The sequence below is a fragment of the Halichoerus grypus genome, chromosome 6, assembly GCF_964656455.1.
Source record: "Halichoerus grypus chromosome 6, mHalGry1.hap1.1, whole genome shotgun sequence".
NCBI classification, from domain to species: Eukaryota; Metazoa; Chordata; class Mammalia; order Carnivora; family Phocidae; genus Halichoerus; species Halichoerus grypus.
Window position 1 is genome coordinate 172,431,896 of NC_135717.1, and position 263,265 is coordinate 172,695,160.

Below are 263,265 nucleotides of genomic sequence, written 5' to 3' on the forward strand. Positions count from 1 at the left end.
CAAGGGCTCCTCTCTGAGCCTCACTTTCCCAAGCTGTACAATGGGGATAACAACAGCCCCTGTGTGAGGGGTAGTTGTGAGGCTTCAGGGAGTTAACAGGGCTGGGAATTTTCCAGGAGCATCCAGAGTCTCATCCAGAGTCTTCAGAGAAGCTCCAGCCAAGGAAAGAGGCTCAGGGGGCTTTCCAGAGGCCTGACTCACCTTCCCCAAAGGAAGGAGTGACCTTGATCAGGGCAGCCTCATGGTGGGGGGAGGGGGCAGGACTCAAACTTGGGGCCGGTCATGATTGGGGATTTCACCCGTACAATTGTTTTTTTTGTTTGTTTGTTTGTTTTTAAGGAAGCTCTACGCCCAACGTGGGGCTTGAACTCACAATCCCAAGATCAAGAGTTGCATGCTCTACTGAGTCGACCAGGCACCCCTCACCTGTACAATTCTGGCTCCCCCAGACCTGGCACGAGTTCACCTGCCCCACCCAAAGGATGCGGCTCAGTTTTGTTGAAGGACAGCAGAGCTTGGGATCAAGTAGATCTGGGTTCAAGTCCTTCATCTGCCATTTACCAGCTATTTGGTAACATACCTGCCGGTCACCTCTCTGCTCTGAGCCCTGGCTTCTCCAGCTCCAGGAAAGGGCCTGTCTCTCAGGGCTGCGGTGCTCAGCAGGGTGTGAGGTCAGAGCTGGCCATCCCCTTGAGTGCAGAGACAGGTGCACCCCAGGCCCCCACTGGGGACAACAACCAGTCCACTCCCATCATTGTCGTCCCTGCCTCTCTGTTCGCTGAGGGAGGGACTGAAGAAATGCAGCCCGGAGACAGGCCCCATGTCTTTCCACATTCTGTTCCCCCTGCTTGCCATTCTCTTCCAGGCAGACTTCTCTCTACCCTGGGTCCCTCCAGGCTCAATTAAGTCCCTCCCTCTCTGTGAAGTAGGACAGTGCTGCAGGAAAAGCATGTGGTCAGGAGTCTACCGATGGGAAACGGAGCCCAAGAGAGGAGAAGCAATGCGTCCAGGATCACACAGATGCAGAGGGACAGCGGGGATTCCAACACGGGCTCCCCCTAACACGTCTCCAAGCAGCACTTAAGACCTTCCGCAATCTGTCCCCCGCCGGCGAAGCTGTGCACATACATACCCGATACATTCCCACCTTGGGAAACCCCAACTTGGAAAACCCACCAGGTTCTTGTTGACCTCAAAGGCCCCACCTGCTCTCCTGTGCCCTCCCAGCCCTGTCCTCAGCCCCTGGAGTGTACTGCCCACCTGTCCACCCAACCCCCCTTCCTCCAATTCCTCTTCCCCCTCTGGTCACCTCGTGTTATCACCTCCTTCAGGAAGCAACCTCCGACCATGGGACCCATTTCTCCTCTGAGCTCATTCCCCAACACCATCCCACTGCACCCACTTTGTGATTTCTTGCTTGGCGTCCGTCTCTCCAAACGAGGGCTCTGTAGGTGGGTGGGATGGAGTGGGGGGGGGTGGTTCTTGTTCACATGTGTCGTCTCAGCACCCAGCGCAGAACCTGGCATGGACCAGGTGTTCAAGACTTGCTGTTCCTGCATAGCATCCATCCATCTATCTTTTCATTCAGCAGATGCTTATGGAGAAGACAGGCAGAGCCCTGCTCTAGTGCAGTTAGTTTCCACTAATACATGTGTATATTGTAAAGGCAAGTGGGAATAAGCACTCTGAGGAGCAACAGTGCAGGGAAAGGACAATAGAGTAGGAAAGGGATGGGGGAAGGTGGTAAGGGAAAGTCTCTCCGAGCAGGTGACATTTGATCACATCTCTGAAGCAAAGGAGAACGTGATATACACATCAAAGGAAAGAGTATACCAGGGAGAGGGAACAGCAAGTGCAAAGGTCCTGAGGTGGGAATGCACATGGTATGTTGGAGGAAATGCAAGGAGGTCAATGAGTGGGGTAGGGGTGGCAGGAACTGAGGTTAGAGGGGGGTCAAGCAGGGGGACAGAGGCAGGACTCTGCTTTGACACTGACTTAGCCATTGCAGGGTTCTGGGCTGAGGAGTACAGAGTTTGACCCAAGTTCTACCAGGATCACTCTGGCTGCTGCACCGCAAACGGACGCCAGGGCCCAGGGAAAAGAAGGAGATCCACGAGGAGGCCACTACACTCATACAGTGGCAGGGGACATGGTCAAATTGGGGATATATTTTGAAAGCATAGCCAGTGGTATTTGCTGATGGATTGAATGAGGGAGGAGCGGGGGGGCGGAGAGAGAGAGGAGAGAAAGGGAGGGGAGGAGTCAACAATGTTTGCAAGGTTTGGTGCCTGAGCAAGTGCATGGAAAGTGGAGGTGGCGTTACCTGAGATGGGGAAGATGTGATAGTGGGGCAGGTTTCTGGGGGTGACCCCTGAGGGAGAGGGCTCAGCGGCCGTCCACACGGAGATGTGGCAGAGGGCATCAGCTGCATGGGTCTGTAGTTCAGGAGAGAAGTCCAAGCTGGGTGTGGGCACCCGTCATATGAGTCCCCATGTTTTGCACATAGTAGGTCCTTAGTACATGGCTGCTGACCTGGCCTGCAGGGCCTTGTGGGCGACACAAAACTGGCCACAGCCCCACTCCTGGCCTCTAGGGGAGGTAGACAAGGGCCCTGGGACCCAGCACAGAGCCACACCCTGAGAGGGACACATGATGACACGGTGGGAGGGTAATCTAGGAAGGCTTCTTGGATGGGGTAGTGGGAGAGTCTTGGCAGAGATGGGACAGGCATTGGAAGGCAGTGCTCCAGCTTCAGGGGTGAGGTGGGAAACAGGTGGAGGAAGGCTCAACAGAGCCAGGGGGGCTGGGGTAAAGTGGACAGGTGTAGGAGCCCAACCCCTGGCTCCAATTTGGGCTCTGTGACCTTGGACAAAGATCCTTGACATCTTTGTTTTTGTCTCTAAAATAGGAATAATAACCATACCCCCTGCATACATTGGTGTGAAGATCAAATGAGTTAATCCATGGAAAGTGCCCCCAAAGAAAGCAGTGGCAGGTGCTCAAAAAATGTGACCTACCCATTAGTAGCTCGTCCAAAGAAGGCAGTGTCCTCCAGCCTGGCAGGCCCGCTGAACGAGGGCAGAGGACCATGCATGAGGCCCAAGTATGAGGTACCTGGGGCTCAGATGAGGAGGGGAACTTTATTGCCTTCAGGCAATGGGGACCCATGGAAAGTTCTGTGCAGAGGGATGAGGAATGTTCCATTCAGTTCTTGATTATCCCCAACCTGTGCTCAGCTTGACACATCCCCTCCCATCCCAGGCCCAGCAGTCCTACCGGTCAACCTGCCTGCAGGGCTCAGGGGCACATCTCATAAAAACAGCTGAGGCTTGGTGATCGTTTACTATGTCAGTCCTCACAATGGCCCCATGCATGAGGTTGGCCTTATTATCATAACGCAGATAGTAGCTGGCCGAACCAGGATGTAAAGACTAGAATCTACACTGGCTTCCCTTGGCTCCAAGGCTGTCCCCGGAGCCCTACAAAGTGGCCGGGCATCAGGGGAGTGTCCAGCCCTATGGATTCTCCCAGCACATAGGGTGGGGTCCTTGTGCCAGTTCACGGTGGGGCAGAGACTATGAGGTGACGTGACTTGCCCAAGGCCCCACAGCTTGTGGGAGCTGGGACTCCAATCCAGATCTGTGAGACTCCAAATGCCCACACCGGAGGCGTGGCGGGCATCACCTGAGCTTCCTTTAACCTGGGCCTGCAGCAGGGGTGAGCTCCCTCAGTCTGGAGCTATTTCTGAGCTCTGAGGCGTGGCAGGGCAGGGAAGACAGTGGATCCCCTGACTCCCACGCTGCCCCTTAACTGTCTGCTCCCCTCCTGACTTTGTCCTTTCAAAGAGGTTTTTCATCCCCAAAACCGCCCTGGCTCCCTGTTCCTGGCTCTGCCCTGCCGAAGGGACACTGAAAAGCAGGCTTAACTGCATCCTCTTTACAGTTTCCCAGCCAGAAAAACCAGCAGAGGGAAATACAGTGTTTGCAGACCAGGTCAGGTCCAAGGTCACTCCATAAAAATGGATTCCTGGAAAAACATAAACCAGCAATTTACCCCGTGAATTTTATTGGCCTCAAAACCAAAAAAACAAAACAAAACAAAAAAAACACCCAAACAAACAAAAAAACTACCCCATTTGAATAACGAAGGGAGATAAACCATTCCCAGTTCCTCTTTTATTAGTGAATAAGGACACACAAAAACTCAACCGAAAGCGAACATGCAGCATCAGGTCTGATTTATTAGACGCTTTCATTTCACAAAAACCAGCATTTCTATTAAAATAGGATGAAATCCAAAAGATCTGTTTGCTTAAAAAAAAAAAAACAAAAAACTGTCTTTAATACAGGACAAGGCTTAGTTTTATTTTTTGTTTTTTTTTAAACAAAGCTCACATTCTCCTGACTTCACGCCTGTTACTACAGCCAGAGGGAAACTGATTTCAGAATCCATCTGATATGTCGGATTTCTTTGTGGCATCTACTTCATCGCTCAGCAGCCAGCCATGATGTCATAAGCCCATCAGATTTCCGGTAGGGGGGAAACGCTGGGGAATTGGAAAGAATGGATGTTTCTTACCCGTCAGGAAAGGGGGAGGGGGGGAAGGGGCTGGGTGTGTTTGGGAGGTGGGGAGACAGGAGGCAGGCTCAGTGTTTGTGATATTTAATGTCAGGCAGAAACCTGAAAAATCCAGCCACCCAGATGTTTTCTAAATATCCAGATGTCTGGCACTGAGCAGACCACGCTCCCCCCCGCCCACCTCCCATCCCAAGAGGCACCCGACGTTTCAGCTTTGACCTCAGGTTTACAGCGAGGGCATGCTGCCAGGAGCCCTACATCCTCAAGGCTGCCCACCCTCGGGGTTGGGAATTTTTTTCTAAATCTTTACACATGGATGACAGGAGTAACTAGGTCCAGATTTTTAAAAGCTGTTGAAGCAGTGATTTGAAAAGTTCAGTCCCTGGAATTAGCTTCCACAGAATACACTGTATAAGCCAAAAGGGAGGAAAGAGATCCCCTAGCCAACACTCACACAAACATATGTGACTCTTAAGCCATAGGGCTTAAAAACCCAAAACAAAACCAGTGAGTCTGAGAATCGAGGACTCCAGACTGACACCGAGAAGCGATGAGCCCTCCTCCCCCAGGAGCACGCTTCCCCCAAATCAGAAAAACACCAAACAGCTTTGTTCTTCCTGACAAAGCCCCTCGCTTCCAAGGAACAGACAGTACCAACAAAAGCACAGGGTAGAACTAATTTACACTGAGGCTCGGGGCTTCAAGGAGTCATAAAGTACAGAAATGGCTTTGCCGGGGAAGCTGCCTCTCTACAGCTAGCAATGGGGACCCCCTGGCCTGGGGGAGTCCCACAGGCCACAGACAGAGTGGCGTTCAGGCTTCCAGGCACACACGCCCACTGAGGCCACCACCGAGGCCTGTGACATCACGGCTAATTGCTCCTGAAAATGAGCCAAGAACTGCAGGTCCCTGGGGCCCAAACCCTGCGGCTTTGGCTTCGTAGGGAGCCAGGAGGAGAAGCAGCCGGGAGGGGGGCCATCTCCAATTAGAACCGAGCGCTTGGATAATGAAAAAGAGGGTGGCCAAGGGGAGGGTGTCTGGCAGAGGGCTGGAGGAGGTGAGTGGGGGCTCAGGGATGGAGCGGGGGGGGGGGGGGGCTCTGTGGCCTCATCTCCTAGAACAACCTCTATGCTTTTCAGATGGGGAAATTGAGGGCCAGGAGTGGCTGAGTGGCCCGCCCAAGGTCACCAGGCTAATTAGCAGGACAGCCTGTACCAGGGAACAGAAAACACAGGCCTGGCATTGCACAGCTCTTCCCTGAACGTTATCTAATTTAATCCGCACAACACCCTGTGAGGGAAGGATTATCATTAACCTCAGTTACCGGAGGAGCCAATGGAGGCGCAGAGAGGTTAAGTAATTTGCCCAAGGTCACACAGCTTGTCATTAGCAGAACTCGGCCTGAACCTCTGAGTTTCACCAACTCCAAATCCAGTGCTCTTTCTGCTGGGTGGGGGTGGGGGGGGGAGGCGGTTAAGGTTTAACTGGGAGCAGTGAATCTGATTTAAATACATATTTAAAATGCTGGTGATCCCCACAGAACAGAAGGACGTAAATCATTGCAAATTAATTTTTTAAAGCAATTCCAGTCCGGAGGGCTGGCTGGCTGGCTGGGTGGGTGGGGAGGCCGCTTTTATTCGGTCCCTGCCAGAGCCTGAATAAAGCATGCAGACATTCTCTCTAGCCGTGCATGGAGGCAACTCCCTGAAGTGGAGGGGGGGGGGGGCGGCTAAAAGCTTTGTTGGGCATCTGTGAGAGCATAATCTGCCACAGGAAAGGTGCCAGGCACACAGGTCTGACAGAGCCAGGGGAGGGAGAAATTCACTTAGCGTGGAAACTACGAAAAATAAGAAGAGTCGATCCTTCGAAGCCTGAGTCCTACTTTCCAGCCAGGAGTTTCAGTGAACGGTGGGGAACCCGGGCAGCTATCTGTGGCCCAGAGGCCTGACTCTGGGTCAGACAGGTGCCGCCCAGGGTCCTGTCCCCTCCAGATTGGGGGAGGAGCGCGGGAGGCCACGCAGTTACTATGGCCCTGTGCCCTGGCCATCCTGGGGACCCTGCTGGCCACCACCTTCTCCAGAGTAGCATTTGAAGGAAACCAAGCCTCCCAGAGCTGGGACAGAGGTTGGACTGAGGACTAGGTTGGTCTGAGCCCAGAGAACAGGACAGGCACCTGTCCTCAGGCCTCCCCCTCTGCAGGTCCCTTCTCTTCCACTGGAACAGCCTTGGAGCTTCAGTGGGCCATCTGTGCCAGGCCTCTCCTTGCTCTCTTCCTCACTAGGCCTGCTGGTTTCTTTTACTTTATTTCAGTGAACTGCAAATGGGGTGTGGAGCCCAGGACTCAGTCCAGGGAAGGAGAGAGAAAAGTTTCTGCCATCTGAATGCCCGACCTGGCTGAGCAGCTTGTGTTTTTCTGGGGAAATTCTACCCATCCTTTATTCGATTTGTCTACTATCTACCCAAAAGAGATTCGGGTCCTGCCTTCATGACGCATTTGATGGAGGGAAACAAACATTAACCCAATAATGACACAAAAATGTCCATGGAAGGAATGGTCCCCAGACTATGACAGCCTGTCAACAGGGGAAGTGTCAGGTCAGCGAGGTCAGGGAAGGCTTCCTGGAGGAGGTGATTGGGGCCCAAAGGTTAAGGAGCCGTGAATCCCTCTGACTCACTGTCACCTCTCCAGAGAAGCCTTTCCTCACCCAAGCTTGCTTCCCATTCCCATGCCCCATTCCCTTCTGGACTATTATTCATCATCTGTGTCCCTGCACTGGTGTGGAAGTCCCAGACTAGGTCTGCCTTGTTCACCACTGAGTTGCTTGTGCCTGGGATGTTTGATGACTACTTTTTGATCAAAAAAATACACAACATGTGCAAAGGACTTGTGGTGCAGGAATCAGAGAGCCCAGGAGGGTGTAGGAGTAAGAATGGGGGCAAAAGTCACAGCCAGCAGTGATGGGACTGGGCCACTCCAAGAGCCTCCCTGGATGTGCAGCTATCTCTTCCCTCCTCTGGACTCCCTTAAGCCTTCCCCCTGTGGCAGAAACTGGGTTTGGGGGTCTTCCTTCTCCTACAGGAGACTGTCACACAGGTACTCCCTCCCACTTGATCTGCCCCAGGCACGGCACCCCTGGGGATCAGGTAGGCGGGGACTAGCATCACCTGCCCAATAGGCTTCCTCCCCACCACTGCCTTCCCTCCTCCATTCATTCCCTCACCTGGTGCTGAAGGGTCCCCCAAAGCCACAGCGGGCGGCAGATCCAGGAGTCCCAACCCCACCCCCAAGTCCCATCTGCACACACACACCCCCCCCACTACCACGCCTTTCTCCTCACTGAGGCGGAAGTGACAGGAGAGAAGGAGCTCGGCTCCGAGCTCGGACCAGACCGGGTTTGAGTCCCCTCAGCGTGTGTCGTGTCGGTAAGCTGGCCTCTGCCCCTCAGATTCCTCCCAGGTGAACTGGAGAGACCCCGGGCTCCAGCGGGCACAGCGCGGGCGCTTCGGGAACCTGTCTGAAAGGGCGAAGTCAATCTCCTCTCGTTTCCCTCCCGCGCTCGGTTCAGCTACTCCCTCCCCCCCGCCCCCCTTCCCCACCCCGAGGCGGCAGCTGGGGCTGGGGCGCGGGGGTCCCGCACGGCGCCGGCGGGCGGCGAGCTGCGGACACTCTCCGGCCGCGCGCCCCGGGCCCGGCGCCGCGCCTCGCTCTGCGCCCGGCCCCCGGCGCGCCCGCCCCGCGCACTCCGGCAAACTTTCCGCGGCCGCCCCCCGCGCGCGTCTACACCGCCCGGCGGCCCTGCGGCGCTCCCCCCGCCCCACGCGGCGCTGCAGGGTGCCTCGGTCAGAGTCCGCGTCTCCACGGTCTCACTGCCGCGAGTTACGCGGGCTGCCGTGACTACCTCGGGATTTCGCAGGCGCCTCGGCCGGACCGACTGCCCCCGTCTACACCGCCACGGCAGCCCCCGGGTCCCTGAAGACTCCTCGGCTCAGGGGCCGCGCGTCCACGTCGCCTCCGAGATGCCCCAGCTCCCGGACCGCGTCTCCACCGCTCAAGGCTCACGAGGCTCAGAGCGCGACCCAGGACGCAGACCCTGCGACAGCCGCTTAGTGAGCGGGATGGTGCCGCGATTTCCCCCGGTGCCCCCGCGCCCCGCGAAGCCGGCCGGGGGTTGCTTACCTTGCCCGCGCCCTCACGCTCCTGTCCTGGCGGTGCGGTCCCTTTCATACATTTTGCAATATTGTCGACAGCGAAAGAAAATATTATAAATCCTCTCCCGGTCACGTGGCTGTCCCCCAATCTCCCCGCTTTCCTCTCTTTTCGGCCTTTGAGACAATACTCGGCCCCAGCGGCCGGCCGCTGGCCAGGGCGCTCCAGGCAGGCGCTGCTGGCCGCGGCGGGGCGGGGCCTGGGCGGGCGGGGGCGGGGCCGGGGCGGGCCGGGGCGGGCCGGGGCGGGGCGCGCGGGCTCCAGCAGCCCTCCCGCGGGAAGCCGGGGCCCTGCTACAAGCGCTCCTGTACCAGCTCTGATTGGTCGGCCGGCCGGCGACGCTGAGGCCTGATTGGCTGAGATGAAGAAGCGGCTCAGGCAGTGGGGTGGGGGTTGCGGGTTTCATTCTTTGCCTTTTCTTTCCTGGGGCCGCCGCTGCTCTTTTGGGCCCTCCTGAGATCCGCAGCCTTTTCATCGCTGCTTCCGTGCACCCCATCATAACAACCACCCGAGTATAACTGCAATTCTTTGCCCTTGGCGACCAAATAGGTAGCACCCTGAGGTCGGGAAACTGGGTTTGTGATGCTCACCCGTGTATCCCCCAGGGCCTGGAACACAGGATGTGCTCAAAATGTTGTTGATTGAATTAATGGGAAATGCGCATACAGGTTTTTGGAGCTATCTTTAAGGCTGGTAACATCCCTAGAAAATGGTATTATTATTCTGTTTCAAGAATGGGGAGACTGACGTGCAGAGAAATGCTGTCACCTGGGGAGTGATGGCTGAGCTGATACTGGGACATGCTTACATCACTGGACCTCAGATCTCTACACAGCGATGCACTGTGGAGTGTCAGGGCCTCAGTTTCCCATCTGTCAAAAGATTAGATTGATCAGAGGAGAAAGTGGTTTGGAAGGTTATTTCAGTGAATATGCTGTAGGTAGCACTGTGCTTGGCAGTGTGAATGAGACATCTCTAGCCTCCATGTTAAATTCTGGGTCCTCTCCTTTCCTGGCACCCCTTCCCCCACAAATCACAGGGGATGTTAAAAGCACTCTGGTCAAACCATCTTACCCATCTCTGAGGGTTTGGGGGCATGTGGGAGGATTTTTCTGTGGGGAGCCACAGGGAAACTAACTTGAGCAGGCATGCTATTCTGGGGGGAGGGGAGTCCTTGGGAAACCCCACTCCATCCCAAACTGGTCCTTTTTTTTTTTTTTTTTCTTAAAGTAGGCTCCATGCCCAGCATGGAGCCCAACTGTGGGGCTTGAACTCATGACCCTGAGATCAAGACCTGAGCTGAGATCAAGAGTCAGGCATTTAACTGACTGAGCCACCCAGGTGTCCCCCCCCCCCCCAGGCTGGTCCTTTTGATTGAAGGGCAGTCTCTGAGAGGGGATGGAGGAGAAGGTTTCCTCTGATAAAAGAGGGTGTAGGAGCTGTTCGTGGAGTTGGGTGAGAGCATTAATTGACCAGAGAAATGCTACCTAAGATCCTGGATGGCCAGGTTCAGGCATGCAGAGGAGCTGGCTTGGAGGCACAGGGAGTTCTCCCTGTGTCTCTGTCTTCACAGGCCCCCTTATAAGGACACCAGTCATTGGATTAGGGCCCACGCTAGTCCAGTATGACCTCATCTCAACTTCATTACATCCACAAAGGCCCTATTTCCAAATCAGGTTACATTCACAGGTTAGGATTTCAACATCTCGTTTTGGGGGACACAATTCAGCCTGCAACAAGGCTCAATGAAGAAAGAACATTCTGGTCAGAGGGGAACAGCAACAGCAGATTATCCTCCTAGTGCCCACTGCTTTCTGGGGTCTTATCTTCAGCTCCCCTCAGTTCCTGGTACCTGGCAGCTGCTTCTTCTGAGTCAGGAGCGAGCTGATCCTCTGATACGAGGCTTTCTCAAGCCTCTCTTTCCAGCAGAGCCCGGCCTGCCTGTCCCCCCTCTTCCTGCCTGCCTGGTCCCCACCCCCATCCACATCTCACATATGAGATGGACAAGGACAATAAAAGCTGTTTCACAAGCAGGTGGTGATTAATCGCCAAGTTAATTAAAGAGGCAGTAATTACACTCAGATTTCAGAGGAAGGAGTGATGTCTTGGGCAGGGATGGGTGGTCAGCCTCGGTCTCCCTGAAGAGGTGGGGCTGGAAGACAGAAGGGATTTGAAAAGACAGGAAGAAAAAGCAAGTAACATTTTTAACAAGTGGGTACTTCAACCATAGCTGTAATGTTTTATTTGACAGAGTTAGGTGGCGGGCTCAGACGTTAATCTCATCTCTGTACTTTTCTGTGTCTTTGAAATATTTCATTAACAATAACAACAACAAAAAATGGCAGGGGGGGTTAAGTTTGGGATTTACAGACGGCCTCAAATACCACTGTGTCCCACTTTACACAACGGAGAGGGCCTTAAAATTATGTGTAAATCGAATCCCGTTTGCCCACCCAGTACATCTTAACATCAGCAATGCTCGATCTTCATTTCTGATTGATTTTCCCTGGCAGAGGCGCAGAATTCTTTGCTTTAAGTGTTAGGCTCTCTCTGTCAAGTAGTTAATGACCTATAAAGCACTTAAAATGTACTGGAGGAGATGCTATTTGGAGGCACCCCGTGGTGTACCCTCTTCTATTGTCAGTAATCACCCCTCATTTATTTGCTCTTATTGGTTTAGAATTTGCTATCGGGTTTCCCTAAAACGAAGCCCATCAGGAAAGATCCAATTCCATATGGGCCTAGATGGGTGCTGGGGTTGGTACCCTGAGGCAGCAGCAGCAGATGAGGGAAAGGGCCTTTCCCTAAGAGCCCTTGACCATGGGTGCACTGGTCACCTCTTGGCACACCTTCCCTGACTATCTCCGCAGCTATGGCCACCACAGCCTTCCCAGTTTCTGCTCACCATGTGTCTGCTGCCTCAACCTGTCCCCTGAGTCCTGATCCATTCTTTTGGCTGCCTTTAGGACACCTCCTCCTGGTTGCTGCCCGGATTCCTCCCTACATTGGTGCTCCACTCCTGTACTTCTGGAAACTTCAGTTTCCTCCTCTGCCATGCCCCAGAGCCGGTGCCTACTCTTGGGCAACTGGAAGATGACACCAGCCTGGCAATGTCAGTGCTGGGAGTGAGAGAAGAGGTCCAAGGTTGGCGTAAACACAGAGCAGCGACAGAACCTCCAGGGTCGGAGCTGTGAGGAGCAACCACAAGGAGCACAGAGCAGGGAGGAGCCACTGACCAGGGGGCCTGGGAGGCTGAATAGGCCTTTCTTTGTTTCTTTTTTTTTTTTTAAAGATTTTATTTATTTATTTGACAGAGAAAGAGATAGTGAGAGCAGGAACACAAGCAAGGGGAGTGGGAGAGGGAGAAGCAGGCTTCCCGCAGAGCAGGGAGCCCCATGTGGGGCTCGATCCCAAGAACCCGGGATCACGACCCGAGCCGAAGGCAGACGCCCAACGACTGAGCCACCCAGGTGCCCCTGAATAGGCCTTTCTAGAAGGGAAAGCATATTAGTTTTCTACGGCTGCTATAACCAGTTACCACAGACTCAGTGGCTTAAAACAGTGCACATTTATTCTCTAAGAGTTCTGAAAGCCAGAAATTCAAAATCAGTTTCACCAGGCTGAAACTAAGGGGTTGGCAGGGCCACGCTCCTTCCAGATCTTTGAGGATAATCTGCCCATTACCCTTTCCAGCTCTAGAGCTGCATTCCTTGGCTCATGGCCCCTTCCTCCATCCTCCTCCAAAGTTGACAAGGTAGTAACTTTAAATCTCTCTACTTCCATCCTCATATTGCTTTCTGCCCTCCATCTATAATCCCTCTTATAAGAACACTTGCGGATTGTAAAAACCAGGATAATCTCCTCATTTTAAAATCCTTAATCACATCCGCAGAGTCTTTGCCATATAAGATGGCATTTATGGGTTCCAGGAATTAGCATGTGGACATCTCAGGGAGGCCCACTGCTCAGCCTATGGCAGAAGGCAACTGAGCAAAGAGGTTCAGATCACGGGCTCTGAAGTCACTTCTGGGGCCTGAATTCAGCCTTACCACTTGCCCCCTGTGTGGACTTGGGCAAGTTGCTACATCTCTCTGATACTCTGTTTCCTCAGCTATAAAATGGAAACAGTGCCTAGCTCCAGAAGAGAACATAGTAGGCATGTAAGTACACAGTAGGCAGAGAGAACTCCATGAGCCAGAGCCTGGAAGGACCCTTGTGTAAGAGGGAGGGAGGAAGGGCAGGACGGGGGGCAGGGCAGGCCGGGCTGGAGGGCTGGAGGGCGGTGGACTTGGGCACCGCCCCAGGGAAGTGTGTGCATGTGTGTGTGTGTGTGTGTGTGTGTGCGCATGTGTGAGCACAAGCGCATGATGTGTGCTCTGTGCTCTGTCCTGCAGGTCATGAACAGGGGACACAGAAAGTGTTTAAACAGGGCAGTTTTGGGTTTTGTTTTGTCTTATTAAGATATAATTCACATATCATGAAATTCACCATTTTAAAGCGTATACAATTCAGTGGCTTTTAGCATATTCACAAGGTTGTAGAACCATTACCATTATCCCATTCTAGAACATTGTCATCATCCCATAAAGAAACCCCATACCCATTAGCAGCCATTCCCCCTCCTCCAAGGCAGGGCTGGGTTTTTTTGGAGCATCTTAAAGTTCTCGGCAATCTCCCACTCCAGGCTTGAACCCAGGGAGAAGACAGAGGTGCCCTGCAGCACTGAGCTGTGGGGTGGGAGCACCAGCCATGGGACCAGGCCAGCCTGGGATTGTCTCTCTCCTCAGCCTCTCCCAGCTTCCTCACTGTATCCCGGGAGGCAGGGTAACCCAGCACAAGGCTGAGGAGGGCCAAGGTGTAGGAGCTCAGGGCTCACTTTGTATCAGCACAGTTACCATTTTTATTTCTGGACCTGGTCACTCGGTTCCAGAGTCTCCTTCCCTGCCCCCTGGGACTTGCCCCTGGCCAGAATTTTCCTAACAGGTCAAGGGGGCAGCTCTCCTGGCTTCACTCCCAATACACAGCAATTGAGGGCTCCTGCCCACAGGAGGCAGTCGGCCATGAGGCTGATGGAGGCAGGTGGGAGGCATTTGACGCTGAGTCCAGAGAGGTCAGAGAAGAGGGCCTTTTTAAGGCCTGAGCAGCCCTGAGTCTCCCCTACCAATCCAGCCATTGTCTGGATGGTTCTGACCTGGCCAGAAGATAAGAACCCACAAGGGGCTTCTTCAGGGCTCCCACGCTGCACCATGCCATGGGATCAGTGCTGCTGGCTGCTCAGAGGATCCCAGGTCCTGCATGGTCAGGGCTGTCTGGCTTAGCCTAGAGGCAGCTGAGGCAGGAGGAACGGCCATCTGGTGAGGCGAGGGACAGTGGTCAGAACATTGCTGAGCCGGCTAAAGCATCCCCTGGCAGTGACAAGGGCTTCTGGGATCAATTAGCAGAACCACCCTAACAGGGCTCGCAGCCCCTGATGCAAGCTCCACAGGCACGTGTCATCGATCGGAGCCTCTGACAGCTTTGGGAGCCGGGAGGTGAAGCCAGAGGCCGCTGCTCGCTCTCGCTCTCAGCTCTCGCCTTTCTCTTTCTCATGTGCCTGGGCCTCCAACCATTCCACACGGAGCCTGCCCCCTCCCGTCTGCAGCGCCGGTGCCAGACTTCCAGACCCTGCACGTTCATGGCCTCACCTCTCCTGGTACGGATGGAGCACCATATCTGTTTCCATTGTCACCTATATAAAATGGATCACGTGCTAGAGATCACTTTCTGGAAACTGGAAAATAAAATCATTCTTCCTCTTTCAGTAAGAACGGGCACTAAATCGCCAGCAAAGGAAAAAGTTCACTCATTCTTTAAACAAATGGCTCTTGAGCCCCTCATATGAGTCAAGCACAAGGAGAAACACACAGCATCTTCGCCATGCTCAGGAAGTTCGGAGTCTGCTGGGGGAGATGGCTGTGTGTGAACCGATTCAACTCAAGGAGGTCGGAGCAGTGAGAAATGGATGAACTGCTTGGTGGGGGAGGAGGGTTGAAGGAAGGCCTCATAGAGGAAGTGGCATTTGAGCAGGAATTCCTCAGGCAAGGAATGGGGTGAAGGGCCTTGGGACAGAGAAAATGGGAGGAGCACAAGTTCAGAGGTGGTGAGCTTGGCATCTTGGTGAACTGCAGCTGTGGGTGGGAGCATGGATGGGGCTTGGGGTGCCTGGGCCAGTGGGAGCTGGTCAGAAACAAGCCTGATGGACTCCATGAGGACAGAAGCATCTGTCTTTTATCCCAGTCTCAGCACCGGCACTGGCACAAAGTTGGAGCTGGACGAGTGTTAAAAGAATGAAGGGGTTGTAAGACCCCTAAGTACAGGGCTGAGGAGTCAAGGTTCCACCCTGTGGATGGTGGAAGCCACTGTGAGGTTTTGCACAGGGTGTGAGGTAGGGGTCCAGCTTCATCCTTTCGCATGGGAATGTCCATATCTCCCAGCCCTAAAAAGATTGTTTTTGCCCCTATTGCATTATCTTGGCCCCTTTGTTGAAATGAATAAATGTGAAGGACTACAGGGTTTTGAGAGGGGAGAGGCATGGTCAGCTTTGTGCTATTGAAAGATCAGTTTGGTGGCAGAGACTGGGAAGGGACGGAAGGAGAAGGGGTTGAAGGGAGACTAGATGGGTGGGCTGGACCCAGGAAGGAGGGGGAATTGGGGAGAACAGCTGTCCCCTGATCAGCCTGGGGCTCCTGTAGGGAGCTGTGCCCTGAACCGAGGCCACGAGCTCAGCCAGCCTGGGCCACCCAGGCCTGCCTGTGGACTCACCAGGGAATCAGAATGGGGTGGGCGAAGGGGCACAGAGAAAAAACCTGTGCTCCTCAGCCCCTCAAGGTCCACAGAGTGGTAAACTTAAATCCTCTCCAGATACAGCCATTGGAAGGAGGTTTTCAGGTAACGAGAGGGTTGTAAATGCAAAACATTGCCAATTACAGCAGCATTATCCCGGATTAGAAAGCTTCCAAGAGGCGGCTCACACCTCTAGGCATGTTGTGCCCGGAAATTTCCAGGGGAGGCTAGGGATCCAAATGTCTAGGCTGCCTGAAGCCAGGCCCCACAGTGTGTGCTGTCTGCTGGGTGGGCCCAGCTCCACCAACCTCTACAGACCTGCCTTCATTTCCACCCCCAAGATAGACCGACTGTGGGGAAGAAGGACCCCTGCCCCACCCCCCTACAATTCTGAGCAATGTAAGGCTAACAGTGTATCTTTGGCAGAAATTTGTCCCTTCAAGGACTTCCCCAGCCCTGGGGGCACTGAGTCTATCTAAGACACTTTGTGCAAACCCCTCCCCGCTTCATCTGACCCATGGAGTCCGAAAGACCACACACGGTGAAAGCAGCCCAGTGCTGCCCTTTCTGGGCTATATGACCTTCAGCCCCTCTCTCTCAATCATAGTTTCTGCTTTGGTAAGTTGGGGAGACAAGCCCCCCACCAACACTTTGCAGGGTGTTTTCAGGATTAAATGAGAGAGTGCAGATAGAAGCCTTGAAGAACGGAAACAGTACACACTCCATGCGTGACTACTTGGCGGTGTCTGCTAAAATAGTAAATGTCCACACCCTGGGCCCCGGCGAGTCCTTTTCGTCATTTCCCACGGAGAGAGTTCTGCAAATTATGTCCAAGGATATTCCCTACAGCACCTTCTGTGAGGCTGGAAATTGTAAACAACCGAAAAGGCCATTTATAGGGCCCTGGTTAAATTAGGATCCATGGGTACTGTGAAATCCTTTGCTGTAATTAAGGAGTCTGGCAGCTTCTGTGCGCTGTCACCGGCAGATCCCCACCACGTGGGGCTGCATGAACAAAGCAAGCACAAACAACACCTACAGAATGATCCCATTTAAGCTTTCAGAACCCCGCACAAGCACTATAAATTGTCTATGTTCAGATATATGCATATATGTATGTGGATGCAATGAAAACAGCCTGAAAAAAAAAACCACACCCCGATGACCCAGGGGTCGCCCCGGGAGGGGCCTGGGATGGAGGCTGCGACTGGCAGGAGCATCAGAGGGAATTTTACCGTCTGTGTAGCCCGCTTAGATAAACACACACAAAATGCCGAGAGCAGAGAGTAAGGGCCTGACCGGCTGGTGGTCAAGACTCACAGGCCGAAATTAGGACCGCAGGTCAAGGAAGGAGCCTAGTAAGGAAGGGGGCCCAGCGCCTCCTGCTCGTGCCCCCGACTCGTGGAGTCTGAATCTGGGTGTGAGGAAGCCCCTCAGGTGGGTAAGTGATGTCCCCTGGCCTTGTCAGCCTGGCTGGGCTGGGGCCACGGCCCACCTCTCCTGGGTGAGCGGTCTGCCAAGGAAACTATTGAGCTACATAAAAATCCATCCTGGAAATCCCAGAGGCATCCTTAGAATGAGTGCGCCTTTAAATTAGAATGTTAAAAAAAAAAAAAAAAGGCAGATTTGCCCGTAGCTTGATTTCAGGCTACTGAGGGCTGGTGGCCAAAACGCAGTGGCTGTGCTGGGCCGTGGCCCCCAGGCCATGGTCCCGCAGTACTGGCTGTGAGGGGGAACCCCAGCCCCACCGAGGTTCTGTGTGGAACCGCACGTGTTCCCATGGAAACTCTGCTTCGCAGAATCCTCTGGAAATTGTTGCTGAGGAGGGGCCGCCGCTTCCCACACCTATTTTGTGTTCCTGGGTTTGGTTTCCAGGGATGATTTTTCTCAAGCAAGCACCAAGAGGAGCAGGGGCAGAGCGGGGCGGGGCTGGAGGCTGAAGCCAGAGGGAAGGGGCAGCGCGGGCCATTGCTGAGTGGCTGCCCCAGAGAGGCCTTCGGAGGTGGAGAGTGTCAGGAGTAGCTGAACCGTTTCAGACGGCCCGAGGCTCTGCAGGGGGTGACCTGGGAGGGCAGGCAGGCAGGCTCTGCTGAGAGCCAGTAGGAAATCCCTGTCAGAGCCAGGCAGGCCAGATTGAGACCCTGATGGGCCCGACTGCCCTCTGAAGGGGTGCCTTGGGGCAGGGTCTGGGTGGGAAGAAGCGGTGCCCGGGGCCTGGCCCTCAGGGGTGGGGGGGCAAAGGGGGGGGCTTCTGCCCACCCTAGGCCCGGGATCCACCCTCGGGATGCTGCCATCCACCCTTCGGGTCTGAGGCTCCCCTCACCCGGGTCTGACCTGTTCCCCCTCAGATCCCCCTCCCTGTGGGGGTGACAGAGCCTGGGACCCCATCCCCGGAGGGACGCCTGCTCCTTGTTTAGCGGACCCCCCTCCACACTGTTCTGCGATGGCCTGTTTTTCCTGGAGGATGAGTGGAGAGGAAAACGCACACCCTCTGAGCCTCTGTAGGAGCAGAGTTCCCCATCTGTCCTCTCTGAACCACACTGAGTGGTCTTGTCACTGCAGCCGAGGCTCAGGAGGTCATGGCTGCTGGGAGGTGGAGCTGGGGTTCAAGAGAGGCCAGCAGCCACCCAGCCCCAAGGGGCTCCCAAGTACGGTTCTTCCCTCCTCCGCCCGTTCAGAGTCCAGAGTCCACACTAGCCTGCCCTCAAGGAGTTCAATTGGAAGCCCTCTCTGTCCCCTCCTCCTCCCTTACTACCACCCGCACCCCCTGCAGGAATCTGCCACCCCTTGCCCCTGCACCAGCCCATCGGGCTCTCAGTCCTGCAGGTGAAGGGACAGGTGCTGTCTTCCTTGCTCCACACTGGGAGTCCCAGGATATTCTTACCCCACCCTTCCACCTTGACCCTCCTCCTCCTCCCTGCCTCTCTGCCTGCTCCTTGGAGACCTCAGCACCCTCCCAGTCTTGCCCCCAACCAGACTCGGCCACTATGTTGACAATGGCTGTGTGTAGAGAAGGGGGACAGGTTGGTTCTGAAGGGCCTCACAGGCCATGGGGAGGAGCTAGCATTTTGTTCCCAGTGAGGTGGGAACTGTGGAGCACGAGGAGGGATGTGATCCCATGCAGGTTTTTTTTTTTTTTTAAGTTTTTTTTTTTTTTAAGATTTTTATTTATTTCAGAGGGAGAGAGAGAGAGCATGAGCAGGGAGGAGGGGCAGAGGCAGAGGGAGAAGCAGGCTTCCCGCCGAGCAGGGAGACTGACGGGGGGGCGGGCGGAGGGCCTCAATCCCAGGACCCTGGGATCATGACCTGAGCCGAAGGCAGACGCTTAGCTGGCTGAGCTACCCAGGTGCCCGCAGGTTTTTTTTTTTTAAGATTTATTTATTTATTTGAGAGAGAGAGCGAGTGCATGGGAGAAGGGCAGAGGGAGAGGGAGAGAGAAACTTTAGCAGACTCCATGCTGAATGTACAGCCCAATGGGGGGCTTGATCCCACGACCCTGAGATCATGACCTGAGCCGAAACCAAGAGTCAGACGCTTAACCGCTTAACCGACTACGCCACCCAGGCGCCCTGATCCCATAAATGTTTTATCTGGATGCCCACAAACTGGTGGCCTGGTACTGCTCAGGGCCAGAGTCGGGGCCCGTCATTGTCCCTGGACATGTTTTGTGCGCAAGGGCCCCTCAAGGACCTCTGGGGCAGCCTGGGGGTGGGAGGGAGGATTTTACAAATGAGATAGTAGAAAGCAGCAGGGATGGGGGAGAGCAGGGGAGGGAAGGAGCAGAGCCCCACAGCCTGGGTGATTCCCCACCCTCAGCCCGTCTGCCTGTGAAATGGGTTCCAGCAGGGCTGCTGAGAGGGAGAAATGAGCACTTGAAGCCGCAGAAATGGCCCTGTTCAAGCATCGAGGGGCCGCCGTCTGCCTAGGGCCTGAGCTCCAGCAACACCAAGGAGCCTTCCACCGGTTGGAGGCGCCCCAGGCACCGAGCCCTGCAGCTAGATTGTGTGAGGAGGAGGGGTCCTCAAAGCCCTGGGCCAGGCGCACAAGGCCGACCAAGAGAGGAGGGGGCTGGGGTCCAGGTAGGCCAGACTGGGGCTCTGGGGGCCTGGGCCTGGGGGGGGGGAAGGAGGAGCAGCTGAGGCCTGGAGGACGGCGGCAGAGGTCACAAAGCAGTGAGCGCAGATGGCCAGGCTGATGGGAAACAACCTTGGGGTTCTTGTTGGGGGATGGAGAGCTTCAGGAGGTTCAGCCCGTTAGCTCAGCGTCTCCCCATTCCCTGCCCCAAACATGCCAGATCTCCTCCCTTGCCCTCCAGTTTCCAGGCCCCCAGCCTGATGTCCTCCACTCAGCCACCTCCCTGGCCCCTAGCTTCATCCTCGAGCCCAGCCCAGCCTCTGCACAGCTCCCTTCTCGCCCACAACCCCTGCCTGCCCCTCCCAGCCCCCTGCTCCACCTTGCATGGCTGCCTTGTGCCTTCGACCCAGCCGGGCAGGGGCCATTTTTGTAATTGTTCCTTTCTGTGCTCACAGCACTGACAAGGGCCCCTTGCCGGGAACCTCCTGAGGAGCTCGTGGCTGGTCTTACAGTCTGTGGTACAGGCTGGTGCCGAGAGAGCCTGTGGATCTTGAGAGAGTGAGGAGGGCTTGGGGAGGGGTGGTGTCCGAGAGAGCCCATGGAGACTGGAGGATGGGCTGGCAGGCTGAGGGAAGAGCCCGGGCAAAAGCCAGATGCAAGATGCTCAGTGGGTGTGGCTAGGGCACAGAATGGGGGGTAAGGGGCAGACCCAAGGCCGGGAACACCTTGAATGTGGGGGTAAGGTGATGGGGCGCCCCGGGGGCCTCGCTCCTGGTGTGGGGCCAGTCCTGTGGAGGGAGGGGCTGCCGTGGGGCCTTGGATCTATGGGCCAGTGGAGCTCGTTTGTCCTAGAGGTTTTCATAGACCATGTTAAATTCGCTGTCATCTGTAAATCCGTGCAGTTTCTCCTGGGAAAAGAAAGAAAAGAAAGAAGGAACGAAGGAACGAAGGAAGGAAGGAAGAAAGAGAAAAACAATAGGAAGAGAACAAAGTTGCACTAATTTAGTTTTAGTCAGAGGCCAACAGACAGCTCCCTGCACGGCTTTGACAGGGAGGCCTGTCCTTGTCCCCAAGGCCACCCCGCCAACCTCTTCTCCCTCTATTCCACCCACCTTGCTCCCTGCCCTCCAGCCCCTTGGGCCTCCCCACAAGCTCTTCCCTCTGTCTGGGGGGCTCCCCCACCCCCACCTGCTCCCCAACTACCTCCTACTCACCCTGCAGGGTTTGGCTCAGTGTCCCTGGGAGCCCCCTCCCCTAGCCCTAGTCGGGTGCCTCTCCGCAGCACACCCCTCACAGGGGGCTGCAAATGCCTCTGTTTGTTGGGTCAGCGCCTGTTCTTGCAGACCCGAGGCTCCCGGAGGGCAGGGCCACATCCAGCCGTCCTGGCCAGCCCCACAGGACTTGGCACAGGGCGGACACTGCCTAGGACGGCCCAGACATCCTTGGGGGTCTCAGCATGGGGAAGCCCTGTTTCCAGTCAGGGCCAAGTTCAGGCCTGAGTATAGAAAGGGCTTTGAGAAGAGGAGAGTCCACAATGTCATCCTGGGTCCCCTGGGCTGGGGAAGGCCAAGTACCAGCCCCCTCACTTCCTGACACCTCTTCCAAGGTGTCCGTGGACCCACCCACCAGCCGTGGGCTCCTGTGCCAGCTTGCTAACCCCTTGCACTTTATGGTGCCCGAAGCTCTGGTGCAGACATTACTTAAGCCGGAACTCATTTGAATTCAGGGCAGCTGGTTTTGCAGGAAAGTATCACTCATCCCCTTAACAGATGAGCAAACTGAGGTTCAAGAGGGAATCACGATCAGGGGATATGCCTTGGCCCCCATCATGATGAGAACAGAGGCCGGACCGGGCCAGCCCAGACTCTAGCTTCCACCTCTAGCCAGTGTCAGCCTGGGGACAGCTAGAAGCCTCACAACACCCCCTGCCTGGTTGGCCGGTGTAGACACTGCTCACCCTACAGAAGCGCCTACTGGTCCCAGGACATTTAACCTTCCTGGCAAATCTCTGAGCGGAGTGCAGTTACAGAGGGGCCTCAGGCTCGGAGGGGAGCCCCTTGGCTGGGGTTGCACAGCTAGGAAGGGACGGAGCAGGGTTTCAGACTCTCCAGTCCTCCTAACCGCTGGGCTGCCTGTCTAGAGGAGAGGGCTCGGACTCAGCCGCAGATGGCTCACTCCTGTGGTCCTATTTACCCCCATTTTACAGACGAGGAGAAGGGGCGGATGGAGTCAGAGGAGGAGGCAGGCATGCTGCCCGCCCCCCCCCGCCCCCCCGCCCCACATACCTGGGAGAGGAGGCTCTGGGTGGTCGGCAGGCTGCTGGCCTCGTTCTGGATGCAGGAGTAGATTTCAGTGTCTCTGTGCTGTAGGGCCTGTGGGAGAGGGCGAGGGTCAGAGGAAGGTGGACCGAGGGGCAGGGACACGGTCCCAGCAGCCAGGCCTCCCTGTTGATCACCCCTGCTGCGGGAGCCCAGGGAACAGTCGGAGCCCTCTGGGCCGCACGTCGCCCTGCCACGTCACGCAGCACCACACCACACCTTGGCACCTGCCCTCCTCTCTCGCAGAGCCACCTTGCCCTGTCCCTGCTCGTTCAAGGCAACTCCCCTCTGCGCCCCCTGTCGCCTGCCTCATACTGTCTCGAGGCTCTACTAGAGTCCTGTGCTCAGTCTGGGTGGGCCCTCTTCATCCTTCTACCTGGCAGCAAGAGGAAGAGCCCAGGCCCACTCCCACGGTCCCATTGTCCTTAGGCCCTCAGGAACCTGGCTGCCGCGTCCCCAGCCATGACACTGTGACCATGGCTCCAGTAGGACGGCCTCCTGGCATCTGTCCTCACTCCCGGGTCCAAAGCTCCTGCCCCTGTGAGGGTCCTGGCCACCCATCCTCCCCTCTAGGACTCCTTCGACAGCCCCACCTCAGCCTGTGCCCGCAGATGACTTAGGCACCCACTGGGGTCACACACCTCTCCCATCAAGCTGTACCTGGTTTGCCTCTGGGCCACCAAACTGACAGTTTGCTTGGCACATTCGGACAACGACCCCATACAAACTATGAGCTCCTTGCCCACCGGATTGCGTGTCTTGGGGCCACGCTCACTCTTGGCCCAGCTATGAGCAGCCTGATCAGAGGCCTCAGGAGGGTAGAAAGAACCAGGCTTTGAAATCAGACAAGACTAAGCTTAGCTCTCAGCTCTGACACCTGCCAGCCCAGGGCAGCCCCTGAACCTCTCTCCATCTCCCCATCTGTGAGATGGGAATAATCATATTTCTCTTGCAGGTTCGAAGCATGATTAAATGAGATACTGCTTGTGAAGGGCCCAGCTCAGGGCTTGGTAAATAGTAGGCGTTTAATAACTGCTGAATGATCATCAGTTGAATGATCGTCAAGGGGGAGCCTGATGCTTCCCTCCCCTCTCTGCGGTCACAGCCTGGACCCTCCTTCAGACTCTGTCGGGCACCCGGGTCCCGTGCGAGGAGCAAACGCCGTTCTTTGGAGTCGTCAGAGCAGAGCCACCAACAGCCTAAGCAAGAGGCAGGAACCTTCCCTTCCCGCGTGTACTTGTCATATGGATGCCGGCTGGTTGCCAAGGAGGTGGTTTCCCTGGCAACAGGCAAGCAGGGGTTGCCGAAGCAGGCTGGAGAGACAGGTGGTGCTCTGAGGCAAGGGGAGGGGGTGGGGAGGGGAGGAGGGAGGCGCTGAGAGGGAGCGATGCATGAAAACCCGTGTAATAAACCATTGGCGCTTGGGAGACCCTCACTTCAAGGGCATCACACACAGAGACGGCTCGGCAGCCCTGGGGATCAGTTCAAGGGGCCCTGAGTCAGAAAGAGGGTGGGTCTTGGGAGAGGGGCTTCTGACCTCCCTCCGGGTGGGGAAGGGAGCAGGACTGCCCTAAGGAGAAGCCCCATCTTCAGTAGAAGACAACGTCCAGGGCCTGCTCTGGCCTATCGGGTCTTCACGCCTGCCCAGCGTGCCAGCAAGCCGGGCACGCAGAATAGACATCCCGTTGCTCAGCAGCCCTGCGCCCCCACCCCCTGCCCACCTGGACCTGGAGACCTGTACAAGGCAGCCCCTCCAAACTGGACACGTCTGGTCACAGAGTGAAGGGAAGAAAGGGCCTCCTTGCTGACACCTCGGCAGGGAAGCAGATCTGGGGTCCCCCTTCTCCCTTATGTCCGGCTCACATGGGCTGCCTGTCGCACATTAGCCCAGAGAGGCTGGGAGATGTCTCAAGTCACACAGCCTCGCGGTGGTGGAGCCAGGATTGAGACTCGGGCCTCCTGCCCCAGCTCTGCGTGCTCCCACTGGGCTGGGCAGTGGCTAGGGGATCTCTGAGCTAGTGAGGAGCACCGGGCCCTGGGACCCCACGGGCCTCTGACCCACGCTGGCGGCTGGCCATGCCGAGGGCGGGAGCAGCTGTGGGGCTAAGGGCAGGGGAGGCTGCAGAGGCTGCGGCCCATTAGCAGCTGCGGAGTGAAGCCTTTGACAAGGCCTGACCTGCTGGGCTGCATTTGCATTCAGGGGGTGACCCGCATCACTGGGCTGTGACATGCCTGGTGGCCTTGTCAACGGGACACCCTCTGAGGCTCTGCACCGGACCTTCCTGGCCTTCCTTGGTGGTGATGGGAACTGCGTCCCTCAGGGTGTGCTTGTTGGGAGAAGACTGCCCTGGCCTCTGAATGGGCTGGGCTGGGCTGGGCTACTGTCTGGGCTGGGCTACTGTCTGGGCTGGGCTGGGCTGTGCTGGGCTGTGCTGGGCTGTGCTGGGCTGGGCTGTGCTGGGCTGGGCTATGCTCTGGGCTGGGCTGGGCTGTGCTGGGCTGGGCTGGGCTGGGCTACTGTCTGGGGTGGGCTGGGCTGTGCTGGGCTGTGCTGGGCTGTGCTGGGCTGGGCTACTGTCTGGGCTGGGCTGAGCTGGGCTGTGCTGGGCTGTGCTGGGCTGGGCTATGCTCTGGGCTGAGCTATGCTCTGGGCTGGGCTGGGCTGGGCTGAGCTGGGCTGGGCTGGACTGGGCTATGCTCTGGGCTGGGCTGTGCTGGGCTGGGCTGTGCTGGGCTGTGCTGGGCTGGGTTGGGCTGTGCTGGGCTGTGCTGGGCTGTGCTGGGCTGAGCTGGGCTGTGCTGGGCTGTGCTGGACTGGGCTATGCTCTGGGCTGGGCTGTGCTGGGCTGGGCTGGGCTGGGCTGAGCTGGGCTGTGCTGGGCTGGGCTGGGCTGTGCTGGGCTGGGCTGGGCTGGGCTGGGCTGGGTTGGGCTATGCCCCGGGCTGTGCTGGGTTGGGCTATGCTCTGGGCTGGGCTGAGCTGAGCTGGGCTGTGCTGGGCTGTGCTGGGCTGTGCTGGGCTGATCTGGGCTGTGCTGGGCTGTGCTGGGTTGGGCTATGCTCTGGGCTGGGCTGATCTGGGCTGGGCTGTGCTGTGCTGGGTTGGGCTATGCTCTGGGCTGTGCTGGGCTGTGCTGTGCTGGGCTGTGCTGGGTTGGGCTATGCTCTGGGCTGTGCTGGGCTGTGCTGGGCTGTGCTGGGCTGTGCTGGGCTGTGCTGGGTTGGGCTATGCTCTGGGCTGTGCTGGGCTGTGCTGGGCTGTGCTGGGCTGTGCTGGGTTGGGCTATGCTCTGGGCTGTGCTGGGCTGGGCTGTGCTGGGCTGTGCTGGGTTGGGCTATGCTCTGGGCTGTGCTGGGCTGTGCTGGGCTGTGCTGGGTTGGGCTATGCTCTGGGCTGGGCTGTGCTGGGCTGTGCTGGCTGAGCTGGGCTGTGCTGGGCTGGGCTGGGCTGGGCTGAGCTGTGCTGGGCTGTGCTGGGCTGGGCTGGGCTGGGCTGAGCTGTGCTGGGCTGTGCTGGGCTGGGCTGAGCTGTGCTGGGCTGTGCTGGGCTGGGCTGGGCTGGGCTGAGCTGTGCTGGGCTGTGCTGGGCTGGGCTATGCTCTGGGCTGGGCTGGGCTGAGCTAGGGCTGTTTGTCTGGGACCCAGGACCTCCAAGTCCTTTGCCTCCTGCCGCTCCGTGGGGAACAGCACTGACCCAAATGGCTGCCAGCCCTGGCAGAGGCGTGAAGTCAGTGGTGAAGCCTCCGTCTAGCCCAGCTGAAGCCAAAGCTGCAGTCAGCTGCTGGGGGCCAAGACCTAATCTGAGGGCTCTAGACATTGGCGCTCCCCCCCGTGACCAAGGAAACACAAGAGCTCACTCTCGTGGGCACCCACACACAGAGACTTGTACAAGGCACCCCGGGGGCGGAGGGGTGCAATTTGGGGGTGCTGTTCAGAAAGGAGCGGCACTCGGCAGAGAAGAACTAGGGTAGGGTCCTGGCACGTCTGAAGGGAGCCGCCCGTGGTGGGGACCGGAGTCTGGGAGGCAGGGCTGGGGTAGCCGTCCGATGAAGGCTGCTCGTCCCCTGGAGAGCCGGCAGCGGGGAGCCCCTGGAGGCTCCTCAGTGGGAAGCGACTGCCCTGGTGGTGTGTCAGGGAGGACCCCCCGCCGCAGTGAGCAGGAATGAGGGCAGCAGGACAGCCAAGGCTGGAGCAGAGTTGAGGGGAGGCATCCAAGTGCCGCTGAGGGAGAGTGACCCCACAAAGCTGTGCCCCACATGTGCCGTGGGGTGCCCCGGGGTGCCCACCCTGAGCCCAGCACAGAGCCCCACGGAAACCCAGGCATCTGGAAGGTGACAAGGGCCCTCCACATGTCCGTACGGCCCTTGACTGCTGAGCACCTACTGTGTGAGACAAAGCACAATCACGAAAGTAAGAGGTGGCCATAAGGGCCATGGAGGGACACGAGAAGGAAGACTGGGAGGTTGGGGCCATGGAGGGGGTGCGAGGCTTGCAATTTTAGAGGGGAGCTCAGGAAAGACCTCCTTGTGAGGTGCTGTGGGAGCAGAGCATGAGGCAGGAGGGAGCGGCCCGTGGACGGCTGCAAACGGCAGAGGGCGCGGCCAACACCAAGGCCCCACGGTGACAGTGACAGCGACGGCATGCCTGCTGCTTGGGGAACAGCAAGGAAGCCAGCGAATGACAGGGGGAGATGGGGCTGGGGTGTGGGGAGCTCAGGAGGCTCTGTTGGGGCTGTGATGTTGACTCTGAGTGAGGCGGGGACCTTCAGAGGCCCGCAGCAGCTGTGAGAATGTGCCCCACGGAGCTCCAGCTCCAGGGACAAGGACTGACCAGGGGTCCCAGCTGCTGGGCTCTGGAACCCATCATCATGGGTGCATGGAGGCCAGAGGCCCTGTGCACAGCGGGGATGCCAGCACAGCCTCCCACCCTGGGAGACAGAGACTCCTCTGCCGTGGGCACTCCTGGGCCTTGCTGAGCCTTCCCTAGACTGCGTGGCATCGAGGCTTCCTCGCTGCCGTCCTTCCCACTTCCCTCACTCAGGACCAGCTCTGCTTTGGTCTGACGGCTCACCCAGCCTTCCCCATTTTCCCTCCTAAGTGCTTTCCCTAATAAGACAATTTCGGGCTCACCCCAGCTTGGTGGCTGCTTCTCGGAGGACCAGGACTCAGCAAGGGCTCTGAGTGAACGGAATCTGTGCTTGAGCAAAGTCACTCTGGCTGCTGCCCAAGGGCAAGAATAATAATAAGCCGGCTGGGGGACGCCTGGGTGGTTCAGTCGGTTAAGCATCCGGCTCTTGGTTTTGGCTCACAACCCTGATCTCAGGGTTGTGAAACTGAACCCCTCATTGGGCTCCATGTTCAGCACAGAGTCTGTTAAAGTTGCCTCTCTCTCCACCTCTGCCCCTCCCTGCACTCTCTCTCTCTCTCAAATAAATAAAGAAATCTTAAAAAAAAATAGGCCAGCTGATCAGAAACCAGTTATAGGATACCAGGCAGGAAATGGTGGTGGCTCCCACCAGCATTAGCACTGGAGGGGTGTGAAGGGGTGGGGAAGGATATGCTTTGAAACAAGATGTGCTGACAGATAGGGATAAAGGGAAGGAAATGACAACTTCACGTGCTCAGCCTGAGCAACTAGAAGGATGGAGCAGTCAGTCCCTGCAAGGAGGACTATGGGTAGAGGCCCCTGGGTGGGTAAAGAATTGGAGCCTGGTCTGAGAGAGAAGGCAGTGACTCGAATGCAATGACTCTGGTGTTCAGAGGATGTGTCTGGCTAGAGACAAAAATGTGGGAGTTGTCAGAATGTAGATGTTCTCAAGCATTGAGGTAGAATGAGATTCTCCAGGGAGGGAATGAAGATCAAAAAGGAAGGGTCCAAAAAAAAAAAAGGAAGGGTCCCAGGACTGGACTCCGATGTTTAGAGGTCAGGGTTCCACTGGTTCCTAAGGAAGAACCAGTGGAAGGAAGCTAAGGAGGCCTAGTGGTGAATCGGGGGCGGGGGCATCAGGAAGGTGTGGAATGTTCCGGGAGCAAGTAAAGAAAGTGTGTCAAGGAGGAGAGAGAGCTTGATAGTGTCAGATGCTGCTGATTCATCAAAGAAGACGAGGGCCAGGAACTGACCGTTGGATTTAACAATGTGGAGGTCGATGGTGACCTTGAGAAAGAAGATTTTGATGAATACATGGGCAGAAAGCCTGACTGAGTGGGTCAGAAAGGAGAGAGAAATACTGAAGACTGTTGTGACATTTCTGTTATGAGTCGTGGAGAAAGGGCAGGGTCGCCAGAGAGGGATGTGGGCTCAAGAAATACAGGACGGAAGAAATTGTAGCATGTTTGCAAGTTGTAAATGCAATATCCTATTGTTAAGCCCTATTTTACAGATTATGGAACAAAGACTCAGGAAGTTTAAGTAACAGAACCTATGAGCAAAAGAACTAGGCTTTGAACCCCAGCCTGTCTGACCCACTCCAAATCCATGCCCTTTAATAGATCACTTTTAAAAAACAAATTGGATTGGCACAGCTTTTTTTTCATGTCACAATATGTCATGAGCATTTTCCCACATGAATAAAGAGTAAAATTTGATATAATTAAAAGGAGAAATAAACAAATCTACAATCATTCGGACAGATTTAACTTACTTCTCTTAACATCTGATAGACAAAATAATAATAATAATAAGGTAATGAAATATTTTAAACAACATGATGAACAAACTTGACCTAATTGGTGGGTACCTGGGTGGCTCAGCAGGTTAAGTGTCTGCCTTTGGCTCAGGTCATGATCTCAGGGTCCTGGGATCAAGCCCTGCATCAGCTCCCTGCTCAGCATAGTCTGCTTCTCCCTCTCCCTCTGACCTCTCTCCCCTGCTCGTGCTCTCTCTCTCTCAAATAAATAAAGAAAGTCTTAAAGAAAAAAAAAAACTTGACCTAATTGACATACTTAGAACACTTAGTCAGCCATTGTGCATGGATTCTTTGCAAGTGCACACAGAATACAAGCTGAGCCAGAAAGCAAGTTTCAAGACTTCAAAGGATTAAAATCATACTGAAATATTTTCTGATCACAGTGGAATTAGCAAGAAATAAGAAAGAACAACGACTAAAAAGTAATTAAACATTTGAAAATGAAGCAAAATACTTTTAAACAACCTATGGGGCAAGGAGGAATTCTCAACAGAAAGTTTAAACTGAAAGATAGTGAAAAGACGATGTATCAAAACTTGTGAGGGGCGCCTGGGTGGCTCAGTTGGTTAAGCAACTGCCTTCGGCTCAGGTCATGATCCTGGAGTCTCGGGATCGGGTCCCGCATCGGGCTCCCTGCTGAGCAGGGAGTCTGCTTCTCCCTCTGATCCTCCCCCCTCTCATGTTCTCTCTGTCTCATTCTCTCTCTCAAATAAATAAATAAAATCTTAAAAAAAAAAAAAAAAAAACTTGTGGGATGCAGCTAAAGCTGTACTTAAACGGAAGTTCACAGCTTTTAATGCATAGATTCGAAAAAAAGACAGATTGAAAATCAATGATCTAAGTATCCATCCAAAGAAAGTAGAGGAGGAATGTACAAAAATCCTTTTCCGGAGGCTGGGAACAAGACAAGGATGCCCACTGTCTCCCTTCCTACTCACCATCCCACTGGAGGTCTGAGGCAGTGAGAGAAAGGAAGAAAAAAGAAATAAAAGTATGAGGACAGGAAAAGAAGAAATGAGACTTCCATTATTCATGCGTGTGACATGAATAGACTGAATTCATAGAAAATCCAAAGGGATTTGCAGAGACCTATTAGGATTAATGAATGAATTCAACAAAGTCACTGGATATAAAGTCAATATACGAAAACCAATCATATGTCTACATACCAGCAATAGACAATCAGAAAATAAAAGTGAACTGGGGACGTCACCCGTATCCTCAATCCCTAATACGAGGATCAGTGAGATAACAGGTGTAGACTCCTACTGCAGTGCCTACATCGTACGTAGGCACTCGACAAAACTCCTGACGTCATTATCCCTGTCGTTAATGCCATTCTTATCTGCCTCCCTTCACGCCTCTTTTCTGTTCTGAAATCTCTTAAAGCCGCCCTGCAACTGTGCAGGGCAGTTGAGCCTCTTCCCCACCTCCAGAGAAGTCTGCCTGAGCCTCAGAGAAGTCTAAACACAGGCGGGGAAGACGTCCCATGCAGGAAGGAGTGAGTCTCTTCCATTAAAAGTGCTCTCGTAGAAGGATATTTATTCGTGTAGAAAGATGTTCGTGAGATACTGTAACATGAACAAAAATAGCTGTACTACTCCAAAAAAAAAAAAAAAAGTGCGCGTGAGTGCGTGTAGGGGTCTTTTTGTGTGTATTTATAGAAAAAAGACTGGAAGGTATAGAAGTCAATGTTACTAGTATTTATCCTGGAAGATAGGCTTAGGATGATGGTTATTTTCTTTATATATATGCATACATATATGTATATGTGTATATATAGTATATAGATCTATAGATCTATAGATATATCTATCTATATCATATATATTATATATATATGTGTGTGTAGGTATATATATATATAGAGAGAGAGAGAGAGAGAGGGAGAGGGAGAGATCTCACGTGTGTGCATGTGTGTGTGTGTGGAGAGAGAGAACTGTTTTTATTCAACAGCTGACACCAGAATTCCTCACAGGGAAAATACCATGAGTTTCTGGGAGAGAAGAGAGAATATGGGGAAATCTGAGGCCACGTGGGAAGCAGTGACTGGTGGAAATCCCCAGGGCGGAGGGGAAGGCTGTCCGAGGGCTGGCCGGGGTGCGTTCTGTTTGGAGTTGCTCGTGCTGTGGCGACATCCCCTTTGCCTCATCCCCATCGGTCCCTATCCTCAGTAAACAGGGTCATATTCCGAATGCCCTTGGTGTGGACTCGAGTTTCGTGTGTGTCTGGGTGGTGGGGACAGGAACGGTGACAGCACGGACAGGCAGAACCCTTGTGCAGGGGCAGCCCTCGAACGCGCCCCCGGGGGACCCCGCAGGTCCCCGGCAAGGCTTCGCACCTGCCAGGTGTGGAGCCAAGATCCTAACCTGGTGGCTCTAGAGCTCACAGAGTTAAGACCCCAGCTGACACCGGGTGGCATTTGTTCTTCACTTTCTCTACAATGAGCATATGCTCCTTGCGGAACTAAAACACACAGAACTGAAAAAAGAATGTTCATCACCCTCGAAGCCGCTGGGCAGAGGGGCCGCATGCTGGCTGGTGGGTGGGCTCACACCCAGCGCACCAGGCTGAGCCTCCCCCAGGTAAACGCGGAGACAGGTGGGGCGGCAGGAAATGCTTATGACACGACATCCCGGGCCGGGCCATGTCTCTGCTTGAGTTGAAGGATAGAAAACAAGGTCTGCGTGTGGGGGGAGGGGGGTGTGAAGAATTGAGAAGCAGTGAATTCGTTAGGGCTCCTGATGGTGCCTGACCTTTTCCTCTTTCTGTGATCCTTGTTGTTGATTCTTGTTCTGTGATTCTTGTGTAATCAAAACAGGAAGGGGTTGGTGAGCTGGTCAACATCATTCGGTCGGATGAAGGAACTTTCTTCATCCCTCGCTGCCCCTTGTTCCAGAAGTGGAGGCGTGAGCCGGGGACGGGGGGGCCTGGGGGCACCTCACAACTACATGCTGGCCGGGCGCCAGGGGCCACACACATGTTCGTCTTCACAGAAATTCCACCACGTGGAAATTCTTGTCCCCAGTTTACAGACAAGGAACACGGCTGGTACCTGACCCAGCCAGGGAACTGGGCCCTGCGCCAGACCTGAGACAGGCAGAGGGAGCGTAGGCCCCGAGACTCACCATGTAGACGGATTCGTCCGGAGGCTGCTGCTGGCTGGGGGCGCTCAGGTCCGAGCCCTTCTGCGCGGGGTGCTTCTGAGGAGCCTGCATCCTTTTCTGTGAGGAAAGGAGTCTGTCAGGGCCGGGGATGGGCGGCTCCCACCCCACAGACCCCACCAGGGCAGAGAATGGCAGATTGCCAGGAGGCCCCTCAGCACCTCCTCCCCACCCTCCCCAAGGAAACGTGGCAAATGCCTCCGAGACCCACATCACGCCACTCATCTGCCCGCACAGACCGGAAATGGTAGAGACCGCCACGAGGCCTCGCCCACAGACGCAGTGCCTGGCTCAGGGACACAGTGCCAGGTGCCAGGGTGCCAGGGTCCCCGGCTACGGAGCTGACTGCTGGGGGTGGTCCCGAGCAAGTGCCAGCCAGACCAGATGTCTGGTCCCCCTCTGCCCCTGCCCCTCTCTGGGCCTCAATTTCTTCAGCAAGGAACCCTCCTCCACGAGATTGTAGCAAGGATTCAGGGAGGTGACGAGGGGATAAGTGCGTGGCCCTCAGGTGGCACAAGGTGGCCCTTGGCTGACTGACACACCCTTGTCAGCCACCTCTGGTTAGCCGGGTGGTGTGAAGAGGTGGACGCCGGCCCTGCCTTCCTGGGACTGAGGACCTAGTGGGGAGACGGACGGCGAACTTTCAGTTTGACTAAAGCATGGTTCACGCACTGACTGACAGGACAGAGCCCCTGGCACACTCTGGGGGACAAATGCCTCACCTGGCAGAAAGGGGTGTTTATTTTTTCTAAGATTTCATTTATTTATTTGAGAGAGAGAGAGGGAACATGAACAGTGGGGAGAGGGAGGAGAAGACCCCCACTGAGCAGGGAGCCGGATGCGGGACTCGATCCCAGGACCCTGAGATCATGACCTGAGCCGAAGGCAGACACTTAATGACTGAACCACCCAGGTGCCCCAGAAAGGAGTGTTTAAAACCTAAAGGCTGAGGAACACCTTTGGCAAGAGAGGGAGGGGAGGCAGAGGGACCAGAGTGCCAAGACCTAAAGGTCTCGAGGAACTTAAAGACAGTCGGCGTGGCCAGAGAGAGGGGGAAGCTTCCCGGGTCTGGGGCCGAGCTAACAGCGTGGCCGGGGGAAAGCATCTGAGCGGCTGGCGCGGGAGCGGCCAGGAGGGGCCAGCGTCACAAAGCTCCCGCTGGCCGCGCGAGGCTCTGCTGGTGGCCGTGGAGGCGGGGGCGCTGGGCCCGTGGGGAGGCACCGGCTCCGGGAGACGGGCAGCTCCTTCCGAGGCCGAGGGAGGCCTCCCGGTCCCCCCGCCCGCCTCGTGCAGGCACCACACTACCAACCGTGCGGCAACGACAGCCTCGTCTCGGGGCAGGAGCTAATTCAAAATCCTGGCTGCCTGCCCGTCCCCAGCCCGTGTACTCGGGATTAGCTCTCAGGCAGAAGCCAGAACCACCCCAGTCGCAGCCTGATCGGGGCTCGGGAGAGGGGGCCTCCCCGGATGCCAGCCGGGGCTCGCTCTGAACGCACTACCTGCCTATCTCACGTGCTTCTCGACCAGCCTGCGAGGCGAGGCTTCGTGTGGTCTCTGTTCCACACTTGGGGACCAGGAGGCTCAGAAAGCGCAGGAGACTTGCCTGAGGCCACAGAACCAGCCATGGCAGAGGTAGGATTTGAACCCAGGACTGTGTGATTCACCAAGATGCTGACCTGACCGTATCTGGAGTTTTCGCCCCTCTGTTTTGTACGAACGTGTGGGTCTCATGGACAGTTAGATAAGTGCTGGCCTCCGTATGGCACTTCACAGTTTACAAAAGCCCCCTGAGACTCGCTCTTAGTGTCATTTAATTCTCTTTATAGCCTGAGGAAGTAGACTTCGCAGAGGGGTGAACTGAGGCCTGTCCAGCTAGTCGGATGACTGCATTTGGGTGGAACCCAGGTGTCCTGTTCCAAATCTAGTGTCCCTCCCCCTCACCACCTGCTTCCTGAGGCGTCTGTCACAGTCAGAGGCCACGGCTCACCTCAGGACAGCTGGGGGGCTGGTGCCTCTCCCTTTGCTGAGCCTGTCGGCCTGGACACTGTCAGGGCTGGTGGGTGTGAGCTCGTGGGCAGCGGCTCTTCTGGACCCTGTGGTGAGCAAGCCAGGCCCAGCCTCGTGGTGCTTCTTCTGACACTGGGGGGACTGCAGGGAGGTAAGTGCCACTGTGGGGTTGTGGGAAGGAGCCCCACGACTGCCAGGGGGCTGGGGCAGACTTCTGAGGGCCCGCCCTGTCTCCCGAAGATAGGAGAAGAGTCTGAGAAAGTGTCGCAGGCCACGGGGACAAGGCACGGGATCGCGTGGGGGCAGGAATATCACACGTCAGGGACATGCTCAAGGATGGACTGTCAGATAGAAAGAGGCCGATGGGAGTAAAAGGTGAGAGCAGATGAGCCGGGAGGCTGGCGAGGGCGCTGCCACAGAAGGCAGGGAGATGAGGCCTGGGCTGTGGCCCACAGGGGCTGCCCCCCTCGAAAAATCAGACGGGTGCATTTTGTTGCAGGGGTGAGGATGCTCCACCCCTTGGAGCCAGCCTTGCCCTCCCTGGGTGCCTTGTTCCCTGCCATCAACATTTGCCCTTCCAATTGTGATTTTCAAATGAATAAACCAATCAGTGTGGCCACCAGCAGCTCAGGAAAACTGTAGAGCCTCAATTTCCCCCTCTGTACAATGGGACCAATACTATCACCTTGCCCACCTCACAACCTGGCCACCTGGGACTCATCTTCCAAGTCTCAGCGCTCACTTAACTAAGCCGTGCCTCCCACAACCATTTAGCATGCGTCAGGCTCCCCCCGGCAAGGGGGGAGACTAAGCCCCTGCCCTCTGGGGCTTAAGTTATGGTGGGGGAAACAGTGACAAACACATAAGCACAGGTGCGGGGAGCAGGGCTGGAGGGGACACGAGTGGGAGCAGGGAGACCTGTATTTGGGTGAGGAGTGAGGGAAGCCCTGGGCTGGGGGATGAGGCAGGGTAGAAGGGGCTGGATCCTAGACAGCTTGTGTGCAGGGCTTGCTGCGGGGGAAGACGGAGGAGCCAAGCACAGCTCTAAGGCTTTTGGCCTGAGCATCTGGGGACATGGCACCATCTGCCTAGGCAGGGCAGACTTAGATGCTATGGAGTGGTGCCAGGGACAGTGAGTGCCGATGCCCGTGGGCCTCACATGGGGGACGTGGTCTGGGGCTCAGGGAGGGGCCCGGGCAGCGTCAGGGGTGAGGACCATCACCCCAGGAGCAGAGCAATCACCGGGGAGTGTACAGAGTGGGGAGTGCTCTGAGGAAGGGGCCTGAGATGTGCGATGAGCAGAGGCCGCGAAGATGCAGGTGATCAGCACAGGGCTGCCCAGGGGTCCAGGAAACAAGGGAAGAAGTGTGCAGGGGAGGAAGGTGACCTTAGGGGATGAGGATGGATCAGCCATCAAAGTCAGAGGCTGCCTGCTCTGGGAAGCCAACTTTGATCCACCCCCAAGCTGGGGGGGCGGGTGGGGAGCCCTCTGGCCTGCTCTCATGGCAGAAATCGTCTGCCTTTTCTGGGCCAGTAGCTCCCGGCTTCCATTCATTTATCCGCAGCTGCCTGGGCTCCTAAGGTCCTCCATGCCTCCTCCTCCCTGGTCTTCTCGTCTTGGCCCCCATGGCCTGGTCACTGGCTGGGGGCCCCCCTGCGTGCTCTGTTCCTGCACTCGGTTCACACCAAGCTGGCCTGCGAGGGAAGGGCCACAGGGGCCCGCCCAACTCTGGAGCGGCATCCACAGGGTCCGCATCCCAAATTTGGATCCAGTTCCAGGGAGCTCTGGGGACTTCTCTGGCCTCTGGCCTTCTGAGTTCTCTCTCCTTCAAGGCCAGGCTCCTGCCCCAGCCCTCCCTCCTCCACGTGCAGGGAGGGAAGACACGAGGTGTCTATGCACTGCACTCCCGCTGTGGGTCAAGCACCCAGCTGGTGCCTCCCAAATGCTGTCTCTTCCCCCCCCTTTCCAGGTGAGGGGTGAAATCCATCCTTAGCCCCATTTCTGGAGGAGGAGAGCAAGGCTCAGAGAGGGCTGTAGCTTGATGAGAGGGCAGGGGCTGCATCTGTCTTGCTTTCCACTGTGTCTGGAACTTAGCCCGGCGCCTGGCATGCACTAGAGACTCAGGAGCTATTCCTGGAAGGAGAGAGGCTAGGAGCCGTTGAAGCCGTGCAGCAGGGGGAGGGGCTGGGCTCGGAAGACAGGCCGGGCTGAGTGTTATCCCTTCCTCTCCTCCTCCCCAGACTTTACTGAGCACCTACTCTGCGCCGGGTGCCTCCCTGACCTTGCGGGACCCCGAGATCCAGCCATTACAATCCTGTTTTTGCAGAGCAGCTGCTGAAGTGAAGGCTCAGGGTCAAGGTCTTGACCTGACCGGGTTCTGCCCCTCACCTGCCATGCTTCATACCCACGGGAGGCACCTGCGCCTTCACTCGTACAAGCCTGGCGTGGGGGTCCACAGCCCGAGTGTGGGTCCTTCACCACCTCTGCCTGACGCACAGTCTCCGTGTCCACACCCAAGTCCCACTAGATGCTCAGTAGTCGCTGAGTGACAAACAAGTCAAGAGCCGTCCTACCGGGGCACCTGGGTGGCTCAGTTGGTTAGGTGTCTGCCTTTGGCTCGGGTCATGATCTCAGGGTCCCGGGATCGAGCCCCATGTTGGGCTCCCTGCTCAACGGGGAGTCTGTTTCTCCCTCTGTCTCTGCGGCTCCCCCTGCTTGTGCTCTCTCCCTCTCTCTCTCAAATAAATAAATAAATAAAATCTTAAAAAAAAAAAAAAAGAGCCGTCCTACCTGCTACCGTCACGGGAAGAGGTGGGGGAAGAAATATATTGGGGATGAGAGCCAAGCTGGGCCTACAGTGGGTGCTCAGCACATGTTGGGCGATGGAGGGAAAGTGGGCCTACTGGCGGGTGGGTCTCTGTCCTAAACCTGGGATTCACGGGAGGCCCAGTGGAGCGTTTCCCATCATCTTCTGTCTTCACTGCTCAGTCGTCCCCGTGACCAGGCCAGAGGCAGGGGGCCAAGGTCCCCCCGGGACCTCATAGCAGCGCCTGCTCCTTGGGCGGAGCACAGTGGACTCCCTCTGCGGTTTGTCAGCAGAATGAGCCAAATTAGGAACCGGTCACTCCAGGGTCACACCCCACATCTGCGGCGTCCCAAGGCGGATCACAGGACAGGAGAGGAACTAGAGGGGTGGCTGAGGCTGTCACCAGGCTCCGGCTCACAGATGGCAGGAAAGGCAGCCTCCAGAGTTTTATGGCAAATCAAGTGGCCATGTTCACCTTCTTTTATCACCTTGGAGCCTTTTCTGGAAGAGTGATTATGTCTGCAGCCTGAGGCAAGGTGGGAAACTGAGGCCCGGGTCCAAGTCCCAGGCCTGCCGTGTACTGGTCATGTGGCTCAGGCAAGTCCTTCCTCCCGCTGACCTTGGGCTGCCTCTCCCATTCTTCCATCCCACAGGGGGCCTGCCAGACACTCACCTCAGCGGGTCCTGACCTGGAGGCGCCCAGGCTGAGTCGCTCCCTTGTAAGCAGGGGGCTCTAGCAGACTGTGTCACCTCCTCAGCAAATCTCACCAGCTCCACCTTCAGCCTCTAACCTGCCTTGCTCACCACTTCCCCAGAAGTGCTGTGCCTCGGTCACCTCTGCCTGGACTAATGCAGTAGCTCCTCACAGAGTCTCCCCCTGCTTCTCACAGGTGCCGGAGGGTCCATCGGGATCAATCCGATCCTGTCCCATGTCTCCCCACGCCCTGCAGGGCCTCCCGGCTCACTTAGAGTAAATCCAGTCAATGCTCCCTGAGCTCAGGCCGCACCACCCACCTGGGGTCTCCTTGCAGTTCCTGCCTCAGAGCACCCACACCTGCTGTTCCCCTGCTGGACACACCCTTCCTAACGTCTGCCCGTCCCCCTTCCTTCCAGGTGCGGTGTGGGGAGGCCCTCCCTGACTCTATTAAAACCCACAAGCTCCCTCATTCCCACACTCAGTACTCTCTTCGCTTTGCTGTATTTTCCCCCAACACTTATCACATCCGTTATGCTACTACTTATTTATATGTTTGTTTATGGTCTGTCTCCCCTCAGCTGGAATACAAATTTGACGAAAGCAGGGATTTCTTGGGGATCCATTTTAGTCATTGCTATAGCCCTGGGGCCTTAACAGGGCCCGGAATTCAGTAGGTGCTCAATATGGGTTGAATGAGTCAACACATGAAATCCCATCTCAGGGGGCCCTTCCCTGGGAGTGGATAGGGACCGGCCCTTTGGGTGCAGGGGCTGAGCCTCTCTTGACCCAAGGAACCCCCGTGGTGGTGCAGAGCCCTCTTCCCACACTCAGGGCCTTTGCTGACTGAGCTGCTCCCCAGGCTCGGCCCCTATGGCTGCCAAGGAGCAGAGGAACTCTTGGTCCCTAGATGGTGGGGAGCACTGGCCCGGGCTGTTCCGATTGAGGCTTTCAAGGAGCCAGGACAGGGGTCCAAATTGCAGCCTGGGGCCCTGACAGCCATCTTTGCCCCCCCCAAACTGGCAGAACCTGGCACCCACTGGGTAACGCATTCTTCTGCCCAACAAACATCTACTGAGCACCCCCCACGCCTGGGCATGCACAGAGCACGGAAACAAGCTCACCTCGGCCTCTGTCTTCGGGGCACTTACTGCCTGGCGGGGGGTCAGGCATCGAACCACCACCCACAGGGCTGGTGACAACGAGAGTGACAAAAGCCCAGTGGGGAAACAACCCTCCCTGTGTTGGTCCCATTGCAGCCCGAGCAGGAGTTGGCCTGGTGCAGAGCTGGACCAAACTGCCCCATCCACCTGCACTCCAGCCCTGCCTCTGCCGTGTGACCCTGGGCAAGTCACCACCTCTCTGGGCCTCGCTTTCCAGAGTTGTAAAATGGAAAGAAACATCCCTCGCAGAGTTACAGTGGGACACAGAGGAGAGCATGGGGCAGGGTGCCTGGTAGACAGTGGCTCTTAGGAAACACTTCGTCCTCCCATCTGGGGTGCTGGGGATCCAGAAAACCAGGATGGTGCCTCCTAATCCAAAGAGCTAGAGATGGGGCTTGAGCCTTGCACCGAAATCCTCAGGAGGACCTGTGGCCTGGAAAAGGCTGACGGGCCCTGGTTTCGTGCAAGATCCAAAGGACCCGGTGGTGGCAAGCTAGCCGCATAGGGGTGGGTGAGGGAGGGGTCCCGGTGCAGGGAGGCCACGAGGAAGACCCCCTCACCGAGGCCAACTGGGACGCCGTGCAGGGCAGGCAGACGGCCCCTCCATTCCTTGGGAGGCACCCGAAGCCACAGTGAATGGGCTGGAGGGGCAGCGCTGATGGGCGTGCGCATCCCCTACCTTCTTCCAGAGCAGCAGGGCTGTGACCAAGATGCTCAGCACAGTCAGGACGCCAGTGAAGCAAAAGAGCAGGAGCTGCTGGGAGCCCTGCGGGGGCTCTCGGTACCCCGTGTCTAGGAGGAGGGCAGGGAAGCAGAAGGGTTAGTCACCTGATTAAGGCTGGGGCGCACCCCACCCCGCCAACCCCCAGGCCCCCAATCCCTACGTTCTCCTTTACCCAGGACTCCACTTACAACACCCCCCCGAAGGAGTCCCCCAAACCCCCACCCCTGCCAAGGTGCTCATTCCCACACTGGCTTTTGGCTAAGCCCCTTTCTAGGTTGGCGGCCTTGATTCTTGTTAAGGGCAAGGAACACATCTTTTGCTTTTTAAGTGTCCCTGCCTCGGAATGAACTGGCCCCACTCAGAGCTGCCTGTGGGACCCCGGGCGAGTGGCGTCATCTCTCAGGCCTTCTGTTTTCCGTGTGTGGAAAGGTGGTCACGTGGGCAGGTGTGATGCGGGTGGGGGGATGGGTTTGGCCTGGGCCTAGCAGGTGGCTGGCCGGCACCAGGGGAAGGGGAAGGGCCCAGCCCGGCCCCTTCCCTTGAGCCATCCATCCTTTTATCCCTCCCTCCCTCCCTCCTTCCCTCCCTCCCTCCATCCATCTGGCTGGCAAAAAACTGCCAAGTGCCAACCACGTGCCAGGCACATCCGTGTCTGTTATTTATCAAACATTTCCTATTACCAGACACCAGCCCTTGCACGCAGGATCTCATTCATCCCCATAAAAGCCCTTGACGGGCAGGGTATTGCCATGAAGCCCGGGCCCCTAGCCACATCCGGGCCAGCCCAGCTCCACAGCGTCCCCAAATCCCAGCCCCTACTGGTGGGAAACACAGAGGCAGGTCAGAGCCTCATGGCTTTGCCGATGATAACTTTTTACAGTCATCACTCCTTTGGGGATGTGATGAAACTAGGAACCTTTCCCAGAAACACGTACATGAGCCAAGTGCTGCCCTGACCCACATGTGCGTGAGCCCAACTGTGTACGCACCCCCCCAACCCACACGCACACGCACACACACACACAAGGTGCCAGAGACTTCTCTCAGGCACCTGCCAGACGTGGCCAGAAACGTATCTGCATCCCAGGCTTCTGCCCTTCCCAAATCAAGGTAGATGTCAGCGCACCTGCGCAGCCAGGGGCTCCCCGAGGACACTTGTGTTTTGCCAAATCTGATCGATGAGGCAGATATGCCCCGCTTTATTTATTCATTTTTAAAGATTTTATTTATTTATTTGACAGAGAGAGAGAGCGAGAGAGGGAACACAAGCAGGGGGAGCTGGAGAGGGAGAAGCAGGCTTCCCACCGAGCAGGGAGCCCGATGCGGGGCTCGACCCCAGGACCCTGGGATCATGACCTGAGCCGAAGGCAGACACTTAACGACTGAGCCACCCAGGTGCCACCCAGGTGCTCCTATTCCCCTCTTATATCCTGTGCCCCAAATTCTGCTGTGTGAAACCTCTGGGTCCTGCAGGAAGCCTCACCTCTGACCAGGATGAAGACGCCTTTGCTGATTTTCTGGAAGTCCGGCCAGGCCACGGAGCAATAGTAGGTACCAGTGGCCGATGCACTGGGCAGCCTGGGGGTGACCAAGCATCTCAGAGTGTGCGTCTGGTTCTCTTTGCCCGGGTCGGGTGGGCACTTGATCTGCTCACTGGGGCTCCGCTGGTTCTGGAGGTCCATAAAAAAGTACGAGGCTGTGAAGTTCTTGAATCTGGGCCTGTCTGGGTAGGTGATTCTGCAGTCGAAGGAAATGGCCTTGTTGGCCAGAGAGACCAAAATGGGGGCATCAGTGTAGGTCACCTCCTGCCCTCCTGCAGGGGAAGAAAAAGGAAAGAGTGGGAGCTTACCCTCCGGGTCGCTTCCGTCCCTTCTACCTCCTCCCGAGGACCTCGGCTCACACTCACACCTTTCATGCAGTCACTGTGTGCGGGCGTTGTGCCAAGTGCTTTACACAGAGAACTCTCCATCTCCCAACACACCCAAGGCAAAGTGTGTAAGAGCTCCACTTCACAGAGAGAAGAGCCCGAGGGTCGGGCAGGTCAAGCTGCTAGCTTTCACTCTCTCAGCAGGGATGGAGTAGAGCTACAACCCTGCCCAAGGCGGGCAGACTCCAGACCCCACAGTCCTAACCACTCTCCTGCTCAAAGGCCAAGAAGCCACATTGGATAAAAGCCCCAGTTTGGGAAGACCCAAAGCTGCTGAAGGATGAGAAGTAAAGAGGAAGGAGGCAGGAGACAAGATAAAGAAACGCTTCCTGGCAGGAAGAAGAACTTCTCGGCAGTGGACACACAGAGAGGAGCCATGGCTCCCCCCAGCCTGAAGGAGGAGGCGTGCCAGGCATCAGGAGAGACAAGCCTTGCCCTGAATCGGAGCTCGGAGAAGAATTTGTCAAGTTTTTGTAGACTGTAACGAGCAATGCCCCAAGAGCAGCTTTCCAACGGCACACAGGTAGCCGTTGGGGCCACGACCAGGACATCGGATGACCGTTACAAAGGCAGGTACCTGTGGGGGCCTCCTCCCTCCTGGACACGTGTACACCCCCCCTCATCACAGGCTCCTAGGAAAACAGTAGCACCTGCCCGGCTGGGCCTCCCACCCTCCGGCAGACTCCCGGAGGCACACAAGCCCCCTCAGCTTCAGTATGCCTCGTCCCCCAGCACCTTCCTTCTCCAGCAGCCGAACTGTTCTAAATTGAGGTCGGCAGCAAGCAGCCAAGAACATGCCGGCCAGGCTGTTAATCAGGAGAAGATCACGCATTTGAGTTACTCAGAGGGAGCTGCCAGATTTATTTCGTTGGGGAAATAGAGGGCCCCCTGCCCAGGGCCTGGTGTGAAGCCAGGCTGGACTCGTCTCTGGGCTCTTCCGCTGAGCCCTGCACTGGGTCCCCAGGGGAGGCGAGGCCAGGGCCTCTGGAAGACTTGGGGACAGGACAGAGGTGGCCCTCTAAACCAGTCAGTCCCCTGAAGCTCCGGCCGCACTGGTATTTTGAGCTTCCTGTTGAGTAACTAAAGAGATCACCCCTCCTCCAAAGAAGGAAAAGCAGTGACATTTCCAGGGAATGCGCTGGATGTCCCAGCGGGCCGGCTTCGTTGTCCTGCGTGAATATGACGATGCTCACACCTGGAGGAGCCCCTGGGCTGGGACCCAGGGCTCTCCTCCGCTGAGTGGGGCGGGAAGGATTTCACAGGTCCTTGATGTCTCTGGGCACGACTGCAGGGTGGTCGTTGTGGCTTAACTACACTATGTTCATACTGTCCTAAAAACAAGGAGCACTGATTCAGGGCTGAAGCTTGCCTGAGACATGGCGGCCAGGGCAGGGGTGCGGCGGGTGGAGGAAGGTGTCATTGCGTGATCCCAGGTAAGGACAAGGGGCCAAGGGCTGAGATGGACTTGATTTGCCCTCCCCGGCAAGGCCACGCTGCAGTCCTTCCCCCCTCCCAGAGGGCCACTTCCTGTGCGCTGCATCCACCCCTGCAGGCCCCCCTGCCTGGGACTCCCACCTAGTCCTCCAGACTCAGCTCAGGACCCACTCTGACTTCGAGCCACATTCTCCTGTTTGGCACTCCAGGCGGCCAGTGCTCCCTGCTGGGGGTTGGGAGGTGGGAACCTAACCAAAACCACCAGGAAAGTGACCACACCAGGGCTGGCACTGAGGGCTCTCCTCCCCCCGCCCGGGGCCTCCTGCTTCTCTTCTTGGTGTGTCTAAGAGGCCTGGGGAGGCTGGGCACACTGGCCATACTATAAGGCTGTTTGTCCTTCCTGTTTGTCCTGGCAGGAAGCCATCCATCCACTTGTCTCAAAAAATTTTCTGCATTTGAGGTATCCTTCTAGAAAATGATGGAATGTGTTAGTGTGATTAAGCCAATCCTTACAATTTGGGTGAAATCTTTAAAAATAGATGACTGTCATTCCGTATGCTTCCAGGATTCGTTATTTTAAGGTCAGAGGGTTAGGATCATGACCATGCATGGCCCCGGCTTGGGTCTGCCCTAGAGGAGAGCCTCAGACCTCGGGAGAAACCACAGTCTCCATCCGAGTGAGGAGGGAGGCAGTCTCTGTCGATGGGGAAAGGACAGGCAGTCTGGGGACAGCAGATGAAAAGCAAGGAGAAAGAGGCCTGCCATTGCTGAGAAGGAGACTGGTTCTGGCCCGATGGTGCATCCTATGGCCTCCACTGCCCCTTCTTTTTTGGGGGTGTTAGCACCCCAGAGCCTGGACCACCGCAGCCTAGCTCCCACCCCCATCCTGGACTGTCCCTCCAAGACGCCCCCTCTGGGGTGCAGGCTGGTCCAGCTGGCTGCTAAGTACCCCCCCATTAGGGTTCAGTGCTACAGAGAGATTCATAGTAATTCCTGTGTCCACAAATTGCTTGCGGCTACCATTTGTTTACTCCCACGAACATTTAAGGAATACCAGTTAGGTCACAGGTCCCACCCCCGGCCTGGAGGGGCTCCCTGCCTGGCAACAGGGAAGCAGAGGGAGCCAGGGCTGGGAGGGCTGGTGGGAGGGAACCACTAAGCCTGTCTAGGGGTGTGGGGGAGCGACATGCTGGTGACCTGGAGGTCTGGAGGTCATCAGTGAACGGAAAGCAGGAACACACGTGGACAGCAGGTTAGAAATAGCCCAAGGACAGAAGGGCAAGAAAAGATAAAGAAAGCATACTCTGGCTGGGCATGACATAGGCCCATGTCAACTGAACACCACGACAATCCTTTGAGACCACATTTGCAGTCCCACTGTGCAGACAAGACCCGAGGGGGTCTTAGAGGCCCGAAGCCACAGAGCTCCTAAGTGGTGGAGCAGGATTCGAGCCCAGGCTCGTCGGTGCCGTGGAAGTGACACCAGCCCCCCGGGCTGAGCCGCGGGGTCAGGGACACAGTCGAGCGTGGCCTGGCACAGGGCGGGGAGCGTCCACCATGGCACACAGCACAGGAGACATCAGATGCTGAGGACAGGGGTCCATCAGATTCCTGGCACAGGTCACAGCTTATCCCAGTTTTAGGCCAGGTGGCTGCATGACAGAGAGCAGGGGTGCAGAGAGGCTTGGAGAGGGCTGCAGGGGCACCTGGCCTGCCCTTCGGGCACCTGCTTCTCACCCCAGACCCAGAGGGGCTCCAGCGGGACCCTCCCAAAGCTTGTGGCGTGCCCCCTGAGTGCACGGGGATGGCACAGTGGCTGGTGTCCATCTTGCACCTGGTGGTGGCTGTATCACCATTTGTCCCTTGTTCAGGCCAAGGCAGCAGGTCTCCCGTGGAACACGGTGGGCTGGGGCAGAGTGAGCCGGCCGGGGGATCCTCTTAGATTCTGCTCAAGGGCCGCCAAGAGGGGCACACCGCCCAGGGAGGAGGACTGGGGGGGGGGGGGGGGACTCGGATTCCTGGGGCTGAGGAGGGAGGGAGAGACATGGGAGGCCGGTTGGCACAGCCCAGTGACCCACGGAAGTGCCCGAGGGGGTCCACTACAAACCCTGCGAGTGCCCGGGGCACAGGGCCAGCTATCCACAGCCCCTGACCAGCAGGGCTCCTCTGCCCTCTTCCTGCTCTGTCCCTGAACCTCTCCACGCAGCTGACGCATGGGGAAGGACCACCAGGGAGCCTGGGGGGAAGAAGGGAAGAGGGCCCTCACCCTTTATTCTCATACAGGTCCCAGACTCCGCCTCCAGCATGCATCAAGTTCAGCCTTTTGGCTGTCACTCTGGTTGGCGATATGAAGAACCAGGACTTGGTTTTGACTGTGAGTGACCATAAGGCAGAGGGGCTGGAAGAGCTCAGGCTGGCTTGGCTTTCTGTCCAGGTGCCGGGGGACGTGTCCCCGAGACCAAAGGCCTAAAGGGCCTCAGAAGCAACACAAAGTTGCTCTTCGGATAATTCTCCAGGAGGCGGGTGAGTCCTCGGCGCGGCCTAGGGCAGGACGGGCACAGGGCGGAAAGTGTCGCCAGGAGCCTGGTTTGTTTTCTGCAGGGAGATGGATTCATTCAATTTGCAGAGCTCCCTGCCTGAGAGGGAGAAGGGCCTGGAGGCAGCCATGTGCTGTGAGGGCAGAGATGGGGCAGGTCAAGGAGGGGATGAGAGTGAGGACGGCTGGACCTCCCACCTGCCCGAGCACACCACTCTTTCCAGTGCAGGTCGGAGGAGAGAAGAACTGTGAAGGGCAGTTCCAGGGGGAGGATGGGAGAAGTGTGAGCCCGCGCCAATGTGGATGGTGCAGAGCAGAGAAGGGGGCACCCCTGCCTGGAGGGTCAGGTCCGTGGAGGGAGGAGGGCAAGGAGCAGGGCCAGCCCGAGATGGGATTGGGAACAAGTTGTAGCACGGTGCCTGAAAGGACACTGCTCCCCGGGGCCCCCAGCCCAGCCCAGCCCTGCCCCAGAGCTTGGTTACTCATAAGGCATCCTTGAGCCCCCTGCCCCCCCGCCCCCCCGCAAGCACAGAGAGCTCCACTGGACAGCACGGGCGACACCGCTTTGCAGGAGAGAGTGTTCTGAGGGATGGCGTGTCCTCCATCCCTCACTTCTCAGCAGCTCCAAGGACTGCTAAGAAGTCTGGGACCCTGCCAGGAATATGGGGTGTGGGGGGCTGCCTGGGAAAAACCTAGTTTCTTGAGGCATTAGGCCTGGGTTTGGACCCCGGTTCTGCCACCCAAAAGCTGTGCAAACTTGGGCAGGTGGCTTTCTTTCTCTGAAGCTTGGTGTCTCCCCTGAAAAAGAGGAGAGCAACAATGCCAACCTGACAGGGTGGTCATGGGATGAAATGGCGCCGGGAACGTTCTGAGGCAGCCACAGGGCCAGGCTGCCTTTCCCCAGTGACAAGAAAGAGGCAAGGAAGTCCGAGGAGTCCTGAGTCTTCGCTGAGTCTAGAAAGGCAAATGCCAGCCTGAGCCTTCTGCCTAGAAAGTACCAGGCCCACCGGGCAGGGCACACGTGGCATGGGGTGGCCTCCACGTGGACACGACAGCCTTTCTACCGCCTTGGGCCCTGGCCCGGCCACAGGGGAGTGGGTGACCCCTGGGGTGCAGACCCCAGGCCTGGTGCACCAGGCTCCCCTGCCAGGCGTCCAGTGCATGCAAGCATGGAGAACCTGCCCCCCCAGCAGCTGCCTCCTGCCCTCCCCCCTTCCTGCTTATCTGCTGCCCTTGTTGGGAAAGATTTTGTCTACTGCCCACTGGCGCCAGATCCTTCCTTTTCCAGTTCTTCTTTTGAATCTGTGGCCATTTGAACTTCAGTCTTGAGAGCTGGTCGGAGGGGCCCCACTCCCACCCTGGCCCAGGGACCCCATGCCAAGTCCCTGGGGGGAGGGATTCACAATCAAAGAACTTGCCCGGATGTAGGAAGGATGCCCACCCTATCTGCCCCCCCGCACCCCCTACACAAAGCACTCCGCATCCACCTGACAGCTCCAGAATCCGGGCTCCTCTCCCTGCGCCCCCACCCCGCCAGAGAGCTGCCTGGCTCCGCTGCTTCCCAAGGAAACCACAAACCATCTTGCTGACCCTGCTGGGGTGCCCCAGCAGAGGGGACCCAGGAAGGAGGCTGAAATCAATTTACATGGTGAGGACAAGCAGTTTAAAAACATAGAACCATGGAGCATTTTGTGGGTAATAAGGGTGCTGTTTGTGGCCTGGTTTCAGTTATAGTCATACAGCTGGGTTCAGACAGGGTCGTGCTGTAACGCGCATTCCTTAACTTTGGGTCACCTTTAAAAAAAAAATTGCAAGTCCCTGGATTGGAGGATCCAGGCCATGCCTCCGGGCCCCCGCCAGCTCAGCTCAGCAGCCCTCCACTCCCTCCCCCACAGACGCCAGGCCTGCCGGGCCCTCGAGCTTTTGGCCATGCTATTCCCCCTGCTCAGAATGCCCTCCTGTTCCCTTCCTCTCCCAGGACTGGGGGGTCACCCTCTCGGTCTGCAGGACTCCCCCTGCCCTGTGCAGACTCTCAGGCATTGCTGTTAAGCCATGTGATGATAAAACGCTACTGTCCCTGGGGGCACACTCCCCTTTTGCAGAGGAGAAACCCGAGGCTCTGAGAAAGGAAGAGGTTTGCCCAGCAGTACAGCTAGTCAGTGGCAGGGATGGGATTTTAAGCGGGGTCCCTTTGGGTCCTTAACCCCACACTCTTCACCGCTGCCCTATGCCGCGATTTAAAATCGGAGAGCAGGAAAAAGAAAACCTCTCTCAAACAAAAGAGCTGCGCCCCTTTAAAGGGAGCTAAACATTCAGAGGCCATTTCTCTAGATTTGGGTCATCTAATAGGCAGACACATCAGGCAGCCTATGGGATCTGGGGACAAAGGTCCTCACCAGAACTGACCCTGCTGCTTAAGGGGGACAGCCACTGATGTCCAGCTCAAGGAGAGTCTGTGGCTTCCAGAGCAGAAGCGAGTGGTCCCATGAGCCCTGTGCAGACTGGTCCTGCCGCAGCACCAGCCGAGTGCCCAACGGGCCAGCCAGCGCCCCTCCTTCACTGCAGCGATGACATCCCCCGCCCCCAGCATCAGGCACGCCCTCCCTCCCCGCTCTCCCCAGCTGCCCCGGCCTCCTCGCGGCCCCTCTGACCCACCTGGCCCAGGCCTTGGCCCCAGCTCTTCACTCTGCCTGGAACTCAATCCCTTCTGTGGCCCCCAGCATCAGCATCGACAGCCAAGGGTGTGAGTCCAGACGTGCTGATCAAAAGTATCCATCCCCCCTCAGGTCGATTTTAAAGGAAAGCACTTTGATTCTCCAGCTACAGAAGAAAGCAGTTCCCACGGTCCTTATTTTAGGCATGGGGTTTTGCCCTCCAATTTAATTCTGGCATCTCTCAGAGCCATGCCTTTTTTTTTTTTTTTCTTTAAGGCCCATCTGAAGGGCTGCTGGGAAGCCACAGATCTGGGGCTGCTGGCTTTATCACAGGGCTCTGGCCATTTGCCTGAGCATGAATCCCAGGATGCCACCGAAAAACGGGGGAGTCCTTCAGGACCCGCGCATCAAACACAGCGGCGCGTGGCCAAGTGGCTGATTAGGGAAAAGCGTGTAGCAGGCGTTGGAAGGCGACCTTTGAACAGAGAGTGTGTATTATGAAGCTTTTAGTGCTGATGCCCTCGGAACACTGCTATCAGACCGGCTGTCACATCTTTCAACACCTCCGAATTACAAAGATGCCTAGGGATGTGGCTTGCCTTGGGGGCCATTTCCACAGCCTGCCTGCATTCTGTTCTAAAGCCTCCAGACTCTGGACCCTGGGTGCACCGTGGCCACGCGGGGACAGTGCAGAATGTCAAATGTTTGGTCCCAGAAACGTAGACGCTTCGTGGGTATTAACTGGCCTTGGTATAGTCACCTCTCCTTCAGCTGGTTTGAAAAGGCAAGTTTCTCCAACTTTGTAGCTCGTTTGAGGGTGTGGCCTATGACAGCTGGAGACTCAGTTTCTCCCTTTATACCCTCCTCTGCCCTCAAAGAAGGGCATCGGGATGGGGTGGAGATGGCGGTAGGACCAACGAGGGAGAGTGGGGGTTCTGGTCCTTGTCCCTGGATGGGTGTAGGAGAAACGGAGCGAGGGGGTGGACCCCACCAGGGCACTCCCTTGCAGTGGGTGCTCACCCAAAGTCCTGCCAGGGAGGGCCAGGCCCTGCCACTGGGCAGAGCTCACTGATGAAGCTGGAATGTGGGAAGATAAAGGGAAGTCACAGAGCCTGCAGAAACCCAGAGCAGGGGACCCAACCCAGCAGGGAGGGGGGCAGAGGATTCCAGGAGGTGTGACCCTTGGACTGGGTCTTTGTTTTTTTAAATTATAATTCTTCAGCCCCCCCCCCCCGCATTATAAAAGGGAAACATGCTCACTGTAGGAGTTCTAGACACCACAGAGAAGGATCCAGAAGAACATCGAACTTGCCCGCCATTCTGCCATGCTGACATCATGGCTGTGGACATGGTGATGAGTCTCCCACATCACGTTACCCAGCTGGACTTTGACGGAAGAGTAGGAGGCAGCCAGGTGGGGGAGGGGTGCAGAGAGGGGGGTTTAAGCGCAAAAAGCTCTTGGATGAAACTTCTAGAAGTCTTGAAACAAGATACCCGCCATCATTGGTAGTTGGGGGACTCAAAAGGTGCTGTGGAGTTGTAAGGTTTGGGGGGGCTCAGGGAGGTGGAGGGGGCAAATGCTGTCCTAGAAACCCAGGGGGAGCTTCCGTGGGCTTCTGGATCAGGGATTGACAGGATCACATTTTGTGTTAGAAAGATAACAAGAGAGGGGTGCCTGGGTGGCTCAGGCGGTTAAGCGTCCAACTCTTGATTTCGGCTCAGGTCGTGATCTCAGGGTCGTGAGATCCGAACCCCGTGTCAGGCTCCTCTCTGGGCATGGAGCCTGCTTAAGATTCTGTCTCTCTCCCTCTCTCTCTGCCCCTCTCCACCTCGAAAGAAAGAAAGAAAGAAAGAAAGAAAGAAAGAAAGAAAGAAAGAAAGAAAGAAAGAAAGACAAGAGAAATACTGCAGAGTCTCAGTCTTCTTCAGCTGCCTAAAACCCTCGCATTAGTGATTCATTCTGAGGGCTTGGGACCCCAGCCTCCTTTTAAAATATAAATGCTTCTGGCTGTCAACACACTAACCTTTCCTATAGAGGCCTTCGCCAGATCACTTTTATCCTGACTTCTCTTAAATCTCTATCTCCCCAAAGATCCGGCACCCTCCGGGCACAAAATCACTCACTGCCCTCTATCCTCCCCAGCCTCTTCCTCCCCAGCCCAATGGCCAGCCCTGTCCCTGTCCCCGTCCCCTCCCACGGCAAGAGGAGGTCAGCAAACATCTTGGAGGCTAAGCTGTGGCTCCCGCTGCTTCTGGCCTTGACCCTCACCTGCAGGTTCCTCCCTCTTTGACCTTTCCTCCTCCCCCCAGAGCTCCCCAGCCAGCACCTTCTCTCTCTGCCCTTTCTCTGGCTTTTCGCACAGAGCCCACCTCTTGAGGTTGGGTACCTGTTCCCGGTGCTGTCGGCACCCTCAGCTGCCTCTGTCATGCCCTTCGTACCTCTGAGCTCCTGATGCTCAGAACCACAGGGGAACACCCTGGCAGGGCAGGGCTGGCCATTGGGTTTGTCGGGGGCATGGGAGAGTGGGCACCACAGAGAAGGTCGCCGAGTTTGACCTTGACCAACAGGTTGGAGTCACCAGGTGGGCAAGTGAGAGGACCCCTTCCAGGAAGAGGGAGCGATAGGAGCAAAGGCTTAGGGGCAGACAGTCATCCAGCATGGCTGGAAAGTGGGCTGTGGGAGTGGGAGGCAGGAGCCAAGAGGCAAGGGTCGCTCAGGGCCAGGGGGCGGGAGAGGGTCTTATCTAAACCCACTGCAGCAAGGGGCCAGCTGATGGCTGCGAGACAGTCTGCTGCTGTGCTCCATGGGCCCACGAGGGATCACCCTGGTATATAAAGGTTGTCCGGTCCAAAAGAGGGGAGTTAGTGATTCAAAGGGCATGTACCCCGGGGGGCGCTTGGGTGACCCAGTCGGTTAAGCATCCAACTCTTGATTTTGGATCAGGTCATGATGTCAGGGTGGTGAGATCGAGCCCCCGGGTCAGGCTTTTTGCTCAGCGGGGAGTCTGCTTGAGATTCTCTCTCTCCCTCTCTCCCTCTGCCCCTTCCCCTGCTGGAGGGCACACACACTCTGTCTCTCTCAAATAAATACATAAATCTTCAAAGGGCAGGGATCCTTTTAAATTTTTAAATTTTGATCTGAGTTGCCAAGTGGCCTTCAGAAATATGCCGTGGACCCTGTAGCCGGGGCTGTAGGCAATACCCCTGCTGACTGAGAGGAGCTAGCCTGCCTTGCCTGGGGTTATGCTCACGTGGCGCCCCCTTCCCCTAGCCCACCGGCGGCAGGCACAGATCTGGCCCTGAGCCTCAACGGGGCTCTGGCTTCTGATTGCACTTTCTTCCCCCCAGCCCATGCAGTCCTGGGGTGGGGGGAGCAGGTACACCCCAGCTTCACCACACCTCCCCTTGCAGGCACCCCGTCCCCATGGTTGAGGCCCCACGGGCCCTCCCTGAGGGGTCCCAGGTGCCAGGTCCCAGGGCCACTGGTGGCCCTGGATGTGCCTTCCTGCTCCCCCGAGCAAGAGGCCTGCATTGGAGGGTGCCGAGTGCCCCGACAGGGAAGTGGGGGATGAGTGGTCAGGTGACTTGGCCAAGTCTCCCACAGCTCAATCCCAGGCTGCCCAGACTGTCCTCCGCAGGGGGCCAGGAGCTCCCCCTGTCAATTGCACACCCACTCCTTTCCCCTGCCCCTCTCCAGCTTCAGGTCACCCCCCTTCCCTTCCTCGGCTTCCAGCCCCCACCCCAGCACCCGAGGCCTATACTCCCACTGCAGCCTCTAGATCTACAACAAGGGTCAGATCTCAGGTATCGGGGCCCATGTGGACACAGCATTCCTGGATCCACACTCTCATTCCCAAGACATGAGGGTCTCGCTGCTCCACCCGTGCTGAGAGGAGCCCGAGGCCCAGGCCCCCACCATACCAGACGTACCCACCTCGTACCCCTGGACCCACGTGCCTCTCCCGCTGGCGTCACATCTCCACCCCGCCCTCTTGGAACTCCTCCTGGGGTTGTCTGTGACTGAGGAGCTGAATCCACCCCGCTCTCTTTGGTATCGGCTGGGCATCCCCTGGGTGCCAGGCTCCGTGCTAGGAGTCGAGGATTCGAACCAAGAAAGTGCACACGTTTCCCGCCCCCTGAAGCTCACAGTCCGCCCAGGGGGGCAGACAGCTTGGGAAGAAGCAGCCTCCATGGGGACATGCACTCCCAGAGGCACTGAGCAACGTGGGCCTGGGGGCCACCCAGGAGCGCCCACAGCTACAGACGCCGAGCGCCTGAAATGTCGATCACAGCTAAAGAAATTGCAATACATCCCTTCAGTGGGACACTCCACAGCAGGGGCTGACAAACGTGCTCCGTAAAGGGCCAGGTAGTAAATATTTTGCGCTTTGCGGGCCATATGGTCGCCCTCGCAACTGCTCAACTCTGCCGACGGAGGCTGACAGCAGTCCTAGACGGTCTGCGAGTGAATGAGTGTGGCTGTGTTCCAATAAAACTTTATTTATGGACACTGAAATGTGAATATTGTATCATTTTCACGTGTCGTGAAATATTCTCCTCTTGATTTTCTTCCAACCATTAAAAACATAGGGAAAAAAAACCACTCCTATCTCGCAGGCCATACCAAAAGGCAGCGGGGCTGGATTTAGCCCCCCAGGGTCGCTGTTTCTGATCCCAGCTCTTTAGCAACGAAAATACACAAACTACAGCCACGCAGGCAACTGGACAGATCTTGCAAAACGTAACTTGGCGTGAAAGAAGCAGGTCGCGAGAAGAATACACAGCATCACTCTGATTATACAAAGTTCAACGACAGGGAAGATGAATCCATATCGTTCAGGGACACATACTGAGGGATAAAACTATAAAGAAATGGCAGGAAGCAATTGCCCCGAGAGTTGGGATGGGAGAGAGGGGTGTCTAGGTGGCGGCCGGGGGGACCAGGGGCTCTGGAGCCCCGCGGTGTTCTCTGGATGGTGGTCACACAGGACTTTGTTTTATATTTATTGTACTTCTCTGTATAGGTATTATAGCTCACAACTTAAAAAGAGAAAGCAATGATAATAGGGCCAACTGGAAGAGCATCTGAACCCCTACCTGACAGGCATTTATAATCCACCTGGAATAGAGCCCAGTGGGATTCGGATCCCACTGCTCCGCCGAGAGACCCTCCCCTCCAGTCAGACTGAACCTCTCTCCGTCCCCTCCCCCTGGCCCTGCCTTCTGGCCTCCCAGTCTTTATTCCCGCTGTGCTTGCCACCCACCCACCTGCTCTGCCTCCTCCCCCTCTCAGCTCCCTTGCCCCCGCCAACACTCCCCCTGCCCCACCTCCAGCAGAGAGGTGCTTCTCTCCACCTGCCTCGGAAGCTCTTTACTGGGATTAGACAAAGATGAAAAGCAGAGGCCAATCCCGACAGAGGCTCGGAGCTGCAGGAAAGAAGGCAGGAGGCTCCTGAACATCTTTTGGACGACAAAGGGAGCCGTGACACCTGAGTCCAGAGCAAAGGGGGAGGGGAGCAAACGTGCATCGGTAACTCTCTCCTTGGGTCACATGTTCTGTCACGTTCTCTGGGCAAGTCTCAGCGTTTCCACCAGGCTGAGAGTCGGGGTTGTTCACCTCCAGGTCTCCCCCCACCGCAGTGCCCAGAACTGGCCCTCCTCCATGGATATTTGAGAAATAAATAGAGCTCAGAGTTCTGGAAAGGCCAAGAAGAGAAAGGGGACTGACATTTGTTGAGGACACAGAGGCTCAGAAAGGTTAAGTAATTTTTTTTTAAGATTTTATTTATTTATTTATTTATTAGAGAGAGAGAGAGAGAGAGAGAAACAGCATGAGAGGGGATAGGGTCAGAGGGAGAAGCAGGCTCCCCGCTGAGCAGGGAGCCCGATGTGGGACTCGATCCCAGGACTCTGGGATCATGACCTGAGCCGAAGGCAGTCGCTTAACCAACTGAGCCACCCAGGCGCCCAAGGTTAAGTAATTTGTCAAAGGTCACACAGCTGTCAAAGGAAGAAGGTAGAACTTGAACCTGGGGTCTGCCTGGCCCCAAAGCCCTCACAGGTGACTGAAGCCTGGTGGAAGCAAGGCTCGAGCAGATGTACAGCTGCTCCCAGGAAAGCTGAGTCTCAGGTTTGCACGACTCACCTCTGGGGGACAGCAGTTGCCCGCGAGACCACAAGTGGCTCCCAGACCCTTTGAGAAAAGTGGAATTCGCAGAGAGCTCAAAAGACTGGAGGACAGCAGGGCTGAGTCTCGGCTCACGACAGGAGGAGGAGGGCTGGGAGCAAGAGAGGTCCTGAGGCACCATTCCATAACGTGCCAGAGGCCCCTGGCAAGGTCAGAGAGACCCCAAGGAACCTGTGGGCTCGCTAAGATATCCACCTGGCCAACTGAATCTTGAGTTTTGATTGGCTCTGCTAGACCGGCAGGTAGCTGGCGTTCTCTGAGCCCCGACCACGTGCCCCAACCACTCAGGCTCAGGGTGTGACGCCAGGCAGGTACTACTATCGCACCCATTTAACAGATGAAGCAATTGAGGCACAGAGACATTAGGAACCTGCCCAGGGTCCTGGGGTGAATCGCAGAGCTCAGATAGAAAGTCAGGCTGAACGCCCTGGTGTATGGACTCAACCCTGCATCACACCGAGGCTCAGGGAAGTGGTGCGCTGTCCCTGGGCTGGACTTTGGCGACAGACAGAGAGAGCCAGGCACCCGCAGGGCAGGACCAGGAGTGACTGTGTTGTCTGCTGCTCCGGAATGTTCTCGGGGACCACAAGGGTTTTTCACCTCTTGTGAAAGAGCAGAGTTTCTCTTTTGTACAACCTTTACTGCAATACTGGGGGGAAAATCTGCTGTATGTTTACAGTTGAGACAGTTACAAAACACTTCTCACCGCAGCATCCCGCAAAGTGTCATCCACTGTTACCCGGCTGTGCTGGGTCCCTTCTGGGGAGGAGGGGCCACACAAAAAGAAATGATGAGAATTTGAGGGATATTAAGTTAGAAATGCCGAGTCCGACGCACTGTCACCAACAAACTGCATTTCCTCGGGGCCATCTCTGCACCGGCCATGGGGGCGGGGGGTGCGGGAGGGGGCACAAGGTGTGCAAGATGACAGGAAATGACGTCACAAGGGGCCCGGCCCAGGAAGCCTGCAGTCAGTACTACAGCCAGCTGTTGTCTCCTGGGGGGAGGGGAGTGACATTTTCTACGAGGAATATTCTTTACAAAGAAGGCGCCTGGGTGGCTCAGTCAGTTAAGCGTCTGCCTTCGGCTCAGGTCATGATCCCGGGGTCCTGGGATCGAGCCCCGCATCGGGCTCCCTGCTCAGCGGGGAGCCTGCTTCTCCCTCTGCCCCTCCCCCTGCTCATGTGCATTTGTGCACGTGCACTCTCTCTCTCTCTCTTTCTCAAAAAGAAATAAAATCTTAAAAAAAAGAAAAAAGCTGAGAGGAGCCCTGGAGCCCACTGCCAAAGATCCTGGCCTGGGGTTCAGGCTGACTTGGGGCTAAACCTGACCTCCACTCACCCTCTAGGTCTTGGGCAAGCTACCTGGCCTCCCTGGGCCTCAGTTTCCCTGTTCTTAAGTGGTGCTGGCAGTGACAGCACCCCAAGGGTGGCTGGAGGGGGGCTGACGGTGAGAGTAAAGCCCAGAGCAAGTGCTCAAAGAAGCTAATTCATGATAGTAAGAAGAGCCGTTATTGTTTATGGTATAAACAAAAGGCAGAGGATGAAGCAGAAGTGGGGGGCAGCCCCCCAGAAGCCTCAGAAAAGTCTGGGTGAATAGGAAGCAAAGCATCCAGGCTGCACAGTGGGGTGGGGGGACCCTGGGAATCCCAGAGGGCCCAGGGCTGCCCTGGGAGAGACTGAGCTGGAGGGACCCCCTCGTGGGCAGCCCTGGAGAGACACGCTCCTGGGGGTTCCCTGGTCTGGATGAACGTGCCCCAAAGCCACACAGCCTGAGGCCTGGCTTGGATCCAGGCCGCCCCGTTTCTGAGGGGACCTGGGACCAGCAACGGGGGCATGGCATTGGCCCCCGGGGAAGCCATCAGCTCCTGTTGCGAGGTGGCCTCTGGTTGCACGCCAGGAAGTGGGGAGTGCCACCCTCTCTGGCAATAGCGACGATTTTGTGTCCCAGGGCACAGTGCTCCTGGGGGCCAGCCCTCGGCCGCCCCGGTCTCCCCGGCTAACATGGGGAACAAGGCCGAGGCCGGCCCTGCCGCTTAGCAGATGCAGATTCCGGGGGGGTGAGCTCCCCACCGACCCCACACCGACCCCACCCGCCCTTGGCCGCAGCAACGCCCACCTGCCGTGTCTGAGGGCCAGGGGTCAGGCTGGCGGAGGAAGGCTGCTAACACGGCGGCGGCGGGGGGCGGGGGGGGCCACCCGGGCGAGGCGTCAGCGAACCATCTCCCCGATCCCCGGAGGCTCTCCCTGGGAAGTCTGCAACGTTCAGACGCAACCGGCACACCTCCCGAGACAGGTGCCCAGGACTCAGCCGCACGGGCGGATGAAAGCCGCCCTGATGTGCCAGCCAGAGGGCTCGCAGGAAGAAGGCAGGCAGCGTACCTGTGAGCTGCAGCGTCCAGGGAAGCAGGAGCAAGCCCAGGAGCCAGGGGCCCGAGAACGTGTCCGCCATGGAGGCCGGCTCTCCACCGGGGCCTCCCTCGCGGTCTTCCTCTTTTGTCTCAAGTTCACAGGAGGGGACGGCCTGCTGGCCACCACAGTTCCCCTTTGAGTCCCCACAAAGCTCCTCCCTGGCCACCCTTCTGCTTTCTCAGGGCCTCGCTGGGTCTGCTCCCCTTAGTAACCCTGGACTTTCTTTTTTTTTTTTTTTAAGATTTTATTTATTCATTTGAGAGAGAGAGAATGAGAGAGAGAGCACATGAGGGGGGGAGGGTCAGAGGGAGAAGCAGACCCCCCACTGAGCAGGGAGCCCGATGCGGGACTCGATCCAGGGACTCCAGGATCACGACCTGAGCCGAAGGCAGTCGCTTAACCAACTGAGCCACCCAGGCGCCCCAGTAACCCTGGACTTTCTAAGCAAGGAGTGGGAACAGCCCCAGGGTGAGGAATCTGGGCCGTGCACCCCTCCTGGCGGGGCACCCCTGTCCACCCCGTGTTGGGGTGCTGCTCCCCTCCTCAGTCCCCTTCAAGCTGGTGGCCCATCCGGTAGACACTGGTGACAGAGGGGACACAGGATTCCCATGAGTAACTCTGGGGTTTCGTTTAGCTGCTCACAGCTGAAACTTTTAAAACTGTGCTCACAGACTTCCCGTCAGACATCGTCCAGGGGCCCCTGGATTCATGTGCTCATCCCAGTGCAGGGTTTCCGGGGGGTGGTGGAGGTTGGGGGGATCGGCTGGGGGCAGGTGCGTGATGGAGAAGGGGCAGGCAGCTAGGCTGAGGGCAGGAGCCCGGCACCCCCTTCCCCAGCAGACTGGAGCTTTTTACCCTTGGCCTCCTGGAGTCCAGCCCTGGGCTGAGCTGGATGCGGTAGGGGGGTAGATGTCTGCCTGCAGGCCCGGGGAGGTAGAGGGCAGGAGTCTGGGGGTGGAGGGGAGGACCCCAGCACTCGGGCAAGCGGAGGAGGCTGGGGAAGTGCGGTGAGTGTTGGCACGCGTTCGCATTTCACCTCCTTTCCCCATGAGTGCCCATTAACCCTCAAGGCAAACGAGATTATCCCAATTTTACAAAAGAGAAAGCTATGCCCCCAAGAGGTAAAGCACCTTGCTCGAGATCGGGGCAGGTACGTGGGGCCAGGATTCAATGCCCAGCCGTGTGAAGCCTGCCCCTCTGTCCCCACTCCATGCAAACCCCCACGATGGCATGGAAGGCATCCAGTTTCGGTCCTTCTTCCAAATGCTTTCCCCTCGGCCGCTCTGCACATGCACGATGAAAGCCAGGAGATGTGCCCCCCCCCCCACCAGGAACACCAGGAGGGTGGCAAGGAGGAACAGGGCTGCCCACCAGGTGAGGAAGACGTACAGACGCCAGCCACTTCTTACTGGCTGGGGGGCGGCGGGGACCCCAGTGGCGTTGACTGTTGATCCATCACAGTGATACATGATCGCGTATGTCACAGTGAGACACAGATAATCTGCTTCACGCTGTTTCCGACCTCCGGGGGGAGCAGGTTGTCTAAGCACCTCGATGCCATGGTGATAGACGTCACGGTAATGCCTCTGTGCACGGAGGGAGCGTTCTAAAGGCATCGGTCTGTGCCTCTAGGAGGCTCTTTAAGACTTGGCCCTGGGAGGCGGCTGAGCGCCAAGCCGCCTCAGAACACGGACACGGGCTCTGCCCGCTCCCGTCCACACAGGTGTCCCCTGCCTCCTCCACACACAAAGCCCCCAGCCCCTCAACAGTGCAGCCCACGATCTGCACCCCAGGGCAGCCCAGATCTGCACCCCGGAGCCCTGGGAGCTTTGCAGCTTCTGGATGTGGGTCTGGCGTACGGTCTCTGGCCTGTCTGGGGCCGCCTCTGTGGCCTTCACCTCTGACTGCCCCCGGGCTCGGCACAGTGCACGCACCTTAGTGTGTGCTCAATAAATATCGGTGTACGAATGGATGGATGGATGGATGGATGCATGAGCTTCAGATGGGGTAAAATGCCTTCCTCCCAGGCTTGCTGTGAAGGTGGCGCCTACCATGGAGCCTGGCACACGGCAGGATCCCAACAGGCTGCAGTGGGATGGCTGCTCCTGCTGAGAGGCAGGGACAGGTCTTGGGCAGGGAGCCAGGGGGCCCGGGCTGGCCTCTCAGGCCCTCAGGAACCAGGTGATGGAAATGAAACCACAGCACATTGTGAAACCTCATTTTCACCAACACTTTCCACCTGCTCTCACCCCCATGGGTGCCGAGCTGGCAAGCTGCTGGACTTGGATCTGATGGCTTTTCCTCCCCCGAGCTCCTGGTGGGGGCTTCGGGTAAGCGGGGACGGGAGGGGCAGGGGACATGGGCTCTGGGGGCGCCCCCAGTGGGGGGCCGCGGGCCAGGCCTCCACAGCTGAGTTTGCGGGTGAGGTCCCTAGGGGACGGCGCCCTTCAGGACTCCTGTTCGTCCAGACATCTGTCCGAGTGTCCATCCATCTGTGCCCTCACATTTTGCTGAGCGCCTAGCCCGCCCTGGGCACTGGCCTCAGTGGGAGGATGCAGAAGTGAGAGACCCAAGCTTCGAGGAGCCCACGTCTGGGTGAGGAGCAATCATCCCAGCACAACTAAGCAATAACATAGCACTTCAGAGCAGTTAGGAAACACCAGACACTATTCGAGACGCTCCGAATCTGCAAATCAACTTACTCCTCACTGCAATCCCATAGGTAGGTACTACAACCAATTCCATTTTACTGATGACGACGCCGAGGCACAGGGAGGTTAAAATAAAATTTGCCTCGGGCACCTGGGTGGCGCAGTCGGTTAAGCTTCCGATCCTTGGTTTCGGCTCAGGTCATGATCTCAGCGTCGTGAGATCGAGCCCTATGTCGGGCTCCTCGCTGGGCGTGGAGCCTGCTTAAGATTCTCTCTCCCTCTGCCCCTCCCACTTGTTCTCTCTCTCTCAAATAAATAAATCTTTTTAAAAAATAAAAAAATATAATTTGCTTAAGGTCACAAAGCTAAGGAATGTGTCCAGGGGAAGTGACTCTGAGGATAACCCCAGGCTCTGGGGTTCCATCCACTCTTCCAGCCTGCCTTATAGCAGAAGTATGTACAGAGCCAAGAGGGGGGCACAGGAAGAGGTTATTTACTCAGGGTGAAGGGAGGAGGGAGGGCCAAGGAGGGCTTCATGGAGGAGGGGGCAGCCCTGAAGGAGGAGGAAATGGGAGAGCGCAGATGTCCCCAGCAGTCCCAGAGGTGCCTTATCCACACGAAGACTACAGCTTTCCAAACTGGACCAAAATTACCGGTTTCTGTTTTCGGTTTAGTTCCCATGCACACTTATTAAGTGCCTACTGTGTACCAGGCAGTGGAAGTACAGAACATAAGTCATAGTTTTGCCCTCAAGTTGCTCCCCATCTAGAGAAGAAAACAGAACCCCCAGACAGGATTTCCAGCTGCCCTGAGTGAGCAAAGGTGAGTGAGCAAGTGACCGTGAGACCCCTGGCCTGGCCGCTTTGGTGCCCATGCTCAGGAGCTGCCTGTCTTCTCTGCGTTCCCTTCCTCAGCCGCAGGAGGTCATTTCTTTTCTCCCTACAGATTCCAGCACCAGAAGGAGCCCACCAGTTGGAGGCCCCCCTCAAAACAACCCTCTGCTCTGGCCTGGTGCTCAAGATGGACAGCGTCCACTCCATCGAGCACCCCAGCCCCACCCGGAGAGGGCTTCGGGGGAGGGCAGCCTCCCTCCCCTCCCAGCACCACCCATCTCCCTTTCTGCACTGTGTAGCCATGTAGCCGCCTTCAGGGGCGGCGGGGCGGGGGGGGGGGGGGGAGGTAAGGAAGGGAGGGGGCAGTAAGCCTACTCCCAGGAGTAGACCTGACCCCTAAGCCAGGGGCACGATTCAGCCTGAGAACCGGCTGTGACTCTGTTGAGGGGACCCTTCTAATCCTGAGCTGGGCTGGCCCACAGTAGACTGGGCTCCTTTCTCGGAGAAAATGAGCTCTCTGTCACTAGAGTTGTACAAACCCACCTGGAGGCCATTCTCCCTGCAGGCTGCTCAGAGATCCCTGCCCTTCTTGTAAGGTTGACTGCGCCCATCTCCAAAGTGCCTTCCCTGTTCAAGCCAGAATTTTTGCCTGTTTATTAGGTATTTGTTTTATGCCAGACACGGTTCTAAAGGCTTTTCATGTGTTGACTACTTCAGGCCTTGAAAAAACCTCATGTAGATAGGTATTATTATTGCCCCTATTTTATAGATGAAGAAACTGAAGATCAGAGAGTGCAAGCCACTTGCCCAAGGCCACACAGCAAGTAGGCAGTAGAACAAGGACGTGAGCTCCCGTGATTGCACTTTTAATCATTATGTTCTCCTGCAAAATTCACTTGATTCTCCCAGCAAGGCTGGTATGATAACCCTCATCGTACAGATTTAGTGACAGAAAAAAATCGTGCAAATGACCTGCTCATGGTCACAGACAGGATCAGAGGCATACCTGGGAGCAGAGACCAGGGTTTTCCTGATAGACACATGCCAGAGTTAGACAAGACTCTGCTAGTTCTGTTGGGGGACGGCAGCAGGGAGGCAGTGCCCCCTCCTCAACCCCTGCCACACGGAAAATAATCCTTAAGATCCGGGGGGAGAAAAAAACAGTAAAAAACAAAGATGGCATCATTTTTCAGGATCTATCCATGATCACCATGTGCCAAGGCCTTGTTAGGCTCAGCCCCTTGGTACGACTGTGTCTCTGGGAGAGAGAAGCACCGACCAGGAGGCTAATCAGTGGAGGTCCTCAGGTGGCAGGCACCGGGGCCTTGGTCTTGAACTAATGGTACCACCCCTGTCCCCACCAGCCACACGGGACAGCCCCGGGTTGTCCTGTGCCAATGGCGCCACCTGGTGGCGCACAGGGGAACGCTCACCCGAGGTGTCTTTCCCTGTCCCTTTTTTCCCCTCTAGGGGTCTTGGGCTGCCAGAGGCTGCCACCCAGCAAGCCCGGGCCGGGGCTCGAGAGGCAGCATGACGGAGTGGCGGGAGCGGGACCGGGGGTGGGGGCCGGGGGGCCTGTGGGAACGGAGTGCAGGGCACGCTGGCCGTCTCTGCAATGCCCTTCGCAGGGACAGGAGCGTCCTTTAGAGCATGCCCCCCTGGGTTCTAACAAGCTGCTTTGCTGGGAACACTTTATAAAATCCACTTGGGGGAAACTTCATCGGAGCCAGCTCTTGGCCACCAGGCAAACCAGTCCCACGGTTTTGCAGTGACAACCGGAGACTTTTTGAGCAGGGCTCCCACAGTGAGTTCGGCCAATTAAGGAAACAATTAGCCTCCCCTGAGGCTAATTCATGCATTGTCACCCCACACAGTTCCGTGGTTTTGTGAGCCAGAGGGCCTCAGTGTCCTGTGCACAAAGGGGTGTGTGGCAGCCAGTAATTATGCGGATTTCTGGCCCCGCCCCAGAGATTCAGCTCCGAGAGGCCAGGGGATCTGTATTTTAACCTCCTGTGGTTCTCACACCGGAGAAACTGCCTGAAGCACTTTCAAGGCACATTCCCAAGGGGCTGTGGGCAGGGCCGGGGAAGCTTTCCAGGAGGCCTGCTCGGAGGGGGCCAGGAGGAGCCCTTCAAAGAGATTTGATCCTCCCTCCTTCCCTCTCCTCCTTCCCCCTCCCTTGGAAGGCCAGCAGTTGTCCTGGGAATAGGGAACAAGCCCCCTCACGGTGCCTCCCCACCTTACCTCCTAAGCCAACAAGGGCAGTTTCTTCATCCACCATCTGGGGTGAAATACCTCCTTTGTATGGATTTGATGAAAAATAGTTGGGAGTGACAGAGGGGAAAACACTTCGCAAAGAATACGATGTTGGTGGAAAGTGGCTGTTCTGCCTTACACTCTTACTGAGCCTCCTTCTCGTATAGGTCTCGATGTGGGGCTTGGGGGATGGGCAGAGAGCAACAAGGGTCCAGCGACATCCAGGTACAGACATCCGGGGTGTGTGGTTAGCGATGAGGAAATCTGTGGAGGGTGACAGGTCTGGGAGGGGCAGCAGGGAGACATTTGGGAAGGGTGGGGAGTGGGAACGGGAGGAGGGGCAGGAGAGGAGACCCCCAGTGGACTCCCGTCTTGGAGCTGACCCCTGTTAGGGCTCCGGAGATGGGGTCAGGGGGCTGGGCAGGAGCAGGGGAATCTCCAGGGTCTCTCCCATCAGCTTGGCCTGATTCCTCAAGAGAGTTTCTCGCCTCTCCTGCTCTTCCTCTCCTCTCTGCCCAGAAGGTTCTCTACCTCCCACTTCTCTTCAGTGTACTGTGCTAGGCTACGCCATGCCTGGGGAGCCCTACGTCACAGGCAGAAGGCCCTGGTTCCAGAGACAGCAAAGAATCCAGGCTAGCACCTCTAATTCTTACAGGAGTCTAGAAGTGCCTCCACTGACCCACCAGAAACTTTGGATCCCTCTATCATTCATTCAACAAACCTCTCGGGGGCATTGCTCTGGGCCATCCTGTCCTGGATGCCCTCCATCTAGGGCACAGCCTGACTCGCACACACCTGAGTCACAATCCCGTGGGAATCCAGTGTGAAGGGGACACAAGCCCAGACCAGGCTGAGCCTGCCACGGAAGGCAAGGCCACGGCATTCACAAAGGCTCAGTGAAAAGCTTCTAGGAGAAGGAGAGAATGACCCAGCGGGAGGGATGGGGGGTGTGAGGTCCTGAGCAGCGGAGGCAGGCGAGGGGCCCAGGGGAGCCAGACCTGGAAGGCCTCCCTCCTCCCCATCCTTTGCTGAAACTACCTTTGCTCTCAGATGACAATGGTCAAATGAATAAGACCATTTATTTTTCTGTTAAAAAATTACTGGTAGGGCCACCAGTATCGATTTCTACTGTTTTCATTTCACATGTACAGATTTTCAGCTACATCTGAGTTGAGCCGCTTTCCGGCCGTTCGTGGAAGCCCCGGCATCATTTATGATAGGGTTTCTGAGTGGGAAGATTTTTCTCGGGAAGTTGAGACACTCCCTGCATTCACTAGGGTGAAATCCCGTTCTGTACAAAATGCCCAGCAATCCCCCAGAGATGCTGCGGGTCTTTCTAGGACCAGAAGTCTCCAGAGGATGCGCAGATCAGCAGTAACCACAGGCTGTTCTGCGTCCAGATAGAAGGAGGAAGAGAAAAACATCAGCCTTGGGCTTGCGGTCCCGTGACATTTCCTGTAGGTCACAGCAGACATAGCACCCCGGGGGGTGGGGGAAGCAAAGATTTCCCTCCCCCAGAAGCCTTCTGGGGAAAGCCCCCCACCCCCGACCCAGGGCCAAAGGAAAGCATTTTCAGGCTTTTTGCATCTGACTTGGAAGAAAGTCTTCCTTAGGCAGCAGCCCTGCAAGGTGGGGAGGTCTCTGTGTCAGCACTTTCCAGAGACGCCCAGAGGACGCAGCCATCCCTGAGCGGCCCAAGGGATGGGGCTGGGCTCCTTGCTCGATGCTGCTGACCTCAGGGGAGGCAGGAGGCCCTTTGTCACCTGGACCCACGTCAGGGTCCCCTCACTCCTCACCCACAGCTTGCTGTGACACCACCACCCACGGGGCGGGGCGTGCAGCCAACAGGCTGCAGGGCCTGGCCAGCATCTGGAGGCGAGGGGGAAGGGGAGGGGGGCAGCCCCAGGAGGAACTGGGAAGTCATCTTTGCCAGATGCTGGCCTTGCTCTCGGCCACCCTGCCGGGTCAGCTCTGTTGTATCCACCTCTTGCAGACGAGGAAACTGGCGCTCAGAGACAGGAAGTCACTTTCCTAAGGCCACACAGCCCGTGAGGGCAGAGCTGGGGTTTGGCTCCAGTTTGCCAGCTGGGGCTGCCTTGGGACAACCTTCGGGGGTGTCCGCACTCCCTGGCTGGATTGTGAGCTCCCTGCCGGCCTCCCCCAGCGGCAGCCCGCCCTTCCCAGGGGGTGACGCGTCCACTGGGCCGGTGCTCAGGCCATGCACATGTGAAATGGGCCCCACAGGGAATTCTAATCACGTTAATAATCCATCAGTGACTTTGGCCATGACTTGGGGAAAGTGCATGTCAGAGTCTGAGAACAGAATCTGGGCCCACTTAGGAAAGAACCGGCTGACATGTGGGCCTCTAAAGTAATAGGAAAGTTGGCCTCACAAAGGAGTTCTTCCTTCAATCCAATTCTGCACCTGTTTGAAGGTTGCTGGGGGTCCTGAGCTCTGTGCTGAGAATATAGGGAAACTAAGACCCCTCCCCCAGCCCTTCCCTCCTGTCACAGACACCACTCTCAGGGACACAGTGCAGAAGCTGAGGGGGAGGGAGGGGACTAATGAAGAGTCTGGGGGCCTGGGCTCAGTGGGCCTCCTGGGGTCCTGGCCTGGGGCTCCTACCACCTCCCCTCCCTTTCCCTTGTCCCTCTCTTGGCCCTCCCCCACCACTCCTTTCTGCTCCTGTCCCCAGTGACTGGAGGCTCTCAGCTCACTGAGCAGCCCCTCCCTGGATGAACACTCTCCCCTTGGGGTTTTTCCTCCAGGTCCTTCTCCCTTTCCTTGCCACAGCCGAGGACAGGGATGTGTGGCCCCCAGCCTCCCCTTCTGCAAGCCAAGACATCCATAGTCCTGTTCATTCCCCCGAGCTGGCTTCCAGACCTTCCCCACAGAAGGCTCCTCCAGCCTGCATGCCCCTGGTGCTCAGGTGGGGTCTGGCCAGGGCAGTGGTCAGTGGGACCATGCCCCTCCCTCACTCTTGAGAAGCCTCCTCAAAGTGCCTAGCTCCTTTTGGGTCCCCCATTTTCTCCGAGCTGCTGGTTGACCCTTGCTCTACCCCCTCTAGGCCCCAGGAAGCCTTTCCTGCCCCTAGGAATGTGGGGAACCCCCGGACGTGGGTCCTCTTTCCTGGTAACCCACGATGCTAACATTGGCTTCCCACATGGCAAAGCCCTCCGCTTTCTGGAAGAGGCCCATCAGGATGGCCTGGTTGGGGAGAGACTTTTCTGGAAGATGGTCTTCCTTCCCCTCTCCCAGCCCAATGCCTTGCATCCATGGCTGAGATTGTCCACTGGTGATTTTGATTTAGAAAAGGGCTTTCTCAGGGGCGCCTGGGTGGTTCAGTCAGTTAAGTGTCTGCCTTTGGCTCAGGTCATGATCCCAGGATCCTGGGATAGAGCCCCACATTGGGCTCCCTGCTCAGTGGGGAGTCTGCTTCTCCTTCTCTCTCTGCAACCCCCCTCGCTCATGATCTCTCTCAAATAAATAAATAAAACCTTAAAAAAATAAAAGGCTCAACATTTGCAAACTTTATAGAAACGTACAACCATGTGAACACATTGCAATTACATATTGCAAGTCAGTGGCAAAAAAAAAAAAAAAAAAAAAAGATTTGTTTTTCCCCGAATGGCACTGACTAAGCGGGCACATCCAGGCAGGTGGAGGCAAGCCACTCCCTGGCTGTTCCAGAGGCAGCAGCCAAACTCCTGCTAGTTTGTGATCTCACTCATAAGGCCCAACCTTCGAACAATGTGGATGGGTGGGGGTAGCCTCTGCCTTATGGGGAACCTGAGCCTGGACGGGGAGGCAGGGGATCTGGGTTCAAGGCCCGGGCCTACCACTTCCTACCTGAGGGGTCTTGGGCAAGTCATGAGGGCCCTCTGAGCCTCTCCTTCCTCCTAGCTAGGCATTCCTGAGCAGTGCATATTCTCCTGCTGGGCCAGGCTGAAGAGAAGAGGAAAGGCCATCAGGGGCAGAAAAGTATGCCTGTGGGCTGTAAGAGACCACGGATGTGTAGGGGGCTATCCTCCCTAGCAGGCAGCCGGCTCCTGCCTGGAGAATACTGCCCTGTAGGGCTCTCTGTTGGGGTGGAGCCCGGGAGCTCATCTACCTCCCCAGGTATGGAGAAAGGATGATATTTCTGAATCAGGATTCTGAGCCAAATTCCAGGCTGGACTGTGGTTTACCAGCAAGCCGGGCCCCCAAAACCCCCGTCGCCCTGGCCTGAGCCTGCCTTTGTATACCCTGGGTGCTCTGCCCAGCCGGCCCATGCCAAACTAGCAGCCAGGCTCAAAGGAGAGACAGAGAGGCCCCATTTCATTCTCCCCTTCAGACTTGACAGATGACGGGAGACTCCTCCTCCCGCTGACGAGAACTCCAGCCCACACTTTGCCTCCAACTCAATCACGGAGGACTCGGCCCTTCATCCTGGCATCAAAGTCTGTTTGATCAGCTTTTCATCCATTTTCAGAAAATGTGGGATTTAGGGATGTTCTGAATCTTGCAGGACTAGAAGTGCGGTGCCCTGACAATATATTGGGGTAGCCCCCAACCTGCCATCGGGTGGATGACTTGCTCAGTGCCAGCCCCTTCCCCCCCACCCCCCACCCCTCTGTGGGAGCCTTTTGGAGGGAGTCGGGAGAGGCAGGGGGCCTGTCCTTACTGGGTGGAGATCTAGTGCCCCCTGGAGGTCAGAGAGGACGGGGTAGGAGGGGGGGTTGGGGTGATGCAGGATAAGGGGGCCTCTCTGTCCGTCCTGGATCCAGCTGCCCTACTCAGCCTTCCTGACACTAAAGGGGACAGTGCTGGTTAAGTGTTCTGCATCCTGTGTCTTTAATAAGAAGCTTTCTCGTTTGCTGGCAAATCCCAGTTTTACTGAGCATTTTTTCAACCTTTTTCTCCCTTGAGCAAGAATCCTGTTGGGTGGCAGTTCCCTATGTTTTCAGAGAAGACAGCGGGGAATCTGAGAGACTGCCAAGTTCATGAGTCACGATCAAGGAGGGCCACGGGTCCGTTGGTCAAGTGATGGGCAAGGCCAGGGGTACCTGGTCGGGTGCAGGCCTCAGGGCCAGGGAGCCTGGGGGGTCCTGGCAGGCAGGGCTGTGGGTGGCTCTGGACCAGGGCTCAGGGTGAGGAAGGAGGCAGAACAGAGCAGGGAGGACACCAAGGACCCAGCAAGGGTTGCTAAGAGGCAGAATGAAATCAGGGCTCACAAAGTGCAAAACGCAAAGACCTATAAAGAAAAGCTAATCACCCCCACACTCCCACCCCCCAGTCCCTCTCCCCAAAAGTGTCTACACCCTCAAGCTCGCCTGGTGCAACTCTCCTGACTCTGCACACACAAAAAGCCACAGTCGGGGATCTGGGCCTGTTTGCTTTTACTACAACAGGGCCATCCTTGTTCTTTTTACTGGAATGCGTCTTGCTTGGGGCTGCGCCTCGCAGGTCAGCTAACTCAGGTGGGGACGGCCAGGTAAGGCTAGGGAAGAGCCAGGATCTGCTCCACCCAGCAGCGGGGAAGGACTGGAGGGGGCAGAGGGCGGGGAGCTGAAAGAAGCCAGAGGGAGGAGCTGAGGGTGGGGGCCCCGCCCAGCCCCACTAAGTGACCTTGGGAGGACCAGAGTCCCCACCAGAACATGGAGGCTGTTTCTGGGGGTGAGGGAGGATGCTGGGGAGACAAAAACTGGCAGAACCACTCCACTCATAAAAGGATGTGTTGTCAGGTACTTTTCTAATGCATAATACCTCCCTCCCTCTGTTTCTCATGGTGGGGGGGCGGTATCAGCTAGTTGCATGCTGGGGAGATTGCTGGGAGGAGGGAGAAGCAATGGGGTTTTTGAGGAAAGGTGAATTTGTGATTCTCTGCTGCTAAGTGGCAACTCTAGCTCACCTCTCCAAACCCCTGAGTGTGACAGCCGAGGACAGGAAGGGCTGCAGGTCCACCAGTGAGCACCAAGGCTCAGCCTTGCCTCTGCCCTAAGAAAGTCTCACTGAATGGAGCTAAGTTCAGCTGTGTTCCCTAGAAGACAGGTTCAAGCACTAACCCCTCTTCCTGTGAATGTGGCGTTATTTGGAAAAAGGGTCTTTGTAGATATATCTCAAGATGAAGTCATCTTGGGTTTAGGGTGGGTCCTAAATCCAATGGCCGCTGTCCTTCTAAGAACAGAGGGACAGACGAGATCGGGCACATTCGGGGGGGGTATATATATACAATGGAATATTACTCAGCCATCAAAAAAATGATATCTTGCCATTTGCGACGGCGTGGATGGAACTAGAGGGTATTATGCTAAGCGAAATAAGTCAATCAGAGGAAGACAATTATCATATGATCTCACTGATATGTGGAATTTAAGAAACAAAATAGAGGGGGGCGCCTGGGTGGCTCAGTCGTTAAGCGTCTGCCTTCGGCTCAGGTCATTATCCCGGGGTCCTGGGATCGAGCCCCGCATCGGGCTCCCTGCTCGGCAGAGAGCCTGCTTCCCCCTCTCCCTCTGCCTGCCGCTCTACTTGTACTCTCTATCTCTCTCTGTCAAATAAATAAATAACATCTTTAAAAAAAAAAAAAAGAAAAGAAACAAAACAGAGGATCTTAGGGGAAGAGAGGAAAAAATAAAGCAAGATGAAACCAGAGAGGGAGACAAACTATAAGAGACTCTTCATCAGAGGAAACGAACTGAGGGTTATTGGAGGGGAGGGGGGTGGAAGGACAGGGTAACTGGGGGATGGACATTAAGGAGGGCACGTGATGGAATGGGCACTGGGTATTATATAAGACTGATGAGTCACAGGCCTGTACCTCTGAAACCAATAATACATTGTTAACTAATTGAATTTAAATTAAAATAAAAAATATATAAAAAGGAAGAGAGGGACTCAGAGGCAGGAAAGATGGCACTGTGAAGATGTGGCAGATGTGGGGGGGGAGGGGCGGCGGGAATGGCCTCAGGCCAAGGAACACCTGCAGGCGAGCTGGAAGAGGAGAGGAAGGATTCTTCCCCAGAACCTTCCGTGGGAGCGTGACCCTGCTGACACCTTGAGCCTGGACTCCTAGCCCCCAGAACTGTGAGAGAAAAGGGCGGCTGCTTGCAACCATCCAGCATGGGGGGCTTTGTCATGGTGGCCTCGGGAAACGAATAGGCTGAATCAAGAAACCAGGCAAGCACCAGCAGAAAAAAACTACTTCCCAGGCCACAACAGGAGCAACTCTTTTATGAGCTATGGGGTGTCGGAGGGAAATAAGTAACTTTTTATTGTGAAGCCACATAACCTTACGAAAAGCCTGGCAAACAGAAGCAAGCGCAAACCCGTTATCCCATAATACCCTCGGGACTCTGCAGGCCCCGGTTCCAATCCCTGCTCTGTTATCTTCCTTTTGACTCCACTGGGGGGTAAGTCACTTCTCTGAGCCTCAGTTTATTCATCTGTAAAGTGGGGGTAGTAATCTGCCCTCCCAAATTTGTTAGGGTTAAATAAGGAAACACACTCGAGTCCCCAGCCTGTGCCTGGCCGCCCACCAAAGCTTAGTAAGATGTTCCGACTTCTAGTTCCTTCCCCTCTCCGATAAAAAACTCCAAAATGACGAAATATGATTTGTTTAAAAATCCCTAAATTTGGATGTATCACAACTTTCTTCTTCCTTTATTTGGAAACAATGATGGTGGTTTTTTTTTCTTTTCTTAACTTTCAAAAATTTATTTTTAAATTCACAGGCAGTAAAATGCACTCTCTTTGGTGTAGTTCTCTGGGTTTTGACAAATGTGTAACCGCAACGACCGACCACCGTCAATATAAACAACGCTCCATCACCCCCCGAAAATTCCCATCTTTGTCCCTTTGTGGTCAGCTCCTCTCCCCAGCCCCTGGCCACCCCTGATCTGTTTTCCTTTTGCCTTTATCCAGTGTCCACAGAAGTGGAGTCACAAGGCACATGGCCTTTCGAGTCTGGATGCTCTCACCAAGCACAATGCTTCTGAGGTCCACCCAAGCTGTTGCATGGATTCCTTCTTATCATATATGATTCCAACTGAGGAGTCGGTGAGGAGACTGTGTGGACCACTATGGTTGGCTTGTCCCTTTGCCAGGAGAAGTATGGGGGCTGTCCTCAGATTCTGGCAATGATGAACAGAGCTGCTATAAACATCCATGTCTGGGTTTCTGTGTGACCATAGGTTTTCATTTCTCTTGTGTAAACACCTGGGTCCCAACCAGGTTTTGAATGACCTCCACATTGGCCTTGCTAAAAGGTTTGGTTGGGGCGAACACCACCTCGTTGGCTCCGGGTCCCTGTCAGCAGCGCGAGGATGACAAAGGTCGATCACTGAGGAGTGAAAGAATGTTCGTGGTCACTTCAGCCTCCTCCCATTCTGTGCCTTTTCCCTCCGAATGTCAAATCGTTTTGGTTTCATTTCATTTCCACTGACGTGAAGAAGTGCCCAGGAGCAGTGAAAGGATGCAAAAGTGGATCAAAACAGCCCAGAAAAGGGTTCATGGTCCCCAAGCAGGATGGTTCAATCTCAAGTAACTGGTAATCAATCTTAAAAGCCAAAAAAAAAGTCTTTAAAAAAAAAATCATCCTATCCTGATTTTTTTTTTTTTTTAAAGATTTTATTTATTTATTTGACAGGGAGAAACACAGCGAGACAGGGAACACAAGCCAGGGGAGTGGGAGAGAGAGAAGCAGGCTTCCCGCTGAGCAGGGAGCCCGATGTGGGGCTCGATCCCAGGACCCTGGGATCATGACCTGAGCCGAAGGCAGACGCTTAACGACTGAGCCACCCAGGTGCCCCGATTTTTTTTTTTATCATAAAACATTATATGTACCTCCATCGTGCCCTGAACATGACAGCAGAGGGACCCTCTAACGGTGAAGAGGCCGTGCCCCCAGTCGGATGAGGGCACGTCACCATGATGGCAGCGGGCCCGGGTTGGGCTGACTCTGCGCAGAGCTCCCGGACGACGACACTTGGTCGGCTGGACTCACTCCAAAACTGCAGCTTGGAAGCCACGGCCGTCTACACAATTGCCCTGAGCCCCGATTCTGCCCAAACCCGCGTGGCCTGGCTCAAGGTGGGGGCATGCGGCCTCCCTGACTTGTCTGTCTCCACAGCTCTGGCCATTTTTCAAACCATCCTTATTGTTAGAAGAGTCACAGAAACCGAATTAGCCTGGATTCTCCAGAGAAACAGAACCAATAGGGTGTGTGTGTGTGTGTGTGTGTGTGTGTGTGTGTGTGTGTGTCTGAAGAGATGTATTATAAAAAATTGGCCCACATGACTACGGAGGCTGAGAAGTCCTGAGACCCGCAGTCATCAAGCTGGGGACCCAGGAGAGCTGATGGTGAAAGTTCCAGCCTGAATCTTAGTCCGAAGGCAGGAGAAAACCAATGTCCCAACTTGAAGATGGGCAGAGAGAGCAAATCCCCCCCTTCCTTTGCCTTTTTGGCTATTCAGGCCTTTGATAGATTGGAGGAGGCCCATCCACATCAAGGAGGGCCATCTGCTTGACTCAAGTCTACTGATTCCCATGTGAGTCTCCCCCAGAAACACCCTCCCAGACGCACCCAGAACCATGTTTGACCAAATATCTGAGCCCCCCACCCCCACCCCATGGCTCAGTCAAGTTACATGTAAAATGAACTATCACAGAAACCGGGGGACCCCTACCTGCCCAGTCGGCTCATCGGTGGGGCAGCCCTCCCGAGCAGTGCGTAACCAGGTGCTGTTTCCTCAGGCCTGGCTGTTGGCAGGGTGCCCGGGGCTGCCCGCAGGACAGCAGGCCGAGGCGGGGAGGAGGGTAGCGGTCAGCCAGGGACCGGCTCTTGTCAGCAGAAACTCTGCGGCCAGCCCCGTCTACTCAGGGAATACACATGAGCTTCGCAGGGCTATTCATCAGGGTCCTGCGGAGGCCTTCTTGGCCAGGAAGCCCTGCCTCCTCCTAGTCTTGGTGCTCCTGGGCCTGGAAACGGAGTCTGTGCCATCCTTGCTCCTCGATGCTGCTTCTGGACTCTTCCCCACCCTCCCCACAAAGCAGACCTCTGAACCTCCTGTTGCCAGACCTTCTTACCGGCCACCTCTCCTTGCCTCAGTCACCCACAGATCTCCAGGCTACCTACTCTCAATCCTTGAAGATCTTCGTGCTGGGCCACCTGTCCCCTTGCACCTGCGTGCTTCTTGGCGGTTCCAGCATCCACGCAGATGGTCTTTTGACCTCAGTCCTTCACCTCCTCTCCTCCAATGGCTTGTTCCTCCTCATAGCTCAGCAACTGGTTCCTGTGGGCACACACTGGGCCTGGCAAGTGTGCCCAGATCCTTCAGACCCCCAATTTCCAGCCCTTTCAGGCCACCACCTCCTACTACCCATTTCTTGCTTCCAGATTCCTGCCTCCCAACAGTCCTTGACCTCCTCAGCCCCTGGGAACCATGGTCCTCTGGCACTCTCCCCGGATCCTCACTCCTGGACCCCTCTCCCACCCTCATCCCACTGCCGGGGGCCGGGGGGGGGGGGGGACGGACCCCGCCTCTGCTTAGGCCCCGCCCTCTGCCCTACACTCCTGAAAGTGGCTGGGGACACACACATTCCCACTGACCAGTCTCATTCGCAGTCAAAAGTGCTCACCTGGATGGGCCCCCAGGCCACCTTCCTGTAACCCACTGCCACCTGGCCCAGTCCCTGCCCTGCTCCTTGGAGGATATTCCCACCTGCCCCAGCGTGCTTCCATTTCACTGAAGAAAAGGGGAGCCCATCAGCCAAGAGCTCCCTCAGGCTCTCCTGACTACATCCCACTGTTTGTTCAGATGAGCCTTGGCACCATCTCTCACACCCCGTCACCTTTACCTGCAGAATGTCACCAGGATACAGCCCCTTGGCGCCCCTGCCTCCCGCCTCCTGCAAGGCTCCCTGTCTCTGCCTCTGTGTCCTTCCCCGGCCTGTGCTCAACACAGCAGCCAGAGGGATGGAATTCAACACAAGCCGGGTGACATCGCATCATATCCGCAAACACTTACGATGGCTTCTCCTCTCCTCCCCTCCCCTCCCCTCTCTTCTCCCGTCCTCTCCTCTCCTCTCTTCCCTTCCCTTCTCTCTCTCTCTCTCAGGGTCAAAGCTCCCTCGGGCTTTGCCAATGCCCTGCCAATGCCCCAACCAGGTTACCTTCTGCCCAATCTCCGCCCCTTCTCTCTCGGGCTCACCTACCTGCCAGCCTCCTTCCTGGCTCACCAACCACCTGCTCCCATTTGAGCCTTGCTGTTCCTCCTCCTGGAGCCCTGCCCCACCCTCAGACCCATGAGTGTCCCTCCTGTCACCGTCTGCCCAGCTCGTATAAAATGTTACTCTCCTAGGGAGGCCTTTGCTGGCCACCCCACCTAAAATGCATCCCTCCCTAAACCCAGCATCTCCCTCCCTGAACTGGGTTCCTCCTGGCACTTAGTGCCCTTTTTAAAAATTTTATTTACCGGGACGCCTGGGTGGCTCAGTCAGTCAAGCATCTGCCTTCAGCTCAGGTCATGATCCCGGGGTCTTGGGATCGAGCCCTGCATCAGGCTCCGTGCTCGGCGGGGAGCCTGCTTCTCCCTCTGCCTCTGCCCCTCCCTGCTGCTCATGTTCTCTCTCAAATAAATAAAATTAAAAAATTTTTTGTATTACTGTCCCCACTTTACAGATGAGAAAAATGAGGCACGGACAGTGTAGTCTTGGGTCCACCTCCCCGTAGAGTAATGGAAGCCCCGTGAGAGCAGGGCGTTTTCGGTTGTTCACTGTGGACCCCAGTCCACAGCAGTGCCTGGCACCTCCCTCCGGGTCCAGATCCGAGCCCTTCTTGCTGACCCCAGCCCGCTGCTTCAGCAGACAGCCCCGCTCCTGCACCATTTCCCTCTCGCTACAGGCTCCTTCCCAGCAGTGTGCAAACATGCAAACACACTGTCATTTCTCCCTTCTTACAAAACCACCACCACAAACCCCACAAAAGCCTCTCTTGGCCCAGCTTCACTTTCCAAGAAGTGTGCCAGTTCTCTGATCTAGAAAATTCCTTCGAAGAACGTCTGCATTGTCTGTATCACTCCCCTTCCCCCTACTCCCTCCAGATCTCTCTCTGATGCGCTGTCATTCCCTCCTCTCTCTGAAATGCCCTCAGCGAGGCCCAGTGATCTCGGTGCTGTAATCCCGCAACCCAGTCCCAGGCCACAGCCCCTTGGCACGGGATCTCCTCCCGCCCGGTTTCCCCTCTCCTGCTGGCTGCTCCTCATCACCCCAACCCCCAAATGGGGGCAAGTCCAAGGCTGACCTCAAACCTCCTCTCTGCCCACACTCATGCCCACTGGAGGGCTTGGACTCTCAGCCTTAGCCCTCTGGCCAGGACCTTGCCCTGACTCCAGACTCGAACGCCCAGCGTCCTACTCAAAACCTCCACTTGGGGTCCAGTGGGCTCCTCTGACCTTCCACTGCCAAGCCCATTGTCATGCCCCTCCCCCGCAACTCTCCTCCCCACCGCCACCCCTCCCCAGCAAAGGACGAGGTCTTCCTTCCCGCCAGGCCAAACACTTTGGGGTCTCAGCCTCACACTTTCCTCCACAGCTTCTGGCCATACCACCATCCTCACCGGGTTGGAACACACCAGACATATCCTTGCACTGGCTGTTCTCCATTTCTGGAATGCTCTCTCCCCCCCACCCCCACCTATAGCTACACAGTTTGTTCCTACAAGCCCCATCGATGCATTTCCTCCTTGGCAGGCTGTCACTGTCTCTCACACTTTATGAATGATTGACTGATTAGTTGATTGACTGACTTTCTCCCCCTACTAGAAAGTGCCAGAACGCCATCTCTTTTGTTCACCACAGTGTATATTATGTACAGTATCTAGTACATAATAAGTTCTCACAAAGATGTACTGGATGAGAAGAAATGACTACAATTGTACTTGAGGATTTAATGTAAATGATTAAAAAGCTTAAATGCCAGGCATCTCTGCAGGGCACATGGAAAGAGCAGAGTTTTATCTTTTCAGATTAACTCAGAAATTAGTGTTCTCTAGAAAACACCATCCAGCTGCAACTCTCCGCATCCTTGGTGGGGAAGGTGGGGACCAATGGTTCTGATGGAAATCTAGAACCGGACATAAATCACAGAAAAATCGAGACTTGAGTGGGTGCTCCACCGAGTCAGGTACTTTGAGATATGTGATCTGGGTTGAAATTCCAAGATGCTTTTATTCAAGTGGCCGGTTCACACCGCAGAACCAGTACTGAGAGCATCTGCGTGATCCTTGCTGATACTCCCCCGGAGCCAGGCTGCGGGTCAGACCCAGCTCTGCCACCTCCTGGCTCTAGAACGCTTTGTAAATTGCCTACACTGTCCGTGCCTCATTTTTCTCATCTGTAAAGTGGGGACAGTAATACTTCCCTCACGAGGCTGTTGTGGTTGTTAAAGAGCTAAAGCATAGGTAGGAGGCACCTTCTAAAAGGCTCTTGGCAAACCCCCCTCTTCCCCCATCACAGCCTCGTGTGATCCCTTCCCTCGTGTAGGGGCTGGATTTACTGCCTACTTCTGACCAACAGAATGCAGCAGAACTGATGGGGTGTTACTGCTGAGGTCAGGCTCTAAAAGAGTGACTTGCTCACCCTCTCTCCCTCCCCTCCTCCCCTCCCTCCCTCTCCCCCACTCACTTGCTTACTCTGATTTTTATTGTGAGCTGCTCTAAGGAGAGGAAGAAGCAAGAAACTGAGGACAGCCTCCAGCCACCCGCCTGCCAGGAACTGAATCCTGCCAACAACCACATGAATGAGCTCGGCCATGGGTCCTTCCCCAGCCAAGCCTAGAGATGACCACGGCCTTGGCGACATTTTGATGGCAGCCTCATGGGACACCTGGAGCCAGAAGACCCACCTAAACTGTGCCCAGACTACTGACCCACAGAAACCAGGAGATAATAAATGTCTGTTGCTTTAAGCTAAGATTTTGGGGTTTTATTTGTTACACAGCAAGAAGTAACTAATACAGCATAGAAAATGCTCAGCATGGGGCAAGTGGCTGGCTCAGGTGGAAGAGTGTGCGACTTTTGATTTCGGGGTTGTGAGTTTGAGCCCCATGTTGGCTGTAGAGATTACATAAAAAAAAAATCTTGGGGCACCTGGGTGGGTCAGTCAGTTAAACATCCGACTCTTGATCTCAGCTCAGGGTTGTGAGTTCAAGCCCCATGTCGGGCTTCACACTGGGTGTGGAGCCTACTTAAAAAAAATACATAAATAAAAAATAAAAATCTTTTAAAAAAATAAAAAATAAATAAAATGCCCAGTACAAGGGGAATTTAAAATACATAGAATATAAACCTAGTCACCAGGCTCTTGACATGGCCATTTAACAATGAACCCATGTCCTTTGCCACTTTATAAAGCCATAAAACAGGTGCATTGAGTCTAGAGGAGAAAAATGTATATTGTATGCCACTGTTTAAGAAGGAGAAGTGGTCCAACTATATAAAGGTATTTGTTTATATTAAACAAAGAAAGAAAAACCTAAAAGCCAAGATCACACAGAGGGGGAGAGAGTGAACAGTGTAGAGAGAACACGGGTAGAGCTAGACTTCTCTAAAGACACCCTGTTTTGTAGTTTTGACTCTGGGACCATGTAAACGCTTTATTCAATTATAAACCAAAATTAAATTGAAATGAAAATAATCCCCTAAAAAACAGAAGCAAAATGAAACAAATAGATGTAACTGTATATAAAAGTTGGTGGCTCAACCACCCAGATGGGAACTATTTCAAGAGTAAGTAATTTTACCATACATCCCAGAATGAGATACCCTAAATATTTTTTTTTAAAGAGCAAATAAATGGGGGTGCCTGGCTGGCTCAGTTGGAAGAGCATGCAACTCTTGATCTCCGGGTTGTGAGTTCAAGCCCCACATTGGATGTAGAGATTACTAAAACTAAATAAACTTAAAAATAAATTAAATAAATAAAAATTTAAAAATAAAAAGAGCAGGGACGCCTGGGTGGTTCAGTCGGTTAAGCGTCTGCCTTCGGCTCAGGGCATGATCCCAGAGTCTTGGGATCGAGTCCCACATTGGGCTCCCCGCTGAGCAGGGACTACACTTCTGCCTGCCACTCCCCCTGCTTGTGCGCACTCTCTCTCTGACAAATAAATAAATAAAATCTAAAAAATAAATAAGTAAATAAAAAGAGCAAATAAATCTTGTTATTTTCAGTAGTTATATTGTTAGCAATAATATTGGTAGTTTTCCAAAATACATAATATAAATATATGCTATATTATATCTATAACACATATTATATAATATATATTACATATAATTATACATATGGATAAAACAAGTAATATGTTAATGTTCTCAGGAACCAAGATTTTCAGCCTAAGAGAAAAAAGAAACAGAAATCAAAGAAGATAAGTAAAAACCCTATAATCCTAAATTTAAGCTAAAAATATGAACATAAACTCATTGTGCATTTTCTATTTATTTCAAAAAATATTTTATTTCTTTTTAAAAATTAAATTTAATTAACATATAGTGTATTATTATTAGTTTCAGAGGTAGAATTTAGTGATTCATCAGTTGCATATAACACCCTGTGCTCATTACATCACGTGCCCTCTTTAATGGCCAATTACCCCATCCCTCCACCCACCTCCCAAAAATATTTTTTTAACCAATGTCTACACACAACGTGGGGTTCAAACTCACAACCCCAAGATCAAGAGTTGCATGCTCTGCTGACTGAGCCAGCCAGGCGCCCCACATTTTCTCTTTAAAATGAAAAGTATTGGGGTGCCTCGGTGGCTCAGATGGTTAAGCGTCTGCCTTTGGCTCAGGTCATGATCCCGGGGTCCTGGGATCGAGCCCTGCATCAGGCTCCCTGCTGGGCGGGGAGCCTGCTTCTCCCTCTCCCTCTGCCTCTCTCCCTGCTCATGCTTTCTCTCTCTCTCTCTCTCTCTCTGTATCTCTGTGTCTCAAATGAATAAATAAAATCTTTAAAAAAATAAAAATAAAAAAATAAAATAAAATAAAATAAAATAAAAAGTATTTCCCAGCTCTATCCACTAAAGACACTTAAAAACTAATAACCAACCAGTAGCAACGCACTTGACTCCCAGACTGTGGTCTCTTTTTTGGGGCACCTGGGTGGCTCAGTTGGTTAAGCGTCTGCCTTCGGCTCAGGTCATGATTCCAGGGTCCTGGGATTGAGCCCCACATCGGGGTCCTGGCTCAGCGGGGAGTCTGCTTCTCCTTTTCCACTCCCCCTGCTTGTGTGCTCTCTCTCTCTCTCCCTCTGTCAAATAAGTAAATAAAATCTTTAAAAAAAAATAAACACCATTTTCCACTAAAAGGAGCTAGGGCTTCTTGGTTGATTCCAAGTCTGGGCAAAAAGGACAGGATGAGTCTGGAATATCTGGTCATGCAAGCAAGAAAGCTCTCATAGACTAATGTAGCTCTTCCTCTTTCCTTCCCTGCTTTAGAAAATACTCATTGGTTTTTTTCCCTTTTTTGTCCATAAAAAAGCCACTAGGCAGATGTGAACAAGTTAGGCTGTCGGGAGCAGGTAGACCCTAATGGGGTTGAGGGGGGGTGTCAAGTCCCACACTCAGGTGAATGGCAGCCCACAAAGTCTGGAGGTAAATGTCAAACAGGATTTGAAATAACGGAAGCCCATTTCTGTCTGTTGGAAAAGGGAGATACAAATATGGGAAGGGGAAAAGCTAGAATAGCTTTAGTTCTCCCGGACTGGAATTGTCAGTAATGCTGAGACTCAAGTTTTTTTTAATAGATAGGAGGGGAGAAATGGAGGAACTATTGTAAGGTTCTTATACTTTCCACCAAGCAGTATATTCTCACTTAAAGGTACACTATGATTTCTTTCTTGTTTATTTATTTTTTTAGTAATCTCTACACCAATCATGGGGCTCGAACTCATGACCCTGAGACCAAGAGTTGCACACTCCTCTGACTGAGCCACCCAGGTGCCCCAAAGTAGATTGATTAATTGATGTTGTATTATAAACCCTAAAGCAACCATTACAATAATAAAAGTTATAATAAGCCAACAAATGAGATCTAATAGAATCATTAAAATATTCAATTAGGCCAAAAGAAGACAGAAAAGAGAAAAAGGGAAACAAAAACCAGTAAGACAAATAGAAAATTAACAGCAAAATGTTAGATTTAAACCTAACCATAGGGGTGCCTGGGTGGCTCAGTGGTTTAAGTGTCTGCCGTCGGCTCAGGTCATGATCCCAGGGTCCTGGGATTGAGCCCCATGTCAGGCTCCTTGCTCAGCAGGGAGCCTGCTTCTCCCTATCCCTCTGCCCCCTACTCATGCTCTCTCTCTCTCACTCTCTATCTCAAATAAATAAAAATTCTTTAAAATTAAAAAAAAAATAAATATAACCATAACAATGGCCATGTTAAATATAAATGTGTTAAATATCCAAATTTAAAGGCAGAGATTGTCAGACTGAATAAAAAAGAAAGATTCAGCTGTATGCTGTCTATAAGAAACACACTTCAGAGGCGCCTGGGTGGCTCAGTCAGTTAGGCATCTGACTCTTGATTTTAGCTCAGGTCATGATCTCAGGGTTGTGAGATCAAGCCCTGGATCAGGCTCTGGGCTGGGTGTGGAGCCTGCTTAAGATTTTCTCTCTCTCCTTCTCCCTGTGCCCCCCGACCCCACTTGCATATGCACACGCACTCCAAAAACACACACACACTTCAAATATAAAGACACAAATAGATTAAAAGTAAAAGAATGGAAAAAGATATACTGTGCTATCACTAATCAAAACAAAAAGCTGGACTGACTGTATTAATATCAGACCAAGTAGATCTTAGAGCAAAAGATATTACCAATGATAAAAAGGGTATATAATAATGATAAAGGGGCCAATTCATCAAGAGAACATAACAATTCTAAATGGTTATGCACATAATAACAGCTTCAAAATGCTTAAAGCAAAACCTGATAGATCTGCAAAGAGAAATACACAAGTTGACAATTATAGTGGAAGATTTCAGTATCCTTCTTTCAATAATTGATAAACATGATTTGACATTATCAACCAACTCAACCTAACTGACATTTATAAAAACTTTACCCAACAACACCAAAACGTACATCCTCTCAAATTCACACAGAACATTTACCAAGATAGACAACATTCTGGGCCATTAAACAAGTTTCAGTACAAAAGGATTCAAGTCATACAGAGCATTCTCTCTAACCACAATGAATTAAATTAGAAACTGATAACAGAAAGATGTCTGAAAATTAAATAGCACACTTCTAGATAACCCAAGGGTCAAAAAAGAAGTCAAAGGGAATTTTGAAAGTATTTTGAACTGACTGAAAAGGAGAACATGACATACCAAAATTTGTGGGAGTATTAGCTATTGATTTTTTGTGGATGCTCTTTATCAAATTATCCCTCTGATTCCCAGTTTGCTGAGAGTTTGGGGTTATTTTAAATCATGAAAGGGTGTTAGATTTTGTCAAATGCTTTTTCTGTATTAATTGATATGATCATATGCTTTTTCTTCTTTAGCCTGTTGATCTGGTTACATTAATTGATTTTTGAATATCGACACAGCCTCGCACACATAGACTGTGACCCACTTGGTTGTGGTATGTAATTCTTTTTTATGTATTGCTGAATTTGACTTATTAGCATTTTGTTGAGGATCTCTCTAAGTTCATGAGAAATATTGGTCTGTAGTTTTTTTCATGCTTTTTCTGATTTTGATATCAGGGTAATACTGGCCTTATAAAATAAGTTGAGAAGTATTCTTTCCTCTCCTATTTTCAGGAAGAAATTGTGTAATATCGGTGTCAATTTTTCATTAAATTTTGGTTTAATTCTCTTTGAACCCACCCTGGACATAGACTTTTTAAAAAAGATTTTATTTATTTATTTGAGAAAGAGAACACGAACAGGGGGAGGGGCAGAGGGAGAAGCAGACTCCACGCTGAGCAGGGAGCCCGAAGTGGGGCTCAATCCAAGGTCCCTGGGACCATGACCTGAGCCAAAGGCAGACACTTAATCGACTGAGCCACCCAGGTGCCCCCATAGACATTTTTTTTTATTATTTTTTTAGTAATCTCTACACCCAACACGGGGCTCAAACTCATGACCTCAGATCAAGAGTCACATGTTCTTCCAACTAAGCCAGCCAGGCAACTCTGTAGACATTTTTTTATGGGAGACCTAAAATTATGAATTCAATTTCCATAATAGTTATAGGACTTTTCAGATTACGTATCTCATCTTGGTTGAGTTTTGGTGGCCTGTGATTTTAAGGAGTTGGTTCATTCCATTTAAATGATCAAGTTAGGAGTGTAAAGTTGTTCGTAGTATTCTTTTATTACCAAGTTTTAATGGCTGTAGGATCTGTAGTGATACTCCTTGTTTCTTTTTCTTTTTTTTTTTGAGAGAGAAAAAGTGAGTGAGAGAGCATGAGCGGGGTTGGGGCAGAGGGAGAGGCACACACGCTCAATCCCAGGACCCTGGGATCATGACCTGGGCCGAAAACAGACGCTTAGCCAACTGAGCCACCCAGGTGCCCCGATACTCCTTGTTTCATTCCTGATATTGGTGATTTGTGTTTTCTCTCTTTTCACATTGTCAGTCATTCTGGAGGTTTATAAAATTTTATTCATTTTTTTTTCAAAGAACCGAATTTTGTTTCATTGATTTGCTGTCTTGTTTTCCCATTTTCAATTTCATTGATTTCTACTCTTTATCATTCCTTCCAACTGCTTGCTTTGGATTTCTTTTATTCTTTTTTTTTTTAATCTAGTTCTTTGCAGTAGGAATTTAGGTTATTGATTTGAGACTCTCCTCTTTTCAAAGGTAAGCACTTTGTGCTATATATTTCCCTCCCAGCTCTACTTTACCTGCATCCCACAAATTGCTGTATATTTTCATTTTCAGTACTATGTACTGAAGTGGTACCAAGATATGTCTGGAGGAGACAAAGACAGCTATCTACCAAAAGTCCACGCTCCAACTCTCAACAGCACAGAGGTGTTGCCAGGAAGTGGCTGTCCAGCCATGTTTCCAAGTTGTGCTTGCCCTTGGTGAGGCAAGATCAACAGTTCTTGCCAATGGAGTATGAGAAGCACTGCATGTTTCTTCCAAACCAATGCAGTGAGGAAATAAATATTCTTTGTCCACCCTCTCCCTTTCTGCTGATGGAGGCAAGCAATGATGACAAAGCCTTCGGGGGTGGAGCCAAAAGATGGAAACAATATAGGTCCCTGAATTACTGTGTCTTGGAGAAAAGCCTCCCATCATATTGGTCTGTTAAATGGGTGAGACACATGCCTTTTGAATTAAGCCATTAAGAGTTTGGAATGTACATGTTAACAGCAGCTAGTATGTCTTTGCCATTAACCTCAAAAATCAGCCAGTGTACCTTGAAAGATGCCTGCTAATCATACGTTATGGACACGGCATCCGTGAACATACTTGAACTTACTGATTTTATACAGAAGCCATTCTTGGGTATTAAAGGCCTTCAGTTTATTGCCTTGTTATACCTACTATACTGAGAACATTATAAAAAAAAAAGAGAGAAGAAGAAGAAGAAGAAGAACATTTTGGACATGAGGCCTGATCAGAACTCCCAGTTCAAAAGCACCGGGGAGTGATGTGGAGAAGCACACCTCCCGAGCTCTCATCTCTGACAATGCCTACTGGACCTCTGCTTTCTCCCCACTGATGTCTGCTGAAGACAAACATCTGGAGAAAGGAGAATCCCTGAACTGTCTCACCAGATTGTTTCTGTTTCCCACCTCCCCACAATGGGCACGTAGACGCCCTGGGAAGGAGCTGGTGCTCCTCGGCACTGAGCCTCATTCTCTGGTCTTTACGCTTCATTTTTGTGTATCAGAGAGGACCGGGTCCAGAACCGTATACAAAACGCAACCCCAAACTGCCTCTCTGTCCTGCCTGCGATTAAAACAACCTGCTCTCGTCTTAGATCGCTTTTATATCACTTGCTGTATCTGTCTCATTGGCCTCCTCTTTTTTTGCCAAAGGTATTATATTTAAAATAGAAAGCTGAAGTGGTTATATTTTTAAAAGAGAAATATCTTTCCTCCCAGGCCAAACAGGGGTGCTTTCCCCCATCTTTTCTCTCTGCACTTCCTCTCACATGAAAGCTACTGAATTTGAGCTCTATTAACTCCTCTGGTTTATGAGCTCTGATTTATAGGACAAATTACCTGTGTAGCGCTCAGGAAGGAACTGGTCTGTCGGAGAACACTGGAGTTTGATTTCGCCGCCCTGCCCCCATGCCCGTTTATTCATTCATGGCATGGAGAGATCCAGAGGGCCAGAGCAATTTCATCAGCCCTCAGAATTCACGTACTGTGAGCCTCCTCTCCCCAGACCAAACCGCTGCCATAGACATCACGTGGCTTCCTTTGATGATAAGGTCAGAGGAAACGAGTGCACCGGGAGAAGCCTGTAGGAGAGCTAGAGCTCTGAGTTCCAGTATAAAACCTGAGCAGTGCTAGTCTTCTTGCCTGGGGGCTGGATCAGAGAGGAGGGGCAAGGAGCAAGAGCGGGGTTCACCTCCCGAGGGGACTCCCCTGGATGCCTGAACCATTCCCTGACTCCCAGCACCAGTCTGTGCCCTCAGCCATCTGTACCACGGGGGGTGAGGGGGGTGAGGCCTGCAGCCGGCTCCCCCCGCCCCACCTGCCTCGCCAGGCTCTGGGGCTCCCCTGGTTCATTTTCTGATAGAGCTGTCAGTTTTTATTGCTGATAGGAGAAATCGTTTTCTCTCTTAGCTGAATGTTAATTGGCCTTTCCCTTCTCTCATTCAGTTAGTACTCACCATCCCCTAGTCCCCAACCCCAAGTAGAGGAGCATTCCAGAAAGACAAGGAAGGTGGTTCTTTTGAAACTGCTAAACCAGAGGGGGTTTTACCCACGCGTTCCGTAATTCCCCAGGAGCTCTGCCCATCACGGGCTACAGCTTCTACGCGCTGGGGAGGCCTCGGATTACATAGGCAGATCTGTGAAGCCTGCTGGGTCTAGGCGAAGCCTCAGCTGAGCATGTTTGAGGTGCCAGGCACCAAGACGGGTCCTGAAGAGGCAGACTGACTAGGGAGACCCAGGACATTGGAGCCATCGGTTTGATGTGACCAGAGCTGTGGCAGAGGTAAGCCCGGGTACCAGAGACTCACAGAGGGTCAGAGAGCCGCCCTGGAGAAAGCCAAGCCGCAGGCCCACCATACAGATTAACCAGGGTTCAGCGGGAGGGGTGTCCCACAGGGAGGGGACAGTCTATGCAAAGTCACGGGTGCATGGAACAGCGGGGCACACTAGAGGAGCGGTGGGGAGCCTGGTTTGGCCGAAGGTTAAGGTCATGTGGGGGACCAGGTCACAACAGGGCTCGGGTGCTCAAGCAGGTTTTTCCCCCCCCATATAATTTCATGCACTTAAAAAATAAATAGCCTTATTGAGGTTTAACTTCTATACCATTAAGTTCACCAGCTAGGGGCGCCTGGGGGGCTCAGTTGGTTAAGTATCTGCCTTCAGCTCAGGTCATAATCTCAGGGTCCTGAGATCAAGCCCCACATTGAGCCCTGCATTGGGCTCCCTATTCGGCAGGGAGCCTGCTTCTCCCTCTGCCCCTCCCCCCTGCTCACGCTCTCTCTCTCTCTCTTTCTCAAATAAAGTCTTTAAAAAAAAATTCATCAGCTTACAATGTACAATTCAATGGTTTTTAGTATATTTACAGATTTGGGCACCTATCATTATAATCTAATTTTACACCATTTTCATCGGCCCCAAAAGGAAACCTTCTGAGCAGGGTTTTGGACAGGGGCCTGGCCCAGCCAAATTATCCCTCCCATGAGCTTGGCAGCAGTGCAGAGAGGGGTTCGAAGGGGCAAGCCTGGCCCCCTTCGTGGAGCCTAGAACATATGCGATGAGCACAGCAGCAACTATGCGCAAGGGTCCAAGATTTGTGGCAGCCGGGGTGGGGGGAGGGGGGGACTCAGTCCATCTCCTGGATTCTTATTCCTTGACAGGAAGAGAACTGGGTTATGAACACTCAGGCCATTTTTGCTGGCTGGCTATCTAGTGGCAGTGATACAAATCAGTATTAGAGATAAATGTTGCCTATTTACAAAGAAAAATGGACCAAGAGGCCATATCGCAGCAAAATCCAGAATTCTGAAGTTTCTGCTACATGGGAACGGCATGGAGCACTATCCATACGGTTCAAGCAGCAAACCCCACAGCTGGTCTGTACCAATGAAAGGGCAGGGGCTCTGTCCTCAAAGGCCCTGTAGGGTGACCAAAGTGCAGTCATCGTGAACCAGGGCGGTGACCAGGTGCCTCCGGGTAGCACAGCTGGCCCATTCAAACCCGAAGTGCTTAGTAAGGCAGGACCAGGGAGAATGGGGGCCTCCATGCTGTGGCTTTGGGGGCAGTGGGTCTGATCTGAGCATCGTGCTGTGATAATTGTATCTTTTTTTTTTAAAGATTTATTTATTTATTTGAGAGAGAGAGTGTGTGAGTGGGGGGCAGGGTGGGGAGGGACAGAGGACAAGGAGAATCTCAAGCAGACTTCCCACTGAGCATGGAGGCTGAAGTGGGGCTCGATTCCACAACCCCGAGATCAGAACCTGAGCTGAAATCAAGAGTCAGACGCTCAACCGACTGAGCCACCCAGGCACCCCAGTTATTATTATTTTTTTAATTGCAAGTAAGAAACAAAAACAAAAGCAAATGAAACCAGCTTTCACAATAAAGGGGACTCAGTTCTGAGACAATCTTGACGAGGATCATGTGAAAAAACTCTCCCTACCAAAACAGAAATGCATGATAAAATATAACCACACAAACAGATTGTAAGTGTGTGGGGTGTGATTTGACCCCACAGCTGAATCTGGGAGGGATGCCAGAGAGGGGTGGAAGGATATCAGAGCCAGTAATCCAGGGCCTTCGGCTTTGGCCTCCACGTTGAGATGAATGTAGAGATCGAAAGTAAGATCACCAGCTGACAGGACATAGGGAGTTGAAACTGTGACTCTGGGAAGCCAGGCTTTTTAGAGATTCTCTAAGGGCTGATCGCTCAGTGAAAGGGTGGGCTAGGAAAACCCCATCACCAGGCACAAGGAAGCTTGTCTACCACAGCATGGGCAAGAGCAGCGGGGTCTTCAGAAAGGATCCTCTGAAAACTGCAAACTGCCTGTCTGTGTTTTGAGTGGGGTGGAGGTCCAAATTTATATTGCATGCATGGTCTGGGATGCATATGTCAAGAGAAAAAAAATTGATCTCAAGCTGGTGATAATCCTAGACCACCTGGTAAAGCAGATGCAAAATGGCTTTAGAGAGGCACTCTTACAACTCAGGTAGTCGTCTCCAGTTCCCAGAGAAGAAACAAGCCCCTCCAAAGATGAGCTCACAACATCAAATCCCAGGATGTATGAAGAAAGAGGTCATCTTGAACACGCCAGCAGGTGCCACAAACAGGAGGATTAGAGCCCTAAGACTGAGAGAACAGAACAGCCCACAAAGAAGAGTATGCATGCAAAATGTTTATAATGACTGAAGGCCAAAATGAAAGAGTCAGATGCTTAAGGAGATAACAATACATAATGAAAGCAAGAATGAACAGATCTGTACAACATTTACAGAAGGAATGACGTGGTGCCTGAGATTTGGGAAGCAGTCTGTGTACAACAGGAATAGCTGTGGGTGGACACTTGTTGAGGGTGGAGAATAATAAGTGTATCAGGGCTTTTTATTCTATTGTCTTTAATTTTATATACATTGGAAAATGTTCATAAGGAAGATTAAAAAAAAAACCAAACAAACAAAATACAGATCTCCAGATAGAACTTCTAGAAATGCACAATAGACATGAGATGTAAACGTCAAGACAGGTCTGATGGCACATGGTACACGGATGAAGAGAGAATTGATGAACTAGCAATATGAAAAAATATCCAGAGTGCAAAGTAGAGAGAGAAATATATGAAAAACTTCAAGAGAGATTAAAAGACACAGAGGATAGACCATCCCATTAGAGAGCAATTTGGTATCATCTAGTGACATGCTAGGACCCCCCGTTTTACTTCTAGGCAAGTATCCTAAGGAACGTAGGCAGGAGCGCTAGGCCACGTGTAAGAATGTTCACAGCAGCACTATGTGTAATGGCGAAAAGATGGGGATGAACTAAATGTCCTTCAGTGGCAGAGAAGATCCATCAGTTGCATTTTATTCATATAACCGACTACTATGGAGCAGTAAAAATAAACTGCAGCTAATGTGTCTACATGGATATATCTCAAAAATGTAAATTGCAAAGGGATACTTCAGGATGATAACTTTTATGTAAAGCTTACAAATATAAAAAACTACATATTGTTTAGGGGTACAGACTCTTCTAATAAAATGAACTGTTAGGAATAAACGGGATTGTTGCATACAATAATAAAGAACATCAAGAAGACATAAGAAGTCTGAAGTCTTACGCACCCAGCAATGTGTCAAGGATGGTGAGAATTACATGGAGAAGGTGACAAATCCATTGTGCTGGTTTAGATCATCCAAGACACATGCCCAGATGGAGTGAGATGCACAAGAGATTTATTGGGGGAAACGTCTGTGGAGGACCACGGGGAGAAGCTGCAGGAGCAGGCTGGAGAGCCTCAGCCCTCCCGTGCAGGTCTGACACCAGAGAGAGAAGGTGGAAGCCTCACATTGTAGTGTGACTGAGAAGAAGCTTTGGCCAGGCAGGTGGGTTACCCCCAAGCAAAGACTGGGGCAGAAATGGTCCTGCTCGGCTCTCGTACCCCGTGGTGACTAGCCACTGGCTGGGAGAAGCCCAGGGAGGCGGGAGGTGGGAATGTGGTTTGGGTGTAAGTGCCACAGCAGGTCTGAAGGTGTCCCGGTTGGAAGCTCGAGGCTGACTATACTCCCTGCAGCCGGTTCCTCTAATGGGGAATCTGAGCGGCACCCATCCACGGCTGCCACACGTACCGTCACAGTGGAGTATCATAATATACATCAGATACAGCCCTCAGCGACTGATAGATCAGGCAGGCAAAAAGAGAGATATTCTCCTAAAACTTAATGGACAATAATCAACGTCTATATCCAGGAATTAGAGAACAGACCTTGCAAAGCACACATGGGACTTTTATAAAAATCACACACGTAGTAGGTCCCAAAGTCATTGCCAACCCATACAAAGAACTGAGAGTTGGCCATGATAAAATAAGATTAGAAATAAATCATAAAACTGGTTTTTGGGGGCGCCTGGGTGGTTCAGTTGGTTAAGCGTCTGTCTTGGGCTCGGGTTGTGATCTCAGGGTCCTGGGATCGAGTCCTGCATCGGGCTCCCTGCTCAGCAGGGAGTCTGCTTCTCCCTCTCCCTCTGCCTACCACTCCTCCTGCTTGAGCTCTGTCAAGTAAACAAATAAAAAATAAAACCTTTTTAAGAGAAAAATGGTTTTTTTAAAGTCATAGGTTTTGGAATTTATTTGTTTGTTTGTTTGTTTAATTTTAAGCCTGAACTCACAACCCTGAGATCAAGATCTGAGCTGAGATCAAGAGTCAGACACTTAACCGACTGAGCCACCCAGGCGCCCCTGTTTTGAAATTTAAATTCATGGATCATCCAATATAAGGGTCAAAAAATGTCATAGGGGAAATCAGAAAATATTTAGAACTGAAGGATACTTAGATCACTATGGGCTGAAAGTAGACGGACATCACTAAAAGAGCATGCAGAGGGAGACTGATAGCCTGACACACACGTTAGAGAAGAAGAAATGTTCAAAATGAATGAGCTATGCGTCCAGTTCTGGAAGAAAGAGAAAAGAATAAAACAACAAAAACAAAAGCAGAAGGGAGGAAATAAGACCATAAGAAACAGAAGTTAAAGGAAACAATGAGAGGAAACACAGCTGGATCTTGGAGAAGACTGGTAAACCAGGCAGATCTCTGGCAAGAGCAGCTGAGGACATAAAGGACGTAAAGGAGAAGGCGTGGGGCATGTCAGGAACGAACAAAAGAACCTAACACAGCTAGCGGAGAGCTCACATGTATAGTTGGTCTTTCACACCTCATTCTCTAATGCAGTATTTATTTACAGTTTAGGCTAAAACACAAATTCTTTGTGCGTAGTAGCAGCGATGGGCTAACACTTATAGAGGACTCCCTGTGAGTCATTCTCTGCACCTGCTCTGTTCTGTCTGGCCTCCATACCTTTGGTCAGGCTGTTTCCTCAGCTTAAAACACCCTTCTCCTCTTATGTCTCCTTCGGGGTTTGGCTAAAATGCAAGTCCTCTAATTGTTCCTGCCAGTAGCATGCCCATTATCCACTCTGTCCTTCTTTACCAAGAGAAACATAATTTTGTTCAGGATAATAATATGCCCCATTTAAAATGACCACACCGGGCGCCTGGGTGGCTCAGTTGGTTAAGCGACTGCCTTCGGCTCAGGTCATGATCCTGGAGTCCCGGGATCGAGTCCCGCATCGGGCTCCCTGCTCGGCAGGGAGTCTGCTTCTCCCTCTGACCCTCCTCCCTCTCATGCTCTCTGTCTCTCATTCTCTCTCTCAAATAAATAAATAAAATCTTTAAAAAAAAAATAAAATAAAATAAAAAATAAAATAAAATAAAATGACCACACCTACAATACTATATTCCCAGGCTCCCCTGCATCTCAGGGTGGCATGTGACACAGTTTTGGCCAATGAGATATAAGTAGACATTCGCTAGGCATATTTTTTGAAGATGTTTTATCTATCCACCCATCCATTTATCCCCCCATCTATCTATCCACTCATCCACCAATCCACCCATTGAACTATCCATCCATCATCTATATATCTATCCATCTATCTACCCATCCATCTACCCAACCATCTATCCACCCATCCAGCCAACCAACCATCCATCCATCCACCCATCCATCCATTTCTAAGAGCCTATAAAGTGCCAGGCAAAATATTTAGGTACTTGACACAGAAAATGAGTGATATTTGTCCCCTGCCTTTAAGTAACTATACTCTATTTGTGAAGACAGATAAGGAAACAGTATCTATACATTTGTGGTAAGCGCTATGCTAGAGGTAAAAGAGGAATATATTTTTTAATATATTGACCTTTTTTCCTTCTCTTATTCAGCCAGAGGGATCTGTTTGCCTCAGGGAGGATTATGATTTCCATAGGAGGAATGTAACAAGTGAAAAAAAATGACCTTTTTTGTCTTTTGAGTATTAAGACCAACTTTGTGTGCATGAGACAATAGTCTTAAAACTGAGCTTGTTTCAGAGAAGAAAGGCACTTTCTAAATTCTAAAGGCTTCCCTTTAAGAAATGATAACCGGGTCTAGTGGACTTGGACACGAGCAGGGTACAAGGCCAGAGAATATATATGATTTGGGGAAGTTCCCATGAGGTAGGAAGAGACAGGAGATCTGACAGGACGGCCCTGGTTCCCTCCTCCTGGTCAGAACAGCAGTGGGAAGGCCCAGTGTGAGTGTGGGACCAGAACTGGGGACTGCCCACGCTGTGGTTTCAAATGACACTGGTGGGAACCCGAGAACCAGGCAGGACAGCCTGCTCAGTGGGCCCCAGGACAGGCTGCCAGGAACTACCTCAGCCCCACGTCTTAGAGGCAGGAGCCAGGAGCCTGGGCCCCATCTGGGGAAGCAGCAGGAAAAGCAGCCCTGACAGGGAACCTGAACCTGAATGTACTTGAACTACTATCTTGATGCATTTGCGTTAACGCAGGAGTTTTTGAAGCCTGAAAAGACAGTTAGCTTTTATTAGCAAGTTCATGGTGTTTTTTTGTTTTGTTTTGTTTTAAAGATTTTATTTATTTATTTGACAGAGAGAGACACAGCGAGAGAGGGAACACAAGCAGGGGGAGTGGGAGAGGGAGAAGCAGGTTTCCCCCCGAGCAGGGAGCCCGATGTGGGGCTCGATCCCAGGACCCTGGGATCATGACCTGAGCCGAAGGCAGACGCCTAACGACTGAGCCACCCAGGCACCCCAAGTTCATGGTGTTTTAATTTTTTTTCTTTTTCTGCCCTTAGTGAGAGTGGGGACCTGGGAGCAAGACAGAATCAGTTATAGACCATTTTCAGTTACATTTCTGTGTACCTCTGCTCACAGCATGAAGATATTTATCCCATGACAGTGGGGTGCACAGGGGGCTAAGGAGCAAGAGGGGCTGGGTGTCAGGGGCCAGCTTCATGGGCGTATAGCCAGGACAGCCACGCCGGCTCAGAAGAGCCTGTATTTAGAATTTCATGCTCTGTGGTCACTATCTTGAAATTCTTTTTTTTTTTAAGTTTTAAATTTTTTTAAAATATATTTTATTTATTTATTTGAGAGAGAGGGTGAAGAAGCACAAGCCGGGGGAGCAGCAGAGGGAGAGGGAGAAGGAGACTTCCTAACACGGGGCTTGATCCCAGGACCCTGAGATCATGACCTGAGCCAAAGGCAGACACTCAACCAGCTGAGCCACCCAGGTGCCCCACTATCTTGAACTTCTTAAAGTTTTACCTTTCAACTGTGTTTTATAAGTGAAGTCTGATGGGACAATGGAAGTGTAGGGGCTTGGGATCCTGGCTCATAGGCAGTCCCCGCCTCTTATGTCCTTTCAGGACTAGATGGTTCTCAGCCACCTGCCGCCTGGCCTTCCCCTCCCCACCCCAGCCTGCTCAGCCCTCAGCCCAGTCATGCTGATGGGGGGCAGGGGCGTAGGGGAGGCTATAGCCCTCTGTTCCCAGCAGAGGCCTCAGGGGGGACACGGTGGCAACTGTCTTTGCCCTGGGCTGCCTGAGCCATGGTGCGCTTGACTCGATGGGCATGCACCTCTGCCCAACCCCTTATCCAGGCACCAAGTTGCATTCCCTTGGGGTTCCCGATCCACTGTGAGCTGGGGTGGCAGGCCCACGGGAAGGAGAGATTGACTTCCAGCCCCCAGCCAGGGCACTGTGGTCCCCACTACGGCAGGAGGGGGATCCTGGCAGCTCTGAGGGTCCACACTTGCCCTCTGAGTGTCTTCACGCTCGAGGTGTACCAAAAGCATTATGTCAGGCTCTGGAAGAAAGGGGAAAGCTTTATATGTGAGTGCCTTTAATGGCACTTTTTCCTACTTTCTGAACAGGCCCGCGTTTCCATCGCACATTGGGCCCCACAAATCACAACAGCCGGCCCTGGCGTCAGGGAGGATCTGCCAGGAAGGGGGGCCACTGGGCCTTCAGCGGGGTTGGTGTATCACTAGCAGGCCTCCCTGACGGCCAGAACCCAAAAGGCATCGCCCTGCTTCCTAGGCCACCGTCAAAGCGGGGGCCCCAATTTCAGAAACACTGAGGCCGGACTCTGGCCCTGCTCATGACATTTCCAAGGTCCACCAAATACTTCAGGCTGGCCAGGGGCATCTCACTTATTCTCAAGCACAATTTTCTCGGCTACTGCGTGATTTTTGCCATCTTCCTTCTCCTTTTCCTGGGAGGGCTGCCTTAGGAGACATCTGCAGCCCTTGAAGTCCAAGAGAGTATTCCACCACTGGGCGCCTCCATCCTCCTCAGCACAAATAGATCACTATATTAATAGCAAAGACACCTGCTGGGCCTACTGGGTGCCGGGCACCCCACTATGCACTGACTCATTTAATCCTCTCATCACCCCAACGAAGTATGGGTTTAGCTCTGCCATTCTGCACGTGGAGGGCGTGGATGAGTAAGGGTGGTGAGGGGTTAGTTAGGATTTGAACCCCGGCCACGAAAACAGCAATTTTAATGATAAAACACAGGAGGTGACAGATGCCTGGAACGGCATGCTGGAAACCTGAGGGCAGGGGCTGAACTTGGAGCTTCACCTGCCCCCAAAAATTTGACTAGCCAAAGGGAAACGCTGAGTCACTAACACGACGATGACAGGGCACCCAGCTTAGAGAGCTTCAGTGAGGTTGGGCAGCCCCCCTGGGATGGAGAAGGGCAGGGAGGGCGTCTGGGACAGAGGAACACAGGGTGGGACTAGAGCGGGCGGCGTCAGATGGCTGCGGGCACAGACTGTTCGAAAGCCGGGATCAGATCGCTCACCTGGATCCCAGGCCCTTAGGATTCCAAGCCCAGGGAGCAGCCCCATCTCCGGCGCCTACCACTGCTGGACCCCGACTCTAGGCTAACAAGGCCACTCGAAGGAGGTCTTAACACTAAATCTGGTTGGCTTAGAGACCACGGTGAGATTTTAAATTTTTAATAAAAATCTTATGTACTTGGCCGCAGCTGATTTATTGGAAGGCTACCTTTATTTCTTCCAGTCACGGGGGCCCAATTCCATTTTCAAGGTTGACTAGCTCCCCCTCCCTCCCAGCAGCTACCACTTCTCGGAGCCTTCTCCTTCCCCATCTGACCCCAAGCCCCTCTCTGCATTTCTCCCATGTGGCACCAGGAGCCTTTGGGGTTTCTGCCCACGTGTGGTTTGTCACTGCCACAGGCCTTTCTAGGAACAGACAAAGACCTGTGGCCTCCAGCCTGAAGCCTGCGGTGGGGAGTGCGGTCAGCCCTCGTTCACCACTCAGAGCCGGCGCCGCCCCTCCTTCCGGGCCACACATTTGCAAACAAAGCAGAGGCCACACTTGGAAGATCACGCTGCAGAGTTACAACCGTGACCTTTTGGAGTACAGTTGTTTCTGGAAAAGTGCCTGCCTTTTGCTCAGGCGCCCTTTTCCTGAGATCTTTGCCAAAGAATCCTGGAATTGAAATTCGGGCATCTACAAAATGAAACTGATTTTTAAAGTAATATCTAACTCAGGGCCGCCTGTGTGTGCGTGCATTCACGCATACATATTTCATGCACGCAGGCACATGCATTTTAAACCTCATTATTCTTCTGTTAACTGTGGAAGTAAGTGAAGACCCACCAAAGGAGAAAAGCAAAGGCCGTTCCTTCCGAACTTGCCACAGCAAAGGAGCGGGCCAGTGTCCCTTGTACTTTGGTGAAGATTCAAAGGCAGGCAGAGTGGGGAAGGCTTACAGTGGAGGAAGGGACAGATCTGGGGGTGCCCTGATTGGAGCCTTTAGCCCGGGGAAGCTGCAAGTGGCTGACTACAAGGGGGTGTCCCTATGTGATGGGTTAGGAGTACCTACTTGGTTTTCTCTAGTTGGTCCTAAATTGGAAGCGGGGACAAAAATTAGGGAAGCTGTCAGTTCTTAATCTAGATCTGGTCATTTTGGGTCAATTGTTGTGGAAGTTGTTTAGCTTCACAGATTGTCACTGGAGCTAGGAATCTGGCTGCTTGCAAGTCTGATTTACGATAGCCTGGCTTCCCGGGTTGTTTATTGTGGGTCAGGGGATTGGTGTCCTGGGCAGGTGGCCGCAGCTTGTGAGTCCAAGTTCTATTTTTATATATGCTCCAGCATTGTCCATTTTTATATTCAGCTTCTTGGGATAATTATGTAAGAATTGGTCAAATAAGTCCATCCCTTTCTCTCTGAAGTGTAAATCCGTCCCCTCAGCAGGTTTAAAAGGGGACCTTATCAATGAGTAGCGGTTATCTGCTTAACACTGTCAGATCTCAAACAACATCATGGAGCAAATTCGCCAGAAATACGCATTACTAAAGCGTAGCCGCCTCCCACATAGAAGCAAGCTTGTGTTTGGCAACAGCACGGAGACCGTACTGGAACTGGACTGGGAGAGAAAGTGGCGGCTCCTTACTTCCCACCCTCCCCGCCAGGACTCCACGCAGTGTCTCACCAGGCAGCGTTCCTGAATGAAACCTGTCGGAGGACAGAGAATTAAGGAGAGAAGAAAAGCGGCTTAATATAATTCAGAAAAACTCATGCTTTCCTCCTAAATGATTGGGACAAATAACTTGGCCAGACTGCCCTCCGGCAGTGGGGATGAAGGAGATCACTTTGGAAGACGCATCCTCAGTCTCCTGCCCATCTCCACGGCGGGAGCCGAGGCGACGCTCCTGAGGCTGGTGCCCTTTCGCCAATCAGCTCTTCGAGCTTTTCCCTGAGGGCAACTCTCCATCCTCGGTGTCTCTGCCTCGAACCTGGGCCCTCCCAAGGCCATTACTTCACTATGGCACTGAATTTCAAACAAAGGCAAGGAAACGGGCCAAGGAGGTGAGGCAAAAAGGCCCCTGGCCAGGTGCCACAGAGGTGGCATCGGGAGACCGCTTTGCCCCTGAGTCAATAATGACTTTGGGCAAACCAGTTGTTTAATGCACTTTGTTTCAGATTTCTTACTGGCACATTGACAACGAAGAGACCAGTTGCTTTCCATCTATTCTGTCACTCAGGTGCCCACTCTGTGCCAGGCATCACGGGCTGGGGTCGTGCAAGACAGACAAGGTCCCCGCCCTGCAGACCTTCCAGCCACAGAGAGGCAGATGACAAGCACGTGAGCAAATCAGCAACCTGCAGTCTTGAAGCAAGGAGCCTGACACGGGGCTTGATCCCAGGACCTCGGGATCATGACCTGAGCCGAAGGCAAACACTTAAATGACTGAGTCACCTAGGTGCCCTGAGAAAATCCTTTTATAGCATAAGCCCAATCATATTATTCTGCTCAAAAGTCCCCCATGTTCTCCTGGGTGGTCTCCCAGCTCCCCCAGAGTGACAGCTAACGTTCTCACGGTGACCTGCAAGGTCCTGCCAGACCCGCCCCCAGCCTCTCAGACCTCATCCTCCTCCCTCCTTCATTCCCTGTGGTCCAGCCTGCCCAAGCCTCCCTGCCCAGGGACCCTGCCGTTGCGAGGTGACCTGTGTCCAGGTGTGTGGCCATTGGGCCGGCACGATTATTAATGGTGCCACTTTCCCTCTCAGAGGCCCCGGTTTGGATGATGAATTAGATGGCCGTGCCGGCCTCCGCACTTGCTGTTTTCTCTCCTCGGCCTGGCCTGCTCTTTCCCCAGATAGCTGCTGCCTTCCCTCCCCCGCTTGGGGTCTCTGCCCACACGTCACCTTCAGTGACGCATCGTGACCATGCCATTTCTGTGGCACACGTCCCCTACCCCAGCACATCTCACCGGCTATCATACTGTCTGGGGGTGGGCGGGACAGGTAAACTGGTCTTCTCAAGTTTCGAGAAGCCGTCCACATTCCTTGGCTCATGGCCCCTGCCTCCCTCTTCAAAGCCTGCAAATCTTTCTCACGGTGCCATCTCTCTGGTTCTGAATCTTCTGCTCTTCTCATCCCCATTCAAGGATCCTTGCGATGATGCTGGGCCCATCCAGAAAACCCAGGGTTATCTCATTATTTGAAAGTCAGTTGATTAGCAAACTTTATTTCATCTGCAACCTTAATTCCTCCTTGCATGGAACAAGGTGAGGTCCTGTGAAGGAGTCACCTTCCATCTGGGGAGGCTGCACTTGGGTGGTGCCACAGACCCCGGTGGAGGAGGAAAGAGGAAGGGGATCCCGGAGTGCCCAGAGGTGGGGAGTCTGTGAGACGCAGATGTGGGCTCCCCCAGCTCACTCTGAAGACTCCTCTCCTTCTGGGTTAGTTTCCTTCAGCAGCTGCTGTAATCATGACCACAAACCGGGTGGCTGAAAACCATAGACATTTATTCTCCCACAGTTCTGGAGGCCAGAGTCCAAAATCAGGGTATCACGAGGGCCATCCTCTCTCTGAAGGCTCTGGGGGAGGGTCCTTCCTTGCCTCTTCTAGCTTCTGGTGGTTCCTGGCTGTTATGGACCAAATGTCTGTGCCGCCCCTGCCCCCCAATGCATTTGTTGAAACCCTAACCCCCGATGTGATGGTATTAGGAGGTGGGGCCTCTGGGAAGTAAATAGGTTTAGATGAGGACACGAGAGGGGGTGGAAGCCCATGAGGAGATTAGTGCCCTTATAAGAAAAGACATGAGCTCGAGGATGCAGCAAGAACACAGCCGTCTGAAATCCAGGAAGAAAGCCCTTACCACATGCCAAATCTGCCAGCACCTTTATCTTGAACTTGCCAGCCTCCAGAATGGTAAGACATAAATGTCTGCTGAAGCCCCAGGTCTGTGGTGTTCCATTACAGCCGTCCAAGCCGGCGGGACACCAGCCATCCCTGGCGCTCCTTGGCTTGTGGTGGCATCAGTCCCATCTCTGCCCCCATCTTCACTCGGACTTCTTCCCTCTGTGGCCATGTCTTTGTGTCCGAATCTCCCTCTTCTTCTAAAGACACCAGTCATTGCATTGGAAACCCTCCCAATTCCAGGGGGACCCCATTATTAACTTGCAAAGATCCTATTGCTAAATAAGATCACCTTCGCAGGTTCGGGGTAGACATGCGTACTGGAGGCCTCCTTGCTTGCCTCCCTGGGCCACCCCATCCCACTCTCCCGGAGCTGCCCTTGCTCGGAGCTACCTTCTCAGACTTTCTTGTGTGTCCGCATACAAGGTGTCCCTCCTCTGCATCCTCATCACCCTTCCTCCAGACTTCGACCACAGTCACAACTATTTTTATCAACGAGTCTTTCCACAATGCAGCTTCCCAGCAGATTACATGCAGATACCTCCTTTCAGGGCCCATCTCTCTGTAAAGTGCTTATCTTAGAAAATCTGGGTAGAATCTGAGTTTGATCTTTATACCAACTAACGAGTATACACTCAGGCTCGTTCAACGGAATGGTTATAGCTGCCCTAAGCTGCTGGCTGACTTCAGGCCAGAGTACAAAGAGGCACCAGGAAGGAGGAAGGCGCTGAATGCTATGTATTGTTCTCTGCCATTCCCCAGGGCACGCTGGCCCTAGAAAAGGCAGAGGCCACTGGCCGTCCTCCATTTGGAAAAGGAGGCAGTTAGGGCCTTGGAAAAAAAAAAAAATTAAGATTTTATTTTTAGGTAATCTCTACACCCAACAAGGGGCTTGAACCTCCAACCCCAAGATCAAGAGCATGCTCACACCAACTGAGCCAGCCAGGCACCCCAAGGGGCCTTGGAAGTTTATGGGACTTCTTCAAGGCCAAAACAAGAATGTGATAAAAGGAAGACTCTGGAATCATGCCTCTAGTTGTCTTTCTTTCTAATCTCTTACCCTGCCCGAGCTAGGGCGTGTGCACCCAGGTCTTGGAACGACTTCCCACCAGCTAGTCTACATTGCGCTTCTAACAGGCAAGGGTCCCACCTCCAGCTAGCTCAGGTCCCATAAAATGTGCCAATCCATGGCCTAAGGGATGTGGTTATCATTACCCCCCCACCCCCGGGGTGCTTGGCAGACAGTGAGGAAAAGAATTTACCAGACGTTTGAATCACACTGCACGCGGGCCCCTGGGTGGCTCAGTGGTTAAGCCTGACTCAGGCTCAGGTCAGGATCCCAGGGTCTTGGATAGAGTCCCCCATGGGGCTCCCTGCTCCATGGGGAATCTGCTTCTCCCTCTGCCTCTGCCCCTCCCCCCAATCATGCTTTCTCTTGCTCTCTCAAATAGATACATAAAATCTTTCAATCAATCAATTAATCATCAATCACGTTGCACGCCTGCAAACACTACCAGCTTCGCCTGGCAGCTCAGTATCGTTCAGCTCCTGTCCTTCGGGTCTCCCAAACTGGCACACGAACTGCGTGGACTAAGCCCCTCTACAGGCAAAGCCGCGATTTCCTCAGCAGGTGGACGCACAGCGCGTGGAGAACCTGTAATAACCCGCGCTTGGCAACGAGCACTTTTTCTTTCTACTCATTATTGCCGCGCTTTAAGAGAAGGGAGTAACACTCTCCCCTGGTTGCAAAGAGACACTTGGAAACGTGCTGCGAGAGGCCACTCTGTCACCGGGAAAGACAATGGAAGACATTTTAAATGTCTTTCCCGTGCTCCGTGCTCTGCCAATCGAAAGCATCGGAACCCTTTGGGGAATTCACTTTACGAGGAAGGAAAACCAGGCCCCGCACCTCCCGCCCCGCCTTGGGTGCTGCGTGCGCTCCCTCCGCTGGGTTCCCGGGTCCGGTCCGAGGTCCCCAGCGCCCCAGGTCGCAGAGGGGGCCCGAACCCGGGCTCCCAGCGGTTGCGTGGTTGGGACGCGCTCACAAGGCGGTTGTTCTCTGCAATGGCTCTGTTTATGCCCACTGAACCCACACTCCGCAGAGGACAGACACAATTACAGAGTCCCCAGAGCGCTGTCCTTCACTTTTCTTTATTCCCCACTGGACAGGCCCTGAAGGCTCTGGGTCCCTTTGGCGCACAGCAGAGGACCTGGCGCCGCGGGGACCCCCACTAATGCTTGAGGGACGGATCCCTACGCTGTCTCCAGCGTGACGTTCCCAAGGGAATGTCCATTTCTCATGCTTTGTAAATTCCTCTGGGGGTGTGGGGGGGAGTCACCACAGATGCCAGCCAGCAGGAACTTCAGAAATGGAGAGCTTCCAATTATTTGCTCTAAACGTATTGCTAAACAAGCAAGGCCATTCTGATCATTGATCTGCAGGAATTAATGCTGGCACTAAACGCTGATGACAATGGTGTCCGATGACTTGGCAACTTGACCCACTTAGGGAAAGGGCCAGGCTGAACAGATGAAAAGTCTGAATCAAACAAAGTGTAATAAAATGTAACCATTTTGGGGGCGCCTGGGTGGCAGCCGTTAAGCATCTGCCTTCGGCTCAGGTCATGATCCCAGGGTCCTGGGATGGAGCCCTGCATCCGGCTCCCTGCTCTGCGGGGAGCCTGCTTCTCCCCCTCCCACTCTCCCTGCTTGTGTTCCCTCTCTCACTGTGTCTCTCTCTGTCAAATAAAATTTTTTAAAAAATGTAACCATTTTTTCCCTAAAGATTTACCTATTTATTTGAGAGAGAGAGAGAGAGAGTGCTCGAGCAGGAGTGAGGGGGCAAAGGGAGAGGGAGAGGAGAGAATCCTATGGGGACTCACCCTGAGCAGGGAGGGGGGACAGTGAGGAGGCCAGTGCAGGACTCCATCTCACCACCTGAGATCACAACAACGGAGAGTCCGATGCTTAACCCATTGTGCCACCCAGGCGTCCCAAAATGTAACCATTTTAAATGATCTCTTTACAACTTTATTTTAAACTATTTGTGCATACTATAAAGAAAGGGTTTGTTAAGGTAAATTTGAGGCCGGTACCTCCCAGAAATGAATGAGATGATGTTTTGACTCATGCTATAAATACAATTGAGGACCAAAGTAAATCATTTCAACTTCATATGGTTTCTATCACCCAGGAGGAATGAAGGTGCAGTATTTATCATCAAATAAGACACTCAAGTAAAGAAAGTTTTTCTTTCATTAAAAAAATTTATAAAACAATATAACAAAAGATCTATGAAAACATGACCAAATGATCAGTATTTTTTTTTTTTTAAATCAGTATTTGGCTATTTAGGAACCAAAGTATCCTTTCATACCCAGAATATAAGGTTCCTAATACCAGAAAAGTCATTTTAACCATGATCTTTGACCATCTAAATGTTGTTTGCAGGTAGGACTTTCTGAGAATGTTTCGATCTGGACCTAACTTGTGCCATTTGGACTTCTGCAGAAAAGCTTACTAAGGCAAAAATCAATCCTGAATTAACACCAAGACTCTTACCAAGACTGACCTCCCCCTATGAGTTGCAAAATATTTATCAAACACCTTTAAGGGAGGGACGCCTAGGTGGCTCAGTCTGTTAACTGTCTGCCTTCTGCTCAGGTCATGATCCCGGGGTCCTGGGATGGAGGCCCGTGTTGGGCTCCTTACTCAGCACGGAGTCTGCTTCTCCCTCTCCTTTTGCCTCTCTTCCTGCTTGTGCTCTCTCCATCTCTCTCTCTCTCTCAAATGAATAAATAAAAATTAAAAAAAAAAAGAAAAAAATAAACACCTTTAAGGGAAAATCATTAAGTCCACTGATATGCATTACAGACAACCAAAAGGGACATGTTTGTGGTTTTTAAAGTTTATTAATTTGGGGGCACCTGGGTGGTGCAGTCAGTTGAGTGTTGGATTCTTGATTTCAGCTCAGATCGTGATCTCAGGGTGGTGAGACGGAGCCCTGTGTCAGTCTCTGGGTTAGCAGCAGGGAGTCTGCTAGAGAGTCTCCCTCCCTATCCCTCTGCCCTTACCCCTCCCCCAAAATAAATGAAGAAATATTTAAAAATTGAATAAAATTTATTTACCTAATTTTTAGTAATCTCTACACCCAACACGGGGCCTGAACCCACAACCCCGAGATCAAGAGTCTCATACTTTTCTGGGCGCCTGGGTGGCTCAGTTGGTTAAGCGACTGCCTTCGGCTCAGGTCATGATCCTGGAGTCCCAGGATCGAGTCCCGCATCGGGCTCTCTGCTCAGCAGGGAGTCTGCTTCTCCCTCTGACCCTCCCCCCTTTCATGTGCTCTCTCTCTCTCTCATTCTCTCTCAAATAAAATAAAATCTTAAAAAAAAAAAAAAAAAAAAAGAGTCTCATACTTTTCTGACTGAGCCAGCCAGGTACCCAGGATTGTGGTTTTAAATTTCAAAAATACTCACATGCAAAAGAAACATTTTCCAGAATCCTTGTGCCTAATTATTGTGGGCCAAACCCTGCTTAAAATTGTTACCTTCAGAAGACATTTTGGAGAGAGATGATGGGATAATTCATGTCTCAGTACCTAACTATCCCCAGGTTATGGTTTTGGTCCCTTGTATTTTCTATTTGCAGCGTTCTCCATCAGCACCCATTTTATAGACAAAAGAACTGGAGCACAGAGGCCATGCACAGAACCAGGGACAGAACTGGTCATGACCACATGAACGGTCCTCTTCTGCTGTGAAGCCACAAGCCCTCGGGGCTCCAAACACCTGCTCGTCTGTCCATAGGACTAAATTAGATACACGTAGAGGTGAACGATTCAGTATCTACATTCAAGCTGGTCTTAAAAGGCTGCCTAAGGTTGCATTTAGTTTTTAAAATCTTATTTGATGTGTAATATGTAGTAAATATTGATTATTAGTCATATATCGAGGTTTTAATAAAAAATATATACAAAACTGGGACGACTGGGTGGCTCAGTCGGTTAAGCATCTACCTTCGGCTCAGGTCATAATCCCAGGGTCCTGGAATCGAGTCCCACATGGGGGGGGGTCCTTGCTCAGCGGGGAGCCTGCTTCTCCTTCTGTCTGCCACTCCCCCTGCATGTACTCTCTCTCTCTCTGGCAAATGAATAAATAAAATCTTTAAAATATATATATGTATCAAATACAGGCTTGCCCATGAACACATGACACACAAAGCATGGAGTTGATAAATGTTTCCTGTGAGTACGATCCGTATTGTAAGATCAGGTGACTATTTTGTGCTATTTCCTTGCATCTTAGGGTTTGGTACAGTATTCATGAAATACTGTACAGATTACCACATAAGAGTGATTATCATATACTAATAGTAATAACTACAAACATGGGTTTCACATTTCTACAAACCTATACTTTTAGAAAAAATATTGCTAACATAATTTTTTAAATTGGGAATGCATAATGATATCTCACAGAGGTAATATTCCATGAAACACAGTTGGGGAAATGGTGTTTTCATATAAATCCAATGAGTTTTAAGAGTATGAAATTTTGGGGCGCTTGGGTGGCTCAGTCGTTGGGCGTCTGCCTTCGGCTCAGGTCATGGTCCCAGGGTCCTGGGATGGAGCCCCACATTGGGCTCCCTGCTCAGCGGGAAGCCTGCTTCTCCCTCTCCCACTCCCCCCAGCTTGTGTTCCTTCTCTCACTGTTTCTCTCTCTGTCAAATAAATAAATAAAAATCTTAAAAAAAAAAAAAAAAAGAGTATGAAATTTTTTCCCTCTTCCTCCTAATTTTAAAAAACCAAATTAAGGATACAGCGGGCAAGGGGCACCTGGGTGGCTCAGTCTGTTAGGCGTCTGACTCTTGGTTTGGGCTCAGGTCATGATCTCAGGGTCCTGGGATGCAGCCCTGCGTCGGGTTCCTCGCTCAGCACAGAGTCTGCTTGTCCCTCTCCCTCTGCTCCTCCCCCTGCTCATGTTCTCTCTCTCCCAAATAAATAAAATCTTGAAAAAAAAAAGAATACCGCAGGCATGGTCTAAGAGAAAAACCTCCAAGCTGAAGTCAGGAGACCCTGGATAAATCATTTCATTTCTCCAGGCCTTAACTTCTCGCTCCCCAGGTTCCAGGGTTTAGCTCACACCAGGATCTACAACCTTACCTTTCTGTCCAACTCCCAAGCCTTACTTGAGAAAGCCCGCTCAAAATCACTTTCCCTTTCTGCTTCGGGTCAGTCTCATGCTATGGGCCGCCTCCACAGGAACAAGGCTGCTCCCACGTGGGCTCAAAGCATGTTTGCTGAATGAATCAATGACCCTCGAAAGCACACACAAATGACTATGATCTGGCGGTGTGGTATTGTGAGGAGAAAGGAAGAGGCATCTACTTTAAAGCATTGTCATTAAAGAGAACGTTTGCCGGACTTCTAAAGCATTTCACCTTTCCTATCTTTTATCTGCCTGTTAATATATTTTGCAATATCCCACTTGGGGCTGCCTTGCCGAGTTTGCTAAAAGCAAAGGAGAGAGGGATGGTGGGAGGTGAGAAACCCGTACAGCTCTGCATGTCTTCCACTGACACCAAAGGTTTACCCTGAGATGGACACCGGAGCCCGATCGCAGCTTGCCACGAGCGTCCTGAAGCACACACCGGCTCGGGCTGTCTGAGAAAGGCCCGTGAGGAGCGGTCTTTAATAGGAAAATGGGGTGTACCAACCACTGATCAAGTCCTACATAAAAGTTCATTCCCCGCTGTTTCTGGTCTGTGTCTAATTCTGCAGGTATGTATTAGAAAAATACACCAGCACTCACAGAGTCTCCCTCTTGCCCTTTCAAAGGCTATAAAGGAGAAAAGGAATTAATTATGCTGAAAGTGGAGTCATAAACCCTCAATGGGGATGGCAGGAGGGGCCCAGGATGATCTATTAGGATCAAACAGATGGCTTCAGCCTTTCTTCTGAAATCGTCTATGCACAGCCACCTTTAAAAATATAATAATAGTGGGGCGCCTGGGTGGCTCAGTCGTTAAGCGTCTGCCTTCGGCTCAGGTCATGATCCTGGAGTCCCGGGATCGAGTCCCACATCGGGCTCCCTGCTCAGCAGGGAGTCTGCTTCTCCCTCTGACCCTCCCCCTCTCATGCTCTCTCTCTCTCTCATTCTCTCTCTCAAATAAATAAATAAAATCTTTAAAAAAAAATAAAAAAAATAAAAATAAAATAAAAAAATAAAAAAATAAAAATATAATAATAGTGGGGCGCCTGGGTGGCTCAGTCGTTAAGCGTCTGCCTTCGGCTCAGGTCATGATCCCAGGTTCCTGGGATCGAGCCCCTCGTCGGGCTCCCTGCTCCGCGGGAAGCCTGCTTCCCCCTCTCCCACTCCCCCTGCTTGTGTTCCCTCTCTCGCTATGTCTCTCTCTGTCAAATAAATAAATAAAATCTTTAAAAATATATATATATAATAATAGTCAAAAACAAGGGGCACTAATGCAGAGTGCCCCACCTAGCGATTGATGGCTAAGACAAAGAAGCAGGTCTCAAGTTCGCTCTCTGCCTGGCCACCCCCCCACCCCCAGTCTTGGATCAGCAGGTCTCTTCCCCCACACAGATGAAAGGCGGCAGCTTGCCCTAGCTTCCTGTCCTCCTAAGGCCCAGGCTCTGGCCCCCCTCCACCCCTGCACGCATGGTGCTCACCTACGCCCCCAGCTCCGTGGAGACAGCTGTTTTGAGTTGCTTCCATAACCCTTTCCAGAAGCCTCCCCAGGCAAGCAGGCAGACAACGGTTAGCCCCTTTGGAAGGAAGTCCAGAGGATGGAAATATGCAAAAGTCATTACAAGCTAGCCTGATGGATAAGCATACTGACCAAAATAACTCCTATCATTGAAGATCAGAAACAAAACAAAATGCAAATATGGCCACAAACTAAGTAATTTGTTGTGTAGTTTGGACTACCTCTGAGGCTTCTTTTTAAGAGAAGTTCCAAAAATATTTCTTCATCAATGATATGACCAATGTAAATATTTACAGATCACCGGAAAAGGTTTATAAAGGTTTATATGTTACACATTCTTCTGCCTAATTTTTAACAGACTTCCAAGAGCCAAGCCTTCCGAATCAGCTACTCACTGAAGTGTAAACTCCTGGGGTTAGACACTTGGCACAGTCCTGTTCTCTGGGACAGTACGGATTAGTTGTAACGTTTCCAGAACTGAGGCTTGTGCGTTCTGAGCGGGCCCTTCACACTCGGTGCTAACATGCAATATCCAATCACCTTTCCAGTTGAAACATAAAAACTTTCTATAGGACATTTTGCATTTCTTTACTATTAGTAAAGAAAGCCCTAATGTGTATATTCATACTGACCACGTGCCACGGGATAGCCTAAATCTTTATGTGAATTCACTTGTGCGGCATGACTCATCCCCACTCTGCGATGAAGGAAGTGAGACTCTGAGAAGACAGAGAATTCATTCAGAGCCACACCACAGGCCCCACTGGCCTAGGATCCAAACCCGCGCAGTCCAGCTTCCGATCCTGGGTGTGTACCCTTGCTGCACGACCACAAAATAGCTTTCAATAAAGTTACTGAACTGTTTCAAAGTGGGGCCCCAGGGGCAGAAAGAACCAACAGTGACATCCCCGGGTGCCAAGGTGGCAGGTGGTCAGCAGCCCTCAGTAGGCACATTTGGGTCTGTCCTGACTCAGGGCTCCTTCCCCCACTCTAGAGGAATTTCTCATTATCCAAAGTTTTAGGATTTATTTTTTAAAGATTTTTATTTATTTATTTGACAGAGAGAGAGACAGCAAGAGAGGGAACGCAAGCAGGGGGAGTGGGAGAGGGAGAAGCAGTCTTCCCGCCAAGCAGGGAGCCCGATGCGGGGCTCAATCCCCAGACCCTGGGATCATGACCTGAGCTGAAGGCAGACGCTTAACTGGCTGAGCCACCCAGGTGCCCCAAAGTTTTAGAATTTTTGATTCACTAATTCCAATACCCGAAATGTCTGGAATAATAAATCACTGTTTTCTTCAAGATCAAATGTCCTGGACATCCTTGCCTCCTTCTATTCCCCACCCCTACCCCAATACAAAACCACGCTGAAATTCTGAGAATAAATCCGTCTGAAACCCAAGGTTTGATCCCGGTAAGGAGCTAGTGCTGAAAGCAGGTAGGCAGAGCCCGAGATGACTGGCCCTGAGCATAACTCATTTGTTCACTCAACTTATTAAGGGCTATAGGTGCTGGGTGCTTGGAATACATTTGCAGTGAAACAAAGACCCCCTCCCCTTGCAGAGCTTCGGTTCCAGCAGAGGGAGACAAACAACAAATAATAGACATGAAAAGCAATTAAATGGGCTGTGCAGTAGGTTACAAAGTGATAACGTGCGCAAAGGAAAAAGGAAAGTTCGAGGGAGATGAGGGGGACCCAGATGTCGGAGCAATTTTGAGTCAGGTGGTCAGAGTGGACCTGGTTGAGGAGGTGGTACAGCCGGTCACTTGGATAACTTGCAAGGGTGCGCTCCCATTGTGGGGGGGGGGTCCTTCCTGTGTAAGGACGGAATATGCTGGGCATGTCCCCTGAGGCCGTGTGGCTGGAGACCAACAAACAAGATCAAGCTCAGCAGATGAGCCCAGAGAGGTACTGGGGCCAGGAGCTCATCCAGAGGGACCCGAGAGGTCACTGGAAGAACCCTGGCATCCTGGAGGGAAAGGAGGAGCCGCGGTGAGGTTCGGAGCAGGGTAACACTCCGGCTGCTGGGTTGAGAACAGATTCCAGCAGACGAAGGAGAAGCAGGCTGACAGGTGCAGGGGCTAGGGCAGTGTTCCAGAAGGGAGACGGGGGGTGGCACCAACCGTCCAGCAGCACTGACATGGAGAGGGGCTGACGGACTGCATTTATTTTGACGCAGAGCCAATGGTGCCTTGTGGCAGCTTGGCTCTGGGGTGAAAGAGACGGAAGAAGGGATGGCTGTGGGGTTTGGGCCCGAGGAGAGCTGCGGCCAGCTGAGCAGGGTTAGGCTGAGAGGTGAGCAGCCTGTGGGTAAGATGAGGCAAGGGGATCGGGACAGCTGGAGATGCACACATGCAAGCAGGCAGGCTGGGAAGGCACCTGAGCAGAGGAGGGCGCTCGGGGAGAGGTTCCTGCAGAGATAGAAGGGGGGGGGGGGGGTGCATCAGTGGCAAAGCCCTGAGAAAGTTCTAGAGAGAAAAAAGTAAAAGAAAAAATTAATTTCTGGCTCATGCAGAAATGTTAATTTCACCCAAAGAAAATAGAAGGCCATAAATATGTTCATTAGGGCTTTGGCGAAAATCCAGTTTATCACGTACAGATCTGGTACAAGCTGTAATGGAGTGGATGATACTTTCAGCTCTTTGTTGGGCCTCTTTCCCTTGATCCTTTTTTTTTTTTTAATTTTTTTTTTTTTTAATTCAAGAGAACAAGAGAGCAAGGGTGAGGGGAGGTGAGAAGAGGGAAAGGGACAAGCAGACTCCAGGCTGAGTGTGGACCCTGAGGTGGGGTTCGATCCCACGTCCCTGGCATCATGACCTGAGCCGAAACCAAGAGTCCGTGGCTCAACCAGTGGAGCCACCCAGGCGCCTCTCCCCTTGATCCTATTCTTACCAGTATTTAAAAAGTATAAAACCTCAGGTAGCATCTTAGATTGTCCTCGATGCTGGGATTATCTGTCCACTCTATGCAGGTTACAATTATGCTGGCCTCTCCAAGTGACCAAAAAGAGTGTACATTTCTTTTTTTTTAATAATTTTTTTAAAGATTCTATTTATTTATTTGACAGAGAGAGACACAGCGAGAGAGGGAACACAAGCAGGGCGAGCAGGAGAGGGAGAGCCAGGCCCCCCGCCGAGCAGGGAGCCCAACGCGGGGCTCGATCCCAGGACCCTGGGATCATGATCCGAGCCGAAGGCAGACGCTTAACGACTGAGCCACCCAGGCGCCCCAAGACTATACATTTCTAACATCAAATCAGGGAGGATGAATATTATCTATTTTAAGATAAAAATTGGGTTCTGAATGTCACTAGACATCTCATTTCAGAACTTGCATTCTTGTAACATTTCATAGTTTACACCCACGATCTGATCTGACGCTGAAAACCCCCGTGAGGTGAATAGGGAAGCACTGTTCGCCGAATGCCTGACCCACTTTCCTGGGCACGGGAGGTGAAGCCGGAGGATTCAGGGACCTGCCCGAGCAGACTCCGAAGGCTCCAGCCAGGCTCCCTGGCTCTGGGCCCAGTTCTCTATTTCTTGTGGTTCTTCTTGACTATGTTTCTGTCTAGCTAAACTCAGCTACCTGAGGGCAGAGTGCATCCTCTGCGTCTTGGGTACCTGCACTAGGCCTCATGTGGAAGGCATTCGAAACATTTGCCTTTGGTGATGCCAACAGTAGGTACTCTGAAATACTAACTAAGGGGAAGAGAACACTGCTCCAGAAAGTGGATAGCCATCTCTATTATTTGGACAAAGCTACAAGCAAAGGAGGGGCCGAAGGATGGGGAGCTGGCGTGTAACTGGGGAAAGAGATTCAGTTTGGGAAGAGGAAATGTCCTGGAGAGGGACGGAGGTGGTGGTCACACAGCAATGGGAATGCACTTCGTGCCATGGAAGTGTATGCTTAAAAATGGTTAAAACGGTACATTTGGTGTTATGGATATTTTACCACTATAAAAAACAAAAACAAAAACAAAAACAACCCACCACAAGCAAAGGCACTGAGGGGTAAGTAATATGTCTTAACAACTTTATGTCTTTATAGCCAGACAGGGATTTACAAAAATGTAAAACTCCACTCCACATGTTTTTTGTTTGGGAAAAATAGTTGTTCTTCATAAAAATATGCTATTTATGTTCATATTTAATGGGCTTATTGTAATTTTCAAATGCATTAATACATACTTTAAAATTTCTCAGCTTTAAAAAAAAAAAAAATTTCTCAGCTTTAATATCAACAGCTGTAATCTACAGAGAGGGTCCTTGATATTTACGAGCAGAAAGGGGTCCTGATACCAAAATGCTCGGGAACACTGGCTCAGGGGAAGAGACAGACAAGCAAATGGATAAACAAGCAACCGGGGCCAGGAGCGCATGTTGAGAGAAAGGGAAGGTCTCACCAAGAAGCTGAGCCCCGGGGACAGGAAGGAGTCTGGCTGCAAAGCACACAGGCCAAGCAGCGGTTGCAAGAGAGAGGCTGACACATCCTTAGGCCCGATTAACATATACATTAATTTATTTAACCTTTACAACAAACACGTGATGCAAATACGATTCTTAAAGATTTTTACTTATTTATTGAGAGAGAGAATGATAGAGAGAGAGCATGAGTAGGGAAGAGGGTCAGAGGGAGAAGCAGACTCCCTGCCGAGCAGGGAGCCCGATGCGGGACTCGATCCCGGGACTCCGGGATCATGACCTGAGCCGAAGGCGGTCACCTAACCAACTGAGCCACCCAAGCGCCCCGTAAATACAATTCTTGTGCCCACTTTACAGATGAGGGAACTGAGGGACAGAGTGGTAAAGGACTTGTCTGAGATCACACCCCTGTATCCGGGGATGCAGGATACAGGATACAGCCTGGGATTTCTGGCTAAAATCAGCCTCCCCACAGCAGGTGCCCAGTAACTGTTTGCTATGGGAATGAACGTGTTCATAAACACAATAGTGCAGGGGACTTTTTGTTGTTGTCTATTTGTTTATTCAACTAGTCTCTACACTCAAGGAGGGCCTTGAACTCACAAGCTCGAGATCGAGAGCTGCACACTCCTCCAACTGAGCCAGCCAGGTGCCCCGCCTTTTCTTTACGTTTACTTAAACAGCGCGTTTTAAAATCATGGAATCAGAAAAATGATACACCGTCGGCATTTCTGATTGTCGTGGGGCAATGATATACTCTCTATCTGCTGGATGTTTCCACCCAGCTCAGTCTGATCACCACAACCCATGGGGAGTAACTGCAGAAAACAAATATTTATTGAGTACCCGGCGTGGTGCTAGGTGCTGAGGATGTAGTAGTGAAAGTGACAAAGTCCACAGGCTCAGGAAGCTTCTGTTCTAGCAGGGGGACAGGCTGTAAATCCAGGAACCAGGAAGAAGGGCCCTCGCATGTGGCAAGTGCTGGGAAGGGGTGTGGGGATGTAGGGGGTTCGGCCTTAGCTGGACCAGCCAGGAGCCAAAGCAGCAAGCTCCCGCAGAGCCCCGGAGGCCTTGGTGAGGAGCTGGACTCAATTCTGAATAGCTGGGGAGCTGATTGAAGTGTAGCCTGGTCTTACCTTTTATTTATTTTAAAGATTTTATTTATTTATTTGAGAGAGAGCGCACACGCACACTCGTTCATGAGTGGGGGGAGGGGCAGAGGGAGAAGCAGACTCCCCGCTGAGCAGGGAGCCCAACACCAGGCTCAATCCTGGGACTCTGAGATCATGACCTGAGCCAAAGGCAGACGCTTCACCGACTGATCCACCCAGGCGCCCCTGGTCTTACCTTTTATAAGGATCATTCCACTTGCCCTGGGGAGAACAGGCTAGAAGTACAGAGACCAGTGAGAGGCCACTTCCCTAGTGCAGGGGCCAGACGGTAGCAGTGGCGGGTGGGTTAGAATGGACCGACTCTGGGATCGATTCGGAAGATCAGGCCAGTGGGATCTGCTGATGGGACTAGAACCCGCTTATACCCTGTTTTATTCCTGCCGCTGCCTTATCTGCCCTGCTGATTCTTCTTCAGGACTGGAAGTCAAGCCCCACTGTTCCGCCACTCCTGTGAGTGGTCAGGGTGGCCCCTCGTGTTGTCGGCTCCCCTCCTGGGCCCTCATCAGGTAGCACTTGTGTGAGCCAAGTTCCAAGCCTGCCATCCCCTGCCAGGGGCCACTGGGTGCCCATCGTGTGTTTACTACTGTGGCATTGTTTAAAAGTCGAATCGAGGGGCGCCTGGGTGGCTCAGTTGGTTAAGCATCTGCCTTCAGCTCAGGTCATGATCCCAGGGTCCTGGGATCAAGTCCCCGCATCGGGCTCCTCGCTCAGAGGGGAGTCTGCTTCTCCCTCTGCCCCCTCCCCCTGCTTGTGCTCTCTGACAAATAAATAAAACATAAAATCTTTAAAATAAATAAATAAATAAAAGATGAATCAATGCTGACAACTCAAATTCTCAGCAGTAGGGGAAGGAGTCTATAAATTATGGTACACCTATGCTCCGAAAAACTACAAAACTGTTAAAAAGGTTGAGGTAGATCTTTATGTACTGATAGGAAAGAGGTCTGCGATATATATTTTTTCAGTGAAAGAGTAAATTGCAGGGGCACCTGGGTGGCTCAGAAAAGTGTCTGCCTTCAGTTCAGGTTGTGATCTTGGGGTCCTGGGATCGAGCCCCAGTCGGGCTCCCTACTCAGTGGGGAGCCTGCTTTTCCCTCTGCCCCTCCCCCACTCGTGCACGTGCGCTCGCTGACAAATAAAATCTCTTTAAAAAATCTTTAAAAGAGTAAGTTGCATGAAAATATGTATGCTTTTCATTTTTATTTGAAAAGACGTGATATGTATATTTGCACGGGCAGAGAACAAAGAGTCAGAAGGACACACACCAAATCCTGAATGATAAGTCCCCCCCCCCCGAGGTATGGGAGGGCAAAAGGCAAGCGGGAGGGACCATATCTCTATCTCTGTACTGTCGTATATTTTTACAATGATTCAGTGTCATTTTTATAATAAAAAATGCCATCTTTTCCCAAGATCCCACTGGCCCTTGCAGGCGCTGGGGAAACAGCTCTGCCCCTCCACGTGCACCCCCCCATCTCCTGCTCTCAATCCTCACAGTGCTGTGCCCCGCTCCCCCCCCACACTCCTCGTCCTGCCACACAGTGCCCTGCAGACCGTGTCTCTGGCTCCCAGCTTTTGGCTTCCCTCCCTGGACTCCACCTGAAGAAGCCTCTCTTGTTACAACCCTGTGTGGGGACAAGCCTTCAGCCCAGTTCCTACCCTGCCAGCCCAACCTCCCACTAAGTATTCCCACGCTCCCTCCTGGAACCTGGTCTCCCTGCCCTCGCTTGCCCTCCATGTCTGTAAAATGCGGAGCAGCTTTGAATCACTTCCCTACTGGGAAACTTCTAAGGCTTCCATTGCCTAAGAATAAAATCCACTCTGGCATGGCAATGAAGGTCCTTTGCAAAACTTGGCTCAGGTTCCCTGCCCACTTCCAGCCATTCCCTTGGTCCCCGGCTCCCGTGCTGGAGCCACACCAAATCCTCCCGGTTCCAAACAAGCCACAACCTCCAGGTCGGCCTTCCTTTCTGCCTTTGCTCAAGTGGCCTGGAACAGCTCAGCTCCAGACTGGTCCTCATCTCCCCATCCCCTTCAACTGACACCTCCCCCCCCCCCCCCCCCCCCCGCAAACAAGTACTTAACCTTCAAAGCCTGTGTGTAATTCCCCTCCTGCAGGAAGCATCCTCCGAACCTACCCAGGTCCTGCAGGAACAGTTAACCTCTGCCCGCCCCATTTCCTTGCATTTTGTGACTCCGTCTAGTATAGTCCTTTCTAGGAGTCAACACACTAAGGCCCATGGCCCACATCTCCTCTGCCACCAGCCTTTACATGGCCTGTGAGCTAAGTATGGTTTTTACATCGCTAAATGGTTGAACAAAAATCAAAAGGAGGGTATTTCATGACACTCAACAATTGTATGAAATGTATACCGAGGGATGCCTGCGTGGCTCAGTCAGTTAAGCATCTGCGTTCGGCTCAGGTCATGATCCCAGGGTCCTGGGTTTGAGTCCCACATCAGGCTCCCTGCTCGGCGGGGAGCCTGCTTCTCTCTCTCTCCCTCTGCAGCTCCCCCTGCTTGTGTGCACTCTTTCTCAAATAAATAAAATCTTTAAAAAAAAAAAAGTATACTGAATTATGTGAAAATGATACTGAAATTTCGGCGTCCATAAGGAAGGCCACACGCACGTATTTGGTGAGGTATATATAGTCCGTGGCTGCTTTTCAGACCCACGATCGCAGCGCTGAATGACCCCAAAGCCTAAAGTATTTACTATCTGGCTTTTTACAAAGTTTGCCGACCCCTGGCCCACTCTACTTACGTATTTAGAGGTCAATTTTCAAGGAGACAGAAGCCCACAGAATAGACCGCACTTCCCTGGCATCTGTTGCGCTTTATTGGGGCAGCCAGCGCGGCGTGGGATCTCAACATTCAGGGAACGCCACGCTGTTCAGTCATGGCAATGTTTTCTTGAAAGGGAAAATGCGCCGGGTTCCTGATTTGTGGAGGGAACACAGCCATAAAAGAAAGGCCAATGACAGACACATCACTGGGGTCGGCAGGTTTGCGTTTTGTTTTTTTCATGAAGAGAGTAAAACATGTTACAGTCTCAATTCCGCTCACGATTCCTCCGGACTGAGGACGAAAATGAAGACCTAAGTCAACACTTAAAAGGAAAACTGCTTCTCATGAAAATTTCCCAGGCCCCCAGATCCGTGGATCTTATTATCCTCACACAGGTTCCTGTGGTGGGAGGCTGTAATTATGCAAGACATTGCTTAAGAGACGCAGGGGCTATTTCCTCTCTTGTCCTATCTAAAGAGGTGTTTAGTTGCCAAAGTCCCCCATAATTTGCTTCCACCCCACCCCTCCGACCCCAAACAGGGATTTCCCCCCATAGGCAAGTGTGGCTCCTCACTCTCCCGGGGAACCTGTCTCCTGCCAAGGTCACCTACTGATGCAGTTTTGGAATGTTGGATCCCAGGACGCTAGGATGAAGACCTGAGCTGAAGGCAGATGCTTAATGACTGAGCCACCAGGCGCCCCGAGGACTTTCATATATTAAAGGCTCAGGATCCTGGAGGAAGGTTATAATCTGCCTATCTCAAGTACTTGTCAATGGGCTGCAGGTTAAAAGGACATTTAATTTTATCTACATTTCCTTCTGCCTTTGTTCCCCACATTACTATCAAGCTCCAAGCATCCTTGAAGACCTACCTCAAAACCACTCCTCCTGGGGGGGGGGCGGCGCCTGGGTGGCTCAGCGGGGAGTCTGCTTGAGTTTTTCTCCCTTGGCCTCTCCTCCCACTCCCACAGGTGCACAATCTCTATCTAAAATAAATAGATAAATCTTAAAACAAACACTCCTCCTTCCTTGAAGATTCGGACTCCTCCAGATTTCCAGGACATGTATTAGCACCAAAAGTCATACTTTCTGGCACTGGGCGGGGTTCTGCAATCTAGTAGCCACAATGGAAGGGTGTATTTTGCAGAAAGACTCCATCTTACCCTGTTTGTGTGTCCCACGCAGGCCTAGACCCTCAGCAAATGCTTAACAGTTTACGAGCCGAGGAGTCAAAAAGATGAGTAGCCGAGAGTAGACAAGAACGCCAAATCTGTAATACGTGGAGAACTAAACTTGGTAATGAAGATACACCTGTGTGCTAATGGCAAGTCAGGGGGATTCGGAACAGGTGCCTTTGAAATAATCACCAGTGAATGCTGGGGAGGCTTTCAAGATACAGGAACGCGAGGAGCGGAAAGGTATTCCAGACTGAAGGTAAAAAAGCACAACACTGCAGTCCTCGACCCTTCCTGACCCTCCTCCAGGCTGGGGTGTGAGAGGTAAGAAAGAATCCGATTCAGCTGGTTAACAATTATTAAGGGCTGGACATGGAGCAACTAAATTTTTACAACAACCCTATGACATTATTCCCCCTTTTACAGACGTGGACATGGAGGCACAGAGAGGGTGTAGGCAGAAAGAGTTAGGGGTCCCCAGAAAAAGAAAGTCAAGACACAGCTTTTTGAACATAAGAAAAGTCATTGAAGGTCCCTGGCCATCCTGTGAAAGAATGTAAGAACAAACAGCCACTCTCAGACCAGGAGATACCCTAATCATATTCAAAAAGTGAAGACTGGGGGCCCCTGGGTGGCTCAGTGGGTAAAGCGTCTGCCTTCGGCTCAGAACATGATCCCAGGGTCCTGGAATCGGGTCCCACGTTGGGCTCCCTGCTCAGCGGGGAGTCTGCTTCTCCCTCTGTCCCTCCCCCTGCTCTCTCGCGCACACACTCTCTCGTTCTCCCTCAAATAAATAAAATCCTTAAAAAAAAAAAAAAAAAGTGAAGACTGGGGCACCTGAAGTGTGCGACTCTTGATCTTGGGGTCATGTGTTCAAGCCAATGCTGGGTGTTGGTATTACCTTTTTCGGGGGCAGGGGGAATTACTTAAAAAAAAAAAAAGTGAAGACTGACCTACCACTCTCGAGCAATCTTTGCAGGATTTAAACCCCTCTGAGCACCCAGATGCCAGACTGACCAAAGCCAGCGAATTAATGATGCCCACTCTTGCCGGCCCTCGGCACTTTGTCACGATCTGCACTGTCACATTAGATGACTTTTGCCCCAATTCAGTGCTGTCTTCCCCACTGCACGAGCCCCTTCATGAATACGGGCGCACCCTTAGCTTCAAACGTCCCCAGTTTCATTGTTCGGGGAGACAATGCTTTGGGAAATATCCCCAGTGTTCTCTTTCCTTGTTGCAAGTAAAACCCTCCCTTTTCCAATTCTCTGGCTGGGTTGTGTCTTTTTTTTTTTCCTTTAAGATTATTTATTTTAAAGATGTTATTTATTTCTTTGAGAGAGCAGACACACGTGCGTGTTAGCGGGGGAGGAGCAGAGGGAGCAGGCCTTCAAGCGGACTTCCCGCAGAGCTCGGAGCCAGACTCGGGGCTCCATCTCACAACCCATGAGAGATCCTGACCTGAGCCGAAACCGATAGATGGACACTTCACCGACTAAGGCGCCCAGGTGCTCCCGGGTTGTGTTGTTTTTGGCTGATGCCCAGAAGAGGAGAACCCAGTTTCAGGTAACAAGGGTAAGAGTAACTTGTCACAACCGCACAGGGTATCAGTGGCAGGACCTGGATTTAAGCCCAAGCAGCTGAGCACAGAGGCTTAGGTAAAAACTGACTCACCACACATACGAGGTTAGTCCTAGGGCAGGGATAACAGTTCAGGAGCCTTAGAAAGAACTCAAGCTCAAATTGATTATTCTACCATTTCTTTACATGCTGCATTAATCGTTTTTTGAAAAATCAATTTCCATTTAATATTTGTTTTCTTGAAAACAGCTTGGGTTTATAAAAGCTTCAACACACCATCCCCAAACGTCAATCAACAGGGGCCACTGGCCGTGAAAAGGACCAAGACAGCACTACTGGTTGCCAGAGAATGTGACAAAGACTCTGTCCTTGACTAAACCCTGGTCCTCGACTGTGGCCTACAATACTGCAATTTTCAGTGTAGTCCCTTTCACCCACCCCACAAGAGACTTGAACAAACACAGGCATGGTTTCCAGCTGCCCACCACTGTCCCTAGGAATGAGGACCTCAGCCCCCCTTTAAAATGCCTGCTTGACAAAGCTCAGGCCACCCATTCCAGCCAACACCTAAAGCTAGGCCTCCGAACCCCGAGAGCAGTTACTTGAGAAAGTTTACGATTTAAGTCCTTCCTCTGTCCCTCTCAGCCGGACATGTATCCCCCACACCCAGGAGGGTCATTCTCAAAGGCCATCCCTTTGAAATGTAATCATCCAGGAGGGACAGGCCCCCTGTCTCCCCATCTCTGTGGGAGGACGGGAGCCTAACTTGGATAATCACCAGTCAGCTGGCCCGATGGCATCGACACTGACCAACCCTCGTACTCACTGTGTAGTTTTCATGTGTCTCTCTCCCTCTCCCTACTCCCTTTATTTATTTATTTTTATTTATTTATTTAGAGAGAGAGAGCACAAGTAGGCAGAGCGGCAGGCAGAGGGAGAGGAGAAGCCGGCTCCCTGCTGAACAGAGAGCCCGATGCGGGGCTCGATCCCAGGACCCTGGGATCATGACCTGAGCCAAAGGCAGACGCTTAACCAACTGAGCCACCCAGGAGCCCCCCCTCATTCTCCCTTTAGTACACCCTGTCACCCTTGCACAAGTTGGAATGCAGGTTGGCTTTTCCCTCCACATGCAGTCTGGCTTTATCTTTGATAAGCGATCACCAAGATACGCTGTCGACTGAAAAGTGCAAGGTGTGGGATGGTGGCCAGTGGCCAGGGACAGTGTGGGAGAGGCCACACACCCCCAAGTGCCCCTTCATGCTTGTCAGTTTTAAAGCATCATGCTCAGCCATGGTTTTCAAAGTCAAGGCACAAATACTACAATAATTTTAGGTAATATTTATTGACTGCTGGGCACAACCAGATTAATTCATTCCCATCCTCATGGCTCCTATAAAGTGGTACTTTTATCAAACCCATTTTACAGATAAGAATCTAAGGCACAGAGGGGTGCCTGGGGGGCATAGTCAGTTGAGCCTCCAACTCTTGGTTTCGGTTCATGTCATGATCTCAGGGTCCTGGGATCGAGCTGCACTCAGTGGGCAGTCTGCTTGAGATTCTCTCTCCTTCTCCCTCTGCCTCTTCCTCCACTCACACAGACGGGCATACCCACCCCCCGAAATAAATAAATCTTAAAAAAGAATCTAAGGCACAGAAGGGTGGAATACCTTGCTCAAGATCACAGAGCTAGTGGAGCACCTACGTGGCTTGGCTCAGGTCATGATCTTGGGGTCCTGGGATCAAGCTCCGGGGTCAGAGTCGAGCTCCCTACTCAGCAGGGAGCCTGCTTCTCCCTCTCCCACTGCCCCTCCCCCTGCTTGTGCTCTCTCCCTCTCAAATAAATAAAATCTTTAAAAAAAAAAAAAAAAAAAATCACAGAGCTAGTGAGTGGCTGAGCCAGACCCAAAGCTCACATTGTCTCTAGCAGAGCAAGTCTGTTCTAAGGACTTCTGGGTACAGCATCTACAGCCACTTGATAACAAATTTGTTATGTTTGAGAAAATAAAGTAGGAGTGCATAGAAATTTTAAACCAAATATAAAACATCCACTGCTTAAGCTTCTGTAGATATATTTCCAAACAAAGAGAATGAAACAAAAAGATAAAGAAGCGGGGGCCGGGGGGGAGTAGACAGCCAAACTGCACAAAAGTTTCTCCCTCACAGCCTTCCTGTTGGAAGATTTCAATTTCTCTTTCTACCAAAAGAAAGTGAAACAAAACCCCAAATTCATAGAAACTGGATACATTTGGCATTTAAGTAAACACGCTTCCTTTGTCATAACTAGGTTTATCTTTACTTATGAAATGCGTTAATTTTTTTTAAGATTTTATTTATTATTTATTATTTATTTATTTATTAGAGAGAGAGAAAGCACAAGCAGGGGGAGTGGCAGGCAGAGGGAGAGGGAGAAGCAGACTCCCCACTGAGCAGGGAGCCCGATGCGGGACTCGATCCCAGGACCCTGGGATCATGACCTGAGCCGAAGGCAGCCACTTAACGACTGAGCCACCCAGGCGCCCCTCAAGAATATTTCTTAATAAGTTGTCTCTCTCTTGGGTATTTTTATTTCAACTGTTTATTTCAGAGGTCAAGCTAATAACAGTGATAATTAATAACAATAACAGCTGCCACATAGTGAGCACATCCGATAGCAAAACTGTGCTAAATACTGTATATATATTAGAAAAGTATTGCATATTAAAATAAATCAATACAAATTAAATAAGTATTTTATTTAATCCCACAATAGGTTTTAGGTATTTAGTTTATTATTATTATCTTTTTAAAGTTGGCTCCATGGGTGCCTGGGTGGCTCAGTTGGTTAAGCGACTGCCTTCGGCTCAGGTCATGATCCTGGAGTCCCAGGATCGAGTCCCGCATCGGGCTCCCTGCTTGGCGGGGAGTCTGTTTCTCCCTCTGACCCTCCCCCCTCTCGTGCTCTCTCTTCCATTCTCTCTCTCAAATAAATAAATAAAATCTTTAAAAAAAAATTTAAAGTTGGCTCCGCACCCAGCGTGGGGCTTGAACTCCCGACCCTGAGATCAAGAGTCACATGCTCTACCGACCGAGTCAGCCAAACGCCCTGGTATTTAGCTTCATTTAGAAAATACCTATGCATTATAAATCAATTACACCAAAATATAAATGTTCAAATGAAATGTATACAGCTTCATAAAAACTTGACATTCTTAAAATACATCACACCAAGAAGCTCAAAAAGCAGTTGAAAATGCATTTTGAACACTGTAGGTCAGTTTTCATCTACATAGTGAAACAGAAGTGTTTTGACCGTGTATATAAGTAGTGCTGCCAATAGGCTTAAGTGGCATTAAGAAGTTTTCCATCTGTAATCTTTCTCGTTCAATAATTTTTTAAAAAAGATTTTATTTATCCATTTGAGAGAGAGAGAGAGACCGCAAGTGGGTGGGGGGGGAGGAGTGGAGCAGTGGGAGAAGGACAAGCATACTCTACCCTGAGGGCTACGCGGGGCTCCATCCTAGGACCCTGAGATCATGACCTGAGCTGAAGTCAGATGCTTAACTGACTGAGCCACCCAGGCGCCTCATTGAATAATTTTTTAAAAACCTATCTGTATCTATCATTTATTCAATGCTGGATGCTGAGCCAGCCACCCTATTGGCATTATCGCATTGATTTAACAATTCAATGCATACAAAGTTCTAAGAACCGTGCTGGACATAGCAAGTGCTCGGTAAATGATGGCTGTTACGATCTCAATCTTCACATACCTACTAATTCCTAATGAGGGAAGGATTATTATGCGTCACCACAAAGGACAGCATAGTGCTCTATCCAAAGTGACCCAGCTGGTCAATGGCAGAGCCCAGGCAGAGGTCAGGTTTATCTCTTCTTACACTTGGTGGCTCATCAAAAAATATATGCATTAAATTTAAGTCCAGTTCAGGGACGCCTGGGTGGCTCAGTTGGTTAAGCATCTGCCTTCGGCTCAGGTCATGATCCCAGTGTCCTGGGATCGAGTCCCACATCGGGCTCCTTGCTCAGCAGGAAACCGGCTTCTCCCTCTGCCTGCCGCTCCCCCCTGCTTGTGTGTGCTCTTTCTCTGGCAAATAAATATATAATAAAAAAATCTTTAAAAAAATTAAATAAATTTAAGTCCAGTTCAGACACATGACATCATGTAGATTCCATGTGGTCCGGAGAACTCATTCCCTCTGGGAATTGGAGGTGATGAGGGGAGGGGGGACACGGGGTGCAGACTGCCAGAAAACCCACGAAAACTGGCCCTACCCTGCACACAGCCGCCAAGAGGGCTCGTGCCTCCAGGTTTGCTCAGAGCCAGTCTGCACCGGGCACAGTACCGAGGCTGGAGAACCAGTCAGCCGTTGTTGACTGCCCTGGACACCTAACATAACAGACACGTGGCAACACAAAGACAAAGTAACTGCAAACCAGGATAAGGGAAGCAAACCGACAGGGTGCTGAGCCAGGGACTAGGGTTACAACTTCAGAAGTGCAGAAAGCAGTTTCTTCCAGTTTTCCTATTTTCCTAGTAAATGTTATATAATCAAATCCTATAGACAAGAGACGCTATATACTCTCCTTCTTTTCTTTCTACCTGGCACTTTCCATAATGATAAACCGGACGGATGAGGGCCAAGGAAATAGGAATCTATTTCTATCTAGCCCTTATCGATCAACCAGCAAGTTATGTTCTAAATGATACAGGTAAGGTGGGTCTTACCACTAAATGGGTCCCTTTCTGCCTTCCATTACTTTGATGAAGTTTATCAACTATTTATCCCACTTGGACATAGTTCTAGAATAACTAGATCCCAAGACCGGCAGGGGCTGCAGTAAGGTGGGGGGCTGGCAGGAGGTGCTGCAGGTCTGCCTGGGGCGGGGGTCAACCCCGGCGCCCTGGGCCCCCCCCAGCTCTGCGCTGTGCCGCGCGCTTGGGGTTCAAGCCGCGCCCCATCCAGCGGCCCCTTGCACCCTCGTCCTTCCCCCTTTGGTTCGCGTTCACCCTAAACCCCGCAGCGCCCGCCTCCGTCCTTATAACCTACGAACCGCCTGCCCGGCCCGAGCCGCTCAACGGGGCTGAATTCGGGGTCTGCAGCCGGCGGGTCTTCCTCTGCCTACCTCCCACCCATCAAGGGCAACAAGCCGCCAGCAGATGCCGCCCCGAGGTCCTCATTTCAGGAAGTTCTCTTTTCGCCAAAAAAAGAGTCGCACACACACAAACAAGTTGCACAAGCCTCGACCAGGATGGAGATGCGCCCCGCACCCGAAGGAGTTCTACGGGGAGGAAGACTGGGGGAGGGGGCGCGCAGTGGGGACACGGACACACACACTGGGGGAGGGGGCGCGCAGTGAGGACAGACAGACACACACACACACTGGGGGAGGGGGCGCGCAGTGAGGACGGACGGACACACACACACACGGGGGGAGGGGGCGCGCAGTGAGGACAGACAGACACACACACACACTGGGGGAGGGGGCGCGCAGTGAGGACGGACGGACACACACACACACTGGGGGAGGGGGCGCGCAGTGAGGACAGACAGACACACACACACACTGGGGGAGGGGGCGCGCAGTGGGGACACAGACACACACACACACTGGGGGAGGGGGCGCGCAGTGAGGACAGACAGACACACACACACACACTGGGGGAGGGGGCGCGCAGTGAGGACGGACGGACACACACACACACGGGGGGAGGGGGCGCGCAGTGAGGACAGACAGACACACACACACACCGGGGGAGGGGGCGCGCAGTGAGGACGGACGGACACACACACACACACACTGGGGGAGGGGGCGCGCAGCGAGCACGGACACACACACCCCCCTCTCCTCCGCGGCGGTCCCCCACCCCCACCGGCTCCTCCGGCCCCCGCCGCGCCGCCCCGGAGCGCGTGCCCACCGCGTGCTCTCGCCACACCTCTTCCCCCCCCACCCCGCCCCGCTACGACCCCCCGGGCGAGCGTCTGCCCGCGCGCTCTCCTCCCGCCCCGCCGCCCCCAACGACCCCCCCTCGGGGTGCGTGCCCGCCCGCGCGCGCTCTCCCGCCACGCCGCCCCCACCGACCCCCGGGGCGCGTGCCCGCCCGCGCGCTCTCGTCCCGCCCCCCCACCAACCCCCCATCGGGGCGCGTGCCCGCCCGCGCGCTCTCGCCACGCTCCCCCGCGCGCCCAGCCGTGGTAACCTCCCGCCCCCCGCCTTCCCCGCGCCGCTCGCGCTCTTGAAAGCAAATCAGCGCCACAAAACCATCCAAAGGGCCCGGAGGCGGGTGGTGGTGGTGGGTGGCGGGGAAAATCAAATCGAATTGAATCGAATTGAATCGGACATCTGCCCGTGGGAAGCGTTTCCCCACCCGCCCACCCCGGGGCTGCGGGATGGGTTAAAATACTCACCTCCGCTTCCTCAGTGGCAACCCGAGGGCCTTGATGGACATTTTTTTCTGGGGCCCATCGAGGGTCTCTGAGCGTCTATGCCGCCTTGAGCCCGGAGACTCCTGCAGACTACGTGGGGACTGAGCGGCCGTTGCAGCAGAGGAGATCCGGAGCCGAGGAACAGGAGGGGAGTGGGAGGGCCGTGGTTAAAAAGCAGCTGGTGGTAGTTACTGCTCGTCGGTGGCGCTGACCGGTTGGACCGGTTTCAGGGCGTTGTGGCCGCAGGCCCGCGAGAAAACCAAGCCTGCGCTGGGAGTGGAATGAATGGGCTTGTTGAATGAATGAAGCACGGTGGGGGCACCTCACCTCTGGGTTCTAGGACAGTGAGGGCAGACCTGACCGCTGTGTTTGGGAGAGTCCAAAAAAGGACAGCGTGGCAGGGCCAAACTTTACCTCCCTCACCAGGTTCCCTGCCACCTCACCTGCTATGGGAGGCGCATGTGATCACCACCCTGACCTCAGCCAAACTGTTTCCCTTAGTAAATGTTAAGTTTAGTGAGGCCCATCGCTAGGGCCATCCAGGGAGCTGGGGATAATTGCTGCCATCCTTATAGTGAGGTGGGAAACAAAGGCAGAAGGAAAATTAAATTTCTTTACTCCCTACAGCCCACTGACAAATCCTTGAAACAGGGAGAGTGACATTTCTCTAGGAACTCAGCTGCCTCGATGTTAGTATTTAGCTAACTAGGGGCTCCTGGGTGGCTCAGTCGGTTGAACATCTGCTTTCAATTCAGATCATGATTCCAGGGTCCTAGGATGGAGCCCTGCATCCGACTATCTCTGCTCAGTGGAGAGCCTGCTTCTCTCTTTCCCTCTGCTGCTCCCCCTGCTTGTGTGTGTGCGCTCTCTCTCTCTCCCTCTGTCAAATAAATAAAAAATCTTAAAAAAAAATATTTGGCTAACTAGCCATCGGGGAAATACAAATCAAAACCACAATGAGATACCACCCTACACCAGTTGGAATGGCCAAAATAAACAAGACAGGAAACAACAAGTGTTGGTGAGGTTGTGGAGAAAGGGGAACCCTCCTACACTGTTGGTGGGAATGCAAGTTGGTGCAGCCACTCTGGAAAACAGTATGGTGGTTCCTCAAGACATTAAAAACAGAGCTACTCTATGACCCAGCGATTGCACTACTAGGTATTTACCCCAAAAATATAGATGTAGTGAAAAGAAGGGGCACATGCACCCCAATATTCATAGCAGCAATGTCCACAATAGCCAAACTGTGGAAGTAATCGAGATGCCCTACAACAAACGAGTGGATAAAGATGTGGTATGTATAATACCATGGGACATTACTCATCCATCAGAAAGGATGAATACCCACCATTTGTGTCGACATGGATGGAACTGGAGAGGATTATGCTAAGTGACGTAAGTCAATTAGAGAAAGACAATTATCATACAGTTTCACTCATATGTGGAACATAAGGAATAGCTCGGAGGACCACAGGGGAAGGGAGGGAAAACTGAATGGGAAGAAATCAGAGAGGGAGACAAACCATGGGAGACTCTGGAGTCCGGAAAACAAACTGAGGGTTACAGAAGGGAGGAGGTTGGGGGGATGGGGTAACCGGGTGATGGGTATTAAGGAGGGCACGTATTGGGATGAGCACTGGCCGTTATATGCAACTAATGAATCATTGAACACTACGACAAAAACTTATGATTACTAGACGCTGGCTAACTGAACATAATAATAATAATAAAAAAAACCTGGCTAAGGGCAAAAGGCAATCTTAGCCCGGCCCCCAGGATCCCGTGAGTCTACTTTAACATATAAAAATTCCTTTGGAGGGCGCCTGGGTGGCTCAGTCGGTTAAGCGTCTGCCTTCAGCTCAGGTCATGATCCCAGCGTCCTGGGATGGAGCCCTGCATCAGGCGCCCTGCTCAGCGGGGAGCCTGCTTCTCCCTCTCCCTCTGCAGCTCCCCCTGCTTGGGCTCTCTAGCGCTCTCTGTCAAATAAATAAATAAAATATTAAAAAAATAATAAAAATATAATAATTCCTTTGGAAACTTTATCTCTAAACTCCCCAAGATAGGGGCACCTGGGTGGGGCTCAGTCGTTAAGCATCTGCCTTGGGCTCAGGTCATGATCCTAGGGTCCTGGGATGGAGCCCCGCATCAGGCTCTCTGCTCAGCGGGAAGCCTGCTTCTCCCTCTCCCACTCCCCCTGCTTGTGTTCCCTCTCTCGTTATCTCCCTCTCTCTCTGTCAAATAAATAAATAAAATCTTAAAAAAAAAAAAACCCAAGATATATGTTAGCAATCATCCCCCAAGCACATGGCCCACTGATATACATCTGAAGGGTCTCCTGACTAAGGCTTTTTTAGACAATAATAAATGACCTTTTCCTAAAAATAGCTAGGCCCTTCAAGGTCCTGGAAACGTTGTTTCCAAAATTCCTTAGAGACTTACGCTATCCCTAACCCCCTCCCAACTTGGAAGTATATAATGGGTCACTCCTCATGACCCCAGTGCAGCTTTTCCTGCCCACGAGTCCTGTCCCAGTGCTTTAATAAAACCACCTTTTTGCACCAAAGACCTCTCAAGACTTCTTTCTTGACCATTTGCTCCAAACCCCACCCCTTCAAACCACATCCACAGCGACCATGGGTTGTCATGCCACCAGCCCCTTTCCACTGTATGCCTCTTGTCTTTGGTTGGGCTCCCTGGTAAACGGAATCCGCGTGTCTGAGATGTGCATCCAGCAAGCCCAGGGGGCAGTGCTCCCAGGAGGCAGGGCAGGGGCAAGTCAGAGAAGCTGGACTGGGCAGAAATGGAGCTACTGTGCAGTTGGGGGCCTTACCCAATTCCGTCGGGAGCTCAGGAGCTGAGATGGTCCTTTCGAGTTGGTCCTGAATGGAGATAAGGGTGCTGGCCCTTTGTAACCCTGCATGGACCAGTCACTGGCCATGAACTGCCCTGGGGAGGGCATACTCCAGGGCATGGTGGCTCCCTTCGGTGAAGGGCAAGTCCCAGGGAAGAACTCAGCTAACTGAGCTGTCACAGCCAACATGGGACCCTAGCAGCTGGAGGATGGTGCCTCTGCCACAGGGGATTCTGGGTGGCACACCATAGTACCCACTACACTTGAGAGCAGCCTGATGGACTCTCCTATGCTCTCTAAACACCTTTTCTTCCCCCTGCTACTTAGGCTTCAGGGGTGGATGATGGTCATACCGCAGCTCCTAGTTTTTTTAAAAAAATAATGTTCCATTCTAAAGATGAGCCCAGAGTAAGGTTGAAACGTCAAATGCAATTCCAAATTTCTGGATAGAGACCTCGGCCCCACTTGGGTCAGGTTGCCCACCCCGGTAATTGATTCTGGCCTAGGGACGGAGTCCAAAATATAAATATGGCTGCCCAGGGCCTATCCCTGTTACTGCGTGGTTGGGAGAGAGGACAGATCCCCCCGCAAAGGAGAATTACTGTGTTAGGCCCCTACGCCTAAAAGTGGCAGCTCCTGCGATGAGTAGGAGCTTCTACGCTGACGTAATAAGATAGGCCAGGGCTTGGGAGGGCCAAAGTGTGACGTTCTCGGAGAATTTGCACATTTATTTATTCAACAAATACTGACTGAGCACCTGCTAGATAGAACTGTGAAGAAAACACAGCCCCGGCCCTGATGGGGCTGACATTCTAAGGGAAGAAGACAGATACTGAACAAGCATGCAGGTTTATGAAGTAGTAAGTCCCACAGAGACACGCAAAGCCAGGAAGACATCACTGGTCATGGCAGGTGAGGGTGGGGGTGCTCTTCAAACAGGGGTCAGGGAAGCTGTCACTTTTGAGCAAAGACCTGAGGGAAGGGAAGAGAATCGGCCTGGTGTGCTTGAGGTAGAGCGAGCAGAGAGGCTCCCCAGACTGGGGGTGGGGCTGGAGGGGAGGAATGATGTCACCAAGGGGCAGGGCCAGATCCCACATGACCTTGAGAGCTGTGGGGAGGACTTGGGCTTTCTGTGGGATTAGAGGGTAGGCTGTGAAGTGGGAAACAAAGGCAAAAGAAAAAAATTAAATTTCCTTACTGCCTGCAGCCCACTGACAAGTCCTTGGAACAGGTAGAGTGACCTTCCTCTGGGAGCTCAGCTACCTCGATGTTACTACTTTGCTAAGGGCAAAAGGCAACTTGACCTTAACTCAACCTCCCAACCTCTGGGATCCTGTAAGTCTACTTTAAACATGTAAAATTTCCTTTGGAAACTTCTTTTATCTCTAACCACCCCCCCCCCCCGCAAGATATCTGTTGGCAATCATCCCCCAAGCATATGACCCACCGATATACAACTGAAGGGTCTCCTGACTAGGGTTTTACTAGACAGTAGTCAATGACATTTTCCTAACAACAGTTAGCCCCTCAAGATCCTGGAAACCTTGCTTCCAAATTCCTTAGAGACTTAGGCCACTCCTCATGACCCCAATGCAGCCCTTTCTGCCCACAGGTCCTATCTGCGCGCTTTAATAAAACCACCTCTCTGCACCGAAGATGGCTCAAGAATTCTTTCTTGGCCGTCGGCTCCAAACCCCAACATCTTTCCTACATCAGGCCATACCAGGAGTTGTTGCAGAAGAGCCTGGAGAAATATGCTGGACCCTGGTGAGGGAGCAGAAGGCAAGCTGAGGACAGAGCAGAAGGTGACACCCACAAACCCTCCGCCCCCACTCCCAGGTGGGATCTGTGTGACATCCCTCAGGCACTCCAGGCTGCCCTAAAACTAAGGGAAGGAAAAAAACCCCCAACACCAAATGGTTCACTAACAGAGATCACAATCCAGCAAGACTTGAGTCTCCCTCTGTTTACAAATGTCTTAGTGAATGACAAGAAAAAAAGCATTCTTATCAATAACCTAACTTCCAGAAGGAAACTCCCAACTATCTTAATGTCCCTTTTCTCATACCCCCCCCAACTCCCAAGTATATAATCAGCCACCCCTCACAACCCTGGTGCAGCAGCTCTTTCCGCCCACGGGTCCCACCCCTGAGCTTTAATAAAATCGCCTTTTTGCACCAGAGATGTCTCAAGAATTCTTTCTTGACCTTCCACTCCGGACCTCACCTACATTAAAAAAAACCGTATCAGGTCCCGCCTGTGAAGTTTCTCCCATGCCAACCTGGGCAGTCGAGACTTTCTGTGGGCTGGGGAATGATGTGGCAAGATAATTGTTTTACAGAAATCCCTCTGATGTAAAGTAATGGTCCCCAGACTTAGGATTGCAGAGACCAATAAAATAGCAACAACGAGAACACAAAAAACTCTTTAAATGCTAAACATGCATACATCCTATGGCTTATCAATTCCATCCCTTGGTATTTACCCTACAGAAATCCATATATATATTCACCAAAAGACATGACGAGAATGCTCTTAGCAGTAAAATATGGAAGCTCCAGACTGGAAACCACTTATGTTCATCAATAGCAGAATGAATAAGTACATTCTACAACATTTGTATTGTGACATGTCACACAACAATGAGCAAGAGAGATCACAGAACCTCACCAACATAATGAAGAACAAAAGAAGTCAGACACGACAGAATCCTTGCTCTATGACTCCATTTATAACCCAATCTCTGCTGTTAGATTCGGGTTAGCGATAACTCTGAAGGGGAGAGAGATGGCTAAAAACACCAGAGGCTTCATGGGGTGCTGGGACTTTTCCAGTTCCTGATCCATGTATTGTGTGAGGATGTGTTGAGTTTGTGAATATCCATCAAGCTGTATATTGAAGAGTACGTGCACTTTTCTGTATTATGTTCTACTTCAAAACAATTAACTTAAAAATACCTTTGCAGGGGCTCCTGGGTGGCACAGTTGGTTGAGCACCTGACTCTTGGTTTCAGCTCAGATCATGATCTCAGGGTCGTGAGATCGACAACTGCATCGACTCCATGTTCAGCACAGAGTCGACTTGGGACTCTCTCTCCCCCTCCCTGTGTCCCGCCCCACCCTCTCTAAAATAAATAAATCTTTTTTTTTTTTTTTAATTTGACAGAGAGAGACACAGCGAGAGAGGGAACACAAGCAGGGGGAGTGGAAGAGGGAGAAGCAGGCTTCCCACTGAGCAGGGAGCCCGATGCGGGGCTCGATCCCAGGACCCTAGGATCGTGACCCGAGCCGAAGGCAGAGGCTTAATGACTGAGCCACCCAGGCGCCCCTAAATAAGTCAATCTTAAAAAAAGAAAAAAGCATCTGACTCTTGATCTCAGTTCACGTCTTGATCTCGGGGTCATGAGTTCAAGCCCCACGTTGGTCTCCACACTGGGCATGGAGCCTACTGAAAACAAAACAGAACAAAACAAACCCTTGCACCTAGACCTGCAATTGACAGTTTGTTATTTTTTTTAAAAAATTTTATTTATTTATTTGAGAAAGAGAGAATGAGAGACAGAGAGCACGAGAGGGAAGAGGGTCAGAGGGAGAAGCAGACTCCCTGCTGAGCAGGGAGCCCGATGTGGGACTCGATCCCGGGACTCCAGGATCATGACCCGAGCTGAAGGCAGCTGCTCAACCAACTGAGCCACCCAGGCGCCCCTGGGAAAAAAATCTTTATGACATTGGATTTGACGATTGCATGGACATGACGCCAAATGCATAGGCAACAAGAGAAAAAATAAAATCAAACTTCCTTACAATTGAGAACTTTTGGGCATCAAACGATATTTATCAAGAAAGAGAGCTTGTTAAAGACAACCTACTGACTATCTACTGCATTAACCTGAGGTTAGTATCCAGAACATATAAAGAACTCCTAAAACTCAACAACAAAACACTAAACAACCCAATTCAAATATGGACAAAGGACTCGGACATTTCTCCAAAGAATATCTACAAATGGCCAATAAGCCCATGAAAAGGTGCTCAAAGACGTCAGTCATTAGGGAAATACAAATCAAAACCACAATGAGATTCCATTTCACATGTACTAGGATGGCTACAACAAAAATACAGAAAATAACAAGTATTGTCAAGGATGTAGAGAAATTGGAACTCTTGTGCCTTGCTGGTGAAATGTAAAATGGTGTAGCCACCGTGGGAAAGAGTTTGGCCCTTTTTCAAAATGTTAAACATGTAACTACCTTGTGCCCCAGCAATTCCACTCCTAGGTGTATATCCAAAGAATTGAAAGTGAGAACTTGGGGCACCTGGGTGGCTCAGTCGTTAAGCATCTGCCTTCGGCTCGGGTCATGATCCCAGGGTCCTGGGATTGAGCCCCGCATCGGGCTCCCTGCTCCGCGGGAAGCCTGCTTCTCCCTCTCCCACTCCCCCTGCTTGTGTTCCCTCTCTCGCTGTGTCTCTCTCTGTCAAATAAATAAAATCTTAAAAAAAAAAAAAAAGAAAGTGAGAACTTGAACAGATGAACCCGTACACCCATGTTCACAGCAGCATTATTCACAATAGCCACAGGGTGAAAACAACCCAAGTGTCCATCCCATCAACAGATGAATGGATCAACAAAATGTGTATACGTATATATATATGCAATGGAATATCATTCAGACATAAAAAGGAATGACATTTTCATATGTGCTACAACATGAATGGACCTTGAAAACATGCTTAGTGAAATAAGCCAGCCACAGAAGGTCAACCATTATATGATTCCACTTATAAGAGGTCCCTAGAATAGACAAATTCATAGACACAGAAAGTAGATTTGAGGTTACCAGGGTCTGAGGGGGAAAAGGATTGGGGAGTTATTAATTAATGGGTAGAATTTCTGTTGGGGATGATGAAAAAGTTTTGTATGTAGATAGTGATGATGGTCGTACAGCATTCTGAATGTGTTTAATGCTACTCAACTGTACATTTACAAATGGTTAAAATGACAAGTGTGCTATGTATATTTTAACACACACACACACACACACACACACACACACACACACACACAAAGCAGGCAAAAAAAGAGGCTGGAACTCGGAGAGAGATCAATGCTGGAGATGGTAATGTGAAGCTGAGCACTGCTCCCCTGGAGCTAGAGTCTAAGTTCACCCGGGCAGATCATGCAGCAAGAAAGCAAGACCAAAGACGGAAACTCCAGCAAATATTTACTTGTAAGGACTGCAGAGGAGCAGGAAGAAGGAAGAGGAGGAGAGGAGCTAGCAACAGATTTAAAAGGAACAGTTGGGGAGGCAAGGGTAGGAAGAAGGGGACGGGAGCCAGGAGAGGTATCATGGGACCACTGAGGAGGGTCAACAGGTGATGATGATGCCCAGGGCCACTATGACTTCAAGTTCGTTAAGGAAGAGGCGATGAACGAAGCCTTGCACGAGGTCCTTGGTCACTTTAACGTGAGTCATTTTATTTTATTTTTTTAAGATTTTCCTTATTTATTTGAGAGAAAGAGAGAGGGAGTGGGAGCACGAGGCGGGGAGGGGCAGAGGGAGAAGCAGGTTCCTCACTGAGCAGGGTGCTCGATGTGGGACTCAATCCCAGGACCCTGGGATCATGACCCGAGCCAAAGGCAGACGCTTCACCGACTGAGCCACCTAGGTGCCCCCAGCGTGAGTCATTTCAGTGGAAGAGGTGGAAGCAGCTCAATGGCCTGAGCAATGAATGGACGATGAGAAAGCAGAAATATCAATCAAGTTTGCATAACCGTAAAAAATATATGCAGATCAAAGAGAAGAGAAAGAACAGATAATGGCTTGAGAGGAAGGTGGGCCAAAGGAGTTGGGTTTGTTTGTTGAAGATCTAGGTACTCCGAAGATGGAAAGAAGGAAGAAATGATGGCCAGAGTCTCAGAAGAGGCAAGAAATCAAGGCATGTCAAGAACTGAAAGGACGGGTCAACACTGGAGAGATAAAGAATGCCCTTTTTTTTGGGCGCCTGGGTGGCTCAGTTGTTAAGCGTCTGCCTTCGGCTCAGGTCATGATCCCAGGGTCCTGGGATTGAGCCCCACATCGGGCTCTCTGCTCAGCGGGAAGCCTGCTTCTCCCTCTCCCACTCCCCCTGCTTGTGTTCCCTCTCGCTGTCTCTCTCTCTGTCAAATAAATAAATAAAATATTAAAAAAAAAAAAAAAGAATGCCCCTTTTTCTAAGGGCGGACGTGGATGCGTTACAGGGGAAGGGGTCAGGCTTTCAGAGCCAAAACTAAGACTTGTGGTCTAAGAAATGCAAGTATACTTTCAGGAACAAAGCCAACAATGGTCCCCAGTGCTTCTCAAACTTCAACATGCATGCAAATCACTTCAACATCTTGTTGTTAAAAGGCAGATTCTGATTGAGTGGGTCTGAGATTCTGCATTTCCAGCAAGCTTCCCGGTGAGACAGATACTCTTGATCTGTGTGCCACGGATTGGAGTCCAGTCCGGTAGCCTCTAGCCACGTGTGGCTATCAAGCTTTCAAATGTGGCAAGTCTGAATTGAGATGTCTTAAGTGCAGTATGTATAAAAAACTCACCAGGGGACACCTAGGTAGCTCAGTTGGTTAAGCGTCTGCCTTTGGCTCTGGTCATGATCCCAGAGTCCTGGGATCAAATCCCAAACTGCGCTCCCTGCTCAGTGGGAAGTCTGCTTCTCCCTCTCCCTCTGTCCCTCCCCCCCAGCCCGCTCATGCTCTTGCTCACTCGCTCTGTCTCTCTCAAGTGAATAAATTAAAAATATTTTTTAAAAAGATTTTATTTATTTATTTGACAGAGAGGGAGAGACAGACAGAGAGCAAGCACAAGTAGGGGGCCCAGCAGAGGGAGAGGGAGAGGGAGAAGCAGGCTCCCCACTGAGCAGGGAGCCCAATGTGGGGCTCAATCCCAGGACCTTGGGATCATGACCTGAGCCAAAGGCAGATGCTTAACAACTAAGCCACCCAGGCACCCCTAAATTAAAAATCTTAAAAAAAATAGCAAGTCCCCATATACCCATGTTATGGGTTGAAATGTATCCCCCCAAAAAAAGATATGGTGGAGTCCTAGCCCTAAGTACCTGTGGACATGACCTTATTTGGAAAGAGGGTCTTTGTAAAGGTTAAGAAATTAAAATGAGGTCATTAATCCAATAAGACAGGTGTCCTTAAAAGGGGGAAATTTGGACAGACACACACCAAGAACAAACAATGTGAACACCCAGGAAACACCATGTGAAGGTGAAGGCAGAGATTGGAGTGATACATCTACAACTCAATGAATGCCAAAGATCGCCAGCAAGCCATCAGAAGCTGGGATAGAGGCATGGACAGATTCTCCCCCACAGACTTCAGAAAGAACCAACCCTGCCCACATCCTGATCTTGGACCTCCACCATCTAGAACTGACCGGCAAGAAATTTCTGTTGTTTTGGTCCCCATTTGTGGTACTTTGTTCCAGACAAACTAATACAACCCATCGCCAAATTTCATCTCCACCCATACCCACTTCTCAGATGATTTTAAAAGCAAAATAAGGAGGAGACATTCCAAATAGGAGGCCATCCCAGGCCAGGGCGTCTGCTGGGATGAGGATGGGTGCCACAGTGGGTCCCAGGATCCCCTGGGAGGATCATGCAGAAGAACTGGAAGTGTTCAGTTGTCTTAATGATGGGGAGTCAGGTTTGGACAAGACTTTCCTTCATGGAGTGTGGTCCTCTCCACATCAGGGGCCAGGCTGAGCCTTATAACTTCCCCTGAGCCTTCACACTCACTCCAGACGGTGGCCAGATCCATGATTACACACAATTACAGCATGAGCACACAAATTAAACAAAGGTGCCTCCCTCTTACTCCTCCATTCCAATCTTGAAATAAGCCCTAATCAGTTTAAATTGGGATCAAATCAACAGAGTTTGAGTTTGAGAGGGATGTGGCCTCACTTAAATTTTTTCCTGACCCTTATCTTTCCTCTCCTACTTTTTAAAAAATATTATTTATTTATTTGACAGAGAGCGAGCTCGCGAGAGAGCACAAGCAGGGGGAGCGGCAGAGGGAGAGAGAGAAACACGCTCCCCACTGAGCCTAAGAGCACTAAACATTGTCTTTTTATTATATGTCATATATAGAAGAGTATAGAAAATATCTACGATGTTTTATTTTATTTTTTAAAGATTTTTTATTTATTTATTTGAGAGAGAGCACGAGAGCACGGTGAGTGGCAGAGGGAGAAGCAGACTCCCCACTCAGCAGGGAGCTTGATGCGGGGCTTGATCCCTGGGACTCCGGGATCATGACCTGAGCCGAAGGCAGACGCTTAACTGACTGAGCCACCCAGGCGCCCCTAAATAAATAAATTCTTAAAAAAAAAAGATTCTCTCTTCCTCTCCCTCTGCCCCTCACCCCCCCCCACACACACCTCATGCGCTCTCTCTAAAAAAAAGAAAAGAAAAAGAGATTGTGGCAAGTGTAGCAGCTGGAAGAGGAGAATTCCAAAAGAGAGATCCAGACAGGAGGAGCCCCCAAATCTGTGTACATATTTTGTCCAAATCTCTGACCATTGAACTACATAGGCATGGGGCAGACTCCAAGCAGCCCAGCTAAGGCTCAAAGAAACCAAACTGAAATTTGAGCTGCTCCTCACTGCAAAGACGACAAACTTCGCAAGAGTTCAGCCAAGTTAACTGTCTGCCAAAACAGGCAAATCAATACTCTCTGGAACATAAACAGAATCCAAACTCCATATAATGGATCATTTACAATAACCAGAACACAATCCAGATTACTCCGCATACAAAGGAAACAAGAAAATAGGACTGAGAGGGAAAAAAAAAATCAATGGAAACGGATCCCCAAAGAACCCAAATGTTGTAATGAATGAAGATATCTAAAGTAGCTTTAGTGATCACAACTCCAGCAGCACCAGGGTCTCCCCGTGTCGCCCGTTTTGGACCTCCATCCCCATCTAAGCTCGAAATGGACCCCAACTGCTCGTGCTCCAACCCGTGGCTCTTGCACCTGCACCAGCTCCTGCAAAGGCCAAGAGATGCAGCCCGGGGCACCCCTGGCGCCGGCCCCCCGGGGAAGCAGGAGTAGACCTGCTTCTTGCTGGAGAACCGGCACTCTGCATTTGCTCCTCCCCCGGCCTCCCTGCGGACCTTCCTGGCAACCAGGGGCTACGGCGCATCCAAGCCTGGCAGGTGGTTGCACATCTTGTTTTTTTGTTTTTGGGGGTTTTTCGGGTTTTTTTTTAAAGATTTTATTTATTTATTCATGAGAGACAGAGAGAGAGAGAGGCAGAGGGAGAAGCAGGCTCTCAGTGAGCAGGGAGCCTGATGCGGGACTCGATCCCAGGACTCCGGGATCATGACCTGAGCTGAAGGCAGACGCTTAACCATCTGAGCCACCCAGGTGCCCTGTTTTGTTTTTTTTTTTAAAGATTTTATTTATTTATTTGAGAGAGAAAGAAGCGAGAGAGAGAGAAGGAGAAGCAGACTCCTGCTAAGCAGGGAGCATGAAGCAGGACTCCATCCCAGGACCCTGGGAACATGACCTGAGCCAAAGGCAGACGCTTAACTGACTGAGTCACCCAGGGGCCCCGATGGTTGCACCACTTTGAATATCACTCCAGAAGGGTGTGCTTGGGAGAAGAGTTGGCTCCACTGGGTCAAGATCTGTTGGTTGGGGTGAACTCTATTTTGTGACTTTTTTTTTTAAAGATTTTATTTATTTGATAGAGAGAGAGACAGTGAGAGAGGGAACACAAGCAGGGGGAGTGGGAGAGGGAGAAGCAGGCTTCCCGCTGAGCAGGGAGCCCGACACGGGGCTCGATCCCAGGACCCTGGGAACATGACCCAAGCCGAAGGCAGACACTTAACAACTGAGCCACCCAGGCGCCTCTCTATTCTGTGACTTTTAAGGTCTAAGTGAAATCAAATGAAAACCTGGACAAAAGAATGAAAGGAGAAGCTGTGGGTATTCGCAGGAAGGGCTTGCTATTTACTTTTAGTTGTTGGTTTGGCTTTTTTTGTTTAAAAGAAATAGTCATCTCCCTCTCCGTTATCAGTCACCTTCAGGCTCTAAGGGAGCAGATCAGGCCCTGTCCCGGGGCACGAAGGAGAGGGGAGGAGGGGACACGGTGATCTGGCAAAGAGTAGTTAGGCCACTGTGGCCCAGCTCAGCAGCCCCTCCGTCATCGCAGGCTGGGCCATCCCTGGTCACTGCTTCAGTTAGCTCTGGCTGCACCCTGTCCCCTAACTCACCTGCAGCATCCCCCAGATCTGTGCCCAAACCAAAGACGGTCTGCTCAGTCTTGAAGTCTCAGGAGTGCACTCCCGCTCACTTGCCCACTGTGCAGGGTGTTTGCTCAGAGCCCAGTCCGGTCTGGGGGTGCGAGGGGGACTGTCCTGAGGAGGGGCCAATGCAGGTCACACTTTGTCAGGGCCCCTGTGACCAGGTGTGCCTGCGTGTAGAGTAGTGACCTCTCTGTGTGATTGCCGCAGGGAAGATCAGAGCTGCAACTGGACTGTAGGGGGAGCGGGTGGCGGTAGGAGGGGATGTGGGGCAGGGCAAGGGATTTCTCTTGTCTTCCTGGGGTGATGAATGTCCAGCCCAGGGGGTCACTGGAATGGAACGGAAGTCCCTGGAACGGCAGGGAAAGGCCTCGGTGGAATGAGAAAGGAGGTGGGGGTGACCGAGGTGAGCCTGAGGGACGGGGAGGAGGGTGTAGACGCCGGCCGATTGGGCTGAGGGAAGCTGAGGTCTGATGCGCTAGAGGCCCCCACCTAGAGGTCGAACTGGAGCCTGGTGCCAGGTCTAAATGCTGCATCGTCCATGAAGAAGAGGTGGAAGTGGGTCCCCAAAGCAGAGGAGGAAAGAGCCCCTTGGAAGGGGTCATGTGCTATTGCTTCTGTCACCCCACAATCTGTCACCCCCTGCCTAATTTGTCAAGGAAGCCAAAGCATTTCTGCAACTAAAGGACACCACTGTGCATGTACGATCATAAAAATGGTCTCCTCACCTCTAGCTCAAAGCCCCCCCAGACCCCCACAACTCAGATAAGTTCCCCATTCCTTATTCCCACACTCAGCCCCCATGCTCCCCCTTCCCCACAGTTTCCAGCCACCAACAACTTTCCCTGCATTGTGGCACAGCCCTGCTGCCCCCCCTTCAGGGCCTGGGTCTCCTGTCACCCCCGAGGGAGAATTCACGGCGCAGCTCTCTCTCCAGCCCCCCACCTGCTGGATTCTGCTTCACCATTTAGGGGCTTTGCTGGACTGTGACCTCTGAGGAGTCACTCCTAGGCCTTCTAATTAGCAAATGGTGGTGAATGAAGAGGAAGCACTTTGCCTTATTTCTCCTAGACCTGCCACTTACTCGGAGGATGTGCTTTAGTGCCTTTATTATAGGATTTAGTACCCCAAACATTCCCTTCGTGACTCCGGGTTCTTGATCCTTTCCAGGCTCAATGTTATTGTCCATAAGCCTTCCTCACCTGGGGGTTCCCCATGTCCCCACTTTACACATTCATCCACTTGTGCAACAAATATTAAGGCTGGTTCGTGGCAAGCACTACTGACGATCCGGGACACAGCCAGAACGTGGTGGACACAGCCGGGCCTTCCAGGCAAACATTTAACCTCCAAAGAGTCACCCCACCTTTAGTCCAATGGTGCGAGCCAGTGAGGACCCAAGTGGTGGCGCGCTGGCTGTGGGGGCTCCCTGGGCCTTGGCCAGCTCCTGGTCCAACGTGGGAACGAGGTCTGCCATGGAGACTGCCCAGGGCCTGGGTCCCGTCCCCCACGTGTCAAGCAGAGACTTCACTCCCCTGGATACCATCCCAGGTGTGGTCCAAAATTTTGGAGGTGGTTTGGCCACCGCCCAGTGCTCCCCAGCCGTCGGGTGGGTGTCTCCGGGAGCTCAGGGCCCCTCCCGGACAGAGCTGAGAGCCAGGTCACACGCTCTTGGTCAGGAAGTCTCAGGCGGGCGGGCGTGGGAACAGGCGGACGGGCGTGGGCGGGGCCGGGGCGTGGGCGGGGCCGGGGCAGAGGGGCGGGGCCGGGCCGCAGTGGCCGGCCGGCGGGGGCGGGGCCCGAAGCTCCGGCATTTATTTCACCGGCCGCGACCTTACGGCGGTGACGACCGCCGCGCGACAGCAGGACGGCCGCAATGGGTGAAGACGCTGCGCCGCAGGACCCTTAGACCGGAGTGGGATGGGGGACGCCACGCGCGCCCTTCCGGCTGCCCACCCACCTCCTTGCCCTCGACCCGGAGCGGAAGTGGGGGCGGGTCACGGGGACCCGCGGAAGGGTGGGGGCCCCAGGAGAGGGCTGCACGTGGCTTCTCAGGGTTCCGGCAGCTCCAAGTTAGAGGAGCAAGCGCGGGGGTCTGGGACGCACAGGTCTCCAGCCGGGCCGGGTGGGCCAGAAGGGGAACAGGTGGTGCTGGACCAGGGAGAAGGCAGCCCTGACCAGAGTAGGCCGGAGACAGACGGCGTGGTGCTGGGCGGCCGGGACCGGGGTCCTGGGATTGTGGCGCCTGCATCAGATCCTCGCTCCACTTCATTCTCCCTGGGGACCTTGGGCACAGCCTGCGCCTCCCCATGCCCCGGTTTACTGGTCTGCGAAGGGAGAGTGATAATGAGAGGAGAGAGCCAGGCCCCAGAGAGGGACCACCCCATCTGCCCCTCGGAGAGTTTAGAATATGGTGGTTATTGCTATTACTCTGTTTTCTTCCCGTTTTACAGAAAAGGAAACTGGGGCTCAGGAGGTTTTAGTAAGCGTTCCAAGGTCACACAGCTGGCATGTGGCAGAGCCCAGGTCTAGCCAGGTCCACAAAGTCCTGCCGTGAAACCCTGCCCTGGTTTTCTTCACTCAGTGGACCCAGTTTATCTTTCCTTCCTCTGGGTATCCCCAAACCCACGTCAGGCTCTCTCCCTGTAATCACCTGGGGGCAGTGCGGGAATCTGAGCCCCCTGGGCTTTGCTGTTGCCCTGAACACATTGGGGCACAGATGAGGGGCTCAGAAAGCGCCTGCTTCATGATTGAACGGGTGGCTGTCTTCCAGGTCTGTTCTCAGAGCTGAAGCTGGCTGTGCCCTGGGGCCACATCGCTGCCAAAGCCTGGGGCTCCCAGCAGGCCCCCCCGGTTCTTTGCCTGCACGGCTGGCTGGACAATGCTAACTCCTTTGACAGACTCATCCCTCTTCTTCCGAAAGGTGGGACTGAAGGGAAGCCAAGGGGCAACGTGACGTAGACTGCAGGAGAATGAGGGGAGGGGGAGACAGCTGACCTAGACGCCTTCTCCCCCTGTCTCTTGTCTCAGACTTTCATTATGTTGCCATGGATTTCGGGGGACATGGGCTCTCGTCCCATTACAGCCCTGGTCTCCCGTATTACCAGGAAAACTTTGTGAGTGACATCCGGAGAGTTGTAGCAGGTAAGAGGCAGTGTGTGTGTGTGTGGAGGGGTGCAGTGGGACATCCCCTCTCATCGTTGGAGTGGGGTGTGGTAGCCAGCAAACAATACTGGCCTGGGAATGACCTGGGTCACCCAGGAATTCATGGATGACTTTGGGAAAGTTGGCAAGAAGAGCTCATCCTTCTGGGGGTTCCACCCCTTGTAAGGAAGCTGGAACCCCTCTAAGCTAGTTTCCTGAGGGGGGCACCCCAGAGGCTGGGGGAGGATGTCCTGAGCACGGGGACTGCAGGACAGAGGGTGAGGGGAGCCTGGGCCCATCCAGACCTGGCTCCATGTGTTTTCAGCCTTGAAGTGGAAGCGTTTCTCCATCGTGGGCCATAGTTTTGGTGAGTACAGTTTACACTTCGGCAGGTAGGGGGCTGACTGGGCTGAGGGGCTGTGAGGGAGGGAGAGGAAGTGGCACACAGGTCCCCTGCACTTCTGGGCAATGCAAGGAGAGATGAGGGGTCTGTGGGCACTGGGCCCTTTGGCCTGAGGCACCTCCCCCACGGGACATAGGGCCCCAGAGGTGGCTGTCTTCCAATTTGACAAGAGAAATGTGACCTTTCAAGTGGCTAGGTCTGATGAAGCGGTCATATGGCCCCCAGGGAGGGAACCCCAAGTTTATCAGGGCATAAAGAGCCCTGCCTCCTGGTGGGAGAGAGCCAGGCCCCTTAGCCTGGGGTGGGGCAGCCCCTGGGAGGAAGTTTTAGTAGGATTTTGAGAGCTGGGAATACCAGCCCACGACTCTTTTGTCCCCCAGGTGGCGTGGTGGGCGGAATGGTGAGTAGATGCTTTGCAGTGACCACCTCTGGCCATGTTGGGCTTTCTGTAGGTGGGGCAGGAGGTGGGGGGGTAGGGAGCAGGGAGAGAAGAAGTTTCCAGGAAAGGGAGTGCCTCCTCATATCACAAATTAGAACCCAGTATTTGTTGGCCTAGATGGCAGTAATAATCATTATTGCGGGGAGGTTGGTGAAACTGGAGATTCCTGATGGAGTTCAGAGTTTCCACATTCCCCATCCCCAGAGAACCCTGGAATCCAGCCAGCCACCAGGGTGTAAACCTTGGTCTGGGTGTGGACCTCCAGGGGCTGGGGCGGGGGAGAGGAGGCTACCCTGGGAGGGAATGAAGATCCTTGTTCTGGCCCCTTGGAAACACCAGTGTCCCCAGGGAAAAGCTTGAGTCCCTTTGCCTTCTTCCTCTCCTACTCATTCTTCCCTTTTTTGGGTCGCATCGTAGTTTTCCAGTATCTTCCCCGAGATGGTGGATAAACTTATCTTGCTGGACACATTGCCATTTGCCCTGGACGCTAAAGTAAGAGTGAGGGCTTTCATGCATGCTATCATGGGGGAGACCCAGGCCCTGGGTAGTGTCCTCAGCCCTGCCTCTTTTGGCAGGGAGGTGGGAGGAGGTGGCAGAGGGGAGACTAGGGGGGATCAGGGGACTCCCAGAGAGGACAGGGTTATGCAACCTGTACCCCTAGGAGTGGGCAGAGAAAACAGGTGCAGAAGCCTTTGTCATCCTTGGAAACCCTGTATGTGGTCTGGGATCTACAGAATGCCAAGTCTTTCGTGAAGTGGCAGGGGGTGGGAGAGGGTAGGAACAGTGGATTGAGGAAGCTCTGGGGGCACACAGCGTGATGAGGCCCCCCCCACAGTCATGTTCACGTGTATGCCTTTGTGCTGTGCACACATTGCACAACCGCACACAGCAGCCCTGAGTGCGGACCAATGGGAACGCGCCGATCCCTTCCGCCACCACCACCAGTGACAGCAAACAGTGCTGTCCCTGCATCTGAGTCCTGGCTTCTGCCACGGATCTGCTGGGTGACCCTGGGCAAGACACTTGGCCTATCTGGGCCTCAGTTTCCTCACCTGTAAAAGGAGGTTGGACTAGGTGACCTTGGAGTTGCTTGCCGGCTGTCACATTCTGTCACTCTGTCCCTAGGAGCTCAGCCTCTCAGTTGTGACACAGCTGAGTTTCTTATCTGTAAAATGGCCACAAATGCCAAAAGGGCACGAACCATGCTGTCTTTTTCTCACCACATGCCCAATCCCAGCACATAGTAGGTGCTCAGTAAGTGTTGGCTTCATGAATGGAGAGCTCGTGGGTGACTCTGAGGATCCGGTGAGACTCTGGGCTTCTCTCCCTTCTTTATCTGTTTCACCCACTGAGTTACCCGACGCAGTGCCCCAAGATCTCCCTCCCGAGCAGCTGGGTATTTGGTCCTCCCTGTCCCCCGTTGTTGGATGGGAGTGTCCCTTTCCAGGTGGGGGCCTGTGGACAGGGCTGGCCTGTTGTCAGAGTGAGCTGGGCCGGAAATAGGTACACTCGAAGGGGGGCCAGAAGCCCCCGAGCTGCACCCCCTCTGCAGTCTCCTCTCCACCATCTGGAGTGATAGCATTCATTAAACCAGCTGAAATTGCCAACCCTGGATGGTCCGTGACTTACGGACCTAATACTGAACCTTTGCAACACACTGGCCGTTGGCAGATTTCCTTTCCCCTCCATCATCCATCCTGACCCTTCCAGCTGGCCGGACCACAGGCGGGGCGGGCTGGGCTGTCGCTGAGGCAGACAACGTGTGCTCTGATCACAGAGCTAACGAGCAGGGGCTGATCCTATGCCACCCTTCACTGGGTCAGAATGAATCCCAGCTGAGGGGCTGCTGAGGCCCGGGTCGGGGGGAGCTGAGCCCCTCTGTGTGCAGCCCGGAGTCCCGCCCACCCAGCAGAACCCACACTTCCCCAGGGCGTAGAGGACGTGCTGACCTACAGGCGGGGGGCCATAGAGCACATGCTGCAGGTGGAGGCCTCCCAGAAACCCCGGCAGGTGCTCAGCCCGGAGGAGATGCTGCAGAGGTGAGTGCCTCTGTCGGCGGAGATGGGGCTGGTGGGGACGGGAATGGTGGGAGGGGGTCAGGGGTGGGAGACCCGGAGGAGGGTTGGGATACAAGGGAGGACATCTCCGGCGCGCAGAGGAAGCGTGGGTCTCCCGCGCACAAGTCACACCGAGCCTGTTTCTCTCCACGCTCACCCTAGGTATCAGGCTTCCTGGCTCTCCAGACACCCCAGCTGGGACTTGCCTGCCTCGGGTCCTCCCCCCTCTATAGCCATGCCCTGCATTTGCCAAGGGCGCTTTCCACCCGCTCTCTACCCCTCTTCCTCTCCCTGTAATTGTGCACACATGCACGTGCGTGCACACACACAGTCTTTCCTTCCACACCTCTCTGTGGCTCCTTCCACCTAGACCTCTCTGCAGGCACCTTGCTAACTTGCCCACTCCTCCTTCTGGCCTCAGCTGACTCCCTCCCCCTGGGAGCCTGCCCTGCCTCCCCTGCCCCGTGAGCCGTTCCCCCCAGCCCTGTAGGAAATCGAAGGTCTGTGGGTGGTGACCGGACGCTGGTTGGCCTTATATCTCCAGCACCTGGAAGTGCCCCCGGTAGTCAGGGACGTATACGTATTTGTTATCTAAAGGAGTGAAAATACACACACACACACACACACTGCTGATGTGAACATCCCATTGACACATGTTTGTGTCCTTTGTGGGGGCGGTCCTCTGTTTCTTTCCATGTGGCCTTCTCTGCCCCACGACATCCAGCGTCCGTCTGTCCTCCCCAGGTTCCTGAAGAACAACAGTCACGTGAGTGAGGAGTGCGCGCGACTCCTCCTTCAGAGGGGAACCACTGAGGTGGCCGCAGGTAGGGACCCGCCGTCTCAGGCCGTTGCTGACCGGCACTGTTCTTGCTGAGGAGTAGTAACCGCTAAGTCTCGCGGCTGCTTGCTCTGGACCAGGCAGGGCACCGAGTGCTCAGCAAACAGGGTCTCATGTCATCCCCGCGCCCCCCCCCCCCCCGGCTGCCCTATACTCACCCCGTGCAGAGCAGGAGAAACTGAGGCTCCGATAGGCCAAGTGATAGATAGACCTGCGTGCCAGGTCACATAGCTGCTGCGCATCCCAGACAGGCCTGTGGGGAGCACTCAGGTGTCTCGGGGCTGAATGTTGGGGAATGTCACAGCCGTGCTCTGCTGACCCTGTGTGTGGGCGCCGGCGTCCCCGGCTAGGGTCTGAGGACGTGCTCCATTTTTCAAAATGGAGAAGTAGAGGGGCACCCCGGTGGCTCAGTCGGTTGGGCGTCTGCCTTCGGCTCAGGTCATGATCCCGGGGTCCTGGGATCGAGCCCCGCATCGGGCTCCCCCCACTCGGCAGAGAGTCTGCTCCTCCCTCTCCCTCTGCTGCTCCCCCTGCTTGTGCTCTCTCTCTCTCTGTCAAATAAATAAATAAAATCTTTAAAACGAAAAACAAAATGGAGAAGTAGAGTAGGTGGCCCCTTGGTTTCAGGGCAGCCTCGGGCCTGTGTTTTCTGCACTTTGTTTCCCGAAGTACCCATTCAGGGAAACTTTACCAAGGTCCCGCTCAGTGCCAGCCCCTCTCCTGGCGGGCCCGTACCTCGGACTGGCACCACTCCAGAGGGCACCCTTCACAAATGCCCTCCCTGGAACTGACTGCCCCAGGGGTTCAGCCAGGCGAAGCCAATTCAGGCATGTCCGTTCTAGGAGGAGCAACAGATGATAGACCTACGAGCAGACAAACAAGAGACATAGTGCAATAAAAGAAATGTACAGGGTATTCTGGAAGAAACCCCAGAGAGGGGCTCCCGGAGGCGGCTCCCAGGAGGTGGAGTAGAAGCCCAAGGGAGACGAGTGTGGTGAGATGGACCAGGCACTACACTGGGCCCGAAGACCTGGGCTGATTCCTGACTGTGCTAGCTCAGAGAGCTGAAGTCCCTCCTCCCCATTTAGACACCTCCCCCCCTATTTTTCTCAGGTCATAAATAACGTTTTAGGATCTTTGTGCTCAGGGTCTGAGAGGATCAAGCAAGGAGGTGAATGCGGCTTCAGTTTATAAAGTACCAAAGGAAGCAGTGGTCAAAACCCCAAGGGCTCGCCAGATTTGAGCAAGTGGTGGAATTAATTGGGCTGCTGGGAGTCAGGCAGCAGGAAGCCGATGGGACTGTGGTCCTGGAGATAGGACAGCCCAGCCAGTGGTTGTCGCTGGGAACTCTGGGCCTCGTATGGCCCGAATTTCCAGTTGCTCATAAGAAGCCAGAGATCTACTGTGTGGTATTGTTTTTTCCAGAAGTTGCCAACACACCACGAGGTCAGATGGAATATGCTTAAGGGATGTTTTGGCCTCAGGCTGCCAGTCTGTGACTTGTTGTGAGGGACTGTCTGTTATCATCTCTGAACCTTGGCAAATCCACCACGGAGAGGGGAGGTCGAGGCAGAGGGCCATGGGCCTAGGCTTCCCAATGTGCCCACACAGATGGCCCACCCAGAGGGGTCCCGGTGCAGAAGTAGGCTAATCCGGAATAAGACACGTTCCCAGCCAGGCGGGGGAAGCCGATTAGGCCAGGCCTGGGTCACGTGAAGGGGTGAGCACGGACACTGAACCAGTTGTCAAGGAGGGTGAGGAGAGAAGGGAGGGGAGTGGACAGGCAGCTGGGTCACCATGTCAGGCCCAGCCCCCATGCAGCGGTCATGGCCCTTTGGGGCCGGAGCTTAACCTAAAACAAGACCAAGCAGGTTCCCAGCCCCCACCGGGTGGTGTGACACTGGGAGAGCCAGTGTTCCAGGCTGCTCGTGGGTCCTTGTCCTCAGGCCCCAGAGCCCCTGACAGTCCCCATTCCACTCTGGAACAGAGAGCAGGGACAGCACCATCAGTCCAACCTGATCCTAGAACCGAAACCAAGTTCATCTGCCCGACGCACAGCAGAACCGATCACTCAGACATCGAGTGTGCACAGGTGGTGAAGGCGAAGGTCGTGAGGGTGGCTGGCCCCCAAGTGAGGCCCGGCAGAGTGCAGTCCTGGAACCACCTGGACAGGGGACGGGAGGCCAGGTGGGGCTGGAGTCAGGAGTTGGGTTTGGAGGTGAGACCGGAACGAAAGCAGGGCCCCTGGGCATGGAAAACGCCTTGGTGTCTGTAAGGGGGAAGGTGTTGCTCTGCTCTCCAGCCGAGCAGACACTGAGTGGCGGCCGTTTCCCACAATGGCCGGTCCTCCCCCAGCAGCTGGGCGTCCCGCGGTTCGCCTGACTCCGTTCTGACACCATCTACCCACAGGCTTGGGGCCCAGTCCCACGAAGCTGTCCCTACTTCAGATGCCCCACCGAAGATGAAATTGTCACCTGTGTTTTCGACCTAGTGGCTATAAATCCGGGGTTCCTTCAGACCACTCCGCAGGCTCAATAACTTGCTAGAACGCCTTTTAGAACTCAGGAAAACAGTTTCCTTCCTAGATTACCAGTTTGTTAGAAAGGATACAACTGAGGGACAGTCAGATGGAAGAGATGCATAAGGCAACGTATGGGAGGGAGGGGTGCGGAGCTTCCGTGCCCTCCCTGGGTGCCCCACCCTCCCAGCACCACTGTGTTCATCAGCCGGGAAGCTCCCCAAACCTCCTAGTTCAGGGATTTTTCAGGGTGGCTTCACCATGTGGACACGATTGATCATAACTCAGTCTCCATCCCCTCTCCCCTTCCCAGAGGATGGGGAGGTAAAGCTGAAAGTTCCAGGCTTCTAGCCACAGCTCAGTCTTTTGGGGACCCCCCCCCATCCTGCAGTTATCTGGTGGCCCACCAAGAGTCACCTCATTGGGACAAAAGACGCTCCTATCACTTAGGAAATTCCAAGGGATTGAGGAGCTCTGTGTCAGCACCTGGGCTCAAAGACCAACTATTAGAACAAAAGATGCTCCTAGCACCTTTACTACTTAGGAGATTACACAGGCTTTAGGAGCTCTGGCCAGTGTGAAATAAAATACGTATTTCTTATATCACAATATCAGTCTCTAATTGTTGGCTGTGGCAGGAGATGGGGGGTGTCTAGGGTTCCGATACCATCTCCTGCCTTCAAAGGTATTTTCTTAAGAATCGTAAGTTTCATGCAACTTTTCAGGGATTCTGAAAGTCTTGGAGAAGGTGGCGCTCACAAGTCGCAGGCCAGGCCAGCCCGAGGGGTCCCAGCCGTGCCGGTGCAGAGTCTCCCCTCCTTCCAGGGCTGACCCTGGCCTCATCCCTCTCAGTTCCTTCCGGGTGAAACAGGTTGTTGATGGAATTGAGAGAAGTCAGTGCACAGTCCCTCGGAGCAACTACTGGCCCTTGGTGTGGGATCTGCATCTAAACCCCTTCCAGAAATGCGAGGGCCACTTGCTCTCGGATCTGATCACGGGATTCCTTGAAGGGATATCTGTGCTGGCCTGCTGGTCTGAGAAGCACATTTCCTGCCCTCACAAAGCTCACTGTCACGGGGAGGCTGACAGAAAAGCAGCTGGGCTGTGGGCCTGCCGGGCCGGTCAGGATGTGAACGGTGGAAGCGAGCCTTGGAAGAGAGGAGGATGTGGCCAAAGGGGAGAGAAGCCAGAGCCCAGGGCAGAGAAAACAGAACAGCTCGATAGGGATCCCCAGGTACCTGGGGGTCACCCCACCCCTACAATAACACCCTTTTAAAGTTTTTTCACATCCTCTGAGTAGCTTGAGCCCAGGGCTGGAGGAAGGAGGAGGGCAGAGAACCCAGGGCGGGGGCCAGTCATCTGTGCAGGGAGGTCATGGCCAGAGCTGAAGATGACCCAGAGGCCTCAACCGTCATAGTTTCCTTAGGCCAAGATGACCTACTAGTGCAGCGACCAGAAAATCTTCCGATTACATGGTGTTCCTAAGAATTTAGAATCACAAATACCCGACTGAGAACCTCTATCAACAATTAATCATCTATATTTATCATCTAAAAGTTCCATAATCTCTAATTAGAAGGGAAAACCTAGTAATTCTGGCAAATAGCTCTTTTTTTTTTTAAGATTTTATTTATTTATTTGACAGAGGGAGAGACAGCGAGAGAGGGAACACAAGCAGGGGGAGTGGGAGAGGGAGAAGCAGGCTTCCCGCTGAGCAGGGAGCCCGATGCGGGGCTCGATCTCAGGACCCCAGGATCATGACCCGAGCCAAAGGCAGACGTTTAACGACTGAGCCACCCAGGCACCCCGTGGCAAATAGCTCTCCTTAATGTTCCCATAACTATTTCTCTGAAAGCCATTTTGTATTCAAACATCAGTTTTCCATCAGGGAGACCTAACACCCCTCCCCCGGTGGGCACCCCCACCCCAGCCCGGCCCAAATACCCCATCCATCTCCCCCTCTCCCCCGGAGCTGATGGCGTTTACAAGGGGCTGCGTAGAGATGCTGACCTAGTTGCCATTTGGGTTTTATTTTTGAATTTAATACTACTGTTTTTATTTATTTATTTTTATTTTTAAAGATTTTTTTATTTGAGAAAGAGAATGAGCTAGAGAGAGCATGAGAGGGGGGAGGGTCAGAGGGAGAAGCAGACTCCCTGCTGAGCAGGGACCCCGATGCGGGACTCGATTCCGGCACTCCAGGATCATGACCGGAGCCGAAGGCAGTCGCTTAACCAACTGAGCCACCCAGGCGCCCTCTACTGTTTTTTTTTTTTAAAGATTTTATTTATTGATTTGACAGAGACACAGCGAGAGAGGGAACACAAGCAGGGGGAGAGGGAGAGGGAGAAGCAGGCTTCCCGCCGAGCAGGGAGCCCGATGCGGGCCTCGATCCCAGGACCCTGGGATCATGACCTGAGCCGAAGGCAGACGCTTAACCGACTGAGCCACCCAGGCGCCCCTCAGTGTGGCTTTCATTTGCATTTTCTTTTTATGGTAACGATGAGTATCTCTCATATTTAGTTTTCTGGAAACCGTACCTCTGCCTACCCTCCGGCACATCGTTCTGGTGGTCTTTCCTCAATTTCTCGGAACTCTTCATATGTTGGGGAGGTTGAGTTGCAAAGGCGTCTTCCCAGATTGTCTTTTTTGACTTTGCTTAGAGGGTTTTTTTTTTCTTGAAATGCAGACTTTTCTTCATGTAATTAATAGAGGTCTCTTTTCCAGCCTCTGCGTTTTGAGTTGTAGCTAAAAGCTTATGTTTGATTCGAATACTGTTTGGGGTCGAGAATTTTCACTTAAGTATTTGCTACTTGGGATATTTAGCTTGTGTGCAGGTGGAGGTTTGGATCTGATTTGATCTTTTTCCAGACGGCTCCTCCATTGCTTGACATTTTGTAAAAGTGTCTTTGCCCTCGGTGACCTAAGAGGCGGCCACACCATGCCCTGACTGCCCGTCAGCATCGGGGTCTGTCTTTGGACCTTCGATCTTTCCGTGGGTCTGGCCGTCTGTCCCTGACCAGCACGACACGGCTCGGCTTATTGTGTTTTCATATCTGTAGGACAGTCTCCTTTTATGGCTCTTTTTCAGAGCTTTCCTGCTATTCTTGCTAAAAATGTTGTTGGCATATCACATATGTACATTTAACTAGTACTAGTAATACTAGTGATACCAGACCTACTCCTGTACTCCTCCCCGCACCGGCCAAAACACTAGAACAGCACCCATTCCTTTGAACCCTGTGTGTCCCCCTCTCTGCGACCCGGAGGCAAACATCTACTTATCCACTCAAGCAACTTTTTGAGCACGTACTGTGTGGCAGCCCCGTTCTCGGGCCTGGGGAACCCAGCCAGGGCTGAGACACCAAGCTGTTGTCCTCCGGGAAGCTGCATTCTAGCGGAGGAGAGGTGCATGCGGGTGGAATGCTTTAGGAAGTGCTGAGTGATGAGGAGAGCCCTCCAGGGGGGCGGGAGAGGTCCCCGTGAGAAGGCTGTGAGTCTACTTACTTATGAATTTGTTTGTGACTTGAAATGGGAGGCTGAGAGCCTGGCTGGGAAGGCAATGTGGCGCAGAGACTCGTGGGAAGGAGGAGGCCGCCCTGCTTCTCTTTGGTGTCACATTTGTGGGATTTACCCAGTGGCTCCAATCCACGGTTTCCCAAGTAGAGAGGGTCCCCTAACAACCCCCGCACCCCAAGAGCTCACTTCTCAGGTGGCCTCCCGGATCTGTGATTCTGTCTCTGAAGGGGGCATTGCCCAAGCATGGAATTGCTGGGAATCTGTCCTCGCCAGGTGAGGTCCAGCTTGTCCACCATCAGGACCGTGGCAGAGAACCACGGTTCAGCCCACGGGTGGGACCACGGGCCTCCTGACCCCGCCAACGTTCTTTTCTTTTCAACACATGATGGCATGGATTCTTCTTAGCTGTCGGGTGCTTCCTGGGGTCTGAAGATCACGTGACCACCCTAAGGTTCTCAGAGATGACGGCCACTGTGCCAGATGGGGTAACCGTCCACTACCGTCCTTCTGCGCTGTTCTGTGGGGTGGCTGAGGAGGCACCCGTGGGGGCCATGCCGGTCCATGGCCGGGTGGCAGCAGCCAAGCTCTGAGGACACCAGTCCAGGCTGAAGAAGGGCCCCCTGGCCGGAAGGGCCCTAGGTCCCCAGGGAAGCCCTGTGGGGTCCCTCACCCTGACGGGCAGCACTGAGGCCCCGTCTTTGTGCTTCCATTCCAGGTCTAATAATGAATAGAGACCGGAGGATGGCTTTGGTGAGTGCTGCTCTCTTTTTCTTTTGTTATTATGGTACATTATACATAGCATAATGGTTATGCTATGCTATGTATTTTAAAATCATTCCTGAGTGTCCAGTTCAGTGACACTCAGTCCATTCGCAATGTTGTACAACCATCATTTCATCCACATTTTTCATCATCCCCCATAACAACCCTGTACCCACTGAACACCAGGTCCCCATCCACTCAAAGCCCTGGGTGGCCGCCATTCTATCTTCTATGAACTTGGCTGCTCTGGGGACCTCATGTCAGTGGAATCAGGCCGTATTCAAGGCTCATCCAGGTCCCAGCAGGGTGCCCGAACTTCCCCTCCTTTTCTGACTGAACAACATTCCGTTTATGTGGATCTGTCCATTCATCCATTGAGAGACACTTGGGTTGTTTCCGCCTTTTGGTTATTATGAATCCTGCTGCTGTGAACATGGGTGATGACTATCAGTTCGAGTCTTTGCTCTCGGTTTTTCTGGATATACACCTAGGAGCAGAATTGCTGGGTCGCACAACAGTCCTGTGTTGAACCTTTTGGGAAACTGCCAGGCTGTTGGCCCGGCAGCAGCATCGTCCCTCCCAGCAACGCACGAGGGTTCCAATTTCTGCACCTCCTCACCCACGCTTGTGCTTTTCTATTAAATTTTAGCCATCCTCGTGGGCGTGGGGTGGTGTACAGCCTCTTTTGAATCATGGGTCTCCTTAGGGCAAGGGCTGAGGGCAAGAGAGAGGACCCCCTGCCCCGCAGATTCCTGAGCTCCAGATGTCTCCCCAGCAGGCCTGGCAGGAGTGGGGGCTGCGCTGGGGTCTGCCCCGCGCCTGGGGGGGAACGCCGGCAGGGGGTGCTCACAGCACGACGGCCGCTCCTCGTTCTCCCATGTGCCGCACACGTGTGTGCTCGGGTAATCCTCACTGCAGGCCTGGAGGAGGGAACTGTTGTCACCCACATTTCACAGGCGGGGAAACTAAGTCAGCCGCACGACTTGCCCACAGTCAAGCAGCACCATCGGTGGGGGCTTCCCACCCACGAACAACTGAAAAAACAAACCATTACTGACATACAGGTGCCCGCAGACTAAAAGGGGACCAAGGCCCACTGTCGAGGGCAGACTTGCAGCTCCATCTGTGTGTTTTCACAACTATGTAAGAAGATACCGACTCATTTTAGGGCTCTTCGTTTTGTCGTTTGTTTAGGTTTTCCCAGAAATGGCTGCAAATGCTTAACTTAATGGATTAACTGCGTGGGGGTGCTGCGTGGGAGTGCAGGGCAGGCCTGCTGGCGGCTGGGGGCGGGTGTGGTCAGAGGAGTTGGTTAATGAACAGCTAGGAGATACCAGCCCCTGTGCCCATCTTTGTGGGGTTGCCGTGACGACTAGCAAGGTCCCTGTGTCAAGTGCCCCAGCACAGTGCTATCACGTTAGGGGCTCTCAGATGGTGCTCTTAATGAGATTGTTCAAGAGGGTAAAATGCTTTGCCCATGTGAGATGCTGTCATTAGAGGTGGGAAGCTCTGGCCTCAGGGAGACCCTTGAGAGCTGTTGCCCAGGCCCAGGTGGGGACATGAGGCCTGGACCAGGGCATCAGCCAAAGGGACAGGAATGTTTGAGTTTTGATTTTGATCCAACTGGGATCTGTCCTCAAGTATGGTGTGAGGTCGGGATCCATTTTCACTTTCTTCCCAGATGAATAGCCAGTTTGGTCCACTGCCAGTTATTGGGGTGGGGGAGATCCTCCTAACCACCAAGGCTCACTCACCGTGGTCTGTCTTCTGTGTGCTGGTCCTCAGGCTGGTAGCTTACCAGCCAGATCCTAACCAGTGGAGGCCCTTGTTGGAAAGCTTCTCTCCAGAGAGACTGATCCCAGCTGGACCCCTGGCCTGAGCCAGGTCACCCTCCAGGCAGCAGTGCAGGGCCCCAACCCTCCACTGCCCCCGAGTGCAGGTTGGGTTGGTTACTTTTGGGGGCATTAGGAAATACCCCTTCCCTTTCCAAGGTCCCTGCCCTGTGCAGCACACGCCTCTTCTGCAGCAGGCTGCCCACTGATGTGGAGCTTATGTTTGGGACATAAACTGAATTACAAAAGATACAAATTCTAAAATGGGTCTGTCTCTGCACTCTCCTTTTGTTCCAGTGATCTTGTCACCATCCGGGCCCTACCACTCTGTTTCAATTCCTACTGCCTTCTGATTCGTTCTGATGGTTAGTAGAATCAGCGTTCTCTCCTTGTTCTTCTTTTACACATGTTCCTTGGCTTTTCTTGCATATTTTCACTTACAAATGAAGTTTGGAATGATCAACTTAGGTTAAAAATTACATTGGGATGGGGTGCCTGGCTGGCTCAGTTGGTAGAGCATGTGACTCCTGATCTTGGGGTCGTTGAGTTCAAACCCCACGTGGGGCATAAAGCTTACTTAAAAAAAGAATTCTATTGAGATGACATTGAATTTATAGAATACTTTGGGAATTTAATGACTGTTAACATTATGAATGGGTACCACCTGATTTACAATAGAGGTGTGCCAGGCAATGGGTTATCCATATGGAAAAGTATGATCCTAGACCCTTGCCTCGCACGATACACAAAAATTAATTCAAGATGGGTCATAGATCAAAATATGAAAGGTAAAACAGGAAAGGTTCTAAATAGCTTTATGACCTTGAAGTAGACAATATATTTTAAATAGGACACACATGTGAATCAATGAAAATATTGATAAATAGGGCTTTATTAAAATTTAGAATTTCTGTTCATCAAAAGACAAATTAAGAGAGTGAAGAGTCAAGCCACAGACTAAAAGAACATATTTAAATGCATAGGCCTGCTAAAGGACTCATATCCAGGATATATAAAGAGCTCCTACAAATCAATAAGATAAAGTCTAACAACCTCATTTTTAAAAGCAGGCAAAAGATTTTAACAGGCCCTTCATGAAAGAGGCTATCCAAATGGCCAATCAACACATGAAAGGTGCTCATGATCATTAGTAATTAGGGCAATCAATGAAATACACCTCTACACCTCCACCAGAGGTGGAGAAATTGCTGTCAAAATGGAAAAGCCTGACAACACCAAGTCTAAATGGGGACGAAGACCAGAACTCTTCTACACTGCAGGAGGAAGTATAAATTGATACGACCATTTTGGGAAATTGCTTGGCAGGAACTGCTAAAGCAAAACATAGTCAAATCCTGTGACCCCGTAATTCCACTCCTAGGTGTATACCTAGCAAAAATGTGTGCCGTGTGCACAAAAGACGTGTGCAAGGACGTTCCTAGCAGCTTGGTTCATAATAGTCCCAAACTGGAACTCACCCACATGTTTTTCAACAATAGAATGCACACACTGTTCTATATTCATACACTGGAGCACCACACAGGGATGCAAAAACAAACGTTAACTTACAGACCAAAAGAAACCAGAAACAGAGAGCACTCTGTATGATTCCATGTACCTGAAGTTCAAAAAGAGGGAAATTGATCTACGGGCCTAGTGGTCTGAATAGTGGTGTCCTCGGAGAATACCCCAGGAGGGAGCCTGCAGGTGCTGGTGGTGGTCGAGGCTTCGAGCTGGGTCGCACGGAGCATTTATATGTGAAAGGCCATTGTCAGCTGACACATAGATCTGGGGACTTTGCCATAAGTCACACTGGAAGTATAAAAGAAAAATATAGATCAGGGAATAAAAGTGGACTAGGGAAAGAAGGTTAGAGGAGAGGGGGATAGAAGCAAAGAAAAAAGAGAGAAGAGGGGCGCCTTGGTGGCTCAGTCGTTAAGTGTCTGCCTTCAGCTCAGGTCATGATCCCAGCGTCCTGGGATCGAGTCCTGCATCAGGCTCCTTGCTCAGCAGGGAGTCTGCTTCTCCCTCTGCCTGCCACTCTCTCTCTTTCTCTCTCTGACAAATAAATAAATAAAATCTTAAAAAAAAGAAGAAGAAGAAAGAGACAGGGCACACCCAGCAGCCTTTGGTCTTAAAGGCGTTCTTGGAGAAATGTCCTCGGATTGTGTGGCCCTAGAGGAAACCGCTGCAAAACCCCAGACTTGTGTTTTCACATCCAGAGACATGAGCGGAGGTAACATCCCTCAGTCTCTGCTTTGGGGACCAACATATAATTGAGGTGAGGGCCTGACCGGGCCCCCAAGCTGGAGAGCCCCAGTCCTGGCCCGAGCAGCTCAGGCTGGGGGTGGGGGCAGACGCTTGAGCCGAGTCCTGGTGCCATCTCCTGATCCCCGTTGTGTGACTTGAGCCTCTGTGATCCTCAGTAAAGCCCTGTTTCAATGTGCCTCCGATGAGCACTGGTCGGGGAGCCCCTCCGCGGGCACGAACCACCTCCCTGCTTTTCCTGCAGCCGGGCGCTCTGCTAGCAGGAGCTCACGTGCAGCCTGTGTGGGTCCTCGGTAGATCTTCGTTCACTGGGCCTTGTGGATGATCTGGAAACGTCTGTTTCTGGAAAAGCACCCAAGGTCATTTTCGCTCAAGGAGCAGGAAATGGCCTGGAGGAGGTCAGGGTAGATCAAGGGCAATATGCTCTCGTGGCTGTGACCCTGTGACCGAATGTGTATATATATGTGTGTGTGTGTGTTTGTGTGTGCACACGTGTTTTCGTAAGAATTGTATATTTATCGCAATGGTGGAGGAGTGTTGGGCATGACTTAACAGTCCTCATGGGAGCTTTGTGGAATTGATCCACTCTGCACACATTTCTCGAGCTCCTCGTCTGTCACACCTGGAGTTCTAGGGCTCGAGCAGCACCGTCCGGTAGAAAGCGAGCCTCATGCAATTCCACATCTTGTAGTAGCCATGTTAAGAGAGTAAAAAGAAATGGAGGAAATCACATTTAATATTTTTATCTCAATGTATCCAAGACGTAATCAGTATAAAAATGTGAGGTGTCTGGCATTATTTATACTAAGTCTTTGAAATCCACTGTGCAGTTTATACCTACAGCACATGTCGGACTGGCCCCGTTTCAAGCACTCAGTAGCCACATGGGCTGATGGCTACCGTGTGGGACGGCGCGGACCTGGACCCCTTACATGGTCATAAGACAGGGTGGCCCGGGCTCTGATGGAGGCCAGTGGGGCTGTGGGGACATCAAGGCGTCCTCATTCTGCACAGTGGCTTAAGCAGGTTACTTTCTCACGGAAATGGTCTGTTTGGCAGAGTCGGGAACCCAGGCTGGCTGGGCAGCGCTGCAGGGCGGCCTGCGGATGGGGGAAGGGAGTTTGGGACGAGGGGCCACGCCTAGTCCTAGAATCTAGGTCCAGAAGCCGCCCAGGTCACTTCCCTGCATTTAGCCGCACAACCACACCAGGGTGTAAAGGGATCTGGGAAATGTCTGGCTGGGCAGCCATGAGCCCAGAAAGAGGGAGAACAGATTTAGGGGGAAAAAGCCTCTGGCCCACGGGGGTTAGAGGCCTCTGTGGAGGTGATGTGGTTGGGTCCTGGACTTGGTCCCGGGGTAGATGGCCACGGTGGCCCCGAGAGAGAAGCCCGCTGCCCTGTGGACAGAATGCACTGTGGTCTTGTCTCTGCAGCCGGAGTACAGCATGGATTTCATCAGCAGGGAGCTGTTCGTGCACTCCGCCAAGAAGCTGCAGGCCCACGTCCTGCTCCTCAAGTAAGTGTGAGCCTCGCGCCCCAGAAGACACTCGACTGCCGGGGACCCCCAGGTGTCCCTCGTGTGAGGCTGGGCTGCCCCGGCCCCTGGGGTGTGGAAGGCAGGGCCCGGAGCAGACGGGGCCGCCCCTCTCAGCGGGGGTCTGCGGAGGTCACCCCCGGGGGAGGCAGGGACTGGCTGACCTTGCAGTCGGGCGCTTGCCCTGCCAAGTCCTCCAGCCGCTCCAGACCCCTGCCCCCCCAGAGCTTCGCCGCTCCCTCCCCCGCCTGCCAGCGCCCAGCCAGCAGCCGTCCCAGTGCCACCTCCCGTCGTGGGGCTCAGCTGCCACTCTCCGCGCCGCCGTGGCCTGCCCCAGGCCGGAACCGTGACTTCTGGGGACACGTGTGTCTCTGATGCTGAGCACAGAGGCTTAGGAAGCACGGACTCGAGGTGCAAATCCAAACCACAGAGACGCTGCACACACACACACACACACACACACACACACACACCCCGTGCCCCCGGATGGCTAGACCCGAAATGGCAAATAACAGGGGTTGGTGAGCATGAGGAGAAACCAGAACGCTCCCGCCGTGCGACTGTAAAATGGCGCAGCCACTTGGAACAGCCCGGCAGTTTCTGAAGCCCTTAACCTACCCCAGGACCCAGCAGCCGCCCTCCCAGGTCTCTAGCGGCCCGACCTAGGTCCCCACAGCAGCCTGGACGGGACGGTCCAGAGCAGCATCAGTCCCAACAGCCCAGGGGCGGAGAGCACCGGGACGTCGGTCAGCAGACACACAGGCAGGCCGTTCCAGCCGGGAGAGGAACGACCTGGTGGTACCTGCCGCGTGGATGAACCCTGAGAACGGGACGGAGTGAAAGACACCAGTCCCGGGAGTCCACGTGTTCTGTGGCTCGACTCATGCAGGCGCAGAGAGCAAAATCTCTGGAGTTAAGCAGTGTTTGCGTAAGCCCGAGCGCTGCACAACTAGAGGTTCGGGTTCGGGGGACTTTTGAGACGATGACGTCCTCAAATTGACTGTAGTCACGTTGCAGAACTCTAAGTAGACGTGTGAAACGGGTGCGATCATCTCAGGAGAGATGCGGGGAGAGAAGGCAGGGACTCGACCCCGTCCCTTCCCGGCTGTGCCGTCCGAGGCGGTGGCAGCGGGCAGGTCCCACGACCCCGCCGAGGTGAACGTGCAGCACCGTGGCCACAGTGAGCCCCGGGCTGTGGGAAAATCGGGGCAAGCCCAGGCCTCTCTCCTCTCAGCCTGGAAACCGGGGTGGGGGGAGGCACCGCAAGGTGAACCCTGATTTTTCTTTTATTTTCCAGAGCAATCCAAGGATATTATAATGTGAGGAGAGAGAACGACAGTGACAGGAACGTCCTGCTTTTTGTGATGGACACGCTGCAATCAGTCCTAAAGGAGGTAGGTGCACGAGGCTCAGCCAGGGTGAGGTCCAGGAGGGTCCTCACCCACTCCTTGCACTAGGGCCTCTGGTCCAGCCCCAGGCCTGATGGGTGACTGGCAGGAGCGACCCGGCCTCACTCCCTATGGCGGTCAGCCCCTGGCACTCACATTTAACGCAGCACAGGAAACACGTTTTCTTGGCAGAGTGCCCCAGTGTTATTGTCCACGTACATCCCGCAGCCCAGGTCCGGCTTGGCCAGAGGCCATCCCATCATTTCTAGGGTGAGCAGATGACCAGTCTCATCAGTGGGGCCTGGGGCCTGGGCTTTGTCCCTGGGAGCACGTGGCACTTTGACCGTCATCTGCTGTAAACGCCTGACCCTGGGCCTCTGCAGACCTCGGCGTCACCACCAAAGGCGAGCCTGTACGTGACCCGTCCGCGGTGCCTTCCTGTCTCCCAGGGAGGCTCGGGTTTGAAAGGCTGCTCGTTCTTTCAAGCTGACCTTACACCCTGGACTGCCGGCACCTCCCATGCCTAGCTCTACAACCTCACAACTCGGAAGGGCCCAGAAGGCCAGGGTTTGCACATTTCTCCCCCTGAATCAGTCCCTTCTCGCGGACTCTGAGCCAGGCTCTGACTTAGCCAGTGTGTGACCGGGGAGCTGGGGGTCAGAGTCTGCCCGGTGGTTCACTGTGGGGCACCCTTTGGAACCACTGGGAGGCAGCAAGCCCTGGGAAGGCCCCAGCACACCAGAAGGGCCATGCCTCACCAAGCATCCCCTCCCCTCTCCAGCGGTTCCAGTACGTAGAAGTCCCGGACAACCATTACGTCCACCTGAACCAACCCCAGAACGTGGCCGGTTTCATCAGCGCCTTTCTGCTGAGCAAGGAGACAGCACCGCATGAGCCGTAGCCTGGGCCTGGGCCTTCGGAGACCTGGTACCCACCACCCGGCGCCCGGATCCCTAGTGCCAGGCCCCCCAGCCAGGCCAGGTGTGGTGGGGACAGGCCTCACTGGTCTGAAGCCCAGCAGGTGCTGAGGCAGAGAATCGTGGGCAGAATTTGGGGGGGGACGTGGGGCAAGATTCTTTTTAACATTTGTGACTTCAAGGGGGAGACCGTGTTTGGATTTGGGGGCATTGTCTGTTTTGTGGCTGATAATCTGCAGAGAGCGGGTAGCAGATGGAGGGAGGAGAGGCCAGGTGACTGCCCAGCTGGATGAAAAATAAAACGGTTCTTGTATTCTCACTGCTTCTGAGGGGCTCTTCCACTGACGGGAGGGGAGAGACACTCAGCTGGAAAGGGAAGGCCAGGGGCAGGCTGGGACCAGAGAGACCAGGAGAAGTAAACAAGCGCGGCCTGGGCTGGTGGCTTCCGGTGGCCCACGCCCTCACGCTGGGCAGGCCTCGCCAGCACGGTGCCCAACACTGCTGCGCCCCGGACCCACGGGAGGGCCCTGTCCTTCCACCTGCACCCGCACGGCCTCAGATCTGGCAGCCCCCGGGCCTGGGCAGTCCAGGGCGAGTGTTCCAGGTCTTCAGGTCCTCCCCGGCAGCGCACCGCCACCGTTCACCGCCCCCTTCCATGGGTCCCCAGGACCAGCTCGGCTCAGTAGGGTCGGAACTTGCGCTGCGCCCGCATCAGTTCAATCCGCTGCTTGTCTTCCTCAAACTTCTTGCGCAGCTGGGCTAGATCTGGGGGGCAACAGGAAAGGGGAAATGGCCACGTTAGTCCGTGTACCGTGTGGGGACTGTGGCCCCCCCCCCCCCCCGCCGGCCTCCGCTGATACGGTCCGGACGCTGCGCGGAGACAGATGCGCCTGCAGGCCCGGAGGGTGGGTGCTCAGGCCAGGGCGGCACGCCTGAGCTCGGAGAGGAAACCCCGCAGAAGGGCGAGCACAGAGAAAGCAAGACACCTGTTCCCTTACCACCCCCACCCCACATACCCCAGGTGAAGGCAGGCGGCTCAGGGGGTGTGGGGAGCCCCCCCAGGGGCACCTCTCCCGGCCCCTCCCCACCACAGCAGCCAGACTGGGGAGAACATCAGGAAGGAGAGGGACTCCGCCCTCAGTGCCACAGAATTTGGATGGCGGCTCTGGTCACCAGGTGACCAGGTCAGAGGAATACGGAGGGGTGGGAGCCCGGCGGGAGAGCTCATGCAGCCCGCTGTCGGTGATTCTAGAGAGAAGAGCAGGAGCGAAGGTGCCCGAGTGGGGAGCAGCAGCGAGACAGGCAGGAGGGTGACGTGCCTGGGTGTTAGGTCACCAGCTGCTGCAGACGCTGTCCCCCTGCCGAGGACAAGGCCAGCACCCTCTACTCCCAGGCCCACGGGGAAGCCACCCGACGAACAGGGAATATGGGCTCAGCATCATCACGACCTTGAGTGGGTCACGGGCGATGGGGTGCTCGCCTGAACACTGTCCATGTGAGGGCGCCGCCCCACTTCCCCCCCCAACTCTCTCTCTCTCTCTCTCTCTCTCTCTCTCTCTCTCACACACACACACACACACACACACACACACACACACACACACACGGTGCTCGCCTGAACACTGTCCATGTGAGGGCGCCGCCCCACTTCCCCCAACTCTCTCTCTCTCTCTCTCTCTCTCTCTCTCTCTCACACACACACACACACACACACACACACACACACACACGGTGCTCGCCCCGACACTGTCCATGCGAGGGGCCTGCCCCACTCCCCCCACACTCACTCCCCCTGACACACACACACACCCAGCAGCAGCCCTCTCGCTGTCCCCACAGTGAGCACCTGAGATCCACCCTCTGCAATCTGGCCCCCGTGGGAGGATGACAGGTTCCAGCACCAACTGCTCAGGGGTCTGGAGGTGGTCCTACATCCCAGGTGTGTCTGAAGCCTCTAAACAACCCAGGGGCCCCCACTGCTGCCACTGGGGAGCAACGGGGACCACCACAGGGGCTGCTGCAGGCTGGGACCCTAAGTCCAGAGCCTGTTGGGAAGTCTGGGCCCAGGGACAGCCCCCTCCACACCCAGGTCCCAGTGCCGCCCGCGGGAGCCCTCTGCTCTGGCCGGGGCTGGCAGCAGTGGCCACGGGCCTCGTCCACAGGGCCTGGGCCCCAAGGGAAGTGGGGCTGAAGCACAGGGGTTTGGGGCGCTCCCTTACGCTCCATCTTGGTCTCTCGGTGCTGCCAGGCGTAGAAGTTGAGCAGCTCCTTGCGGGCGCGCTTCCGTCTCTCCCTCTCCAGCGCCCGCAGGCTAGCAGCCTCTGTCCGCGGCAGCACGGGCCGCCGGCCCCGACGGGTCACCTTCACCCAGCCCTCCTCGTCCGGAACCCCTTCCTCCTCCTTGGCCTTAGCCTCCTCCTGCAAGAACAGACGCTGTGATGGGCAGACCCCGGGACCCCTGCAGCCTCGGGTGCCCCTCCCCCACGCTCCCTTGGAGGCTCTCCCTGCAGCACCCAGAACCTCCCCGGGCACCCACTGCCACCTGCTGCGCCCTCTCCCTCCCAGTGGCTCAGTCTGGGGGGCGGGGGGCACAGAGGTGCCAACACCCTCCTCGTCCCTCAGCCTTTCCTACAGACCAGAGACTAGACGTCACCCAGCTAGGTGACACAGCACTCAGTGGGGAAAGAGGGAGCCTGAACTCCACACAGTGAGCAGCACAGGTGCCACCGCCCATCCCCCCCCGCAGCGACACCACACCCACGACCTCACGTTCCCTGTGGAAGCCCCACCTCGGCTACCCTCTCGTCATATGCCTCCATGAACGTGTCCACCTCGACCCTCAAGGCCTCAGGGTCTGGCACTGAGTCTGCGTAGTCGCTGATCCACTCTGAGGGAGAAAGGAGGGAGGAAAACGGGGCTTCCTCAGGCCCGATGCTCGGGGCCCCACCTGCCCAGCCAGTCAGGATCTTCTTCTTCTTTTTTATTTTTAAGATTATTTGAGAGAGGGAACACAAGCAGGGGAGTGGGAGAGGGAGAAGCAGGCTCTCCGCTGAGCAGGGAGCCCGATGAGGGGCTCAATGAGGGGCTCGATCCCAGGACCCTGGGACCATGACCTGAGCCGAAGGCAGACGCTTAACGACTGAGCCACCCAGGCGCCCCCAGTCAGGATCTTCTCATACAGGCCACAAGGACGGAGACCTGTGGCCCAAGGAAGGTTCTAGTGGCAGCAAGCTGGGCCCTCCCCTCCGCCCACCCTGGGCCCGGGAAGGAGGGCGTGACGCTGCCACGGTACTGACTGTGAATGCCGCTCTTCACAGGGTGACTCTCTGTTGAGACCAGCAAAGGGCCCTTCAGGACTAAGGCAGCAGACACCCCACCTGGCTTCTGGAACACCACGTAGGCTACCTGGAAGCCCTGGGGGGGGGGGGGGGAGGAGAGATGTCAGAATGCCAGCACCCCTCCCATCCTCCCGGCCACCCGGCTCCTGGCACCAGGGCTCCCAGCTGCCCTCAGCCCGACTCGTCGCTGGGCCAGGGGACATGTGCTGGGCTGTTCTGACCGTGAAGATAACCAAGAAGTTCTCTATAATCCTGGGGTCGGGGTGGGGGTGGGGGGGGACACACAGCCATGCTGCTAGTCTTCCAACTTCTGCCAGAGGCGACCCAGGGGAGGTGAGACACTCGGGACCTCCCTTCCAGGCGCAGGCGGGACGCAGTGACAAGCGAGCTCCCACATACCGGAGCGGACAGCGCGCACACTAGCTCAGACCGCGCTACGCCGGGAGGGCGTGTGGGCTCAGGACGGGGAGACGAGACCAGGCCCTGGGGCCTCAGGAAGAAGGGACGTCGGGGGGAGCAGGAGGGGAGCTCAGGGAGGCCCTTCAGGGCGGCGAGCAAGATGGTCTCTGGGCTCTCAGCAGGACGATGGGAGAGCGGGACAAGAAGCTGAAGGACGCGGCGAATGCAGGGAAGGCGCAGAGGTGTGGGGAGACTGCCCTGGCCACAGCCCGCGGCGCCCCCGGGGGAGCAGCCCACAGCACCTGGACACTTACCGGAGTGGGCGTGGGGTGAAAAAACTTTGACTTCGGCTCCTTTGGGCTGTCAGCGAGTTCTGGCTTCTCCGAGGACTCCACAGACTGGACGGGGCCGCAGGGGGAGAAGAGGCGGGCCAGGCACTCCTGCCGCGGACCCGGCGGGGGAGGCACAGCATGAGGGGCTGCGGGGGCCTCAGGGAGCCCCCCTCTGCCCAGGGTGGCACAGCCAGGGGACCAGGGCCCCCAAAGGTCTCGGAGCCCACGTCCGCCCAACCGGGGGGCACGTACACAGGCCCTGAGCAGCCACGCCGTCCTCCGCACGGTCATCGTCCTGCCCTCCCACAGCCCGAGCCGACAACCCTGTGCGTTTTCACGTTCAAAACCGTGAGTAAAAAAAACCACACCGCCACTGGCCACGGGACGTGGGAGGGAGCAGACGCAGCGTGAGACAGAATTCAGGTATAAACTTTTTGGCTTTATGACAGGACCTGCAGGGAGCATGTGCCCGGGATGTTTGGTTTGTCCCTGAAAGGGATTTCTCACTTTGGAAGGCCAGCCGTCTTTCCCTGCCCCTTTCTCGGGGTGAACGATCCCCAAAGGAGGATTAGGTTCTATTACGAGAATAGGCGGGAATGTTTCTGGGGTTATTCGGAGTATTCTGATTTTATGAGACAACCAACTAAGTTTTCCTCCCTGAGCAGCCACTGAAAACTGGAGTTAACTCTGTGTTGTTGGGACTCAGGCTGGCGGTGAGCCCCTTGAGGGGATTTCTTGGGCGCAGGTCATGTTCTGTTTCTGGGCGCTGAGTACGTGGGTGTGTTCAGTTTGTGAAATGCGGCAAGTTGTAGCCTAGGGCCTGGCCCTTCTCTGTACACACGCTACGCTTCAGGAAACGTAAGACATGACACAGCCTCTCCTCTGCTTCGTTCTCTGACTGTACAAGAATCTTTATTTTTTTTCTTTTTCTTTTTTTAAAGATTATTTATTTATTTGACAGAGAAAGACATAGCGAGAGAGGAAACGCAAGCAGGGGGAGTGGGAGAGGGAGAAGCAGGCTTCCCGAGCAGGGAGCCCAATGCGGGGCTCGATCCCAGGACCCTGGGATCATGACCTGAGCCGAAGGCAGATGCTTAACGACTGAGCCACCCAGGCGCCCCGTACAAGAATCTTTTAGAAATTAGTATTTCTCTCGAGGATTCTCTCTCTCCCTCTGCCTCGCCCCCCGCCACTTGCTCTCCCTACAATAAATAAATCTTTAGAAGTTAATCTTTCTTTCTTGAAAAACCATCTAAAATCCAGCAACACCCTTAGTTTCTCTTCTGTGAACTTACGTAATGCAAAACTTAACCGTTTTCGTGAAAATAAGTTAATGTCTGGATAGATTTAGAGGATAATCTTATCTTCTATTTTTTCCTATGGAGATGTATCACTGTTATAATCAGCGAAAAACAACATGTAATTCAAAGAATCCTGGGAAATAATAAAAAGCTTTGAGCTTCTTAGAACTATACTTTTTATTTTTTTATTTTTTAAAGATTTTATTTATTTATTTGACAGAGAGCGAGCGTGTGTGCACAAGCAGGGGGAGCGGCAGGCAGAGGGAGAAGCAGGCTCCCCCACTGAGCAGGGAACGCGACGCGGGGCCCGATCCCAGGATCCTGAGATCATGACCTGAAGCCAAAGGCAGACGCTTCTGGGGCACCCAAGGGCCCCAGACTTTACTTTTTAAAACACAGCTTTAAAAAAAACATTTCCAGGTGCCTGGGTGGCTTAATCGGTTAAGTGTCTGATGCTTGGTTTCAGCTCAGGTCGTGATCTCAGAGTCTGTGATCAAACCCTGCACCAGGCTCTACACTGGGCATGGAGGCTGCTTGAGATTCTCCCTCCCCCTCTGCCCCCCCACCTTGCACGTGCTCATGCTCTTCTCTCTAAAATTAATCTTTAAAAAGACATTTCCGGGCACCCTGGCTGGTTCAGTCGATAAAGCATGTGACTCTTGATCTTGGGGTCCTGAGGTGGAGCCCCATGTTGGGTGTAGAGATTACTTAAAAAAAAAAAATTTAAAAAGCCATTTCCTGGGGCGCCTGGGTGGCTGAGTCATTAAGCGTCTGCCTTCGGCTCAGGTCATGATCTCAGGGTCCTGGGATTGAGCCCCACATCGGGCTCCCTCCTCAGCGGGAAGCCTGCTTCTCCCTCTCCCACTCCCCCTGCTTGTGTTCCCTCTCTCACTGTGTCTCTCTCTGTCAAATAAATAAAATCTTTAAAAAATAAAAATAAAAAGCCATTTCCTGTCACAAGAGACAGAAGCAGCAGCCCTCTAGCTGCCCTCCCTTGGGGCTTCAGTTAGATGCTTCCATCTCCCAATAAGGACCTGGTGGAGGCCAGTGGGAACCCAACCCTGCCTGGAGCTCCTGGCCAGCCTTAGAGGTTCCCTCCCAGACACCAGCTCACCTCTGTGCAGTATGGGGGCACATTGAGAACAAAGAGGGTCCGCTTCTGAGGCCAGGAAGACTTGGTGCCTTCTCGAACTCTGTGCTCTCTCACATAGAGGTAGTGAAAAGCCTGCTGCTTTTCTGAGAACTTGATCGGGATGGCTGGACAGGAAATGGGGGCAGGGAAGGATGGCATGAAAATCAAGCTCAGGCTGTCCCTTTCTAGTCCCATCTGTCTGTCCATTCCATCACTGAGCCCTTCCCCTAGGCAAGGCCTGTGCAGGGTACTGTGCAGGCTGTGAGAGTGAATGAACAGAGAACCTGCCCAGGAGGGGCACCCAAGCAGGTGGGGGAGAGAACGGGCAATTATTACAGGTGGGGAGCAAAATGAGAGGGGAGTCCAAACCCTGATGCTCCTGGGGTCAACACCAAAATCCTGACATCAGCTGGAGGCCTTGCCAGACCCCGACCACCTTTCACATCTTTTTGCCAAGCCCTCCCCCCACCACTGTGCGGGGCCGGCCACTCTGCCTTCTCTCTATGCCTCCAGTAAGCCCAGGCCTCACCCAAGCTCACACGTTTCTTTACCTGAAACATCAACCTTCTACCCTCCGCCCATTCTTCACGTTTAACTTCACTTCCTCAGAGAGCCCACGTGCTGAGTTAGATCCACCTGCTCTGTGCCTTGACAACCTCTCCCGGTCTCTAAGTCTCTATCTGTGTGATCACTGGATAATGGCTCACATTCCCATAATGCTAGGGGCTGCTTTCTGTTGTCCTCACGGCCTTCTTCAGAGCACACGGGGGATACAGCTGCAGCATCTGTGCTCGGGAAGCTCCCATGAGAGTAGAGAAGGCAATGAACAAAGAAGCACCTAACAAGATCCTATCAAATATGAAAGAAAGGGGAAAACAGCGCAGAGTGGTTGCGTGGCAGAGGCCTTTAGCTAGGCATCGGAACGGCCTCTTTGAGGAACTGACATTAAAGTCACAGGGCACAGCTGTGCGAAAAGGGCACCTCAAGTGCAAAAACCCTGAGGGTGTAAAGAGATTGTTGCTCCAGAGGAACAGAAAGAGCTCTAGGTCGGCCGAGCCAGAACACGCAGGGCCACACAAGTCAGTAAGTTCGGGTTTTGTTTTAGGTGCTAACTTGTAAAACCACTGGAGGGAGTTCGGTGGGTATGGGGGTATATGGGCAGGCGTGTGAGGCAAAATCTGATCTAAATCTGACTCTAGAACGCACATTCCGGCACCTGGGCGAACAGAAGGCAAGCGCAAGAATAAAATCAGGAGAACCAGTTAGGGGGGCACAGCCGGGCGAGGGCTGATAGGGGCCAGGCTAGGAGTGGCAGAGGTGATAAGAAGCGGTGGGCTCACTCGTCCGGGGAAGAGTGTGGACAGACAGGGGTTTACCCAAGGGAAGCGGTGACCAAAACGGGCTCGTCCCGGGAGAGTGCCGCCAGACGCGAGCAGAGCGCAGCGTCCGGGACTCGGGGCTACCTGGCCTCCCACCCAACCGCGCGGGGGTCCCGGAGCCACCGCCGACGCCCGAGCCACCTCCCGGGGAAGCCTGGCCGCCGCGACTCACCGGAGTAACCGGGAGGGCTCGGAATCCCCTGCTCTGAGGCCCGCTCGCCACGCTTCCTCCTGCGCGCCACCATCTTGCCAACCGGAAGCTGCGGAGGCCGCTGGGAGTTGTAGTTCGGCGCTGGGAGCGTGCGCGTTTCCATGACCACGGCGGCGCGTGGGGCCCGCCTTCTGGCCCTGGTACCTTCCAGGCGCCACCTTTGTCTGCTCGGAATGAAGCGAGCGCGTAAATGTGTGAGTAAATGTTGGCGTGGCGGGAACTCAACCTTCCATTCTTCCATTCCACAAATAGCAGTGAAGACCTCATTGAAGTTGGCCGTTTTAACCACTTTTTTTTTTTTTTAAGATTTTATTTATTTGACAGAGAGAGACACAGTGAGAGAGGGAACACAAGGAGGGGGAGCGGGAGAGGGAGAAGCGGGCTTCCCGCTGAGCAGGGAGCCCGATGTGGGGCTCGATCCCAGGACCCCGGGATCATGACCTGAGCCGAAGGCAGTCGCTTAACCAACTGAGCCACCCAGGCGCCCCTTAACCACTTTAAAGTGTACAATTCAGGGGCATTAAGTATATTCTCATTATTGTGCAACCGCCCTCCGGAATGTTTCATCCTCCCAAATTGAAACTCTGTACCTGTCCCCCCCCTTCCCCCAGCCCCTGGTAACCACCATTTTACTTTGTTTCTATGAATTTGACTACTCTAGATACTTCATATAAATGGAATCATACAATATGTGTCCTTTTGTGTCTGGCTTATTGCATTTAGCATGTTTTCATGGTTAATCCACGTAATAGCAGGTCTCAGAATTTCCTTCCTTTTCAAGGCTGAATAATATTTCATTGTAGGTATAGATCACATTTTGCTTATCCATATATGCCTGTGGACATTTGGGTTGTTTCTACTTTTGGCTATTGTGAATAATGTTGCTATGAATATTCTATGCAACTTTTGTGCAGACATGTTTTAATCTCTCTTGGATACGTATCTAGGAGAATTTCTTGATCATTACAGTAACTCTATGTTTCCCTTTTTGAGGATCTGCCAGACTGTTTTCCAAAGTGGCTGCATCATTTTAAAGTCCCACCAGCAAAGTATGAAGTTTTCAAATTCTCCACATCCTCACCATTATTTATGTCTTTATTTTGGGTATAGCCATCCTAATGATTGTATAGTGGTATCTCATTAGGTTTTGATTTGCATTTCCCTGATCATGAGTGATGTTGAGCATCTTTTCATGTGTTCATTGGCCATTTGTGTGGGTTTTTTGTTGAGAAATGTCTACTCGGAGCCTGCTCATTTTTTACTGGGTTATTTGTACTTTTATTGTTGCGTTGTAAGAGTTCTTCATCTTTCCTGGGTGCAATTCCCTCATCAAATACGTGACTTGCAAATATTCTCTCCTGTGGGTTGTCCTTTCACTTTCTTAAAGGTACAAAAGTTTTTAAATTTTTGATGAAGTTAAATTTATTTTTTGAGGGTATCCAGTTGTCTGCACCATTTGTTAAAGACTATTCTTTCCCCCGCTGAATTAATTGTCTTGGCACCTTTGCTGAAAATTAATGGACCAGATACATGAGGCTTTAATTTTGGACTCTCCATTCTATTCCATTGGTCTGTATGTCTATCCTTATGCTAGTACCACACTGTCTTGATTACTGTAGCATTTTACTTAAGTTTTGAAATCTGGAAGTGTGAGTTCTTCAACTCTCTTCTTTTTCAAGACGGTTTTGGCTACTCAGGATCCCTTTAAATTCTTTCAACAATGTTTTGTAGTTTTCAGGATGTAAGTTTTATACTTATTTTAAGTACACTTATTTAAGTATTAAATTTATCCTATTTTATTGTTTGATTCTATGCTGAGTGGAATTGTTTTCTAATATGAGTTTTAGATTACTCATTTTAAGTATATCAATTGACCTTGCATTCTGCAACCTTGCTGTTTATTAATTCTAGTAGTCTTTCAGTGGCTTCCTTAGCATTTTCTGTATAAAGACCCTGTCATCTACAAATAGAGATAATTTTACTTTTTTCTTTCCAATCTGCATGCTTTTCTCTGCAACTCCCTGACTCCTCCCCTACCCCAATCCCCCTGGCTAGAGCCTCCAATATTAAACAGAAGTGGTAAAAGCAGACATCCTTGTCTTGTCTCCAATCTTAGAGGGAAAGCTTTCAATATTTAACCCAGGGATTACTGATTTCACTGTGACCAAAGAACACACTGTATGAACTTAATTCTTTTACACTTGTTGAGATTTGTTTTATGGGCCAGGACATGGTCTATCTTGGTCTATGTCCCATGGTATTTGAAAAGAATGTCTTCTGTTGTTGGGTGGAATATTCTTTGTTGATTGGATCCTGTTGGTTGGTGGTGTTAAGTTCTTCTACATCCCTGACTTTGTCTAGTTCTACCTATTGTTGCAAGGGGTGTTGAAGTCTTTAAGTGTAAGTGTGGATTTGCTATTCCATCAGGTTTTGCATCACATGATTTGCAGCTCTGTTACTTGGTAAATATGTATTTAGGATTATACTTCTTGGTAGATCAACCCTTTTTTTCATTATATAATGTTCCTCTATCTCTAGTAACTTTCTTTGCTCTGAAGTCTAATAGATCTGATACTAACACAGCTACTTTTTGGGGATTGTTGGCATGATATATATTTTTCAATCCTTTTGCTTTCAACCTTATATTGTCATATTCGATGTGTCTCTTGCAGATAGCATATAAATTAGGGCATGTTCTTTCACTCACTTTGCCAATCTCTGTCTCTTTCAATGGAGATATATACCATTACATTTGATATAGTGATCTTAGTGATCTCACATTTTGTCCTTTTTTTCTTGCCTTCCTGTGGTTAACTTGAAGATTTTTTTTTAGAAATTCATTTTTATCTATCTGTAGTGTTTCTGGTTGTATTATCTTTTTTACTGATTACCCTAGGAATCTCATCATATATACTTAAGTTACTACCACATATTATTGTTGACATTTTACCAGTTTGGGCGAAATGTAGAAAACTTCCCTCTATTTCCCTTTGCCCTCCCCTATTTATAAAGTAATCGCTTTAAATATTTCCTCTATGTACATCGAGAACCACATCAATGTTACGATTTTGGTTTCAACTTAACAATTTAGAAAACTCAAGAGAAGGGGGCGCCTGGGTGGCTCAGTCGTTAAGTGTCTGCCTTCAGCTCAGGTCATGATCCCAGGGTTCTGGGATCGAGCCCCGCATCGGGCTCCCTGCTCCGCGGGAAGCCTGCTTCTCCCTCTCCCACTCCCCCTGCTTGTGTTCCCTCTCTCGCTGTCTCTGTCAAATAAATAAAAAAATCTGAAAAAAAAAAAAAAAAAAGAAAAAAAGAAAACTCAAGAGAAGGAAAGTATTTTATTTACCTATAGTTTTACTATTTCTTTTGTTCTACCTTCCTTTCTGATACACAAAGTTTCCTTCTTTTATTTTTTCAAGTTGAGAGAGCTTTTTTAGCCATTATTTTAGGGTAGGTCTGCAGGCAACAAATTTTCCTTTCCCTAGTTTTCCTTTATCTTAGAATGTTTGAATTACCCCTGAACCCTGAAAGGTATTTTTTTGCTGGATGTAGAATTCTTGGTTGACCCAACTTTGTTAAGTGTGCCACTTTCTTCTGGCCTCATGGTTTCTGTTGAGGGACCTGTCATTGTTTTTCCCTTATAGGTGTCATTTATCTTTTGCTTTTAAAATTTTTGTCTAGGGCGCCGGGGTGGCTCAGTTGGTTAAGCGACTGCCTTCGGCTCGGGTCATGATCCTGGAGTCCCTGGATCGAGTCCCGCATCGGGCTCCCTGCTCGGCACGGAGTCTGCTTCTCCCTCTGACCCTCCTCCCTCTCATGCTCTCTGTCTCTCATTGTCTCTCACAAATAAATAAAATCTTAAAAAAAAATAAAAATAAAAATAAAATTTTTGTCTAGTTTTCAGAAGTTTGGCTGTGAAGTGTCTTGGTGTTAATTTTTTTTGGATTTGTTTGGGATTCTTAGAGCTTCTTGAATCTACAGGTTTAGATCTTTCACCATTTCTGGTGAGTATATGGCTATTACTTCAACTACTTCAGCCCCAATTTTTCTTCCCTCCTTCTGGTACTCTTGATTTTTTAGATTATAGATTTTTTGTCGTAGGTCCCTGAAGTCTTTTTTTTTTTTTTCTAAGTATTTCCTTTCTGTTCAGATCTGTTAATTTCTATTGTTTTACCTTCAAGTTCAAGGATTCTTTCTCTACTGCTTCTTTGGTAATTGTATTTTTCAGCTCTAAATGAGCTTCTATTTTCTTTATTTGCTGAGACTTTGTATTTTTTTTCACTTGTTTCAAGTGTGTTCATTGTTTGTTGACACTTTTATGATGACTGCTTTTAAATCCTTGCCAGATAATTCTAACATCTCTCATCTCAGTGTTGTCTCCCCACCCCCTTTTCTATTTTCCTGGTCTTTTCAGTCTTATTTTTGACCGAAACATGGACATTTTGGGTTGTTATAAAGACTGCATCTTGGGGCGCCTGGGCGGCTCAGTCGTTAGGCGTCTGCCTTCGGCTCGGGTCATGACCCCAGGGTCCTGGGATCGGGCCCAGCGTCGGACTCCCTGCTCTGCAGGAAGCCTGCCTCTCCCTCTCCCACTCCCCCTGCTGGTGTTCCCTGTCAGGTGAATAAATAAAATCTTTAAAAAAAAAAAAAAAAGACTGCGTCTTATTTAGATTTTGTTACAGCACACCTCCTCTGATGGGGCTGGAAAGGCACCACTTAATTACTGCCAGGTGTGGTTGGAGTTCAGGGTCCTTGCTTGATGTCTGCTGACACCCAGGGTGGGAGTGCCTCCTAGTTACTGCCTTGTGGGGGTGAGTTCCATCATCCCATTACACTTCTACTTAGAACACCCTGCTTGGAAGGGGCCAAGGTGCCTCATTTCTCCTCCTATAGTCTCCACTGACACCAATTTAAAGTTCCAGCTCCCTGCTTGGCCTTCTCGGATACCACCCCAACAGGAATTTTGGGGTGCCCCCAATACAGCCTAATCTCCCAACTTGGCTTATGTTGAAGTCAGGGTAGTTTCCTCTGTGGTTTGGCTGTAGTCTTGCTAAGCTCTTCTTTCTCTGGCCCTTATTTGGGGTTTTGTCTGCCTTTTCAGCATCCAGTTTGAGATGTGAAGCAAAAAGAAAACTCAGGGAGCTCAGTGCCAGTAATTCCTTGGGTCCCAGGGTCCCAAGGTCCCCAGCCAGTCTGCCTTCTCTCCACCTTCCAGGCTTATGTTTGTTTTATATAAAATCTCCAGAGTTCCATTTAGTGGAAAGATAGGGATTAAGTACTTCCATTCTACCTTCCCAGAAGAGGAGCTGTTCCACTTATACCTTAATAAACCAATATGAAAATATAAAAATGGTACAGCCGCTGTGGAAACTGGAATAGCAATTCCTCAAATTACTAACAGAATTACCATAGGATTTAGCAATTCCACTTCTGGGTATGGACCCCCAAAAATTGAAAGCATGGTCTTTTTTCTTTTTGAGAGAGAGAGAGAGAGGTAGAGGTAGAGGTGGGGGGGGGGCGCGGAGAGAATCTTAAACAGGCTCCATGCTCTGCGTGGAGCTTGACTTGGGGCTTGATCTCAAAACCCTGAGAGCACGACCTCAGCTGAAATCAAGAGTCGGACGCTTAACCGACTGAGCCACCCAGGTGCCCCTGAAAGCAGGGTCTTAAAGAGAGATCTGTACACCTGTGTTCACATCAGCATTATTCACAATAGCTAAAACATGGAAACAATCCAATTGTCCACAGATGAATAAGCAAAATGTGGTATACACACACATACAAAGTAGTATTCAACTTTAAAGAAGAAAATTCTGATATAGGCTACATGGAAGAAGCTTGAGGACATGATGCTGAATGAAATAAGCCAGTCAAAGACAGATAAATACTGTACCAATCTACTTGTATGAGTAATCAAAATCTTAGAAAGTGTAAAAATGGTTGCCAGGGTCTGGAGGAGGGGAAGATGGAGAGTCACTGTTGAATGGAAATAGCATTTCAGTTCTACAAGATGAAGGGTTATGGGGATGGATGGTGGTGAGTTGCACAATATGACCATGTGCAAAGATGGTAAACCACACAAAAACCATCAGCAAATTAATTTTTTTCTAATGCATAACTGATCTGAGAGAGAAATTTCACCTTGAAATTTGACGTCTTCAAGGCAAAATTCAGGCTCTCCTATTCCCTATGAACAGACCTAATTCTATGCTGGAGCTGATCGTGCTAATACCTAGTGAGGCACTTTAGGCCCAGGACATACGGAGTTACTGTGCCAGGTACTTCACAGACATTGATGCTCACATCCTCTGCTATGGAGATGGGGGTTCAGCAAGTCCTGTGAGGAACTGCCCCAAGATCATAGCTGGTGAGTAGGAAAGCAAATTCCTGTTTTCTAGTGCCAAGTCCCACAAGGTCATTTAGAATCCTTTAAGAAAGAACAGCTCAAAGGTAGGAATAACAAATATTTATTCAGAAATGGGTAAGTAACATATAGTCTCCTCCATCCCTTAATGTCTCTTCCTCTCCTTTTGAACAAGAGATACACATGAGGAATGCAGAGGGGTGGGAGTTGGAGAGGGACGCAAGGACTGGCCCACCACCTTCTCTTCCATTTCCCATGATGACACCCTGTAGAGCAGGGGAGGCAAATAGGCTCCACCCTGTAATGTACCATATGGCTATCCAGAGGACAGGGTCCAGGAGGCTGCAGCTAGGCTCATGAACTCTGTGATAGCCAGAGCAGCCTGGCACGGGACTTGGGGGGGAGGGGGGAGGAGGGGAGAGAGGAGGGTAAAGCCATGCAGGCAGGATATTTACCATCCCTACTTGAAGCAGAGTCCAAGCAGTGATCCAACTGTCCCCAGTACCTGAGAAACCAGGTCCTACTGCCTTGTAGGTGTTCTCATGGATCAGGAAGGGGCAAGTGTAGGAGGAATGTCTTCCAGCTGCGTTTGCACCCGTTCCAAGGGGGAAAAGGGAACAAAAGCAGCATTCTTTGAAGAACGAGAAGGCGGAGCGCCATCAGGTACCCCCCACTGACTTCCAAGGCCTGAGCAGTCTTAGAGCTGGTGGACTGAACTGTGCTCAAAGCCTGGGTCCTTCCTGCTTACAGACCGAACTCTGGAAACATGAGTTTCCAGATTTTTCTTCACTGGGCTGGTCGCAAGCAGGCCACGAAAGGCTCTTAGTGTCTCAGGTCCCCTCTACTTCCTAGACTCGTGCCTTTCACAGTGCTCACTTGCTACTGATTCTGAAGAGCTCCCCGAGCCCTGCTGCCCAACTCGCTCCGGGTCTGCCACCTGGATTCCCTCTGCAGTCCCAACAAAGCAGCAGCAGACTGAGGAGGCCAGTGACGCCATGATGTCCTGGTATTCAGTCAGGGGCTGCCCCTGGGGGCTACAGTTCTGCACCAACTCACCTGGAAGGGCTGCTCTGCTCTCTCCACACCCTGCCTACCACCCAGCACTCCCTGCGCCCTTCACTGCCAAGGCAGGGAAGGACCCCTCTGGTCATGGAAGGATGGGTCAGTCACAACGCTGGGAACAGTGCCCCTTGGTGGCAGGTGGATCTGTGCCTCTCTCAGCATCCCTACTGTCCTGTAGGCATGTGAGGCCAGAAAGGAAGAGCCAGGAGCAAGCCAGTATCTCCCATTCAAATAATCCCCAGACCCTCAGTGTCACAGAACAAGAGGCAGACCTTTAAAAAAAAAAAAATCCAACTAGCAGAGAGCTGGCATTTGCACCCAAACCAGGTGTGACAAGCGCTGTGCCAGGTGAGAACTGGGAGGGCTGATGATGCACACTTCTCCCGGCAATGAGACCCAGAAGGCTGAGAGCTGGGGTGGGGCACACGGCAGGATGCAAGGACAGGGAGATGTGAACTCAAGAACGGACCGTGAGCTGCCAGAAGACAGCGCAGCAAGGACTGGGGATGCTCTTCCCAGTAGAGTGGCAGCTTCACCTGCCCTTGCCACATGGCCCTCTCCAGACCACACTGTCTAGAGCCAATCATGACGCAAGGACAAGAGGGCCGTGGCCCGATCCCCGCCCGGGCCACCTGCAATGACCAGGCAGGTGAGTGGCGCAGCTCTCGAGCTGACCTGGCTTCCCGGAACTAGGAGGGCAGGGGCTCCCACTCCCCACTTCATTTGAAAGTTTAAAAAAGAGAAAGGGGAGGCAACTCCTCGCCTCCTGGAGAAAAAGGTGTCCTTCACAGAGGCCCCTGCCCTGCATTCCACGGGGCCACAAGAAAGCCATCCAGAGAACTTAGGGTACCATTTTCAGACAAGAAATCAGTTTGGGGCTGAGATGAGGGGGAGACACACTGAGCAACACAAGCCTACCGTGGTGATGAGGTGGAGGGAGAAGAAACAGACTACAGGAAATGTTAACGTACAGAAGAGCACAGGGTAGAACACAACACAGAAAGGTGGGTCCCGTCCAGTGAGGAAGCGCTCTACCCCCGGCGACCCTTCCCACGCTCAGGGGCCTCCAGTCCGACGGCCCATTGGTCACAAGCTTTGCTTTAGGAAACAGAGCCACCCTCCTCTGCCCCTGCTTCTGGCTGCCTCACCCCCCACCCCTCCAGCTCAAAGTTTGATTTTGAATTCTGTGGGCTGTGTAGTCACAGACGCCCCTGAAGACTTGAAGAGCGCTTTCAGGATGGTGTCAGGGTCCACTTCGGCAGGAGGGTTAGATGAGGCGGTAGAATTCACCCTGCGAGGCAGCTCAGTCTCCTTCTTCACTGAGGGGCTGTCACTCAGCCGTCTGTGGGGAGCAGAGAAGAGTCAAAATCCTTGTCAGTTTTCCCTCAGATGGGAAGGGAACCCATCATTTGCTAAGTCCGTTATGAGAGCTAGGTGCTGAACATAATACTTTTTGTACCTCCTGATCTCATGACATTTTATAGCAAATCCATCATTTTTTAATTTGCAGTTGACAAAATCTAAATGCAGCCTGTTGTGATCTGGGGTTTTAACTTTAGGAAATGCTGCATGCCCTTCAGAGACGATCACATACACATCAGCTTATTATGTAGTTAGAGAAGCCTTGAACTCAAGAAATCGGCTTCACTCTGTTTAGCCCAAACTTACTAGGTCGTAAAACCCACATTTCCCAGAATACAACTTATTCCTGGAGTGCAGCTTAAAACACTCGTCCAAATCACACAATTCATTATCTGAGGTTCAAATTCTGGTCTTTCTAAATTTCAAAGTCTGCCTGCCCCACCCACCTTGGCAAGTCTAATATCTTCCTGAGGTTTTGCCTCCTCTTCTATAAAAGGACGTCCTGCCAATCTACATTTCATGCATCTCAGGCTCCAAAAAAAGCCTCAGTCTGGGCCAGGCATGTATGTGCTGCATGTCATAAAACAAGGGCCGGCAGCGGGGCCTGTCTCCTCCACCAGAGTCTGGGACAAGGAGGTAGCATTTTCCATTCACTTGGATGGAGCCCACAGTGGAACAAAGACACAACTGGTCTGCTCTCCACTCTCTTCTCAGGCATTTCTGAATTATAAAGCTGAGAACGAGGTCTAAACACGAGCCCCCGTGGGGTCAATGCCCTGCGGAAATGACAGGTCACTGTACACCACTCAGCACCGCGGCGGCCCACCCGGGACGGCCCACCCGGCGTCAGCACGGAGGAAATGCCAGAGGAAGTGCTGACGCAGGCACGTTACTCCGCAGAATGACGAGAACCCCACAGAGTAAACAAGGAGAGAAGCTCCACCCGGCCCCCAGCACCGCTGCCTCTGGAACTTACAGCAGGATGGGCTGGTCTGAGGTGATGACGTTCCCGTTCATGTGAAGGTTGCACTTCATGGGTTGCCCTGAAAAACCAAGGAAAAAAAGGTTCTGCGATGAGACTTCGGCTCAGGACAAAAGGACAGGGGCTCCACCTCTATCACCAAGGGGTCGAAGCCCCCACCGCTGGCAGCTCTGGCTCACGACGGGCGACGGGGCTGCCAGGCTCTGGGAATCCCAGGGCATGAGGTGCACGAAACCTCAGCAAGGACGGCGCCAAAGTGGAAACAGACCTCACTTCTCACTTTAAGCAGGAGAGGAGAGCAGAAGGAAGGGAGAACCTGAACTCAGTGCGACTCCGTCTAAACTCGTTTGTGAGGTAAAGGAAAATGTTTATGCAACACAATTAAGTGAAAGAAGAATTCACAAGTGCACACACAGGCTTCCACTTGGTCTATGAAGGAGTAGCTGCTCCAGGTACTGACCGCGACGCGGCTCTCCACACTGAGAGGAGTAGAGCAATCCCAGCACACGAGAGGGGGGAAGAGGGAACAGAGCCATATAGGGCTCACATTTCTAATACCTCACTGGAATTAATTTAATATTTATCTGAAATAGATTCTGGTACTGTAAACCCTTGAGCAGCCATTAAGGCAGCAACTCAAAAAATAGAGTGAAAAATGGGGCGCCTGGGTGGCTCAGTCAGTTAAGTGACTGCCTTCGGTTCAGGTCATGATCCCAGGGTCCTGGGATCGAGTCCTGCGTCGGGCTCCCTGCTCAGCAGGGAGTCTGCTTCTCCCTCTGACCCTCCCCCCTCTTGTGCTCTCTCTCTTACAGTCTCTCAAATAAATAAAATCTTAAAAAAAAAATTATATATATAGTGAAAAAAAATCTTTAAAGGACCTAAAATGTCACATTAGAAAATATTCACGCAAGTGAGTAGAGAGGGGCGGGAGGGAGAGGGAGAAAGAATCATAAGCAGACTCCATACAGAGCCTGGAACTCAACGAGCTTGATCCCATGACCCGAGATCATGACCTGAGCCGAAACCAAGAGTCGGATGCTAAACTGAGCTACCCAGGCGCCCCAAGACAAAGGAGGTCATTTTGCAATGATCAAAGGGTCACTCCACCAGGAGAGAGCAATTATAAACATATATACAACTAACATCTACAAACATATATACAACTAACATCACCCCCTCAAATACACAAAGCAAGACTAATAGAACTGAAAGAAGTAAACAATCATAGTTGATGATTTCAATACTTTGCTTTCAGTAATGGATAGAACGAGGCAGAAGATTGACAAGGGAACAGAAGATTCAAATAACATTATGAACTAACTAGACCTAACAGACATCTACCAGCAGCAAAATACATATTCTCCTTAAACACTCATGGAACAGAAGGAAACTTGGCAAATTCAAAAATACATGGAAATTAAAAACAATCTTAAATAACCAATGGGTCAAAGAAGAAATCACAAGGGAATTCAGAAAATACTTTGAGATGAATGAAAATAAAGACACAACATACCAAAATTTATGGGATGCAGCTAAAGCACTGCTTAGAGAAAAATACATAGCTATAAATGCATAGATCAAAAAGAAGAGGGAAAGACAACCTACAAAATGGGAGAAAAAGTTGGCAAATCAGTTATCTGGTAAGAGACAAATTAATATATAAAGAATTCTTTTTAAAGAATTCTTTTAAACTCAATTAAGAAGTAGGCAAATAGTCCGAACAGACATTTCTCCAAGACATACAAATGGTTCATGAATACACACAAGAAAAGACACTCAACATCATTCAACAGGGAAATGCAAATCGAAACTCCACGGACTGTTACACCAGCGTCGGCATCTCTAGCACAGGTCCCTGGTCCACAAGGGCGCTCAGTAAACACGGAAAGAACTAATCAGTGGACAAAGGGGCCTGGCAGACAGAGTTTCTCTCCACAGGCCATCCTGAGATGAAGAATGTGACTGTGAGCTCAGTAAAAGCAGCAGCCTGCTCCCTAGGAGCAGCGCTCACCCAGGTGCGAACCGTTAGACAAGGCTTCAGGCCTTTGAGGAATCTGTGTCCTAGCAGTAATCAGACCACCATCTGGAAGGAGGCAGCTAGTACTTTTGGTTTCCCCGGCAAGACCTCTTAAGAGAACCATCCATGGAGAAACGATGTTTCTCTGCTCACTAGACTGAAGTCCCACAGCTGGGTGAAAACCCAGGGCCCTGCACAACAGGCAGCTCAGGGGACCGCACATGCCCGTCTGTCCTTGGCGCACGGGAAACCTTCCATCCAGAGGGCTGAATGTGCCAGGAGGCCTCCCACCCGTCTCAGAGGAAGGCTCGCTCTGAAGGCCTGCCGCCCGAGAGTGAGCAGCAGGAAGGGGAGCTGGCTTTCTCCCTGACTTACCGTCCAAACACCTGTTGTTATACTTCTTATATGCAGTAATGGCATCGTCCTTCTTCACAAAGACCACCTCTGCTACCCCAGGATGGACCAGCCGAGCCCTTTTGAGGGCTCCACACACACAGAAAAGCTCCTGCAAACAACAGGAGGGGTTGGGGTTGTAGAAGAATTTGGGGCTGTTATCCTGCCTGCCTGCCATTCACACACTCCAGAGGGCTCTGGGTAGACTGGCGGCTGCACCCCAGCTGAATATGCCCAGCGCCCAGGATTTTGGGAGGTGCCGTTTTAGGTGGTGTCCCTGGGACATCCACAGGCCTCTCGATGTGGGACCAGATGAGGGGACGAGCCAAGCTGGCAGCAAGAAATGGGTCTGTGCTTATAAGCCCTGGAGTCCGTGTGTCCTTCAGCAAGGCACCCCCAAAGACTTCCTGCTTCTGCACCCACTTTCTCAACAAGGATAACAGTTACAGAATTTCTCTGAGGGCCCGGTCATGAAAAGGAACGTGCAGGCTCATCAAAGGCAGTGGTGAATATGTCACCAGGGAATCTGGCAAGTTCTTTAACTTCTCTGACAATGAGTCTTCTCTTCTGGAAAAAAAGAAAAGGAATGGTCTCGCCTTCCTCCTAGGGTCGCTGAAAGCTCGACTGGGGGCATTTTTTAGGGCAATGCTCTGTAGGCGTGTGTTACCACCATCATCATGTCCCCCGGCGCCCCCACCTCCTTTCACAGGGCAGGAGGGGAGGCCAGAGAAGGAAGACAATGTGGAGACGGACCACGGAGGCCGGCCAGCACCCACGCCATGTCCTCACCTGCGACTCCCTTCACAAGGCTCTCATGAGGACAGAAGAGGTTTCTGCAGAGGTCACTGAAATGTTTTTCATGATAAAGTGGAAACTGTTAAATACCAAAACCAAGATACGGAACTGAATACTAAGCGTGATCCCAACTGTACTGCTGTTCTCTCAACATCAGCCACGTGGGGAAAGGGAGGGTGGCTACTGCCGGCGTTCAAGCTCACGGTGATCACCACAGGGGGGCCGTTCCCACTACTCTGTATTTTCAAAGATCCTGCCTACAAAGTACCTGCCACATACTAAGTGCCCAATAAACTGTAGCTACTACTACTTTTATAATCAGGAAAAGAAATCTGTTTTAATTCTCTATTAACTTGTCAAGTATCAGACAAAATAGGCTGCAACGCCCATCGTGTGCGCCATGCGCTGGGGAGCCTGCTTACTTCTCAGAGCTATCACACAGCACTCGTGTTTCACACTCAAAACCACTGTCAAACGTGGTGGCCTTTATGGGCTGTTACAGAACTTGAAACTCAGCTGCAAAGAGACGCTGGAGTCCAGGTGCATTCCTTCTATGATGTGACAGTTCAGAGTTAAAAGGGCACCTGGATTTTTAAATTAATAGTGGCTTTTTTGGTGCCTAAATGAAAATAAGGTGGAAGAGAAGTCCTGGCTGCATCTGGCTCTGTCCTTACCAGGTTTAGGTTTTGCCCATGACTAAGGGCGGGACAGGACAGACCAGGGCAATCCAGGGGGGCCAACCACCAGATAACACTGATCTATCTCATTCCTTTTACCCTGGAATCATCATGAAAACCCCTAGAGGAGGCAGAAGTTCCAAAGACTCACAGGAAAATAGGAACCACTGAGTAGTGAACCATGGGACTAGAGGATCCCATTCAAGACCCATCCAGCACGATGCCCTGGCCCTGGTTTAGTCGCTGTGAAGAACAGAGTTAGCACAGCCAGCCCAACTGCTATCTTTTGAAAAGACCTGCTTCCAAGGCCGGATCTTGACTGGTGTCGGGCAACCTGGAATTGGGGAGGGCTCCCACCACCCTAGTTGATAAAAGTGGCTCACTGAGCCTAATCTATGCAAATAACATGGTTTATGGTGAATACCTGCTTTCCCCCTAGGAGTCTGGAACGCTGGTATGCAGGGGCAGAGGGAGCCTACACGACTAGTTCCTAGCAAAGGCCCTGGGCACTGAGTCTGTACCGAGTTCCCCGCTTTCACGTATCACAGCTCGTTGCTGGGGGAATAAAGTGCATTCTGCGTGACTCCACTTGGGGAGGAATCCAGAAATTTGCACCTGTATTCCCCCGGCCTCTGCCCCACGAGCCCTTCTCTTTGCGGATTTTGCTCTATATCCTGTAATAAATCTTAGCCCCGACAGGACTCTCTGAGGAGTCCCGTGAGCCTCAGGGAATTAGTGTACCTGGGGGTAGTCTTGGGGCCCCTCGACACAGATGTGGTTTGAGAGCTAGAATCCTGGCAGGACACAGTACTCACCACAATGTCTTCCTCAGTGACTCGAGGGTGCAGATTGTTCACGGTCATCTTGGTGCCTTCCAAAGGGCTGAGGACAGGCTGCCAGACAAGACAGTTCCCAGAATCAGACAACAGCTGTGCGCTCAGCAGCAGCATGCGAGTGACCAGGAAGGCCCAGAGGAAAGCCCCCTAGGGAGCCTGTCACAGCCATGCCCCACCACAACGCTCAGGGCCCGAAACTCTCTCGCCGCCTCCGAGATACGCCGACACTCGCAGGCCTCTGAGCCTCTGCATGGAATGCCAATCACGGGTCAAGACCCACCCAGCTCAGGTGACACCTTCTCCTGAAAGCCTTCCCGACTTGCCCAGTAAATCAAATGCTCTTTCCTCAGTGGTCCCAGCAGCTCTCCTCGGGGCAGACCTCTGCTCTATCACCAGAGTTGCTCAGTCTGCACTCCGTTTCTTCTACTCGCCCGCAAGCTTGTCGCTGAGGCTTGGTTTGCTCATTTGTAAAATGGAGGTGGCAACGCCCACCTCACGGAGGTGCTGTGAGGACTCAACAGCGTACACACAACACACAGCCCACCCAGCACAGGCTGACTCTCAACAAGGAGGGGTGCAGTCGCTTCCCCTCCTTCACCTTCACCTCACCTCAGCAGGTGGGAGCTCTTTCGGGGGCTCCTCCTTGTTCACTAGTGTCCGAGACATGCTGGTCAAGGCTTTTGTTCGAACAGAGGAGGGGAGGGCAGGAGCTGTGTATGCATCATTCTGAACCACTTTGGTGAGAGGGAGGGCCTTAGACATGGAGAACTTGGAACTGCTCAGTCCGGCCTAAACAAAGAGGCAGACAGGAATCTGAGAAGCTAGAGAAGAAGGCAAGAGAGAAGCCCTATGGGGCCGACAACCCCCACCCCCAAGGCCTCCCAGCTCCCCAACTCCATTAGAGATCTGGAGCCAAAAAGGCTGCCTGTGACTTCCCCCAAGGAAGGGGCTGGAGGGGAGAAACGCAGTCTGCCCACGTGCTCACAGAAGCCACGCTCCAGTGCGGGAAACCCCTGGGGAGAAACTTCCACACAGGCCTGACCTGGAGCCACAGGCCTACCCAGACCACTGAAGTTTTTTTGAAAACCTACGATTTGGGGCTAAGCAGAAGGCCAAAAGCTTAGAGTCAAGCTCATTCCCAGATATGTTTCTATCACAATGGGCTGATCATCAGCTCCGAGCTGGCCTGGCAGAGGAACCCACCCTTCAGAAGGTCTAGACTCCCAGCTTCTTGGTTCCCGTTTCCGCCACACGGAGGCACCATGCGTAGCCCTGGCCTGCCTGGCTCCCAGACCGCGAGGGACATGTTGGCAGAGTCGCCGTGCAAGCCAGCAGAAACCGTTCCCTCCCTCCCCTGCCCCCCCCAACCGGGGATGGGGTCCTTTGGAAATATAAACAAGGAAACTCCTTGGTATGAATGTATCTGAAGAAAAACACATATGAGGCAGAACGGCAGGTGACCTTGCTGACTGAAGACCGTGCCCGCAGGTAGTGACTCAGGAAGAGGGGAGGGCTGCAGCCGCCAGGGGGCAGAGCGTGGGGCAGGGTTGGTGCACCAGCTTCTCCGAAGCAAATGAAATGTCTTCCTGGGCCCCACATTTCTTACACTGCTTTTTGATTACTGACGGCCAGTACAGTATGGTACACGCCGCCTGGGAGCCAGACTGTGTAAACGTGACTCTCAGATCCGCTACTTATAAGCTGGGTGATACTGAACATATTTTAACCTCTCTGGGCTGATCCCTCACCTGTAAAATAGGACTGATAACAGCACCCACCTTACTGGGTAGGAGAGTAGGGGAGTCTTAAATTAGTTAACACAAATACCGCATTCTTTCAAGTAGAGTGAGCCAGGAACTGAGCCAGCTGACCGCTCCCCTGGTAGCAGACCTTAGCAGTTCAACCAGAGCAAAGGCCCAGCCCCTTCCAAACCATTCAGCTTTAAGAACTTCAGCGGTAACCAGGAAACTGGGCCATTCACTCAATGCGGTGACAAAAACAGAGTCTTTGGGCCTCTGAAGGCCAAACAAAGGCACTTGGCTCGGTGCCCCCTGGCTGCCCTCCCTGTCACGGGCTATACCCGCTGCTGCTGGCCACCCTGACGGTCCCAGATACTGCTCTCGTTCCTTCTCTGAGTGGGATCTGCCCAGCAGCCTAGTCTAGTCTAGCAAGCTTGCCCAGCATGCAGGCCGCGCCCGGCGGGGTGCGCACGGAAGGTGCAGCTTATTCCTGCTAACACACCAACCGAGGGGATCTGGTGTCAAGAACGGGCCGGAGCTGCTGACCATGGAGGGAGGGGACATGCAGAACGTCCTGCCACAAAGGCAAGAAAAGGCGATTCCCTCCTCTGGGAGCTCACATTTCCGCTGCAGGGTCTCAAACGGCAAGCGGAAGCTGCAGCCCTGCACCTTACTAGCTGTGGGGCCTCGAGCACAGCACTGGACCCCCTGGTCTCAGCATGTGTAAGCCCGGGGTTGCATTAGCAGTTCTGAAATTCTTATGACCCACATGAAGAAGATTTCTGAATTGAAAGGCCGTACTCTCCACCACCTCGCCCACCCACCGGACCAGATACACGTGGTGAGTGGAAGGAAAACATAAAATGTCTTACCACGTGGTGGAGAAAGCCACCCGAGGCCGCAAATTTCATCTGTTTACTAGGAATGGGAGCTACAGAGTCATCATCATCTTCCAAATCATATAAATTCTGAAAAGAAAGGAAAAAAAGCTAACGTGGCCTGCAGGCCCTCAGAGGACATTTGGAGCAAGAAGAGCAAGACACACGGAGCCAGTAGCTGGAGGGAGACGCGGGTGGGGGGCAGGGGAGGACCGGGGGAGACCGGCCTGGGAGTCAAATCCTCACAGGCCGGCTCTCCACCCACAAGGGCCCAACACAAGTGCTGCAACCTCTACGTACACGAGAACTACCTTTCCACAAGCAGGCAACACCTAGAAACACCTTAAAACATGTGTTTATAATCTTGGTTTAGAAAGTTCATCCTTGGCAGTCTGGCCTACAGAAATAAATCCAAATCCCAGAAAGAGCTTTAGCCACGAAGATGTTCACAGAAGGATTTCTAACAGTGAAAATTAGAGGAAAATGGCTTAAATAAACTGGAACATCAACTCAATGGATTATGCAGTTATTAAAAATGTTTAGAGTAAATGTGAATCACAGAAGTGCTTAAGTTATAAAGTGAAAACAGAAGGACACAAAACTGGATAATAATATAATAATACACACACAACTACGACTAGGCATTAACTCAATAATAATGACACTTAAAAACACAAAAAACCAGGAAGGAGCCAGGGCAGAATTTCAACAGCAGTTGGCTTTGGAGAGCAGGAGCACAAGAACTCTTTTTTCCTTCTTATTCTTTCTCTATTTTGCAAGTGTTCTATATTAAGCACACACTACTTTATTTTTATTTATTTATTTATTTTTAAAGATTTTATTTATTCATTTGAGACACAGAGATAGAGAGAGAGCATGAGCAGGGGGAGAGGCAGAGGGAGAGGGAGAAGCAGGCTCCCCGCTTAGCCAGGAGCCCGATGTGGGGCTCGATCCCAGGACCCTGGGATCATGACCTGAGCCGAAGGCAGACGCTTAACCATCTGAGCCACCCAGGCGCCCCAAGCACACACTACTTTAATAACAAAAAATAGAAGACTTTCAATTTGTCTCTCTGCCCCTTGCATACCCAACCCCCCACTGTAAGTTTATTTTTATTTTTTAAACTCATAAACTGCAGGGGCTCCTGGGTGGCTCAGTTGGTTGAGCGTCCGACTCTTGGTTTCGGCTCAGGTCATGATCTCAAGGTTGTGGGCTCTGGCAGGGAATCTGCTTGGGTTCTCATTCTCCCTCTGCCCCTTCCCCCGTTCGCACGCACTCTCTAAAATAAATCTTTGAAAAAATAAAAATAAAAGTAAGTAGACGCCTGGGTGGTGCAGTCAGTTAAGCGTCTGCCTTGGGCTCAGGTCATGATCCCAGGGTCCTGGGATCGAGTCCCACATCAGGCTCCTTGCTCACTGAGGAGCCTGCTTCTCCCTCTGCCACACCCCCTGCTCATGCTCTCTGACAAATAATAAAAATTTTTAAATAAAAAAAAAAGTAAATAAAAGTAAATAAAACTCATAAACTGCAAAAACCCAAATGTAATCCCTCCAATTCCTCACACTGGGAACCTTGGGCCAGGCCTCGTTAATCCACCCAGCGGAGCTCCTCAAAGCACACGCCCGTGTACACGTACACACCGTACGCACACTCACGCCCACATGCTCACGTTCTCTCTCACCTGTTTGGCCGGGTGGTTATTGACAACGTTGATCCTCATTCCAGCAGGATGGGTGTGCAGCGGTGCCATGACCTTCTGCTGGGGGACCTAGAAACACACAGAGATCGTGCTTCATCTCCGGGGGTCCACACGTGTTCTCCACGAGAAAGGAACCACTGAACCTGAAATATGGTGGCCCTCAGCTGTGGCCTGTGGTAACCTCCAGAGTGCCTCGTGCCCAAAGCAGGAGTGACAGGAAGCCTCAGCATCCTGCTCAGCGAACCTGGCTCAGTAAGTGTTCGCCGCCGCTGCTGTTCCTGTTCCCGAAGTCGCCGTGACCACTGAATGCTGTCTGCATCCCCTTCGGCGGCTGTGCAAGCGGCCAGGGCCCTGGATGAGGGGCCGGGTCTGACTAGACTCCTGCCCTGGGCCTCCCACGGACGACTGTGTTAACTCTGGGCACAGTAATTCACAGCCCTGAGACCCAGAGTCTTTTATAAAACTGGGGTAATGGTCCCAGAGTTGCGGTGAGAGATACATTAGGTCCTATGTGTGAAGTGCCTGCCACACAGCACACGCCCCACGAGTATCTTGTCTTTTCCCCTCTCTTCCCTGCATCGCTAGCTACTGGAGAAAGTCACTTTTTCTGGAGCCCCCTTTCTTCTCCATAAAACTAGATTAAAACCTTGCCTCCCTCACACAGTTACTGTACAAACACTTGGGAGAACTGTCATTTTGCCCCAACACTCTGGGCCCCCACTCCCTGCCTGAATCCACAGTTGTTCCTGGCTCCCCAGGAATATATGGCAAGAGTCACACCTACCTGGATGGTTTTGGTGAGCTTCAGGGCAGGGGTCACTGTCCCGATGGGTGGGCTCAGGAAGGTGGCTGGGGAATTCCGCTTCAAGCTGATCTTCTCGCGGGCATCGGCCACCTGGCGGGGCTTCGGGGGCGCCGTGCTCTGCTGCTTGCGCGAGTTCAGCATCTCTCTGGCATCCTGCACTTTCCCTTTGATCCGGAACCGAGCATCTTTTTGCAAAAGCTTTTCCCGGGCATCCTTGACTCCCAGCTTGAGCCGGGCATCCGAGAGGCCAATCTTCTGCCGGGCATCAAATCTCTGCTGGAAGGTGGCAGTGCGGGCTGGCTGGCTGAGGAGGCTCTGCTGGATCCCGACACGAGATCGAACACCTCCGACTCCTGGTCTGGCGTTGAGACTGCAAGTAAAAACGGCAATATTAAGCGGATCTGGGTTATCAATAGTAGCCCATGGAAGTAGAGCCGTCGTAATACTGGGAACGGGGGAGTTCCTGGAGAAACCAGAAATCTGCTCGCTGTCTGAGGAAACAATTAAACCTATATTGAAACTTCTTTCCTAGTTTATGGCTTTTAACTTTGCCTTGCAAAGAAAATTAGGAAGAAGGGCCTGGTGGTTTCTGTCACTTAGGTAAGACTGTTTTGCTCCCTAGACCGGGTGTTCTGAGACACCATTAGGGACAATAACCTACAAATGATGCTAGTCAAAAAAAAAGCATATCCCCCAAATATCCTAATCCCACACACCTGAAGAGCAACTTCAGTTTCCAAAGTTCTTCCACAGCCGTGCTCTCAGTCACCCCCCAGCACTCTGTGAGGTGGGCCAAACAGGCCTGGAGAAGAAATGATTAACGAAAGTGCCCAGCGTGCCCCTGGCAGCCCAGGCCTCCGGTGCCGGCAGATGCCCCCCTGGGCTGGGAGCGGAAGCTAGCCCGCTAACAGACCAAAGACACAAGGACTTGGTAGGAAAGAAAAACTCACTGAGTTGTTTCCAAACACCAAACGTGTGGGTATTTCCCTCACATCAACTGTTCTTGAACTCTGTGGACACCACGTGGGTGTCCTACAATTCAATCTGACACTACCTACCCAGAGTCAGCACAAGAGACTCCCCTCACTTCAGACGCCAGTCCCAAGTCCTGGGCTTCCCACACTTCTGACAGACTAGCTAAAATTGAGGGGACCCACACCCCCTCCTCAAGTTCGAGAATGAATTTGCTAGAATGGCTCACAAAACACAGCAAAAACAGTTTACTTACTAGTATCAGTTTATTATAAAGGATACAATTCAGAAACAGTCAAATGGAAGAGAGGCATAAGGTACAGGGGAAGGGGTGTGGAGTTTCCATATCCTCTCTGGGTGCACCACCCTCCCAGCACGTAGCTGTGTTCACCAACCCAGAAGCTCCCCCAAATTCCATTGTATAGGGGGTTTTATGGAGGTCCCATTATGTAAGCAAGGTTGACTGAATCACTGGCCACTGATGACTGACTCAATCTCCAGCCCCTCTCCCCTCCCTGGAGGTTGGGGGTTAGGGAGTGGGGTAGGGCTCCAAGTTCCAACTAATCATGCCAAGGTCTTTCTGGCACCCACCCCCATCCTGAAGCTATCCAGGGGCCCATCAGGCACCACCTCATTAGAACATAAGATGCTCCTATGTAACTCAGGAAACTCCCACGAGTTTTAGGAACAGTGTGCCAGGAACCAGGGATAAAACCAAGTATGTATTTATCACACTCACCACCACCAAGAATGTCAAATTCAGAAACTGTTAAGACTGGAAATGAACTAAACTCCATTAAACAAGCCCCATTTGCTTGTGGGGTTCCTCTGTTGGCCCTTCAGTGGCTTGTGAGGAAAGCGAAGACCATTCCAAGTACAATCCTGGAAGTCCTTCCTGGTGTCCGGAGGCTGCTCCCTCGCTCCACCTGCCCACCATACCACGAGACCGCTCTACCCCAGCCTCTCGCAGCAGGTGCCCTGCCTGGGGACTCCGGCTCCCAAGGCAACATCTCCTCTTGGGGAAACCCTCCCTCACTGATTCTTCCAGGACAACCCTCCTTTGTGCCTGTAACTACATCTGCTTGTTTTCTCTTCCCCATTGGACTGGGAAGAGGCAGAATGGGCCCAGTGCTTTGTAAGTGGTGTTGAACCCTGACTGAGCATTAGAAACTCCTGTGGAACCGCTTAAAAACACAGCTGTCCAGGGGTGCCTGGGTGGCTCAGTCGTTAAGCGTCTGCCTTCGGCTCAGGTCATGATCCCAGGGTCCTGGGATCGAGCCCCGCATCGGGCTCCCTGCTCCGCGGGAAGCCTGCTTCTCCCTCTCCCACTCCCCCTGCTTGTGTTCCCTCTCTCGCTGTCTCTCTCTCTCTCTGTGTCAAATAAATAAATAAAATCTTTTAAAAAAAAAAAAAAAAAAAAACACAGCTGTCCAGACCCCACCCCACAGCTACTAAATCTAAAATCTGGGCGAAGGCCTGGGCATCTGCATTTTTGACTCCACACGCGATCCTGGATGACGGCAGTGTTCAGAATCTCTGACCTGGTGTTAGAAGGCAAAACTCTACCGAACAATCAAGTTCCTATACGGTTTCCCACATCTGTGTCCAGGCCTCCCTAGAGGCCTCCTGCACACTGGGCAAGTCAGCGGGCGCTCCTACTGCCTCACCCTTCCCCAACTGATTGGAGGGAGACTATCCACCAGCTCCTGTGCTAACAGCAGGAGCACAGCCAAGGTATCAGTAAAGGCAAATCTGGACCTTCATCTTGTTATCCTTTGACCAGTGGAAACACCTGCTGTCCCCAGTATGCTAGAGGACTGCCTAAGGCAGTGATGCACGTACCAATTTTCTTTGAAAAATGGCAAATTACTTTAGGATTTAATTACTTTCCAATGGGTCTACACAAGAACTGGGTGGAAGAGAGAGGGAAAGGGTCATTTACAGAATTGGTCAGTTAAGTTTAAGGTGGGGGTGGGGGTGGGGTGCCCTACTTGTTGGTCCCTGTTCTATTTTCTCCTGTAAAGGAGTGGGTTTAAAAAAAAAAAAAAAAAAGGCAAGGCCAAAAGGAATGGGGTGTTTAGGGAGTTCAGTAAGCACAATTAGGAGACGGCAACAGGTGCATGTGGCAGACAGCACCCACCTGCCCCTGGAGCGGCCCACCTCGGGTTCATGGTCTGCAAGATCTTGACAATAGTGGGGCTATGCTCTGTAGTGGCGCTGAAACCCACCGCTACTTGAGGGGCCCCTGGAATTTATGAAGGGCACACAAACTTCTTAATAAAGCCCAACCCCCAGGGCCAAGTAGCAGGTGAGCTAACCCCACTGATTTGTTTTTTTAAGTGCTTTCAGCTCCCTACATCTGTTGATGATGCCCATCAAAGAAATGCAACAGGCTATCAGTTCAGCCCAGGACCTACTACTGAAGGCCTACTGGTAAAATGCGGAAAAGGATTTTTTTTTTTTTTTTTAGATTTCACCATTTGACAGAGAGAGACACACAGCGAGAGAGGGAACACAAGCAGGGGCGTGGGGGAGGGAGAAGCAGGCTTCCCGCTGAGCAGGGAGCCCAATGCGATGGGGCTCTATCCCTAGGATGCAGGGATCATGACCTGAGCTGAAGGCAGACGCTTAATGACTGAGCCACCAGGCGCCCCAGGAAAAGGATTCTGATCCACATTTACCGTCCAGATCCGGACGAAACCAGAGTTAGTGGAAAGCACTCCAGATAAAACTATTCACTTACCACGCACGGGGCCTCTCTGAAGCCAGAGGCCTTGGGCTGGGAAATCAAGTCACCACAAAGAGCATGGTAGGAGCACTCCTGTTCCAGGAGGGGGAGGCCCAAAGCCTCTGGGGACCCTGCATACAACCAGACGCCCGTAGGGCTGAGAGGGCTGGGGAGAGCCGAGTGTGCCCCAGGCCTGGGAACAACACCCCACGGCCCACAGCTTGCAGCCTCCTGGCTCTCGAAGCTCCGGCGGGCGCCTCCTGCCCTCAAGAGCGTTCCCTCAGCTCCCTCAGAACGTCCACAGTCCGAGGCGCCCTCCCTGGGGCAGCGGAACCTTGGACACAAGTACCGCAGAGGCGCTCACCGTGCTGAACCACGAGGCTGTGTGCACACCTGTACCTCGGGCGGGACGAGCCGCCTCTCAGGGGCACACCCGGCATCTCCCCGCCTGGGGCAACCCTGCGGGGCAGCCCTGCAACAGGCGCATGGGAAAAAGGCTCGGAGAGCTCTCGGCTCCTGAGCACCCGCTAAGTGCCAGGGACCCTACAGGGCCCCCTCCCCCGGAACTCCTCCTTTCACCCTCCCACCCGTGAGAATGAGGCTGTCAAGCACATGTGACAGGTGAGGAGGCCCTGCTGAAGGCCGCCCTGGGCCTGCCCGTACCCAGTTAGAGCGCATGGGTCAAAACTAATGACCAGAACTTGAAGAGTTAAAGAGGGGGTGTGCTGTCCCCAGGCTGAGGAACAGCTCACGCTCACAGCCACACGGAGGGTGAGAACAGGTCCATCTGGGGGCGGGAGGGGACGTGGCCAGGGAGGCAGGAGCGCGAGGAAGCTACTTCCCAGGTTACACCAGCTCCTTCAACCCCTTTCATGAACAGCTCTAGCAGCCTCAGTGCTCAGGCTTTTCATCATCACTGCTCCTCCTCCCGCATGAAGAGACGGCTGTTCATCCCAGCAGGCAGCAGCGCCGGGGACAAGGCAGGCATTAGTCATCAGGAATTTTTCAAATAAACACTCCTGCCAGGAGTGGGTCTCCAAAACAGAGAGTTCGTGGTGCTACCCTCCTGTTCCAAGAACTGATGAGGGCTCCCTAACAAAGCCCAAGCCCTCGGCAGAGCCTCTGGTCTGGCCCCAGCTTCTGCCCGCAGCCTCACCTCCCACTGCACTCTCTGATGTTCCCGAAACACATTCTGCACATTGGGCCTCAACGCTGGGGAGAGGGGCGGGGGAGGCGTGGAACAAGGCTCTGCACTGCCCCACCCGGCCACACGGACACAATGCACCCCCGCCCTGCTTCCAGGGCCCCGCTAGGTGCTCCACGGGGTCCTGGGAAGAGCACTGTGGGTGAGAGAGCCAGGGCCCCCACTGGAACCTCACGCTCTCCGCCAGACCCCGACCACAGCTGGCTCTGGACAGATGTCTAGTCTGAAGGATTCAGGCCTTTGAGGGGGGCCCCGGATTACTATTATAAAGTGGATTTTAATCCATGGGGTCTTTGGGTTAGAGTTACGTGTACTGAGGTCACCTTTACAAGGAGAAAACACAGATTAGTTCTGTTACAGAGAGTCAACCCTGAATTAGGTGCTTCAGAGACACGTCCCCTTACCCGCCAAGAGTCTTGTGCAGATGTTTTATTTTTATTTTTATTTTTTTAAAGATTTTATTTATTTATTTGAGAGAGAGAAAGCATGAGAGGGGGGAGGGTCAGAGGGAGAAGCAGACTCCCTGCCGAGCAGGGAGCCCGATGCGGGACTCGATCCTGGGACTCCAGGATCATGACCTGAGCTGAAGGCAGTCGCTTAACCAACTGAGCCACCCAGGCGCCCTGTGCAGATGTTTTAAATCCCATTTCTTCCCCTTCACATTACGGAACAACTAATTTTCCTCCCCTGTGTTTTAGGTGTACATTTCCTTTATCTTACTTCAACAAGGAAACAAGCAATGAGTACCAGGACCAGAGCCCTGCCCTGAACTGAAAAGTTGACCAACCCCCTTCCCCACAGCTCCAAGGACTCCCCAGACAGGGCAGCTGGCCCAGAGCTGCTCAAACCCACCACACTCATGGTCCGACCTTCCCACGAAGGCTGCCTGCCACCTTAGATGAACCTTCTCTAACTAGGAGGTGGCAGTGGACAGACAGCGATCTTCTGAGAGCTCAACAAATCAAACCACAGTGGGTGACTTTGCAAACTTGACCAGCAGTACGCGCACAGCTTCAGGAAAAAACCGAGAACAGGCCCGCACTGCAGGTGGTGCTCCGTGCTGTCCTGGGGAGACTCATCCGTGGGTCCTGGGCATGGAGGAGAGCGCCTCACCCTAGCTGAGTGAAGTATCACTCAAAACTCTCCCTTTCTGTATTTTCACATTAATCATCGAAATCTTTTGACGATTAACTGGGGCCCAGGTAATAATAATGACAACGACCCCTTTCTGGACTTACATGGTGTGATGAACACAAAACCGAACGGCTGCCCTGAAGAACAAGCACATTCCATGACCTGTGGGCAAACAGGTTATTTACACTTCCACAGTTTCTTCTGCTATTTTGACTAAGAGGAAGAAAGTTTTTGGAGATCATCACTGGTTCTACTCAAATGACCAAGCACAAAGTTCCTCCTGGGACCTCCATGCAGTGCCATTCCCTCGTTCCCAGGAAGGGCAGAGTTCTTCCAGGAAGCATGTAAGACAGAATGTGCTTACTGTAGGAAATTAGCTTAGACTTTTCAGTTCTTGACAGGGATGCCCTGGATGTAGTCTTCACTGTCTTTGCAAGTAAAAATAAAAATGACGTTTCCACCAGGTTTAACCCAAACACAGCACGCAGACCAAACTAGTATGTAGAGTCTGTTGCACATTCCCCCAATCCAGTCTTCATGTAACAGCAAGGCAATATTCTCACATATTCTCACACAAAATTGGAATGTTACTTCTTTATTTAAAAGCCTTCAATGATGATGATGAGAGCTAACATCTACTGGACACTTAGAACCATCAGATACTTTTAAAGTACTTTACATATATGAATTCACTTAGTCCTAACAATCACCTAACGAAATAAATATTATCTACATTTTATAAATGAGAGAGGTATGGAATGGTTAAGTAACTTGCATAAGATCATGTGGAGGGGCACCTGGGGGGCTCAGTCAGTTAAGTGTCTGCCTTCAGCTCAGGTCATGATCTCAGGGTCCTGGGATCAAGCCCCAAGTCAGGCTCCCTGTTTAGCAGAGAATCTGCCTCTCCCTCTGACCCGCCCCTCTCTCATGCTCTCTCTCTCAAATAAATGAAATCTTTAAAAAAAGAAAAAAGATCACGTGGAAAGTGAGAGAAGGGAATCGAAATTTCACAGGTTGACTCTAAGGCTCCAATGCTTACCTATTGCCCCCCATCGGGGAGGGGTTTGGGCTTCTACTCCTTCAAAAGAAAGAACCATGATAACTGCCCTCATTTGCTGAACACTTACTACCTGGTACAAACTTTACACATTTTTATATTCTCATACTTAATCTCCTCACAACCACCTGCCAGGAACCATTTACTACAAATGAGGAAACGGCCCAGCTCAAAAGTCATCTTGCCAGGGAGGCACAGAACCCAACAACAGGCCCACCAGGGCACCGCGTCTGCCTCGTTGCACAGTTCCCGTTCATCCCGTGGATCCCACCCAACGCCCAACACGAGACTCTGCACACATCGGCGCCAAGAAAGTACAGACCCAACAGACAGTAACAGCCCGACTGCAGTCAGGGACCGAGGGGAGTGACTGCGGAAAGAGCATGTCCTGGGAACCTGGTTCATTCAGCCACTGTCCAGCAGACCTAGGAAACCCAGACAGACTTCCAAGGGGCCAGAGGACTCAGCACCAACTCCACACCAGTTATTAGAGGGAAGACCTAGGAGAGAACTACTCACAGAGCAGAACTACTCACACAGCACAGACTGAGTAAATTAATGCTTTCTGTGCGCCTGTTATGAACGAACCCAGGTGAAGTGCTGGCTGGTGAATTACGGGGTGGCGGCAGGTGCAGTGGATATGCGTGTAGGGGGGTGGGGGTGGGGGAATACATTTCAGTTAGCAACAGAAAGATCTATTTTCTAGCCACCCGCACACGGGAGGTATTAGTAAACTATCTAAGTGAATGACGTCTGAGAAACAGCATCTAACATCTTTACAGCCTGTTTACAAAGACACTTGAACTAGTGCAACGTGTGCTGGAGAACTACTGGCCGCCTTCCCACTTCTTCATACAGGTGAACCGGACCTCATAAAGGCTGGAAATGACTAACAATATTTAAGGGTCCAGAGGAAATTTGGGGCACATCACCGCAAATCATCTTCCCAGATCCAGAACAGTCCTCTCCGACAACTCGGAGCTACAACCATCACGAAGCTCTAACCTCCAGTCCCACCTGTTTTTTTTTGCCCAAGCCTGAGGCCAACTAGAGGGTACTCAGCCCCGACTCTCAGCTCTCCGTGGCCTCGGGCAAGTCACTCATTCTACTTCTCCCGGCCTCAAGCTCTCCGTCTGCAAAATGGGGAAAATATCAATACCTGGCCGATACGGCGGCGAAAAGAGCAAATGGGACAGTAGTTACACGAAAGCGCTTAGAGAACTTGAAACGCCGCGCAACGGAGACAAGTGTCAATAGAGGCGGCAGAGCGGGGAAGCGCACCTAGGATTTGGGAGTTAAGGTCTGGGTCTCAGCTTCGGCGGTAACACGCAGAGTCTGAGCAAGTCACTTCCCCGTAAACTTCACTCGTCCGAACTCTAAGGCCGCGCGGAGATCGGGGAGCACCGGGACCCGAGGGCCAGTCTTCCCAAGGGAGGACCCCTCCCCCCACGGGACGCCCACCCCCACCCCCAGGGCCGCTCCCACGAATGGGGCGCCCCGGCCTCGCCGCCGCCGCCGGCAGCGGCCCCGCCGGCCTCCCCGGAGCGACGGCGCTCCCAACCAGTGCCGACGGCCGAGCGGCTGGGCCCGCGGCGGCGGCGGGGCCGGGCCAATGAGGAGCGCGGCTGCGGCAGGGGGCGGGCGCAGACGGCGCTCCGCGTCGCTCCCGGGCCGCTCCCTCCCCTGCCCCGAGCCCCGCTAGGCTACCGGCCCTGAGCACCGGAGGGAGAAAAGGCCGCTCACCGCCCCTTCGTCGCAGCCCCGCGCTTCCGGATGAGCTCGTCCAGGGAGATGTCCGCCATCTTGCACTGCCGAGCGAGCCGCAAGAAGCTTAGGCTCCCCCGGCCCTCGAGCCCGCCCCTTCGGCCGCTACGGAGCAACTAGCTGCTTCCGGCGTGCGGCGCACGAACTCTCGCGACAGCTCAAACCAGGCAAAAACCGGAAGGGGCGGGGAGATCCCGTGAGCCTTTGCGATGCCAGCTCCTTATCTGCATACGGCGGTCGGCGCAACTACCGTTGCGGGTTCTTTCTAGACACCAAATAAAATGGAAAGCGACATAAACAACTAACTAAATGAGTAAGACAAACCACAAAGGAACTGGATTCTTAGTTCAACGGTCCACTCTGATACTCACCGTAGGGAAAATGAGAATGGGATTCACTACCCAGCGAGTAACACGTGTAAATCTTTATGCCTTAAACTTATGAGTAAGGAAAATAACGATTCGGGGTGACGCCCGAATCCTCACTGCTAATGTGAGACGAATTTTTGAGCGGGTAAAGGTTGCCCCTAAGGTGACCCGCCTACTTTGCGGGATGCCTGGGAGTGCGATCTGCCCGTCCTTCCCCCCTTTAATACTGAAAAGTAGACGGGCTGGCGGAAGTTGGCAAGTAATTTTGGAGGGTTTTTCTTTTTTATGAGTGAGCTGTTATTCCTGTGGCCTTAGGGGAGGGGTGGCGTCGGTCGCTTCCGTATCGGGCTCGCACCTGCTTTCGCCACATCCCCGGTTTACGGGGGATGGAAGTCCTTTTCCCCTTATGGTTCGTGAACCTTAGGTCGACCACCTTACCCAGTTGTATGAAACTTCACTCTATACAGTGTCAGGCCAGCCGCTTATTTGTGGGTAAGAATTACAGAAGGATACCTGTGACTGCGGCTGCACGCAGTAGGCGCTCACTTTGCGGCTCCGCGGGCGAGAGCTGCACGACCGCCTGCGTCACGTCCCACGAGCCGCCCTTCTCGGCGGCATGACTGTCAGGAGCAAATCGCCTCCCGTCGTTGCGCTTCGGTCGTCCCGATCTATAGAATGGGGCAAATGACAGGTCGTCGCGAGGGTTAAATAGGCTGATTGTAAAAATCTTCCATACGTAGAATTGCCTTTTCTATGATGCAGCCCGGGGACCCAGCACTAACCTTGGCACGAGGTAGATGTTCAATACATGTTTGTTGCATCTATCGATTAAAATATATATATATATATATATATATATATATATATATATATATATTACGCAACGTCTTAGAACAGCAAAGAGCATTACTGTACTCTGTGAGTTATTATTATTATTAATTTCTAAGTGCAGTGATGCCAGTGGAGTTCATGTACTGTTGACAGAACACCTAATTAAAACTCTGGCATCAGGAGCTCTGTGGGCGAGAGCTGGTAAAGCCAGCGGGTCCGGGGTCGGGACAGACAAGAGGGCGGGAAGCCAGGTCCCCCCTGCGCAGCGGCGATTGGGAGCTGGCTGGCCCTCCTCTTCTCATCTGTAAAACGGGGCGCTAACCCCTCCCTCCGTCCTTCCTTTCTTCCTTCCAGGAAGTGCGGGGAGGACCGCGCGGACCAGGTACGAGGAAGGGAGGGCCCAGGTCGGCCTCAGCGCCCTCCCCTGCCGGACTGCGGAGGGCAGGTGCCGAGGAACAAGGGAGGGCCGGAGGACCGCAGGATTTAAGGCCCCGTCACGACTTAAGTGAAATGTAATGAAGTGACTTAAAGGTTATTTTTATAAAGCCAGTTCAATACGGTCATTAACTGGGATCAACTGTCGGCGGAGTGGCCCTCCCCTGGAGGCATTTCGGAGGGTGTCGAGTTTTGCAGGGTGGTGTCTGGTTATCTGAAGGACAGGGATCCGGAATCCGGTCATGTGGAGGTTGGGGACTGGGGTGTGGCAATCCTGAGATGTGGGCCTTCCCGACGCCTGCGCCTGCGGCATTCCGACGTTCCGGGAGGGAAGAGGCCCCTTACAGTTCTCCCAGGCAGGGCTTCACTGCGTGTCTTGTATGGACACGTCGGACTTTGTGCCCAGTGTGAACAAACGTGGAATTGCCAGGAACGCAGCTGCGCCGTAGCTGAAGGTATCCGGTCCTGCTCTGTTTGGAAAGAGACCAAGAATCGTGCCCTGCTTGGGAAAACCGCGTCCCTCGCAGCAGAGACCGGGAGTCCGGCTGCATTTGGCCCTGTGACCATGGCCCCAGGCGACCCGATTTTTTAAAAATTCTATGTGTAGGCTGGTGATATTACCTGTGAATCCATTTCAGGAAACTAAAGAGGCGGTTATAAATGTTATTTTAAAGGGGTGGAAAGTCATGAGACTAGGAGAGAGGGTAGGGACCAGGTCCAATCCATGCCCTTCTCAGCTCCTGGGGACAGCCCTTGTGAGCTCAGGCAGGTGTACATTCAAAGCCTGACACTCAGGCCTGTTTTCGCATCCTCCAGAAGGGGACCCGGATGAGGAGACCTAATGTGAGCCCAGTGCTCTGCAGAATCCCCTGCACACAGTAGGTGTGGAGGAGGGATTCCCAGGCCAAGCCCTTTCCTGCCCACTGAGGAGTCCCAGCCCTGCTCTAGGATGTGGGCCTGGGCCAGAATAGAAGGTAAGAGGAGAAGAGAGGAGAAAGGGGCTCCCTGGCCTGAGGCTCGGCTTCTGGCATTCCTTCCTGCGCATTTCCCCATCCTGTCCTCTTCCCCCCTCCACTCCAGTCACACTGGCCTTCACGATGTTCCTGGAGACATCCAGCAGGTCTCTGCCCCAGGGCCTTTGCACTTGCTAGTCACTCCCTCTAGAGCACATCTAGTGTGCTTCCATTTCAGCCTCATTTCCACCGTCCCCTCAGCGACCTGCTTCCTTCCATCTGTTTCTGGAAGTTAATTCCACAGGCTTGTTCCCAATGCAAGGCGTCTGCACTTGCTGAGTTCCCACCACCTTGAACACCTACCTCAGCAGGGCCAGCTTCGTTGTCTCTTCAGAGAGCAGTCCTCACTCCCACGTTGCCTTGTGTCCTGATTTCTGTCTTGGCATTTACCATCTCACTCACGACACCATCTGGCTTACATCTTTCTCACTGGCACCCCAGGAGTAAGGGAGGGCGTGTTGGGGCAGCTGCAGCCGAGTCCCTGGCACTTGGAACAGTGCATGAAGGAACGAGGGAGCTAGCGATCCCACTTGCAGCCTTCCACAGGAAGACTGATGCCTGCCTTACTTCAGGACCCACCTCCAACCCGAAGGCCATTCACTGCTGAGCCTCAGTCCCTCCAGCAGAAACTGAGGCTGATGATGTCTCCCTGCTTTTCAGGGCTGGCCGGAGGGGAAAGCAAAAAGGAAAACAATGGGACATACAGAGTTGCACAACAGGACTGGAGAGAGCTTTTCACACCGCCGAGATGGCGTGAATAAGGCTGGGCATGAGGGGGCTGGACACGAGAGGAGGGTCTCAAGGCTGGACTCCCAGCGTCCACACGCCCTGGCCCGGCTTTCTGTCTCCAGGAATCTAGCCTCAAAAAAATCATCTGAGGGGCACCTGGCTGGCTCAGTCGGTAGAGCACGCGACTCTCGTTGTCAAGTTGTGAGTTCAAGCCCAACACTGGGTGTGGAGCCAACTTAAAAAAAAAAAAAAATCATCTGAAAGGAGGGTGAAGCGGGCCACCGTTATTTACAAAGTCCACAAATGGGGAACAGTCCAATTGTCCAAGGATAGGGGATTTGCTACATAATAAATCATGATCCGTGTGGGCTTATGGAGAATGTGTGACCCCAGGGGAAAGCCCATCTGATGAGGGGAAAAGCAGCAGCCCCCCGATGGGCCACGTGGTTTCATCAGAGCGACTGGTGTTTCCTCGGGATGCCCAGTATTTTTTTCCCGTGCATGGCTTTCTGTACAGCCCAAAGCTTACAGGACGAACACCAACACACATTAGAAATAAGTGCCGGGCCCCTTCCTGTCTCCTCTCCCACCGCCCCCCAACAGTGACACAAGTCGCAGAGCCTCAGGGAACTGCAGAAGGGTTAGTAATAGCAAAGTTTTATTTCAATGTTTTTTCTGCTCATAAATGATTCTGAAAAAGCCCATACGCAAGAGGCGAACCCACCCTTGTCTAAAGGCAACATCAAGATCACGGAGAATGCTGCTCAGACGAAACCTCCCCTCTGCTGGGGTGCAGGCAGCATGAGGGGCGGGTCTGGGACAGAGGAATAAATACACATGTCTCAGCTCGGCCATCAGCGCTGGTGGCCCGGGCTCCCGAGGCGGTCCACCAGACTGCTGGCCTGAATGCTCAGGTGTGTTGGGAAAGATGCTGAGGCTTCCGGAGGGCCCGTGTGCCCACCAGAGGAGCCCTCGGCCAGCCCCCTCCTCCTCCTCCTCCAGCCCGGAGGGAGGAGAGCCCAGCTCCCTGCTGGCTGGGCTTGCCTGGGTCCTGGGGTGGGGGACAGACTCTCTACCCCACGGCGCCTGCCAAGAGGACTTTTTGGTGTTACTGTCATGTAGTGTCAGGTGCTGAGGCCGGGCTGTGGCCCTGAGCAGGTAGTGAGGGGTGGCAGGCGGGGGTCCCGAGGCAGTGCCTGGCGGGGGGGGGGGTGTCCCTGGCACCTGCAGCTCTGGGCTACCTGTACATTCGTGTTTATTTCCAGACGTCGTCTGCCCTGGGAGGGGTGGGTGGAGCGTGGCGCTTGCAGCCTTGGCCTAGTAGTGTGTGGGTGGGTGGGGCAGAGGGAGGGGAGGGCCAGGGCCAGGGCCGAGCATCACTGGTAAGAACCGATGAGGGCCAGACAGGAACCCGCCCAGAAGGTGGCTGGTGGCAGCCCACCTGTAACAGAACCCTGCTCCCAAAGGGGTCCCTCGGGGGCCAGCCCAGCGGGATAGCCAGCCAAGCACAGGCAGGCCAGGCTAAACCCAGGGCCACAGTGGGAGATGTGGGGGAAGGAAGTGATGTTAAAGAACAGTGGCGGGAGGTGTGGACAGGGCACGGTGAGTATGCGGGGCGGGCGTGCGAGCGGCCAGTGCCTGGCCCTCAGAAGGCGAAGCAGCGCTCCTTGGGGTGGCCCACGCGGTCCAGGTTAGGCAGGCAGGCGTACTGGATCATGGGCGGGGGTCCACACATCAGTATCAGTGGCTCCTCCTCTGGAGGCGGGAGGTGATCCCGGATCATCTCTTCATTTACGAAGCCCTGGCTGTAGTCCCAGGCTGCGGGCGGAAGACCAGGTGAGTCCAAGTGTGGCCGCGTGACTGCCCAACGACTGCCCACCTGCCCAAAGCCCCCTCCCCTTGACCGTTATACTCCTGTACCGTGAGTTTTTCCCTTCTTTCAACAAACACTGAAGAATGAAGAGGCTGATCCAGAGCAAACACTTGCTCTGGTCCCCTGCCCCAGCCTGGCTCGCCCAGAACAAAACAGCCAGTAAGCAATTAACAAAATGGCAATAGTGCATAGCTATCAATATTTACTTTAAATGTAAATGGGCTAAATTCTCCAATCAAAAGTGGCTGAGTGGATAAAAAACAAGACCTGTCTATATGGACACGAAAACAGACACATAAATCCATGGAACAGAATAGAAAGCCCAGAAATAAACACATGATTATATGGTCAATTAATCTTCAACAAAGGAGGCAAGAATATCCAATAGGGAAAAAGGCAGTCTCTTCAACAAATGGTGTTGGGGAAACCAGACCGCTACATGCAAAAGGATGAAACTAGACCATTTTTGTACACCATACACACACAAAAAAAAGCCCTCAAAATGGGTTAAGGACCTAAATGTGAGACCTGAAACTATAAAAACACTAGAAGAGAGCACAGGCAGTAATGTCTCTAACATCAGCCATAGCGACATTTTTCTAGATAGGTCCCCAGAGGCAAGAGAAATCAAAGCAAAAATAAACTATTGGGACTACATCAAAATAAAAAGCTTCTGCATAGCAGAGGAAACAACCAACAAAACTAAAAGACAACCTACGGAATGGGAGCAGATATTTACAAATGACATATCAGATAAAGGATTAGTATCCAAAATATATAAAGAACTGATACAACTCAACATCCAAAAAACAAACAGTCCAATTAAAAAATGGGCAGGAGACATGAACAGACATTTCTCCATAGACATCCAGATGGCCAACAGACACATAAAAATATGCTCCACATCACTCATCAGCAGGGAAATACAAATCAAAACTACAATGAGATATCACCTCACACCTGTCACAGTGGCTAAAATAAAAAACACAAAAACAAAAATAAAAAAATACAAACACAAAAAAATAAAAAACAAAAAACGAGGTGTTGGCAAGGATGTGGAGAAAATGGAACCCTTGTGCACTGTTGGTGGGAAGGCAAACTGGTGCAGCCACTGTGGAAAACAGTATGGAAGTGCCTCAAAAAATTAAAAATAGAATTACACTATGATCCAGTAATCATGCAACTGGGTATTTACCCACAGAATACAAAAACACTAATTCAAAGGGATACATGCACCCCTATGTTTATAGCCACGTTATTTACAATAGCCAAATTATGGAAGCAGCCCAAGTGTCCATCAATTGATGAACGGATAAAGAAGATGTGGTGTGTATATATAATGGAATATTAGCCATAATGAAATCTTGCCATTTGCAACAACATGGATGGATCTAGAGAATATAATGCTAAGTGAAGTCAGTCAGTCAGAGAAAGACAAATACCAGATGATGTCACTCACATATGGAACTTAAGAAACAAAACAAAGAAAAAAAAAAAAAAACCCAGACAAACCAGAAAACAGACTCTTTAACTGTGGAGAACAGAGAGATGGTTATCAGAGGGGAGGTGGATGGGGGGATGGGTGAAACAGGTGAGGGGATGAAGAGGACACCTATCATGATGAGCACTAAGTAATGGATAGAATTGTTGAATCACTTCATTGTACACCTGAAATGTGTAACACCGTATGTTAACTACACTGGAATTAGAAGAAAACAAATAAGACCTATCTACATGTTGCCTACAAGACACTCACTTCAGATGTTTGTAAGGACACACGCAGACTGAGAGTGAAGGGACGGAAAAAGATATTCTATGCAAATGGAAATGAAAAGAAAGCTAGAGTAAATAAGAGACAAAGATGGGCATTACATAAAGGTAAAGAGGTCAATCCAACAAGGATATAACACTGGTCAATATTTATGCACCCGACATAGAAGTACCCGATTATATAAAGCCAATACTAACAGATCTAAAGGGAGAAATAGCAACACAATAATAGTAAGGGATTTTAAAAAAAGATTATTTATTTGAGAGATAGAGAGAGAAAGGGAGCAGGAGGGAGAGGGAGAGAGAATCTGAAGCAGACTCTGCCCTGAGCATAGCGCCCGAAATGGGGCTCGATCCCATGACCTCGAGATCATGACCTGAGCTGAAACCAAGAGTTGGATGCTTAACTGACTGAGCCACCCAGGTGCCCCAATAGGGAGGGATTTTAATACCCCACTTTTATCAATGGATAGCTCACCCAGACAGAAAAGCAATAAGGAAACATTGGCCTTAAGGAACACGTTAGACCAGATGGACCTAACAAACATTTATAGAACATTCCATCCAAAAGCACACACACATTCTGCTCAAGTGCACACCTCACAGCTGTCAGAATGCCATCATCAGAAGACAGGAAACAACAAGTGTTGGCGAGGATGTGGAGAAAAAGGGACCCTCATGCACTGTGGGTGGGAATGCAAGCTGGTGCAGCCACTGAAGAAAACAGTATGGAGGTGCCTCAAAAAATTAAAGATAGAATTACACTATGATCCAGCAATCCCACTTTTGGGTATTTATCTGAAGAAAATGAAAACACTAACTCAAAAAGATTTCTGCACCCCATGTTCACTGCTGCATTGTTTACAACAGCCAAGATAGGGAAGCAGCGGAAATGTCCATTAATGGATACATGGGTAAAGAAAGTGTGTTACAAATACTGTCAGGGAGCAAGAATTCCTGTCCCTTCAAGGTCCTTCTAGCTGGGCTAAGAATCAAATTGACATGAGAGAGATTAACAGGAGAAAATCAAATTTAAGAGCGTACACACAGGGAATCCACACAGACACAGACATTCCAAAGACAGTCAGGCAAAATGAGGTCTATATGTCATTCTGAACTAAGGAGAAGGGGGCAGGGCTCTGGGATTTCGGAGGGAAGGAATGCATTTCACAGGGTGATAAGAAGAGCAGATGTTTGGTAGTTAGATGTTTGCCCTACCCGACAGATGGATCACTCAGGTAAAATTTACCTCTGTTAATAGCCCTTATTCTGGGAAAGACCCCCAATTTAGATTCTTCTGTATAGTTAAGGAAGGGATCAAAGTTTCTCTTGAGCTCAGCAGGGTCTCAAGTGCCTCTAGCTCAAGATAATCCACATGCCAAAGTGGCACATTTGGGGGGGGGGTCCTGAACCCCTTCAATACAATGGAATATTACTCAGCCACAGAAAAGAATGAAATCTTGCCATTTGTGACAACATGGACGGGCCTCGGGGGCATTATGCTAAGTGAAATGAGTCAGACAGAAAGTCAAAATACTGTATGAGCTCACTTACACGTGGACTCTTTAAAAAAAAAACAAAAAAAACCCAACACAACCAAAAAACCCCAAGCTCATAGATATAGAGAACAGATTGCTGGTTGCCAGAGGCAGGGGTGGGGGGAGGGAGAAATAGGTGGAGGAGGTTTAAGTCTATTTTTAAGAAATTGCACGGGACTAAGCTGTATTTGCTAGTGTGTAAAACGTGCAGGTACAAAACAGCTCAATTTTACCAGACAGTGTATTTTTCTTTATACAGGGTACTGAAGGTGGCTTTGTGGGGAAACGCAGGGCCGCTGTCCTTGCCACGGGAGCTCACCCCGCTCCCCGTTCCTTCACTTCCACGCCAGCCTCGCCCGCCTGCTACCATGACCTTTCTCAGCACGAAGGATTGCAGTTTATACCTAATGCTGCAGCAACACCCCAACTCCTCTTGAACTGTGGGTCAGGGTAGTAATAAACGTACGTGTGAGATGCTAGACCACCCAGCCCAAAGTCCTCCTTGGCGGGTAACTGGCTGCTGTCTGAACGGGTCCCCAGGAGGCAGCACTCCAGTGGTGAGCCATGTGTCACCACCAGGGGTCAGCGCCGGGCCCTCCTCCGCGGGCCACAGGGACCAGCCTACCCTCCCATGAGACCAGCAGGGAGGAAACACCTGTTTCCCACCTTTGATTGAGACAGGGATACAAAAGAAATACTCCTTTCTTTACTGTAGGAAAAGGAGCAACTCCCCTTCTCGGTGGCCCTGCCAGACCTCCCTGCCTGACCCTACAGTTGGCCTGTGAACAGCGGCGGGGGTGTGTGTGTGCGGGGACGACCAGCACGGGTCCACTCATATGTGCATTTTTGGCCATTAGTACACTACTGTCAATGTATTTTCCTTATGAGTTTCTTGTTAACACTTTCTTCTCTCTAGCCCAGTTTACTGTAAGAATACCACATGTGTGACATACAAAATAGGTGTTAATGGGGGATTTGTGTTCTTGGTAAGGCTTCTGGTCAACAGTAGGGTATGAGTGGTTACGTTTTTGTGGAGTCAAAAGTTCTATGCGGATTTTCAACTGCACGTGGGGGTCAGTGCCCCGAATCCTGGTGTTGCCCAAGGTCAGCTGTGCTTTGTTTCTCCCTGGTCTCACTAACCACCTGCTACCTGACTCTGTAACTTGCTAATAAGCCTGTTTCCTGTTCATCTCCCCCCACTAGAACATCAGCTCACGGGGCCAAGCCAGCTTCAGGAACAGTGGACAAGGAGCCTGGTTCAGATGGGCTGGTCCAGGCTGGCCGGCCAGCGACAGATCTCGGGGTCCTGCTGTCAGGTCCACAATCCAACCAGGCCCACACATAGCTCTTGGCCAGGAGGCCCAGGACCCGGCTTGATCACCCCAGAAGGACGGCTCCTCTCGGGGATGGGTCCAGAGGACCCAGCTCATGAGACGGGCGCCCATCCCTAGAGCCCATCTGCTCAGTTCCAGGGGAAGCAGAGGTGGGGTGTCCCCACACCATGGTTGAGCCCTGGGGAACTGTGGGCCCCAGGAGGAGGTGGGAGGCAAAGCAAGGGCAGGGTGGCCGATCACACACTGGGGCCCTAAGGGTGCTTCGAAAATGTCGTTTCCAACATTTAGAAGTTTCCCGTGGAGATGCAGGTCCCTGCTTCTCTTGAAAAGTAGAAGAGCCTGACCGACAGGGCTGCCGCCACTTGGCCAAGCATCGTCAGTGTCGCAGACCAAGAAGCCTGAGCTACTGCTTTTCTCACAGCAAAGAAGAAATTGAGATATTTCTTGTACCCACATCTCTACCTACAGCAGGAGAATGAAGCAGAACTCAACTCCCAGAGGGCAGCCTTGTTTCAGGTTTTGCAGGCAGCCCTCACTTGCCGCTCCTACGTGACCTTGGCATGGGTAGAAGGACGGTCACTGTAGGTCAGCCCAGCCCCCAAGGCCCAGGGAGAAAACGGTGTAACATGCCTTACAGGGTACAAACCGCACAGGGGGCGCAGTTGCCCCCACCCCCCCGCAGTGACCCTGCTGACCTGCCCCAGAGTGAGCCCCCCCACCAAGGGCAGAAGTCCAGCTTGCTTTGTCCAGCAAGGGCGGAAGGCCTTGGGCTCTGGAGGAGGATGGGAGTTCAAGCCTCGGCTCCGCTGTTTTCTAGCTGGGGGTTCCCCTCTCTGACCCCTCCTTCATCTGTGAGGTGGGGTCACACCACCTCCCTCTCCCAGAACCACCCTGAGCACCATCGGAGACCAAGCGAGTCGAAGGCCCAGCACCCTCACCCAGCCCAGCCCACCCAGCGCTTCTGTCTCACCTTCAGGGGCCTTGTCCACAGTGTACCAGAGCTTGAAGCGAGCAGAATGTTCGTTCCTCAGTTCCTCCAGCTCGGGCCGCAGCAGGATGTCCTTCTCAGTCTGGGGGGGGGGGGGGACGCAGGGCCCGGAGGTCAGGAGGGACTGCCCTTGGAGACACTCGTCGCCCAAATGGCTCATCATCCCGCCCACCGTGGGCCACACACTTGGCAAAGCTTGCAGGACAGCAGCCCGGCGGAGCTGACCCAGACTCCCAGAAACGTGCGCCCCGTTCTGCCCATCTTGCCCGAGGCGCGGCTCGAAGCTGCGGATGACGTTCATTACAAATGGCGTTTGCAGATGGTTTCTACCGCTGTGGGGACACGTGCCCCACATAACGGGGTGGAGGAAGCGAACAGCTGAACACAGGTGCAGTCAACTATGGAACAAGGGAAGACCGAGGCAAACAGGCCAAAACCTGCGCAGTGCCTGTCCCACGTAAAATAGCAGTTGGTTCTGGTGACAGGTGCCCCATCCCTCAGATAAGCCTCCTTACGTTCTGGTATCTTGGGTTGCACATCCTTAAATCGGGAAATGCAGACAACGAGTCCCCAAATCACACCTGCTCCTTCCACAGTCTCACCTACGCTGTGGCCTACAGCTCCCCACTCTCTGCTCCCACCGGCTTCATCCAGTTGGCTCCACGTGGCCAGTCCTTCAGCTTGGTGTCACCTCCTCCAGGAAGCCTTCCTAGACTCCCCAGGGGCATCAGCGACCTGCTCCTCACATGGCCCCTCTGACCACAGGCCTCTCTGCCACACGAGTCTCCAGGTCACTCCCAGATAGAAGGGGCTCCTCGAGCCAGTGGGCGGCGTGACTGACTTCACGGGGCTGCTATAAACTGGGGGCCAAAGGGCTCCGTCAACCAGAAGGGATCACCTACTCACAAACCACTACTGGGCCCCTGAGCTGGGGCAGCACGGCCCTCCCCAGGGAGGCAGACCTGGGAGAGGTGGGGATGCATTTCCTCTGCTCCCACAGGACCAACGGCACCTCGACATGCTCAGTCAGGAGCTCAGGGGCTCCTGGGGGGCTATTCACAGCAGGGACTGAGCAGGAAAGGACGGATGATTCGAAGCCACAGCAATTAATATTTCCTAAGTACCCACTGCGTGGAGGGGGTCCTGCTGACAGGAGGGACCGACCCAGCTCAAGGTGCACTTGTTCTCACAAGGACCCTGCAGGTCTGGTTCCTCATTATTCCCCTCCAGGAAATGGGCTGCAGGCAGGAGGCATGAGTCTGCAGGTCCCAGGGAGGAGGATGTTGATTGTTTCTTCCATTTCTTTTCTTTTCTTTTTTAAAGTAGGCTCCATGCCCAGCGTGAAGCCCAATGCAGGGCTTGAACTCGCAAGCCCGAGATCAAGACCAGAGCTGAAAGGGGCGCCTGGGTGGCTCAGTCGTTAAGCGTCTGCCTTCGGCTCAGGTCATGATCCCAGGGTCCTGGGATCGAGCCCCGCATCGGGCTCCCTGCTCAGCGGGAAGCCTGCTTCTCCCTCTCCCACTCCCCCTGCTTGTGTTCCCTCTCTCGCTGTGTGTCTCTCTGTCAAATAAGTAAATAAAATCTTTAAAAAAAAAAAAAAAAAAAAAGACCAGAGCTGAAATCAAGAGTCGGACACTTCATCGACTGAGCTGCCCAGGTGCCCCTCGTTTCTCCCATTTCTCAGGGGGGCAGTGGGCCCCTCCTGCCCTGATCGAGTGAGGACAGGGCCAGGGCTCAGGCTGGACAAGCTCTGTGTAAAAAATGCTAAAATATGGAAGTAAAGAAAAATCCCCTGATAGTCTTCAGAGATAACAAGTGTTAGGATTTTTTGTATGTCTTTTAGGCTTCGCTTTCTAATAAGTACATATACTTTCTTTTTAACAAAAATGGGATCAGAGGACGCATGCCACCTTGTCACCTGCTCTTCCAAGGTAAGAACATGTCACAGACCCTCCACGTGTCATCAGCCTCTGAGTGCCTGTGCTTCCCTTACCAGCTGCCCAGCTTGCGCCGGACAGAGGGACCACCTGTTCTCCACTGAAGGGCATTTAAATCGTTTTGAACACCCTCCTTCATAAACAATGTCTCTCTGCCCATCCTCACTGCCCTACCAATTCCTTAGATAAATCTCAGAAAGTGGAGTTCGGGGCAGAAAACTCCACACGGGTAAGGCATTCGATACACGTGGGTTTCAGTCATTCACACACCAGCAGGGCACCCAACACCGTCCGTCTTCCTACGCCTTTGCCGGCCCTGGGTAATAACCATTTAGTCTTGGCCAATCAGATGGATGGAAAGTAAATCTCATGTTTTATTTACTTATGTATTTACTTTAAAGTTTATTCATTCATTCTTTTTTTTTTTTTAAGTAATCTCTATGCCCAAAGTGGAGCTCGAACCCATGACCCCGAGATCAAGAGTTGCGTGCTCTTCCGAATGAGCCAGCCAGGTGCCTGTATTTTTTATTACTTAAAAAAAAAGGTAAATTTGTCACTGGCTCTAGTTGTATCTTACTAGTTTGAAAAGACTCTTTCTATATTGGTGATGAGGTACGGATTTTTCCCGGAGTTATTTATCAATCTTATTTATAAGGTTTTCTCATTTGTAAGCCGATGGGCTCTCCTTTCGTGTCTTGCTTACACTGCCCATTCTCATTCATTCATTCAGTACTCATAAAAATGCTCACCTAGCCCCTCTAAAGCTTCACTTTTCTACGTATACATTTTTTTTTTTTTAAAGATTTTTATTTATTTGACAGAGAGAGACACAGCGAGAGAGGGAACACAAGCAGGGGGAGTGGGAGAGGGAGAAGCAGGCTCCCGCCGAGCCAGGAGCCCGATGTGGGGCTCGATCCCAGGACCTTGGGATCATGACCTGAGCTGAAGGCAGACGCCCAACCAACTGAACCACCCAGGTGCCCCTCTACATGTATATTTTTAACCTAAACGTCATTTTACTGGAAGGTTAAAGTAGGGATCTACTCCACATTTTCCAAATTCATAGCAACTAACCCGACACTCTTTTCGTCCCTCTCCTCGGGTTGAAATGCCACCTGCAAAGCCTTGGATATACCTGGGCCTGTTTCTAGGCCAGTGCTGCTCAGCGGAACTTTCTGCAATGATGGGGATGGGAATGTTCTAGATCTGTTATCCCAGACAGTAACCACGAGCCACAGGTGGCTACAGAACCCATGAAACGCAGCTAGTAAAACCGGGAAAGTGAGTTGTAAATTTTAGTTAATCCTCATTAACTTAAATGTAAACAGCACATGTTCTAGCATGTTCCAGCACAGTCTAGACTTTCCATTATGTTACCAGAAATGCTTTAAGTCCCGTAAGCCCGGCTGTCACGTGTGGCTCAGGAACCACTGTTCCCAACACTGATGCTTTAGTAGCACCCTCCAGCGGGCTGGATTCCTCCTTCTTACTCTTTCTTCTCAAAACTTTCTTGGTTGTGCACGGACACTTTGTCCTCACATAATACTAACACCTTCTCTGCTTTTTTTCCACTCTCCTGCCATCACGGGGGCACACTGCCACTTCCAAAGGCTATGTAACTTGCCACACTGCCCCAACCGAATGCAAAAACAGGTATGGAATCCAGCTGCTTCTAATAAGCCAGACATTAGAAAGGTTTGCAAATATATAAAACGGGACGGTATTTTCTAAAATAGTTATTTTTCATAAAATACGCTCTGGCTCAAGTCCTGGTCCCGCTACTTCCTGTGAGCCTGGTCGGTCAAGCACCTCTCTGGGTATCTGAGCTCAGAGCTATAAAGTGAGCAATTCCACCACCCTGGCTAGTGAGCCAACAGGCCTGAGGATGCCCCGTACGGGCGACACAAGAGTGGCAGCCTCCAGAGACCAGCCCAGCAGCACCCAGTGGAACCGCCATCCCCCCACCCCACCCCACCCCCACCAGCTTGGAATTACTGGCTCTTCCCACCCACCCCGGGGCCTCGTCAAAGCCACCTCGGTTGGCTTCAGGGCAGTATCCTGTAGTTGTGGGAGTCCAAGGACCTTACAGATGGACGGGACAGAGCCTGGGCCAGAGGGGCCCTGGGACAAGCTGATCTGAACCGTATCTAGAGGCGCGGCAGGCCTGAGCGTGGCCCCCGCGCTGTTGGGGGAGGGGTATCTCACCTCGACCTTCCCCCAAAGGGGTGTCACTTTGCAAAATCCACATACTCAGTCATAAAACACTAAACCTAGAAAGACCCTTGGGGTGACCTTGTTTCATCAGCTAATTCCACAGTGAGGGAGCGGAGCCCAGAGAGGGAAAGTGGTCTGTCCAAGGTCACACAACAGGCCAGGGCAGACAGGCGGTAGGGTAGGCGTGGGGAGGAGGACATGCACTCGGGAGTCAGAGAGACCAGGTCCAGACCCGGCCCCGAGACCCCCAGCTCAGGGCGGGCCTGCAGCTGTGCTCTCGGCCCCTCTGTAAGGATTGGCCCCTCTGGCTCCAGGCCAGCCCCAGCCCCAGCCCAGGCCGGCATTCTTCCACTTCACGGCCGGGTTCCTACCTCTGTTTGTGGGGCGAGTGCTGAGGTTCAGAGGAAGCAGCCAGGGAGCAAATCCCAGGGTGGGGAATGCTCCAGGTGCCTCACCCCCTCGGCCCCCGAAGCAGCCCCACTTGGGTCAGACACTGGGCTCCAGACTGAAAAGCCTGACCCCCACCAGCCGCAGGAAGGCTGCCCGTGCCCAGGACGCTCAGAGCACCCTCACATTTCAGCCACGGAGCCGCACAGACCCCCTGAGCGGTGCCTCGCAGGGCCCTGCACCCCCTCTCCGCAGGAGCCCGGTTTGCACATCTCGGGATCACCCACTGACCTGGTTGGCAAACAGGAGGTGGCACACGGTAGGGTCATGTGGGTCTTTCATGATGGCGCGGATCACCTGCAGCATCGGGGTGATGCCTGCAAAACAGCAGCCCCCCACATGCTGAGTGAGGCCCTGCTGTATTTGTGCACACAGGCCCAGGCCCAGGCAGGGGGTGGCGTGTCAGGACAACCGGGCCTGGGCTCCTGACCTCGGGGAGCTCACAACTGCTTCTAATCTGTGCCCCATCCCATGGTCTGACCCTGACCTTGACCCCCACCCATGACATCTGCCTGCCGAGGCTCAGCAAGGGGCTCAGAGTCCACGTACCGGTCCCTCCTGCAATCATGCCGACAGACTTCACCATCTTGATGACGGGGTTGGACTTCTTGTCTGGACGGATGGCAAACTTTCCTGCGGAGAGGAGCAGGGAGGAGATGAGGAGACCCCAGCTCTCAAACATGCCAAGCTTGGGGCTAGACGGGCTGGAGCACCGGCCCCTGCTTCGGGGGTCTGAGGTGCGGGCAGCCACCATTGGGGGTAAGACAGGATGAGAGAGTGACAAAAGCCAGCAAAGAGGAGCAGGAAGATGGGCCCTTCGTTCCCACCACAGACGGTGCGGGGGGCAGTGGCGAGGCTGGGGAGCCAGAGATGCTCTGGCTCGATGCTTTCACTTGTCTGGTTTCAGTCAAACAAAGCCGGTCTGCGGGCAGCCAGTCTGCAACCCCTCTGCTGGCCAACTTTCCTCCTATACGGCCGGGGAAACGGAGGCCCCAGAGAGGAGACCGGCTGCCCAACAAGGGCCACCCACCCAGACAGCAGCAGACCCAGCCTGCACTGTGCCCACCGGGGCCTCCGGGCACTCCAACCCAAAATTACCTTTGCCCTGGTAGACCAGCAGCCCGTTCGGGCCCCGGAACTCAATGGTGTCTCCAATCTTCAGGCTTTCCAGGTACTGGGACATCTTCCCTCCAGCAGGGAACTTAGGATGGGTGTCTTTGAAGTAAACCTGCAAGACACACCCAGTCCTCAGGCCCCATTCCCAGGGTCACCGGGCTGAGCTCTGGGACACAGAGGGAAGGGAGCGCCTCTTCCAGGGTTCTCTGCGGCCTGTGCGTGGCTCTTTCACGTAAGGCCCTGTCCACCCATCTAAACTCACCCATCTGCATGCCAGCCCCCCAGGAGTCTGCTTTTCCCTAACATCCCCTCTGAACAAAGCGTCAGCCTGGTGAACAAGGCTCCCAACTCGAGGGCTTAATGTATTAACGTTCGGCCAAGAACGGTCTCTGTGCCCCCTCCCGGTGGGAGATTCCCACGCTGTCAGCACAGAAAAGGCTCCGGGAAGTGGGCTTAGCTCCCTCCTGTGCATGTTTGGTTTTTTCCATTCTGTGCTGTCATAAAAACAGCGTTTCTGGAACAACTTCCCTCCCTGTGCCCTGTGGGACTTCCCCTTTGAAAGAAAGGAAGTGCTACAAGACAGAGATAGGGAGCCTGAGGGCATGCAGCTCGCCCTGCCCAGGGCTGAGGGTGCTGGGCTGGGGGTGGGGGGACCAGCAGCTGTGATGGGCAGGGAGGGGCGGCTAGGGAGGGAGAGACAGGCAGCCCAAAAGGCCTGGGCCTCGGGGAGAACACAGCACAGGGGGGTGTCAGCGTGGGGGAAGCGCAAGGACAGGGAGAGGCGGCCAGAGCCATGTGCAGGCCAGGACTCTGACCTTTGTCCGGGGCCAATGGGGAGCAGGGAGCAAGGTCTCTGAGCCAGAAGGGGCCTGGTCTTCCTGAGTTTCCCATCCTCTACTTGGATCCCAGCCCCACCCCCAACACCTTCTCCACATCCGGCTAGAGTGATTCCAACAAGAACAGATGCTCCAACCCTCGACACATTCCCTTTCCTTCCGGACAAAGCCCCAAACCTTACTGCCTCCCTATCCCCCCTAGTCCTCTGAAGCCCCTGCCCTTTGGCTGCATCAGTCTTTTTTTTTTTTTTTTAAAGATTTTACTTATTTATTTGACAGAGAGAGAGACAGCGAGAGAGAGAGAGCACAAGCAGGGGGAGTGGGAGAGGGAGAAGCAGGCTTCCCGCGGAGCAGGGAGCCCGATGCGGGGCTCGATGCCAGGACCCTGGGATCATGACCTGAGCCGAAGGCAGATGCTTAACGACTGAGCCACCCAGGTGCCCCTTCTGACTTCAGGGCCTTTGCACCGGGAAGGTCCTTCTCCTTCCTCTCCGTCTGGTCAACGCCTCCTCGGCCTCCACGTCTCGGCCCTCTGTTACCCGCCCAGGGGAGCAGCTCCCATCACCCCACCCGCCCCACTCTGTACCATTCCTGGTGCTCAGTCTCATGTGCTTCTCCCCTGGAGCAAGGGTATCCACTCTCCAGGCAAAGACAGGCTCCCGAGCCTGGGCCTGGGCACCCAGTACAATCTAAATGACACTAAGCTAAGGAGGGACCCAGGCCCAGCTCCTTTCCTGTCCTCACAGACCTGGCGCCACCCTAGGACCCTGTGAGACCCAGGGCCTCAGCTGCGGCCCACAGGGGCCTCTGCCTCTGGCCTTCCGCCCACGAGGGGCCCAGTGAGAGGGTCCACACAGTGGAGTTAGGACAGTAAGCCTGGCCCCCAGGAGTGCTGAGCCAGGGTGGCCATGGGGGTTTGGGCCTTTCCTGGGAGGGTCTCCACACCCCACCTCCACTGGCCTGGGCTGGTTTGCATTTGCTGGACGCGTAATCTGAGTACATGGATCGTTCTGTAAAGCTTGTGCTTCTAATTTTCACAAAAGTATACTGTGCTATGGTTGTCATTTCTCTTTCCACTTGATGTGATGACTTTTTTTTTTTAGAGAGAGAGAGAGAGAGAGTGCGCACGTGCAAGAGAGCACAGTGCGCAAGAAGGGGGGAGGGGCAGAGGGAGAGAGAATTTCAAGCAGACTCCACGGGGCTCGATCTCACAACCCTGAGATCATGACCTGAGCCAAAATCAAGAGTCGGACGCTTAACCAACTGAGCCACCTGCGTGCCCCTCAACGTGATGATTCTTAAGATCCTTGCTGGCTGTTCTGGGCGTCTCTGATCTAATGGCTTCATCTCTCCCACAGCGTGTACCCATCCCTCACCCATGATGGATCTCAGCTCCCCAGACAATGACCTGAGCTCCTCACACCACTCTTGAGGGGGCTTTAGATTGTTTCTTAGGGAAACATGCTCAGGAAAGGACCAGCTGTCACCGAGCCCGTGTGACTGAGTGTGGTGGGGCAGGCCCCCTGGGGCCACAACCGGACACCTAGTGCCCTAGGCTCTGCCCGTCCAAGAGCAGGCAAGTGAGCTCCGCACGAGCTGGTCAACCTTCCTGGTTTCTCTCCTGCAGACGATCTGTCCTCAGATCCTGCCCTCTGCCAAGCCCCCACATTTGGCTTGTGCTGGGAAACTCCCGTTTGCTATTCATTCAGAAACCAGGCACGAGGGAGCACTGGGCCTTCAGAGACCAGATTACAAGGGATGTGGTCACTCCTGCCCCCACACGGCCGCGGCCCCAAGACCTCACCTTGATGACCAGGTCCACAAAGCCCTTGTCATCATCGCTGGAGACGGGCGTGTAGGGCCGAATGACCAGGTTTCCATCGATCCGAGCTGAGAGGTAGATGTGCTGGCCTGCAGGATGAGGAGGGGTGATGCCGGTCCCGAGGGGGCCACAGACTACCTCTGCAGCCTGTGCTGGGTCGAGTCAGCCATCGCCCCGTGCTCCGCCCTGTCCTCCAAGGCCAGCCTGGCCTGGGCTCCAGGGCCCCCTTCCTGCCCCCACCCCCCGGGGATTCCCATCATGCCCCAGCTTCCTGCTGCCACACCTCTGCTCCTGCCGGGGACACTGCCGGGAACACCGGGGATTTCCCCTCTCTTTCGGACACTCATCTTTGGAGGCCCAGTGTGGCTGTCACCTTGAAGCCTTCCCCACTCTCCCTAGTGCAAGTGTGAAGCTCCCACTCTCTGACCTAGCCCCTGGTGTCACTCACCGACGGGGAGGCCCAGGATGTGCTCCGGCGACGGCAGGGCGAAGCGGAACCGCCGGGTGTCGTGGCTGATCAGCTGCAAAGAGACCCGAGCCGTTGGGCGGCGCCCCGCCCCCAGCCCTCAGAGCTGCTCGTGCCCCGTTGCCACCCAGAAGGGATGCCGATGCCACCCGCGGACTCACATCCTGCAGGCACGTGTGCACGGGCGCCGGAGGCAAGCACACCGCGTCTGCTCCCACTGGCCCAGGGAAGGGCAGGGACCCGCCCGGGGCCAGCCAGCGAGGTGATCAGGGTAGGGAACAAACTCAGGATCCCAAAGGGAGGCTGCCAGATGGCCCAGAAAATTCTGGGGGCAAGGGGGAGGATCCAACCCTGCCATCAGCTTGGGCAGTGTCCTGGGGTGGCAGGAAGCCCTCGGGCCCTGGGCTGGCAAGCTAGGGGCAGAGCTGAGACAAGGCCCGTGTACCCGGGCCGAGGACACAAGAGAGGGGCTCCAGATTACACTCAAAGCCCCCTGAGAAGTGGGACAGCTGTGACTGCAGCAGGGCTGCACAGGGCAGGAAGCGTGCCAGCCCCACTGCTCACGAGGTCACGGCCACGGCTAAGAGCCCTAAGCCAGGCCTCCACCCTGCGCAGGATGGGCAGGTGACAGCCACTTCCCCTCCAGAGCAGGGCAGAGGCTGGTTAAGGGCCAGGCTGGGCCAAAAAAGGAGCCGGAACCCAAGCCCCTGAATCCCCATTAAGCAGTCTTAAACCAAGGCCAGGGGAGGCAAGCCTCCCACAGTGAGCTGTGGTCAGAGCCGGGAACAAGCCCAGCACCCCAGCCCCCTGAGGCCCCTGTGGGGTCTCTCCTGTACCCGGGGCAGCCAGGACGGGGGGGTGTGGAGGGGCCGCACAGAAGGCAGGCCGCTGTCCAGCACTGGTCCGCGCCCACACGAGACCAGGCGACGTGGCAAGGTCACGGATGGACACAGTGTCATCACTTGGAGGGAGGACAGCAGACTCCTCCAGAGGAGCAGAGCATCATTCTGAGTGTCCCTGAAGTGTCCGAGCAGAGCCAGGAGGCCCAGGTCTCAGAAAGCCAGAGCCCACCCACCACTCAGGATGCAAGCAGCGGTCTCTCCACCCCAGCAGCCCAGGCCTGAGGCTGCCTCCCCCAGGAACCACGCAAACGGAGCCCCCAGGCCTCCTGGGAACAGATTCCAGGATTATCCATTGGTCCTGGGGCTCAAGGTCAGAAACCCACACACCAGACAATTTTTGGAAGAGAAACGAGGGAAAGACACTGATAATTCTTGGGCTGGATGACAGTGGCAGGGCACATCTGTGTGGGGCTCAGCATGGTGCTGGCGTTCAGGAGGCTGCTGGCCGTGATGAGCCGCGCAGTCGACCCCCAGAGCTTCAGGGGGACCTTGAGGGTCAACAGGTACGGGGAGGGCACGCAGTGGGGGCTTCCCTGTGCCCCTGGGGGAGCTTAGCAAAAGTATCAAAAAGCGGACCCACCGGCTGACCCCGGAAAGCCACCACTAGGCTACAACGGGGAGGCGGCAGATTTAACTGCTAAGACACTAGCCTCCGGCTCAATCCAAAGGGACTGGTGGGTCCACTGTGCAACATCCCTACAGAGAAATACTAGACTGTCGTCAAAAATAATGAACGAGCTTTAGGTGAGATGTGATAAGGTGTCCATGTTGTATGGCTGGCTAAAAAATCAGGTTATTAAAAAAGTGAGAGTAAGTATATACACGCCTGAAACTCTGCAAATCCACGTATATGAATGTGATGCCCAGAAAAGGCTCACACGGGCCCGTGAATTGGGACCCTCCACACGGGGGAGGCGTGGCAGGGGATGGGATGGACAGGACGTTAATACTTCACAAAGAATTTTTATAGTGAGCACATACAAGCCATATATTCCTTCTGGAATTAAAATTTTTAAAATATATATAAAACATAATGAAAAGATAAAGCCTGGTAAAAGCCTCTGGGAAGCGATTTTTTTTTTTCCTATCTTTGGTTTTTGACGTGTCTGTGACCTCCCGGTCCTGTGCCTCAGGGGACCTCAGACTCGCATGGAGCTCAGGGTGGAGCCGGGGCCCAGGGCTCAGGGCCTGGCAGGTGACTTTCTCTGCTCCATGACTCAGTTCTCCCTGTCACACCCTTCCAAGGCAGCTGCCGGTGGCCAGAAATAGCAGCAGGGAGGGGCTCTGCTGAGGGAGAGTAGGGAGAAAAGCAGCTGTTATAGGGACGCAAGTCAAAGGAGGGAGAGGATGGTTTTAAATCATGATCAGACGTTTGAAAAGGAAAAGGGTCAAACAGGAGGGCAAGAGTAAGCCTTCCAGAGGGGTGGATGGAGCCCCATAGCGAGATAACGGGATCACGAATCTGCACAGAGGAAGAGATACCGGGGTCCAACAAGCACCAGGCCCGGAGTAGATGACCGTGGGGGCAGGGAGGAGTCATTCACTTTAAGGAAAGGGGCACTGGGCTGGGAAGCTCCTGGGACCAAGGCAGGGGTAGGCCTGAATCCTGGTTCTACCCCTAACTCACAACGTGACCTCCAATGCCCCCCTGCTCCTCTCTTGCCCTCTGTTTTCCCATCTGTTAAATGGGCGCTTCGACCCCAAAGTCCTGAGGGGTCCCTCTTGTTCTGGCTTTCTGTGGGATAGAGAGCGTAGTTCGGAGAGCAGGCTCTGTGGTCAGAGACCTGGGTTTGAATCCTTCTGCACACTTACAGGTAACTTTAGAAGGCAACATCACTTCAATTTCCCATCTATAAGAAGGGCAGACAACAAGACCTACTTTGGAGCGGGGGCCGGGGCCCTGAGTACACACAGCAGGTGCTGAGAAACACTGTGATGCTGGCAAAGAGGGTGAGGAGCCTCCATGGGTCCAGACCCCCACGGTGTCGGGCACTCACCTCCTTGTCGATGAGCCGCAGTGGGTACTTGATGTCCGGGCTCTCAAGGGTGATGGCCGGGGTGGAGCGCTGGAACAGCTTCATGAGCAGGCTGTAGAGGAACCAGACTGGGGAGAGGACCACGTGGCCCAACTGAAATGACAGGGACAGACCCACGAGGTCAGTGTGGGCACGGGGAGGGGCCTGCCCCCTGCCCTTCCCGCAGGCACACCAGTTGGTTCACACCTCCAGGCCTCTGCTCGTGCTGTCCCCTCTGCCAGGAGCACCCTCTCCCCACCATCCTCATCTAGGGAATCCCAGCATCCATTCTGGTGCTGGCTGGGCAAAGTTATAAAACCCAGGCACATGAAACCTATCACCGTATTCCTAAGTCACTGGCAAAGCTCCATTTCCCAGAGGAACCAGGACAAAGAAAGCTACGTAACAGAGCATGTGTCCCTTTTCACTTTGGCTGCCAGGAAGCTCAGAGTAAAGTTCACAAGTAATTGTGCTTCATTTTGAGCACTGTGTATCTGTGCTCCCTCCCTCCTTCCCTTCCTTTAGTCAATTTCCCTGGTCCTATTAAGTGATGTTGAGCCCTAGCTCTATTTACATAGACACACCCCTGAGCCCAGAGTTCTGCCTTAAGGTGGGAGAGACAGCTGAGGCACTGACCTGGGCACTGGGGAGCTCTGCTCCTTGCTGGCTGTGGGATCCTGGCTAAGTCCCTTCCCCTCTCTGAAATGAATGGACCAGATGATCTGCAAGGTCCCCTGAAACTCGGAGAGTCTACTGCTCAGCACCATGATGAGCCCCACAGGGGCGTTCATCTCAGGACAACCCTCAGTGGGTTGTCATTACCACCACTTTACAGATGAGCAAGCAGCTCAGAAAGGTGAAGCAACCTGCCCACAGTCACACAGCAGCTGGTGGGTGGGGAGCTGCAATGTGAACCTGAGTCCACTCACTTCCCCAGTCCCACTCAAACAGCGGGCCCATGCTCACTCTCCTGCGTGACCCTGAGAGGCTCCTCCTTGCCAGCCCCCTGCCCCCCCATATCTCAGCCTCACAAAGAGGTTGTTTAGATTTTTGTTAAGAGCTAGTTTAGATTTTTATTTATTTTTTAAAGTAGACTTCTTTTTAAGGATTTATTTATTTATGAGAGGGGGCGGAGCACACGAGCACGGGGTGGAGCAGCAGAGGGAGAGGGAAAGTCCCAAGTCGACTCTGTGCTGAGCATAGAGCCAGATGCGGGGCTCGATCCCACAACTCCGAGATCACGATCAGAGCCGAAACCAAGAGTCGGATGCTCAACTGACTGCGCCAGCCAGGCACCAGTGTTTAGATTTTTAAAAAACAGAAAACCCAAATCCCATGGCCAGATAGCTCACTGCTTTGGTTTACTTGGGGAGAACACCCTTGTGGAGGAAGACAAGTGGTCACCTGTTCTTTCTAGCTGTTTTTGTCCCGGGGGCAAATCACTTAGCCGCTCTGAGCTGTTTCTCCATCTGTGAAATGGGATCGTTTCATCTGCCTCTAACCATGAGGAAAACAGTGAGGGCCATTCTCCAGGACAACTGGCCAAGACTCCTCAAAAATGTCAACAGCACAAAAAAACAAAGAAAGGTCAGAGAATTGGTCCCAATTAAAGGAAGCTCTGGTGGGTTGAATGGTGGCCCAAAGATATATCCACCCAGATCCTGGGAATGTGACCTGACTTGGATAAAGGGTCTTTGTCGATGCAACCAAGCTAAGGATCTTGAGATGAGATCATCTGAGATTATTCTGGTGGGCCCTAAACCCCATGACAAGTGTCCTTATAAGAGAAAGAAGACTCAGAGGCCACATGAAGACAGAGACAAAGACGAGCAAGGTGGGCACAAGCCAAGGAAGCTAAACATTGTTGACAGCCACGGGAGCAGGAAGAGACAAGAAGGACCCTTCCCTACACTTCCAGAGAGGGCGGCCCTGCCAACACACTGATTTCAGACTTCTGGCCTCCAGAAGAGTGAGAGAATAACGTCTGCTGTTTTATGTAGTTTGTGGTGACTGTTAGAGTCCTAGGAAACCAATAGAGAGGCCAAAGAGACAGAGCACCAGAATGCGATGCGTGGCTTTGGACTAAATCCTGCGTCAGAAATAAAACAGCTATAAAGGGCAATATTTTTTTAAAGATTTATTTATTATTTGAGAGAAAGAGACAGAGAGAGCGAGCACAAGCAGGGGAGGGGCAGAGAGGGAGGGGGAGAATCTCAAGCAAGACTCCCTGCTGAGCGCAGAGCCGGAAACAGGCTTGATTTCACAACCAGGACCCGAGCTGAAATCAAGAGTCGGATGCTCAACCGACTGAGCCACCCAGGCACCCCTATAAAGGGCAATATTGAGACAATGGGTGAAATCTGAATTAAGACCCATGGATTAGATAAGAGCATTGCAGGGGGCGCCTGGGTGGCTCAGTCGGTTAAGCGTCGGCTTTTGGCTCAGGTCATGATCCCAGGGTCCTGGGATTGGCCCCACATCCGGCTCTCTGCCCAGCAGGGAGCCTGTTTCTCCCTCTGCCTGCCACTCGCTCGTGCGCTCTCTCACTCTCTCTCTCTTCTGTCAAATAAATACAAATCTTAAAAAAAAAAAAAAAAAGGATAAGAGCATTGCATCAATGTTACTTTCCTGATTTGATCACTGTCCTGTAATTAGGCAACAGAATGGCCTTGTCCTTAGGGGGTAAAGGGGCATCGTACCTGTAACTTACTCTTAAATAGTTAAAAAAATAAATAAAATATACACACACCCACAATAAAGCAAATATAGTAAATGTTAACAGTGGGTCCATCTGGGCAAAAAGTATACAATGGTTCTTTGCACATTACTGCAACTTTACTGTAAGTCTGAAATTATTTCAAAATAAAAAGTGGGGGTGGGGTAGGGAGGAGCCCACACTGGTGGTTTGAACAGTGCGGTGGTAGAGGCCCATTGAGGACGGCAGGAAAAAGCTCCTGTGTGTCCACACAGAACACTGCTTCTCCAGAAAGCTGGCTCACATTTTGTTCTCCAAGCATCACTAGCACACCTCCCTGACTTTAATTCTCTCAGCAAATGACCATGTGTTCTCCTTATCATCATCCTACAAGTTCCCCTTTTTGCCTTGGCGGCCAGGAAGCTCAGAGCCAAGTTCTCTGCTTGCATGGAGGCCTCTTTGCTTCCTTTGTGGGCTTCTGGAGATAGCATATTCTGCAGAGCATGGACCTGGAAGTGGCTGGGTGAGAGGACCCTCGCCTCTCAAGGTCCAACCCACTGCTCCCTGGCTTCCTAGAAGCCTTGCCAGGATTCCCCAGTTTCTATCAACCCAGGGAAGGCGCTCTAGCTGAGTACCTGAGGCCTCTCTGAGCCTCAGTGTTCTCATCTGTAGAAGGTAGGTAAGAGCTACTGCTCTGCCCACCTCCTGGGGGAGCCGGGATATGAGATGAGATGGGGGCGCCCAGGTCACAGAGGAATGTGGGTGCACACACAGGAGCTTTTTCCTGCCGTCCTCAATGGGCCTCTACCACCAGGGAGATGGAACACCCAGGTGAAGGAAGGGCAGAAGCACAAGATCCCATGGCAGGCCTGGCCCCTGCTCCCCAAACTGGCCCAGCAGCTTCAAGTTACCTTGTCGCAGCTATGGTTTCAGGCCCTTTTTTGGGCTCAGAACAATGTGCCTTCTCTTCCGGGCAGGGCCTCCAGGCTGGGTACAGCCTAGGCCCCACCCCACAGAGCCCCTGGTCTGTGACTAATGAGTCTGAAGGAAAGGCCCATGGGAGCCAGCCAGGGCTCCCTTCTCCAACCCCACCCATCACAGCAGGGGCTGGGGCCACGCGGCAGGGGTCTCTGGCCACTGCCCATTTAACCAGCACCCACCGTATCCCAGGTACCACACGGCGTTTCGCCCATCCTGGGTCTCATTAAGGGGCCTGGTTGGCAGCCCTGAACCTGGGGGTCAGAAGGCCCAGGTCTGAAACCCCAGCTCAGGACCTCAGGAGAGAATCTCAGCCTCTCCAGGCCCCACCCTCCTCAAGTGCAAATGGACGGTCCCATCTAGGGCTGGGGAGGTGGGGGTGGGGGGGGGCGGAGATGGAATAGGCCACACACAGAGCAGGCCGACAAACGTTTCCAAGCTGGCAATGCTCGGCGAATGGGATGTGAGCAACCTGGGAGAATCCTCCTTTCGACCTCAGGCCATAGGCGCCATGATTATCACCAGGTTACAGATAAGGAAATAGACCCAGGGAAGGCCAGTATCTTGCCCCAATCGCACCAAAGTCAATCCTCAGGGGACCACACTCACAGGGGATACTACTGTCCCTGTTTCTCAGTGAAGTGACTTGCCTGTGGTCCCGCAGCAAGTCAAGGGGTGGAGCCAGGACTCAACGCCAGGCCTGTCTAGCTCTTCCTAGGCCACCTCCCAGGACGGGTGCCCTCTCTGTGCCCTGGCCACAGAGCCCGAGGCCCGAATCCCACCTGCTCCACCACAGTCCGATATCCTGCCTCCCACAATGAGGCCCCAACTGCCAAGCCAACAGGGCACCCACCCCCTCCTCAAACACCCACGACGGCTCCCCATTGCCTACACTCAAGGCCCCTACTGTATGGCTACAACTCTGGCCAAAAGCCCTTCTTGCCTCAGGCCTTTGCATACTCTTCTTTCTGCCCCTAATGCCCTTTTTCTTCCCTCATCCAAACAGGAAACTCCTATTCATCCCTCAGAGCCCAGCTCAAATGTCAAATCTTCCTTGACGGGCCCCTCCCTAGTTAATCAGGCCCTCAGGGGACTTCCACAGCCCCTACTCCCCTCTGCAAAGTCTGTGGGGGCGAGGAGATTCTGCAGGCCCCTCCCAGAGAAGCCATATCCGTTGGGAACACTGTTGAGGGAGAAATGAAGTGAAGTTACATTTGCAGGAAATCACCATTGTAGGGAGCCCTGGAGATGAATTGAAATGACAGTAAGAGCCAGCTGGAGTTGTGTTTGGTGCTCCCTGGAGTTTTATTTTCCCGAGTGCACAGCCAAGTTTAATAACATAAGACCCCTTGGCCTGCAGCTCGCTCCCTTGCATTTCCTCACTGACCCACAGCAGTGGGAGACAGGCCAACTGCATTCATTTGACAAATGAGGAAACTGAGGCTCAGGGAGGCCCAGGGTGAAGTCTGGGCTTGGGTTGCCAATTTTCTCTCCCTTATCTCTCACCTGCCCCAAGCCCACAAACACTGGCAGTGAAAACGGTTCCTAAGTCAACAGCTCTGAAGGCAAGTCCTGAACAAGGGTTGCAACCCTAGCACAGACCTTCCAGATGCCAGGTCCCAGCCTCGGGGACCCCGGGTGCCAGCCTGGGCTCAAACAGCCGGGGCCAGCGCCCACATGTGGTCACGGCTGACACGGAACAGCAGACCCCAGAGCAGAAGCCCCAGAAGGGTGGGGGCATCTTGGTGTCTCATCACCACGGCACCCCCAGAGCTCAGAGCAGAGACACTCCGTAAATATTTGTGGATAAATTCGTGAAGGGACAACAACAAGCCCCACCCCCGCCCCCACTCCAGGCCTTTCTCTGACTCTTTTTATTTTGTCTGGAAGTTTCAGGAACCAGGGCAAGAGGCCAGGTCCCTCCCGGGAAGGCACGGGCCTACCAGCTTACCCTGTCGATTTAAAAAACCCACAGCCCTCCACAGAGCACAGGCCCAGGCGGCTAGGATCCTAGGTTCGATCCTGTTAGGCGCACCCACCTTCCAGAGGTATGGTGGGTTCAGTGCCAAGGCCAGAAGGGGCCGCCCACGTGGGCAGGTGATACGGTCAGCCGCCTCCCTTCCAGCGCCCACTGCCAGGGACCAGGCTCTGCAGAGCACCGGGCGGCCGCCCTGCGCATAATTATTTCCCATAATCCTGAAGTCCATTCCAGGCCAGAAAGCTGAGGCCCAGGTGACAGACCTGGCCCAAGGGCCAGGATTTGAACCCCGGCATCTGGCTCGAGTCCACGCACTGAGTCACCGTACAACACTGCCCCTCTGTGCCCGCGGGCACCGTGCGGCCCCTGAGAGAGCAGAGGTGGACTTGGCAAGCGCAACATTCCTACCCGGGGAGGCCGCTGTGGGCAGCTCGTCCTTCAGGCCAGACACCCCCGGGAGCACACCTACCAGGGCTCACGCTGGATTCGGGGGACACAAGCCAGGGCACCCTGCCTGAGGAGCTCAAGCCAGTGGGGAAGCCAGATGCAGTCAGGGGAAAGGGTACAGTGGCTTCATCTCCCGAAAATTGAAGGCTTTGCCAGATTCACAAGGGGCAGGGATGCCCCTGTTCCCGCAACTTGGGTTCCCGCAACTCTGCACCCCCCGCCAGCCCTGCACGCGGTGGGCAGAGTAAACAGGAGGCAGACGGCTGAGGCCAAGGCCCCACCCCAGCTCCTCCTCAGCCGAGCTGCTCGTACACAGACACACACATGTACACACACACACACGTACACACATGTACACACACACGTACACATGCACACGCACATACCCACGTTACCACAGCCTTTGGGGGGGTGGGTCTAGGAGACAGCTGCCTCCCAAGCCTTGACCTGATGCCCCCCAGGCCATGCTCTGCCCACCAGGGAACCCAGCACCTGCCTCTCCTCACCTCTGCTGACACAGAAGGGGCAGCCGGAGTCCCAGGATGTCTCCAGGGAGCCCCCCCAGCTCGCCCACCACTGCTGAGGGGCTGGGAAGCCTGCTACCCTCCACGGGGCACCCTGCCCTGCTGCTCAGCCCCTGGAATTCCCTACTGGGACCGTGGCATCCACTCTACCCGGGTTAGGTCTGCGTGGGCAGACTAAGCCCCCCTCCCAGGTGCCAGCTCCCTGTGCTGAGCCTTACCTGCCTGTCGCCCACCAGCTGTCCTGCTGCGATCTGAGTGTCCACCCCCGTCCTGGTCCCCTTCTCAGGAAGTGGAAGGAAGTTGGAGGGAGTGGAGGAAGTTCTGCAGAGGGGGGCTCCTGGCTCCGAACTGTGGGGGAGGGGAACTCGGGAGGAGGGGCAGGTGCACAGCAATGCTGCTCTCAGCAGGGGAGACACAGCCCTGCTTTCCTGGGGCCAGGGATGAGGGCCACAGATGAGGCACAGGGCAGCCAGGGCGGGGGGCGGTGGCAAGCCTGGGACTCTACCTGTAATGGCAGCCTGTCCGGGCCCACTGAGCACTCACGGCCGTGCTGGGGGCAGGGGAGCCACCGTCCTGGATGGCGGGCCAATCCCCGTGTTCCCCCCAGGTGGCTGACAGACTCAAGTGCCACCCCTTCAGCTGGGGCCCCCTGGAGTATGGGCGGAGGCCTCCCGCAGAGCCTGCTCATCTCCGATAAGACGTCTGGGGCCCAGAGCCCGAGCCAGCCTCCCGCAGACCCTGTGGAGACCGTGTGCCAGGAGGCCTAGCTCGGGTCTGCTGTGGGTATTTCGGGCTAAGCGGGGATCCCAGCAGGGCACACACAAGGAAGGGGCAATTCCTGCCCAGCCACCTGGGGGGAACGCTGGGCGACTGGCCTGCCGTCTGGGGCTGCGGCCCCCCTGCCCCCAGCACAGCTGTGAGTCCTCAGTGGGCCCCCTGGACCGAGGAGGCCGTGGACTTGGTGAGTCTCCTGACTCCCAGACAGGGCTCTGCCCCTCACAAGGGGGTTGCCAAGAGGCCTTGGCTCTTCAGCAAAAATGTATGGAGCGGCCACACGCTGGGGACGCACTGACAAATCCTACCAACACCAGCTAGAAGGTGAGAAGCGTTGGGAAACAGAGCAGGGGTGGGGGTCAGGGGGTTGAGTAATGGAGGAGGAGGGTCAGGACGTTACTCCGAAGCTGAGTAATACCCACAGGTTCGCCCTGGGTAAGGCTGCTCCTTGGTCTGAATGTCCCCCAGAGTCCTGGGCTGGGCCACAACTGCATGACAAGTACCCAGGCCAAGAGGCCTTTTGCCTCACCGTGAGGAGGAGCCTCACAGAGCCAGAGGGAGGAAGCAGGCACCCTCCAAGTCCCAGGCACCCGGGGTGGCGGTGGCGGTGGAGGCAAGTGGCTCTGGGCCTAGTCCTCAGTGCCAGGCCTGTGGCCTGCTCCCTGCGCCCAGCCAGCACCCGGGACCAGAGTACGTGTAAGGGCGTGGGAGGCTGCCCTCTGCCTCCAGCCTTCACCCAGCCCAGCCACTGTGGCTTTTGAGAAATCCAAGAGCAGAGGCAGGTCGGGGGGAAGGCCCTGGGCCGACCCAAAAGTGACAGCATGGTGGTGGACTTTGGAGCCCACAAGTTCGGGCCCTGCCAGGCACAGGCAGGCGGCCGAGTGTGAGTTGCATTTCTTCATCTGTGAAATGGGGCTCACAAGTCTGTCAGCTTCTAGCATTCACGGGAGAGCCGGAGCCAGGCCTGGCTGCGCCCCAGGGCCCCTCCCGGCAGGAGACAAGGCTGCAGCGCGGTCACTGTGGCCCAGAGGAGCCACAAACCCTGCCACCGGACCACAGCACACACATACTCCACGCCCACATTCACGGGCTCTCAGATGCTCTCACACACATTCACTCCCACCTGCTCACTCGCTCACACACACACAGTCTCCGCCTCACACCTCCACACTCACACTGCCCACCACCCCTGCTTCGTAGATTCACTCAGCCACACATCTGCACTCTCAAACTCACGCACATGCACACTCTCGTGCACACTCACACTTCACATATTCCATCAGCCGTGTATCTGCAATCACAAACTCGTGCGCATTCACACTCACACGCACTCTCGTGCACACTCACACTTGGCACTACACCTAGTCGTGTCATTTGTTCACGCCCAGCCACACACGAGCGCGCTCAGACTCCTGCACACTCCCCCTCGCTCACCAGCACACCCAGTCACACTCCAACTTTCCCCGCCACACCCTCTCCCACCCTCACTCGCGCGGCTCACGGGCGCAGCCCGCTCCTCCCTCCACTGGGCGGGACCGGGCGGGATGTGAGGTGCGGCGGGGGGAGGGATGCGGGCGGGCGGGGCGCCCCGGTGCCCATCAGCCGGGTGCCCGCCCCCCGGGGCCCGCCGCCCGCACGCCCCCCGGGCAGGAGGGCTGGGTCCCGGCGACTGAGGGCCGGGGCGTGAGTCGCGGCTCCCGCGGCCCACGCGCGGGGCCGGGCGGGCCGGGTGGGGTCTCCGCGGCCCCCATCCCCGCGGCCCCCGCGCCCGTCCCCGCGCCCCCGGCGCCCCTCCCCGCCTACCGTGCTCAGCTGGGCTCCCATGGTGGCGCCGCACGGTGCTCGCTCCGCCGCCGCCGAGACAGTCGGGCCGCCGCGCCCAGGCCCCGCCCCCGGGCCGCGTCACCCTCGGCGGAGGGGCGGGGCCGAGCGGGCCCAGGCGGCCCCGCCCCGCACGCCGCCGCGGGGAAGGGGTGACGGGGGACCCCGCGCACGGCACGTGGCCCGCCGCACCCGCGGGCCGCGGTGCGGTCGCCACGCGAGCGCGCGGCCGGGGTGGCCCGCGGGGCCGCCTGGGGTGGGACGTTGGCCGGGTCTGGGTCCCGTTTGTCAGCAGAATGGGGGAAGATGGCGCCCCCCCTCGATGGGATCCGGAACATAAAGTCCGGAAACCACCAGGCCACGCCTGGCCTAAACTCCGACGGAGGCACCTAGCGCGGTGCTGGGCCCCGGGTCCTGACACTGCTTAGCTCCGTTCCCCTCCAGGCCTTTGAACTCGCTGTTCCCTCTCTCCGGGACACTGTCCCCAACGGCCTCAGAGCCAGCCCCGGCCTACTGTTTGGCTGCAGGTCAAACGTTCCCTCCTCAACAAGGCCTGCCCCGCCCCTGTGGTCTTCCTAGCACTTGGCCTGGAGCTGAAGTCATCCCATTGTGTTCCCTGGGGGCGAGGCGGGGCGGGGAGTGGTCTGCCTCCAGGCCCACTGCCTCCCAGCGGACTGTGGGCTCCCTGAGGGCAAGACTTTTTTTTTAAGAATTATTTATTAGAGAGAGAGGCAGAGGGAGAGAATTCTCAAGCAGACCCCCCCACACATACTGAGCGTATAGCCTGATGGGGTGCAATCCCAGGACCCTGAGATCATGACGTGAGCCAAAATCCAGAGTCTCGTGCTTAACCCACTGAGCCACCCACAAGCCCCCCAACTCTGCTTTGAAGTCCCCTGCGTGCCTGGAATCTAGGGTATAGTGGTTGCTCAATAAATACTTGTTGAATGAGCGAATTTAACAGACAGGACCGCCTCTGTGTAAGCCCACGCTGGCTCCAGGGCGGCTCTGTGGCCTTGGCCTCAGGAATGGTCTTGGACCCAGATGTGAGCTCCTGGTAGTCTGACTGCTCAGGCTGCCAGGCGTCGCGTCCCTGCAGTGTGATGCTGACCAGGCAGGCAGGGAACGGGGCCTTCCAGGCAGAAGGAGCTGGGCAGAACCTGGAGGTAGAAACAAGGTGGACACACACAGGGCTGCAAAAACCAGAGAGGCTGATAGAGGTGGAGCTGGAGGCACAAGGGGATGATGTGAAGTCAGGATGAGGCAGTATGGGGACCTGGGTGGGGGGAACTGGGATGTGGGGAGCCCTGGAGGATTTAGGCATGTGAGGGAGTGAATGGCTGGTTTTAAAGGGCAACAGGGGACAGCGTGGAGGGAGGAACAGAGAGAGGGATCTACTACCATAGAATATAAGGGTAAATGTGGCAGCAGATCAGTTAGGTATGATTTCAGTTTTATTGATCACAATTTTTTTCTTTTTCTTTCTCTCTTTTTTTTTTTTTAGTAATCTATGCCCAACATGGAGCTCAATCAAACTCAGGACCCCGAATTCAAGAGTTGCATACTCCATGGACTGAGCCAGCCAGGTGCCCCTATTGATCACAATTTTAGTATTACAAAGGAAGTAATGAAATCAGAAAGCTTGAGTTCAGGGTGTGCAACCAGTAACTTCCCATGAGTAGGTGCTTCTTTGGACAAGCACCCTCGTCCACAACACCTTCCACTGAGGCCTGGGAGCAGAAGCTCACCCCTGACCTCATTTTCCGCAGTCACGTCTGGTTTTCTTCATGTTCTTTAATGATGATGATGATCACAAATGTGGACATGTGATGTTGGCGTTTGTTCTCCTTGTGAAATCTGGAGGTGACTAACTTGGCTTTCTCCTCTGATCATACATCCTCACAAGCCATGAAGAATTCCCGTATAGGGCTTTTCCTCGAAACATTCATCCCTTAGATGGCATTAAATATACAAACAAAACTTAAATAACATTTAGACTAAGGCTATAAATGCTAGTCCAGCAAACAATCCTACAAAATCGGAATTAAGATGAAATCTATTTTTCTGTCTTGTATTATTATTTAAATTATTAGATGCATTTGTAGACTCGAAAAGGAAATGGCTTTCCTCCTAAAGTTATCACATTATTACTGCCTCTCATAAGATTATGTTAATTATCCACTTTATCTTTGACCCTCTTCATTTTTTCTGTATATAAAATTAACATTGTTCATAATCAACATAAAGTGTTGAAGCATTTTGCTCTCTCTGTAATAAATCCTGTCTGTGTTTACACCTCAACCCACTAACACACCTCAGTATGTAGAGCACAAAAGGAGATTTCACCCCTAGTTACTTCTGGAAGCTTCCCTAGAAAGTGACCCACCTGCCAGGCCTGGCCTCACACGGGTGTTGGTTCCTGCTTGCTTGTGAGACCACATTCCATGGCTGTACATGAACTTGGAGAGGCCAAACCTGGCGCACAAGTGGACAAAAATTGAAGCTGAAGCCAAAACTGGGGGCAGATTTGGTCTGCTTGAGGCTCGCATGTGGTCAGGACGTTTGCTATGAGCTCTGCATGGTGCCAACTCCAGCATCCCCAGAGACCCCTTGCAGCCACACCATCCAGCTGGCTTGGACCCCAGGCCCAGCAATCCTGTCCTCTGGCTGCCCCCATCCCTGAAAAGGGACTGGTCCAGGTGTGTTTATTTTGCCCAGTTATTGATCTGGGCCTCAACTCCCAACAGAGGTCCTTCCTGGGGTTTGGATCTGCTTACAATGGCCGAGTGAGACCCTAGGCCTGTTGCTTTCCAGGGGACACCGTTACAATTCCTGTCCCCTTTTCTCTGAGCTTCCCTCTTCTCCCTCCTGTCTGATCCTGCGTGCATCTTGGGAGGTGGGATGTCTATTCAGGGGTGGTAGGGAATGCAGGTTTACGGAGTTGTGGCTCCTTTTCTTTGGAGAGAGAGGGCTAGATTCCTACCCAGACTCCATGGGAGTTGCTTACGCCTGCAGGTCTATAGGGTGCCCATAGTGTTGGGGAGTATGTGGGGCTCAGAGAAAAGAGCTGGGATGACACTGATCAGGTGGCCCTCTCCTGCTCTTGAGACTCAAACCAAGAGGGTAGGTTTCACTGCCATTCATTGTGTGACAGGCTCAGGCCTTCCCCTTTCAGGGTCCCCCTCTGAGAAAGGATGGCTGTGGGTGTTGGGGAGGGCACAGTGTCTTCAAGACCACTTCTACTTCTGATATTTTATTTCTGAGTGCCCTCAGACTTGGAAAAATACCCAATGTTCAGAGAAATTGCAAGAATAGTACCACGAGGGACACCTGGGCGGCTCAGTCGGTTAAGCGTCTGACTCTTCATTTCGGCTCAGGTCATGATCTCGGTCTCGGGGTCACGGGATGGAGCCCCCCATCAGGCTCTACGCTCTGTAGGGAGTCTGCTTGAGGTTCTCTCTCTCCCTCTCCCTCTGCCCCTCCCCCTGCTCATGCTCTCTAAACAAACAAACACACAAATAAATAAAATCTTTACAAAAAAAGAATAGTACGATGAACTATCAGATTCACCAACTGTTATCATTTGACCTCTCTCTCTCTCCCCCTTCCTTCCTGTTTTCTTTTGCTGCACCTTGGAGAGTTCGTTGCAGGTTATGTGACCCCTCACCTCTAAACACTTCACATTTCTCCTAAGAACAAGGCCATTCTTTTATATACCACAGTTAAATGATCAAATTCAGGAACTTTCACATCGACAGGACACCATGACCTAGTCCCCAGTCCACATTCCACTTGCCCCAGCTGCCCCTATAATGTTTTTTATTATTTTTTCTGGCTCAGGCTCTAATCCCAGGTTAAGCGTGGCATTTACTTGACAGATCTCTTTAGTGTCCTTTGGATCAGAGAGCAGCAGGTGATGGACTGTTCGCCTGGTGTTGGCTGCCACGTCCACCTACAATAAGTTACCTTGATACCATCTGAAGGTCCTCCTCCCCCACATTGGTTTTTGCATTTGCGGACGCTCCTTGCCTGAGTCAATTGTCATCATGGTGGTTTAACTGGTTTACTAGTTGCTTTGGGGAAAGAAAAAAAAAAAAAGACCTTTGTCCTAATCATTCCTCAAGGTCCTTCAGGAAGCCAAAGAACAGAAACTCCCCACAGGCCTGTTTGCCTTCTGGGCATGAGCTGTCAGCTGAGAATCCCCTCCTCTACTCAGGTGTTTGCTCCTGGGGAGAGGCTGAGAGACCGGGTGGAGAAACCATTAGTTTCATTTCATGGAAGAGGAAACTGAGGCCCAGAATGAGGAGAGAAGTGGGCAGCCGTGAAGCAGCTCCTCCCAAAGAGTCTCTGGGCTCCAACACCTTCCACGGACCAGGGTACGGGTTTGGAAAGGAGGTTTTCAGGCAGACTGCAGGGCAGAGTTTCAGGGTCCAGGTTGGGGCTCTCTGACCCCTGACAGTCCCCCTGGTCCCTGTGACCTGTGTAGGACCTAGGTTGCCAGATTTAGCAAATAAAGATATAGGATGCCCGGTTAAATGTGAATTTCAGCTAAACAATGAATACTTTTTTAGTAGAAGTCTGTCCCAAATAAAGCACTTAAAACACACTTATACTAAAAATTACACTAAAACCTCATGATGTCTGGGATGTTTGAACTGACACAAGGGTTGCCAATTAAGATACAGGACACCCAGGTCAATTTCAATTTCAGGGAAACAATTTTTAAACTCAGATGTAGGGAATGAAAACATGTGGCAGGTGTTGTCAGATGCAAGAAGTGAGGCAGGTGAAGTTGGGGCCTTGAATGCCAGGAGCGTTGCCCTTCTGAGAGTAGATGACAGCCCTGGGAGGAAGGGACTGAAGCTCAGAGAGCCATGGCCAGACAGTTCTAGAAATCTCCCTCTGGGGGCACCTGGCTGGCTCAGTTGGTAGAGCACACAATTCTTGACCTCAGGGTCATGAGTTCAAGCCCTATATTGGGCGTAGAGCTTACTTAAAGATAAAAAAAAGAGAGAAAGAAAGAAAAAGCTCCCTCTGGCTATGGGGTGGCGGGGAGTGTGGGCAGAGGTGAGCAAGGCTAAAGGTCCAGGAGCAATCTGGGCACAGCTGCAGGGGCCAGTGACATGTCAGGAGGTTCAGGCCAATGGTCAGGGGATGAAAAGAACATTCAGGAGGCAGGACCTATGGGGCCTGAGGCCCACCAGCTCAAAAAGGTGGGCAGGAGGCTTCTGGCCTGGCATGGGAGTTTGGGGGGCTGTGGGAGGGGGCAGGGAAGGCCTGATAGGCAATGGGGTCCAGCATCTGTAGTTCAGAAGCAGCCAGGCCCCAGAAGGAGAGTGTGGCCCTGGGCAGGGAAGGAGGGACACGGGGCTAGGGCGGGGTGGGGGCTGTGCAGCCCTGTCCTGGGAGGCATCTTCGCCCACATTACTTCCCCCAGCTCGTTCCTGCCCTATGAGGAGCTAGCTGGACTGCAGGGCCCTGGAAAAGAGCAGGGGCGGAGCCCAAGCCTGCCAGACCACCTGTCTACCCCCACCCCTCGCTGAGTGTCTGGAGAGGCCCTGAAATGATTTGTTGGGAGCTGATGTATTAATCTCCTTAGGCATTTGCAATTTGAAGAGAGAACTTGTGGGGGGGGGGGGGTTGGAGCAGTGGCAGTAGCAACTGGGACTGGGGTGGCTTCCCAGCCAGAGACTGGTGTTACTGGTGGAATCTAGGCACCTGCTCGGGTGCTTCGATGGGGAGGGCACACCTGGACAGGCGGTCAGCTCCAGGGTCACCAGGCCTGTTCTGGAAGCCAAGCAGCCTGCTCTGGCACAATCTTCATGTGGGCAACAGGGAGGATGATGACACAGGAACTGGTGCGGCGTGCCCTCTATGTGGTAAGCGCGTGAGGAGTATTCGAAGACAGCCCCGGCCTGGGGGGCCCAAAACCCACGCGGCCAGTGGAATGGGGTGGTCCGAGGAGCCAGCTGAGCTTGAGAGCAAGTCATCCCTTACCCAGGGCACCACATCCCCACCTTACAGAGGAGAGGCGTGGCTCAGAGAGGGAAGAACCTTGTCGGAAATCACATGTCACACAGCTGACGGGGGTTTGGGCTAGAGTTTGAACCCAGGTCTATTTGCTTCTGAAACTCAGCTCTCCCCATGACCGCCTGGCCCTGGAATTAGGCATCTGTTTTTTCCTCTTCCTTGGTGGCCTGGGCTGCCTTATGGTGAATGGCAGGGACTGAGTCCGGGGTGGGGGACTCTGTGTCACTCCCCCTAAAATACTGCCTTCTCTAGACCAGAGATTTTCAAATCTTGGCTCTTGCCGTGTGACCCTGGGCAAATCACTCCCCTCTTTGGGCCTATTTCCTTGCCTATAAAATACAGGATCCTCTAGAATCTAGGTAGAATCTTGACGGAACAAAAGTTGCAAACTGCTGGCCGAGGATGGCATCCAGCCCACGGAAGAATCTGTTCTGGGTTTAGCTTCATTTGAATTAGTTGCCAATTTAGGATTTCTGGCTTCTTGTGACAAATCCAAGGCTCTCATTAGATCAGCTCCCGGTCTGGGGGCCCTTCAGTTCCTGGATTTGCAACCTCTGGTGAAGCTGATTCTAAGATTCTCCCAAAGTGCCCACACAGGATATAATTCTCACGCACTTTGCCTCCTGGGAACCAGGAGACGAGGGGTCTAGGCTTGGCTCTGCCCCAAGCTTGGCTCTGTCCGAGCTTAAGCCAGACACCATTCCTCTCTGGGCCACATCTGTACACAGGGATGATCAACACATCTCTCAGAAGGCTATGTTGGGGATTAACCGAGATGGCAGTATAAACCTGCGTTACAAAGCTGGATCTGTGCACAGGTGGAAATTAGACCTAGGAGCACGATTACCTGCGTGTCTATGGTATGCCAAAAGCCAGGCTGGGGACTAAGATGAATGTGACTCAGTCTCCAGAGACACACAGAAGCAACGAGCTGAAAACAGTGGGGAGGAACCCCAGGTCAAGGCCTTTCACTTGTGGGTGAAATCAAGGAAGACCTCACGAAGGAGGTGACATCTGGGCTGCCACCACCGGATTCACTTATTCATTCCTCCTAGCTTTACCAAGCACCTACTGTGTTCCAGGCATCATTCTAGGTGCTGGGGGTCCAGCAGTGAGCAAGACAAAAATGCCTTTGAAGAGCTGACATTCTAGTGGGGGAAAACAGAATAAACCAGAAACAATGAGAAAAAAAAAATAGACCTATTATGTCAGGTGGAAAAGGAAAGGCAGAGCAGGGCCAGGAAACAGGTAGCAGTGGGTGTAGCTATCTTAGGTAGGGGTCAAGGAGGTCTTCCTGAGGTGATGACACTGAAGCAGAGACCCGAAGGAAGTCAGCAAGCAAGCCCTGTGGATAACTGGGGAAAGAGTATTCCAGGCAGTGAGAACAGCCAGTCCAAAGGCCCTGGGGCAGGAGTAGGTGTGGCTTCTTTAAGAAGCAGCGACAATGGTGGTTTATTCCATTTCTGTGATGCTAGCTAGCTTCGATCACTTGGCTCAGCCATGTCCGCCAGACTTTTCCCTGTAAAGTTTCTTTCCGTCTTTGTACTGAATAAGTCTTCTATGGCTGGGGCACCTGGGTGGCTCGGTGGGTTAAGCGTCACCTTCAGCTCAGGTCATGATCCCGGGGGTCCTGGGATCAAGCCCCGCACTGGGCTCCCTGCTCAGTGGAGAGTCTGCTTCTCCCTCTCCCTCTGCCGCTCCCCCTGCTTGTGCTCACTCGCTCTGCCTCTCTCTCTCACATAAATAAATAAAAAATCTTAAAAATAAGTCATCTATGGGATGATCCTTTCAGACTCATGACCCGATTTGACTTAATCCTCATAGCAGCCCTATGGCAGTTTTAAAACATTCTTTGACATCCCACTCATTGAGAGATGGGGGTCTGGGTCCTGTGACTTCTTGACCAAAAGAATATGGCAGAAGTGACACTCTACCATTGGCGGGGGGGGGGGGGGCAGGGAAGGCCATAAGAAATTGGTGGCATCCAGTTCCTGTCTCTTGAGATGCTTTCCCTTGAAACCCAGCAGCCACCATGCTGTGAGGAAACCCTAGCAACCCAAAGAGAAGCCCCTGTGGAGAGGAAGCGAGGCCTCCGACCCTCTGCTCAGCTGACCCCCCAGCCATGGCCAACGTCCCAGCCATGTGAGTGTGCCATCTTAGAAGCAGGTCCTTTAGCCCCCCAGCCGAGTGGAACTGAGCCGCCCCCCTGCAAGCTCTGTTCCAATTTCACATATGTGAGCAAGTGAGAAATCTGTTGTTGTTTTACACCACACTACGTTTTAGAGGGGTTGGTTACACAGTAAGAGTTCACTGGGTCTCAGAAGGTGTAGGACCCAGAGCGTTCCCGACTGAAAAGCTGGTGTTATTGAGGTCTTCCTGGGTGCCGGGGTGCTGTTATAACTCAGCCCCACGGTAAGCCAGGGTGGGCTACAGTTGGGGAAACTGAGGTCCTGCGCTATTCAGCAACACGCCAAAGGTAACACAGCTAGCGAGTGCGGGCTGGCTTCAGAGTCCTTGTTCTTAGCGCACGTGATGGGCCGCCACCTGATTCAAACCAGCCAAGCGGGAAGGAAGGAATGTACTAAAGGCCCCTGGAGCAGCTCACCAAATCAAAGCAGGGGCAGCCTGGGGAAAGGCTGGGGAGGACCACGGCCAGGGCTTCCCTCCTGCACATCTTTGCCTCTCCCTTCCGGGGAGCCTCACCTCTCCAGTCCCGATGGGCCTCTTCCCACACGCACGTGCCTCCAGCACCCGCGCCGGGCTGGTTGGAATAAAGAAATCCTAGGGAAGGACCCTGATTGGGCCCGTTTTGTCATATGTCCATCTTTGGGAAACGGCACTCTCTGATTGGCTCAATTTGGGTCAGGTGCCTCCGCTTAGCCAATCATTCCAGTGAGGGAGGCGGAGTCAAGTGGGGGTGGGCGGGTCGGGAACGCCCACTGGAATCACTGGGCTGGTAGAGGTGCGCCCAGGAGGGTCCCCAGGAGAAGGGGTCAGTCAGCATGCCTGTGACCACAGAGCAGTTGAAGCGAGCTGGCTGCCACCCGGTGGGGGTCACCACTGGGTCCTAGAGCTGGAAAAGGCTCCATTCCTGACTTGCTGTGTGTGACCTGGGCAAGGAGAGGATGGGAAGAGGCTCTGAGGACCTCAGGAGGGTGTGGGATTTGATGCGCAAGAAGGAGGAAGGGAGCCGCCTGGTGCCAGGCGCTTTGCTTTCGTGGGCAGATAGGATCAGAGATCTTGATCTGGGCTCCACTTTCTCTCTGTTTTCCCCTGTATTTTCCTCCTTCCTTTTCCGTGTGCTCGCTGCCCCTGGGGAAGGGCTAGGCAGAGCAGAAGCCCGCCGCCTGTCTGGAGCAGGAAGAGGACTTCCAGCACGGGCAAGAGCTCCTTGAGAATGCACAGAGGAATCAAGGCTCCCAGAGAGGCGGACCCACGGCTGGGGCAAGTGGCAGGGGGCTAAAGGAGGTGTGGAGATCCTGGAGCCAAGGGGCCTACCCCCCCCACCCCACCCCCCCACCCCCGCACTCCTGCTGGCCCATAGGATGCCTTGTGTGAGTTAGAGAGAGGTGCCCCCTCTGGGAGATGCCCCTGCTCTGCCCCGCGCTGGGATCCAGGGCTTGGTGGGCGCCCACGCTGGGGGTCAAGCTGGGTTTCCACTCCCCCCTTTGCTTGGTTCTTGCACGAAGGCCCAGACGTTTCTAACTGCATCTGTTTCCTCTGTGGGTCACACTGCCAGAGACCAGACCCAGGTAGTCTCCCTAGAAAAGCCCCTGAGCCCCTTGGGATAGGAGGCAGCAGGGAGCTGCTCAATTTCAGCCAGCCTGTGCCGATTCGTGAAGACAGGCGCCCCCCCGGGCCCCCACCCGAAATTCCTGAGACTCTAGAGCTGAGCTTGTGTTTCCCGCCAGCTGTGTGTTAGGCACTGAAACTGCTAGAAAACAGAAATCAGTGTTTCTTGTACAACTGTGCATGGTGTGAGCTTCATATCCAGTGCACACCAGTGACCTCACTTTGTTCTTATATCAACCGATGAGACAGGAAAGCCATCTTAGGCTCACAGATGGGGACCCTGAGACAGACTCAGAGAGGTCCTGGAACTGCCCGGAGTCACACAGCCCCACGGCACCCAGTCACTCATGCGACCGCTCAGTCTCTAACTTCCGTCCTCTCCCTCTTTCACTCGTTTGACGATTTTATTGAGTGTCACTTATGCCCCTCACCCCCTGTGAGATCTGAGGGTACACTGCGGGGAGGAGGCCACAGGGAACAGGCCAGGACACCCCCCCCGCCCCGGGGAGCTGAAAAGCTTCCCGTTGACTAGCCATGTGATCTGTTACTTGGCCTCTCTGAGGCTCAGTTTCCTCATCTGTAAAATGGAGACAATATGGGGTGCACCTAAGGAGTTCTTGGAAAGATCCGATCAGATCAGCTATACTCTGGGAGGAAGCTCCTGGGCACCACCACGCTTGAGCGGGAGTTCTGCTCACCTCCTTGAATGTGGGGCATCTACGTAAGTTATTTGGAATTCTCCTGCCTGGGAGATTTGTCCCCCTCCCCTGTTCATTTATGTAGTCAATCGTTTATTTATATTAATATGGACTCATGGCTATATTTTTAAAGAGATTTTCCTACTTTGGGTAATCATCCAATTCTCTCCTTTCTTTCTTTTACTCAGATTGTCTTTGGCCATCGGTAACTTTTTGTTGGCCCGTGTCCCTTTAGCACACAGCATGTGTGTGTTTATTTTTTTTAAAGATTTTATTTATTTATTTGCTAGAGAGAGAGAGAGTGAGAGTACAAGCACGGGGAGTGGCAGGCAGAGGGAGAGGGAGAAGCAGGCTCCCCGCTGAGCAAGGAGCCCGATGTGGGACTCGATCCCAGGACCCTGGAATCATGACCCGAGCCAAAGGCAGCTGCTTAACTGACTGAGCCACCCAGGCATCCCAACATGTTTATGTTTAAACGCGTCCCTGGTTCCTGGCACGACGAGGTGCTCCGGGCTTATCTTGTATAGATGCTGCCCTAGTCCCAGAATCAGCCATTTCTCCCAGGAGCTGGAGAATGGCATTAGAAACCAAGGTCTGGCTGAATAACATTCCAGTGTATGGATATATACTTTATTTATCCATTCTTCTGTTTATGGATATTTAGGTTGTTTGCACTTTGGGGCTATTATGAGTAATGCTGTGGGGCACCTGGGTGGCTCAGTCAGTTGGACGTCTGCCTTTAGCTCAGGTCATGATCTCAGGGTCCTGGGATTGAGCCCCGCATCAGTGTCCCTGCTCAATGGGGAGTCTGCTTGTCCCTCTCCCCCTGCCCCCCACCTCGCTTGTGATCTCTCTCTCTCTCTCAAATAAATAAATAAAATCTTAAAAAAAAAAAAAAGTAATGCTGCTATGCACATCTGTGTGCAAATTTTTGTGTGGATATATATTTTCATTTCTCTTGGGGATATACCTAGAGGTGGAATTGCTGGGCCATGGTGTGATTCTATGTTTACCTTATTGAGGAACCACCAAACTGTTTTTCAAAGTGGCTACCCCAAAAAAAAACAAAGTGGCTACCCCATTTCCCATTCTGACCAGCAATGTCGGAGGGCTCCAATTTCCCCACGTCCTTGCCGGCACGTGTCATTGCTTGTCTTTCTGATTGCAGCCATCCAGTGGCTGTGAGGTGGGATCTCAGTGTGGGTTTGATGTGCATTTGCCTTGCGATTAACGATGTTGAGCATCTTTTCATGTGCTTGTTGGCCATTAGCGTATCTTCTTCGAAGAAATGTCTATTACAGACCCTATGCCCACTATTAATTGGGTTGTTTGTCCTGATCCCTGCTTTTGGGCACTCCCTTCAATGTGGGGCCTGAGGAGTGTGCCTCTCTCACTTCACCCAAGCCCCAGCCTTGACTGGAAAGAAAAGAATGGGGCTCCATGAAGCTTAGTGATGGGGCACCATCCATCCCCAGCGGTGTTCGGTGACAGGGTGCAGGATGAAAATGGGGCAAAAGGATAAGGGGCCCTAAGTCTGGGTGGGTGGGTGGGTGTCCTGCTGTGTGAGGAGGGGAAGGGGCCAGAGGGTGTGCTCTCACCCCCACTGGACACCAGGAGTGGGGACCGCCAGGGGTACCTGTTTATGCATAGGCTCTGGGGGATGCAGGGAAGGTGCTATCCCACTCGGGCTACAAAGATGCTCCCAGAGTCCCTACAGCTGACACAAAACAGAGGTAGAACCTGCTCCCTGCTGTGGCACCCCGTCTCTCCATGCCCACAGGGCACCTGGAGTGCCACCTTGGCCTCTCTCAAGGCCACCCCACCCAAGCGAGATCCAGTGTGTTGGCCCCTAAACCAGATTGTGCCTGTTTTATCCTTGAGATTGTAAACCCTAACGTAATTGTTGTGTAAGCTGTTGAAACTTAAGGGCAAAACATAAAAAGTGCAGTGGTTTCCGTGAGAATAAACTTGAACCCCACAGGAAAGTGTGATACAAGCCAGTTGCTTAAACCATTTCTGCAAAGGAGGTGAGGGAGCTGGCTGCTAAATACAGGGAGGAGATAATCAAAATCCGGAAGGGCTCTGTGTGCACATGGCTTGTGGGACCTCCGGGGGATCTCACTCAGCTTTGGGGGCCACGCCTGGAAGTCACAGGTGCTGCCTGATGGGGGTGGGTCAGGCAAGAAGCATGGTCATCTCCAGCAGCAGCCCCAGGTTCCAGAAGGGTCTGGGTGCTCACCAACAGCTCCCTAGGGGATGTCCGCTTACACACGCTCAAGCAAACTGTTGAAGGCACGCGTGTGCCCCTTGTTACCCAAGGCTCTCTAATTCAGTGAACTTCCTCAGTAACTGACCGTCCATGGTCTGTCCATGGACCTAATTGTGGAGGTCACGAGAGCTCGACTATGTGATGGCATCCTGTGCTCCAGGTACGGCGTGGGGAGACCAAGACCCCGCGTGAAGGAGCGGAGGGAAGCAGAGGGAGGGCCTGGGACCCACACAGCAGCCCTGTGTGGGATATGCGCAAGGTTAGCAGCTCAGTTTCCCGGAGGCCATAACTGAGGCTCACAGGAAGGCAGGAGTCGCCCCAGAGCTGCTCGCAGACTTGCCGTGTGGGCCCTTTCCCATGTTTCTGGTTGTGGTGCCAACAAAGAGCATCATGGGACAAGAAATGAGTCCAGAGAGAGTCCCGGGGGGGTGGGTTCCCAAGAAGTCCGCCTCTAAGATTCAGGAGGATTCAGATTCTTGACACAGCTGGAAGCTGGAAGGAAAGCAAGGAAAGAACACAGGTTCCAGGCTCAGATGGAGTTGGGTTCAAGGCCCAGACCCTCTATCCACCCGCTGGCTCTGTGGCCTTGGGCACATCCCTTGGCTGGAGTCTGTTTCCCACCTGCAGGGCAGAGATGATGATGCACCACACACCCATCTGTGGGGCCGCACTCCCTCCTCCGTGAGGGAGTGCCTCACGGGGTTAAGGAGCACATGGGTCAGTGGTGAGTGCTTTGGAGAGAAAGCTGCCTGTCAGATCCCTGACGCTCAAGGGCTTTGCCATCCTGGCTCCCAAAGACCATGCTGCCAGCCAAGGTATGAGTTCCTGGCCCCAGGTGAAGGAGCCCAGGCTCTGGGATGCAAGGTTTGGGCATGGGGGGTGGGGGATGGGATGGCAGAGTCCCATCAGTCAAGGCCTTTCTCTGTCGTGATCACTTCCCCTCTAGGGACCTCTGTCTCCTCAGCTGTGCAAAGGGGACAATACCCCAGCTAAGGCACTGACTGGGTAGTTGGGAGGGTCAGAGGAGTGCATTCTCCATTCCCCAAACTCCATGCATTCCAGGGCATTCTGAGAGGTCTGTTCCATCTGAGCCCCATCTTCTGTTACATCCTTGAATTGGTTCACTGTTTTCTTTTAAAAAAAACTTTTGTGTCATCCCAAGTAGAGAACAAATATCATTTACCAGAAATAGAAAGTAACCATAAAGATAAAAACAATGGAAAAAATGTGATTAAATTCTAGCTGGGTAATGTCCCGAGACCTGGGGTGGGGCTGGGGTTCCTGTTCTTCCCTGGATGAAAAGGGTGTTCACCCAGTAAAGGCCATCCATGTAATCAAAGGCTGGAAAGAGACTTGAAAAGGCAGAACTTTCTCTCCATGGGAGTCCACATTAGTTAATGTCCACATAGCACTAAATGACCCCAGGACCCCCTGGCCCCAGTGGGACACCTGCGCACCTAGGGGAGTGGCAAAGGACCTGCTTGGTGAACCCACACACCCCGCAGCGGCTCCCCTAGGCAAGCTAGCCCACACACGTGTCATCTGCGTGAATTAGGACCTGGCTTCTCTGGGTTCTTGGTCAGCTTCTTGGTGTCTGGTTAGTGGAAAGTCAAGTCCCACAGTCCACTTCCAGTCCCCCTGGGAATGGCAGGGGCAGAGGACCCAACCACAGATCCCGTGGGGTCCCCTCCCACAGAGGCCCCATCCTGTCTGGACCACACGGCAACCCACAAGGGGACCTTGTGCTATTCGTGCACTTAGCAGGCTGTATGGAGGCCTCCATGGGCTGCCCTCGAGGAGCTGAAGGTCTGGGGGTCTCGCACCCAGAAACAAGGGGTTACAGAGTTGGAGATGGGGGGGCGCCATGGAGGAGGGGAGGCCGAGCATCTCCCATGAGCCTCCAAGTGGCCTGGTGAGCCCACAGCCACCTCACCCTGTCTGGGCCCTGGTTTTAGAGCAAAAAAGGAAAAGGAGGAGTTCTGGAAATGGAAGAGGTGCAGGAACATGGCCAAGGGCCCAGCTGGCCGGGGGAGAGACCAGCGAGGTGGGGGAGCCAGACTGCCCAGGTCCTGATCTAGGCCAGAAATGCCACCTCGATCAGCACAAGTGTGGCCTCCCACACTTGGGACGGGGGACGGTGAGCCAAAGATGACAGCTGGAGGTCTATCCAGGCTGCTGGGTGGGTGAGGAGGGGCTGCAGGTGAGCAGGCAGCGGAGAGAATCGTGGGGCCCCCAGGGGAGATGTCCTGGGCAGCTGGGGAAGAGAGCTCTGCGAAGCTCAGGTCCCAGCTTTGCTATCCAGCGCCCCCCGGTGGACAATTTGAGAGTGGCCGACAACCCAGAAGAAGGAGAAAGGAGACTGGTGTTGCGCTTCCTTCCCAGATGGGGACAAGTCACCACGTGATGCAGCGTCCTCAAGCAAACCCATCTGAAGCTGGCCCCCCCCCCCCCCCCCCCGCTCACTTGCTCCGGGACCTCAGGCAGGCCTCTGAATTCTCAGTTTTATCATATGTAAAATGGAGTTCAGTCCCAGGAGGCCCTCGGCTATTTGTGGCTTCCTCCCGATCCCCCATACCACTTGTTTGCACTGACCACCTGGTGACAGGGTCACCTCGCAGGTCTCAGAAAATCTGCAGGAGGCTGAAATACTGACGTTGCAGTCTGCTTGACCTCTCCGCCACCACCCCCCAAGCAACCCTAGGTAAGTTATTTTCCCTCCCTCAGCCTCGATTTCCTCACCTGTAAAATGGGGTAAATGGTCTGTAAAGCACTCAACACTGAGAAGACCCTGTCTTCTTGCAGGTAGGATGACTCTGAGGATTTAATTACAGTAAGTTCATTTTTTTTTTTAAGATTATTTATTTGAGAGAGAGAGCAGAGCTAACGAGAGAGAGAACACGCGTGAGGGGGAGGGGTAAAAAGAGAGGGAGAAGAAGGCTCCCCGCTGAGCAGGGAGCCCGATGTGGGACTCGATCCCAGGACCCTGGGATCATGACCTGAGCCACCCAGGCGTCCCGGTGTGCCTGCTTTAAATCCACCTCCGTGAAGCCATGCGTCTGCCCAGTGGCAGCCACATGCTCCTTCCTCTTTAATCAAGCCTGGTGGAAAACCCTTTTTCTTCTACCTTCTGTGACCCTGGGGCTGCTCCATACCCCCTGCTCAGCCTAGGCCTGTCTCCTGAGGCTTGAACCTGTGTTCACGGGTGAGACATGGGTGGCTGCTGAACCGGGCCTGCATCTCTCCTGCAGGTGACATGGACTGTGGGTAAGGCCTGGCAGGGGACCAGGGGTGCAGGTTAGTGTCCCAGGAGCTGCGAGGTCACAAGCATTCAGAACAGGCAGCATTGGGGGGCAGGGATAAGGAGAATGGGCTCAAAGAAAGAGACACCAGCTCTGCCACCTGCCCATTGTGTGACCCTAGGCAAGTGACTTGACCTCTCTGAGCCTTGTTTGCTGAATTGTAGAGAATCCTATCTTTCACCAAATGAATTGACTGCAGGAGAAACACCAGATGAGCATCTCAATAGATGCTAAGGAGGTATTTCATAAAATCCAACATCCATTCCTAATCTCAGAAAAATACCTTATTAAAATAGGATTGGATTTTATGCTTCAACATGATAAAATATGTATAAATATATGACACCAAAAGCCAGCATTCTATTCTCTAGTGAAACATGAGATGCATTCCCATTAACTTCTGGAACAAGGCAAGGACTTCCTGTCACCACACTTTACTGCTGCTCTGGGGGAACTAAGCCATGCAATTAGACAGGACATATAAATAAGAGGGATAACTGTTGGAAGTGCAGAGGCCAAATTCCACTATTTTTAGATTATTACTTGGAAAAGCTAAGAGAGTCCATTGAAAAAATTACTATTTAAAAACCAAGTGCATGGGGCGCCTGGGTGGCTCAGTTGGTTGGGCGACTGCCTTCGGCTCGGGTCATGATCCTGGAGTCCCGGGATCGAGTCCCGCATCGGGCTCCCTGCTCGGCGGGGAGCCTGCTTCTCCCTCTGACCCTCCCCCCCTCATGTGCTCTCTCTCTCTCATTCTCTCTGTCTCAAATAAATAAATAAAAAAAAAAATCTTAAAAAAAAAAAAAAAAAAACCAAGTGCAACTAGTCTATGTGATACTATAATGGTGGATATACATGATTATGCATTTGTCCAAACCCATAGAATGTGAGACAGCAAGAGGGAACCCTAATGGACTCTGGGTGACAATGACGTGTCAGTGCAGGCTCATCAATTGTAATGGATGTCCCACTCTCGTGGGGAATGTTGATAAGGGGAAGTCTGTGTATGGGTGGGTGCCAGGGATGTATGGGAAATTTCTGTACCTTCTGCTTAATTTTGCTGTGAACCTAAAACTACTCCAAAAAATAAAGCCTATTAAAAAAATCAATTGCCTGTATGTAGCCTATCTATAGATATATAGTAATTGGTTAGGATATGTATCTGAAGAAAAGACTTGATTCACAATAGCATTTAGGAAAAAACAGTAAAACACCAGGAAATAAATTTAGCAAGGATTGTGTTAAGTTCTATGTGAAGAAAAGGGGCATAAAGGGAAGATCTGAATCAAAAGACAAGCTTTATTCTTGGAGAGAAACCCAACATCTTTTTTTTCTTTTTTAAGATTCATCCATTTATTTTGGAGAGAGAGTACAAGCAGGAGGAGCAGAGGGAGAGGGAGAGGGAGAGAGAATCTCAAGCAGACTCCACGCTGAGCGTGGAGCCCGATGCGGGGCTCGATCCCACAACCCTGAGATCATGACCTGAGCCAGTCCCAGGTCAGAGGCTTAAGCGACTGTGCCACCCAGGCACCCCGAGAAACCCAACATCATTAAAATGTCTATTTTTTTTTCTAAATTACTTATGCATTTAATGAAATCCTAACAGGATATTTTAAAAATTAATTAAATGATTCATCTAGAAGAGTAAATGTGCGAAAATTGCTAGGAAAAATTCTGTAACGGAGGCATAATGAGGAAGGACTGACTCCATTAGCTATTAAAAGATGTAACGCTTGTTATTATAATTATCTAAGTTAATTGAGCACTTAATATGTTCCAAGCTCTGCTCCAAGGGCTTTGTAAAGACTAAACCATTTGATCTTCATTCCAGCACTTGAGGTAGCAGGTATTAGGGTTTAGGGGCTCAATACATGTACCCTTTCCCCCCTGCTCAAGTTCAAATCCACTGAGAGAAAGACAGGGACATATCCTTCTTACTGACAGAAGCTGGATTAGGGGGTGAGGCAACAATGAGCTTGTTCTGATTTTTATTTTATTTTTTTTAAGTAAGTTCTATGCCCAGTTTGGGGCTTGAACTCACAACCCCCAGATCAAGAGTCCCATGCTCCACCGACCGAGGAAGCCAGGTGCCCCAACAAGTGAGCTTCTTAAAGCAGAACTCCGTCAAGAGATTGAAAATATAAGTCAGAGACTGGGAAAAAATATTTGCAAAACATGTATCTGATAAAGAACTTGTATCCAAAATATACAAAGAACTCTTATAACTCAACAGTAAGAAAGCAAATGAACAACCCAATTTATTATATTATTTTTTTATGTAGGACAGTGTCCTTTTTTTATGATTTTATTTATTTATTTGACAGACAGAGTAAGCGCAAGCAGGGGGAGCAGCAGAGGGAGAGGGAGAAGCAGGGAGCCGGATGCGGGGCTCCATCCCAGAACCCTGGGATCGTGACCTGAGAAGGCAGATACTAAACCGATGCCCCAAACAACCCAATTTAAAAATGGGCGAAAGATCTAAACAGACACCTCACAGAAGAAGATATACAGATTGGCAAATAAGCATCAGAAAAGATGACCAAGATCATCTGAATTAGTCAATTGCAAATTAAAACGAGATACCACACACAACTATTAAAATCAAAATGGCCAAAATCCAAAAAGCTAAAATAAACAAGCTCAAATGCTGGTGAGCACTTGCAGCAAGAGGAACTCTCACTCATTGCTGCTGGAAATGCACAATAGTATAGCCACTTTGGGAGACAGGTTGGTAGTTTCTTACAAAGCAAAACATAGCCTCATCACATGATCCAGCAATCACGCGCCTTGGTATTCAACCAACTGACCTGAAAACTAATTGTCCACACAAAACCCTGCACATCAATGTTTGTAGCAGATTTATTCATTATTACCCCAAACTGAAAGCAACTGAGATGTTCTTCAGTAGATGAAGAGACAATGCAATGCATAGCCATACAATGGAATATTATTCAGTGCTAAAAAACAATCTAGCAGTTAAGCCATGAAAAGGCATGGACTAACTTTAAATGCATATTGCTTAGTCAGAGAGACCGGTCTGAGAAGGCTACATACGTATGATTCCAACTACAGGACATTCTGGCAAAGGCAAAATTATAGAGACACTACAAAGCCCAATGGTTGCCTGGGGTCTGGGGGAGTGAGAAGAAGGATGAACAGGTGGAGTATGGGGGGTCTTTAGGGCAGTGAGACTGGTATCCACCGTGTCATACAGGACAGTATGTACCCACACTGTAATTGTGGATGCACAACATTATGCGTTTTTCCAAACCCACAGATAACTGTGCACCAGAGACAGTAGACCCTAACGTAAACTATGGACTTTAGTTAATAGCAGTGTATCGGTATTAGTTCATCGGTTGTAACAAATGCATCACCCCAGTGTAAAACGTTAATAATAGGGGAGCAGTGGGCAAGGAAGGGGGGTATATGGGAACTCTGTACTATCTACTCAATTTTCTGTAAATCTAAGACTGCTCCAAAAAAATAAAGTCTATTAATTAAAAGAAAAGAAGGGACACCTGGGTGGCTCAGTCGGTTAAGCGTCTGCCTTCGGTTCAGGTCATGATCTCGGGGTCCTGGGATGGAGTCCCACATCAGGGTCCTTGCTCAGCAGTGAACCTGCTTCTCCCTCTCCTTCTGCCCCTCCCCCTGCTTGTGCTCTCTCTTTCTCAAATAAATAAATAAAATATCTACAAAAAAGAAAAAGAAAAGGAGAACCAACCCAGAAAGGGACAGACTCTCCATCCAGCACAAGCAGCTGGAAACCCCGCCCCCGCCCCGCCCCCTCCCCCACATAGGAGTGGGAGGAGCTCTCTGCCCCCCCCCCCCATGGGTGGGGAGCCGGGTACTGGAGGTGTGTCCAGTTCCTCATCCTAACTCACCAATCACGTGGGCCTCTCTCCTTCTCTGGGGCCAGCGATCTAAGTGTTGGGGAAAATCCCTCCCAGGCGAGGGGGTTCAGGACATGCTACCCCAAACTTTGCGGCTTGGGCGTATTGGTTATTTTGAGTTGAAGGCATTTGAGACGCCGCAGACGCAGCAAAGGCTCTCAGCCCTCCCCGTTTCTACCTAAAAGCCGGTCATCACATTTCCCGAGAGAAAGGTGCCCTCCCTGTACCAAGAAGAGAACATTCTTATCACCAGAGCCCAGGGGTCGATGCCAAATCGGATGTGTACCAACAAACCTGCTAAAACAAGCCCTCTCTTCCCAGAGTTTCCCCGTATACTCCCCAGTCACTGTTCCACATCTTCCTGCCCCAGCCAAGCCCCATCGTCTGCTCACGTCCCTACAAGGTACCTCATTCTTTATGCAAAAAGGTATATAAGCTTTTGGGCCCATGGCTTCTCTGGGTCCTCATTTTTCTTCTGAAGATTCCTATGTACTCATAGAAACATGTCATAAATCTGTATGCTTCTCCCCCGTTAACCTGTCCCAGGCCAGCCGCAGACCCAGGAGAGTCCCCAAGGTAGGTAGCAAGTTTCCCCCATGCAGGGAAACAGAAAGGGAGCAGGGGCAGGGCTCCCAGTCCCACAGAAAGTTCTATTATTTTCCCTATTTGGGGAAAAGTGGTTCTGTCCAATGCAGAACAGCCATCCGTGGAACATTTGAGAGTCCGTACAAAGGTGGCCTTTCAAATTAGGAAGGGAGAGATGAATTACTCAGTAAGTGGGGTTGGGAGAGCCTGCTGAGAACCACCCCAGCCTGTCGCTGGCCCTAGAATTCCTGCATCGCAGCCACTCATGCTGGCTTCCGGTGTGGCCACACCAGCCCTTTATCAACCCTAGTCTTCCAGCAGTGCGTGCTTACCCCGTCTTTGCTACCCTAGGGCTTGGCGCGCCAGGGGGCTATGTGTGAGTTGGCAGTTGGGGGGCCTGGCCCAGAAGGTGGGCACCGCCTTCTTGGATGATGGGGGCGGGCACCGCCTTCTTGGATGATGGGGGCGGGCACCAGCAAGCCTGGTGATAAAGCCGGTGGAGTGAGCAAAGGGTGAACCGCACAGAAAGGGCAGTGCGTCGGCGTGTGCGCACATGCACGTGTAGGTGTGCGCGCGCACATGTGAGTGCGCGTTTGCAGGCGTGTGGTGGGCCGAGTGTGTGCCCCCGGCACGTGCGTGCGTGCCCGCGGTGTGCGCGTGCCATCCAGCGTGGGGGCGGGGGTATCCGGCACGGAAAGGTCTGCTCCGTGGTGACTCCGCTCTGCCGGATGTGGGCTCCCTCGGATCGCTCCCTGCCTTTGCCCCTGGGTGTTCCTGGAGGAGGTGCGCACTTTTCAGACTCCCCACCGGTCCTCCCAGCCCGCGAGGAAGCTTGGGGGAGGTGGGGGGAGGGCAGGGCCTAGGGGTCTGGGGAGGCCGCCCCGCCTGAGGTCAGCTTGGGGGGCGCGCAGAGCCGTGGTACGCACCTGCGGGCAGGCCCCGGCCACCAGGGGGCGCCCCGAGCCAGGAAAAGGCTCCTGCGCGGGTTGGTGGGACCCCAAACAACCACCTCGGTGGGGACGTGTGTGTGTGCGTGTGTGTGCGTGTGTGTGTGAGCGCGCGCGCGCATCTCCACTGTATATGCGTGCATCCGCGCTGTGTGTGTGTGTGTGTGTCCACCGCTCCAGGTTTACGGGCCTGCGGGCTCTTCCACCCCAAATAACCACCCCAGGGCGGGCGGTGGGGTGGAGGGGAGGCGTGTGTGTCTGCGTGTCTGTGCATGCATCTCCCGTGTATGGGTGTGAATCTCCGCTATGTGCGTGTGCGTGTCTCCACCGCTCCAGGAGATGTTCCCGGCCGTTCGGCGTCCGTCCCCCGCTACAGACCCCTCGGCGGAGAGGAGAGGCCGCGGCCCCCCGAGGGCGGTGCAGTACCCTCGCGCCATGGGGCGCCGGGGAAGTCGGAGGACGGAGCAGAAACTGCCCAGGGGAGGGGGGACGGCCCGGGGAGGCTGCCCGAGAAGGCAGGGAGGACGAGCAGGGGTTCAGTGGGTGGAGAGTGTTCCGGGCCCCGAGGGCGCGGCTCCAACAAGGGCCGGGAGGGGGAGAGCTGGCGGGGCTGGGGAGACCGGCCGGGGCCCTGGTGAGGGGCCGGGGTCGCCCTGCGGAGATCTGCGCTCTGGACCAGGGCGTCCTCAGATTCCCCGGGAGGCTGCGGGGCGCCCTCTGGAGCCTCGGGGCCGCCGTCTGGGTCCCCCGCGCAGCCTGGAGGCGGCAGCCCCCGATCTCCAGCGCTCGCGATAAAATTCCCTTCCCTCCCCGCCCAGCTCCTTCCCTGGCCATCCCCGCATCCCGCTTACTCCCCGCCTCGCTCAGCACTTCTAGCCCTGCCCCTCGTTCTCCAGCGCCCCAGGGGCTTACGGCCTGGGTGGCCTGAAGCGCTAGAACGAAAGCCCACAGGCATGGGGGAGGGGGGGGCGGGCACGCAGGGCCCATCCCCTAGGCGTCCCCACCTGATGGGATCAAGGAGGCCATGCGGTCAGTGCTGAGGACAGAGCCTGGCACAAAGAAGGTGCTTAATAAACGTTCATGCTTTGTAATAGCTGTCTCCCCGCAAACCTCCCGTAGGTGCCAGTTAACTTCTCCAAATTTCACACTCTGGAACTTTCTTCTGTCCCTTTCCACCTACCTCCTTCCAAAACAGACTGCTTCCTCCAGCGCACACCCCATCTCCTTCCATCCAGTGGGGCACTGGTGCTGAGCCCAGTGGGAGAGCGGGGAGGGGTGTTCTTGAGCCAACATTTCCCAGGAGGACTTCCTGCACAGCCTGAGCAGGGCGGATTCGGCTGGAGACTACTGCAGGACCACGGCCATCTCAGGCCGCCTGTCCTCCTGGGCAGTGGTGTCTCCGAGCTTCAATTTTCTCATCTGTAAAATGGAACTAATTATAGCCTTTCCTGTCTGCCTTACAGTTTTGCAATTAAATCCATCCATCCGTTCACCAAACAATAAGGGAAGGAGGGTGCTTGTTATATGTGGCATTATGCACACACCTTAACACATCAATCCCTCCTGACCAGTCCGGAGGTAGACAGGCTGTATTACCACCATTCCACAGATGAGGAAAACAGGCCACTGGCTCGCTCCCTGGCATCATGCAGCTGGGCATGAGCTAAACCGGGCATTCTGGCCTGACAGGCACCTCTCTGGACACGGTCCACCGCAGCAGGGGCTGCTGTATGGTAGCCCACGATAAAGAGTGGCTGAGTGAATGACACTGCAAAAGTGCCCTTCGGAGAGAGGGTCCGACTAGGGTCCACACCCCAGCCTGCTCATTGACACAGATGAACATTGCAGGCTTTTGCACTGCAACAAGCAAAGGATGGGATTTGCCATGCAGTTTCATCCCTATCTGAGATCTGTGATTTGTTGGGTCCCCTGGGTTGTCACAGGGCAGGGTCTTTGGGAGAAAGCTCGGGACCTCTTGGTGTGGTTGAAGGAGCATGAGTTTTATCCTCAGAGAGATAGGAGTTCAAATCTTGACTGTGTGACCACCTCTCTAGGGCCTCAACAGTCTCGTCTCTAAAATGGGAATCTTCCTTACAACACAGTAAGGTGATTCTGTGAATTAAACAAGAAAACTAGGTGAGAAATCCTGCAGAGTGAGCAAGAATCACGGCACAGACCAATTTCTCGGGGGAACCATGCTGTGGCTGTTGAGGCAGGACCAGGAAAAAATTAACTTTGCCTGGAAAATACCTTCTTAGTAGCTTTCTGTCATCCCAGCTTCCTGGGGAACCCACCCTGCTTGTCGCTGGGGTCACTTGCTCTGCTTAATTAAGCTCTTCTTGGAAACAGATTGTTTGCAGGTTAAGAGCTTGTCGAATCTGACGCAGGATGGTGGCAGGACAGAGGCACTGAACTGCATTTGTTCAAAGATTAATGCAGATAAGCACCGTGCCATGCTCTCCTGGGCACAAAGACAGCCAAGGTTTTGTTTTTTTGTTTTTTTAACTTTCATTCTGAGATTAATTTTATTACAAAAGAAATCAACCCCGTTGTTAAAAAATGAAATTACATAATAGCTTAAATGTTTGAAACTAACAAGTCCTGCCTCTGGTATATTTCCTTTTCATTCTGCTCAAAACCCAAGAGTTGCTTTTTTAGGTCCTCGGTCCTCTTGTATTTTATGAGAGGCGGCTAAAAGAAGACCTCTGGCATTTTCAATGTTCTGCCTGGACAGCACTTTAACCAGATCCACACATTCCTTAGACACATTTTCTATATTCTACCTCACCACAGGCAACAACTGGGCTAAGTGTTATGGCATAGAGACTAAAGTTAAAGCCAGTATCGTGTACCGAGTTAACTTCTGGTGAAATCAGAAGACCCTCAAATGGCTGAATGGCAAGTCCCCCTAACCCCAACTCTACTCCTGTGGATGGATAAGGCCCCTAGCTAGGGGCGCTGGGTGCCTCAGTCAGTTAAGCGTCTGCCTTCGGCTCAGGTCATGATCCCAGGGTCCTGGAATCGAGCCCCGCATCGGGCTCCCTGTTCAGTGGGAAGCCTGCTTCTCTCTCTCCCTCTTCTGCTCCCCCTGCTTGTGAGCTCTATCTCTCTCTGTCAAATAAATAAATAAAATCTTTAAAAAAATAAAAAAGGCTCCTAGCTAAACAACCCTCCTTATCACACATGGACCAGGTACAAATGCCTGCTTCTTCCTGCATAGCTCGGGTTTGGGTTCCCTGGCAGCCCGTCGAACTATACAAACAAGTCCATCCTCCCATGGGAACCAAGGGCCCTCCACCCTCTCGGTACTACGGAGACTGCCTCTCGCCACCCCTGGTTGCTCATGAGTGCAGCCCTGAGTGGCCGTGCGTGGACAGCAATGACTCATAAACCACTGTCCGTCTCATCTGTCCGGTGTTGGGGGGCATGTTTTCAGCCATTCCCAGAATCCCCCCTGCCTCACCAACAAGACAAACAGGAGGGGATTAAAACAAACATCTGCTTTTAGCTAACTTGGGTTACATAACCGGGGTCCTATTTTCTTCAGCAATCTCCTCACTGTTCTTTGAGCTGTGACAGTTTCTGCAAGGCCCTTCAACCGTCAGGTCCCCAAACCAATGCCCCACGTTTAAAATGTTTGTTTCAACAGCATCCTACTTCTACGTATCAGATTGTCTCTTTTTTTTGTGTGAAAGATTTTATTTATTTTTTTGAGAGAGAGAGAGCACGAGCAGGGCAGAGGGAGAGGGACAAGCAGACTCTCTGCTGAGCAGGGAGCCTGATGCGGGGCTCGATCCCTGGACCCTGGGATCATGACCCAGGCCGAAGGCAGATGCCCAACTGACTGAGCCACCAGGGCGCCCCTATCAGATTGTCTTCTGCTCATTCATTGCTGCCTAACAAACCATCCTCAAATCTAGTAGCTTGGAACAAAGATCATTTATCTGTTAACGGCTTGCAATTTCGTGGTGTCAGCAGGATCATGTCTTAGCTCCACTTGGCATCAATGGGGAGAGCTGACTGTCTGGAAGATCCACGTCCCTGGTGGCTCACTCACACAGCTGGGAGCCTCATTCCTACTGCATGTGGGTTTGTCCCGGCCGCTGCCCGGGCTTCCTGGAGCCTTTCCTATGTGCCCAGTACTGTGGCGGGTCCCCACGTACAATGTCACAACAATCCTATGAGGCAGAAACAATTATTATTCCATTTTACAGATGAGGAAATTGAGTCACAAGCAGGTAAGTAATTTGCCCAAAGCCATATGGCTTACAGAAAGAGGGTCCAGAGTCACACCTGAGCAGTCAAACCAGAGTCAAACTCCAGAGTCCATCCTTAGAACCAGCAGCAAAGTCCAAAAACCATTATATTTTTATCTTGGGACATGGTTTTGGCATTAACAATAAAGTGGAATTGTGCCCAAGATGCTAGCAAGTTCCAAATAAAACAAACTTCGACATTCTTCGTGCTTTAGCATGGTGCATTCTGGAAAACTGTGCCATAGAATGGACTGTATTTTCCCAAGGAACCCTCTGTGGCAGAAATGGCCAGTTTCTTCCAAATAACTATTTTTCTGTCTTATATAGCAATAGACTTTTTAGTTGGGCACCTGGCATCCCACCTAACAACTGTTTTATCCAGCTCCCCTTGCAACTAAGGGGAGTGAGGTCTAGCCAGTGGGATAAGAGCAGAAGTGATGGCGACGATCTCTGGGTTGAGTCTGCTGGCTGAGTGTGGGTGCAATGCCAGGAGCTGGAGCAGTTACTTTGGACCATGAGATGAAAGCTGAGTGTGGGGGGACAAGGACAGAGCGGGTAGCAGGAGCCTAGGTGTTTGGATGACTTTGAGGGGCAGTTAATCCTTGAGCCCTTTGGCTTCTTACCTGAGAGAGAAATAAAATTCTACCTTCTTTAAGCCATTGTTAATTTCAGTGTTTGTTTCTGTATCTGGAATTGTATCATAACTTACAGGCTGTCTTCAAATGGAAAGGTAAGTATTTGTGCAGGGTTGTAGCAGCTGGGCCTGTGGGTCTATGGTCCCTCAGGGTCCTGAAATTCCGTGGCTTTGTGACGGGAAAGGGTTGCATGGGTTGAAGATTTCCAGTAGTTTCTAGTCTCTGGACTGGGTGCTGATCTTTTCCTTCTTTGCACCATGTGAACAATTTTCCCTCAATCTTATTTTGGCCTTCTGCAATTTGAATGCGGGGTTGGACTACATTTAAAGCCTAATGGAAAGTAAGAAGCTGTTTGAAATGAATTTTCCTTTCAGTCTCTTTGGGAAGTTGGGACAGTTTATGATCATTTTGCAATGGCCAGAAATCATTTTGTGAAATGCTGTGTGTGTGTCTTTTTGCTCTTTGCTCTACAAAAACATCATGGAGTAATTGGGGGTTTTGTGTGTATGCATGTGTGTTTCCCTTTACTCTGATTAAAAAAAAAAAAAAAAAGCTTTGTTTCCCCATCATGGTTAGGATGTGGAGTTTCCTGGTGAAGAAATATTCAGTTTGATTTAGCCTCTCTGGGCATGTGGGGACTTCCCTGGGACAGGGAGCAGGATGGGGAGGCTCAGAAGTTGGGGGAGACAAAAACAGAATTGAGAGGGGGGAGGGGTTGCCAGGCGGGAGGGTCTGGAGCCCCAGCCATGGCAAGGCTCAGGCAGAACCACAGATGGAGGAGAGGGTGACAGGGCAGCATTGGCGAGGACAGAGGTCTCAGGGCGGGGAGCGGGGAGCTGGTTCCCGGAGCACAGCCCCCATGCCCGGGGCCTCTTTCAGATAGGGCGTTCCTGTCCAAGGGGCTGTGCCTGGCATGTCTCACCAGAGGAGTCAGGAGTCAGACTGGCCAAACATGGAAGAAGTAGAAAATTGATTAAAGGCCAACATCAAAACGACATTGACCACAAATGGCTCATCCTGACTTAGAAGATGCTTCGAGATCTTACAAAGTGGAGTCAATATAGCCCCTTCTTCAGGGGCACCTGGGTGGCTCAGTCGGTTGAGCATCTGACTCTTGATCTCAGCTCTGGTCTTGATCTCGGGGTCATGAGTTCAGGCCCCGTGCTGGGGGCCTGAAAAAAAAAAGCCCCTTCTTCAAAGGGTGAGTGTGAGGATAAATGAGTTAACACATGGAAAGGTGGCTGAGAACAACGGCTTGGAAAATGTGAGTGGCCACTGCCGTCATCATCATGATTTCCCCTCTTAAATAGTTATTCACTGGAGTCAGCAGTGGCCTTTCATGACTAAGAAAGTCTTTGTCATTAAGAAAGTTTCATGTTGCTATTAAAACAGTGGGTGGCCAAAGGCAAATAAGGAAGGCACTGCAATTTCCCTATGATTTGAGGAATTTTAGGTTTGGGGTTTCTGTCTCTTAAGCACAGTCAGCATTGACACATGTCTGTTGGATGGGGTTCAAGTTCAAGGCTTTGCCATAGGGCTTCCTGATCTCATTGCGCACTTCCCATCTCCTGTTGATTATTACTGCAAAAAATTAACTGCGGTAAAATTTGCGTAAGGTTTATCCCCTCACACTTTGGTAAGTGTCAAGTTCAGTTGTGCCAGGCACACCCACATAGTTTTGGCTCATTATCATTTTAATTTTATTTTGCATACTACCTTGCCCTATCCTGGGGCTACAAGTTCATCACTATCATCAGTCCCTGTCATCTCCTCAAGGTTCCGAGGTTCCAGTAAGATGCACTCTTCCCGAGTCTCTTAGCTTGGAGGGGGATCCCACCTCTGTTGGGCCTTTAGCTCAAGCTGGGGTCAAAACTGCCCCTGCCCGCCTCAGCCCTGCTCTGCTGCCCCGGAGAGCCTGGCTTCGCGGACTTCATCCACCACCAGGGGGGGCCCTCTGAGGGCGGGATGGGTCTTCGTGAAGCCCAGATTGCCTCTGAGATGCCCTGCCACCCAGAAACAGCTGGTCCAGCAGAATGGGGCAGGCCCCACCAAAGACCCAAGTTCTATCTGCAAGTGGAGACAACACTTAGAAGCTGGGGATCTGTCTCAGTGGATAGAGCGTATGCGTTGAACCACAGGCGGACGTGGGCCATAATCATGACCAGCCATCACGACCACACCCAATAATCGCTCATGGAATTTTTGTTTCCAAACCCCGAAACTTGGAGCGGGGAATGTTTCCATGGCAGTGGGGGTGGGGCAGAACAGTGTTTTCACCGACTTTGGAAGCCCAGACTGCCAAGTCGGGCTCCCTATCCTCTGAACCAAAAAAAAAAAAAAAAAAGGTATGTATTATATATTAAAAAAAAAAACATTATTGAGATACCATAATAACATCTGCCCAGTGGTTTTGTTTTAGTATACTCACAGAGCTGAGCCACCATCACCCATTTTAGAACATTTTCATCATTCCAGAAAGAAACTGCCGGGCGCCTGGGTGGCTCAGTCGTTAAGTGTCTGCCTTTGGCTCAGGTCATGATCCCAGGGTCCCGGGATCAAGCCCCTTGTCAGGCTCCCTGCTCAGTGGGAAGCCTGCTTTTCCCTCTCCCACTCCCCCTTCTTGTGTTCCCTCTCTCGCTGTCTCTCTCTCTGTCAGATAAATAAATAAAATCTTTTAAAAAAAAAAACAACTGCACCTATTAACAGTCATCCCTCCCACCCCCTTCCCCCCCAGCCCCTGGCAACCACTCATCTATTTTCCCTTTCCATGGATTTGCCTATTCTGGACATTTCAAATCAATGGAATCATGTGGTACACGTCTGGCTTCTTTCAGTGAGCATGTTTGCAAGGCTTCATCCACACTGTAGGATATGCTGGTGCTCCATTCTGGAAAAATATACCATTGTATGAGTATATCCGGGCGTGAGTTAATGGACATTTGTATGCTAAAACAAAACCAATGGGCAGATGTTATGGTATCTCTTTAAGTTCCCAGCTTTTGGCTGTTATGAATAGACCCGCTATGATTGTTCATGTTCAGAGTTTTGTGTGGATAGATATTTTCAATTCTCTTGGGTATACACCTCAGAAGGGAACTTCTGGGTCATGTGGTAACTCCATGTTTAAATTTTGGAGGAGATTTCAAGCTGTTTTCTGAAGCGGCTGCACCATTTTAGATTCCCCCAGCGATGGATGTATGAGGTTTATAATTTCTGACACCTTTACTGACACTTGTCATTGTCTTTTTTTTTTAAGATTTTATTTATTTGACAGACAGAGACACAGCGAGAGAGGGAACACAAGCAGGGGGAGTGGGAGAGGGAGAGGCAGGCTTCCCGCTGAGCAGGGAGCCCGCTGCGGGGCTTGATCCCAGGACCCTGGGATCAGGACCTGAGCCGAAGGCAGACGCTTAACGACTGAGCCACCCAGGTGCCCCTGTCATTGTCTTTTTGATGATAGCCATCCTAGTAGGTGTGAAGTGGTGTCTCAGTACGGCTTTCACTTTTCCATCATGATTAAAGGTGTTGAGCATCTTTTCACGTGCTTATTGGCCATTTGTGTATCTTCTTTGAGGAAGTGACTTTCATGCTTCCTGCCTCCTCCCTATCCGGCCGCGGGAGACTCAGGGGCTCTCCACCCTGGGGAGCTGCTGTGGGAGTAGGGACAGATGGCACTTGCATAGCCCAGCTGGGGTCCCCTGGGGCCTGTCGAGGCTATTCTGCTCAAGCCAGCCCACGGCAAGCTAATGGGATCCAGATGCCACAGCTAGCTCTGGCACCTGCCGAGTCGGGCCTGAGGCCCCTCAGCGGAGCCAGGGAGGCTGGATGATGTTTGCCAACAGGGGAGGGAGCTTCGTTCTGACCAGATTCCGCCCATTAGAGAGTCAGTCTCTTGGCTCAGAAAGCCCTGTGGTTTACCTGATGGGATCGACCTGACAGTGGGCTGTACCTGAGGGTGGGAGGAGGGAGGGGCGGTCCTGTGACCCTCTCTGCATTCCGCTCCTGAATGAGTCGGCCCTTCTTGGGTTTACCTGGAGGACATCAGAGCAGCACGATTCCCGGGCTCGGGGTCAGACAGACCCGGACCGCGTCCTGGTCCCGCCTCCGACTAGCTGTGGCCTCTGGGCAAGGTCTTCTCAGGGCATGGGTGTCTCCTCGCTAAAAGTGGGGACAATACTTGCCTCGCAGGAAAGAGGGGGCACTTTGTGAAATGTAAAATCCTGCACCCCATGAAGAGGACAAGACTTTGTCCTTGTGCTTGAGGCCTCAGAGCCTGCAGGGGAGATGAAAGTGCTCTGTGCGTGAAGAGCTGGGGTGGACGGGTGGGGGTGGGGGGCAGAGAGGGAGCATGGGGCCAGGCTGGAGATAGGGGTATTTCTGTACTCAAGATTGGGCTGTTCCAGGGCCGCCTGGGTGGCTCACTCGGTTAAGCGTCTGCCTTTGACTCAGGTCATGATCCCAGGGTCCTGGGATCGAGTCCCGCATCCGGCTCCCTGCTCCGCAGGGAGTCTGCTTCTCCCTCTTTCCCTCTGCCCTGCGCATGCTCTCTCTCTTTCTCTCTTGCAAAAATTAAATAAACAAAATCTTAAAAAAAAAAAAAAAAAGATTGAACTGTTCTGGGGAGGGCAGGAGCCGGCAGTGTGACTGGGCATACGCTAGCCCTCTCTGGCACCTGTCTCCTCTTTAGCGAGGGGACAGTCATGACGCCTACCCGAGAGAGTTGGCTGAGGCGGCATGCAGTACTCCTGCATTTTGCCTGCCATCTGGGACATCTCTCGGGCCTTCACTGCCTCTAGGCTTTGAGGTGTGTGGTCTCCTGGCATGGATGCTCTATAATGACTCTGCAGGCTGGATCCAGAAACTTCCTCCCAGGCACTGATACAGGCCCCCCCCCCCCCAGGCAGCTGGGTCAGAGCCCCCATCGAGGCCTCAAGAGGGACCTGTGGCCACATCCCAGCTCTAGCCCCTGAGGCCCCTTGAAGTTTCTCATCTGTTTGGGGATGTTAGAGCCAGAAGCTGCTTAAAGGCTCCTTGGTCTCCTGCCCCCACTTTGCAGATGAAGAAACTGGGGCTCAGAAAGGATGTGAGTTTCTCAAGTCCCACAGAAAGTTTGTAGCCCAGGAACACAATTCTTTCCACTACCCTGCAAAGCAGCCTTTCAAGGGGTCTCTATCAAGTATGATTTGCACACCCCTGACTAACTCTTTCGACTTCCTAAGATAATATTTGGGGTGAATATCCCAAAGGCCTCAAATCCCAGGGCCCAGCCTAGCCCTTCCCCTCGTGGCTGATCTGGAGGCCTATCCCACCGCTGCCCCTCGGCCCAGCTCCATCCTCCATACCATGCAGCCGGGGCTGCATCTGGCCCGGGCTGCCTTGGCTCCCTGCCCGTCTCTGCTCTGACAGCAGGGACCCGGCCAAGTCTCCAGCAGCTCTGCCAGGGCCTCCTCCGCCTGGGATCCCTGCAAGGCCTCCCTGATTGCTGCCAACCCTCTTCCTAAATGGGCAGGTGTTCCTGTTCCCTGCCTGTGTCCGAAGGGAGAGTGCCTGGCACTGCCGGCTTGGGGGCTCCGAGGGCCCCAGCTGTTAACACCGGGGGCCTCTGAACTCCAGGACTCTCCCTTCCCCAACCCGGGCTCACTTCTCAGACACTGCTGGCTTCTGGTCCTCTCTCCGCCTCCTCCAGCTGCTTCTCCAGGACCCATCTCTGGGGGTAAGCATCCCCCTAAAATGGGTCTTTGGCCCCCAGGCTCCTTATTTGGCACCCTCGCCTGGGGCCAGCTCATCCTTTCTAAGGCATCCCTGGCCATGGCCTTGTGTCAGCTCAGTCTGGGTGATTGTGGAGCTGGAGCCACCTCTCCAGGGGCCCCTCACATTCAAGTCGCATCTCATTCTTGTTGGCTCGTTCTCCCATTCCTGGGCCAGCAGCCAGGCTGTCCCCCAGCCCCTCACGTTGTCCTGCACGGAGGCACGACAGTCTCTGTAACCCTCTGCCCCCACCCCCCAGCCTCTGTCTTGCTATTTCAGGGAAGCACACAAACCATACGCGTACGGTCAGTGGGGGTTCACAAAGTGCCACCTCCATGCATCCAGCGCCCGATGAAGAAACGGTAACCGGAGCCCGAAGCCCCTCCAAGGGCCGCCACGATCCTGACTTCTAACACCATGGATTATTTGGCCTGTCTCTGAGCATCACATAAGTGGAATCTTACAGGATTGGGGTGGATGCTGTGAGGAGCTGCCCAGGTTCCCCTCCTGGAATGAAGAACTCATTCCCCAGCTGCTAGGAGAGCGGCTGGAACATGGTCCTCAGTTCTTGGCCTTTTTGGGGGGCTCAAAAAAGCTGCCTTGCCTAGGATCATGTCTTCTGAGGCCAACCTGCATCCAATGACTAATCAGCATGGGCTGTAAGGACCCAGCCCCTTGCCCCAACTCAGAACAAGCCCGCAGGGCTGTCCCAGCCCCGTGGGTGCCGAGGCTACAAAGAGATGGTATCACAGGGCAACTCCTCGTTTGCAGCTACGTTGTCCTATGCCTAAGTTCTTACAAATGCTATGAGGTGTAAATATCATATGCCACTTTGGGGGACTCCCTCTGATGGGCAGAGAGTGTCCCGCTTCAATCCTTCCTTATTCCTTCCGGCTGGAATGCGTATGTGATGCTGACACTTGAGCAGCCGTCTTGGACTGTAAGGCAGAACCCATGTGTTGAGGGTGGTGGAACCTCAAGCTGATGGGGACCTGGCTCGTGGACTCTGCAGCACTGCCGCACCAGCCCTGGGCTGCCCCTTGGGCTTCTTCGCAAGCGAGAAAGTCACCTCTAACTCGTTTAAGTCACGTTTGTTGTCGCTGTTTACAATCGAAATGAACCCTAACAGATTAATTTCCTTCATGATTAATGAATCTTCCAATGGTCTCAACACCAACCAGTCATGGATTGAGTGAGAGGCCAAAAGAGTAAAATTGTGCACAGCATCTAATAAAACAGATACAAAAAAATGATTTTGCAAAGAGCCTTCAGGTACTGTAAAGCGTGCATTCATTCAATTACAATGGCGCCTGGGTGGCTCAGTCGTTAAGCGTCTGCCTTGGGCTCAGGTCATGACCCCAGGGTCCTGGGATCGAGCCCCGCCTCGGGCTCCTGGCTCAGCAGGAAGCCTGCTTCTCCCTCTCCCACTCCCCCTGCTTGTGTTCCCTCTCTCGCTGTGTCTCTCTCTGTCAAATAAATAAATAAAATCTTTAAAAAAAAAAAAAGAATTAAACCCCGAGTCTCTGCAAAAATACTCCGCCATTTACATCATCACGAAATATTTCCTAAGATCTTATTTTGCTGGTCATGGAACTAAGAAGGCCCTGTCACAGGACTTCCGCTGGGCCATCCTGCAGTGGGAGGGGCCTGGCTCTAGAGTTCTACACGTTCAAGTCTCCTCTGAGCTACCGTTCTGCTCATCCTCCCATTGGGGCTGGAACTGAGCTTTGCTACATATTGGCTGTGTGGCCTGAGGCAGGTCCCCTAACCTCTCTGAGTCTCCATTCCCTCATATATAAATTGCAGCTGGTGTCCTCCTCACAGGGGTGAGGTGAATGAAATCAGGTGCAGGAAAGTGTCTACTGCGGGTCTTGGGGCAGAGCAGGTGGGCAGGAAGTACAGTTCCCATGGAGGCTCCTTACCCACAGCCATACCTCCCCCTCTTCTTTCTTGCTAGGGGAACCCTGATTTTGTTCCGCCCTCAGGTGGCCTTGTATTGGGAAGGAAGTGGGGCACCCTTCCCAGGCCTTGGGGGTAAATCTCAATTGGTCTAAGCCAGTCCTTGGTCCCATCCATTTCTTCAAAAGAGGCAACAAGGCATAGCCCTGGCCAGGGCACAGAGGCCAGGAGGCAGGGAAGACAGATCCTTATGCTCCCCTGCTCTGCCCTGAGCATTGGACTCCCTTTGCTAGTAATCGCGGTAGGAATGGGCACATGCTGCTTATTTGGCCAACGAAAGTTAGGGGAAGTCAGCTGGAGAAGGGGGCTTCTGAGAAAGTTTTCCCAGACACAAGGGAGGAACATTCTCTACTCTGCCTTTTTGATTAGTGCACGAGGGTATGATGCTTGGAGCAGTGGCGACAATCTTGAAGCCATGAGGGGACGAGCTTGAGACCAAAAATGAACTCATGAGATCCTTGAAGATATGAAGATGTCGATGAGCTACTGACTTAACCAACCCTAGAGGCACTCTGTCGCCAGACTCCTGGTTATGTGACAGACACTGCTAACTGTTCTCTTGGGTCCATTTTTCCTGCCATCTGTTTAGGAATAGAACAGGATGAATTTTAGCTGGCTGTTTGACCCCCCAGCTTCAGACCAGCTTTGGCAGCTGGGTGTGGCCAAGTGATTAAGTCCAGGCCAATGGGATGTGAGCAGGAGTGTACGCAAACTTCTGGATTAAAGCCGGTTGCCCTGGGCACTCTCTCCCCGCCTTCCTACTAGCTGGAAAATGGCAGCAGCTGGAGCCTTTTAGATGCCCCATCTGGGGGATGGCAGAGCGGCCCCATGGGCCTCGGAGTACTCACCAGGGGGCTGTGACGTGAGAGAGGAAAAATCTTCTGCCTTCTTTAGGCAACTCTCTTTTGGAGTTTTTTCATTATAGCAGCTCCCTGGGTACCTTAACCGATACATCATGTGGGACGATAAATGCCCTTGTGGTTTCAATCACCCTGCGTTGTTTCTAGCAGCCAGAGGCCCCCTCTCAGATCTTGTTTCTCTCCTTGGAGCTTGGTGGGGATGGGGGCTGGGTTCTGATTTGTGTTGGTGGTGGACCACGGCTGTGACGAATGTCTTCCTGTTTGGGGACCTCCCCCCCCACAGTTCAGTCTCACCCACCACCTTGGTTCCCTCCTACTGTGGCCCCTTGCCCAGGAAAGTGGGTGCTCCTTCCCCCATAGCCCGGATCACCCTTGAGTCCACGGCCGGTTGTCAGGTCCCGAAAGCTGTGTCCAGTCTCAAGCCCGGACCTCACAGCGGAATTCCCAGCATGCCTTGCACTGGGCTGCCCCTATTAGGACTAGCAGAGATTTAGGAACAAGTGAACCATGAAGCCAGACTTCCAGGAACACACTTCTTAGTTACTCACTCATCCTTTGTCTCTGTTAGGCATTTAGATGGAGGACATTCCAATGTAATATTTGAACAAGAAGTTGAGTATTGATAGAGAGGCAAGCGAGAGCATTCCCTCACCCCAGCGCTGCTGGGCAGGCTACTGCCCTCCTGGCCTGTGCTTGGTCAGCTGGGAAGGTTCATTCAATTATTGACAGCACACCTGCCTCAGGCCCTGCTGGGCCCCTTGCTGAACCCCCCATGAAGGGATGGGTCCTCATCTTCTTCCCCAACTCCCAGACAAAAACATCTGCAAACGCACCCGCCAGAAACAAACCACAGGGTTCCTAGGATCTGATTACTGTCCCCAGGGCAGGCTTCCACCGGAGCCGGCCCTTCCTTTCTCTTTTCCGAGAACTGGAGAACTCAGTTGCCCAGCAAATGTTCCGGCTCCTACCATGAAGGGGGGCAGCCCAAGGTTGCCAGAGCATCAGGCAACTGCGAGCTTGGGATGGGACAGCACCAAGCACAGGGTCTCAATGGAATGGGGGAGAGGCAGAGGAACCGGGAAGGGGTGTGTGTGTGGGGGGGGGGGGTGGGGGGATGGTGCTCTGGTCTGTGGATGTTGCACAGGGAGGTCAGGAAGAACCCTCTCCAGCTCCTGCAGCCTGCCTCCTTCCTGCCTGGAGCTCGGGCCTCAGGACCGCTCAGGGCTGAGTTCAAATCTCAGTGCCGCCCCGTACTGGCTAAGCCTCAGTTTCCCCACATAGCACTTGGGGGGGTGTTATATATACTGTGCTCCGTGCCAGGTGCCCTGCTGGCCCGTTCAATCGCCACAACCATGCAAGGAGGCTGGTCCCATCCATTTCTGCCCAAGAGGCAACAAGGCACGGCCCTGGCCAGGGCACAGAGGCCAGGAGGCAGCATGGGGATCCTCACGCTCCCCTGCTCTGCCCTGGGCATTAGGACCATTCCTCCCAGACCAAAAGAGGGCCAAGAACACTCCACCAGGATGGGCAGAGGCTGGGGTCCGCAGGGCTCGTGGTGAGGGTGGCACTTTGTGGCCCCACAGCTGGGAGATGAATCAGCCTTTCCACCTTCCCTCTGCCCGCCCACACCCATCCCCTCGGCCTCTTTTCTCCAGGATGATGCTGCTATTTCTGGCCAGGGGGATCCTGACTGGTTTCTATCTGATGCATTAAGAGGCTAGGCGTGGGGCAGGCTCAGCGAGGTACAGCCCTCCCCCTCCCAACTGTCAGGTTGATGGATGGAGGGTCCTTCATGAAACACGAGAGAGGAAAAGTCACTTCTGTGCCCCCCTGCATTCCCCTGCCTGCTCACTTCCTCAGAGAAAGGATGCCAGGAACATCTGAGACTTCTCCCATTCTTGGCCCTGCCTGGCATGATGTGAGGAGAGTCTGGGGCCAAGGCTCCCTTCTGGGCCCCATTTCCAGAATGAGGTCCTCTGAGAAGGTCTGTAAACATTTGGCCAAGCTGTGTTCCGACAGAACTGGCTTCGGCTACTCCAGCCTGGCCAGGGCCCCTGCGTTAGAAGGTGTCAGGGATGGCCGAGGGCCCAGTGATCTTGCTGATGCTCCCAGAGTTGGTCCAGAGTCGGTCCCTCCGCTCTGCATGGACTGCTGGGAACTCCTTGAAGTCCCCCGCTCAAAGTGACACGGATGCGCCCCCCTGGGAGCCTGAGACCAAACCCAGGAATAGCCCTGAGAGGGCTTTGGCATGGCTCTGCCCTTCAAGATCTTTGGGGAAACAGGTCAAGAACCCAACAGTCAAGGGAGATGCTTAGGAGCTGTGGGGCTGGAGGAAGGGCAGTCAGAGAAGGCTTCCTGGAGGGGACGTCAGCCTTATGGGAAGGAACAGGAGGAGTCTGTTGGTGAAGATGGCTGGGAAGGGCATTGCACAGCAGTGTACGCACAGAGTATCAACATGTGGCCATTAGCGGAGGGAGAAGAGTCAAGAATGTGCAGTTTCGAGGCGCCTGGGTGGCTCAGTCGGGGAAGCATCCAACTCTTGGTTTTGGTTCAGGTCATGATCTCAGGGTTGTGAGATCAAGCCCCGCGTCTGGCTCTGCTCTGGGCATGGAGTCTGCTTAAGATTCTTTTTTTTTTTTTTTTTTTTTAAAGATTTTATTTATTTATTTGACAGAGAGAGACACAGCGAGAGAGGGAACACAAGCAGGGGGAGTGGGAGAGG

The 263,265-nt window shown here is 53.0% G+C and overlaps 5 protein-coding genes, 4 long non-coding RNA genes and 2 other non-coding genes across 18 annotated transcripts; 5 read left to right on the forward strand and 6 right to left on the reverse strand.

Annotated features, from left to right (window-relative positions):
- Positions 1-4,220: 4,220 nt before the first annotated feature.
- LOC118552231 (uncharacterized) lies at positions 4,221-8,889 on the reverse strand. The gene is made up of 3 exons (XR_004925419.2): positions 8,756-8,889; positions 7,917-8,093; positions 4,221-4,546 (listed from the first exon to the last, which is right to left on the reverse strand). It is a non-coding gene; the product is annotated as an uncharacterized LOC118552231 (long non-coding RNA).
- On the forward strand, positions 7,943-8,850 carry LOC144382421 (uncharacterized). Its single transcript, XR_013449355.1, has 2 exons — positions 7,943-8,001; positions 8,493-8,850. It is a non-coding gene; the product is annotated as an uncharacterized LOC144382421 (long non-coding RNA).
- A 10,455-nt stretch (positions 8,890-19,344) lies between the features above and the next one.
- Positions 19,345-60,934, reverse strand: NFAM1 (NFAT activating protein with ITAM motif 1). 3 transcript variants are annotated; one of them, XM_078076698.1, is made up of 6 exons: positions 60,883-60,934; positions 40,727-41,056; positions 39,199-39,311; positions 31,813-31,908; positions 21,967-22,053; positions 19,345-20,589 (listed from the first exon to the last, which is right to left on the reverse strand). In XM_078076698.1, the coding sequence occupies exons 1-6, from the start codon at positions 60,917-60,919 to the stop codon at positions 20,530-20,532; spliced, it is 723 nt and encodes a 240-aa protein (XP_077932824.1). In that variant the 5' UTR covers positions 60,920-60,934; the 3' UTR covers positions 19,345-20,529. The 3 variants fall into 3 exon arrangements, with proteins under 3 accessions (XP_077932824.1, XP_077932822.1, XP_077932823.1); XM_078076696.1 differs by lacking the exon at positions 60,883-60,934 and adding an exon at positions 56,363-56,503; XM_078076697.1 differs by lacking the exon at positions 60,883-60,934 and adding an exon at positions 44,871-45,149.
- Positions 60,935-137,331: 76,397 nt separating this feature from the next.
- SERHL2 (serine hydrolase like 2) lies at positions 137,332-157,480 on the forward strand. 5 transcript variants are annotated; one of them, XM_036088349.2, is made up of 12 exons: positions 137,332-137,422; positions 138,316-138,465; positions 138,573-138,686; positions 139,012-139,053; positions 139,470-139,489; positions 139,946-140,020; positions 141,458-141,567; positions 142,330-142,409; positions 149,176-149,210; positions 154,756-154,838; positions 156,154-156,250; positions 157,026-157,480. In XM_036088349.2, the coding sequence occupies exons 1-12, from the start codon at positions 137,419-137,421 to the stop codon at positions 157,143-157,145; spliced, it is 930 nt and encodes a 309-aa protein (XP_035944242.1). In that variant the 5' UTR covers positions 137,332-137,418; the 3' UTR covers positions 157,146-157,480. The 5 variants fall into 5 exon arrangements, 4 of the variants coding, with proteins under 4 accessions (XP_035944242.1, XP_035944240.1, XP_035944241.1 ...); XM_036088347.1 differs by lacking the exon at positions 137,332-137,422 and adding an exon at positions 137,433-137,559; XM_078076699.1 differs by lacking the exon at positions 137,332-137,422 and adding an exon at positions 137,749-137,955.
- TRNAR-CCU (transfer RNA arginine (anticodon CCU)) lies at positions 151,548-151,621 on the forward strand. The gene has a single exon. It is a non-coding gene; the product is annotated as a tRNA-Arg (tRNA).
- On the reverse strand, positions 151,660-155,068 carry LOC118533223 (uncharacterized). Its single transcript, XR_004916119.2, has 2 exons — positions 153,594-155,068; positions 151,660-152,866 (listed from the first exon to the last, which is right to left on the reverse strand). It is a non-coding gene; the product is annotated as an uncharacterized LOC118533223 (long non-coding RNA).
- RRP7A (ribosomal RNA processing 7 homolog A) lies at positions 157,448-165,332 on the reverse strand. Its single transcript, XM_036088350.2, has 7 exons — positions 165,215-165,332; positions 163,646-163,788; positions 161,213-161,338; positions 160,458-160,575; positions 159,951-160,048; positions 159,381-159,579; positions 157,448-157,926 (listed from the first exon to the last, which is right to left on the reverse strand). The coding sequence occupies exons 1-7, from the start codon at positions 165,285-165,287 to the stop codon at positions 157,841-157,843; spliced, it is 843 nt and encodes a 280-aa protein (XP_035944243.1). The 5' UTR covers positions 165,288-165,332; the 3' UTR covers positions 157,448-157,840.
- A 6,372-nt stretch (positions 165,333-171,704) lies between these two features.
- Positions 171,705-193,861, reverse strand: POLDIP3 (DNA polymerase delta interacting protein 3). Its single transcript, XM_036088344.2, has 9 exons — positions 193,701-193,861; positions 184,842-185,232; positions 184,040-184,126; positions 182,353-182,448; positions 180,351-180,530; positions 179,721-179,798; positions 177,416-177,545; positions 175,018-175,084; positions 171,705-174,021 (listed from the first exon to the last, which is right to left on the reverse strand). Exons 1-9 carry the CDS (start codon positions 193,757-193,759, stop codon positions 173,844-173,846), a joined length of 1,266 nt encoding a protein of 421 aa, XP_035944237.1. The 5' UTR covers positions 193,760-193,861; the 3' UTR covers positions 171,705-173,843.
- A 287-nt stretch (positions 193,862-194,148) lies between these two features.
- Positions 194,149-194,297, forward strand: LOC118533229 (U12 minor spliceosomal RNA). Its single transcript, XR_004916123.1, has one exon. It is a non-coding gene; the product is annotated as a U12 minor spliceosomal RNA (small nuclear RNA).
- Positions 194,298-197,738: 3,441 nt separating this feature from the next.
- On the reverse strand, positions 197,739-225,690 carry CYB5R3 (cytochrome b5 reductase 3). Of its 2 annotated transcripts, none has more exons than XM_036088364.2 (9): positions 225,555-225,690; positions 216,338-216,469; positions 213,421-213,493; positions 212,955-213,061; positions 210,297-210,426; positions 209,748-209,831; positions 209,430-209,515; positions 204,583-204,682; positions 197,739-198,915 (listed from the first exon to the last, which is right to left on the reverse strand). In XM_036088364.2, the coding sequence occupies exons 1-9, from the start codon at positions 225,573-225,575 to the stop codon at positions 198,743-198,745; spliced, it is 906 nt and encodes a 301-aa protein (XP_035944257.1). In that variant the 5' UTR covers positions 225,576-225,690; the 3' UTR covers positions 197,739-198,742. The 2 variants fall into 2 exon arrangements, with proteins under 2 accessions (XP_035944257.1, XP_035944258.1); XM_036088365.2 differs by lacking the exon at positions 225,555-225,690 and adding an exon at positions 223,196-223,216.
- Positions 223,684-227,561, forward strand: LOC118533228 (uncharacterized). The gene is made up of 2 exons (XR_004916122.2): positions 223,684-224,075; positions 227,077-227,561. It is a non-coding gene; the product is annotated as an uncharacterized LOC118533228 (long non-coding RNA).
- The last annotated feature ends 35,704 nt before the right edge of the window (positions 227,562-263,265 follow it).

Coding starts and splice junctions, on each gene's coding strand:
- NFAM1 (XM_078076696.1), bottom strand. CDS start 56,432: ATGGCGGACACGTTCTCGGGCCCCTGGCTCCTGGGCTTGCTCCTGCTT. Junction 31,909..39,198: donor CCCTGCTGCTCTGGAAGAAG/GTAGGGGATGCG, acceptor CTTTCCTCACAG/AAAAGGATGCAGGCTCCTCA. Junction 22,054..31,812: donor CGGACGAATCCGTCTACATG/GTGAGTCTCGGG, acceptor CCTCTCCCACAG/GCCCTACAGCACAGAGACAC.
- SERHL2 (XM_036088347.1), top strand. CDS start 137,463: ATGGGGGACGCCACGCGCGCCCTTCCGGCTGCCCACCCACCTCCTTGC. Junction 138,687..139,011: donor CATCCGGAGAGTTGTAGCAG/GTAAGAGGCAGT, acceptor ATGTGTTTTCAG/CCTTGAAGTGGAAGCGTTTC. Junction 156,251..157,025: donor TGCAATCAGTCCTAAAGGAG/GTAGGTGCACGA, acceptor TCCCCTCTCCAG/CGGTTCCAGTACGTAGAAGT.
- RRP7A (XM_036088350.2), bottom strand. CDS start 165,287: ATGGTGGCGCGCAGGAGGAAGCGTGGCGAGCGGGCCTCAGAGCAGGGG. Junction 163,789..165,214: donor GAGCCCTCCCGGTTACTCCG/GTGAGTCGCGGC, acceptor TTTCCTGTCCAG/CCATCCCGATCAAGTTCTCA. Junction 157,927..159,380: donor CCGAGAGACCAAGATGGAGC/GTAAGGGAGCGC, acceptor GTTGCCCCCCAG/ATCTAGCCCAGCTGCGCAAG.
- POLDIP3 (XM_036088344.2), bottom strand. CDS start 193,759: ATGGCGGACATCTCCCTGGACGAGCTCATCCGGAAGCGCGGGGCTGCG. Junction 185,233..193,700: donor GGGGCTGCGACGAAGGGGCG/GTGAGCGGCCTT, acceptor TTTTACTTGCAG/TCTCAACGCCAGACCAGGAG. Junction 179,799..180,350: donor AAGAGCTCCCACCTGCTGAG/GTGAGGTGAAGG, acceptor CTTGTCTGGCAG/CCTGTCCTCAGCCCTTTGGA.
- CYB5R3 (XM_036088364.2), bottom strand. CDS start 225,575: ATGGGAGCCCAGCTGAGCACG. Junction 213,494..216,337: donor TGCGGCTCATCGACAAGGAG/GTGAGTGCCCGA, acceptor GTCTCTTTGCAG/CTGATCAGCCACGACACCCG. Junction 209,516..209,747: donor CATGATTGCAGGAGGGACCG/GTACGTGGACTC, acceptor GCTGTTTTGCAG/GCATCACCCCGATGCTGCAG.